Source organism: Callithrix jacchus, chromosome 1 (assembly GCF_049354715.1).
Source record: "Callithrix jacchus isolate 240 chromosome 1, calJac240_pri, whole genome shotgun sequence".
NCBI lineage: Eukaryota > Metazoa > Chordata > Mammalia > Primates > Cebidae > Callithrix > Callithrix jacchus.
Window position 1 is genome coordinate 91,739,844 of NC_133502.1, and position 238,105 is coordinate 91,977,948.

Genomic DNA, 238,105 nt, shown 5'->3' on the forward strand with positions numbered 1-238,105 from the left:
CCTTAATCAAATTAATTGCCTACTAAATCACAAAAAAATCAAAATTCTTCAAAGATATATGACACTTCTTGGTATCAAAGACACAATAATCAGAATGAACAGAATATGATGTAAAGAACCAGAAAAGTCAGTCTCAAGGGGAAAAACAGTCAACAAAGGCCAATTCTGAGATGAGCTGGATGTCGAAGTTATCAGATAAGGATTTTTAAGCTGGTATAACTATGCTTAAGAATTTCTTTCTTTTGAGTACTTGTAATAAAAGAAAAGAAAAAAATCATACCCAAAAACAGAATATATGAAAAATAACCAAGTAGAAATTGTATAATTTAAAAACCCAATATCTAAATTTTTTAATGGGCTTAATAGCACAATGGAAATCATATAAAGAAGTTAGTAAGATTTAATATGGATTAATATAAATTACACACTTTTTAAAAAGAGAAAGAACAAAGCCTCAGAAATCTTATAAGAGTATATGAAAATTTCTAATATTTATAATCAGAGTCTCAGAAGAAAAAGGTAGAGAGAAGTGGTAGGAAAAAAATGTGAAGAAATAATGGATAAACTTCTCAAGTTTGTGAAAGTCAGTATTTCACAGGTTCAAGAAGGTTGGCAACACCTGTCAAAATAAATATAAAGAAAGTCACACCTAAGTTCATCCTCATCAGATGGTTGAAAGCCAGAGATAAAGATAAAATCATGAAAGCAAGGGAAACAAAGAACAACAATACATCACACAGAAGGGAACACAATTTAAGTTCATGGAAAATCTTTAAAAACATTTGTAAATTGGAAAGGTGGGAAAATTAAGAAAGAATATCTTTATTATAAAGTGGCAAAGTACTTGGCTGAATTATGTTCCTGTTCAAGTGGCGGAATTTATGAGCCACATACTAGGATATCTGACTGAAGAATATATCAGTAGCAAAGCATTGATGGAGCTGCATGATTTCTCCCAATAGCATACAGTAAAATTCAACAAGAGAGAAATTATTGAAAGGTATAATTCATAATTAAAAGGAAAACAGGCTGGGTGTAGTGGCTCATGGCTGTACTACCAACACATTGGGAGGCTGAGGCAGAAGAATTGCTTGAGCCCATGAGTTCAAGACCAGCCTGGGAAACCTGGCAAGACCCTGTCTCAATCCCCCCCAAAAAACAAAACAAAACAAAACACAACAAAAACTGTCCAGGTGTGATGGTATACACCTATGGTCCTAGCTACTCAGGAGGCTGAGATGGGAGGATTGCTTGAGCCCAGGTGGTCCAGGCTGAATTGAGCCATATTTGCGCCACTACACTTGAGTGAGAACCTGTCTCACTAAAAAAAAAAATAAGAAGGAATCAGATATTAAAAAATTGGAGCATCCCCAGCCTGGCCATGTAAAGAATAAAAATATGTTTGGGAGAAAATACAAAGGGTATGTCAAGCAATTCTTTGATGAGAGTAGAAGTAGAAGAAAGCATGGTGCTGCATATCAAGATAATGGGAGAAAGATCGTGAAGGCCTTTCAGATATCTCTGAGGCTGTCCTTCCTATCACAAGCTAAGAGCTCTAGAGCCTTGAGGGCAGAGTGGCTGCAGGGGACAATCATGGGGAGCCGATGGGGCCTCAGACCTTGCTGCTTCGGCCACTCCAGTTATGGTTCAAGTAGACCCAGGTATGGCTTCACCTGCTACTCCAGAAGCTATTTGCTGTATATCTTGGCAGCATCCACCTGGTGCTAATTTCTAGGTGCACAGTGCAAGAATTGTAGAGGCATGGCTACCACCGTCTAGATTTTGAAGTATCTACTAAATAGACTGGAGGCCCAGACAGAAAACTGCAGTAGGAATGGAGTCATCCCAAAGTCTCCACTGAGACAATGCCTACTGAAGCCACGGGAGTGGAGCCAGCTCGAAGTCCCAGAACTATGGAGCTACCAGAGTGCAAAGCCAATCTGGGAAAGCCACAGACATTCTACTCCAATATGCAAAACCAGCTATGTGGGCTGCAGTCAGCAAAGCCATGAGAGTGGGGCCCCCCAGGACCTCAAAGGCTCAGCCCCTACCACAATGTGTCTAGGAGGTGAGACATAGAGTCAAGAAAGGTTGTTCTGGAGCCTTAACACTATTAAACAACACATTTCATATTGTTTGCCCTGTTTGGTTTTAGAATTATGTTAGGTCTGTTTGTTACTTCTTCCTTCTTGCCTATGCTATCCTATGCCCGTCCCACCGCTGTATTTTGGAAGCATGCAACTTACTTGATTTACAAGCTCACAGCTAAAAGGGATTTGCTTCAGGATAAATTTTGTCTTGAGTCTCACCCATATCTACTTTAGATGAGACTCTGGACTTTGAAGTTATGAATTGGTGCTGGAACGAGTTAAGACTTTTAGGGATGAAATGAATCTATCTTGTATGTGAAAAGGACATGAGTTTTAGGGGGCCAGGCACAGAATGCTATGTATGGTTTGACTGTTTTTCCCCTCCAAAATTCATGTTGAGATTTGCTTGCCATTGTAACAATACGAAAAGGTGTGGCTTGTAAGAAGTCACTAGGCCAAGAGGGCTCCAGCCTAATGGATAGGTTTAATGCCTTAATGAAAGTGTTGTCAGGAGGTCAGCTCTCTCTTTTGCCCCACTGCCTTCTGCCATGGAATGATGAAACAAGAAGTCTTTCTCCAGATGCCAGCCCCTCAATCTGGAACTTCCCAGTCTCCAGAACTATGAGAAAATAAATTTCTGTTCATTGTAAATTACCCACTCTCAGGTATTCTGAGCCCAAAACAGTCTAAGGTCTAGACTCTGAGGTGTTCAGCACAAAACAGACTAAGGCAGATGCTTACCCATCTATTCATTCCACATTTATTTATTAAGTCAATGTTGACTATTTCCTAGGGACATTTTAGTTAATAAAATGTTCCTTTCATATGTACCTCATTTTGCTTATTGCTTAGAGTACAGGTAGAAACTGTGAAACATACTTCCAAATACCCTTTAAAAGCATGTGTTGTGTTTTATACATAATTCTTAAAGGTTCTCTCCTTCCCTCAAATAAGCACTCAGTTACTTGAAAAAATTAAATGACAACAGAAACAAGATCTTCAATTTAAAATTTCAAACTATTTACCACAACATTTCTGGAGCAGTTTAAAAAATACATATTTTTAAAACACATGTCAGAATTTAAGTATTTTATATTTTTACCTACTTAGCTTTTTATAAGTCCATTTTATTGGTGTTTTTTAGATAGGATAATACTCTTTGCTCTACTTCATAGATTAAAAGATAAAAACATTATTATCTAGAAATTAAAAATACACTAGTATTATTTTTCTCCAGGCTATCAGCCCAGCGGAGGAAAGGAAGAATATCCTGTTAGAACAACACATAGCAGGGTCCTTTGTCACACTGGAAGAAATGAAATAGGACTTATCCAAATAAGAAAGAGCTAAGAAAGAGATCTTACAAAGCGAAAGTAAACCTAGGAGATTGAATGGTCCTCAGGAAACAATCCACTGCTGCAAAGTTAGTACAGTGAATATGGGTGACATTTTTCCAAATGAAACCTTGCTGATTAAGTACATGAGAGGGAAGGTGTTTTATCCATTTTTAAAAAATGTCCTGGTCCAGTGTGCTAGGGCAAATGGCTCACCAAATCAGAATAAACTAGAACAGAGAACACGTGAACTAGAAAGAGTGCTGCTGCTAACTCAGACCAGTGGTTTTCAAACCTTTTTATAAATTAGAGGCTTCTTTCTTCTAAGAAAACCTTATCCCTAAAACCCAAAATATAAAAATATTGAAACAAAAATAATAATAAAAAACAGAGAGTCTTTATTGGTGCCTAGATAGAGTAATTGGAGGTCTCAAGGGGTCAAATGCTTGAAAATTCATTAGAAAACCAAGCCCTTTGGGGCTCAGGTTGCAAGATGCTCATGTGGTTCAATCCTCTTACTCTGTTCAGGGAGAAGCAATGAGCTTACATGACACCACCCACAGTCATGCAGCCAGTGAGTGGTGAACTAGGGTTTCTCATCTGTGAACTAGGTTTCCTGAACTTTCCATCTTATGTATTTCCACTACCTCTTATTTTATCCTGTCTCTCCAGAATAGACAGGTATTGTAAGAAAACATTCAACGGATATACCCACATTTACCTTCACAAATTTAAATTTCATTTATAGCAAGAAAAATAATCAAGAATAAATGTTTTTCTTATCTTTTATAGTAGGAAAGCATTGTTAATACAATAATGTATTTATTGGAAGGAACGAGCCATAGCAAGGTCAGAGCAAAATAATTGTAATACAGACTTTTTTCTGGGTTGTTCACCATCATCAGGACTAGTTTATGCTAATAGTGCAGTTGATTAAAATATTGAGATACTCATAGGTTTGATGTTTGTTTGGGTTGCATTGCATGTTCCTCGTTTGCCTTTAATTAAATGAGCTATTATCTTTCAGATACTAAAGGCAAGAGAGAGTTGTTGGATTGTTATCTTAGATATTGAAAGCCTGTTGAAACCAGATGCTGTGATTATGATGGCTATTTTCAACTTTACATATAAAGTATTTATAGAGTATCCTGTTGTTACCATGAACAATAAATACTTAATAAACAGTTAAATGTCATGATTCTATTTTAATTTTTATGCATTTAAGCCCTCTATTTTCTCTTGTCTATTTTTCTGTCAGTACTTTTAAAGTTGGTCATGTTAATGCCAAGCTAATGGTCAAGTTTATGCTCAGAGTTAGTATTTATAACTCTAATTACCTAAGTAGAGGAGTGGTGAGTTCTGGAGCCTGAATAATTTAAATGATTGGAGTCTAGAGGACAGCCATAGACAAAATGGCACTAATTTAGAAAATGTCAATAATAGGCATATCTTAAAATAAAGTTATTGAATTATTTATTAAAACAATATGCCTTTATGCATTTGCAAAAATTATCCACTGCAATAAAAGAAAATGCAATAAGTTAAAGCACACAATACAAATTTTTTACAGCTTACAAGAAAGAAAAATAAAATTTTAGAAAAGACTTCCACTATTTACAAAATGTAAATATTTTGCAACAAAAAAAGTTGTGGAAATGAAAATTATATTATAATAATGCATAATTGAATTAGAAAAACACAGCAGTTCCCTGAAGCTACATGGGGTGAGTACACAAAGCTTTGTGTCCCTATAACACCAAGAGGTGCGTAAACCAGGGTGGAGCATGAAACAAACAGCTCACCTGTTTGGATTTATTTAAAAATTTATAAGACAGTGTTTAAGGGCTATGCAAATATAAAGTATAATTAGTCAGATTACATTTACATAGGGTTGGAAAAGAATAAAAATGCATTCTGAAATCAGAATCTCTAGAATCACAGAATCTCCAGCCATAATGAACTTCAAATGGCATCTAATCCAATGGCCCCCGATTCTCAAATCCTTCTGATTACTTCCCAGCCTATAGAATATTTAACCTTTGTCCAAAAACATCTAATGGTGGAATAGAACAGTTAAATCATGGCAAGTGTAGAGTTTAATGTTTCTGTCAATAAAATGATCTAGTCTTAATTTTTTATCAGGTTCATATTATGTACTGTGATATTCCACCTGCACAGCAAAGAATACACCACTACTCACAAAAAAATATGATGTGGAGAGGTCTGAGCACAATAAAGTAGATAATTATACACAGGCAAACACATTTTTCCATGAAGCATTCTTTAAGGATGTGCCAAAGGATCTTGGAAGATCTTTGAAGAGCGATGAATAATAAAAATACAATCTAGGCTTTATTTTTTAATCATTTACTAGTTAATACAATTACTGCTTTTAATGTAGAACTACAACTTTTAACTGATCCTACTTTGTTGTAGACTTGCATAAAAAGAAGACAATCTAATGCAATATCTGAAAGCAAAACAAAGGATAATAATAGTTTGAGGTCTGAATTATATTCCTATGCATTGTCAAATTTCCTATAAGATCTCCTAATATATTTATTTAGAATTTGCAATGCTACATAAATATTAACTTTCTTAATGTTGTGATTTTCCTTTTAAGAATCTGTCAACTTAAATTCATGACTACTTAAAGAATCACTTTATCTTTATATATCTGAAGACATGAAAGTCTTATTTCCTAAGGAATAATGGGATCAACAATTCTTCAAGCCACTCTACTGAAGTCATTATTTTCCTTGTTACTCAGAATGCATTAACTCCAGTACCAAAATGTAACTACTATGATTCTTCATGTCTTCATGACTCTAAACTGTGTTGTGAATCATTTTGTGATAAATCTTTCAGAAAGCCTATGATGATCAAAGTTTATTAGAATCATCAAGACATAGAAAAAAAAATAACACTGCGTTGCATTAAAAATGGAAAACACCCCAAATTAACTCTTGCAGATAGTCCACTATCAAAGATGGGTAAGATAAATAATTTAGGACATTCATTTCACATTTTCAAATTAGTAATGTATATTCTATACTTCTATTTATATATGGATCCATATGGGGTACTATAAAAAAAACCTTTGTTAAAATACATTATCAAATTATTTACATAAAATTGACTTTAAGTCAAGTTTTGCTCATTCACAAGTATTTATTGTATGTTTCACTGTGTAACCAGCTACTGTTTTTGTTAATCAGCTTTTTTGAGGTATATGTTTTATTCACTAAAATAAGCTCATTTTTAGTGTGTAGTTCAATGAATTTTGATAGATGTATACACTTGCATAACTACTACTACAGTCAAGATACAACACATTTCATCACTACAAAATACATTTTACCTGCACCCTCTGCTCCAGGCAGTCATTGATTTACATTCTGTTGTATGTTAGTCTAGTCTATTCTAGAATTTTATACAAAATTATTCAATTGCTGTTATTTTATATATGGCCTTTTAAACTTTTTCTCTAGCCGAGCACAGTATTTTTTAGATTAAACCACAGTTTTGCATTTCAGAAGCTCATTTCTTATCCTATGGCTTCTCTAATCTATCCAGCACATCATAAATGCCGTGGTAAACCTCAATGTTAGGTTTTTGGATCATACCAAGCACTCTGTTTGGTCTCTCCATATCCGATTCTGCTCCTAGTCTGGAAATAAGCTTCAGATGTTATGTATGAAAAAGAAAAAGAAAAAAGAACCTCCAAAATTATCTGGCACCAAGGTATAAGTTCAAAAAAAAAATAGTCAAGCCTTTTCAATCCAATTAATAACCTCTTCATGACATAACTCTTGTAACATATTATATCGTTAAAAACAACCTGATGTTAAAAATTAAACCTGACCTCTATTGGGAAATGATGGGTAGATGAGGAATTAGAAAAGAGGATCTAATTATTTTACTACAAAATGTTAGAAATTGAAAACAATTTTTAATAGAAAGACCCAACTTCATAACAAATGCCCAGGAATTGTTTTAGAGACTCTTTCTTTTTCACTTAAGTGTTCTATACTCTTCAAAGTTGAAATAAATGCTATTTTTAAATCTTCTGTGCTAAATACGCAAAAGGGTAAAGATGCCTATTTCTTTTTATTTTCTATTGGAAAATATCCCATCAAAGAAAGTTGTATCTCACAGAGAAAATATAAAGTAAGAAATCCAAATTATTGCATTTCTTAAAAATTCTGTATTATCTACATTAACTTTAAGAATTGTATAAATTATTCAACAGAAGAATTCACAAAGAAAGCATTTGTGTTTATTTTAGCCTCTGTTTCATACTTAGAGTATAATATTGACTAAAAAATAAAATATAAATGTTTTAAAATTACATTACCCAGATCCAATCTCTGTAGTTTAAAAAGAAATTAAATCAACAATGGAGGCCCATCGATATGTCTGACCTTTTGAAAATGTAAGCAAAATTATTTAACTAAGACAAAAGATTCCACTATGGCAGACTAATAAGAATGTTGGCTTCCCAGTCTCGCAGATCTGCCCCTTATGACCCCATGCACATCTCATCCCTCCTATGCTCCAAAACATCATTACAAAGACTCTTTCTGCCCCTTGTAAATTTGGCACAAGTTGAGGGAAAAAAAAGAAAGTAAAATTTTTTACATATTTCTTTTGCCTATTACATGAAAAATAGTCAATGGGTAAGCAGAGACTATCAATAACAAACCAAAAAAAAAAAAAAAGAAACAGAAACAATAAATCACCCAAAACAAAGCAGAATTATCCAAACCTAATGGACATAATCTTAAAGGACTTGTTAAAGGAATGTCTATGGTTGATTGAAATTTGATTTTAATTTTCCTAATTGTCAAATACCTAAAAATTATAATGCCACAGGAATTAAAATGCATGTAAACTGAATCTAAAGTATGCTTCTGAAAACCAGTTCTATCACTTCCTAATTATGTAACTTCAAATGAGTTTGATCCTTTTGTGACACAGTATTTTCATTCTAACATGAGGGTAAAAGAAAACTACATTACAGGGTTGTTTTAGAATAATATATGAAAAGATATTAAGAAGGTACCTGATTGAGACTGCATACCAGTGCATACAGTTTAGCTATATTATTTTTAAAACATAAACTTAGAACTCTATTAATAACATTCTAAAAATTGTCAAATGTTGACTTTTAATGTGTTTTCTGAGTTTGGAAATAAATGTATTCATCTCTTTTAATTTCTTTCTTAATGAGTAAACATATTTCTGACATCTCTAAATTGTCATTTTATTAAAAACACATACATTACTTTAAATTTGTATTTTTTAAAAAATAAATACATTTCATAAAATTTGGAAAATGGAGAAAAATATGATCATCTTATATTCTAATGAAGATAGTGGGAGAGAGAAAGGCCATGTTCTCTTGCTGAGTATGACAGGAGCTAATTTTCCTGGCACAGTATTCCCGCTTCTTAAGGGGTGTCACTAGCTAACAAGAGTGCTGCCCATCTCTTTAGTGAAGGAAGATGTAAAGAAAAACCAAATAGAACTTCTAGAAATAGAAGAACACTGTCTCTAACAGTAAAAATTAATTAAATGGATTAAACAGCAGGTTAGACAGCACTAAGTAGAGTGAGAGTACTTGGAGGTAGAGCTGAAGAAGCTGAGAGATAGAGGAATACAATTTATAAAAGTGAAGTTAATAAAAATGGAGAATAGAATAGAATAGAATAGTAGGATAAAATTGGACTGTCCAAGAAATGTCTAAGAAAAAAGAATAGATGAAGGACATTATTCGAAGATATAATGGCTCAAAACTTGCCAGAATTTATGAAAAATATAAATCTTTAGATCCAAGCATCAGTCAAATCCCAAACAATATTAAAATACATGTGTTGAAAGATAAATTATATAGCTCCATATACATTATAAATATATAAACTCATCTGTGTATACAACTATATTACATATGATATATTGCATTTCGCAGATTGTATCTTATATAAAAAAGAGATCAGAATTTCAAAGATAATATCTCTCAGAAAGAAAAGAAGATTACCCAAAAGAACATGAAACAATTATCATGAACAAAGACATGCTAAAGTTACCTCAGGAAAATGAAAACTGAATAAGTATTCAGAAAAATCTCACTAACATCCCTTTCAAGGATAAACCACGAGAAAAAGAAATCTGAACCCAAAGGAGACACTGAGATTCAAGAGGTAATGTCAGTCAGTCAAAGTAATTAGTAAATCTATGGATAAATTTCCTCAAACATTGAATATATTATAATAATAAATAAAGTTGAGGAATCATAACAGAAATAAAATATGGATAATATTGACATAAGACATATCTGTTTGGAGTTAACATGCTTGAGGTTTTTGTATTGTTTTGTAGGATAGTAGAGGTATTAATTCATTTATACATTTTAAGTTACATATGTTCATTTAATTTTAAGTTCAGGGAACAAAAAATCCAATATATTATTTCCAAACCAATAGAGAAAATATATAGTATTACAATAGTCATTAATTTAAAAGAAAGGGAACGGAGAAGAATGAACAAACATCAACAAAGCAGGACAAATAGAAAATAAAATGATTTAAATAAGTATAAATACATCAGTAATGAAAAGAAATTAAATAGACATGTTCATTCCTCTTGCATTTGAGAGTAGAGAAAAACATGTAAAAGTTTATATTACTGATGGTATTTTTAAATGCTATGCACTTTGGAAGAAGGTAGTTAGTAATTTGACAAAACAATTTGACAACGATTAAGATAGTTTATTTGATAGAAAGACCCTAAAACACAGAGAAAACCATAAATACAATGCATTACTTAAATTCTGAAAGAGAGAGGAAGGAAGGAAGGAAGGAAGGAAGGAAGGAAGGAAGGGAGGGAGGGAGGGAGGGAGGGAGGGAGGGAGGCAGAATTACAGTAAAGATGATAGAGCTAACAGAAATTTTAGAGATGGTATAACCCATTCCTTTTTGAAGAAAACTAAGCCCTTGGGAGGAGCACTCAAATTTTACCTAGCAAGTTAGTTATGAAACGGAGTTATATGGTTTTGCTTTGTGTCTTCACTCAAATCTCATTTTGAATTACAATCCCCACGTGTTGAGGGAGGAGCCTGGCTGGAGGTGCTTATATCATGGGGGCAGTTTCCCCAAGCTACTCTTGTGATAGTGAGGGAGTTCACAAGACCTAATGGTTTAAAAGTGACACTTTCCCCGAGCTCTCTCTCTCTCCTACCGCCTTGTGAAGAAGGTACTTGCTTCGCCTTTGCCTTCTGCCATGAGTGTAAGTTTTCTGAGATCTCCCCAACTATGTAGAACTGTGGGTCAGTTAAACCTCTTTTCTTTAAAAATTGCTCAGTCTCAGGTAGTATCTTTAAAGTAGTGTGAAAACAACTAATACACTGAGGATATGAAAAAAAAAATCAAGATTCTGTATCTTCTCTCCAGTGAATGAAATGACAGCTACAAAGTACTTAGCAGAGGAGCTAGCTCATAGTCATGGTAATAATGGTTTTCTTTCTACTGTATTCTACACAATTCATTTTCTAGCATATATTAAGAAAGACATAGAAGGAAATATACAAACCCTCTATTATGCACTCTAAAGCTACAGAGATGAATGAAAACATGGTCTTTTTCCTCAGAAGAGTAATTATAATGGAAAACATTTATTGCACATTTACTGCCTGAAAGGTGCTCTGACAAAGTGTGCATACATCACACATCATTTAATTCTAAAAGCGTTTCTATGCAACATGTATTATTAGTATTGCTTTTTTATCAAAGTGAGCAAATAAAGACTTAGGGAGGTTATATAGCTTCATAGCTAGTTAGTGGAAAAGTTACAATTCAGTGGACTCTGGTCTTGAGAATATTAAATATTAATGTTTAACATCTAAGATAATGCATTATTAATTCAATATCCATGAATCATCATTTACAGTGAAGACATATGACCTAAAATAGACTTGTTATTTTCTTATCTCCAACTTTTCCATGTGCCATAAAAGCAGTTGTTTTAGATAGTTGTGTATCAGACTTACTTTGAGAAATCTAGAGTATTTATACTAAAGAAAGGGAAACAAAAATGAATAGAAAGTCAACAGGAAATAAAAGAATAGGAAAAGAAGAAAAAGCAGGAAAACAGATGAAAGTTTTGAGAGAAAGAATCAGAAGACGGTGAGTTTGGGTTTCTTGTAATTTGGGGGCAGAATAAACCATTTCCCAGTAGGTGGTGCTAGAGTATATCAGTTTCAAAATCCACAAAACGCTGGCTTTCCTTTTTGGATTTTTCCTCTCCACATTCAGAAATAAAACAAAGAAAACCCCTCACAACCAATCAAATACCGGAAGTTTAGAATTGACTGACTTTTTTGTAGTGATGCCAACTTTAAAATAAATTATATTTTCCTCTGTATTACCAAAAAAAAAAAAAAAGAGAGAGACTACTTGAAATGCAGTGCCTTTGTGAGGAAATACTGTAATGCCAGCTAGAGTTGAAATATTTTATTCAGTACTTTTCCTCTGAGATTTTGTCCTATATTCACAAAAGATGTTTTCCTTCGCCACTTAGTAAGCACAAAGTAAAAGGAGTTTTAGAGATTCCCAGTTCCACATAATAAATGCCATATAAAAAGAGATTTGCAAATCTTCTCCCACAATTTTCTTATAATGAAAGAAAACATGAGAATAATAAAATGTCAATATAATATGATTTTAGTTAAGAATACATTGAAGGGGAAAAATCCTTTAATTTCTCAACTAAATAATACAGAGTTATACATACCCAGGAAACTAAAGACTAGATGGACCTAGCAGAGCCCTTTCCATTCTCAGCCCAGGCTAGTGCCCCAAAACCTGTGTTTATTAAAATGTAGTCTCTTCCTGGCCCATGGATACACTGAGATAGACTTTCTTGTATGTTGAAAAATAATCACTTGTCATTTTCATCCCAACATTTTTAGTTTGATTATAAATGAATTATTGAAGATATGTATGAAAAATAGATATAGTTCTATCGGTTTCTTATCAAAAGTGGCATTCTTCTGCCTATTATTCCCAGCAGTATCTTGCCATTTCCATTTTGTCCGCCTATGGGAGTCAAGAAATGATTTTGTTTCTTTATGTGCTAAAGAATACAGCTAGTGTAAAGGGTTTGGAAAGATTGCAAGAGAATATGAAGCATCTGCATATACAGGAGATAATTTTTAAGTAAATGAGTGATGACATTTGCAGTTTAAGTTTTCTCTGTCAGGTTTAGAGTTCAGGAATAAAACGCTGTGAGTGTAAGACTGTAAAGGCTAGACCACCAACGGAGGTTTAGGACACTCCTTCGACCACTCATAAATTGGATGGTATGTTTTGATGGAGTGTGCCCTCCTTCACCAGGTATTTCAGGTTATGAGGGGAGGATGCAAGCTGTGAATCAGCATAACTAATTGAGACAGAATTTGTGCTTTGTGTTTCATGGACCTTTTTTCCATTCATGTCCACTTCAAGAAGGCAGCCAGCTCCTTCATGCTTTTAACCTCGCAAGAGGTTTGTGCTGTAGGACAGAAAGGCTAATTATCCAGCAGATAATCTGCCTCCCTGGCACTCCTTGAGGGAATTATGCCAGATAGAAGAAAGAGAGACATGTGCCTTGTGGAAAAGTGAAAGTGAGAGGGGTGGCAAGGCCCAGAAGTCCAGGATGGAAAGAGAGATCTGCAGACTCCCAGGGAACCTACAGCTTTCTCCACAGCACTGCTGGAGGTGAGCAGTTTTGGGTTAGGTGGGAGGGGTGTGGCTGCATAGTATGCCCAAGGAGCTGAAGTCTAGGCTGATTTCACAGCCTTTGCAAAGTTTACGGGGCTTCCAGATGGCACTAAAACTCAAGGCTCTCAGATTTCAGTAGCCCATGTAAGTTTAGACAAGGCATCTCAATGGTAACTGGGATGAGTAAAAGACCCCCAAATGCTTTTGTTTTCATAAGATGGGTGTGAGTGAGAGAGCACCAAAATAAATTCAGATTGAATTATCACAGGATTTTAGCTCAAAAAAAAAAGGATCTAAGCTTATTTTAAATAAATACATTTGATTTCTCAGATTTTTTACTAAGAATTATATTTACTTTAGTTCAAATTTGGTTTCTAATTCTGAGATGTTTCCCTGAAAATATAACTGTTCATGCCAACAAAGGCAAATAACGTTTTTGTTCCAAAGAAAATACAAAATGCAAGAAGTGGGGAGAAATGTATAAGAACACCTTTTAAAAATAATCTTTTCTGGGTGAACATACTATTTGATAAAAACTCAAGGAAATAGCATTATTATGTAACAGGCCAATTTTTGCAAGGTAAGAGTTAGGGAGGGGTGCGATGAGTAGACTTTAACATCCTTGTACCTCCAAGTGTGCATGGCAAAAAAAGAATAATGTTTGGGCTTTTATGATGTGAATCAAGATATGGCCTTATGGCTGAATTATCCAGTGAAATAGAGAAGTTATTGTTCACAACCTTTTATGTTACAGTAACAAGGAGATGACATCCAAGACCTAACATAGATCATACCACAGTTCCTCTTGTTCATTGTTCTAGCCATACCTGCTGTACCTCAGGCCTTCAACAAACAAGGTGTGTGCCAGCTTGTGATTAGAAATTCTCAGCAGATAATTATTCATCTTTTATTCTGGCTTATCTAGAGCTAAGTTCAGGATAGACAAGTGTTTCAGACAACTCCATTTTAAAGCAAAGCGAGGTTTTTTTTCTTGAGATTTTGCCACTCCCAGCATTATGCTGGGGATCCTACTGCAGCTGTAGTTTCAGGCTTTGTTTCCTGTCTCAAGGGCTCATGAACCTCCACATCAGCAGATGTGGTACTCACTCACCCCTCTGGATTGCCTTCTTATTTTTATTTTATTTTATTTTATTTTTTTGTGAAAGAGTCTCATTCTGCCTCCCAGGCTGGAGTGCAGTGGCTCAGTCTTGGCTCACTGCAAACTTCACCTCTGAGTTCAATCGATTCTCATGCCTCAGCCTCCTAAGTAGCTGAGATTACAGGCGTGCACCACTACACCTGGCTAATTGTTGTATTTTCAGTAGAGACAGAATTTTGCCATGTTGGCCAGGCTGGTCCCAAACTTCTAGCCTCAAGTGATCCCTCCACCTTGGCTTCCCAAAATGCTGGGATTATAGGCATGAGCCACCACTCCAGGCCTAGATTGCCTTCCTATGTCAAGTTTGGTTTCTAATTCAAGCCTCTAGATTCCCTTACTTTTACTTTCCTACAATGATTCAAAAACAATAATTGTTAAATAGTGTTGAGATTTTTCAATGTGCTTTACCAAAAAAGGTTTTCCTGAATATCAAATCAACCCTCTTGACTCTATTTTCCATTTTCTGTCAAATACATCTGAGTCAGGCTTTTGCCCACATCACTAGACCAATGCTAATGTTAAAAGGCAAGTTTCAGAAAAAGGTGAAATCATGACCCTCATGCAGATATGAAAACAAACATTTGTTAAATAATCTTACATAATATGAGGGAACCAGGGAGATGTTATAACTGATTCAAAGCAAAAGTTAAACAGCACTAACTTATCTGGAGCACAAGAATGTTAAAATCAATTGCAAATGCAGAAAAAACTGATTTTTCCACATTCATTTACATCATTACCAAACTGGACACAGGAAGTCAATTAACATCACAGGAAGTCAACGTCAGAATTTATCAGTTATCTACCACTTATAACGATTTGCAAAACAGCTCAAAGACAATGAGCCGGGGTAGAATCTGATACCCTCAAAGAGTTGTCAGACCATGTATAGTTGTCCACTGAAACACAAAATTTCTTTCATTCATGAATCTTGTCAAGGTCATTAATGACCTCTACACTGAAAAATTCAATGTCATTTCTCCATAATCATCTTGCCCCAGCTATTAACAGCTTTTGACATAACTAATGACTCCCTTTCTTTCTGAAAAAAATAAAATAAAAAAATTATTTGCTGTCCCCTTTGTTGATTTCTCTTTAGTTTCATAAATTCTTCTCTATCTATACTCATTCTGTAGGTGACTTCATCCAATTTCACATATTTAAATACCAACTATAAGCTTAAAATTCCTCAGATTTTATCTTTAGTCCCAACATCTCCTGGATACTCCTGACTTATACACTTTTTTGCTAACATCTACTATTGAGTTGCCATCTTAAATTTCTGTTATCTGAAACTGGACTTTGATTTATTTCAATCTACCCCTTTTCAGCACACACTCACATACACGCAAACACCCATACCCACACACACACCCCTAATCTTCATGCAGTTCTAGTTACTCAAGCCAGGTCTGCAGAGTCATTTTAAATATCTCTAGTTTGTCCCTCCAGGCTCATTCTCTTTTCTAAACCCTGATCCATGACACCAAACTAAACTGAATGTCATTTCTCAGTAAACATCTTGCAAGTGTGTAGTATCCTTTCATACTTGCCTTTCTACAGCCTATTCTCATATGCAAACAGAGCAATCTTTTAAAACAAATATCATATCCCACCCTTCAGACCTTATACTATTCCTTAAATATACTTCGAATATTCTTGTCTCAGGGTCTTTACTTGCCTGGAAGGTGTTTCCCTTAGATAATCCATTTTGATTTCTCCTTCACTACAACTCCATGAATAAATGTCACCTTATCAGAGGAGATTTTCCTGACTCTCATCTGAAAGGGCATCCTTCCCTCCCTCCACTATTATTCTCTATCACCCCTACTCTACTTCATATTATGTCATAGCACGTACCGCCACTTTACATAATTTATATATCTGTAGTGTATTTATATTTAAGATTTATTTGATATCTTTTCTTCTCAGAATCTAATTTACATGAGAATAAGAACTTTTGTCTGTTTTTTTCCAGTGATGTTTCTGCTGTGTATATAAACATGTCTGCATTATATTCACTCCATACGTGTGTGGAGTGAAATGATGAGTAAATGAATTGACCAATGATACAGAAATTATGTTTTGGCACCCTGAGTGATACATGGTCAGTCCTACTTTAATTTGAGTCCCAACCATTTTTCAACAGGAAGAAAATAAATTCCCTATGTATTATCACAAATACAATTACATGTTTGAAAGATGTTCATTGGTCTCAATGTGACTTTAAAGCTGAAACACAAACAAAATCAGAGTTGAGCAATGATTTCTTAAGAAGTCAATAATGAGGAAACAAGTCTGCAGGATAAACAAAGATGTATATAGAAACAAGTTTACCTCACTGTGGGTTCAAGTTATATTTTCTCTGAGTAAAAGAGCACAGTTATGCTATTGATGGTATAATTAGTGTCTCGCTTAATTCATAAAATTGCCTTGAATAGAGAAATGATTGCCTAGTGAATTTCTTAATTCTCCCTTGGAAGAGAAATACAAATATATCAAATTTATATTGTGCAAGCAATAGAATAAATGTTCTTCATCTTCCTTTTACACAATTACTTTATTTCATTTTTATAGTTTTGCATTTAGAGCCTTCTACACTTTTTATTGTATCAGTAACTATTAAAATTCAGCTCCTTAATGAAGCAATCTAAGCTTTATCCTATATATCTCTGATAACATTTAAGCAACTCTCTATGCTCAAGTCTATACCATTAAATTATTTTTCATTTTATTATCATGATGGTAATAGAGTGTATTGGTTCTGGTATTTTTTCTGAGGATTACCAGCCTAAGAATTATCTCAGGAAGCCAAATTCAAATTTCTGTACCATCTTATTTGATAAATAATGAAGAATAAGGCCTATTTTTTGGTGTGTTTTTTTTTTCTTAGATTGAATTTCGCTCTTGTTGCCCAGGCTGAAGTGCAATGGCACAATCTTGGCTCACTGCAGTCTTTGCCTCCTGGGGTTCAAGTGATTCTCCTGCCTCAGCCTCCCAATAGCTGGGATTACAGGCACACACTACCATGCCCCGTCAATTTTGTATTTTTTTTTTTTCAGTAGAGATGGGGTTTCACTATGTTGGCCAGGCTGGTCTCAAACCCCTCACCTTAGGTGATCTGCCCACCTTGACCTCCCAAAGTGCGAGATTACAGGCATGAGAGACTGTGCCCAGCCTAAACCTACTTAAATTAAATAAATATAGGGAAAATTTACTGGCTCAAAATAATTGCAAAGGATAACTGGTAATGGTTTCAAATATGGCTTATTCTAGTAGTTCAGATAATAGCCCTAGAACCTGCCATGTCTCGATCCTTAGATTCTACTTTCCTTCATATTGAGTGATTCTCAGACTCCTCATGACCAGATGTCTGCCAAAATCTCTGTTCCAGGAATAAAGAATGTCTCTGTCTCTTTCCAGTAGCTCTTGAAAAAGCCTTAAAATTAACTTTGTATCCCTTAAGAAAATCAGTAACTTTTTCTCTGTCCTAGCAATAGCAAGGTTGAAGCAAAAGAAAGAAAGAAAGATTCATTTATAATAGGGACTGATTGTGAAAATTCTTAGACTTAAATATAGCAATAGTAGCATGAAAGTTATACAAAAGTTAATTTATAAAACCCAAATGAAGTACATGAAATAATCTTAATAAAACCATTATAGAAATGTCACTACTTCTAAAATTAATATAGAAATGTTATGCAACTCAAATTATAATCTTAATAAGCTTTTCTGTTAAACAATACAAAGTAATTGTAGAATGTATGTGGGAAAATTTATCTCTAGAAATAGTCAAGAAATTTATGAATAATAACAAGAAGGCAAAGGAGGAGATTTTGAAATACTAAAATAACTATGATGTAACTATACAAAGGTAAATGTGTAATATTAGCACAGGAATATGTAAGTATATTAGCCATATATGCCTGAGCATCCATAGAAAGATTTAGTAGATACAGGATTTTAATGGAACTTAGTGAGAAAGACTAATTTTATAAACAATGCTTATATTGTTTGATTATCCATGTAGAAGAAAAGAGAATTGAATTCTTACTCTAAGAAAAATATTGAAAGAAATTTAGAATGCCATTTGTATAAATTTGAAATGGGAAAGCTATTCCCAAGTATGACAGGAATCACAGAAACCATAAAGGAAAAGCTACATATATTTGGCTATTTTAAAATTACATATTTTTACACAGAAAAAATTACCAAAACAAAATGAAGAAACAAATTTAAAGATATATCATAAGTGTGGAAAATTAAATTAAGTGTGAAAAAGTTTTATCTTTCTAGGGGACTCATGATTAAAAGATCGTTACTTGTATAATCCTTCTGTAGAATTCATAGGATTATCAAACTGTATAAGCAACAGAAAAATTTCAAATTTTGTCAATAAAATGATTTCACAGTTGACACTTAAGCTTTTATTGCCCAGAAATATCTTTCTAATGAAATGATACTTCTAGAAAAGCATGAAAAAAATCACTTAAATTCTTTATTTTAAAAATAAGTAAATAAGAAGCAGAATGTTATTCATTAGAAAAGATATAGAGTAAAACAGAGGAAAAGAAACACAAAGGCAATGAAAAATAATTCAAAAATGTCTTTTTCTAAATTTTGTTTTCTTCTCAGAACAACAAAAGTTTGAAAGGGTCAACAGATTTGCACTTTTGACCAAGAAGGAATTTTAGAAATGTGAGTCAATTTAAAAAAATCCTGTTTTTCTGTCCCAATTATGAAATGAAAAATAGGATTTTTGAAAACATAAAAGAGGCATGCCACAAGATAACCAAAAGTTACTAGTCTTAGATGACTTTTAAATTATGAAGAAAATGTAGACATTGTAATAACTGAAATGTTTTTTAAATGTAGAGTTTGATCTAATTGATGGAGAAAATCCCACAGCATCTCTACTGAAAGAAACTATAAAAAGGAAGTACTGCTAAAATAGCTTTCTCAGGGGGCCATGGTAACTGTGAGCTAATAGCATTTGTGTTTGGTAAGAGGCGGGGAAGAATGGGAGATCATTCACTTTTGAAGGACTTGAGTGGATGAATGCATTCAATCTGTCCCAGATGCATTTCATTAAGAAAGAATGAACTAGCTAACATTGCCAAAATTAAGTTCACTTAAGGTATCAGGTCAGGGATGTTTTTCATGATCTGTGTCTTTAATAAGGGTATGTTGACCCTCAAAGTAGCTACAGAAAATATCAAATGCTGAAGAAGGTGTGGAACAACCGGAGAGCTGTTTTATGGCACTAGTAGGAGTGTAAATTGGTATAACAAGGCTAAAAAACTAGCTGGCAGTTTAAAAATTAAACAAATGAATGTTTGTGACTCAGCAGTTCCAATCTTAGGTTTATGTCGTCAACAGAAACGTGTACATATGTTCACCAAAGAATGTGCCCAAGAATGCCCAAGCAGCACTGTTTATAATAGAACCAAACTGGAAACTGTCCAAGTGATTACTAGTAACAGAATAAACTCATAAATTGTTGTATTCACCTAACAGAACACTCTACAACAATGAGAATAAATGAAATATAGCTATACCACATAAAAATACGTCTTGCAAACCCATCATGGATGAATCTTACAAATGCAGTGTGGTACAAAAGAAGTCAGGCACAAAGAGCATGTGTTGTTTATTTCCCTTTATAGACAATTAAAAAGCAAGCTAAACTATGATATTGGAGGCTGTCTTTGAAGCACCGAAACCAGAGACTGTAAGGGGAATCAGAGGACAGGGGCTCTGGGATGCTGGTAGTTCTCAGTTTGTAAAAATTCATCCAGCTTTATAGTTATGTTTTGTACATTTTTCTGTATATATGTTACATTATAATAAAAAGATCCCAAACAAAGGTATGTGTGTGTAGTACAGAGCTGGAAGCAATGAGCAGAAGTGAACAAGTTAATTTTTCTTAAATAGAGGGAATCATTTATAACTAAAATGCAAACAGCAACTTTCTATTTATGAGATAATGGACTTCATATCTATCTTGCCCAAAAGCCTGAGAAAAACAAAATCTTGGATTCTTATCTCAAAACCAAAGGCTAATATTTCTCCTCCTTCAAATAATAAGTTGCATATACTAGATTCCATTATGTAAAATAATAATATTGCTGCATTAGTCTGTTTGCATTGCTAGAAAGGAATACCTAAGACTGGGTAATTTGTAAATAAAAGAGGTTTAATTGGCTCACAGTTCTGCAGGCTATACAGAAAGCATGGCATCTGCCTTTGCTCCTGATTAGGGTCTCAGGAAGCTTACAATCATGGCAGAAGGCGAAAGGGAAGCTGCTGCATCACATGGCAAGAGAGAGAGCAAGGAGAAGGTGGCAGGCTCCTTTATTTTTTTTATGTTTTATGTGTATATTTATTTATTTGTTTTTCATTTACTTTTTTATCTCAGCAGGTTTTTGGGGAACAGGATTGTTTGGTTTTTTTTTCTTGCTGATTGGTGTGAGTTCTTTGTTGATTCTGTATATTAGTCCTTTTCCAGATGTATATGAAGATTTTCTCCCACTCTGTGGGTTATGTTAACTCTGCTAATTATTTCTTTTGCTGTGGAGAGCTTTTTAGTTTAATTAAGTCTCTTCTATTTATCTTTGTTTTAGTTACATTTGCTGTTGAGTTCTTGGTCATGAAGTCTTTGCCTAAGCCAATGTCCAGAAGAGTTTCTCCAACCTTATCTTCTAGAACCTTTATGGCTTCAGGTCTCAGATTTAAGTCTTTGAGCTATCTTGAGTTGATTATTGTATTGGGTGAGAAATGAGGATTCAGTTTCATTCTTCTACATGTGGCTTGCCAATTATCCCAGCACCATTTGTTGAATAGGGTGTCCGTTCCCCACTTTATGTTTTTGTTTGCTTTGTTGAAGATCAGATGGGTATAAATATTTGCGTTCATTTCTCTGTCCTACTCTGTTGGTCTATGTGCCTATCTTTATACCAGTTCTGTGCTGCTTTGGGGACTGTGGCCTTATAGTATAGTTTGAAGTTGGGTAATGTGATGTGGCCAGATTTGTTCTTTTTGCTTAGTCTTGCTTTAGCTATGACATCTCTTTTTTGGTTGCATATGAATTTTAGGATTTTTTTTCTAGTTCTGTGAGGAATGATAGTGATATTTGGATGGGGATTGCACTGAATTTGTATACTGCTTTTGGCAGGGTGGTCATTTTAAAAATATTGATTCTACCCATCCATGAGCATGAGATGTGTTTCCATTTGTTTGTGTCATCTGTGATTTCTTTCAGTAGTGGTTTGTAGTTTTCCTTGTAGATGTCTTTCACATCTTTGATTAGGTTTATTCCTAAGTATTTTATTTTTTGTGCAGCTATTGTGAAAGGGGTTGAGTTCTTGATTTGATTCTTAGCTTGGTTGCTGTTAGTATATAGCAGAGCTACTGATTTTTGTACATTAATTTCGTATCTTGAATCTTTGCTGAATTCATTTACCAGTTCTAGGAGCTTTTCAGGCGAGTCTTTAGGGTTTTATGGTATATGATCCTACAGTCAGCAAACAGCAACAGTTTAACTTCTCTTTACCAATTCAGATGCCGTTTTTTCTTTCTGTTGTCTGATTGCTCTGGCTATTCCAGTACTATGTCAAATAGAAGTGGTGAAAATGGGCTTCCTTGTCTTGTTCCGGTTCTCAGGGGGAATGCTTTCAACATTCTCCAGTTCAGTATCATGTCAGCTGTGGGTTTGTCATAGAAGGCTTTTATGACCTTACGATATGTCACTTCTATGCCAATTTTGCTGAGAGTTTTAGTCATAAAGGAATGCTGGATTTTGTTAAATGCTTGTTTGTGTCTATTGAGATGATCATGTGATTTTTTGTTTTTAATTCTGTTATGTGGTATATCACATTTATTGATTTACCTATGTTAAATTATCCCTACATCCCTGGTATGAAACCCACTTGATCATGGTGGATTATCTTTTTAATATGCTGTTGGATTTAGTTTGCTAGTATTTTGTTGAGGATTTTCACATCTATGATAATCATGTATATTGGTCTGTAATTTTCTTATTTTGTTATGCCCTTTCCTGGTTTTGGTATTAGGGTAATACTGGTTTCATAGAATGATTTAGGGAGGATTCCTCGTTTCTCTGTCTTTTGGAATAGTGTTAATAGGATTTGTACCAATTTCTCTTTGAATATCTGATAGAATTCAGCTATGAATCCATCTGGTGCTGGACTTATTCTGTCGGCAATTTTTAAATTACTCTTTCAATCTTGTTGCTTGTTATTGGTCTGCTCAGAGATTCTGTATCTTCCTGATTAATCTAGGAGGGTTGTATATTTCCAGGAATTTATTCATCTCCTCTTAAGTTTTCTAGGTTATGTAAATAAAGGTGTTCATAGTAGTCTTGAATAATCCTTTGTATTTCTGTGGTATTAGTTGTAATATCTCCCATTTTGTTTCTAATTGAGCTTATTTGGATCATCTGTATTCTTTTCTTGGTTAATCTTGCTAACAGTAAAGCAATTTCACTTATCTTTTCAAAGAACTGACTTTTTTTTATGTTTTTTATTTTGTTTGTTTGTTTGTTTCAACTTAATTTAGTTCTGCTCTGATCTTTGTTGTTTCTTTGCTTCTGCTGGGTTTAGGTTTGGATTGCTCCTTTCTCCAGTTCTGTGAGGTATGACCTTAGACTGTTTGTCCCTTTTCAGACTTTTTGAAGACCACATTTAATGCTGTGAACTTTCCTGTTAGCACCACTTTTGCTGCATCGTGGAGGCTTTGATAGGTTGTGTCACTACTGTCATTTAGTTTAAATATTTTTTTAATTTCCATCTTGATTTTGTTTTTGACCCAATGACCATTTAGGAGCAGGTTATTTAATTTCCACATACTTGCATGGTATTGAGGATGTCTTTTGGAATTGATTTCCAGTGTTATTTTACTGTGGTCTAAGAGAGGACTTGATATAATTTTGATCTTAAATTTACGGAGACTTGTTTTGTGGTCTCTCATATGGTCTATCTTGCAGAATGTGCTGATGAATATAATGTATATTTGGCAGTTATTGGGTAGAATGTTTGCTAAGTATCTGTTAAGTTCATTTGTTGTAGAGTATAGTTTAATCACATTGTTTCTTTGTTTACTTTCTGTCTTGATGACCTGTCTAGTGCTGTCAGTGGAGTATTAAAGTCCCCCAATATTATTGTGTTGCCATCTATCTCATCTCTTAGGTCTAGTAGTAATTGTATAAATTTGGGGTCTCCAGTGTTAGATGCGTATATATTTAGAATTGTGATATTTTCCTGTTGGACTAGTCTTTTTATCATTATGTAATGTCCCTCTGTGTTTTTTAACAGCTGTTGCTTTAAAATTTGTTTTGTGTGATATAAGAATAGCTACTCCTGCTCATTTTTGGTTTCCATTTGCAGGAAATATCTCTTTCCACCCCTTTACCTTAACTTTATGTGAGTCCTTATGTGTTAGGTGAGTCTCCTGAAGACAGCAGAAACCTGGTTGGTGAATTCTTATTCTTTCTACAGTTTTGTATCTTATAAGTGGAGCACTTAGGCTATGTACACTCAATGTTAGTATTGATATATGAAGTACTATTCTATTCATCATGTTATTTTTTGCCTCAATTCCTTGGTTTTTTCACTACATTATTGTTATATAGGTCCTATGAGATTTATGCCTTGAGGAGGTTCTATTTTGATGTATTTAGAGGATTTGTCTCAAGATTTAGAGCTCCTCTTAGCAGTTCTTATAGTGACACATTCTCTCAGTATTTGTTTGTCTGGAAAAGACTATATCTTTCCTTCATTTATGAAGTTTAGCTTCACTGGATATGAAAATCTTGGCTGATAATTGTTTTGTTTAAGGAGGCTAAAAGTAGGACCATAATCCCTTCTAGCTTTTTGGGTTTCTGCTGAGAAATCAGCTGTTAATCTGATAGATTTTCCTTTATAAGCTACCTGACACTTTTGCCTCACAGCTCTTAAGATTCTTTCCTTTATCTTGACTTTAGATAACCTGATGATCAATGTGTCTAGGCAATGATCTTTTTGTGATTAATTTCCCAGGTGTTCCTGGAGCTTCTTGTATTTGAATGTTTAGATCTCTAGCAAGGCTGGGGCAGTTTTCCTTGATTATTCCCTCAAATACGTTTTCCAAACGTTTAGGTGTTTCATCTTCCTCAAGAACACCAATTATTCTTAGGTTTGGATATTTAACATATTCCCAACATTCCTGGAGGCTTTGTTCATTTTTTTTAAATTCTTTTTTCTTTGTCTTTGATTGATTGGGTTAATACAACAGCCTTATGTTCAAGCACTGAAGTTCTTTCTTATGCTTATTTGATTCTATTTCTGAGACTTTCCAGCACATTTGCATTTCTCTAAGTGTATCCTTGACCAGAACTTATGATTGTTTTTATTTATGTTATTTTGGTGAAGACTTTACCTTTCATATCCTGCATAATGCTTTTTATTCATTTAAGTTCAACTTCACCTTTCTCTAGTGCCTTCTTGATTCATTTTCTGGCAATTCAGAGATTTCATCTTGGTTGGGATCCATTGCTGGTGAGCTGGTATGATCTCTTGAGGGTGTTAAAAAAAACCCTTGTTTTGTCATATTACCAGAATTGTTTTTCTGGTTCTTACTCATAGTCTGGGGTAGACTACATCAGAGGGAAGATGTGGGATTCAAGGACTGCTATTCAGATTCTTTTGTCCCACAGGGTGCTCCCTCGATATGGTGTTCTCTCCCTTTCCCTAGGGATGTGGCTTCCTACGAGCTGAACTACAATGATTGTTTTTGCTCTTCTGCTTCTAGCCAACCAGTTGAGCTACTGGGCTCCAGGCTGTTACTGGGGAGTATCTGCAAAGAGTCCTATGATGTGACTCATCTTCAGGTCTTGCAGCCATGGATATAAGTATCTGCTCTGGTAGAGGTAGCAGGGGAGTGAAGTGAACTCTGTGAGGGTCCTTGGTTGTGTTTTTGTTTAGTGTGCTGGTTTTATGTTGGTTAGTCTCTAACCAGGAGGTAGTGCTTTCAAAGTGCATCAGCTGTGATCCTATAGGGAGAATGCAGACTTGCCCTAGGTGTACCTGGTTAAGTATTCTGGTTTCTCAGGCAGTGAACAAGACCCTAGTGCTCCCAAGAGATTATGACTTTTGTCTTCAGCTACCAGAGTGGATAGAGAAAGACTACCAGGTGAGGGAAGGGATAGGCATATCTGAGCTCAGCCTCTCCTTGAGCAGGGCTTGCTGTGGCTGCTGTGGGGAATGGGGGTGTGGTTCCCAGGCCAGGGGAGTTATATTCTCATGGGAATTATGGCTGCCTTTGCTGAGTCATACAGGTCACCAGGAAAGTAGGGAAAAGCCAGTAGTCACAGGCCTTAATCTGTTCCCACACAGCCCACAGTCCTAATGGCCAATCTCAATCCCACTGTGTCCCCCTCCAACAGCAGTGAGTCTATTTCCAGACAGCCAGTGACCAGGGCTTTCCTGTTGAGAAAGCAAGCGGACTCACAGTTTTTCAGTGTCTCACACAGCCTCCAGCAGTAATCCAGTTCTTTCAAAGGATCTGTAGATTCTCTCAGCTTTGCTGGTATGTTCCTGTGGTAGTTATTGGAGCAAAAGTTCATGCTGTGAGTCTCCACACACTAGTGTGTTGGTCAGAAAGGGAGCTGCTAGTTAGTTCTGCCTCCTACCCACCATCTCATTCCCCTCTCTCACAAGTTCCTTTAAACAACCAGCTCTCATCATCACCAAGGGAATAACACCAAGTCATTCTTGAGAGATCTGCTCCCATGACCCAAATACCTCCCACCAGGCTCCACCTCCAACAGAAGATTACATTTCAACATGAGATTTGGAGGGAACACACATTCAAACCATATCAATTGTTAAATCAAGGGATATCATCTTCTAAATAATTTCACTGCCCATTGCAATGTTACCTTTGGAAAGCATTTACAAGAAATACTATTCTATGACCCAGAAAGGTCTAGTGAAGTAGATTGCCAATCAGTAAATATTTTAAATGCTCATGAATTATCCAGTACATGTTCAATGACTTTACATTTAAGCCACTTAGCTAAGTACTGCTAGGACAATAGATGACATTCTGCCTTTCAAATGTGTTAAACTTTCTTCCTAATCTGCTGGACTTCTTAAACTACCCTGTTTTCACCTACTCTGAGATAGAAAAAACCTTTAGTAATGTTAAACAACTAGATGAAAGCCAGGCAGAATGATAAGAGGCACACTGAGGCCCAATGAAGACTGTAAGAGTGGAATGCTAAGAAATAGCTTAAGCTAGGTGAAGTTGGCAATGGAGGAGTCAAGGAACGAAGACTCTAGAAAAGTGACCATCTGTGCAAAGATGTAAATTGGTAGAGATATACAAATATGCTTATCAAAGAAAAGCATTCATCATGCCGAGATGGTACAGTTCCCTTGACCCCTTTCACAGGCAGGAACTGAAGGGGCTCATTTCACTCAGGCTGGCTATTTCTTGCAAGAGGGAGTGAGGGAGTGAGGGAACCAGAGTGAACGAACCCTAGAACTGACTAGTCACTCCTCTCTGGAGGAAGCAGACTCTGTGCAGGCCCCTCGGCAGTGTCAAAGCATGTTACCACCAATGCTCTTTCAGCTCTGCTGTCCGGGGATTGCCAAGTGCCAACCAGCTCAGTGGAGGATCAGAGTGGCAGCCTCTGTCCTCTTGGCACCCAGGTTCTTGTCCAGCATCCAGGAAGAATCAGGTCACACGAACTGTTTGAAAGGTGATGAATGAGGAAGACTTTATTGAGCAGTGGGTGGCTCTCAGTAAAAAGGGAGGCTGGAAAGGGAATGAGAGATAATTCTTCCCTGAAACTTAGCTGTCTCCAGCTGGGCCCCTCTCCGAGGAAGCTGCACTGTCTGAAGTTAGCCACATTTATCTGTAGTCTCTGATGCTCAGTTGTTTCTGTGCTCGCCAACTCAACTGCTTGTATCCTTGATGCTCAGCTGCTTGTGTTGCTCTACCAGCTGAAGTCTTTATTGGGGACAGGATAGGGGTGGGACAGGCCAAAAAGGCAATATTTGGGTGGAAAAATGGGGTCGCTGTTTTCACTTAGGGCTTAGGTTCCAGGCTTAAGGGTGGGGCTCAGCCGAGAGCCCAGCCATTCTCTATCAATGTCAAGGTCTGTTTTACAAAAACAGGTTATTGCAAAGGAATTTTCAAATGCATACCCCATTTATATGTGTAAGAAGGGTAGAAGGAAGCTTGAATATTTATGACCAGTTTTAGAAAGAACAACGAAAATATGTGTATGTAACTATATGACTATATATACACATTATGTACGTGTATATGTGTGTATACATGCATACATATACATAATCACAGTATCCTTATTTTTGTCTACTCTAAGAAGTTTTGCAAGTTAGAGATAATAGTCATCTTTTTTATGCTTTGCACCTAAAATGTCTGGCTTAGAGTAGGTGCCTGAAAACACTCACAAACAGGAAATAAAAGTGTTTTGTAGCTATGCAGAGTTTCTTGATGGATCAATGAATAATCTCAGACATCTAAGGTTTTATACTTACAGTTTTTTGTCTTCCTTTATTCTCAGTTGCCAGCTTTTGTTTTAATTTAATTCATGCAAAACTTCTATATCCTGCTGTTTCAACTCACTGCTCAGTTGTCTAGTCTGAGAGTCTGAGGATTCACTATCCCTCTAGACCAGATCTACTAACTTTGTGACAGTTACTTGCCACCCTTAAACATTTCTTTACCGTTTACATGAGTTTACAGATGTGGAGGGAATTTATAATCTTAAATAAATAATATATGCTCCATATTAGGCTTACGCTCTTAATATAGTATTGTATTTATAGTATTATGTTTTTTTAAAAAAAAACATAGTTTTGTCAGCATTCTCTTTACAACACATTGCCACATCTTTCTCTTTTCCTATACTTTTAACAAAATCAATAAATGTGTACATGCGTATTTTACACTTGCTATTTATAATATATTATTCCTTCATTCCAAAAAATATACTTCTACATATTAACCATCTGCATACATGTATCACACTTTAGTTTTAAATTTTAGTTTGGAATATTTTAAACACAGAGAAAACTAGAATGAAAAACATGATGAACAGCCTTCAACCATCATCAAATTCTATGAAATTAAATATTATATCATTGAAACTCTGTGATACTTTCCCCATCTTAAATCCTCTCTCTACAGAATGCTGGAATGTGCATTCATCATCCTCATGTATTTATTCCCATAGTATAAACACTTGAATGTATTCACACAAAATATACCATGATTTTTCAAGTGTTAAAAATATTTATGTAGGCTGGGCATGGTGGCTCACACCTGTAATCTGAGCATTTTGGAAGGCTGAGGTGGGGAGATCACCTGAGGTCAGGAGTTTGAGACCAGCGTGGCCAATTTGGCAAAACTTTGTCTCTACTAAAAGTGAAAAAAAAATAGCCGGGCAAAGTGTCAGGTGCCTGTAATCCCAGCTGCTCAGGAGGCTGAGGCAGGAGAATCACTTGAACCTGAGAGGTGGAGGTTGCAGTTAGCTGAGATTGTGCCTCTCCACTCCAGCCTGGGTGACAAGAGTAAGACTCCATCTCAAAAAAAAATATGTAAATATTATAATATCTTGCTCCATATGTACTTCTGCAATTTATTTTTTATTGAATGTTTCAGCGATGTATCCATATTGATTTATGTAACACTAGCATACTTGTTTACACTACTTAATTCTATTATATGAAAACAACATAATTATGTATATCTAGCATCTTATTTATGAGCATTGGGTTGTTTTCAGTTTTTCACTATTAAAGCTACAATGGTTAATGCATGCCTTCTTTTGCATGTGTGTGAGGATTTCTCTAATGAAATTCCTAAATCTCAAGCAAGTCATCTTCATGTTTATTTAAAAATTTCAAATGTTTCTTCATATTGCATACCCAATCAGAGTAAATGCAAGTTCTCATTTCTCCAAATACTTATCACTATTTGTATTGACCTATTTGTAAATTGTACATCGTTTGCCAACCTACTTGTGCAAATGGTATTTTAGTTTGCTTTAATATCTATGTCACTAATTATTATTGAGGTACGTATCTTTTCATACTTCTTGGCCCTTCATATTTTTACCTATTTATAAACCTTTCCCATTTATTGGAGATTGGTGACTTTTTCCTTATTAATTTAAATAAAGTCTTCTTAATTCTGGATACTTAATCCTCTGTCTACGCTATATGTTCCAAATATCATTTTTCACTCTCTGGCTTCTTTTGCTTTTGTCTATTATGCCTTTCATTGAGCGGTAAAATTCAATGTAGAAAATGAACTGCTTTTTATGGATTGCGTTTTCAGTATCTTGTTTAAGAAAGTTTTCTTTATTCTTCTAGACATTTAAGGTTTGACTTTTTTTTATTAAGGTCTTTAACCTACTGAAATTGATTTTCTGAATGGTATAACTTTGGAATGTTCTAGAGACACAACTTTATATTTTGAGATGCTGCCAAAATTTCTTTTAAATTAAGGCATATACTGTTGAAAGTATTGCCATTATGGAAACTACGTAAGTTTTGAGTTGAGTTTGATGTCGATTTTAATTCTGCATTAAGCCTTACCTGAAGAGTATCTTGGGCATATTATCTTTCTGAGCCTCTTTTTCTGCAAAACACTGGTACTAGACTGTGTCACTCCTATAATCCCAGCACTTTGGTAGGCCAAGGCGGGTGGATCACTTGAGGTCGGGAGTTCAAGACCAGCCTGGCCAACATGGTGAAACTCCATCTCTACTAAAAATACAAAATTATCCAGGTGTGGTGGCACATGCCTGTAGTCCCAGCTACTCAGGAGGCTGTGGCAGGAAAATCACTTGAACCTGGGAGGCAGAGGTTGCAGTGAGCTGAGATCGTGCCACTGCACTCTGGCCTGAATGACAGAATGAGACTCTGTCTTAAAATAAAAAGAGAGTACTAATGCCTGTTACATGGTTTATGTCAAAATTAATAATTTAGAAATATCTACTTTGTTGCCTGACACACAGAGTATGCTGTTAGGGACTTGATCTCTGGCAGTGAAAGGAAATACCAATAGCTTGAGAGAACAAGAACAAATTGAGATGAATGCTTGCTTATCTAATTTTAGCATAACAAGGGGATGATAAATAAAAGTGAATATCCCACATTTTGGAAACTAATAATGTGAATGTCTATTGAGATTATAGGATCAGACTTTCCCTCTGTGAGTCCTAGATAATCCTAGATTAGGAAGTTATGAAGATTCAGAGTTATGCCCAGGACAAGGGCCAGAAGAGACAGTTCTCTGGGGCTGAGAGAAGCCTCCTTTGCATCTTTGTTTTACCGGTCTCAAGGTGTTCATAAGCTGGAGTGAACAGTTCTAATGGGGATTGGATTGGTCAGGGTTGGGAGTAGGTGGGGGGACCTATCCTCAGGGAGAAAAAAAGCAAGGAGCTGGTCCAGGATGAGGTCTGGGAAGAGTCTGTGCTTAAGCAGTAGGCTATAGAACTTTTTAATTTTTCTGGTATCATCCTTTCCAATCGCCCCCCTTCCAAACCTTCAAGTAAATTTTCTTCCAATGTACAGCTAAATCTCAGTTGCGCCCTTGAAAAATAGGTAAATTCCAACACCCATGCTTGGATACAAGATGTCCAAGGAGAGAAGAGTGATCCTTCTCTCCATCAGAATGGACCGAAGAGATGGCACATGCTACCAGACAACAATGTTTCTGTGGAGCCGATGGCACTGTCAGCCACCCAAGCTTTTGTGTTGGCAAGATACAGTGGTCAGAGTGGAAGAAGCTCAGTGACATTTTGGAACACACTTGAGATGTTGCCTTTGGAAAGTTTCCTAAATACCAAGGACATACTTTGATTGTGGTTCTGGAAAGACATATGAGGGCTAATTTCCATTAAATGTGCCATAAAAAGGAGAGGAAGGGAGAGAGAGCCTAGAGCAGTAGTGTGCACTTGTAATCCCCAGGAGACTGAGGTGAGAGGATCACTTGAGGCCAGAAGTTTGAGATCAGCTTGGGCAACATAGCGAGACAATGCCTCTACAAAAAATAGAAATAGCTGGATGTAGTGGTGCATACCTGTAGCCTCAGCTACTTGGGAGGCTGAGGCAGTAGGATCACTTGAGTCCAAGACTTTGAGGCTGCAGTGAGCTACAATTGTGCCACTGCACTCCAGCTTAGGTGACAAAGTGAGATCCCATCTCTGAAATAATAATAACAAAAAAACTTTTTAAAGAATTAAATGCTTCATTGATGAGACTTGGACCTTGGACCTTGTAGATTAAATAAAGTGTGAGAAGACTGAACAGATTTTTAGGCTGAGGAATTGTAAGCAACACAGTAGAAATTAAAAGGTAGGCAGAAATACCAGAGATATTATCTTTACCAGACATTCTTAGACACTGCCTTTTTGTTATAGCTTTTCCTGTTCTTTCACTAAATCCATTCATTTAATCATTAATTCATTTCATCATTCACCAAACATTCAATCCAACATTATTGAATGTGTACTACATGCCTTAAATAGTGCTAGACACTGGAGATACAATGGGAAGCAAGACAGACTGCCCCTGCATTTGGGGAGTGTGCATGGTGGTAGAGATCAGCCTTAAAATAATGAATGTCTCTAGGTACTGGGGCAGGGATGAAGGATGTAATCAAGAGATCATCAAATGATTACATCCCCATGCAGAACCTTATAGAAATGAATGGGACTATAATGTCTGGAAAAGGGAAAATTAGGTTTAGTAAAGGAATCTTAAAACATCAGAAACTCACAAAGACTTTTAAGAGCCATTAAAAAGAACATTTTGTAAGTTGATCATCTCACTGTGCTGGGAAATGATATTCATGCATCATTTTTCAGTATACAGAGATAGCAAATAAAAACACTTTTGTGTGTAGAGTTTATTCTTTGTGGGGCCTGATAGTCATACTGAATGGAAGTAAACTATTTTCTGGAAACAACTTGAAGGATAAAAGACCTATAAACTTTTATTATTTTTATGTATTTTGACTCTTCCAGTGTTAACAATGTATATGATAGAGAACATGTTGACTGCATCCTGCATTTTTTTGGATAAAGACAAATCCAGTGGAGGTATTCCTCACAGGGAATTTGTTTTTATAGCTTGTTAAGCCTTCAAAACAACTCCCTTTAGCTATTTCTTATTTAAAGTGCATGTAGCGTAGTGGGTTTTTTTTTTTACTTGTTCATTTAAAGTATGACTTGAATTTCGTGAGGAGGTCCTATATGAATCTGAAATATCAAATTGTGTATCTACACTTTCAGAGTCCAGGAACCATCTGCAAACCAGGACAAATTTCACAGCCTAATTAATAATTATGTAGATAGTAAAATCCCGAAGACCCCTTATGCCTTTCTTTAAAATAGTTCAGATTTCTTCTTGTGTTATTACAGATTGATATTTTATCTGAATTATAGGTTTAACTGGGAATAAATTAGAGAATTGCAATGTGGGAGATGATCCTGTTCTTTTAAATTTTGGGCACAAGTTTCTTCTTTAAAGAACTTGAGACCAGGCACATCCTGCACTCATTTGCATCAGTGGATAATGTTTCCAGACTGATCTTTGTCTTTATAATGTTACCAAGAATCCCCAGGGGCCGTGGCCACAAGGAGGCCAGGGAGATGTGTCTGCATATACTTGTGTGAAGCTGGATATTTATTCCTATAACTCTGCTCTTACACTTCATACATGTTGACTCTAAGTCTTCACTCATCTTGGATTACCAGTGGATGCATATATCCATATATTATCACTTCTCTATAGTTATAATGATTTCTTTGAGTAGTTTCCAGATTATTATTTAAAGCATTTTTGTTAGTACAAGTTTATATATATAAATACAGTTACACTATGTTGTTCCTGATTATATATTTCATGAAATAAATTATTATTTTAGGATAAGTAAATACACATAATTAAAATGAACTTATCATTATATATTAAATGACAAAGGAAAGCTATTCTTATTTTGCTTTTACACTTTCTTTTCCCAGTTTTAGTCTCACCCGCGTTTCTAAAATACATACAATACAAACATAAATTATACAAAATGCCCGATAGTATACTATTTAATTATGCATTAGGAGCAGAGAAAGAGTGCAAACTAGCATTTTACAATACAAGGTTTGCTTATTTTTTAAAAAGTGATTAGAAAAACATAATTCTTTAAAGAAAATATCAGATAAACAGATATGAAGATATTCACAGTTTCTAGTCATCCCCATTTTCTTGAGTATACAGAAAATTTGACAAGATATAAGAATAGTTTCGTTTTGACACACTGTCATGAGGATAATATAAATAATTTCAAAAGCTCTTACAGAGAAACACAAGCTATTCAATTGTTCATTCCCAAGGAGAATGTTGAATTTATTTATATTGGAAAAAAGACTATGTATTGACTTTAATTTTCAATGTCTCTGAATTGCTTTAAAGTTCTCTACTTTGTACATTGCACATCTTGGCCAAGATCATCGTTAACTAGAGAGTCACACCTCGCTCATTGCTCTCCCCAGTTGAATTAGACCCCAGATGTTCTCTTACCTCCCAGCTTGTATTCCACATCCTTTATAATGCAATTCCACCTCAAACTTTCAATCTGGAATACTAGTTCTTTCACGGTCCATTTTAAGTTCACTTATATGCCTTAGCCCATTAACAAATTCAGTTCATAAAGCACATACTTAGTGCTGAGTCCTACATTTAAAAGCATTTTTAAAAAATCAGCAGCCACTTTTATTCTCATAATATACTATTATGGGCTCAATTGTGTCTCCCCCAGTCTGAAATTGATGTGTTGACACCCCAACCTTTAGTGCTTGAGAATGTGACTATATCCGGAAATAAGGTCTTTAAAAAATAATTAAGTTACAATGAGACTGTTAGAGTGGGGCCTTACTGCATTATGACTGTTGTTCTTATAAAAAGAGGGAGAGACTCCAGGGATGTGTGCATACAGAGAAAAGGCAGTGTTAGGACACAGCAAGAAGGCAGCCACCTCTAAGCCAAGGAGGGAGGCCTCTGGAGAAACCAAGTTGGCTGGCACCTGGATCTTGCACTTTCCACCTCCAGAACTGTGAGAAAATATATTTCTGTTGTTTATGCTACCTGGCCTCTGGTATTCTGTTATTATAGCAGTCCTGGTAAACTATAAATAATATACATACATATTTAGTATGTACCAAAAGAAGTTGGTAACATGGTGAAAACACCAATTTGACTTACAATTAAAATTTTAATTCACAAAAATACACGATCTGATATAAAAATGGGGTTGAGGCAATCCCTTCTTTAACTCTAGCCTAGCTCATCTACGGTCACCATGCAATGCTCTCTGCTAGGCTACTCTAGTCCCTTTCTCTGGCCCTCTTGAGCACCTGTGCCCTAAATCACTGGAAATATTTAACATCAGAACTTTATTCTGAACCCTATATTTAAAGCAAAGATGAGTATACCTGTTTATTTGAAGCTGATGTAAAGGGAGGGTAGACATAGTGCCCTTGCCTGCCTGGTCAATCTGCCACTCACTTTTCCCTTCCACTCACACCCACATGACACCTGGGACACCACTGCGTGAGGCTCACACTTTATTATTATTAAAATATCCTTACAAGACAATAAGTCTCATGTTGAAACTAAAGCTATACAACATATTTTATAAAATATATCACAGAGTTGATTTAATAGAGTAGCTCAGGAATGTGAACTATACATTGCTAGTTAAATAAACTCAAATCATCTATTTTTCTGAATTAAATAAGAAACCTACCACTCATTCCAAGAATCTAAGCAGATGAACTACCTGAGGCATAAAGTTCTGCTTGGATTTGGTATGGTTTTGGCCTCATGGCTAACCCATATGTAGGAGTTAGGTTTAGCTGGGCTCTGGGGCATTTTTTCAGCTTGAGCTGCTGCAGAACAGTAGTGATGAAAATGAATATCTCATTCTGTGCAACATCTTCTCCCAGACACTTCCAGATGTCCATTCCAAATATCAAAATTTTCTCAATGAGACTTTTACTCAGTTCTCTGTTTTCATTTAGAAATCTCTCAGGTCTAAATAAGTTAGGATTATCCCAAATAATTCTGCATAAAATAGACAAAAACAACATTTTAAAAAGAAATTATTTTCTCGCTTTTTGCTATTATTGGCAACTTTTCCACAATAGTTTTGTTCTGCATGAACTACTTTAAGTTTAGAATATTCCTTATAAATTATATATAGAGAAAGGAGGTATACATAGATGAAGTGTGTATACGTGTATGTATAAGTACTTTTGGAGACATATGATTATATATAATTACAAATATATATGTGACTTTTAATATTTGACAAATCTAGTTATATTTAGTACAATTACACTGAATTTTCACTAAAATGACTATTCATTAGTGAATAAAATACTTAAAAATCTACTTTATAAATTTTTCTGAGTTAAATAAGAAATCCTCCATGCAGTCTGAGAATCTAAGCAGATGAACTCCCCAAGGAACGAAGTTCTGCTTGTAGTTGGGGATAGTTTTGGCTTCATGGCCAACCCATGCACTGCAACCAGATCTAGCTCGGCTCACCTGCAAGCTTGGCTCACTAACTTTAAGGTGTGGGTTAGCCATAAATTTAATTATTTTAAATGACGAATTCCATAAAATTCTCATAATAATGTTCCAAATTGATGACATAAACAAAAATTAATTAATATTCAATATCTTTTGTTTTAAGCAGAATGAATAAGAATTATGAGACTGGGCCACATCTCTGACTCTGGTAAAAATATATTTAAGAAATGGCCTTTGTACAATGCAGAGATGATCTGGGTCTTCAGAAAGCAGCTCTAATTGAGGGATTGCCCACAGTTCCCAAATCACTGTGTACCTGATTCTTTCTTCTATCTTAATCTTTTAAGGCACTGTTTATGACAACCAATGTTAGCATGTTTTCTGTAGGTCCTAAACCATGTATCAGGGACCAACCCGGACTCACAAAGAGCTGGCCCTCTTTGTGTGTCATTGTCATCATCTCTCCAGAAGGAAAAACTGGTTTCTGTCTGTACCAGAGGCCACAGACCTAAAGGATTAGTTCTCTACACAGTCCTCCAGTACATTTGGTTTGATCTCATAATCTTTTAAAAATAGTTTATTGTTGCTAACATTTAAAAGTCAGATTTCACATAAAATGTGCATTTCCAAGTTCTCTTTTATAATTGCAAAAACTGACAACACTGGGATAATGTCCTGCTTGCCAAGAGTTTATTGAGCTGAGTTAGATGTGGCAGATGACCCCCGCACCACAATGCTTCACTGAGTGCAATTCACTTATTTTTGGTATTTTTCATTGCTCAATAGATGCTTGAGTTTGTAACCTATGCTTTAGGTTAATTAAATATGAGGGATTTTCTTATAATATCAAGTCTTGAATTACATACTCAGCTTAAACAAGTGCCTCCATACAAATGGTATTTCTTTAGTGGTACCCATGTTAACTCAGTTTGTTTGAACATTACTCAATATTCATTATAATCACAAGTTCTTGGATTATTATTAATAGAATACTTAGGATTATACTAAGTAAGAACAAATGTTATTAAACATACATTGGCTGTATTTCTTCTTATAGTGCTTTTAAAATGCTCAGCTGTGGAAAATAGAAGTGTCAATCTCTGTGACAATAAGTGTTATATGTCACTTTGGGATAGTGGGATATGCTTTGTCTTCTATCATCTTTCTGTTTACAGAGATTGTGAAGCTACCTTTAGGTACACAGTATATAATCACCTCCCTCTCTAACAGCTTGGAGCCTGAAACATCAATCAGATGAGATCTTGGGTGAAGAGGAAAGGCTGTATAAGATATTTATGCTCTGCTGAGTGCAGAAGAATGCAGTCTTTTGTCAGTTACTGGCGAGACCAAATCCTGAGCACCACAGGTAGCACTTGGTTTCCATTACATAAAATTTACACATTTGGAGTTGAGTTCTACCTCTGCCACCTTCTGAACAAGTGACCTTAGACAATGTATTTAACCTGGCTGAGGGTTTTTTAATCTGTAAAATTGGGATCATGATAGCACCAATGCATCATGTTATTATTGAGGCTTAGGAAATATACTTCAAGATTTTGTGCCTTGCCCACAGTAGGAGCCTGTAATCATCATTCTCAGCACCACCATCACCACTATCATTATCCTCACTTTCACTGCATCAGGTACCCTCATCTCAGCCCTCTCTTTCATAGTTGATGAGGGTGAACTTCTAACTTTATTTTATTCAACAAATATTTATTGTGTGCCAACTATGTGTGAGTCAGTAATTTAGGTGCTGGGGTAGAGGGAAAAGTATACAAACAAAAAAAGAAAATAAAAATCCCTACTTGTGGCTTACATTCCAGTGGGGGATTTCAGACTGCATTTCAATATACTAGCCACGACCATCCAAAAGGCGAGCCCATGAAGTCCTCAGCCCAAATCTCTCCAAATGAGCCCACTTTTGAAATTGGATTTGCCCAATATTGGATTTTTCCTCAATTTATGTCACTATGTCACACTTTGCATTATAGATGAGGAGAGAAACTGAACTTCTTTCCAATATCTTTCAAGCGAAACAGGAGTGAAGTTTGGCTAAGAAGAATGTAAATCTTTTTCAGATTCATAAACAGTAAACCAAGCAAGCAAACAAATTTATCCAAAGATTAATTTTGGTGACTTACTCATCATGGTTTACTTGATACATGTTAATAAAGGTGCAAGTTTTCCTGGGAATGAAATAGCCATTCAGAGTAGTGTCCGCTGCAGTACTAAGAAAGCAAAAAACAGCATTATAGCACATCCTGTCAATTCAAATTACCCATCCTTAAACTGCTGCCTGCAACTCACAGACTATTTTTATTTTTGTCTTTTTTTTACTATAATAATGTATCTTTGTATATCTTCATTCTCTCATTAATTAAAACAATTTCCACTTCTTGTCAAATTAATTTTCTTGCACGAGTTAAGCATATTGTGCACTTAATATAGTCAAAGCACTTCCATGAGCTAAACATTTCTGTAGAAAAGTATCTCAATATTTCTATAACAGCATTAACCATAAATAGGCAGATCAAATTACATCAGGAAGCAATTAAGGGAATTATTAAGTACTTCCGTGTGTTCAATGTGTTTGTGTCTATTAATAGATTAGAAAGACAAAATGTCAGACTTTTTAGTACTGGGTAGAAGGAACAATGGAATTGGAGCAAGGAAATCTAAACTTCGGATGTTGCCCTCAGTGAGATGTTGGGCAAATCCTGTATCTATTATGCAAGTCTATTTCCTAGCTATGAAACAAGGGTGTTGGTTGGGTTGGATGGTCTCTAAGTTGCCTCTAAAGCAGATATTCTATTTTTCTAGTCTGATAGTCAAACTCCTTCCTGAAACCTGTTTCCCTCTCCTATTTATACCTCTATAATTATTCATGGATTGGATTCAATCATTTTATGTTTCCTTGTGGCAGTCCCTACCTCATTACCCTATTCTCATACCCACTTCCCCAAGAGAAGCAGAAACATTTCAATTTGATGAGTTTGAGAGAAGACATACTACTTCTCTCAATATAGAAGAAGTACATTGTCTAGCTACTTCTGGGTTCTCTCTTCAGATTAGCCAATTTGTAATGAAGATTCATCTCACCTACAATCAGAAATAGGCTGAATTTATTGTCCTTCAATAGAGACCGGAAGGTCTTTGACCTAGGCAAAGACTGAGAAGATAAGTATGTCAATTTTGAGTTCTACTTGATCTAGCTCTAAGCCACATTGTGAAAACTAGCTCTGATTATTTAAAGAGCTAATAACATAATTCCTATTTTACCCATGTCTATGTTGTGGCTTGTACTGAACTTTGGCAAATGATATGAATGTTATTTATTGAGTTTCTCAAAACCGAACAAGGGGAAAGACCAAACAAGCAATAGACTCGCTTTTTGGAAGAGTTACCTTTTCTCATGCACGGCCACTTGCCTATCTCTATCCACATTCCCTCTGTGGATTCAGCTTCTCAGATTCTACTCATATAAGAAGTTATATGCTTCTATTTTACAGAAACCTGGTATATAAAATTTTATTTCACTTGTATTAAAATATAAGGGTGAATTGTAGAGTTTCTCTCTCTCTCCTTTTATATTCCTTAAATTTCATGTACATATGTGGCTGTCCACACAACTTTTAAGGAACACATGTGCAATAAATATTTATTAGGATCTTTTCTGTGTGTGTGTGTTATATGTAATAGCAAACTTTTGCTGGCCAATGAAAGGAGTTCCTTAGAAGTTCCACTGGAGTGATTGACTTTTAGTTTCTTCCTGCACCCAAGAAATTCAGACAGAAACCATTGAATCTCACAGATGGAGAGTTATGGGAGGGGGAATGGCACCGGGGAAATATTTGTCCTTAAAACTACACCCCCTCATGGACCTGGAAAGAGAACACGTTCCCTCACGTTTACATAAGTTTATTTCATTTAGTTTGTTTAAATTTATTTTCTCATATTTTGTGCCTTTTATTTTCATTGAAAATAAGTTAATTGAAAAACAATAAACTTCCAAGTGTAGTAGAATAGATCAGTGCTAAACAGTATAAGTAAGATAGCTTTTTTGTGTGCACAAAATTCCTGGTTCATATCTCACTGCTGTCATTAGCCAATGCAGTAATCCTTTTAATTTTACATTTTAATATATTTCCTTAATTTTAATAATGCAATGAATACCTATGTCTTCCTAATACATGTATCTCCCTATTACTTGGACCCTCAGATGAGTTTGCCGGGCCCTAACTAGATGATCACTTTCATTCCAAATGATGCCTATAAATTTGGCAGAGCCTCTCTGTTCCTGGGTGATTAGCAGAAGTGTAGATAATACTCTTATGAAGCACCCAAAGTCACCTTATAAAAATTGTCGGGACAGAAGAGTTGCTTTTAAATAGTAGGACTTAAAAAAATGTTTTTAAGTTTGTTAAAATGAAATTTGCTTTAACGGAGAAAGGATCTGACAGAACAGCTAGAAAAAAAAAGCATCACTGTGAGAAGATAGTCACTGTGTGTGAACAAAGACAGCAAACCATGAGCAAAATACAGGGAACTATGTTGCTTGCTGTCTGGCCTTGACTTTGCTCAGCTGGCAGTCTTGCCCTTCGGGACACTTAGCTAAGGACACTGCATGCTGTCACACCAATGACTAAATGATTATATAGGTTTCCTGGGAAGACAGATAATCCCACTCCTTCACTATTTAAAGGGAGAGGGAAGAACAAACTCTAAGAATTCTGGTTTTTCTTTAATAATTTTTAATTGGGCGGAATAAAAACAGGTCAAACTACCAGAAATTTGGTTTCCCACAGATGTATTTAATGAAGCTATCTACCTAGTCTATGCTGGCATACATTTGTGTGCTGGAGAATCTGGAATAAGATTCAGTGAAGTTTCAAGTATCTGCAAATAAATACTCTGGTTAATCTAATTGTGACATTAGCTTCTTTAGTTTACTGTCCAGCAAAATTCTAGGCTACTAAAAACCAATCAATATCGGAAGTAAGCTATGTCTGCTCCTCAGATGAAATTAAGCAAGTTTACATGACTTTTCATAGCCAAATACATATTATGGTTGGAGTATCCGTTGTTTGGACTTTCCATATTTTTCTGTCTCCATGATTAGTACACATAAAATAAAAGCTAATGACAGCATAGTTTAGTAATGAAAAATGTTCATAAAATATGCTTTTGCTGAACACAAAAGTTGTATGATGGTATTTAAAAATAATATTTAAAGTAATATTAGAATAATAACACAATATACATTTGAAAGTACTTAAAATATTCCAATATCTGAAGATTCTTCAATGCCTCCACCCCACCACTGGTTGCTGTTTCAAAGGAGAATTATATGCTTACCAATGTGGAATAGTAAATGGAAGAAAAGAGACATGTCTGAATATTTCACTTATGAAAGTTTCTGTGTATGGTAAAATTTTCCTGTCTTCGAATCTGGGTAGTTTCAGCTCAATGTTTCCATCTTTAAAAATATTATTTTTTTACTTAAAAGAAAAATGATAATTGTAAGAATTGTATTTTTCATCTGAAAGCATATTACAAATTTCTTCTTGAATTTTGGCTTGAATTTCCGGATAGTGTATCAAATAAAGAAAGCTCCAATACAGACATGTTGATACTGTTTCCAACCCTAAAAAAGAACCAAGAGACCAAGTGTCATGGAAAAAGCACAGTTAAATCAGTTTGCTCACTTTATTTCCTATTTGACTGTTAAGAATTAACAAAAAGAAATCTTAAGAAATTAGATTAAGAATTTAGGCTCAAGCCTGTAATCCCAGCACTTTGGGAGGCTGAGGCGGGTGGATCACGAGGTCAAGAGATCGAGACCATCCTGGTCAACATGGTGAAACCCCGTCTCTACTAAAAATACAAAAAATTAGTTGGGCATGGTGCTAGAGCCTGTAATCCCAGCTACTCGGGAGGCTGAGGCAGGAGAATTGCCTGAACCCAGGAGGCGGAGGTTGCTATGAGCCGAGATCGCGTCATTGCATTCCAGCCTGGGTAACAAGAGCGGAACTCCGTCTCAAAAAAAAAAAAAAAAAAAAAAAAAAGAATTTAGAAGTTAAATTAAGAATAAGAATTAGCAGAAGGAAATCTAGCCAAAAAATAATAGGAGGACCAAAGGCCAGAGGGGACACCTGCTTTCTGCCCTTGCTCCTGAGAGCTCTTACAAAAACAAAAATTATCACCAAAATGATCAGAGGAATGGTCACCTCTCTAGGAATGACTGCCAAGTCAAGAATCATTTTCAGGAATAAAACACCTAAAACAGAAAAATGTCTATCTAATTTTTGTAGTTTTAGATATAGACTAAGTAGTCTCTCTCCCTTTAAACATTTAGGAGGAAAATCCAGACTTCTTCAAGATTAGTTGAAAGCTCTTCTTCCCTCATGCGCTAAGATGGCAAAATCAAATTTTTGCAAAATGAATGTCATCTCTATCCTAATTTGATTATTTTCACAGTTCTAACCACCAGACCCAAATCCTGCAAGGTGAGTCACTGACCATAGACAGAAGAAGAGGAAAGTTGATAGAGAAAGCAGCCTGGTAACATGAAAAGGGATGGAGGCTTCAGCAGCTGACTTTATACTCATTCAGGGAGGACCTCAGTGCCTCCACTTAACCTCAGTGAATCCCAGTTTTCTCCTCTAACTATCCTACCTTGCAGATTCAGTCATATTCTTTCAGTAAATATTTACCAAACCCCCTGATATCCAGCACTAAAAATATGAAACAAAAATTCACAGACTAAAGAGGAAATTAAGTTAATAAAAATAAGATTAGAAAGTGGAAAGTGCTATAAAAGAATTGGGTGCAGAGTGGTTTGTCATTGTTTGTGGATTAAACAAGGTTATTATTTTTTAAAAAGTACCTGGGGCCAGGCGCATTGGCTTATGCCTATAATCCCAGCACTTTGGGAGGCCGAGGTGGGTGGATCACTTGAGGTCAGGAGTTCGAGATCAGCCTAGCCAACATGGTGAAACCCAGTCTCTACTAAAATACAAAAATTAGCCAGGTATGGTGGTGTGTGCCTATAATCCCAGCTATGCAGGAGGCTGAGGCAGGAGAATCACTTGAACCTGGGAGGCGGAGGTTGCAGTGAACAGATATCGTGCCACTGCACTCCAGCCTGGGCACACGGTGAGACTCCATCTCAAAAAGAAAAAAAAAAAAAAAGTACTTGGTGAATTATAAGCCATTTAATGGATATCAAGTTAGTTGATTGCCTATTCCTTCTGTCCTTGGACTTCCCAGGTTGTTTATTAGGGTGACTTTCTAAATTATTTCTGCTCTATGACCATGGGTGGTTAATCTAAGAATGGGCCACTAGCCCAATATAAATCTTCCTTAGGAATAGGGAAGAGGACTGTGAAAGATCATCCTTTCTCTGGGCAGCTAGATCTATAAAATCTAAGCTCGGAAAATATGATTTAATGGTCTTTCACCCATCAGGTGGACCTAAGAAAGCATGTTAGAAAAATAAATGAGGTAGAAAGGAAAGGAATAAAAGATAAAGAGGGACCTTGTGACCTTACATTCACCACTTCTACCTTCAGGATACCTAAGTACACTCTTGTTCCTAGGTTGAATTATTTCCCACTTAAATAAGCTAGAACTGGTATCTGTTACTTGCGACCAAGAGAATCCTAAACCACCCCCCAAAAATACTAATGCTGTATATACATGCAGAATATTTTTATTAACTATTGTATTTTATGGTAACTATAGACAGAAGAAAAGGAACGTCAATGGAGAAAGCAGCCTTCTCTTTACAGATGACTTGGAGAGACTTTGGACATTGCTATTGTTTAGCACCTGCAGAGGGAAGTCTAATGTGTGTGTCTAGACTTCGGAATCAGTATAGAAACCTTCAACCTATGTATGTCTTTGTCACCAGGCTTTGGACCATTGGACCAATTACATCAAAATTAATTGCTTTACAGAGACTTGGAGAGAGAAAGATAGTGACTTAGGAAGGAAAATTTAGTATTCCCTTCTCTTACAAGAAAACACGACTAAACTGTTCACACTTCTCAAATTATTTACATAGACAAATAGCACCGATGGACATATATTCTTTGGCTAGTGTAAATGTACAGCTCTCTTTGATTTTAGAGAAGACCAACACTTCATTTCTTGTAAGCTTTAAAAATAACAAATTTTAATAAACTGAAAAATTATTTTGCAAACAGCAATGAATTTGTCTTCCAGTTCAGATGAAAGTGACAGGGTGGTAAAAACCATTCCAATTTGTTCTCCTATAAAAAGAACCAACAGTGAAAGTCATGTTTATCTTAACTCATAATCAACGTAAATAGCTTCTACTTTTAATATTCAAGATAACACATTGCCATGTATCTTATCTACTCATTCCCCCCCCCCCCGCTTTTTTTTTTAAAGACAGAGTTTCGCTCTTGTCACTGAGGCTGGAATGCAATAGCACAATCTCGACTCACTGTTACCTCCATCTCCCAGGTTCAAGCAATTCTCTTAACCTCAGCCTCCTGAGTAGCTGGGATTACAGGAATGCGCCACCACAACCAGCTAATTCGTATATTATTATTAGAGACAGGGTTTCACCATGTTGGCCAGGCTGGTCTTGAACTCTTGATCTGACCTCAGGTGATCTACCCATCTCTGCTTCCCAGAATGCTGGGATTACAAGCATCAAACCCCAGCGCCTGTCCTTATTTCACCTTTCTAAGCTTCACAGATAAAATATAGCTAAGTACACCAATTTGCTTGGTATTGTTTTTTAAGGGATAAATTTTGGAGTTAAAATTGAGAGATACATTCTTTGTGGGAAACAAAAAACCAAGAATATGCATTTAAACTTAGAAAAAAAAAGCCGAGTACCTAATCAATGTAACATCTATATGCAAAACTACTATTAATTGCAGTCTTACTATGTGGCAGATATAGCAGTAAACAAAGTCTGCACTGTCTTTCAAATCTCACATCTCTGGGACGTAATAAATCATCCTGCTATAGAGAGACCTAGAGAGAGAAGGTCATTTTTTTCCCATTTATTTCCCACTTTGAGCTGAATAATGAGTCACCAATTATTTACATCTAGTGCTTGCCCAGGAGAAAATTCAATTTTTTTGAGCAGACACACACACACACACACACACAAAAACTGAGAGTTTCTACATTAACAATAAGCTGCATTTTCAAAGTTGAGCAGTGAGTAGGTAAGAAGTATGCGTGGCTGGAAAACACTGGACTCAGAAAGATGATTGTGTTTCCAGCCTCTCTCTTCCTCTATTTAGTTGTGGAATTTTTGTTAAATCACAGTCTCTCTTGGCTTCAGTTTCTTCATCTGTAAAATGGTAACGTCAGAGTAGATGTCTAAGACCAGCTCTAGCCTTCAATAATGAAAGCTAAAAGGAAAAAAGGTCAAAAGCCAAGTGTGATGCACACTGTTAACTGCCCAACAATACTGTTTTTCCAGAGTCTCCAGAACAGTTAGCAGTTCAACAAATGTAAGTAACTGTGTGATCACCCTGGCTTTTTTTTTTCTCTCAGCCTGGGCCCTTCTCGTTTCTTTTACTAAATTCTCTTTGGCGATTTGCCAGGCTCAGATGCTTTGCCAACTTTCTCAGCAACGTTCTTGGAAAGCACTGAAGAATGCTTCAGTGTTTTGTTTCTGTTCCTGGAGTTTGAGGATAAATTCAGGCCAAGGACAGGGGATGTAAGGCTCCCTAAGCCTTACAAGGGTGGGCTGCTATATCACAGAGGATTCAAAGTGAATCCTAAGCATTTTTTTTTAACCCTGGTGAGAAAGACATACATAGTTTGAAGGTTTCTATACTGATTCTGAAGTCTAAGCACACACATTAGACTTCCTTCAGGAGGTGCTAAACAACTGCAATGGCCACATGGAATAATTACATCAAAATCTCTAGGGGTGCACAAATTTTTCAAAAGTTTTTCAAGGTGACTATGGGGCATTTCCAGTCATCCTGAGGACCTTTTTTAGGGGAAAACTACTTGCCAGGATAATTATCCAACAGTCTCAACAAACCCACTCAGCCCAGTTACAGCTTGGAAGGCTCACCCAGTGCCCAGAAATCTTGCAGATCAGTATGAGGAATCTGGTGCAGGAACCAAATAGAAGGATTTTGGCAAAGCTGTGTGTGTCCTAAGAAACAGTCTCTTCCACAGCAGCAGAAGGCAGAAGCAGAGTTTTGCTTGGAGGGAAAGAACTGGTGAGAATACCCCTTCCTGGAAGACAGGGGAGGGGTGGACCTTTGACTTGTATGGGGAGGAGTTTGGAGCTTGATCAAGGACACTAGGAGCAGGAGAGAAGGGTGGAGAGAGGCTTTTGTGGCCAGGACTGGGTCTGGGGAGCTGGGAAATTCCACTGTGAGTGAAATCAGAGGGAATTCATTTGGAGCAAAAGCTTCTGGAGGAGGGAGTAGGATGGACATTGATCTTTGAAGAAAGCAGGACAGAAGAAGGGAGATGGAAAGACAAAATCATTTTAAAATTGCTGACAAACGAAAATAAGGTCGAAAGATGTATGTAGCAAGAAGCAGGGAAAGAGAAACGGGGAGGAGTGGCACAGAGAGGTTGCTCTGATGTGAGTTTTGAATTCCCTTTCTCCAAAGTGCTATGGGACTTTAGCACCAGGAACATGAACACAGCTCTCCTGAGTTGTCAGCAAGAGCAGGGGCAGAAGGATCAATGAAACACAAAATAAAGGGAACTTTCTCAGATGAGTTTGGTAGATTCATCGGGAGTCTTCACCAACCAGACAGATCTGCATTTCCACAACTAGAACAGTTAACTACTGAGTGCAATATTGGTAGCTTTGGTTTGAGACAATATTCCCATCTGCACCCAGGCATTTTTGCCCAATCTGGATAAATGCCAGTTTTTTGACATAATGAAAGTTTTTCTATGTAACCGGGTAAACGACCTGTGGTTTTAGACCACCTTCTTGTCAGGGTGTCTGCAAATTATTCCGTAATAGACTTTTTTTTAAGCACTGAAATTTTTGGCTTCCTAAATTTTCTCAGTTTTAAGGTCAGATTTAATGAGAGTGCCCAGAGATAGTCAATGGTAGCCAGTACTTTTTCACAGAGGAGAGAAAGCCAGCCCCAAAGGGGAGTGCTCAACCCAATATACTGTGATATATACCCCAAGGGTAACCTTCAGGCCATGAGCTACTGTGGTGTCAGGTTCAAAAAATAGCACGGGTTTCTAAATAGCTAGACTTCAAAAGTCACACAACCAAAAATATCTGACGAGAGCCTACAAACCACAGAAATTTTCTGACCCACTGGCAGACGTTTTGCTAATTGACATTTAATCATGTCATACTTAGATACTGTTAAAAAAAGAAAGTTTTACTCCTAATGTTTTTCCATTAAGTCTCTCCGTCTCTAGTATAACTAACCTCACTTTGGATTAATGTATAGACTTTAGGTAGCTGCATGAAATTATTTATGCAAGTAAATTATCGATAATTTTATTATAGACACCTATTATAGACAATTGATAATAGCTGACTAATAATGTGTTATTTAAAGGTTTGATAGGAGTAGGTAATGAGAATTGCCTTGCATTCCCATTGGTTAACAGGAAAATCCATTCTACAATAGTAATTGTTACAGCTAATGTTTATCATGTGCTTACAAAGATTAGGCATTTTAAAGTCATTTATAGTTCAGTTATTTCTCATAGCCAATCTTTGAAGGGATTGCTATTTTTTCCCTCTTTTACATATGATGAGTTCTGAGGCCCAGGGATGTTACAGAATTTGCTCAGACTAACAGTGTGTAAGTGGTGGAAAAAAAGATTTAAAACCAAATAGTTTAATACCTGTGTCCTTTGCCTTTGATTATGCCACTTTCTAGTGGAGAATTTTTCAGCTGAAACCTGAAGCTTCTACTGCAAACAATAGCCAACCTTACTGATGTGATTTCATATAAGAAATTGTCATAAAAGATACATCTAGTAGTACCTGCCTCCGAGAGTAGTTAAAAAAATAAAAATTACTTTATCTCTGTAAAGCAATTAATATCTGGCACATGATAATCATTCAAAAATAGTAGCTTTTGTCCACAGAAGAGGAGTATTCTACTTTTAGGAATTAAGTGAGTGGTACTTTAAATAGAAGGTGATATTTGAAGTAAATTTAAGGTATAAATGGGAGCTTACTAGGTGCAGTTGGAATGAAGCAATGTTAAGCAGAGAACACTTTAAAAGGAAGAGGTTTTCAAAAGAACTAGTATGGTTAAGAAATAAAGTGAAATACAAGATGGCAGAGGTGAATATGGAAAGAAAAGTCTTCTTAAATCAGAATCTCAAGGAGGGGATTCCTGAGTCTTCAGTCTCTCCTGTAACCCACAGCTAGTGACTTAGTCCTTTAATTCAGCCATCTACATGTTTCTCATTTGTTGGGAAAAACAGCAAAGGAGAAAGGACTCACAGATGCCTGCACAAATTGGTTATGAGTAACATATAAACAAGGAACAACAAACTGCAGAAGGCTGCAGGAGGCCTCTGAGGAGGAAGGCCTCTCCATGCCTCATGTTTCCGTGCAGGGTGACCTCGGCTCTGTCACCATAAACACCATGCGCAAGGATGTAAAACCCCTTCATCGCACTATGACGTAGACAGACTTGTAAGCTCCTTGTAAGAGCCACATTCCATCAGCTGCACATAGAAAATAGGCTAAGGATAACCACATGTTCTTGTTTTGTGAAACTCCCAAACCACCATTGTTATCAATCCTTAGGATTACACACCAGTTACAGCTCACTGACTCACTCCACCATCACCCCATCCCTACTCTATAGATTAAAGTGATTGTAATCAATAAATAGTGTGGATGATCAGAGCTCGGGGCCTTCACTGCCTCCTCCAAGAGTAATAAGAGATGGCCCCTGGTCCCACTCTTTGCACTCTTAATCTGTCTTTTTCTCATTCCTTTGTTGCCATCAAACTCGGGGTACCCACGGGTGATGTACGGCTGGCTCCCTACACTCATTGTCCTAGCATTTCTATTCCCAATTGTTGTTACCTAGTTCATGTCCTCATCAAATATTTTCTGGACTATTTTAATAACTTTTTATATTACACTCAGCAGCTAGTAAAAACGAATGGCTTAAATGAATACAGTTTATCTTTCTTACACAACAAAATGCCTACATGTGGGTGACTGCTTCCACTGGTTCAGTACCTTCATGACACTTGGGATGGTATCTCTGCCATTCTTTAGGCCTTTCACTTTGGTTGCTATATGGCTGCTGCAGTTCTAGTCATCACATCTGTGTTCCAAACAAAAGAAGGGGGAAAAGTCCATGTCAGCCATATCTGTTTCATTCTATCTCTGAAGACACCTGAGCTTTCCTCTAAGCCACCAGTAGACTTCTGCTCAAGTTTTACCATATCAGAGAAGATGATAAAGTATTTGGCTTGTAATACTGCCACTGCGAAGAAAAGAAGGGGCAATTAGTAAGAGAGGCAGGTAGACTGACTATTAGGATTAACTAACATGGCTGCCATGCTTCAGATGTAGTAGCTTTGTTACTAGTCTCTCCTGAGTCATACTCTATTCTGCTGGTCTAATCAGTTTTGAAATGAACAAAGTGCTTATTCACAATGATCACATTGCTTATTCACTTCCTGTGGCATGCACAGTGCTTTGCCTTTCATTCATTATCATCTGTGACTGACTCTTATCTGCCTTTCCAGTGTCATCTTTTGCTATTGAGTCCCTTTCATTTTGTACTATATCTGCTTTGATTCTTTCTCCTTCCTCTTAGTTAGTACAGACCTAGAGTTTTGCCCACATTTTTACGTTTTACCAGTCTTTATGCTGTAGTATTCAATGTTCCCTTTGCCTGGGATGTCCTTACATTCTACATTGTAGACCTGAAAACACCAGTCTTCAAGACACATTTGATTCTATGAAACCTCGTCCTGCTTTCTCCCTTTTTCCTTCCTTGGCTGTTTGAGTGGATACTGTAGTGTCTTGCCCAGATCTACTCTTCAGGGTCAACACACACATCCATGCAGCTTGTGTGAGTTTCTGCTGCTGATGGTTCTCATCTGTATCCCAGGAAGTTTTGCTCTTGATTTTAGTATACCCTCTCCCTCAAGATGTTCCTTCTTTCCAGGTAGCCTACAGTCAGCAACTGATGAATGTAAAGACACAAAAGCCCTGATGTTTTCATTCAGTCCAGGGAAGCTATAAAGCCTCATTCCAGCTCCACAGCTCCTAAGAAGGTGGATTAAGACTATGGTCACACCCACATATACTTGTGGATTATGTTTACCTTCTGCCCAAACTGGCTTTCTCTACTTCTTCAAAAGTGTGTCTTTTGATAGTTCTCAATAAAATGTCTACATGAAAATTTCCATTCTGGAAATATTTCCAGAAAACCCAATAAAAAATAGCTCTCTTTGTATTTTTGCCAAACTAAATATATTCTTTTGGACAATGGTGGCCATATAGTGATATTTAGCATATTTATAAACTGATTACCTTCTGCAGTCAAGTTTGCTGTGGAAGCCTGGACTCTCACCATACTAGAAGGATTTTATACATCTTGCATTTAAAATAGGAAGAAAGAGTTTCCAGAGAAGATGCTATTAGGAAGACTTGCCACTACTTCCCCCTAAAATAGAAACTTTAATATTTTTCCTTTTGTCTTATCAAAATGGCAGTCATAAAAGCCACAACTCTACAGAAACAAATGTCTGCATCAGAATGTATCAAACTTCTATATACAGAAGACTTGCATTGCTTGTTATTAGCATTGCCCCTCCATTCTGATCACGTACGCGTAGGTCCAAGCCCTCCCTGCTTCCACCACACACATAAACACAGCAGTGTTCTTGACATTGAGTAGGGGATACCCGTAAAGTCTCAAATATAGACTGCCCACATTGGCTCCTTTTAGAGAAACAGCTTAAACTTTGCTCTATATGCATGCAGAATAAAACCCATTTGCTACCAATTCTGATAACTGAAATAGAGTTTGAAGCAAGATCTTAAAGGTAATCATATGTGAATGGTATATGGCAGATGTTAGCTGCCTTTGTTACTTTGTCTCTACTGAGATCCAACTGTTTTTTTAATTGTTAAAAATCAGGACGTAGAATGATGAAAGCTAAACCTCATGATAAGTATTTGGGGACTGAGATACAGGAAAAAAAAGCAATAAAATATGAGTTTTATGCTAGCTACTGTTTTGATGCTCAGGCCAGATTCCTCAGAATGATACCTTTTTGGAAGAATGTGCCATGAATATTTGTCAGCAAAGACCTCCTCTGGAAGTTACTTCAATCTGGCTGTCTACATCTGGGAATAGGCACTAATGAGACCATGAATAACTTTTTTGCCCTGCATTCTCTTGGTGTCTGTTATACTTGTGCCTGTTATACTTTGTGCCTGTGTTAGCTAATAGCGTCAATAACAAAAAGGACCACAAAGCTGTGAGAGAACATTATCCTGTTCAGGAAAACTTAGTAATTATTCAGTAATATAGTATAGAAAAATAAAAATGGACTTATTCCATATACATTACAGGTATTTGTATATACAGGTTGGCAAATTTATACAAGTAGCTAAATAACATGTTTCTGCTTTTCTAAACAAGTAGCTTACAGGTTTATACCTTCATGCTTCTAAAGGCATGAGCCATCACACCCAGCTACTTTTCTTAAAAATATAATATATTGCCAAATTTTTATTTTTGTTATAAGGATTCAGCTCAAGAGTAAGAACTTGTTCTTTTATGCCACTTAACTATGATGAAATATAAATTTTAATTTAACACTCCCTACTTCATTCCTTGGAGACCCCAATTTTCCATTGCGGAAATCACAGAAATAATTTTGCCTTGAGATAAACGCTTGATTTGTGGCATATGCTCTACTGTGCTAAACTTTTTACTCGGTGTCAATTTCTACAAACCACAAACATTTTCTTTCAAATGTTATTTTTTATAATATAATTTTTTGATAAATATTTTTTATTTTGATAAATTTCACATTAGTAGTATGAAAAATGACCAATGAACATTGCACACATTCAAAGGGAAGGCAAAAATAACAAGGAGTTCATTGAACATTCATTTACATTTTAAATAATAAACAAATGCATGACATGTCATTTTTTAAAAGTGAAGGCAGTACTAATAAATTTCTCTTTAATTTTTCATGTATGTATGTTTAGGCTTGTCAAGTAAATCATGATCACATGTGTTGGTTTGTGATGCACTTTATTAACTTAATATGCTCTGTATCCTATACGTGGGTCCATAGCAAAGAGAATAACAATTCTATTCTATTTTACAATAGTATTGGAAAGAATAAAGTGCTTAGGAATAAACATAAATAAGCAGGTGAAGAACTTACACATCAAAAACTGTAAAACATTACTAAAAGAAATTAAGAAACAAATAAATGGCAAGACATCTCATGTTCATGGATCAAAATCCCAACGGTGTTTTTGAAGAAATAGAAAAATCCATCCTGAAACTAATATGAAATCACAAGGGACCCTAAAGAGCTAAAACACTTGAAACAGCAGAACGAAATTGAGTCTCACGTTTCCTGCTTTCAAAAAGTACACAAACCTACGCTAGTCAAAACAGTGTAGTAGTGGCATAAAGACTGATGTAGAATGTAATAGTAGAGAGAGTTTTGAAATAAACTCTCACATATATGGTCAAATGATTTTTGACAAGAATGTCAAGGTTATTCAGTGGATAAAAGACAGTTGTTTTAGCAAATGGTGCTGGACATACAAAAGAATAAATTTAGAACCTTAACTTGTACCATATACAAAAATTAAAATTTAAACATAACAGCTAAAACTATAAAAATTTTATAAGAAAACATATGTAAAAATTTTCATGGCAGCTGTTTTAATAATGAATTATTGGATGTGACACCAAAAACACAGGGAACAAAGAAAAGAAACAGATCAATTGGTCCTTTGCCAATATTTACAAGCTCTTTTGTATTAAGGACACGCTCAACAGAGTAAAAAGACAACCCAGATAGTGGGAGAAAATATTTGCAAATCATAATCTGATAAGAAATTCACATCCAGAATATAAGAAAGAACTCCTAACAACTCAATAACAACAACAACACAAAAACTTGGCTTAAAAATGGACAAAGACCTGAATAAGCATTTCTAGAAAGAAGATATACAAATGGTTTAATAGGCCCATAAAAAATGCTCAACACTAATCAGGGAAACACAAATCAAAATTACAATAATGAGATACTGCTTTATACCCATAAAGATTGCTATTAAAAATCAAAACAAAACAAAAAAGACAGGAAATAAATGGTGTTGGCAAGGATATGGAAAAACTGGAACTTTTGCCCATTCCTGATGGGTTGTAAAATGATGCAGCTGCTGTGAAAAACCATATGGTGGCTCCTTAAAAAAATAAAACATTGAATTATATTCAATTGACATGACTCTCTCTCTCTGACCTAACTTTATTTAGTCTCTCTTCAGCCCTCTTTCTAACTAGCTCCCATCTTTGGGGCCCTGTCTTAGGCCTGCCCAGTCCAACTATAACCAGAGTCCTTCTAAGTACCTTTAGAGAGAATCCCCCACCCTTGATATCTGATCATCCTTGGGATCTGATCAAGTTCCTCATGGCTCACATTTGATATCAGATCACCACAGTCTGGCTTCAGCAAGAATTCTGATAAGTCAAGTTAAGAAGAACCACCTTTCTTTCATGTGTCCTCTAAGTAATTTTCTATCTACTGATTCAGTCACTTTGCTGATAGTCTCTGAAACCCCAGCTATCCTTGCTGTAGTCTCTCTTCCCTACTGCGATAGGCTTCCCACCTATCACAGCAGTCCAAAGTTTTCCTTACCATTTTAATAAGCGTCAGAATGATTTTTTTCTTTAACATGATTCAACAATTTTACTTCTGAGCATGTATCCTAAAGAATTGAAAGCAGAATTTGAACAGCTATTTGTACACCCATGTTCAAGAAATCTGAACACTGATTGAAGGATAAATGGACAAACAGAATATGGTATTAATATGCCATGAAATATTTGACCTTCAAAAGAAAGAAAATTCTGACACATGCTACAACATGAATGAAATTTCAAGACACTATGCTAAGTGAAAAAGCCAATCACAGGACAAATACCATATGATTCCACTTATATAAGGTTTCTAGAGTAGTCAAATTCATGGAGACAAAAAGTAGAATGATGATTGCCAGAAGCTGGGTGCCAGTGCAAATGGGAAGTTATTGTTTACTGGGTACAGTGCTTCAATTTGAGAAATGTGAAAAGAGTTCTAGAAATGAGTGGTGATGCCTATATAACTATGTGAGTGTACTTAATGCCACTTTAATGCCACTGCCCTGTACACTGAAAAATTGTTAAGATGGTAAATTTTATGGTAAGTATACATTACCACAATTTGAAAATGACTGAAACTCAACTGAAAAAAACTTTAATTCTGCACACATTGAGCTTCCTTTTCATTTTATAACATCTAATACAGTTCCACATTGCATATTATATGTTTCTCATTCAGCTATTGCTGTGGAATAACTAGAAAAACTATCTCCTCTTGTTGATTGTGAAAACATCTCTTTGCAGTTTAATCCTTTGTTCATATATTACTGCTAAACATTTTAGAGCTGAGTAAACCCAGACTCTTTTTTTAATCTTTTATTTTCAAATGGCAGCATTAGAATATCTGAAATTTTCTTAAATGAATATAAAAGCTGCTCTTCTTTTGCAAAGACAATTAAAAAGAAATACTTGACCCTAGGAGTACTTTCAGTTACTATACTAATAAGTCTGAATTTCACTTGAAAACACAGTGAATTGGTTTAGAAGGCTGGAAACGAACTCAAGAACATATATAATTCATCTATTCTAAGAAGGACTCACTCATTCCAGGAAGAGATGGTCCATTATGATTTTATTTCTTCTAAGACTCTAATTAGAGTCTATTATACTTCTTAATAATAATATTCCAGTTTCAAATTGCCTGTGTTAACCATGTGCTCTTTATAAAAGTTATGCTTTTTCTTCTTCCTACTTAGGAAATAATATAGTCTGTTGACATAAATCATGTTTCCATAAAAGAAATTTGCTCATATCTACTAGGAGAATCGAGGTTTTTTAAGAAGTCAGGTTTACTGAATTTGTGATTTTCACTAATATATTAATGTTTTGAAGTAAGCAGGGGTAAACTTTTTCTCAGTTAAAGACAATCATTATCAATATATGAAAATGTAAAGAAGGGAGGAAAAAGCTTAAATCCTGAACATCCTCAAGTAGCCTGCTGTTCGCCTAGTTAGCTGTTTGGTGAAGCTAAGAGTGCACATGAAGACTCCAAAAACAGTTACTTTTGTGTTTTAAAAATTAAAAAGTGGTGATTAAGAAGTCTATACTCAGAATCAGATTTTATTATTTTGAAGAAACTGTTCTGTTAAAAATGGAGGCCCTCTTTGAATTACATTTTGGAGGAGAAATCATGAGCCCAGGGTCAAAAGCTGCAAAGGGTGAAACTGCCTCTGGAGATTTACTGTGTTGAAATTTTTATTAAAATTTTAAATTTTTTATGTTAGTACTCTGCTTACAAGGAAGGATATGCTTTTAATGGCCTGCCTTTGCCCTGTTTCCCCACCCCAACCACCAATAAGCTTTTCGATGCACCTTTTTGCAAAACTTTAGAATTCTCAGAATTACATACATTATCTCATTTAAGCCTTAGTAAAAGCTTTTTATGTTCAGTGCAATTATGCCCTGTTTTTAAAGAACAGTTGGCTGTAGTCCAATGGTATATTTGCAAGAATATATTCATCAAAAGATTTCTTCAAATGCTAACATTTCTTTTCATCTTAGCTTTATCATTTTCTTTCTCTAAACTTTTACAGTTAAGTAGCAGACATGCCACCATGTTACTTCTATGTCAGAGTATATTTCCTAAAAATGAACACATTCTCTCATATAACCATAGTATAATTATTAAAATCAGAACATTAACACCAATAAAATAATATTATTTTCTTCAATTTGCCTAATAATGTTTTTTATAGCAGAAGCACGTTGCATTTAGTTGTCATATTTCTGTAAACTCCTTCAATCTAGAATAGTTCTAAACTTAGCCTTTGTCTCTCATAACTTTGACTCTTCAGAAGAGTACAAGCTAGTTCTTTGTTAGAGGTCCATTAAATGTGGTTTTGTCTGATGTGTCTTCATGACTAGGTTCAGATTGTGCATTTTTGTCAGGAAAATCCAATGGTAGCAGGTAGCACTACACAAAGATACACAACAAATTAAATTTGGGGCCAGGATTTGAATTTCAGCAGGAATCCCAAGACTACATTCTCAACCTCCACTCATAACAATTCAATTATGAATTTCTCCTAAAGTGTCTTTAAAAAAGTTAATAGTTTCTGTAAATATCATTGAAGATTGCCTCTGCCACATGATAGAATGTAAGAGCAGGGAAATCAAATGGTATCATAGTATAGACCCATTATAAAATGCACATGTTTATTATCTATTATGTGGGAAATGCAATTCAAAAATTTGGACTAATGGAAAACTTTATCTAAATCTATTTTGTATGTCTTGTATCCCCAGTTATATGGTTCCTCACTTTATTTGCTTATTTGGCTTCTGATTTGGTTTCTGCCTTAAAGATTTGTTCCATAATATGAAAATATCAGTTTTATTCTATAGTATTTCCATTTATATTTTCTAAAGAACATAATAAAAACCGAATTAAATTCCAGAAATTCAACTCCTGAAAGCCTTGCTCGTATGTAGCAATTTCTATATAATACCCTGCTTTCCTAATTATTTCAAAATTCAACAGGTTAGCAAAGTAGATTTAAAAACTAGTAGCATGAGCCAACATTAATCATAAGAGCCCTAAAGAGATACCTGTGTATTTTCAAAGAGCCCTAAAGAGATACCTGTGTATTTTCAAATTCTATGCACCTTGGGCTAATTTTTCTAGTGTCACCATTACCATGTAAATTGAAACTTAAAGCAATAATCAAGTAATACTGTAAATTACTGTTAATGTTTTGGTCATGAGTATTCTTTTTCTTTCTTTTTTTCTTTACTTGAGATAGGATTTCACTTTGTCACACAGGCTGGAGTGCAGTGGTGCGATTGTAGCTCACTGAAGCTTTGAACTCTCTAGCCTTCTGAGTAGCTAGGACTACAGGTATGCACCACCACATCCAGCTATTTTTTTTTAATTTTTATTTTTTGCAGAGATGGAATCTCTCTTTGTTGCCCAGGCTGGTCTCAAATCCCTGGCTTCAAGTGATACTCCTGCCTCAGCCTCCCCAAAGAGCTGGGATTATGGGCATCCATCCAGCTATGTGTATTCTTAAATGCAAATATATTCCACAAATAGAGAAACAAATTTATGCTAGATATCCTCTATCATAAAATTTCAGTTTGTATACTCTTAAAGTATGATGATTGACTTGACTGGTAAAAGTAAGAAGTTCCTGAAAGTAAGTGCAGCATCTTGATATAAAGTGGTATTGCAACAGAAAGAACGAATAAGGAAATACCTACTTCTGACTAGAACAATAGTATAAGAATTGAACTGTATCTCACATCCTACCGTACTCTTTATGGACCTCATCCTGGAAAATCCATGGGGCCCATTGAGAAGAGGTAAGGACTGACATATAATGGCATGTGTCTCTTTTATTCACTCCATTGTTTTTAAAGAGGAGGGCTTTAAAAGGTTATGAGGTTTAAAACGTTATAAGGTCATGACAAGTGCCTTTAAAAAGCAAAATAAAACAGAATGGAAAATATCTCAAGCTGCCAGATGTAGTAAATGTAAATATTAATGTAAAATTTGGTTTTAGTTTTAGTGTGTCTCCTCTTGTGTACACTATGGAAAGGGAAAATAATTTCTTTACTATGACATAATCCAGAGAAATTGAAAGCCACTGGTTTAATAAGTTTTCATTTCAAACTGATTCTTTGCTGCTATTTCCCACCAGAAACAAATGTAATGTATTTTATTATTTATTTATTGTCTCTTTTTTCTGCCCATACTGTATATTTTTAGGGCCATTTTCACCATCCTTTTACCCCAGGCAATACACAAAGATAAATGCTTCACAAGAATGGTCTTCTCCACACCCAGCTTTCTCATTAATATTAAAGCAGTTTCAGGCAACGTGGCAGTTATTTATTTTGGCTGTTAGAATTCTTCCTTCCATTGGTAATGATCTTAAATCTTTTCCTGTCTGATGAAATTTTCCTAAACAAACCGTTGATATTTCTAATTGGCTCACCATTATATACTGAGTTCCTACCATGTAGTATAGGCTCTTTAGTAATTTGCTAAATAAATAAATGAATAAAGACCTACCAACAAGAGTGATCCTACCTACCAATATACACGAGTTTCCTAAAATATCCCTCACAACTAAATTGTTAAATGTTTAATCTGATTCTCACAGGACTAAAAGCATCATTCCCTGAGATTGTCTAATTTAAGAGGTAAGGTAGATAGAAGAATCTCTTCGTAATTGCAAATATGATAAGATGGGATTCACATTAAATCTGGCGAGCAAACATGTTTTGTTTGGCCCACAGATTTTAATTCATGTTCTATATTTTGGTATTATTAATTCTCTTGTAAAATTCAGCTGATTTTGAAAGATTGTAAGGTCTGACATTAAGTCCACCATTGGCTGGAGACAGGGTGGCTGATTTATTAGATAAGTCATAAGTGTGAATCTCCCCTTTTTGTTCGTCTCCACTACGAGGTTGTAAGTTCCCCATAATTCTTATATCATTTTTATTATTCAGAACTCAAGATATATGCATGTGATGAATACATAAATTACAAATGGACCAGAATTAGGCTTCTAGAACACTTTTCAGGATGGCTTAAATAGGCATTGGGTTTATTTTTCTGTCTTCTTTCTCACTGCATGTAGAGTTTGTCCCAGGGAAATCTTATCTAAACTCATGGCCTTAGCTATTATCCCAACCATAAAGCAAAATCTCCAACTCTACCCTGTCTCCTGGATTCTAATCAGATACCTCTAACTGTCCCTCAACTTAGACTCTCTGAGTCAAAAGTTTAATTTGTTATCTTACCAGAACATGCTTCCCAACTGACTGCCCCAATATATATATATTTTTTTTCTTTTGAGACAGAGTCACACTCTGTGGCTGAGGCTAGAATGCAGTGGCACAATCTCAGCTCACAGCAACCTCCACCTCCTGAGTTCTAGCAAGTCTCTTGTCTCAGCCTCCCAAGTAGCTGGGATTACAGGGGCCTGCCACCATGCCTGGCTAATTTTTTTTTTTTTTTTAATTAGAGACAAGGTTTCACCATGTTGGCTAGACTGGTTTTGAACTCATGACCTCAAGGAACCCACCTGCCTCAGCCTCCCAAAGTTCTAGGATTTACAGGCTTGAGCCACCGCACCAGCCTGCCCCAGTGGTTTTTTATCACTGTCACCATCCTCCCTTGCACATTATCTTGAAGCCTCAGCAATTTTAGATTCTTCTTTCTTCCTTATCAGCAACATTCAGTGAGTTAACAAGTCTAGTTTATTCATTCTTCAAAATATTGAATTTATCTTTTTATCCTCATCTTCTTCCTCTCTCCAAGAGCAAGTTTTATTGTCTTGATAAAAGGACAATTATTCTTCCTGCCTCAAACTTCTTGTCTTTCATTGCAGATTTATTTATAATTTTAACAAATATTTATCAGATGTCCACTATTTATTTAGTAAATATCCTATCTTAGAAATTTGGGATACACCAATAAACAAAAGCAACAGAGCCCCTACCCTCCTCAAACTTATAGCCAGTTAGTAACACAAGCAAGCAGAAAAATACATATATAATATAATATCAGGTAGTAATAAATTATATTTTTAAAAAGCAGAGTAAGGGAATAGGGAATGGTGGATTAAAGAGGTACAACTTTATTTTTTAATAATCACACCTCTTTTAAACATTTAAATTTGCATGCCCTTATGAGAAATTTATTGCATGCATTTTCCCAGATTAAACTTCCTGAAATATTTGACCATATGCCACTGCTCTATTCATCTGTATAATCATTTATTTATAAAAGAAATGGGATAAAATCCAAAACACTTAGTGCAAGTTTGCTTAATCTGGCCCAAGGTACTCTTTCTTGCTTTTAGTCTATAAAGACAAATCTCTAGCAATATTGACTATTTTCCTGTTTATTATGCTTCTCCACTTTATTTATTAAAACGCTCTCTCCTTTGGAGATTCTTCTGTAACCATAATTATCTCTCTGTTCTAAACCATTTAGTATGGGACAGAATCGACCACCTTGTAATTAACTGTCTGCTTGTGGCTATTATATATTTTATCTTTCCAGTTGAATGACACACTTTTGAAAAATGACTGTCTAATATTACCTTGTACTATTCTCAGTACTGACCCTTCTCAGTGTTACAAAATTGTTGACATACAAACAGTATTCAAGTAGGTGTTGACTAACCAAATACATGTATTGACCACAGTCTTTGTGGTCTCTTTAGCCACAACCTAGTATACTCCGTCCTTTTCCTTTGGTGACATTAAGCCTATATCTGGGATAGAATCGTTACTTCAATTGCCTACATATGCCATTCATTTCCCCACTTCAAAGCAGCATGTCATTATAATTCAAACAGATCTTACATCATCTTGTTAGAGTGAAATACTTTTTTTAACAGGATGCTAGCGTTTCACAGTTGCCACAAGGGGGAGCAGCAGTTCTTTTCCAGGAACCAGAATGACGCCATAGTTTCATTCCCCAGCAATTCACACCCCAACATTTTATTCTCTCCCATATTATTTCCATACACTTTTTATTTGGGTTTTTTTCTCCTGAATATATTTACCACAACTGAAGGGGCATTTCCTCTTCTCTTTTAACATAAATTTTTATTTTAGTTTGCCAGATTTTATCCCTCTAACCACTTATTCTTCGATTTCTACTCATATTCTTAATTTCTTTATTTTAAATTGAGTTCAATATCTAAAATGGCACTGGTACTTTTGGGGAAATATTTATTGTTGGAAATAATTATTGAATAAGATACCAGAAAAAATAATTTTCCAATGAATATCTGACATGCATTAACAGGTAACATATATCTTTGTTCTCAATTTGCACATAGTGTTGAGTGAAGGTAGGTATTTAACAATTGCCAAATAAGAAATGTCCTTAATGAGAACTAGAAATTCCAATATTGTACATGTATATCATTCTAAAGCTAGAAGGACTATTAGAAAAAATCTGAACCAACATCTTCTAGTTTACAAATAAGGACAATAAGTCCCAGAAGGTCAAATGACTAAGTTAGTTCAAAGGCTCATTCTGGTCCACTGGTCTTTCTTTTAAGCTCCACTGTGTCATTTAAGATATTAATATGGAAAATGGCCTGTAGTTTCAACATACAGCTGAAATAGTTATTTCCACAAGTCTGTCAATATTATACTAAAGATTATTATAAAAATACTATTTCGGGTTCTAAATAATACAGATAATCTTGTGTTCACACAGTAGTAAATATTACCTTGCAGTTGTTATGGTTAACCAAGCAGATCTGTGTGTGACGATTTGGAGGCTCGGGTGGGGTGAAAAAGGCAAGTTAAATAAAAATAAGAGAAATAATAAAAATATTAGTACTAGGTAGTATGATTTTTCTTATGTTGAAAAAGCTATGATTTTCTTTTTGTTAAAAAAAAGCTATATAAATGTATAAATGCATGAATAAAGTTCTGTAAAGGTATACAGTGGGAATTGTGAATCATGATACTCTGGATAGAGAGAGGGAGAAGGTGAAATGCCTTCTAGAAGTTGTGAAAACTGGCCCTATGGGATTCACTCCAGCCAGTGTGTCACCCCAACACTCCCAGAAGCTAGACCACTGTCTGAGCTACTATGTGACCATTGTCATAAAGATGTTTTAGATTAAGGTGTTGGTGCCGGACATGGAGAGAGGTGGCTGGTACTGGGTTCTGAATATCACATAGTATTCTAATGCTGTGTCTACCTTCATAACATTTGAGTTTTAACAACAAATATGCATACATTTTGAGTTTATGAACAACTAAAAGGCAGTAATTAAAATTAGAAAATTCCCCATTAGAATTACTAACAGAAAGATGTTATTTATATAAAAGGCTGTTTAACTTTAAATCAAGATATCTATTATTTTCACACAGAAAATATAGTCAGCAATTAACCAGCATAGTAATAAGAGCTCAAAATTTAGTTCTATAGTAGTTCTGTATTGAATAATAGCTAACAAAGAGTAGAAATGTTTTACTGCAGTACTTAAAAAAGTCTTGTAAAATATTTCCTGATAGAACAATTATATTAAATCTGCTATTCACCAGAGTGAGTATCTTCAAGAGATAAAGGCATTTAGGCTTTATTATTGTTGGTTAAGTTCAGGCTTGCAGGTTTTCTCTCATGACAATGGCCAAGCCCTGGAAAGCTGCTTCTTGGCAGCCAGCTAGAGACTTCTTATAGTATCTTTTTATGTTCACTAACTTACCATCATCTTTACTCATTAAAAATATAATTATATTATTATTTACTTTTATATAAACAGCTCGATAGTTTCTCGTATAAAAAAATTTTGAACTCAAATACCTGTTCTTTGTTCTTTATATAATTTTGGTATATTTTATTAAAGGGAAATATTTAGCAACTCAACCTTGCCCTTCCCCCATGCCTCACATTGCCGTAAAGGAAATGGAACTTCAGTCTCTATTCCCCAGCACAGAACAATATCAGAACAAGCACTTCTGGCTCCTTCTTCTACCTCACCATTTCTCCTCTGGATAGTGAAATAGCTTGCCTTTTGGAATTCATGAGAATCTGGGACTCAGTGCTGATAACTTCCTCTATTGGGGGAGATAATTGGTTTCAACGTTCCTGTTCATGAATAGCCCTGCATCTTGTCTATTTCTTTTTCTCTTGGAGTAGTCCATCATCAGTGAAATATGTCTTCCTATTCCAGCTCTTCTGTATTCATTTGATACCTGCCCATAGAGGATTCCTGTCATTCTCTAGTTTATTCACCTTATCTTGGGGGAGAGAGAATCCCAGTGAGAAGAGCTCTTCATATCCAATATTTTCAGAATAATCCTGATCCTGGACTTTCATCTTTATTTATCTCTTAGGGTTGGTTCTAAAATTTTTAATAACCCATAGGAGAAGATGTATATGTAATTAGAATTCTTCTTTAAATGCCAGAATTATATATCCAAGTGTCTAATATGTATCTTCTCCTGATATTTAAAAGTAACTTCAAAAGTGATACATCCACACTTAACTCATAATCTCCCCAGGGTGAAAATCAATAAGCAAAACACAGGTCCTCCTGCAAGCATCCCCTAACTCGGTGGATGATATTGCTTTCTCTCTGGTTGCATGAGCCAGAAATCACAAGTCTTCTCTACCCTCTTTTCTCCTTCATTTCACATAACCAATTCATCACTAAATCTTTTATTTTTCCTCTTAAACAAACCTCAGACCAGCCACTTTTCTCCATCACTACCACAACACTTCATTCTAAAACGTCTTCATGACAGTGGCCATAGTAGGTCAGATGGTGGTCTGGTTCTTAGGGGTGTGGGTGTGACCCACTGGCTGGGGTAAATCCTATGGAGCCAGGCAGGGAAAGAGTCACTGGCCCAGCCATGATACACAACATGAAACTGGACAACTAAGGACTCAAATTAAACAAAGACTGCAAATTGGAGATTGAAAGTATTACAAATGGATATGAATGATTTGTATGCCAAAATATTAGATAATCCAGATTAAATTCCTAGAAACATACAAGCTATGAAGACTGAATCATGAAGAAAAAGAAAATTTGAACAGACATATGACTAGTAAGGAGATTGAATCAATAATCAGAATTCTCCCAACAAAGAAAAACCCAGCACTAGATGTCTTTACTGATGCATTCTACTGTACATTTAAAGAATTAACTTCAGATGCTTCCAGAAACTGAAGAGGAAGGAACACTTCCAGACTTATTATATGAGACTAGCATGATCCTGATGATAAAACCAGACAAAGATGCTATAAGAAAATTACAGAGCAGTAGCCCTGATGAACACTTGCACAGAAATTCTCAGTAAAATATAGCCAGGCATGGTAGCACCCCTGTAGTCCCAGCTACTTGGGAGGCTGAGGCAGGGGAATCGCTTGAACCCTGGAGGCAGAGGTTGCAGTGAGCCAAGATTGTGCCACTGCACTCCAGCCTGGAAACAGAGTGAGACTCTGTCTCAAAAAAAAAAAAAAAATTACCAAACTGAATTCAATGGCGTAGGTAAAGGATTGTACACTGCAATAATTTGGTTTGTTTATTCCCTCCAAATCTCAGATTGAAGTTTAATCACCAGTGTTGGAGGTGAATCCTAGTTGGGAGGTCTTTGGGTCTTGGAGGTGGATTCTTCATGAATGATTTAATACCATCTTTGTGAATGAGTGAACTCTTGCTCTACTAGTTCCCACAAGAGCTGATTGTTAAAAAGAGCCTGATACCTCTTTCTCCTCTCAATCATGCCTCTTTTCTGGATGTGAGATCTCTGCACATGCTTGCTTCCTTTCACCTTTTTCTATGAGTGGAAGCAGCCTGAACCCCTCATTAGAAACCGATGCCAGCACTATGCATTTTACACAGCCTTCCAAACCCTAAGCCAAATTTTCTTTATAAATTACCTAGCCTCAAATATTCCTTTATAGTAACACAAATGGACTAAGATATACACGATGACCAATTAGAATTTATCCCTGGAATGAAGCAATATTTCAATACACAAAATCAAACAATGTAATCTACCACATGAATGGAATGACAGACAAAAACTTAATAATCATCTCGATTGCTATAGAAAATGCACTTGATAAGATTCAACATGTTTTTATTAAAAATAAAAAACTATTCAATAAACTAGAAATAAAAGCAAACTACCTCAACACAATAAGGTCATATGTAAAAAGCCTATAGCCTGTGTTGTACTTACTGGTGAAAGACTGAAGGTGTTTCATCCAAGATCAGAAAGAAGACAAGAATGTCTGATTTTGCCACTTCTGTTTAACATAGTGCTAGAAGTCCTAACCAGAGCAATTAGGCAAGAAAAAGAAATCAAAGGCAGCCAATTGGAAAGGAAAAAGTAAAATTATCTCTGTTCACTGATATGATTTTGCATGTAGAAAACCCTAAAGATTCCACCAAAAAGGAACTGTTAGAACAAATGAATGAAATCAGCTCAGTGGCAGGATATAAAATCAACATGCAAAAATTAGTTGTGTTTCTGTACACTGACAAAGAACAACCTGAAAAGGAAATTTTTTAAAATTCAGTTTACAATAGCACCAAAAAAAGAGAAATACTTAGGACAAAACCTAACAATGAGGTGAAAGATTTGACTTGTATGCTGAAAGCCACAAAATGTTGCTGAAAGAAATTAAAGAGGACACAAAGAAATGGAAAGACAGCTCATGTTCATGGATTGGAATATTTGATATTGTTTGAATATTTGATATCAATATTTCATATTGATAAGATGTCAATACTACCCAAACTAATGCACAGGTTTAGTGTAATCTCTTTCAAAATCCCAATGGTATTGTTTACATAAATAGAAAAATCCGTCCTGAAATTCATTTGAGATTAAAGGGACCTAAATAGATGAAGCAGTATTGAAAAGAACAAAATTGGAGATCCCACACTTCCTGCTTTCCCAACTTATTACAGAGCTACAGTAATCAAAGCAGTATGGTACTATTTAGCATAAGAAAGATATGTAAGTCAATGGAATCAAACATAGAGTCCAGAAATAAACTGTTGAATATATAGTCAAATGATTTTAGACCAACATGCCAGGACAATTCAATGAGGAAAAGACAGTCTTTTCAGCAAATGGTGTTGGAAAAACTGAATATTCACATGCAAAAGAATGAACGTGGATCCTCACCTTATATCATATATCAAAATTCAAAATGGATTGAAGAACCTAAACGGAAGAAATGAAAACAAAATTCTGTCAGGCGCGGTGGCTCACACCTGTAATCCCAGCACTTTGGGAGGCCAAGGCGGGCAGATCACAAGGTAAGGAGTTTGAGACCAGCCTGACCAACAAGGTGAAACCCCATCTCTACTAAAAATACAAAAAAAAAAAAAATTAGCCAGTGTGGTGGCATGCATATGTAATCCTAACTACTCAGGAGACTGAGGCAGGAGAATTGTTTGAACCCAGGAGGCAGAGGTTGCAGTGAACCAGGATCACACCATTGCACTCCAGCCTGAGTGATAGAGCAAGACTTTGTCAAACAAACAAACAAAAAAAACCCCATAAAATTCTTAGACGGAAACATAGCGGAAAACTTTATGAGACTAGATTTGGCATGATTTCTTTTGTATGATAGAAAAATATCAGGATACAAAAGAAAAAATTGATAAATTATTCTATATTATTCTTAATAACTTCTGTGCATCAAAGGACACTATCAACAGAGTGAAAATGTAACCTACAAAATGAGAAATATATTTGAAAATAATATATCTGACAAGGAGTAAATATCAAAAATACACAAAAGGCTCCTACACCTCAACATCAAAAAAAAAAAAAAATTTAAAAATAAGCAGAGAAACTGAAGACATTTCTTCAAAGTAGATATGCAAGTGGCCAATAAGCACATGAAAATGCTCAACATCACTAATCACTAGTGAAATTCTGATCAAAACCAGTGAGATACCACCTGAAACATCTTCACCTCTCACCTGAACTACTGCCTCATTGCTTCATAATCAATCTACTAATTGTTCAATGAGTTTACCATGTTATAGCAGGAGGCATCTTTTCCACACTAAAGATGGCATTCTATTACTTTTTCACAAAGACAAAACTCCTAGCACAGCCTCTAACAGAGATCTGCAAACTTTCTCTAAAAATGATAACTATTATTAGGTTGCAGTGAGCCATAGGGTCTCTGTTGCAACTGTTCAACACAGCTATCCTAATAAAAAAGCAGCCAGAGGTAATATGCAGACAAATGAGTTTTATTAATCAATGGAAATGTCTCTTAGCAGAGAGGGCAGCTGGAGAGGGGACAGGATGAGCAGGTCATCTTCCCTTAAAGTCAGGTCATCTCTTCCATAGTCTGGCTGTCTCTTCCCTGAAGTCTGGCCATCTCTTCCCTAAAGTCCAGATGTCTCCTTGAAGTCCAGCCATCTCCCGCTCTACTGACTGAATCTGGGGTCCTTACAGGCACAGAAAGAGGGTGGGGTGGGCCGTAGGTAGTTTTGGAAAAGACAACATCCCATTGATAGAAAGGCATTAGTCAGAAAGAATCAATTAGGAGAGGGTGAGCAAACAGAAATAGAAGTTCTCACTTTTGGCCACAGTTTCTGTTTTTTAGTTTAAAGGTAGGGTTTCACTGGACACCCACCCCTGTCTGCCTTGAATATCTCTGCCTCCTGCCTCTATTAACATATTGTAAACAAGAAGTTACAGCTAAAGGCTAGATAGATCATAAGTTAATAACCTGGGTGCTATAAAATAAGAGCAGCAGTCTGCTGACTTTTGGTATAAAGTATATAACACAAATATGTGAACATATATATATAAAATTGAGGATGTCTATTTAGTCAAAAATGGATGTTTAATTTTGTCAAATGCCTGTAGAGATTATTATACATCTTCTTATATTTATTAACATTTATTCCAAAAATGAAGCACTTTTGCATCCCAAGAGTACACCACATCTGATTGTGATATATTAATGGTGTAATATTCCATTCGCTGATATTTTATTCAAGATGTTGATATCCATATTAATGTGTTATTATCCTATAATTTCCTTTTTTAATTATTAATTTAAATAAGTCCATAAATTTAAGTCCATAAAACAAATTTGAACATTTTTCTTTTCTATGCTCTGAAACTGTTTAAATATCGCTAGTATTTTCTTTTTATTAAGATTGGTAAAATTTTTCTGTAAGCATTGCTTTAGCTGCGTCTTGTAAATTCTGGTATGTGATGTATTAATTATTGTTTTTAGCAATGCTGAAATTTTGTTTGTGCTTCTCTTTTGACTCATTATTTAACATTTAATTATTTAAATGCTTATTTCCAAGTGTAAATATATTTGATCCTTTCTAGTTAGTTGAACTGTGTTGAGGGAATATTATTTGCATTGATCTATTCTTCAGAATGTAATGAGGTCTTTTATGTGATCTAATAGAAGACCAATTTGGGTGAACGTTTTCACAAACACTTAAAAATCAGATATATTTTTTATTATTGAGGTTCCTATTTAATCTTTATTATAAATTGTAGATTTCTTAAGCATTATAGTGTTTTCTTCTTAATCTTGTTAAATAACTTTTAGGTGGAATTAACACCTTGCAGTGTTATCAATCGACTAGTGTTATCAACAATGTGACCCTTTGCTATTTTTTCCTGGAAATGTATTTTCCATCCTTTCATTTTAAACTTTCCAAATTACTTTTTTAAAGCCATACCTGACAATACAATGTGGAGTTTTGTTTCTGTTTTGTGAACCAGTCTAAATATTTGCCTTTAGTAAGTTAAAAATAAGTCGATTTATATATTGTCATAACTTAGATATTTTGTCTGGGTTCTAACATTTTATATTATATTGACTATAAACATATATATGATATATTTATTTTGCTTATTTTTGGCATTTCTAATATTTTGGAAGATTTTCATTTTCTTTCTTTTCTTTATGTTTTGTAGTTTTTTTTTTTTGTTTTTGTTTTTTTTGTCTTTAGATCTCAATTCATACGTCACATTTCCAAAAAAGGCTCGTCTAACCTAACCATGACTCTCAATGCCATGACTCTCTACCATTTATTCTTTTTACGTTTCCTCATATTACAGTAAGTATCTGAAGTTGTCTCATTGGTTATTCATTTAATAATTTATTGGTTCTGACTGGGCGCGGTGGCTCAAGCCTGTAATCCCAGCAGTTTGGGAGGCCAAGGCAGGCAGATCACGAGGTCAAGAGTTAAAGACCAGCCTGGCCAACATAGTGAAACCCTGTCTCTACTAAAAATACAAAAAACAGGCAGACATGGTGGCAGGCGCCTATAATCCCAGCTACTTGGGAGGCTGAGGCAGGAGAAACGCTTGAACCCCGGAGATGGAGGTTGCAGTCAGTGGAGACCACGCCCACTGCACTCCAGCCTAGCGACACAGCGAGACCCCATCTCAAAAAATATGTATATATATTAGTTCCTTTCTACTATAAGTTTCTTTTTATTAGAACCTCTCTCTTTCTCACTTGCTCTTGCTTTGACTCTTCATGGTATAGAGTTTGCAACAGTATGCAGTGGGTAACAGAAGATTGTTAATAAATATTATGACTGTTAATTGAAGCTGCTTTTTAAATTTCTTTTAGCATACTTTTCCTAGTGGTGCCTCAGTCATTTTAGGCACTCAGTAAGGATGTGTACCACTGAATTGAAACTGCAAAGACTATAACCTTATGTAAAATGTAAAATATGATTATGATAATGATAGCTAATACTCCTGGAGAATTTACCATATGCATGGCACTGCTCTAAGTTCTACACGTTTATTAACTCATTAATCCCCAAAATAACTGAGTCACAGAATGGTTAAGTGACCTTTCCCAAGTCACAAGGCTGGTATTAGAAATTGTAAAGGCTATAACCACATTGAAGATGAGAAATGTGTGAAATAATGTCATCTTAAAAGTAGAAGATTAATAATACATGAAAATATTGTTTGTTACTATTGTATCTTATTTATAATTCTTATCTCCTGTGTTATATTTTAAGCTTCCTTGAAAGCAAGCATTTTTAAAGTTCTCATAATGCTTAGAAGGGTGCTAAGTTAACAGTAACCAGAAAAGTAGCTTATCTTTTCATGGCACTTACTTTATGCCAGACTTAGTGCTTTTAATGTATTGGCTCATTTAATTCTTACAAGATCAGATACTATTATTTTTCCTATTTTACATATAATAAGTTAAAGCACAAAGAGATTCAATCACTTTCCTGAGGTTACACAGCTTGTACATGGCAAAAGCACAATTTGAAGCCAGCCTACCCGATCCAAGGTTAGTGCTTTTAATAATTATTCTGTCCTCTGAGTGCTTGTGACTGATTAAAGACTCCAATGATTCATATTTCATTATAGATTTATATGATGTTAGGCATGATTTTTCCACATGCTTATCTATCTAAGTCCTAGATTTATATTTTTGGATAAGCCATATAAAAACAAATTTGAGGTATTAGTGAATCATACGAGGTGCATTAAGAAGTACATTTACAAACATTTACAATTCTCAGACACTATGAGTTTTCTTTAGATAACATTGTTCATTTAAGTAAGGTCAAATTTTAAAATGGTTTCCAGAATCACAGCAATGCTTTGCACTTATTCAATATTGTTGTTTAACCATTCTCCTCTAATACAATGTACACAGGATTTTACTAAAAATAACCACAAATTTGGAAACATTAATATTTTGAAGGTATACTTGCCAAAATAAACATCCTAAATTAGATCCAGCTATTTTACCAAACATCATTATGATTCCTCTTCAGAAGTATTATTGTTTAAACCACTACAATTTTTTTATTTCCTACGGAGCATTAATTTTATATTTCAAAAAGAGTGCAAATCTCATTAAGACAAAACTTGTAATTTGGCCCATATGCCTGACTACAGCTACATTAAAAAACAACAACAAAAAATGTTTTCCAAAGAAACAGAAGCAAGTGTTTAAAAACAATAACCACAATTACATAATACTGTTGAGACAAATATATTTACAATGGGGCAAAAATACATAGTAGCCACCAATGTACATATTTCATTGTTTGTGACTTACTGGATTACCACAAATAGATCTATTAATATGGCATTGGACTCACATAAGAAACTAGTACTACTCTTTAAAATTAAATGAAAAGATTATTTTTTATCCATACATATTACATATGTAGTATTATACATAATATTTATATACACATAGGTTACATGTAGTATTTCAGATCAATAGCATTTTACATAGAGTATTTTATACATAGTTTTTGCATAGAAATATATAAAAATCATAGAGTATAGCATAGGAGAATATAAAAATTTGTTACTAGAGAAAACAAAAGATATTTTGTAATGATCAAAAGGGTTAAAGATAGTTAAAAACTAGAAGGAAATTAACCATTTACATCTTCGAATGCTACAAAGGCAGAATAACTTTTTTCTTAAGTGTTTCTAATGATTCCTTGTTTTCTAGTATCAGCTGGTATAAGGTTTAAATCATTACACAGTGTTACAAAATTCTGCTACAAAAAAATCAGATAAATAATTACTTATTTGAGAAGATGAGCAATTTGAAATAGCAAACATCTCCTAAATAATCTGAAAACTATAACTCTTATAATTTCAAGTTTAGTATTTGGTTTGGCATTAAATAAGTTTCAGTACCTCACTAACATAAATAATAAATTCATAGTACCTGTATTGAAACACTTTTTTAAAATTCAAAAAATTACACCAAATTATGTTCTACAATGGCACACTAAAGGAATACAGGAGTATCATACCATTTCTATAATTTGATATAATAATCAACAGTAACAGATTGACAATATAGCCCTATCATATATAAGCAATGTACACACAAATTTATAATAGCTAGTACAAATAACATGACTTAGCCTTATAGAAAATAGCTGTATATATCTGAATGGGAGAAGAAGAATAAAAATTAAAGGATCCTACCTTCTCAAAGACAAAAACCCAAAAATATTTTCCACGTTTAATTTAAATTTTTTGGTAGATAACAGACCTTCCCTACTTGGTTAAATCCAATCACAACGTTCTATGCTGACATCTTCATTCAAGAACAACAAGGAAAGGTATATGCATTCCAAACAAATTTTTAGAAGTTAGTATTATTATCCATTCTAGGCTTCTCATTCTTGTCAGAGAGGAGGACTTTCTTCTGGGTTGTCTTCGTCAATTCTCCTTAACTCCTTAGAAAATCAAAGCTTAAAGTTCTTTGGCTTTTAAAAAAAAATATGTATTCATAGGTGGGGAGGAGGCCCAACTAGCAATTTTGAACCATTTCCTTACAATCTCAGAAGTTCCACTTTGAACAGACTCATTAGAGAGAACGATAAATTTCTGTCTTCAACATATTTCATTTTGGAACAGTTCTTTTGGTGCAGGGAAAACAAAAGAAAAATAACTACAGGTAGAACTGATATTTGGAGAAGAAGGGAAAGAAATATTGGAATTTAAATGGAACATTTCCAGGAACTAGAGCACAAGCAGACTTTCTCCTCCTCTTCTTGCTCTTCAGTCTGATGTGGTGATCCAGACGGGACACCCACGTCCCAATTAGTAGATTCTAGCCATGGGCTTCCATCTTCTGAATAAGGGCATGGGTTTCTAGTCTCTACATATGGAGGTGATCGTCTCATTTCGTTATGTGGACCTTCATAGGATGGAATAGGATACATTCTATCTCCTTGACTATGTCTAACTTGAGGACCACTGAGTTGAGGTAAAAGAGTTTGCATAGTGAAAGAAAGGCAAAATAGCCTGAAGATAATTTCATCCCCATGAGAGACTTTCTGGGCTCCCTACAAATTCTCCTGAAATAGCTGATGCTGATTCACTTGCTCTAGGAACATATTTATTGTGACCAAATTTTTTATGACACCTGATTGTGAGATCTTAGATTAGTAATGTTGCTTGGCAACACAACAGCATCCCTAGACTTTTTCAATTTGACTTCTCTAAATTCAAGTTTTAAACTTTCAGAAAGAGCACAGATGGTTTTAAGATTTAGCATTTTATATTTAAAAGAAAAATATATATATATATATGTTTGATTCAAATTTGTGTTCCTAGCATAAGAGATTTCAAGTTTTTCTGCTAAGCAATTCCATTTATATCTGTGTTGAATGTCCTTGCCATTTCCTCCAGTCTACATCCCAGCTGTTTCCTCACTACCCACATTCAAAAACTCTCCTCATATACAGTTTTAGTTATAATTTCTGCTCCAGAAAGGCATGTGCAATAATCCAAGTAATGCCTTCATATTAACACCATAACATGATAAAAGAAGGAAAGAATAAAGGAAAAGAGGGAATGGAGGGAGGAGAAAGACAAGAAGGAAGGAAGGAAGGGAAAGAGAGAGGAAGGGAGAGAAGAGGAAGTTTGTATCTAAACCTCTATTCAAGAAATTGCTTTTTTTAAATGTGGCCATACTACTTTCAAAATAATTTATATAGAGAGTAAATATCTCTAAGATTTTGCTTTTCTTATATAGAGAGTAAATGTCTCTAAAATTTTGTTTTTCTTATATACAGAGTAAATATCTCTAAGAAATCGCTTTTCTTCATGTGGCAAATACTACTTTCAAAAGAATTTTTATAGAGAGTAAATATCTCTAAGTTTCAAACACAATGTAATAAGAGTATAGTGGACATTTCTTTACAATTTAGCATATCAATAACTGCAAACAATTTTCAACAAAGATATTTAGCACAGTATTATTTATTAATGCAACTTATTGAAAACATTTAAAACATTCCAAATGTGTCAGTGTGTGTGTGTATAGCAAGGGCAGTAGAAGCAAAATTTAGAAATGGTACGATCATAAATAATTTTTATTTTTAAAATAATTTTTCCACAATAAATACACACAACTTCTGTAATATGAAAAATAAGCCAGTTTAAGATGCTTTTATAAATGTTGTGCAGTAGAGTAAGTTGATGATCAGTTTCATTCTGTGCTAGTTAGTAAGTTACTCCATGTCATCTCCTATCTTAACCTTCTGACTTAGTTTTGTGATACTGAGGACGCAACTCTGCAAATAATCTTGCCCCCTTCTAGCTGCTTTCCTGTCCACCAATGAGGGAGCTAAGATAGACTTAAAGGCAGAAATAAGAGAAGGAACATGGTCTCCCTATTTGCTTGTCATTTCTATAGGTTTTGTCCTGGCAGTGCTCGGGCTTCCTTCAACACTCCCAGAGCAAGCCTGGCCATACTCCACTGGTAGGACTAGCACAAAGCAGGCAAGTATCTTATTTCCAGCTACCATTTCCATTTAGTGAGTCACATCTAAAACTGCCAAATTGGAGTGGAGACCAGGGAAAGTGAAGGCTCTGTAGCAAGTCCAGACAGCAGTGCAAACTACTCTTCCCCTTGAAGATCAGCAGCAGTTCTTAAGACCTTAAGTATCTGTGGTAAACAGGGGCACCACATGGAGTCTCTGCCAAGCCCTGGTAGAAGGATTACAATGCAGACCTCTAGGATTTGGGAGCAAATCTATGTCTTCAACATATTAGCTTCTTTTTTTGAGGAACAGTTAACTGGAGTGTTTTTTATCTTTGTAGAGCCTGAAACCGTCACTGAGGACCATTAAAATAACTGTGCAATCTGAACTTCCCCTCATAAACTGGGTGTTATATGGCCCACCAAGCCATAAGTTTGGCAAGCAATTAATCATCAAGTAGACATGCTTTTAAGAGATGCACATGAGAGGCCGGGCACGGTGGCTTACGCCTGTAATCCCAGCACTTTGGGAGGCCAAGGCAGGTGGATCACGAGGTCAAGAGATCAAGACCATCCTGGTCAACATGGTGAAACCCCGTCTCTACTAAAAATACAAAACATTAGCTGGGCATGGTGGTGCGCACCTGTAGGCCCAGCTACTCAGGAGGCTGAGGCAGGAGAACTGCCTGAACCCAGGAGGTGGAGGTTGTGGTGAGCCGAGATCGCACCATTGCACTCAAGCCTGGGTAACAAGAGCAAAACTCTGTCTTAAAAAAAAAAAAAAAAAAAAAAGGAACAGTTGATGTTGATTACCAAAGGGAACTTGAGTAGCTTCTAAACAGTGAGTGAGGCAGAGAACACACTGACTGGATTCTCTGAGCACCTATGCCTGGCATACATAAAGTGTATGAGTGGCTCCTGCCTGTAATCCCAGCACTTTGAGAGGTCAAGGTGGGTGGATCACTTGAGCCCAGGAGCTCAAGACCAGCCTGAGCAACATGGTAAAATACTGCTTCTACACATACACACAAATTAGTTGTGCATGGTGGCATGCGCCTGTAGTACCAGCTACTCAGAAGGCTGAGGGAGGATTGCTAGAGCCCTGGAGGTCGAGGCTGCAGTGAGCCAAGATCATGCCACTGCATTTAGAAAACTAAGCAACTACACAAATTCCCATTACTGAGGATTCAGATCCTTCAGAAACAAAAATTTAGATAAGCCCACTAGTGAAGAAACGTAGTCAGCTGAGGACAAGGGGGACGTGGAATACACATGAAAAGAAGAAAGTTGGAAATGTTAACCATGATCTTGTGATTAGTTTCAGAAATGAGGACAAGAGTAGTGTTTCTTGTTATTTACAGGTATATTTGTAGTAATATATATTAGCTAATTTATATTTATTTTCTTTCTGTTTTTCTCACCTTATTAAAATAAGATTATTAGATCATGGCACTTTTACCCTTTAGACTTTATATTACCAATCTCCAAGCAGGACTGTGACAGAATTTGAGGAGTAATGAAATCACTTAGAAATTAATACTAACTCTTTCTGGAAATTGTCGCTTTGGTTGGAACTTCGTGTCTCTCTGTTTTAGATCTAGGAGAAAGCAAAGAATGGATAGTTGCTTGCTTCATCTTTCTAGACAATAGCATAGCTTTTGCTTTATGGAAATCCAAAGATGCATAGAAAGGTGTAAAGATGTAGAATGGTCAAACGAGTGGACGATGCCGGTTTATTAAACTAGCTTTTCTCAGTTCCAAACTCTTCATTCTATGCTCAGCAGAGACCCTGAAATCTACTTTTCTCTCTTGCCAGATTGTTTCTTTCTAGGTTCTGTTAGTAGAAGGCACTGGTAAGAGAACGGAAGGCAGAAGGCAGGCAGGCCGACTCCATCCTATTTGCTTACTGTTTCTTCAGCATTTCCCTCCCCACATCATTTCCCTAGCGGCAGCAAAAACAACGTTTTAAAAGACAACAGAGTCAAACAAGCAGAATCCTCCCCTGAGCTGTCTGGATCTCAGCTCTGTGAGGTCCCCTCCCAGCGTCTGGGCTCTGATAACCCACCCAACACCTTCCTGTTTCCCTCAGCCCTACTGATACAGCTACTTCCTGCAGTTAATTTCTCTGTTCTCTTAAGGTTCCTTTTTTTTTTTAACGTCTTTAGCTATTCCCCATACTAAATTCTTTCTGTTATAATAATTAATATGCTTTCTGATTTCCTGACTGATATGAATGTTGATTACATGGACCAGATGCTGTATTTTACACATATTGTTTAACTTAATCTTAACAAACCCTGTGAGGTCTAGTGTGTGCGTGCGTGCGTGTGTGTGTATGTGTGTGAGTGTGTGTGTGTCTATTTCAGTGTATTGATATATCATACTCAATCTCATATATATATGTATAATTCAGTGTATTGAGGATGAAAAAACTGAATTTAAGCATTTTTTACTTTAACATACTCATCTTCACAAAGGTAATCAATGCTGAAACTTGGATTTGAACCCAGATTAGATTAACTCGAAAGCCCACCAACTGATAGATAAATAAATATGGTGTATTTGTACAATGGAATATAATTTAGCAACAAAAAAAATGAAGAATTTATACATGCTACAAAATGGGTGAATCTTGAATTATGTGAAAGAAATCAGACACAAAAAGCAACATGTTGTATGATTTCCTTTATAGATGAAATATTCAGAATAGGCAATATATAGACACAGAAAATTGATTAGTGTTTGTCAGGGGCTTGAGGTGATTAACTCCTTGGTTTTTACTCCAGGAAAATGGTTATTTTACTTATATTAACCAGCTTCAAATCAATTCAGAGAATTGTCCAGAGTTTTGTGAGTAAACCACTATTTTATGTATGGTGCTTGTATTTTCGTCAAAAGGCTGCCACACAGAGAGCACTTCAATTTTCCATGCTATTGCTGTGTTGCTCTCAGACCTTGAAAAGAAAAGTAGCTTTGATCTTGGACTGAAAAGAAGAGGAGGTGGTGCATTTCACAGAAGGGGAACTACGGATGGCTAATAACATTAATAAGATGCTCAACTTCACTCATAGAATATAAACAAGTGAATGTAACAATAGAATATCACCACACACACACTCAGATTGGCAAACATGAGCATGGTAATGAGAAAGGAAGGAAGCTCTCTCATCTATCACTGGTGGAAGTATAAATAGATACAGCCTTTTAGAAAAACATTCTGGTGCTATGTGTTAAAATTAATAATCCACAAAGCCTCATATTCAGTAACCCCACTCTTAGTATTCTATACCATAAAAATAAAAGTTTCAATACATAAGGATATAGTGACAAAGAGATATTTGGCAATTTCAAAAACAAAGTTAATGTCTACACAATGAGGTGTAATTTAGTATGTATGGTGATTTTATACTACCTCGTCATTAAAAGGCATGACCCAGATCTATATCTATTTCCCCGGAAATTTGTTCTTGATAAACAGCAAAGGAACAAAAACAGGTCCAGAGAAACAGATACAATATTCCATTTATGTAAAACAAAGTGGCAAAAATGTATTTCACAGGTACCATGCATATGTGTATGTATGTGTATATGAATCTGTAATAATGGAGAAAGTTATAGAAAGACATATACCAGGGAGTTAACTTCTGGCTGCATAATTGGTGAGTAGGGGAGGAGGTGGGGAGGGGAGGGTGGAGTATAGGGAAAAGATACATCAGTTCACAAAAATAACTGTATTTATTAAATACAGTTTGTAAGATATTATTCCATTTATGCTGTTTTATACGTAAGTCTGATATTACATAAAAATACATAGATCAGGCATAGAGGCTCACCCTTGTAATCCCAGCACTTTGGGAGGCCAAGGCAGGGTAGATCACTTGGTCAGGAGTTTAAGACCAGCCTGGCCAAAATGTTGAAACCTCGTCTTTACTAAAAATACAAAAATTAGCTGGGAGCGGTGGTGGCAGCCTGTAGTCCCAACTACTCGGGAGGCTGAGGCAGAAGAATTGCTTGAACCCAGGAGGAAGAGGTTGCAGGGAGCCAAGATCAAGCCACTGCACTCTAGCCTGGGCGACAGAGCGAGACTCCATTTCAAAAAAAAAAAAAAATACATAAATGAATGTAACCAAAATACTACGAATCATTATATATAAGAGTAGCAGGATTTCAAAGGACTTTTTTTATCCTTCCCTATAATTTGGTGTATTCTTTGAAGTTTTACAAAGATTATGCATTGCTTATATAATCATACAATCAATGGAGTGTGGGCCTCCCTCTATGACTTGGTACCCATGCAGTTTTTAACTCTCAGACTTGTTCGGATTGAGACTCCAACAATTTGATAATTACAACTTAGATTTTCCTAGCCTGGAATTGATTCCTACAGATGTTTCTGGTATAGTAAGTTGTAATTCTCTATATCTGCCTGTCTGCCTCTAAAATTTTGGGGGTAGCAGTTTTTCCTATGACCTCACCTCTCTGATGGATTTAGAAGAGTTGATTTTTAAGTTTGTCCAGGTTTTTACTTGTTGTTACAATAAAGTGGTAACAGCATACTATTGCTATGTTGATCTCAGACCTTGAAAAGAAAAGTAGCTTTCATCCTGGACTGAAAAGAACAAAAGGTGGTGCATTTCACAGAAGAGGAATTATGGATGGCTAACAACGTTAATAAGATGCTCATCTTCACTAATAGAATGTAAACTAATGAATGTAACAATAGAATATTACCACACACACACTCAGACTGGCAAACATGAGCATGGTAAGCTCCGTGCATGCTGAACCAGAAACCAGAAGTCTGAGCGGGTAGATTTTCCAATGGGATTATCATTGGCAATGAATATTTAGTTGATAACATTATATTTTCAGCTGTATAAAAATTAGAAAATAAGAGAAGATATTATATGAATATACAATAATAAATTGAAGGTTATAAGGGACTCTCTAAAACCCATAATGAACTTTTATCTTTATGCAGTGTTTAGAATATACATTTAGAATACATTAATCAGTAAGAAGAACATGTATTTTTCCTTTTGAAACACACAATTTTTTTTGGCTAGATCCTTTAGATCTTTAACAAAAGTGATTTAATTTGACTTACAACAAGTTTCAGAATGTAATTTGTATACATTCTGTTGCTTGTAACAGAATATCTAAAATTGGGTAATTTGTAAAGAAATGTCTGTCTTATTGGAAAAAAACCTTTCCCATTCTTAACTGATTGAATAGTTAATAGTTTGCTCAGGGGTTGTGTCTGGTGAGAGCCTTCTTGCTAGTGGGGATTCTGAAGCATCCTGAGGTAGTTTAGAATATCATGTGGTGAGGGGGCTAAGCATGCTAACCTGCTAGCTCAGGTCTCTCTTCCTGTTCTTATAAAGCCACCAGTTACCCTCCCAGGATAAGCCATTAATCTATTAATTAATTAATCCATGGATGGACTAATGCACTCATGATCCAATCACTCCAATCAGCCTTTTTTTTTTTTTTTTTTTTTAGTTGGAGTCTTGCTCTGTCACCCAGGCTGAAGAGGAATGGCGTGGTCTCAGCTCACCACAACTGCCGTCTCCTGGGTTCGAGTGATTCTCCTGCTTCAGCCTCCTGAGTAGCCAGGATTACAGGTGTCCACCACCACCACACTGGCTAATTTTTGTACTTTTAGTAGAGATGAGATTTCACCATGTTGGCCAGGCTGGTCTCAAACTCCTGACCTTGTGGTCCGCCTGCCTTAGCCTCCCAACATGCTGGGATTACAGGCGTGAGCTACCATGCCTGGCCAATCCAATCACTTCTTAAAGGTCCCACCTTTCAATACTACCACAGTGGGGCAGTATTTCAACATGAATTTTAGAGGGAACATTCAAAATATGGCAGATATCTGCTTACAGATAATGTAAGCAGAAAGATACAAATTGTAAGAAACCATCAAAAGGATATGCCATAGTTCAAAAACAATGAAACAAAAATGAATTCCTTTGATAGGATTATTAGTAGATTGGGCACAGCTGAAGAAAGAATCACTGAACTCCTGGATACGACAATAAAAACTTCCCAACTGAAAAGCAAAAGAAGAAAGATTGAAAAATACAGAGCAGAATATTCAAGAACTGTGGGATAGTTCAGAGAGTATAACATATACACAATGGGAAAACCTGAAGGAAAAAAAAAAGAAGAAACATTTGAAACAATAATGACTGAGAATTTCCCCAGATTAATCTCAGACACGAAACCAAAGATCCAGGAAACTCAGGGAATACCAAGTGGAATAAATTCCCAAAACCCTACACCTAGGTGTACCATAGTCAAACAATAAAATTAAAGGCAAGGGGAAATTGTTGAAAGAAGCCAAAGGGAAAGAACACCTTACCTATAGAAGAGCAAGGAGAAGAATTACATTTGGCTAACTCAGCTGTTTAAGCACTGAAAAGGGTCTCAGAGCTGTTCGGACAGGGAATTCAGCCTGCTGATACCCAGATTGTGGTCTAGGAGGGAGAAACATTTTCCTTAGTCCCAAGGACAACTTGCCCCTTGACTTACTAATGCAGGGATTCCTTCTTTCTGGGTGTAAGGACAGGACTTCTATTAGGTTACCTGCCACACACAGGCCTCAACAAATAATGATTGAATGAACCATGCAAAAAATAAGAAAATGGAGTAAAATATTGAAAGTGTTGACAGAAAATAAATCCACCAACTTAGAATTATATACCCTGTGAAATAATCCTTCAGAAGTGAAGAAGAGGCCAGGCGCAGTGGCTCATGCCTGTAATCCTAGCACTTTAAGAAGCCAAGGCGGGTGGATCACCTGAGGTCAGGGGTTCGAGACTGGCCTGGCCAACATGGTGAAACCCAATCTCTACTAAAAATACAAAAAAATTAACCAGGCTTGGTGGCAGGCACTTGTAATCCCAGCTACTTGGGAGGCTGAGGCAAGAGAATCACTTGAATCTGGGAGTCCAAGGTTGAAGTGAGCCAAAATCACACCATGGCACTCCATGCTGGGTGACAAGAATAAAACTCCATCTCAAAAAAAAGAAAAGAAAAAGAAATAAAAACTTTTTCATACAAAGAAAAATTATGGAAACTTGTTGCCAGTAGACCTGTCTTATAAGAAACTTAAAAGAAGTTTTTTAGAGAGAAGGAAAACAATATAGGTCAAAAACTCAGATATTCATAAAAAATAAAGAGCATCAGAGAATAATTGAAAGTAAAAAGAAATCTTTTCTGTTCTTAATTGGTCAAGTAGTTAACAGTTTGCTGAAAATAATAATGGCAACAATATTTGATTATATATGCATATAAATGTATGTGTGTGTGTGTATATATATGTTCTTATGTATAAATGAAATGAATGACAGTAATTATACAAGGTACAGAAGTAAGGACCTAGGACCATTTTATTATTATAAAATATTTGCACTACCAATGAAGCACTGCAGTGTTATTTGAAAATAGATTAGTTGTAAATGTATATTGCATACTCTACAGCAACAACTAAAAATGGTTAGAAAAAGAAGTATAATTAATATGATAAGAAAGAAGAGAAATGGAATTATACAAAAGGTTTGATTAAACCCACAAAAGGTAGAAAAGGTGTGGAAAACCAAAATAGAAACAGAGAATAAGGGTAACAGCATATGGGAGAAAATATAGTAGATATTAATTCAACTATATTACTTTAAATGTCAATGAACTAAATATACCAGTTAAAAAACAGATTGTGAATGAATCCAAAAAACAACACCTAAATATTTATTTTCTACAAAAAACTACTTTAAACATAAAGACAAATATAGGTTAAAAGTAAATAATAATGAAGAAAAATATATCATGCTAACATTAATCAAAAGAAAGTGGGAATGGCTACATTATTTTCAGACAGATCACATTTTAGAGCAAGAAACGTTATCAGGGGTAAAGAGAGGCATTATATAATGATAAAGGAATCAATACTCCAAGAACACATAACAATTGTTAATGTGTATGTACCTAACAACCAAGTGTCAAAATATACGAGGCAAAAACTTATATAACTTTATTGAGAAATAGATAAAACAACTAATATACTTGGAGACTAACACCCCTCTGTCGGTACTATATGTCAGATTTAGAAGGCAGAAAATCAGTAAGGATATAATTGAATTTAACAGCACCATCAGTCAACTGAATAAAACTGACATCTAAAGACTACATCTAACAATAGCAGAATACATATTCTTCTCAAGTTAACATGGAACATTCACCAAAATAGACCACATTTTTGGCCATAAAACATATCTTAACAAGTTTAATAGAAATCACACTCCTTGGTATTTACCTAAATGAACTGAAAACATGTTCACACAATAGTAAATTCCAAAACACTTAGATATTAAGCCATACATTTCAAAATAACACATGGGTCCAAAAATAAATCCCATGAGTAATTTAACAATGTTTGATCTAAAACAAAATGAAAATTCAACTTATCATAATGTGTGGAAAGCATTAAAGCAATGTTTAGAGAAAGATATTTGGATTGAATGCGTATGTTAGCAAAGAAGAGAGATCTAAAATTGGTCATCTAAAATTTCACCTTAGAAAATGAGAAAAAAAATTAAACCCAAAGTAGCAGAAGAAAAGAAATAATACAAATTAGAGCAAAAATTATTGAAACTGAAAATAGGAAACCAATAGAAAAATCAACAAAACAAAAAATTGGTTCTTTGAAAAATAAAATTGATACGCCTCTAGCCAGGCTAGCTAAAACAAACAAAAAAGGACGACATTACGTATATCAAAAATTAAAGATGGGGCTGGGTGTAGTGGCTCACATTTGTAATCTCAGCACTTTGGGAGGTGGAGGTGGGAGGATCACTTGAGCTGAGGAGTTCAAAACCAGCCTGGGCAACACAGCAAGACCCCCATCTCTACAAATATATGTTTTTAAAATAGTCAGGGGTGGTGGTCCATGCCTGTGGTCCCAGCTACTCAGGAGGCTGAGGCAGGAGGATTGTCTGAGCCCAGGAAATCGAGGCAGTAGTGAGACATGATTGTGCCACTGCACCCCAGCCTGGGTTGACAGAGTGAGATACTGTCTCCAAAAATCAAATAAATAAGTAAATATATCAAATTAAAATTGAAGATGAGACATAACTATAGAACCTATGAACATTAAAGAAAACAAAGGAATATTATGAACAGCTCTACATCCCAAAATAATTATACCAATTTCTTGAAAGACACAATGTGCCAAAATGTATACAAGAATAGATAATATGAATAGGCCTATATGTAATAAAGAAATTGAATCAGTAGGCCTGGCTCAGTGGCTTCTGCCTGTAATCCCAGCACTTTGGGAGGCTGAGGTGGGTAATCATGAAGTCAGGAGATCAAGACTATCCTGGCTAACATGGTGAAAACCAGTCTCTACTAAAAACACAAAAAATTAGCCTGGCATGGTGGCACACACCTGTAGTCCCAACTACTCAGGAGGCTGAGGCAGGAGAATTGCTTGAACCCGAGAAGCAGAGGTTATAGTGAGCTGAGATTGTGCCACTGCACTGCAATCTGGGTGACAGAGTAAGACTCAAAAATAAAAACATAAAAAATACATTGAATCAATGATTAATAACCTTCCAAAATACACAACACCCTAGGGTGGTTCCCTAGTGAATTCTGTCAAACATTTAAAGAAGAAATTGTACCAATTTTCTACATCTCTTCCAGAAGATAGAAGCAGAGAGAATACTTCATGGCTCATTTAGCATATCTCTCAGTATCAAAACCAGACAAAGATATTATAATAATCAACAAAAAAATTTTTAGAATTAGTGATTATAGCAACGTTGCAGGTTATGAGGTTAATATACAAAAGTCAATTGCATTCTTATATACCAGATGAACAAGTGGAATTTCAGACTGTTAGCATTTACATTAGCACTCCAAAAATGGAATACTTTAAATCTAATCAAAATATGTACAAGATCTATATGAGGAAAACTGCAGAACATTTAAGAAAGATAACAAAAAGAACTAAACAAATGGAGAGACATTTCATTTTTATAGGTAGACTCAATATTATCAAGATATAAGTTCTCCCAAATTGATTTATAGAGTGAATAAAATTACAAACAAAATTCCAGCAAGTTATTTTGTGGAATTTGACAAACTGTTTCTAATGTTTATATGGAGAGGCAAAAAACCCAGAATAGCCAACTTTATGTTGAAGAAGAGAAACAAAATGGGAGGACTTACACTACCAGACTTCAAGGCTTACTGTAAAGCTTCAATAATCAAGACAGTATGGCATTGGCAAAAGGCTTGGGAGCACAATAGAGAGCCCCGAAATAGACCCACATACATAGAGTCAAGTAATCTTTGACAAAGGAACAAAAGCAATCCAAGGGGCAAAGAGAGTCTTTTCAACAAATGGTGCTGAGACAACTGGACGTCCACATGCCAAAAAATAAGTCTAGGTATATACCTTAAAGCCTTCACAAAAATTAACTCAATATGGACCATAGATCTAAACATAAAAAGGCAAAACTGTAAAACTCCTAGAAGGTAATATAGAAGAAAACCTAGATGATCCTGGGTATAACACTGACTTTTGAGATACACCCCTAAAGGCATAACCCATGAAATCAATAAATAATAAGCTGAACTTTATTAAAATTAAAACCTTATGGTCTGCAAAAGAAAATATTTATTAAAATCAGATGACAAGCCACACACTGGAAGAAAGTATTTGCAAAAGATACATCTGATGAAGGATTATTATCCAAAATATACAAAAATACTATTCAAACTCAACAATAAGACAACCAAAAATTGATTAAAATATGGACAGAAGACCTGAACAGACAACTCACCAAATAAAATTTACAGGTGGTAATGAACATAAGAAAAATGTTCAACAATCTACGTCAGTAGGGTATTGAGAATTAAAGCAACAATGCAATACCATGACATGCCAATTAGAAAGTCCAAAATTCAAAACACTGACAACACCAAATGCTGGCAAGGGTGTGGAACAAGGACTCTCCTTTATTGCTAGTGGAATTCGACATGGTACTGAACTTTGGAAGATAGTTTAGCAATGTCTTATAAAGCATACTTTTACCATACGATCCAGTAATCACACTGCTTGTATTTTACCCAAAGGAATTGAAAACAAGTCCACACAAAAATCTGCACATGGATATTTACAGCATATTTACTCATAATTGCCAACACCTGGAAGAAACCAAGTTGCTCTTCAGTAGGCAAATAAGTACATGTGGTACATTTGGACAATGGACTATTACTCAGTCCTGAAAAGAAATGAGTTATCAAGCCATGAAAAGACATAGAGAAAGCTTAACTGCATGTTTTAAGTGGAAAAAAGTCAGCATGAAAAGGCTTCATACTGTATGATTCCAACTATAGGGAAGTCTGGAAAAGGCAAAAATTTACAGTAAAATGATTAGTAGTTGCCAGGGTTTGTGGGGAATGAGAAGAATAGTCATAGCACCGTGGAATTTTAGGGCAGCGAAACTGTTCTGTATAATAGTGCAATAGTGGAGCACCATTATACATTTGCCCAAACCCACAGAATGTACAATACCTACAATACCAAGAGTGAACCCTAATGTGAACTACGAACTTTGGGTGATAATGATGTGTCAGTGCAGGTTCATCATTTGTAACCAATGCACCCTTCTGGTGTAGGAAGTTGACAGTTGGTAGTTGTGCCTCTGTGGAGAAAGAGGGTGTATGGGAATTCTCTGTACTTTCCACTCAGTTTTGCTATGATGTTAAAATTTATTGTACATCCTTAATTGAGAACTATTATTCTCCCCAAATTTGCTAGATGCTGAAAATTTGAGGATGAGCAAGATAACGTCTGTATATCCCTAGATGTTGGATTCATTTGGAACAGTGTTCACATAAACAAAGAACTGTAAAAACAGTGATGAAATGGCCACAATAAGACATATAAAAATGTTCATCTTGTTTATACTTTCTCATTATTCAATTCTTCTTAATACAATAAAATACAATAATATATATCAATGTTTTGATGTATTTGTATGTATGCCTTCAGTCATCAAGTAAACTGTATTTAATATTACTACTGATATTGGTTTTCTGAGAAAGGTAGCTTATAAAAATGATGAGTTAAATCATTTGTCAGTTCACTTCTAAATAGTAGTTTAAAATGAAGAATAGCTTGTAGAATTATATGTATGTTATATTTAATAATATAATTAAATAATAATTTATGTTATATTTAATAATATAGTATGCTTAATAATACATTAGATTGAATAATATAATTATACATACCTAATTCCATTTTGTATTTCTATTGGAAAACCTTTTTAAAAAATGCTTTGTGGAATTTTCCCCTCTCTTCTCACTCTTATACCTTCCTTTCCTCAGTGTCAAAGCAAGTAAAGTCTAAATTTTTAAAAATAGAAATAATAACAATAACAAAAAAGGAAAGGAAAGTCAGAAACACAACATTAACAGAATGCATATTTAACCAAGTCTGGGAGATCAAGCCAGACAGCACTTGGTAAATACTCTTTGGAGACAGTAATGCTCAAAGGTTGTGTTTGCTGTTGCACTTGACGTTTGTTTTGCGTGTGATCTAAGACACCAGATGACCAGTAATCTCACTTGCCCTTTCTTTTTCTACTCTCTGTGGGCTCTGCATACCTTCCCCTGCAACCTTGCCTGCCCCTGGCCATTGCCCAGCTCACTGTTCTTCCAAAGATGTCTGGGATGGTTAGGATTCAGCAGGTCACACCTTAGCCTGTCAGGACCTGGCGCCTCCTGTGCCCAGCATTAGTCCATCGCTTCATTTCACATCCAAAGAGCCCAGCGACAAATCTGCCTTGTTAGACACAGATCTTAGTGAGCCCAAGGCAGCCAGCAGTTTCCCGTTTGGTTTCCTGTCATATCTCCTTATGTTTTGGCAGTCTGAGATATCCACAGTTCCTATTAACCTCATCAAGGGCCATGCCAATGAGGATGAATTGCTGGGGTAGCCGACTTCACTCAAGGCTGTTAGATTTAGTCTGCACAAGGTCAGCATTTCCAAACTGAGTATGGTTGAGTTTTAGCTTCGTTTATTTCAAATCCCCAGTTTTTTACTAAAGTTACGCGAGTTAAGGGAAACGGTCCATGGTAAATGTTTAATTTACCTTATCATGCATTATTAGTCTTCACAACAATCTTGCAAGATAGATGGGTAAATATTATCCACATTCCACTGGATTTCATTCATCTGCTATCCTTTCATTGGTTTAACAAACTTCTTTGAGAATCTGCTCTGTATCTAGCACTGCACTTGGAGCAGAGCTACAGACTACCATGTTCTTATTCTCTGTGGACTCCTGGTCTTATGAGAGAAGAATTAGGTAAACACTACACAAAATGCAATTACAGATATAAGCAAAAAGCAGAGAAGAGTGTAGTAAGTAAGGGGGGTAAGAGGATACATTTAAGAGATAGATGCTCACAGGAAGTGATGCTGAGTTGAAATCTGAAGAAATAAGACATTGCTAGGAAAATAAATACAAGACCTTAACATATTGTGCCCCTATTTAGTACTTCCATGAACTCTAAAACATTGTAATTCATATGACTGCCTCTTTTCAGATGTTTCAATCTAGGTTTAACACAGTTGTAAGAATTAGGCAGTCAATTAGCAAATTACTGACACAAATGAGACAAAAACTCATTCCATATGACTCATATTTAGTGTGTTTTCATGAATCAAGATTACTTTCCTAGGAGAAGCTAATTTTGTCTTAAAGAAAGCATTGAAGGTGAGAAGAAATAAATTATAAATTGAGATAACTCCAGCCTCATTATCTCCCAGATAACAAGAATGGACAAGATTTTCCACTTATATTTTAAATGAGGCTTATTATATGGTGAAGGTTTTGAGTTTTATGAAACACAGGCTTCGAATTTTGCTAAATAAAAATGGTGCTCAATTTACAGTTAAATTTCATACTGAAGAAATTTTTTTCAGCAAGCATTAAAGAACTATCCAGCCAAAAAGTATGTTTTAAAATCATTTTATTGAGTAATGAGAGGAAATGAAACAGGTAAAAGAATATCAGTGCATTCCTCTTGTAGTCTTTCTTGGAAAAACAGTTGAAAAAACTTTACAAAAGATCACTAAGAAAGTTTTACTCATTGGAAAACCACGGTCTGTCTCAATAGACCCGGCCAAGTCTATCAAGACTGTGCAGCTCTGGGCACTTCATTTGACCAGCGTGAGCCCTTCTGACTTCTTTTGTATGATGAAGGTACTGGTCACTATTGTATTCCAATTTACAGAGTTTCAGTCGCTAAATTAAATGATGTATGGGAAATAATTTGAAACACAAAATACTATGAATAATGAGATACTAAAAAGAAGAATGTTTGAATTTACTATTATATGTTAAATATGTTGTATAATTAATGAAGAATGATGTGTTTATTAGTAGACCTTTGAGGGAAAGGGTTGATGTAGACATCTCAGTAAAACTTAATGTTTTCTTATGGGTAGATTATAACAATTCCTATTATGTTACCTGTAATTCATCTGAAATACTTCATCATAGATAGGATGATACAGGCCTACCTTGGAGATATTTTGGGTTCGGTTCCACACTACCACAATAAAGTGGGTGACACAAATTTTTCGGTTTCCTAGTGTATGCAAAAGTTATGTTTACACTTTCCTGTAGTCTAAAGTGTGGGGTAGCATTAAGGTGTGTATATTACATGTATAGTATGTGTATAATATACACACCTTAATTAAAAACACTTTATTACTTAAAAAAAAAGACTTTTCATTGAAAAGAGTTAGGACTTTTCTCCGGATTGGGCTTTGGCTTAAGGGAACATTGCAGCCTGTTTGATCTTCTTTCCAAAACACTAAAACGTTCTCCATATCAGCAGTAAGGCTGTTTGCTTTCTTATCATTCGTGTGTTCACTGGAGTAGCACTTTCAATTTCCTTCAAGGACGTTTTCCTTGCATTCGCAGCATGGCTAACTGTTTGGCCCAAGAGGCCTAGCTGTTGGCCTGTCTTGACTTCCCACACGCCTTCCTCACTAAACTTAATCGTTCTAGCTTCCCATTTAAAGCGAGAGATGTGCAGCCCTTAGTTTCACTGGAACACTTAGAGCCCAGTGTGGGTTTATACATTGACCTAATTTCAATATTATCGTGTCTCAGAGAATAGGGAAGCTTGAGGAAAAGGAGAGAGACTGGGGAATGGCTATTTGGTGGAGCAGAACACACACAATATTTATCAATTACGTTCGCCCTTTTACATTAGCATGGCTCGTAGCACTCCAAAACAATTGCAGTAGAAACATTAAAGATTACTGATCACAGATCTATATAACACGTACAAAATAATAAAAAGTTTGCAATATTGCAAGAATTACCAAAATGTGACATGGAGACATGAAGTGAGCACATGCTCTTGGGAAAGTGGTGCCCATAGACCTGCCTGAGGTAAAGTTGTGAAACCTTCAATTTGTAAAAAATGCAATAGCTGTGACATACAACAAAGTGAAGCACAATAAAACAAAGTATGCCTGTATATGATGAATAAGTCAACTGTACGCTACTTGCTAGAGTGAATCGTTAACATTTGAAATATTATAATTAGAGATTTACTCTCCAGGAAAGGCTAGAGCATTTGAAAGATCCTAATCATTATTTCCTAACTTAGGTTATTCCAAATGCAATGACTTCACAGCAGAATGACTCCAATATCACTACCTCCATCTGCATTTGAACAGAAGTTCTCTTTGAAATACGTTTTTCCATTTTGAGAACCTGAGGAGCCAGGGTCCTAGCATCCTTAAAAGCTGTGTCCTAGACTTAGGACCCCTGTTCTTGTCTGTGGGCAACTGGCATAATAAAGGATTCAGCTAATTACAACTAGATGATTAGCAAATTCTTCCTCAAGACTATTGTCAACTGGCTTCCAGAGAATCTTTTTGTGCAAAGTATTGGTCAGTGCTTGAAGAGCAGAGAGATGAAATTTCACTTAAAGAACTGATTGTTTGAATGTTTTTGTATTACTTGACAATAAATCTATTGTATGCTGGATGTTGTCAGAAAACAGCTTGCATGTAACATCCCACCTGATATGTTAGAGAGACGAAATAGAGCTTATAGCTATCTCTAATGTGGGGAAAGACGACGAGAAGCGTGGGTACTAGAAAATCAACCAAAAGAGCCTAAAAATGGTGAATGAACACACTGCCTAAATACGCTTTACCAAAATTCTCTTTTTAATATTATTTGGAATAGCAATCCAAATTTGTTCTTACAAATGTGCCAAGCATCTACTATAAACCGCAGGCACTGAAAAAAATTATTACTTAGCGTGCCACATATGAGTTCCTATTCGAAATATTTCAAATATTTCTTGAAAGCATTGAGGAGCTAATGAGATTCCACTTTTATAAATCCTGAGTCATGTAGCCTACTTTATCTTTTTTTTTACTTTGGCTTCCAGAAAATTCTGTGTTACATTTGATTTTCAATTATATGTCCTCTAATATCATCCAAACAGCTTTCATTTTCATTTTCTTTTTTTATGTGGCTTTTATTTTTATTTCTGATCATATTGTTCTTTATTTTATATAATATTTAATTTGTATTTAAGTTTTGCTACCTTATATCCTTTGTAGAACCACAAGGATTAGGAATACAAACAAATCCTTACAAATAAACATACATATAAAGTGGATTTCAAATAAGACTGCTATAGGAGAATTCTATAACACTAAATAAGATTACCTCTTCTCTACCAGTTTATTTTCATAGTAAACAGAATTCAGAGAAATGAGTGAACATTAGAAGCAACAGGATAAAAGTTGAGAGCTCATTTTAAAAGAAAAACATTTTCATGCGTTGTAAATTATGGGAAAATAGAAAGTGTGAACATTTCAAATAAGAAATTTCCTTCATGCACATTTATAAATTATGGTTTCTTCAAACAATAAAATTAAAAGTTCTCATTATAGTTTTAAATATGTCTTTTCAAATATATTGTAATACTTTAGTTTTTTAAATTTTTCTATACTTGAAAAAAACTTGCTGAGCATAGATTTTTAAATCAATGTTATTTTTCTATTCCTGCCACCTTTACTTCTCCCATTTCTGAGCTGATGATAAATACAGAATTAAATGCAAGAAACGGCTTAATGTCATTATAAAACTTGGGCTGCTCTTCTGTAGGTACTGAAATTCTTCCTTCTAGAAAGTCAGGAACATTCATTCAAATGGGCTATAGCCATTGATTGCTTAGTCTTGCTTTTAACATTTGTAAAGCACTGGCCCAATTTGTCCTTTTAACATTTACTTCCCTTGTACCCTACATCTTTGAGATTTCAAATTAGGATTAATTTCTTAATCTTCATGTTGTAGTACTTATCATCTCTCTCATTAGTCTAATTTGAGTTAATTAGAATCTGTGGTTAGTTCTCAATCTGTGTTATAGTAGAACAATTGAAAATAGAAGCACAGACACAATTATGCCATTTTATTGTCTGGAGGAGACAGAAAGCCAGTGGGGCTTCCCTTATTAGGTTAACATCTACCTGACTTCAAAATAGTTCAATGGTATAAACAGCAATGGGAGCCATTGGGAATTCCAAATTCCACCCTTTTTTCCTTTACCCGCCCTTACAATCCAATTACTTCAAAGGTGATGGAGAAAGAGAAATGTTCTGCATGTCAAAATGACCGTGTCCATTATGTGGTTTACAGAATGAGTAGTGTGTGCGATAGTTGTGTGCAAATTCACAGTTTTACATTTAAAATCAATTTCCATTTTGTCATGCTTTATTAAAATTCCCCTTCAAATAAATGTGGATGAAGTATACGCCTGAATAATCTTTTTTGATGACCACAAGGGTTTGATAAACATTGAAATAAGCATAAAATAAACATGAAATAAGCATAAAATATTAGTGGATCCATTATATCAAAAACATTGAAAACCTGGCAGTTGTGGTGTGGTTTAACATCCCAAAAAGAAGCTTTGCTGAGGAGTATAGATTTGGGAAGTTGACTTTTGTCATAAAGGTAAGACATTGCATTCTTCAAAATCTATGTGATGTAGGCCAGGTCTAAATTTCATTGCACAAATGTATCCATGAAAACATCAAAAGAGGCATAATATTTGATATAATTAAACATACTTGCCATTTACTGTATTCAAGTAACTATAAGCTTCCAATTTAGTGGTTTAAAATTAGTAACTATTGAGAAGATAATCAACAAGAGTCATCAATGTTTACAAAATACAGATTTTATTTTTTTTAAATATATAGGTACCAACAATACTCATTATATAGGGAGAAAGATCTTAAAACTCATTCCTTAAAAAAATTCTAATTGAAAATCACTGGGAGCCATTAGAACATGAATAAATGTAAAACAAATAAAAAACAGATTTTAAGGTACCAAGATCAGGTGGTAGGAAATAAAATAAATGTCAGCTACTTAAGAAATCTACATTGAATAAGAAAACTACTAATACTCTTCCAAAAGGGATATTAAGGAATTATCCTGAAGATATTCTCTTCAGAGCCCTCTAGATTCATAAAAGCACCAGCTAGGTTGTTTCCCTTATCTTTAAATAAAATATATAGCACAAAAACATTGTTTACTTTTAACAGCGGTAAAAATAAATAGATTTTAATTGACTATAATGTAAACTTGTTTCTTAACGGTAGCTGTTTTTTTCAGGAACATTTTCAAGGGAGAAATTTTATTCATGGATTCACATAGATAAATTATATAGAAGTAATTATAGAAATATATTAAATTTTGGGAGATATAACTCTTTGGGTCTTTTAAAACACATAAATTAAATAATAAAATATGATTAAATGTTTTTATTGGAACCAAAATTCAATGAAGCATATGGTTGGGTCTGTTCTTATCCTGTAAATGTTATATTTAATTTTAGTTGCAATGTTTATGTCTATGAGACTGCTTCACAAGCTATACGAGCTATAATTTTATTAGCAAAGGGTAAATGGAATTATTCTGAATTCTATACCAATCCAAAGAGGAATTTCAATTGCAGTTTCTTGGCTGTAAAATAAGGACAATACCTGCTTAACATCTCCTTGTATTACTACGAGAACACTGATAAAATGTATATAATAGTTGGGGGAACAGTAAAACCTTTGGCAAATGTAAGGTGACTCCAGAATTTCACTGTGAATTACTTACAGTAATACACTCCACCTGGATGATTTGGACAGAAAATAATAATCTGAGAATGCTTTTTATAATATTGCATGTTGCAATATTGCATGTTGATGACAACATGCAGAGTTAGCTAACCCGTATGCTGTCTTTGTGACAATTAGAAAACCAAACACTGCATGTTCTCACTCGTAAGTATGAGTTGAACAATGAAAACCATGGACACAGGGAGGGGAACATCATACACCGAGGCCTGTCAGAGGGTAGAGGGGTAGGGGAGGGATAACATTAGGAGAAATACCTAAGGTAGATGACAGGTTGATGGGTGCAGCAAACCACTATGGCATGTGTATACCTAAGTAACAAACCCATACATTCTGCACATGTGCCCCAGAACTTAAAATATAATTTTAAAAAATTACTCCAAAAAAAAAAAAAGACTAACCTATTATGGGTGTTTGAACACTTTACTAGCAATTGAGATGGTCCCACAAGTTAAGGAGAAACCTATGCCCTGCATGGTTAATTTAGCTGTGACTATATGAAATCCTGATCTTTGGTTAGTTGTAATAGCTATGCTCAGAAATACATATAATGATAATTGGCCACATATTTTATAGACTGCCAAGATTGGTGAGTTTCAATTTCTATCTACAATGTAGATCAATGATGTCCAGATGAATTTTTCTAGGAGCCATTTTTTTTCATTTAAAATAGGTGAATTTTAAAGAATTTCATAATGTATTTTATTTAATCCCACATATCCAAAATACTAATCCAACTCATAAACAATATTAAAAATCAATACTTGTTTCCCTTTTTTTTCTTTGTTTTTCATAATTATTTGTCTTACACTTAAAGCAAATCTCAATCTAAAGGCTAAATTTTCATCAGATGTACTTTATCTGTATTACATTTTATAAAATTTATGATTGAGAAAGTTATTCCAAGTATACTTAACTTTTTTTTTTTTTGAGAAAAGGTCTCACTCTTTCACCCAGGCTGTAGTGCAGTGGCATGACCACGGCTCACCGCAGCCTTGCTCTCCCGGGTCAAGTGATTCTCACACCTCAGCCTCATGAGCAACCAGGACTATAGGCACACACCACCACACCCAGCTGATTTTTTTATTGTATTTTTTGTTTCTTCCTGTTGCTCAGGCTGGTCTCAAACTCCTGGGTTCAAGGGATCTGCCTACCTCAGCCTCCAAACATTTTTTTAAAGTAAAATTTGAAAATAATTCTTCAGTCATACGTTCCACGTTTTATGTGCTCAGCAGCTACAGGTGGCCCTTGGCTACTGTATAGGGTGGTGTAGTTAGTTTATAGAGCTACTACAAAATTTTTCAAATATTTATTTAGTAATTGTCAGATATGCTGTTAGGTTTTCTAAAGATATGGTCTCTGACTATATGACAAACATTTTAAAATGATATTCACATAAAGAAGTTATTAATCAAATTCCAGCTACTTGAAAGGCTGAGGCAGGAGGATTGTTTGAGGCCAGCAGTTCTAGACCAGCCTGGGCAACATACCAGGACTCTCTTTGTGTTAAAAAAAAAAAAAGGTATTAATCAAATACCAAAAAAAAGCAATATTTTAACAAGATACATGAGGTTTATATAAAAGATTTTTAGAGCAATAGAAGTCCACCTTATTGAAATATAAGTTTCCCTATATTTGCTTATTAACTTTGCTATCATCTTTTTGTCAAAAAATGACTTTCATATTTATAATAGTTACATTCCTAATTTTCTGTTTAAAATATGAATAACTCAGTGCTGCCTCAGTAACAAAAAAGTCTTTTCAAATCTTCTAACGTAATCAAACTTTGCATGTTTTTACTTTCAAGAAAAAAGTGAAAAACTTAGCTTATTTCTTTGTTGATAAGAGTGGCTTTTTGATGTAGAGGAAAGAGACAAGAAAAGTTTGTTTCTTTATATATGATTTTAAAGAGTGGCTTTTTGATGTAGAGGAAAGAGACAAGAAAAGTTTGTTTCTTTATATATGATTTTAAAGCTTCAACTTGGAAAATAAAATTGTGAACACAATTTAGAATACTCACTCTGCTAGCCCCTGGCACAATGGAGGAATTACAAAGATATACCAAACAGTTCTTTAAAAATCAATGTTTATTACAAGTTATATTACACAACTTTTCTACTTTTATATTCCCTCTATATGTTCTGAAGAATGTTCACCTTTTAGAGACAAGATATATTATTTTTATGGAAGAAAAAGTCTTTAAGATTTATTCTATTATTTTATACTGTTGTTGTCATTGTTATGTGAGAAGCAAAATAAAATATAATAATCTTTCCTCTCCAAGTTAATGGATACATATTATTCAAATACTTGATGTACTTTTACTTACTTGAACTTAAATTTTTAAACTTAAAGTTTGCATTAACTTTATATGTAAAACTATCTTTCAAATCTGTGCACCTATTTCAGAAATTAAATATTTTCATTATTCATAATTTTATTCAAATTATCTATACCTTTAAAAAATATATATCTTAAACTAACTTCTTTTTGACACATTGATAAGGTGAAAAAGACCTAATTTTTATAACAGAAAATTATGTAAAAATATTTTTTTTTACAAATATATTGTTTTAAAAGTATGTACTAAAAAGTTCATACTATAAGCTTTTCTTGTCTGGTGCTTTATATAAATTTTCCTACCTAAGACCAGTCAATGAGAAAGTGTCTAAAGTACTGGGGACCAGTTAACTATTTTAAAATTGCAAGTCTTTCTCTTACTGAATCTTTTTAGTTTGCAAAATCTGTACAGACAACTACACAGACAACTTTGTGTCTGGACTTGACTTGGTATCAACTTGAATGACTTTTATGGGTAAGTGACACAAACTGGTTCTAGGTAAACAAATTGTTCTCTTTCTCATTGAAAATTACACAGAGTGCTCATGCAGTTTCCTTCAGAGACCGCAGATATCTTGTTATGTTTCTGTTCATAACGTCCACTGAGTAGGGCAGAACTGTAATACTTACTTCAGTAATGTAATTCATGCTACTATAAATATGCTGAACTGTCTGGTAATTCGGTGAAGAGGCAGTGAACTGCAGTGACAGAGGACAGTTCTATGCAGAAAATGATGTGTGAATAAAAAAAAGCATGCAGCCACATCTCTTGAAGAGACAATAGATTTTATAAGACAAATCCAGGCCGGATACATTGGCTCACGCCTGTAATCCCAGGACTGGGAGGCCAAGACAAGCAGATCACTTAAGTTCAGGAGTTCCAGACCAGGTTGGCCAACATGGCAAAACCCCGTCTATACTAAAAATACAAAAATTAGCCAGGCGTGATGGTGCATGCCTGTAATCCCAGGTACTCGGGAGGCTGAGGCAGGAGAATTGCTTGAACCCAGGAGGCGGAGTTTGCAGTGAAGCAAGATGGCTCTGCTACACTCCAGCCTGGGCAACAGAGCGAGACTCTGTCTCAAAAAAAAAAAAAAAAAAAAAATCCCATTGCAGAAAATCTGTTAATACACCTGACAATTTTTATACTACTGTTGTATTGTGTTTAATGCTACTTGTAATAAGTAATATATATACCAGTTAAAGTATAGAAAAAAACCATTATTTTACATACATTTACTTAATTACAATAGTAACAGAGGGATTTACACTCCAGAATATAAAAAGGGAGCTCCATCTTGATACTGCTTACAAGTTTATGAACTAACAAAATCTTTTCATATTTTGGTGTTCCTACTCGAAAGTATGTTTTCCATAAATTTATAATGCCACATTTAGCCACATGATGGTGAATATGTATTTATATGTATATGAAGATGTCATTCTTGTTTAAATTTAAACATAGTCTAGTTAAAACACAATAATTCTTCACGTTCTGTTTAAAAAACACATCCAAACTTGTTGTCCTTCTTTGACCACTAAGTTGATGAGAGTTGTCACTTTGTATGTATGGAAAGACCTCTTATTCCCACCAGTAGGATAACTGTTGGTTGACTTTGCCCCTTTATATTCCTGTATAATTTTGAATTTTTAAGCTCCAGTATGTAAGTAAGGGCAAGGACAGAACTAACGAATGTGCTTAGAATGGTCTGACACATTCTTCACTCTTCTCTAGACTACTCTGGGTTTTTGGACATGATTGCAATTCATTTTCTATATTCTTTTTGCTAAAATAAACTGAGAATATTGGGAGTTAGATCCAAGTAAGTGTTTCTTCCTACCTCCTTTCCTGACTCCATTCCCATGAAAGCACGCTACTCCCACATCGTCATCTAAAGCCCATTTTGCGATGCTGCATGTGTGACTCCTTTTCTTCTCTTTCGTAAAAAGGAGCAAGTTGTGAGATGTGTATATTGCCCTGGTTCTCAAAATATGTTCCATAGCAGAAGCATTAGCAATTAGCTGGGAAGTTGTTAGGAAATCCAAATTCTTGGACACCAATCCAATCTACTAAATTAGAAACTCTGGGGACAGGAGACATCAATTCGTGTTTTAACAAGTTATCCAGGTGATTACGAGTTTGAGAACCACTGACATATGAAAGGCAAAACAGAATTGCCCAATGTCGCATAGTCAGAGGTAGAATCAGCCTAGAATGCATGTGTCTAGACTCAGCTTAAATCTAATCGCCCAAGACCCTACATTTGTGTGATCGTCAAGTTTCTCTTACACCTGTATTTAAAGCTTATTTGGGTAATACTTGAAACAGAACTTCTCCAGGACTTCATTAATGTGAAGAAATTAATGACAGCATAGTTGTATTTTAATAATGCAAAAATAAATGAGCAATTAATAATTTTTATTAAATATGTCTTGTCTTTAAAGATCATATAGAAATTATTGGCCCTCTCATTATAGCCTCTTACAAATGGGCACATCTGAATGCCTAAGAGTGATCAACAAAATCTTTGCAAAGTTAGCTTCACCCCTTCTGTTCAAAGAGTAAAACATGTCTTGTAGGTCATTGGTGAATTAAACCACACTGATGTTCTCAAATACCATTCTTACTTCTCTTCATCTTTTTATCAAAAAATTTATCTAAAATACACCTGTGAAATGGTATTCAATTCTCTTGGCACTTTCGGACATTTCAATGCATTAGTCCTCTCTTTTTATTAGCCTATAAATTTGTGCAAACATAAATGAACTATGAGCACCAACATAATTGTTTTAATGTTTTCAGCCAAGATTTACTGTGTATCCTTTTATCAGAGCATAACTTTTTTCTCAGGTTACTTCTGGTAATGTCTATGTATTTTCATTTGATACATTTTTTTTTAAAGTTAACATGATGGCCTGTCTTATCTTTAAAAATATTTCGAGATCTAACAAGCACCATCATTTCAGAAAAAAAAAACAAAACAAAACTGAACCATCTTTCCTCTCAAAGCCAGTATTTCACAAGTGATCACAGTGATAGTTTGGCAAAAGTATAAAGTTTTCAAAGGGGGTTGGCACTGGGAACCATTTTATTGAAATAGGTAAGTTTCGAATACCCTAGATGAGAATACATGTCTAAAAGCACAAGTTGTTGTAAGGAGACAAGTTATCAAGGGTGATTATGCTTAACAGCCTTGATTTCTCTATACCTCAGGTATCCCCTCCTCCATCCCCCTCTGTCTCCAGGGAGATTTTGTGTTAAGTACAATGATATTATCATCACTTAGGGGCTTGCACTGCCAGACATAATCCAGGTAAAACATTTGTAAAATGCAGCCAAGTATATGACTTAGTGTACTCATGATGGGATTCCTTTTGCTCTGTAAAATGATAGGCACAGGCAGAAGGATTATGTTAATTATAAAGGGAATGAAATGCAATGCAGAGGGTGTAACTCTATGCTGGGCTGCCAAACAGGAGACGGCATGTACCTGGCACCATTCTGAACGGAGATGCCTAAAAATGGAAGCACAGTTACTTTTTATAGACATGCTCCTCCCAGGGATTTACTCTACATAGTTATATTAAACAGTCTCCTCACAATTCCAATGTTGCTGCCAGAGAGTCTCTAAATAATTCCATATTTTGCTGCCCACAGCTCTCTTGGAACAAACCTTAGGCTTTGGAATCATGGTGATTAATCATTTCGTGTACTTTGTCTTCAGAACGAATTTTTTAAAAATCTGCTATAAACCTGGTACACAAAGAAAATGTTTTCTTGCATCTCCCCCTAGGATCATGGTGTTTGTGATTCATATATTTAATAATTATGTCTTGAACAGAGTTACTTTAGGATATGTGCTATATTAGTTTCTGGGGATACAGTGCTAGCAAGACAATCCTATAATCGCTGAGTACATATGACAGATTCATAGACACTATAGTGTGGTAAGTTCCATGACTGGAAGTCATTACATGCTTTGGACCAAGCATCTATTAGAACACCTGAAGTAAGGACGCTGTCTTCACTCTTAAGGGGTCTGGGAAGTTTCCCTAGAATAAGGCCCTATCAAGGTTGAGACCTGAAATAGTAATTAACCAAGTGAAGAGACGGAGAGGAAAGATGGGCAAGAAGAAAAAGAGAGAGAGGACAAGATAGAGATAGAGAAAATATCATATATTCTAATTTCCATAAGCAAAAGAGAGAGTTCTTTTCAGGTAGGTAAAGTAACATGCTCAATTTATGGACAAGGAAGTAGAGAAGTGAGGTTGTTAGACGGGTGGCAGACTAGAGCTACAACATGAAGGAAATTTAATATGGCACGCTAAGGAGTTTGAATTTTATCAGCCAGAGTACAACGGGAAGCCACTGAACAGCCTTGTGCATTATCAGTGACATGACAACTGGATTTGTGTTTCACAAAAAATGTTCTGCCTCTGTGGAGAAAGGATTAGAAGGGCCAAAATTGGCAGCATATTTAGTGATCTTGTCAACATTTTCTTTCCCTTAAATGTAAAGCACAATGCCAGGAATGTTTCAGATGCTGAATAAATGTCAGATGAAGTATTACCTAAAATAATTTTCTCTTGTACTATACAGTCTACTAGGAGTATAGAAAAACAATTAATCCTTCTAGTAAATTTCTGTTACACATCACTAGCTTTCTCCAAAGGCTCCAAAGCTTTCTCTAGGAAACTCAAATCCTAACAATGACATCCTATCACCAAGCATTCAGGCCAGTGGTTTGAAGAGTAACTTTTCTCTTATCTATGAACTTTATCATCAAACTGACTTAACCCCAGTCATAATGACTTAGCACTTTGGATATGGGCTTTGTAAATGATACATAGACAAAAGTTTTCACCATTAAGCAATCATTTCTTTTTATTACCACATTTATGTAGTCAGTCCTCTTCCCTACCTCTCTCAAAATGCAGTGTCATCAATGTGATGGCTAACTATAAAACTATCTATAGATTTACTGCCCATATATCCAATATGTAAACATCAAGAGGCTATATGAATCTTGAGCTTGAAATGAATTGCTGCAGTGAAAGCTGAAATCTGTTTAACCACAATTGCTTTTAACAATGCAAGTTAATCACTAACAATTTTATCTGCAACCTGATGTGGTGATGAGGATCTTTTTTGCTATTCATATTATATTTAATAGAGAAAACCTAAATTCAGCTGTTCCGTAAATATTTGCTTGCAAAGTAGTTTAATTTTAAGGTAGGAAAATTTCATGTTAATGCTAAATTTGTTCTCTCTAGTTACATAATTTGAATCAGATTATTATCTTCCATAGCAAACAAATACCTCAATGAGCAGCTTGAGAGTATAAAGTGCACATGGAATTATGTAGCTTGTACACGTGGGATCACAGAGCTTGAAAGGCAGGCCCATCTGGTCTAATACATCCAGTTAGGAAAACAGAGGACTTCAGAGCTCCAGCACCTCTCCTTGTCCAGGCCTACATTGTTGAGTTTCAGAGGGCTGGAACTGAGACGCTGACTCTCAATCTGAATCAGGATCTGCTCCACTTGATCCAGTATTTTACGTTTTTTTGTTAGAATTTTCCAAACTGGAACTGTCAACAGATTGTGAAACATCATTTAAAAGGATTATCTTTGTATCTTTGCAAATATTTTTGTAATTATCTCAATGGTTGGTCTCTATGGGGCATATTTTGGTTAATTATTCCCCTTTTTGCTTCCCATTGCCACTATTTAGCTTGTATTTTATAAATGCAGGTAAACGTTATATATCATAATCTTTCCTTTGTAGGTACATAAAATCAAATTAACTCTTTTGGATCATGTTTGAGGAAAATTCTTAAGAAGAGGATAACTTTCCCAGGTACATTGTTATCTGATTTCTGGTAACTCCTATGATATATTAACTGAAAGTTGTCAGTTAAGCCATTTTGTAACCACAGAAGACATCTAAATTAGGGATGACTTATTTTTTTCTTTCAAAGCATTTTTTATTGCATTTTAGGTTTTGGGGTACATGTGCAGAACATGCAAGATAGCTGCATCAGTACACACGTAGCAGTGTGTTTTGCTGCCTTCCTCCCCTTCACCCACATTTGGCATTTCTCCCTATGCTGTCCCTCCCCTATTCCCCACAATAGATCTCAGTGTGTAGTGCTCCCTTCGCTGTGTCCATGTGTTCTCATTATTCATTGCCCGCATATGAGTGAGAATATGTGGTATTTCATTTTCTGTTCTTGTGTCAGTTTGCTGAGAATGATGTTCTCCAGATTCATCCATGTCCCTACAAAGGACACGAACTCATCATTTTCGATTGCTGCATAATATTCCATGGTGTATATGTGCCACATTTTCCCAGTCCAGTCTATCATCGATGGGCATTTGGGTTGGTTCCATCAAGCTACAATTGACTTTCTTCACAGAACTGGAAAAAACCACCTTGAACTTCATATGGAACCAAAAGAGAGCCCTCATAGCCAAGTCAATTCTATATCAGAGATATAGACCAATGGAACAGAACAGAGGCAGCAGAGGCAGCACAACATATCTACAACCATACAATCTGTGATAAACCTGACAAAAACAAACAATGGTGAAAGGACTCCCTATTTAATAAATGGTGTTGGGTAAACTGGCTAGCCATGTGCAGAAAGCAGAAACTGGACCCCTTCCTGACACCTTACACTAAAATTAACTCGAGAAGGATTAAAGACTTATACATAAGACCCGGCACCATAAAAACCCTAGAAGAAAATCTAGGCAAAACCATTCAAGACATGAGAGTAGGCAAGGACTTCATGACCAAAACACCAAAAGCATTGGCAACAGAAGCCAAAATAGACAAATGGGACCTAATCAGACTCCACAGCTTCTGCACAGCAAAAGAAACAGTCACTAGAGTGAATCAGCAACCAACAGAATGGGAAAAAAATCTTTGCAGTTTACCCATCTGACAAAGGCTGATATCCAGAATTTACAAATAACTCAAACAGATGTACAAGAAAAAAACAAACAAGCCCATTCAAAAGTGAGCAAAGGATATGAACAGACACTTTACAAAAGAAGATATATATGAGGCCAACAAACATGAAAAAATGCTCATCATCACTGGTCATTAGAGAGATACAAATCAAAACCACATTGAGATACCACCTCACACCAGTTAGAATGGCGATCATTAAAAAATCTGGAGACAACAGATGCTGGAGAGGATGTGGAGAAATAGGAACACTTTTACACTGTTGGTGGGAGTGTAAATTAGTTCTACCATTGTGGAAGACAGTGTGGCGATTCCTCAAGGCCTTAGAAATAGAAATTCCATTTGACCCAGCAATCCTATTGCTGGGTATATATCCAAAGGACTATAAATCGGTCTACTATAAGGACACATGCACACGAATGTTCATTGCAGCACTGTTTACAATAGCAAAGACCTGGAACCAAAGCATTTTTTTAATTGGCCTGGTTTACAATAGGCTTAAGAAAAATAGTTTATGTTTCACAGTCTCCTAAACCATACAGCAAAATGCATATTTTTCAAACATCACAGACGAGTCTAAAGAGATGACTTACAAAAGTAGTCCCCTATGCCATCATCATGAAGTGGGTTGGGGTAAAGACTGGAAAAGAGTTTGAGATTCTGGACTTGGGACTGCCCCTCAGAAACTTTAATCCTGATAAGAATGTTCTTCATTGAGAGCTCCCACTGTAAGATTTGTGGACCCAACGAATCATTGTCCAACTTTGGCTCTGACAGCCAGATTTGGAAAGGTAGCTGGACAGAATGCCCTGCTGATAACAGAGCCCCAGCATTCCCCCTTAGAAGTGTATTTCTTTGAGTGAGTCATGCTGCTTCACTTTCAAAAACCTACTTAGGTTGCCTATCCCCATGACAGTTATTTCCCAGAGATAATATATTCAGCAACTTACATAACTTCTAGAAAATATTGAGGTAATATATAATGAGATATGATGTGGGTAACCCCCCATATAGGCACCGAGGAATGAGAGCTAAGCAGAACCCTGGCACAGTTAGGGCTTGAGGAATATCTCACTTTATAGTGTTACTATTCAGCTATTTCCTTTTATATAATCCTTTATATAATCCTATATTAGTTTATAGAATTAGGGCTTGAAGAATCCCTTTATATAATCCTCTATATATAATCATATAATAGTTGATAGTATGAGTGCCTAAAGAATATTTCCCTACATATATACCTATAATTATATCTTAGTTCATAATTGGAGGAATGCCTAGAGTGGACACAGTGCAGAGCATGAATTAAGGAATAAGCAGCTTACAATCAGAGGAATGCCTAGAGCATGATTTAAGGGAAAAATGGTTATACCAGGACAAGAATCCATGGCCCAGGCGGCAGTGTTCAGTATCGTAAAGATACCCACTGTATGGCAGGCTTGGGGCGAGAGCCACTCCTCCTGATAAAGGAGTTGTAGGACCTTGCTCCAGTTCTTGTGGAGGGCTGCCCTCAGAACGGCAATCCACCTTGGTGACTGTGAACTTTATCAGCTCTTGCTACTGTGCTGCTTGAAAGCATCTTCCCACAGAACCCATTGGAAGCTGCCAGAAGGTGGCAGTAACCCTGACAGCTCTGTCACTGCTATGTGACTTAAAGCATCCTCCTATAAATCTTCTTAGAAGTAGTTCGCCCATAGATAGAAGTATTGCACACTGCGCACGGCCCACCTTCAAACCTCAGTGACCTAATGGGGGTGGACTCCTTACTGCGCACGGCCCTTGCCTTTGTGGGAACGGGCCCCTTGCTGTGCACTGTCCACCTCCCGGCATAGGTGACCTAATGGGGGTGGACCCCATGTTTTATTGCTCACGACCCTATCACTATCCTTAAAGATGATTTCACTCAGTGCCCTGCCCCCTAACCTATACACAATAAATACTCATGCTTCTGGATATTCGGGGCCTCGCCTGACTCTGCTTATAGGTGGCGTGGCCCCCACAAGCCCAGCTGCGTTTTTCTTGTACCTCTGTGTCCTGTCTCTTTATTTCTCGGATCCTGCGCCTCAGCACAGCATAAGGCTCACCCCACGAACCTGTGGGGCACTCAGCCCTACATCTGGCTCCCAACGTGCCCTACAATATGATACTTATGTCGTATTTATTATAGGATATGCTTGTAATATATGTGGTCATATAAGCATCATTTTTTAAAGTTTGTGAATAATACTGACTCTTTCTACATGCAGTACACACTAACACATTCCACTGTATTTTATTTTTGTAAATGCTGGTTTTAACTAACTGAATTGGTACTACATTTTAGCTTGACAATTAATTTGACTGATTTTCTGATTTTTCAGTTGAAAAATACTGTTTAAGACATATTAAAAATACATTTATTTATGCCATTTAAAAGATAACTGTAAGCCTTGTCAAGAATTTTGTTTTAGCCCACAAGTAACAGTAAGTTGTTGAAGGGTTTTAAGCAAAGGAATGGAGTGATCCTTTTGGTATTTTGAAAGATGATTCTGCCTGCACCATAGGGCATGGGTTGGTGGAAAAGGAGACGTTCTGGGTATCATCTATCTGTTCAACAGCCTGGCACCTCCTTGAGCAGCAGAATAGGATCCGCCTCTCCTCACTATGGCTTTGCCTGTGTCGAGCAGGCAATTGAAGCACAAGGGTTTTAAGATGGTTATCTCCACTTCTCCAGAGGCCAGACCTACGAAACAAGAAAGTAAAGCAAAGGGGTTTTAAAATTAGTCCAGTCTTTTGGGGAAGCGGTTTAGAAACTTAAAGAACCTACTTACACACTACCATGTGTACTCTGTCAAATCGCTCATATATTTTAGTTTCTGGAGTATTTATTATTAATTCAAGATATAAAACAGTTGTTATGTGTCAAGATTTGTCGTAAGTGTCAGGGATTTAGAGAAATAAGGCTAATTCCTAGCCCTGAAGGAGATCTACACATCTTTCACTAAAAGAAAGTTCCTCATGTTTTTTCTGTATTTATTTCCCTTTTGCTCTTTGTATACAAAAGTCTCTGAATATTTAGCCTGGCTTAGTTTTACTGAAAGGAATGCCTAATGTTAGGAAAAAAATAAAATGAAATTTAGAAAGAACTTTCTCCCCTATCCCCAGCACCCATGGGAAAATAGAAACTCAAGAGAACAAGTCTGGAGTCACTTTGTTCAACAGGGACATCTCTGGAGACTCGGCTTCCAGGGATAAATCGTTCGAGGTTCTGGATTTTGTTTGAGAGAGTCAGCATTTCCTTAATACTTCAGCATAGTCTTTTTGTATGTCTTTTCAAAACATGTTAACTATTAAGAAAATCGGTTGTTTATCACGAAGAGCCCAAAGATGAATGAAAGACACTCTCCATTGTTCATAAACACATCTCCCTTAATGTAGTTAAGCTATCAGCGAGTAATGCTGGCAGCAGCTGAAAAGGTTTTACAAAATACTAAGGGACATGAGATAAAGATCTGAACAGTAACACAGAACAGAGGTAGGGTTATTCAAAGCACACTTTCCCCCAAACCTCAGCATACACAATAACTCCCTCTGTGAGTAGCAGTCTTCGGTATAAGATCAAAGAACTAACACTTGAGACTGTATCATGAAATCTACTCTTTAAAGAGCCAAAAATGTAGATCAGAATCTTCTTTCAGATTAGCTCAGGATATGAAGCGGAATAAAATGAACAAAACATCTTTCGAGTGAAGACCAAAAAAATATATAGAGAAAAGAAAACAGTAATCTACAGTTCAAAGTGGACCCCTGAAATGTGGGGCCCTAAAATATTGTCAATTTGGATATCTATAGACAATTTCATCATTGCCTCCACCACCACTACATTGCCAACTATTTGTCTCACATTTCTGAAAATTATGAAGCTGCCATAGAAAATGTAAAGGTAAAGCGCTGAATGAGAAACAAGGCATTTGGGAAACTGTTCAATAATTACGGTAAATCATCACTGCAGGGGACGGGATTCATTGGCAGATCATTAATAGGTTCCCACTTGGCCTAAATAATTGGTATTCAGCATTTTCTAGGTAGTTTATAATACCTAATGAATATTTCTTTATAACTCCTTTAACCAGCAAAATGAAACAGTGAAACTAGATGATCTCTAAGGCAGTTTCTAGTCTTAAGACGTTCTACTATGAAACCTTTGGGAAAGATAAACCTACTTGTCTAGAATATCTATTATTTACAAATGTGTGCGTGTGTGTATAAAAGAATGATTCTGTTAGTAAGGAGCACACCTGAACTGTGACATCTCTGATAGATGCACCACTAGGTGCATCTCATCGGGTTCTGAATGTTACTATCATCTTGATGATAATTTAGCACATTAAATAAAAATCACTAATGGGCGTATGACTTTATACAGCATCTTTTGACAGAGACCATGTCTTTCATCTGAGGAAAGTATAGTTTTCTTTGGATTTAATCTATATGATAGAGTTTAACCTTTAATTTCTTGCACAGTGAGACAGAATTATTTGCTGATAAAGATAATAAACTAATTTTCATACTCACTGTTATATAACCCACAAAAATAAAATGTACACTTTTATTTTTTCCCATGGCATTTGCATAACTTTATACCTCATTGCAACACAAAAGCCCTTATGTATGGTCTTTTGCAACAGAGCATACTCCTTGTGTATACACCTGAAGTCTTGTTTATATTTGCTATGGTGGTACCCATAAGAGCATTTTTGTGGTAGGTGTTGCTGTTTGCACCAAAATTCTACTTCTAGCTTGACTTACAGACATCAAAACCTAGTAAACACAAGTGAAGTTCATGTGACTACATTGTTTTATATGTGAATAGTGTCCCCCAGAATTCTGTGACTCCTGTGCCCTGGTCTGGAGAAAATAATCACTTCTTTGGTAAGGACTTGAGGGGGTCAGTGGAAAAGAAAGCAGCGGCTGGGCACGGTGGCTCATGCCTGTAATCCCAGCACTCTGGGAGGCCGAGGAGGGTGGATCACAAGATCAGGAGTTCAAGACCAGACTGGCCAACGTGGTGAAACCCCATCTCTACTAAAAAATACAAAAATTAGCTGGTCATGGTGGCTTGTGCCTGTAATCCCAGCTCCTTGGGAGGCTGAGGTAAAAAGAATTGCTTAAACGGGGACCCAGGAGGCAGAGGTTGCAGTGAGCCAAGATCATACCACTGCACTCCAGCCTGGGCTGCAGAGCAAGACTCCATGTCAAAAAAAAAAAAGAAAGAAAGGAAGAGAAGGAAGGAGAGAAAAAGGAAGGAAGGAAGGAAGGGAGGGAGGGAGGGAGGGAGGGAGGGAGGGAGGGAGGGAGGGAGGGAGGGAGGGAAAGAAAGAAATGAAAGCATTAATCTACAGTTTCTCTGAGAAAGAGGCCACAGAGTAAAAAGTTTCAGGATGTGCTTGGTCATAATAGATCAAGTCTTACTGAAATGTCTGTCTTCTGTTCTTTAATAGCCATTTTGTGGATATTCATGAGAGGTAAACATCATATAAGAAATTAAAGTTTATTCAAATATATAGTTCATGAACATATACTATCCTGGATTATCTAAAATGTGTGAGTCTTAAAGCAACTGCTCACATATTAGTAGTTAGACGTGCAGAGTACTGGATGGGAGCCAGGAGATCCAAGTCCCAGAAGGAAATACTTTGAATATACTGCATTATTCAGGCCTCTAATCTCTTGGATTGTTATATAATGTTTCACTCCACTATTTGGAAATGCTTCCAAACCGCAGAATGTCTTCAGCATTGCAAATAAATTACTGTGCCAACATGTTTCTGCCACCCTGTTGAGCCACATTATTAGATGAGGTCCCTCAGCACAACTTACTTTTTGAGCAACTAGATTCATTTGGTTGGAAACATCATACCTTCAACAACCTTTTAACATAAAAATCTGGGATCTTATTTCATGCATGCATTCAGTTAATCGACATGTATTTGTTCAGGCATTAGCTGGGAACTATAGTACAGGGTCTGGTGGAGAAATCATTAAAAAATGATTTCTGCCTTCAAATTGCTCAAATTCAAGGAGAGAAAAGATATATAATTGTAATTCTAAAACAGTATGATTCAGATTATAAGCAAGAGTGTCAGAAAGCAGAGCTGAGGATGGAGAGAGAGAGACAGAATCCTGATGGCATCATCTGAGCCCCTGTATCCAGCTATATTTGAAGCCAACTCTCTTATTACAATTCTTTTATTCAATAAGTTCTGTTGGTTTAATTTTGTTTTGTTAGCACAGTATGAGTTTCTGTATTTGTAGCTGAAAATGTTCTCATTAATATCAAAAGCAAAAGTCAGAAAAAAATGGAAGCAGAGAGCTGTAAACTGAGGAATTAAAGTAATCCAGATGAGTGATAACAGTGTAACTAAAGAAGAGAGGCTATATCCAAAACGTGAATGCTGAATGAGCAAGACTCACTAGCTGTGTGAGAGTGAGGAGAGTGAGAATGGAGGGTCATGATGTTATCTGTAAAATACTTTCCACCATGAAACCTAGACAAAGTGAAAGAGTTGCATTCTTAGCTAAAATGAGTGAAAGGAGCATGAGATCTTTTAGTTCTCAGGGTTCAGTCCACAGAAGCCTTTGTGGTTTATAGCACACTGGTGAATAGCCAGTGCAAAGAAGTAAAGGCCGTATGTGTGTCTCTTCCCGGGTACTACAAGAGTCAGGTTCTAAGCTTGGTGTAATTAACTAACATAGCACTTGATGTTCCTTCACCTAAAAGCTGAGCACTGTCAGATGTGAAGTATCAGCTAAGCTGGGTGCCCACAAAAGGATGAGGATGACTCACTGCTCTGCTCCCATGCCCGCCACTGCTGTGAATGGGATAAAACTTAAACCCTCAGCTTTGAAGCCAGTCTTTGTGGGTAATTCCAAGCAGAGCAGTAATTCAATCTCCAGTTCCCAGAGGTATAAGTGATAGTGGTTTCAGAGAGATGATGCTGTATCTGTGTCAAAATGCAGCTGAACAAAAGCCTCCGTTGCCTCTACTAAAAAACTCAAGATTAATCTTGAGAGACATGTTCCTTATAATGAATTAAAAAAAAAAAAGAAAAGCTAGGTAGGAGCTTAAAGTAAATTTGATTCTTAAAAAATCAAATTATATATTATCTAGTATAAATCTGTAACCTAAAGAGAACTCATTCAAATCTGCATGTGAACATTAAGACTTCAGTATAAAGGGAATGAGCTGGAGGCCCACTTATGAAGAGACAGGCACAATAAACAGACTCATGGAAACTTGTTTAGCTTTACAGGCAATCAAATAAATTTAAATTAAAATTCAGCTAACATATCATTTTATTACTAATAACTTGGAAGCAGGAGCTTAAAATATTAAAGTGAAATCATTATTTGGAATAGAATATGGCAATATTTAATTTATAATATTCAAAACCATAAAATATCCTTAATCTCACCCAATATTCCAATTCCTATGATTATAACCTAAGGATATTACTCAGCAGAGGAAAAAGATATATGCACAAAATAATCATTATATCATTCTCTATAATATCAAATATATTAAGAAAAGCTTAGTTGACCAACAGTAAGCAAATGTTGTAAAAATATATGTAGGAATAAATAATATAGTTATAAAACAGTGTGGAAATGTGAAAAGTAATTCTGTAACTTTTGAAATAAATACAAAATTGCATGCATACTATGTAAACTAAGTGTATATATTTGGACAAAGATGGCATTCAATCAAATAAAAAAACAAACAAAGTAATATATGTATTAAAAAATTAATTTATGACAGAATGAAAGAGCGACAGAAGAGGAACTATTCAATAAGTTGTGTTAGAACAACATAAAGACAAAATTGATTCCAGGCAAATAAAAAACTTATAGGTGAAAGGTGAAACTGTTAAGTTTTTAGAAGATAACCTAGAATTAAGCTTTTCTGGCTTCAAAACAAGAAATAACTTTTTAAAAGATACATAATAAGGACTTATCATAAATAAAAGTGATATAATTGACATCATAAAAATAAGAAACTTCTGTTCATCAAAAGACACCCTAAGAAGGGTAGAACTATAAGCCAAACATTGGGAGGAAATATTTGCATCATAAAACTGACAAAGGGTTAGTATGCAAACCATATGAAGAATTGAAAAATGGCAAGTTATGAACTTGTACAGATGAATAAACAGAAATAGCCATTAAACAGGTGAAAATATTCTCAAACTCATTTATTGTCAAGAAATTTTAAATTAAAGCTACACTGAGACATGCTTCACAGTAGGGTTGCTGCATATAGCTGCATGACTTGTATACTAGTCAACTCCGGAGAGTATAGACTCATATTGACTCATATGCATATAATATAAGTGGGATCCCTCAGAATGCAATATGCAAGTCATTGGCTCTGTTTCACTACCATTAAACTGGCAGAAATTCAGAAGTCTGCAATATTAAGTATTGGCAAGGAAGTGAAACAATGAGAATCTCAGTCACCGCTTTCTGAAGTGCAAACTGGTTCAACTGCTTTAGAAAACAGTTTGCCGTTATCTGTTATGACAAAATGGCAGGTTTAGAAGAAGAGCAGGAAAGCGTTGAGTAGTGATGAACACAAAAATTACTAGTGTTGAATGCCCAGGAATAATCAAAATTAAAAATGTGAAATGATACCAATCAGCATATCTTTTTCAGAGGTACTGAGAAGTTGACAACAAAAACGCAGAAAGCAGATTAATACAGAGTTTTAATAAAAAGCCTATCAGGATGGATAGAGTTAATACTCAGATAGGCTAGAAAATTGCAGGTACAGATAGAAGTAACTTTGAAATAATTATCCATGGTATTCATGTTAGTACATAGATTAAGATATAGGTCAGCAAATTACAACCTGTAGACTGAATCCAACTCACTGCCTCTCTCTGTAAATAAAGTTTCATTGAAACACAGCCACATTCATTCATTTACCTACAATCCATGTCTACTTTTGCTCTAAACAGTGGAGAGGAGTAGTTGCAACAGATACCATATGGCCCATAAAGCCTGAAATATTTATCTCACCCTTTCACCCTTACAGAAATTGTTTGCCAGTCCTGGAGTAAGAGATTAGGGAAAGCCAAAAAAAAAAAAAAAATCTAAAGTTTTGCTGACAATTAAAAATGTATATTTTAATGCAACACTGAAAAGGTTCTTCATCACGATAATGATCAAGCACAGTGGAAAAGCATAGTGGAAAAACTAGAATAGAAGGCCATATAATTACCATGAATTGACAGAGGTCAACATCATGTGGACATAAGTATAAAAGATAAAATAACAAAATAATGAGAGGTTGAGTTTTGCTATTAGATTATCCAGGTCATTCTATTGACTTTTACAATCCCTGTAATATGGGGCTATCCACTCACAAATCAGGTGTATATGTCAGGACAAGACTAAGCTACTGGAAATGATGTCCAAAATCCAGTGGCCTAATGATCAGAGCAGTCCATGTCTTTCTCCCATAATGGTCCGTATGAATTCACTCCAGGTTTACAGGAAAACCTTATTCTTTGAGATCATTCATACACCAAATTCCTTCTACATTCTTGGCACCGTCACTATTCATATGATCAGAAATGAATTTCCACCTCTTTCTATCTTCCTGTTTATGGGAAAGGGAGAGAACATGGAGGAGGTACAATCAATGTCTAAATCGCAGTCCAAGAAGTGGCATGCTAAACTTCTGGAAATGTACTGTGCAGTAATATGCCAGCCTCAATATCATTGCAATGGAAGATGAGGGTCATAGATTTTGGTGGGAAAGTAGCAGTCTCTACCTCAGAGGGAATAATGGTTGTCTACCTAGCAGAAGAACACCAGCTTAACCCACACTAAACAGAGATGTAAAGAATATAATTCCAAATGTAGAGATGATCAAATCACATATTAATATTTTCTTGAAACAAAAGTTCATAAAAATTCTTTGGGGCTTCCTACTTTCAAACTGAATTATGAATGATTCTCATAATTTCTCTCTCTTTCACTAGAGATGAGAGAAGGAAATAAAATATTTTTCTAGTCACCAAAACATCTATATATTTAGTTACTCAATGAGAACAAAGTTGGCAGAATAACAATGTGATCACATAATAAATTAACGTCAAACAAAGAAGAAAAAAAAACAGTGATTTAAAAAAAAAACTGCCACAAATTAAGAACAATGGCAAGGTGATAGGGTCATGATCTCCTTGTGTCACAAGGCAAATAAATATAAAGTTTTGTGGAAATAGCCTTGTATATTAACAAAAAAAAAAAACCCTTACCTGGTCTCTTGTTTTCTTAAACAGTAAACTGCTTAAGGAAAAACTTGTATTAATGGCTTTCTAAATATTCTTTGGACCAAGTATGCTGATTGGGAGTCTTGCTTCTAAACTATAGTGTGAGTATTCTATCTGTGCAAGCTCAGGTTGAACTATTGCTCAGGAAACTTCATTGAATAGATACTGGGTGGTCTATACCCAAATCTAGGTACTTCTCTTTAACATCAATGTCAATAATTTTAAAAATGTGAAAATAATTATGAAAGATTCTATCATATACAAGGCACTTCCCTCTGCACCACATTTGATCCAAAGCTGAGTGATGCAGGGCATTCCCTCAATTTACATGGTGCTAGAATGATGAGCCAGAGTATTTGTGGAAGCTAGATGAAGAGATATATCAAGGTAAGATTATCAAATATCTGTAGCGGGTGGCCAGTCACAGGAGGTAGGGACTAAATTTATTGGGAATGGTTAGGAGGGCAGGAGGACTCTGGGGGTATTATTGACCTCACCAAACTTTAGTGTTCTCATCTGTAGAATGGAAGAAATAATAATACTTTGGACATAGACTTATAAAGTGCTTAGAGCCGAATCATGTTCACAATAGCTAAAATAACTGTCAGTTGTCATCGTTGCTGTTTTAGTTAATGTAGTTCTTTGAAAGTTTGATTTTGGATGAACAAGAATTCAACAATTGAAAACACTGGAGTGTAGGATGTCAGGCACATGGAATAGAATCATCAGCTGCTGGATATTTTATTGGTATGAAGCCAGAATGTGGGAGGACTTAGTATGGATTTACTGAGTGAAATGCCTTTTCTATGCCAAATGCCTACAAGAGACTGAGGCACCAAGGTTTTTCTGTCCTTGGTTTATATTTAGAAAGAATTATTTTATTAACCCACTTTTATGAATTTCCCATTTACACCTTTGAGGGAGAACTCCCCCAGCCACTTTCTATATGTTGATTAGGGTAAAATAATTTTTTCATGCACACATCAGTGACAGTTCAGATATGGAGAAACACAAAAAACATTTCTAAAGGATCAGTCATCAGATCACCTCAAATGGTAGTTGAATTAAGAATAGTTACATAACATCAATTTCAATTCTCCTGAGAAGTCTACTTGAGTCAGGTGGTAAGGAATGAACAATTTGCAATTCTGAAGAGCAAAGTAGAATCTATGAACATATATGCTTCTTAAAATCCAAGAAAAAAACAATGACTAAAGTATTTTGGGCATTAGCTGGGCACTTCTTAGAATTTTGCAGTTTGGAGGGATTGAATTCAAGACCTAACTTCTTATTTGGAAATGGAAAATAAACTTCTAAATGCTAAGTGAAACTAAATGAACCATAGACTTTCCAAAACTTTGAACTGTTGAGATCCATTTTCTTGAAAAATTAGTTTGGAGCTTGAGGATATTTTTAGGAGATAATACGTGTTTATGACCCATCTATTTAAGAAATCAGTCTTCATATTAGAATACATGGGAAAGAAATGTGCCATTACTTTTTTGGCTAGGAAAGTAAGATCCTAGAACTATCTCCCAATGGTTTAGAGGGAGGCTTTGAAATCTGGGTCTAGGACAGACCACGATACCATCTCCTGAGGGAAACTATTTATTTCCTATGTTTATATATCATTTGTTTTTTAAATGCTTAAATCCCATATTCTACATTGATGCTCCTTGCTTTATAGCTCTAGTAATCTGATGTCAGAGAGAAATGAGTTTCTAATTCTCAGGATGTTGTCCAGACTCTTCCCAAAGCTAATAAAGATGACTTAATATTATAAATAAATATCTACCTTTGTTTTAGTCTTTAAATGAGGGAGAACATAAGGGAAATCATCTTTAGTTTTTCAGAAAATGATCAGAAATAACAAAAAATATATACAAAAGTTACCCTTTTAGAATACTCTTGAGGACATATCCAATACATGCTAATCATTATTTATATCATCACAATATCTAAGAATTTCAATTGAAACAACAGAACATGGAAGCAAAATATTTTAAATGTTATGAAATTTATATTTCCCCAGGGCATCCATTATTGAGTCAGTTTTAAAATAATAAAAACTACGTTTCTCAGCTTTTAATATCTCTGATGTTGCAAAGGCTCTATCCCCTATCAAAAAAGTATCCATTATTTGGGGTAGGTCTTGGGTTGTTATACTTAAAGGACTGTCTCTCTGCTGCTCTTTTATATTTTAAAAGTAATTTATTGAAGTGAAATTTGGATAACATAAAACTAACCAAGTTAAAGTGAGCAGCTCAGTGGCATTTAGTACATTCTCAAACTATTATAGCCATTACCCTTATCTAGTTCCAAAACATTTCCATCACTCCAAAGTAAAACCCCTAATCTATTTAGCAATTTCTCTCTATTCCTGTTCTCCATAGCCCCTGGCAATTGCCAATCTGTGTGATGTCTCATCTGCTACCCCTTTCTTGATTCATTCTTTTTCATTCTTTTTAGTGAGGGTTCTTACCAGGGCTTTTGCTTCCATAAAGTCATCTGACAGCACCTTGCTGCCACTATTTACAATGTAAGAAAGCTGATACTAGAGCCAAGGGCACAATCTCACTCTTGGTGGTCAGTAAGCTGCAGTATTTCCCTTCGGCCTGGCTGCTGTCAAATCTCCCTGGTTATCCTACCCCCTGGGAATGTTTGCTGCCATGAGCAATATATAGGAGTCTTCAAAAATGCAAGTGATAATGTATTTTCTGGGTTCGTTAATGCCCCTAAGCCACTGTGGGTAGAATATGTCCCTCTTCCCTTTTGCATTTTTCTTTATCATGTGAGTTATAGAAATGAATCACTTAGTGCTGGAATTTCTCTGCCTATGAGGGAGAATGACTTTTAATTAATTAAGCACTTTTTTATTAATTAATTTTAGCCTACTTTGTTCCTGCCATTATAACTAGAGACCATCTTTGAGAGAAAGGGTGCTGTGTCAGAAAGCAAATCTCAATAGCAAATGGCCAGTTGTGTTCCGATTTAACCCTTGTCTCTGACAACCAAAGCATATTACAGACCCAAATTTATTTATCTGCTGCTATCTTCACTTAGAGAGTGCTATTTCCAAGACCTTATCCCATCCTTTAAAGATGCTCCTGATAGGCCATGTGTAATTATTCCTCCAGACACATCCAAAAATGTCTCAATAGGAGTGGACTTTAGCTTGAATTTAGGTTCAATGTGGACCTCTACCTAAATAAAAATATAAAACTTTATATTGGAAAAACAACAAACTGAGATAATCTTGTAATGTGTAACAGTGAATTAACCAAGAGTTTCCAAAAGGAAAAGGTGATAGAGAACAGATTCGAATTAGGAAAGATCTTCCAACGCACATGCATTTATGTATATACATAAGAGTTAAGCAAATAAATCTTTAAAGTAAGAACATCTTCTAATATCAATTGCTATTCATAAGAAAAAGCTTCACGCAATAAATACAAACTCAAAATGAAGAGCCATTAAAATCTAGCAGATTTATGGTTCCATAGGTTTTTTTTTCTTTAAATGACTGTTCTATCTCTTCTGATTGAAAAAAAAAAGAACTCCATTTCGCTCAGTATACCAAGCTAGATAATGTGAAAATTCTTCTTCTAAAGCACAACTAAAATGAAAAATACAAATATCATAAGTAGCCATCTAATGCATACTTGGCTAGATAAGAAAGGAAGAAAATCTCCAGAAGCCAAAAGAACAAAGAAGAAACTAAGAATTGGGCAGTAAACAAACTGTTCCTGCCCTTGAGAATTTTCAGCTTCGATAGCCAAATAGCTTAAGAGCCAAGCAAGGAGAGCAGTCAGGGTGCATGAAGAGGAGGTAGGAACTGAAGGGCCACATCTCTGAATAGCTTACAGTCACTAAAGAATATAATAGAAAAATATGTTCTCTGAATGCCTGGATGGGAAGGCAACATGGTCATAGCACTTTAACCTGGGCTGTGGTGTGGGTGGGGAAAAACGTTCTTCCTTCCACACTCATTGTCAGTGTTCCAGCACTTAGACTTAAAACTATACCCCTTCCAAATGCCTATGAAAAGAATATCAGAAAAACAGAATAAAATGCTCCTTCGACCTCCAACATAACAAAGGTACAGATATAATTTTCTATCTTACAGTTAGTTTTGATTATGTGGTAAATTAAGAACATTTATAAAATCATCTCAGTATGATTCTTCTTTCCCATATAGAGATTTGTATAAGTATATAATCCTGTTCTATTCCATAACACATCCTTAAAAGTGTTATTCAAACAAACAAGCCTTTTAAGACACTCAGACTTTGAACATTATTGCTGTGTTGTATTACAATGTATCTTCCACATGTTCTTATATGTGTTTTCCCTAAGTAATACTATCTAAATTGGTAAATTACTTTGAGGTATTTATAGTAGGTCCAGAAGAACTTGAGACTTTCTTCTTTATCATTTTTGCATGAAGACATAGCCCATCTCATAATTCTGTTGAATTATTCATTTAAACAACGATTTGAGACTATTTTTATCAAAGTCAACACAAGACAATACCAAAAAGAGCATAATAGTTTTTTAAAAAGATCAAATAAAGCTGTACAAAATAAAGTCACTGAAATTAAAAACTCAATGGATAAAACAAATAGCAAATTTAAAAATAGCTGAATAGAAAATAAGTAGACTAGCATATAGAAATGAGAAATTTATTTAGGATGCAGCAGAGGGAGATCAAAATATAGGAATTCTGAAATAGATTTAAAAACATAGAGGTTAGAGTGAGAAGCTCCAATGTATGTCTAATAAAAATAAAGGCTAATAAATCTTCAAAACTAGTGAAGGCAATGAAACCCAGATTAAAGTATCAGACTGAATCCACAAAAGAATAAACATTTAGACATATCATAGTAAAAAGGAGAATATCATGGAAAAGGAAGAGAGAAGAGAACATGTATAAGTGACAAAAAATAAGCTGATTATCACAGAAATATCATTTAATTCAAGTTTTTAATGGAGAAAACTGTCAGAAAAAGGGGAAGTTTCCGAACTTCTGATTGCAGTAATGGCAAAACAAATAATTTGTACTGAAGCCTTTCTTGAAGAACAACTGTATCTGGACAAAATATTTATATAAACACATCTGCTAAAGACATAAAATTGCTAACCAGATGATGACATACTACTGGGCTAGATTCTAGGGCAGGATGGAGGTCCTGGAAAGGAATCCCAGTGTTTGAGTTATCTTTACTTTGGGGGCATTTTCTTGGTCCAGAAGGTGTACCTGAATATCTGAGAGGCTGTGCTACACAATTGCCAACCTCATGGTACTTAGCCCAGAGCATGCAGAGAAGAGGGGTGGAAATAGTCTTTATGAAAGCCTCTTACTTTGATGCCAGAATACTAGAGCCTAGTGTTATTTTGGAAGAGCTAGAGATACCAGGACCTTAACAGTAGCAAATACACACATTCTCTGGAAGAAGGTAATATTGTCATAGTTCTCTGATTTTTTCTATAAACAAAATTTTAAATGCAATGCCTAGGACATAGCATCAAGCAGGATTGTAAAAAAGTAAATCTTAAACAAAATTCTGAGGAAACAACAAATAATACAAAGAGAAACGGAAGGGTTTTGTATATTGGGTTTATCAAATACAGACTTTAAATATCTGTGTTTAAAAAACAAAATTGAAAATTTCAGAAGAGACTTGGAAATTAAAAAAGAATAACAAAAATTGATTGAACTAACAGAGACCTATATCAAGAATTCACTCGATAAACTGTTTAACAGGAATTGGACACAGTTGAAGGAAGAATTAATAAATTGGTGTATATGTGCCATATTTTCCCTGTCCAGTCTATCATCGATGGGCATTTAGGTTGGTTCCAAGTGTTTGCTATTGTAAACAGTGCTGCAATGAACATTCGGGTGCATGTGTCCTTACAATAGAACAATTTATAATCCTTTGGATATATACCCAGTAATGGGATTGCTGGGTCAAATGGAATTTGTACACCATGGAATACTATGTAGCTATAAAAAATGATAAGTTCGTGTCCTTTGTAGGGACATGGATGAACCTGGAAACCATCATTCTCAGCAAACCGACACAAGAACAGAAAATCAAACACCACATGTTCTCACTCATAGGCAGGTGTTGAACAATGAGAACACATGGACATAGAGAGGGGAGCATCACACACTGGGGTCTGTGAGGGGGATCTAGGGGAGAGACAGTGGGCAGTGTATGTAATATACATATACAACTATATGTATATGATATTATACATATAATTATATACATATATACGAATATGTATATATGTATAATTACATATATATATAAAATTAATTAATTGGTTAGTGTGGAAGAAAATTTTCATAATAAATCACAGAGAGATACAATAATAAAAAATAGAGAAGAGAGGATGAATGACTAAAGGGTGCAGTGACATAATCTAATAAAGCATAACTTGAGTCCTTAATGAAAAGGAGAAGAATAGAACACAAGTTGTATCTCAGAACTTTCCCAAACTTATGAATGGCATAAAGACTAGGATTCAATCATAGATGACACAAACAAGTGGAAAAACATTCCATCTCACGAACTAGAAGAATCAATATTGTTAAAATGGCCATATTGCCCAAAGCACTCAATAGGTTCAATACTTTTCCAGTCAAACTACCAACATCATTTTACACAGAACTAGAAAAAAACTATTCTAAAATTTACATGAAACCAAAAAAGAGCTTAAATAGTCAAAGTAATCCTTAGCAAAAAGACCCAAAACTGGAATCATCATATTACCCAACTTCAAGCTATACGGTAAGGCTAAATAATCAAAACAGCATGGTACTGATACAAAAACAGACCTGTAGACCAATGGAACAGAATAGAGAACTCAGAAATAGAGCCATACACCTACAGCTGTCTGATCTTTGATAAATTGACAAAAGTATGTCCATAAATGATGCTGAGATAGCAGCCTAGTCATACACAGAAGAATAAAACTGGTCCCCCTACCTTTCACCACATACAAAAATTAACTTAAGATGGATTAAATATTTAAATGTAAAACCTCAAACCATAAGAATCCTTTAAGAAAACCTAGGAAATTCCATTCTGGACCTTAGCCTTGGGAAGGAGTTTATGACTACATCCTCAAGAGCAATTGCAAAAAAAAACAAAAGTTGATGAGTGGGACCTAATTAAACTAAAGAGATTCTGCATGGCAAAAGAAACTATCAACAGAGTAAACAAACAATCTAAAGAATGGGAGAAAATATCTGTGAACCATGCATCTGACAAAGGTCCAATATCCAGAATGTATAAGGATCTTAAACAATTCAACAAGTGAAAAACAAATAACCTCATTAAAAAGTGGGCAAAAGACATGAACAGACACTTCTCAAAAGAAGACATACAGGCAGCCAACAAATGAATTAAAAAAATGCTTCACATCACTAATCATCAGAAAATGCAAGTTAAGCCCACAGTGAGATATTATCTTACACATGTCAGAATGGCTATTATTAAAAAGTCAAAAACACAGACATTGGTGAGGCTACAAAGAAAGGGGAACACTTATATGCTGTTGGTAGAAGTGTAAATTAGTTCAGCCACTGTGGAAAGCAGTTTGGAGATTTCTTAAATAACTTAAAACAGAACTATCATTTGACCCAGAAATCCTCTCACTTGGCATATACCCACAGAAAGTTAAATGATTCTACCAAAAAGACACATGCACTTGTACATGTATTGCAGCACTATTCTCAATAGCAAATACATGGAATCAATTTAGGTGCCCAGAAATGGTGTATTGGATAAAGAAGATGTGGTACATTTACACCATGGAATACTATTCAGACATAAAAAAGAAGAAAATTATGTCCTTTGCAGCAACAGAGATGCAGCCAAAAGCCATTATACTAGGCAGATTAATGCAGGAATGGAAAAATAAACACCACATTTTCTCTTATAAGTGGGAGCTAAGCATTGGTTATACATGGACATAAAGTAGAAACAGTAGACACTGGGGACTACTAGAGAACAGATGAGAGATAAGGGCTGAAAAACTACCTGCTGGGTACTATTCTCAGTACCTGAGTGACAGAATCATTTATACACCAAACCTCAGCCTCATGGTAATACACCCATGTAACAATCTGCATATGTACCCCCTAGATCTAAAATAAAAGTTTATTTTTTTAAAAGGCTCAGATTCAAGAAGCCCTATGAAGCAGGACAAATACAAAGAAAGCCAGGCTAAGGCAGGAGGATTTCTTGAGCCTAGGGTTCAAGACCAGCCTGGACAAGATAGAAAGACCCAGTCTTTTTTTTTTTTTTAAGGAAGAATAAAAGAAAATAAAAAGAAATCCAGTCACAGGAACACATCAGTGAAGCTAAAGAAAAAGATAAACAGAAGAAAACACTTTTATCAACAAGAACAACCAAAAAGACAATTTTCTTCAAAGGAACAACCATTAGATTGCAGTTGATGGCACAACAGAAACAAAGGAAATAGACGGCATTGGGATGGTACCTTCAGAGTGCTAACATAACTGCCAACATAGAATGTCTTTTCCAGCCAAAATATACTATAAGAATGAAGGTAAAACTAAGACATCTTTAGACAAAAAAAGAAAAAAATTAGAGAGAATTCATCGCCAGCAAACTTTCACTAAAAGAAATACAATTATTCACTAAAGGGTATTTTTCAGGTGGAGATAAAATTATTCTAGGTATGAGTTTGGAGATGTAAGAATAAAGAAGAATAGAAAGGAAAAATATGCCAATATATCTAAATAAAATATCTGAATAAAAGTATAAAACAACATAAATATAATGTCTGGTTGTATTTAAAATACCTGTTTAAGATCTACTTGAATTTTTAGGTTATATATATGTATAAATGATTTTTTTTCCGAGACAGAGTCTCTCTCCGTTGCCAGGCACCAGACTGGAGTGCAGTGGTGCAATCTCGGCTCACTGCAACCTCTGCCTCCTGGGTTCAAGCAGTTCTCCTGCCTCAGCCTCCCGAGTAGCTGGGAAAATGATTTTTAAAACATATTAAAAGAAATTTTAAAAAACTATTTCTGCTCCCAGCCAAGATGAGATTAAAAAGACTGGATTTGTCTTCAAACCTGTAACAACAAAATCTACAAAAATTCTTCCAAAAAAATCAAAGAAAAAGAAATACTTTGAACTCATTCTATGAAGTCGGGATTATCCTGATAACAAAACTGGACAAAAACATTTTTTAAATTGCAGATAATATCCTTCTAAAACAGAGATGCAAAAATTCTTAAAATTTTAGCAATCAAATTCAAAAAGTATGTACGAAGTTACTACTTCATGACCAAGTAAGAATTATCCCAGAAATGGAATGTTGGTTTAACATTTTAAAAGCAGTCAATGGCTGGGCACGTGGCTCACGCCTGTAATCTCAACACTTTGGGAGGCCAAGGAAGGCAGATTACTTGAGGTTAGGAGTTTGAGACCTGCCTGACCAACCATGGCCAACATGGTGAAACCCCATCTCTACTAAAAGTACAAAAATTAGCCCTTCACAGTAGTGAGGACCTGTAATCCCAGCTACTCAGGAGGCTGCAGCAAGAGAATTGCTGGAACTCAAGAGGTGGAGGTTGCAATTGAGCCAAGATTGGGCCACTGCACTCTAGCCTGGGCAACAAAGCAAGATTCTATCTTTTTAAAAAAAAGCAGTCAGTGCAATTCACCATTTAATTGTCTCAATACATAAAGGAAAAAAGGAAAAGAATTTGGCAAATTCACCATTCATTCCTGATTTAAATGAAAGAACTCTCAGCAAACTTAGAAGAGGAACATCTACCTGGTAAAGGGTCTCTAAGATGGATCAACAGCTAACATTATAATGAAGATGAAGACGTTTTCCCATGATGAGAAAGAAGATGGATATTAGCATCTCACTACTTCTATTCAACATTTTACTGCAGATTTTATACAACATGATTAGGCAAGAAAAATAAAATGGCACTCGGATTGAAAAGGAAGAAGTAAAAATAGTCTTTATTTGTAGATGACATGTTTACCTATGTAGAAAATCTAAATAAATTTACGAGGAAAACAAAAGATAATAAGACTAACAAGTGGGTTTGGCAAGGTTTCAGGATATAAGATCAATATACAAAAATCAATTGCATTCTACAGACTAGAACAAACAATAAAAATTGAAATTTAAAATGCAATTTACAATAGAATAGGAAACTGAAATACTTAGGAATAGATGTGACAAAAGACCAGGTACAAGACCTGCACAGTAAAAAACCACAGAACATTATTAAGAGTTAGCATATAATCCAGCAATCTCACTTCTAGTTACAGAGCAGTTCCTCCAATAACATTGCTTTGTTCAACATCTTTTCATTATAACATTGATGGGGGAAAAAAGACAATTTCCAGTTTGGACCACTGTCTGTGAGGAGTTTGCAGATTCTCCCCTTATCTGTGTGGGCTTTCTCCAGGCACTCTGGTTTCTTCTCACATCTCCAATCTGTGCTTGTTAGTTTAGGTGAACAGATATGCCTATGTGGTCCCAGCCTGCATGAGTATAGGTGTGTTCGTGTGAGTTCACCCTGCAATGGGGTGGCATCCTTGTCAAGACTGGTTACCGCCTGGTGCCCTGAGCTGCATGATAGGCTTGGCGATCCACAACCCTGAACTGGAATCAGTAGGTATATAATCATCTTGTTCGTACTATTCTTTCTTAAATGTATGTATAGCTCACATTTATTTCAATGTTTAATATTAAAAGTGTTTCAGTCCTTACTCAGAAGTTTGGTGATATTTTTGTGACCAGAAACATACTATAGGAATTTAACTCTTCTTTATATCAATTCGCCTACTGTAAAATTGGTTTCGTTACATGCCATCCCTCCCAAAGTTGCTGTTTTAAGAACCTATCAATGACATTAAGTGAGGACTTACTGTTTATCCAAAGGAATTAAAATCAGTATCATTAAGAGATATCTGTACCTTCATGTTTATTGCAGCACTATTTACAAGAGCCAAGATATGGAAACAACTTAAGTATCCATGGATAGATGAATGAATAAATACAATGTGGAATATATATACAGTAGAATATTATTCAGCCTTTAAGAGGAAAGAAATCTTGCCATTTGCAATAATATAAATGAATCCAGAAGACATTAACTAAGTAAAATAAGCCAGACACAGAAAGACATGCATGATCTGACTAATATGTAGAATCTTAAGAAAATGGAACTCATAAAAGCAAAGAGAAAAGTGTTGGTTACCAGGGGAGGGAAGTGAGGGCAATGGGAATATGTTGATCAAAGGGTATATTTATTCAGTTACATGGATGAATACATTCTGGAAATCTAAAGTACAGCATGGTGAATATAGTTAATAATACTTACTGTATTGCATATTTGAAATTTGCTGAGTGGATTTGCAGTGTCCTCATAACAAAAAAGGTGAAATAAATCCAGAGTGAAAAATAGAATATCCAGTAATATTTATATGCATTCAAACATATTTAAGTAAATACCCAGCAACAATGATGTTGCAATGATGTATGTTGGAAGGGATGTAAATAGGATTTAAAATGTTCTATGTGTTTGGATTCACGGAGGAAAAGAGTAAAAGAACTAATTAATTTTAATCTTTGATAAATTAAAAAAATACATGCATTTCTGAAATAAGCACAAAAATAATAGTAAAGATAATATATAATTCCAAACTAATACAACAAAGAATTATAATCATAACTATGAGAAATGATTGATATGGTAGTTTGTGCTAGTAATTATTTTACAATGTATATATATATATATCAAATTATAAAGCTGTATACCTTTAATATATACAATTTTTATTTGTCAAATATACCTCAGTAAGTCTGGAGAAACTTAGAAAGATCCAAGTCAAGTATATAACTTATACAAAATGTAAAAAACACCAAAAAAAGACTGTGAAAAATTAAAGAAGAAATAAATGAGATATATATGACAAATGTGTGTGTGTATATATATTTATTTACTCTAAACTTATAAGCACATAAAAAGCAGCCTTGTTCTTATAAGCTACAAAGATTTTGAGGTTGTTTATTATTAACCAATAAAGAAATTTTAAAGTGCACATTAAAATAACCCATGAATCAAGGAGAAGATCATAATGGGAATTAAAAAGTATTTTGAATTGAGTAAAAGAGAAAATGCTATACAGAAACTTATGGATGCTACTAAAGACATGCTTAGGGGGAAATTTAGGGCTTTAAATGAAAAAAAAAAGAAAAGCTAGAAAATTCAATTGTCTATGTATCAAGAAGTTGGAGAAGGGAAATCAAAACAACCTAAAGAAAGTAGAATGATGATAACCATAAGAACAGAAATAAATAAAACAAACAAAGAAACATATAGTAGAGTGTCAACAAAGCCCAAAATTCTTTGAAAAATTAACAAAGTTCACAATCTCCTGATAAGACTGGTCAAGAATATGAACCTCTAACAGACTCTCAAAGAGTGAAATTAAACCCAGAAGGAAATACTGAGATTAAATAATAAATAATAGGTGAAGAAAATTTAAAAAGAGGTAAAGTAAAATAGGAATTGAGTGAATAAAATAATGATGGTATAATTATGACTCATTTGGGTGCTATAAATCAAGGCAGAACAAAAAGTTATAACAGACAACTATAACATGTAGAATAGGGCAATGACAATGTTCAAAATCCCTGAATTCTTTGCAAGAAAGAAATGGTAATTAAATTTACAGATTAGTGTGTTAAAATTTTTAGGTTAACAAGTAAAAATAGAAAGCATTTCTTCCAAACAAGAACAGAAGTGGAAAAGGAGGGATAAATAAATTACTATACTACTACTATTATTATTTATTATTACTTGAGATGGAGTCTCCCTCTGTTGCCCAGGCTGGAATGCAGTGGCATAATCTCAGCTCACCGCAACGTGTGCCTCCCAGGTTCAAACAGTTCTCCTGCTTCAGCCACCCAAGTAGCTGAGACTACAGGTGTGTACCATTACGCCCAGTATTTTTAATAGAGATGGAGTTTCACCATGTTGGCCAGGCTGGTCTCAAACTCCTGACTTCAAATGATCTGCCCACCTTGGCCTCCCAAAATCATAGAAAAAGCTTACAATCTTTATTTTCCCTCATAACTAGGTATGGACATGAGACTAAGCTACAGTCAACGAGCTCCAAGCTTCAGGGAAACTTCCTCAAACAATAGATGGACTCTAGAGTTTTGTCACTTTCTTCTGAATCCTGGAATTTAAATGTAATTGTTGGAGTTCTAGCAGTCTTCTCTTATCAGAAGGCAAAGAGTCATACTTTAGGGATCTTAGAGCAGTAAGCTGGAAGCAGTCTCTGTCTTTCCATTCTCCCGCCGTGGCTGCCGTGGACAACCTGCTTACAATCGGTTTATGTTAGAGAAGACTCTATTCCCACCTTGAAATTTTTTTCGGGGGGTTTTCCATCAGAGGCAGCCAAATTTAATCCTAACTGATCTAAAGACAAAGAGAAAGCACAAAGTACATCAGTAATTACAATAGATATAAATAAAGGATTAAATATACATACATATTAAATACATAGTAAACATAAATATCAAAGACAGATTGGATTAAAAAGCAGTTTAGCTATATGCTGTTTAAAACCTAAATCTAAAATATCAGGACACTCGAAAGTTGAAGGTGTTAATTTGTTTCATTAAATAAAATTAATATTTTACCAGAAGGAAAGTCAAGAAATTGCCAGTGCCTGATGTTTGGTTGGTGTTGTTTTGTCATAATGAGAGACAGGAAATTCAAGAGAAGATTATGTTTGCAAAAATAATAATGAGTTTCTTTAGGGGTCTTACAAAAGACAAGGTAGTAACTTAAGTGAAAGCAGACAAGAATAAATAATAGAGACAGGTGGAGGTCTGTGTTGGAGTGCAGGCGTTCTCAAACTTGAGCATGAATCAGAATCACCAGGAGGGCTTGTTACACAGACCACGAATTGCTGGGCCACATCCCAGAGTTTCTGATTCAGTATATATAAGAGGGGGTGAGAGACTGCATTTCTAAAAGGTATCCAGTGGATGTAGATGTTATAATTATGACTCATTTGGGTCCTATAAATCAAGGTGGAACAAAAACTTAGACAACTATAAGGTAGAATAGGACAATGACAGAGTGTTCAAAAGCAGCTCCAACTTTGAAAACCTTTACCACTCAGCTTCATGGTTGCGCTATGAGGAAATGGAACCCAAAGCTGCTTCAGCGGTTCTGACAGCTGACCACACATTAGAATTACCTAAGGCATATTAAACACACCTGGGTTCAAACTACTCCTATATAATAAGAATATTTTGTTGTTGTTTTGCTTTGTTTTGAATTACCCAGGTGATTTTAAAGGATGGCAGACAGGCTTAAACTATTCTTCACGTATTCTGACATTTAAAAAGTTAAAATCTGGAATTTTCTTTAAATGTTTCTAATTTGTACAGCATTGTACAGTCCACATAAAACAAATATGCAGGCTCTCAGGTTTGCAAACCCAGCTACATGATGAGGTGTGGCATTTAGCTTAGTTATCTGACAAGCAGTTGAAATGTAAAGCCAGGGCCTGGAAGATAAATTTGGATTGTGGTCATAGATCTGGATATGTATGTGTAACTTTAAAATGTGAGAACAAATTCAAGCAAGCAAATGCAAACCAAAAGTTTTATATTCTCCAAATGCAATAATTACTTTAAAAAACAATAGCTTTCACAGAAATCATTACTTATTACATAATAATTTTGCAATATAATGAATATTTATTATGCAACTGAAACTGGAAGGTTTTTAAATTTTACTCTTTCTCCCTCTCTCACCATATAACAAACCTGCTCCTTCTTTGCCTTTTGCCATGAGTAAAAGCTTTCTGTGGCTTCAGCAGGAGCAAAGCAGATGCTGGTGTCATGCTTGTACAGCCTGCAGAATTGTCAGCCAAATAAACCACTTTTAAAAAAATAATGAATTATCTAGTCTCAGGTGTTTCTTTATAGCAACACAAAATGGATTAACATCAAAAATTGGTACTAAGGAGTGAGGCATTTCTAAAAACATACTTGAAAATGTAAGCATCTTTGGAACTGGGTAACAGGAAGAAATTGGAAGAGTTTGCAGGGGCAGGGGTGCTCAGAAGAGGACAGAAAGATGAGAGACAGTTTGGAACTTCTTGGAAACTGGCTAAGTGATAGAAATGCTGATAGAAATATGGACAATGAAGACCAGGCTGATGAAGTCTCAGATAGAAATAAGGAATTTATTGGAAACCGAGCAAAGATCACCTTTGTTATACCCTAGCAAAGAACCTGGCTGCATTGTGTCCATGCCCTAGGGATTTATGGAAGTTTAAACTTAAGTGTAATGACTTAGTATCTGGCAGGAAAAGTTTCTAAGCAAGCAAAGCACTTAGGATGGGGCATGGCTGCTTCTAACAACCTATGATCAGATTTGGGAACAAAGAAAAAACTTAAAGTCATAACTTGTAATTAAAAGCAAAGCAAAGTGTAAAAATTCAGAAAATTTTCACCCTGGACATGTAGTAAAGAAGGAAAGAGCATTTTCTGGAGAAGAATCCAATCAGGTGGAGGAACAACCACTTGCTAGAGAGATCTGTATAACTAAAAGGGAGCCAGGTGTTAATATTCAAGGCAATGAGAGAAAGGCCTCAAGCTATTTCAAAGCCCTCCTATCACAGGCCCAGAGGCTTAGGAAGAAAGAGTGATTCTCAGGATCAGATCTAGGACTCTGCTGCCCTGCCCAGCCCTGGGACGTTGCTACCCATACCAGATCTTTCTGGCTCAAAGAGCCTTAGATACTGCTCTGGCCACTGCTTCAGAGGACGAAAGCCATAAGGCTTGGCAGCTTCCATGCAACCTTAAATCTGCAGGCATTCAAAATGCAAGAGTAAAAGAGACTTGGCAACTCCCAGCTAGATTTCAGAGGATGTAATAGAAAGCCTGGATGCCTGGGCAGGAACCTGCTGCAGGGGCAGAGCTCCCACAGAGAACTTCTGCTAGAGCAGTGCTAAGTGGAAATATGGGGTTAGAGCCCCTAATAGAGAGTCCTCACGAGGGCATTGAGTGGAGCTGTGGAATAAGGCCACGGCCCTCTAGGCCCAGAATGGGTGAGCCACCAACAGCCTGTATCTGAGCCTGGAAATGCTGCAGGCATTCAACTCCAGCCCTTGAGAATAGCCATATGGGTGGTGCCCAGGAAAGCCATGGGAAAGGGCTTCCAGAGGCCTCAGGACTACAGTCCTCACACCAGAATGCAGAGCACGGAGTCAAGGATTATGTTGGAGCTTTAAAGTTTAATGTCTACTCTGATGTATTTTGGACCTGAGTGGGTCCCATTGGCCCTTTCCTTTGGCCAATTTCTCCCTTTTGGAATGGGAATGTTTACCATCTATGAACTTGAATTTTCATTGAATAGTGCACTAGTTTCCAATGGCTGCTGTAACAATTATAAACTTGGTGGTTTAAAACAACAATTTTAGAGATCTAAAATCAGTTTCACTGGTCAATATCAAAGGAGTGGACATGTCAGCCTCTTTCCAGAGATCTTTTTGTCATCTTTTCCAGTTTATCGAGCTTTATTTTTTAATTCCTTGGCTTTTGGTCCCCTTTAACAGCTTCAAAGCCAGCATCAAAACATCTTACTTAAAATATTGATTAATTGCCAGGGCGTAGGTGGTAAGAAAAGTTATTTATATGAAAACTAAACTGAATACATTACAAACACTTAATATTATCAAATTTATAAATACATTTTTAGATAATCTGCATGAGAATTGTAAAAAAAAAAAAAAAGGAAAAAAATGTGGCGATCTCAATCCAAAAGTAGTCTACATTTGGATTGACTCATTGATGTCTTTCATGTCTTTCTGTCTCCACATTAAAGAAACAAACTGGAAACTGCAGACAAAACATTATGAGCACTATTTATCCAAGATTATTTCAAATTCCAAGTAGCAAATCCAGTTCCAAGAAATGGCCTCAACCCATAAGGTTTAGCAAAAACCTATTTAAACTCGAATAATTATCTCACAGAGGCTTTAATGTACTGTTTTAGTGACCTTACTAATCAGTTAGTGTCTGATTAGACCAGATAAGAGGTGCATCTCTCCTATCTCAGTAACACAAGCCAAAGAGAAAAGCAATAAAGGGATATGTAAAGAGCAGAAGAAATCAGAGGTGAGGAAATTCAAATTTAAGAAGAATGGCATGTGAACAGAAATTAGCCAACAAATACATATGTTCATATACTTAAATTCTGCCTTCCACTTCCATTTTTAACATCAACTTGCCAACTAAGCAGACTCTCTCACAACATACAAGATTCACTTTTCCCAAATTATAAAAACTCAAATAAGAGCAATGTGGTATCTGCTAAAAATGTAGTAATCAGAATCATAGGGATAGATTTCTTGCTAGGTCTATCAACAGGCAGACATGCTAAGGCAACAGAGAATAGATAGGGGAGCGGTCATATAACTGGAGTAGGAGAGGTTCACCTTCAATAAATGGTTCCAGGATTTTGAAATCAGGAAATATTAAAAAAAGCAGTCTTATTTCATTCGGGCTGCTATAACAAAAATACTATAGACTGGGTGACATATAAGCAACAGCCATTAATTTCTCACAGTTCTGGAGCTTGAAGTCTGAAATGAGGATGCCAGCATGGTTGGGTTCTGGTGAAAGCCCTCTCCTGGGATGCAGATTTTTAGCTTCTCATTGCATCCTCACATGGCAACAACAGCAAGAGATCTCTCTGGAGTCCCTTTTATAAAAGCACTGATACCATTCATGAGGGTCCTACCTTCATAATCTCATTACCTCTTAATATGGTTTGGCTCTGTGTCCCCACCCAAATCTCACCCTGAATTGTAGTTCCCATTATCCCCACGTCATAGGAGGGACCTGCTGGGAGGTAATTTATTCATGACAGAAGGTTTACCCTCATGCTGTTGTCATGATAGTTTGTTTTTATGAGATCTGATGGTTTTATAAGGGGCTTTTCCCCACTTTTGCTGAGCATTTCTCCTTGCTGCCATCACGTGAAGAAGGACATGTTTGCTTCCCCTTCTGCCATGATTATAAGTTTTCTGAGGCCTCCCCAGCCTCAGCTGTGAGTCAGTTAAACCTCTTTCCTTTATGAATTACCCAGTCTCAGGCATGTCTTTATTAGCAGCATGAGAATTGACTAATATACCTCCCAAAGGCCTGATTTCCTAATACCATCACAATGGTATTAGGATTTTAACATATGCATTGTGACTGGACAAAAACATTCAGTCCATTTACAGAAGCTATTTTTAATTCATCATATGACTTTTTTCCAACAATTTTTTGTTTTATTTCATGCACTCATGTGGGTGGCAGATTAGGCTCCTTTTATCTTTTCAGGAACCAGGATTAGATGAAGTTCTGGAGATGTTTGTTGTAAAATGAGAGAATAGTTTCAAGAATGGTTGAAGTCATAATCTATATGTTTGTTGGTATAATTAAAACTTTCACAAAGGGCTAGAGAAGTCACATTCAAGTGATAAACTATCCTCTTATATTTCTTGTTTCTCTCTCTGTGTTCACGTGTGTGCACCCGTGAGTATATGTGTGTGTGTGTGTGTGTGTGATTTAGTTTGTTCCTAAGAAGGAAAAATAAGATTAAACATCCTTTGCCTATTACCCTCAAGTTAGAGGACAAGCTTCTCCTCTGCTGCAGAATCCTGGCATACAATAAAAATGTACAATTCTGGGTCCAGTCCTAAAATCTGCAACCATGGCCCCTAGGTTCTCACTAAAGCCATTTTTTCCTCAGTAAGGGATAGAAGTCTAATGAAATATTTTACTTATATGCAGCCACTCCCAGAAATTTGCTATTCTACAAAATAAGCTCTCAGGGTAGGATGATGCTTACCTTACAAATATAAGTCTCAGGCCCTGTGGTTTCTAGGCAGAAAAGATCTGCTCAAGTGAGGTTATGGCTGAAGAATTACAGATGCATAAATGATACTTAGTAAATATTTGCTGAAATTAAATGGGCAGGTGTAGTAACCTGTCTCCAAAGCAACTCCTTTTGCCTACATTCAGTAATGCCTGGAATAAAGGGATTGTTCTTATATAATTATCCAATAAAATACATTTGAAAATGATCATATAAGAAATGAGATGACAAGCCAAGTATGTTATGAAGCCTTCAGCTTTCATCGCCTGGACATCAAATAAATAAGTATGTGAATCCACAAACAACTGTGACTGTGGGAGAAGAAAGCAGCAAAACACAGCTGTTTGGGCATGGCTGGAGCACCACTCTCAAGTTATGTAACAGCTGTTGTGTAATTGTGCATTTAACTCAAAACACATTTTTGAGAGAGAAAACAATTAGATTTTCCAAAAAGAAAGAAATCGAAAGAGAAATGTTGAAAGAACACAGAAGTTTCTATCTGGTCTTCAAGCATGAGACACGAAGAGTCATTGGGAATGATACTTCCTTAGAATCTAGGGAGTTGGCCCTTGCATCAAATCTAGCCTGCCTTCTGTTTTTGTAAATAAAGTTCTATAGGAAAACAACTACACCCATTAATTTACCTGTCACCTACAGTTTCTTTTAAGCAGAGTCAAGTAAATTATATCAGAAACCATCCAGCCCCGAGGCTGAAAATATTTACAGAAAAAGTTTGCAAACCCTTGTCTTAGATGAATAAAACTTATACTTAAATGCTGGTAAGGGCGACTATTCACTGAGAAAACCAAAGCTGTTGACTCTTGATCCCATATGGTTCTCTTGTGGATAGAGGGCAAAAATAATGAACAGAAATAAGAGTCCAGGTTTGGGAGTCAGACTGGCCTGAAATGACATTCTGGTCTTACACTAATAGATCTGTGACCATAAGCAAGCTGATCACCCTCTTTGGGTCTCTAAAATGGAGATATCAAATGAGGGTAGAAAGGGAAACAAGTGATGCACCTGATTCAGGCAAACTTTTTAGAAATTTTCAGTAAGTCCCATTTGTAAGTCCCATATTCAAGGGAACTGGCAAGTTTCATTAGGAAAACAAATCAGTTAATTCTTCATAATCAGAGTATCCAAAGTATTCTATCTTGTTCCTATTGTAACATTTGCTAGAGCTACAACACAATAAAGTATTGTACTTAAAATGGGAGTAACACTGTTTAACAGATTGTCCTTCAGCTAAACATTAATTTAAGAACTTGAATTATTTTGAAGCCCTGCTTAAATTTACACTTTGTACACTGCCTATATTCATAAATACAGACAACTTCCAAAACCAGGGTTACTTTAACTTTAAATGAGTTTTAACAGATGATATTGTCATATTTCTAATTGTGGTGATTGTGTGTGACAGTGTGTTCTGAATTCCCTAAAAGTCCTGCTGGCTTTTCTGCTCACATATAGAAAATAAAGATAATTTAGGGCATCTGAAATCACAGTAGGTCCACTTATCCAGCACTGAAAATACACATCGTATTTTAAAACTAACTTAGTGTATGGTGTAGATAGAAGGCCTTTCTTCCCCAAATAGCACCCTGATTTTCTGGGAGATGGACTTATTTCCTGAAAGCCTTGTACTGAAGATACCTGGCCAGGATTCTCTCCTCACCAGCTTCTACTGAGAACAGATGCCCTTTTAAACTCTTTTCAATCCTCAAATCCTCTGATTCCAAATCTGTCAGAGAACAGAAAGTTACATAGTAGCATTAAAAAGCATAAAAAGTCAAAAAAATAATAACTGGCCTTAGTGGCCAGAGCAGCTGCTGCATACCCTTATCACAGGTTTCAGCTTTGTAAATTAATTCATCTGCAAATAGTGCACTGTCTCCAGATGCAACTTCGATGCTGGAGCACTGGTTTCTTAAGGATTTAAGTTTAAAGTCAAAGCCTTCCTGCCCTAGGTGTTTCAAATAAGTAGTGTCATTTTCTTTTTTTTTGCTCTGAGTTTCTTCATCCAATCGTATCCGAGTATGCAAATAAACTTTAGCCCGTGCGGATAAAAAGGAGCAAATAAAGCCAAGTGCTCTATCAGAACCTAATTGCTGAGCCAGTCACCTGTGTTCCAGGAGCCGAATCAGAAATGTCATCCTCCGATGTGCCAGACCTACCTGCACTACTCACTGATTTGAAGATTCAATACACTAAGGTGAGTACAACCTATATTTCCTGCTTTGACTCGGGTTTGCAAAAACTACATTTATTTAAAGCCTAAAAGGTCAATTTAAGTAAACTTGTGTAAAGAGCCCTTTGCAAATATAAAAATAAAAGGCATGCAAAATGCAGGTCTTGGTTTAGTGCCCTGATCAAATATGATCTAAATCATATCAGACCATCCTTCATAAATTTATTTCTTAAAATATTTCCAAGTGAAAGGAATTATCTTCTGTGTGAACGGACTCTTATACCAGGATTCAGAGGACTTTACTAAGCAGTTCTATCAACTTCAGTATAGCTGGCATGTATGATAAGAGAGCAAACTACTCGCTAGAGAAACTTACTGGAAAGAACCAACCGAGTGGGAAACAATAGAAAGCAAACAAGGAGAAAGAGAGCATACTGACATAATGTAACTTTCCGATATGTTTAATAAAATGAGTGTTAAAATAGGGGGACTTGAGTCTGATAATTGGATTCAAAAAACTTCAGATGGACTTGCATTATTTTGCATATTTGGCGGGGAGAAAATCATTATTCCTTCAGCCACGTTTGTTGCCATTGGAGCAGATGTGTAATTGTTAACTGATAAATATTTAGAGAAACAAGAGCAGGAGCTAGGTCCAGACTTTAAAATCCGCAGCTAGGGGGAACTAGGAAATGGATCCTGCTTGAGTCATTCTGAGAGTAACTCTGAACTTTGTCTGTTTCACACTGCTTTCCTGTCAGATCCTAGAACTCCAAAACAAACAAATAAAACACCGTCCAACCAAAATTACTTAAAGTTATCTTTATGGTGTGATGCAGAAAGTATGGTAAGAAATTAACTCTGGCAACTCAAGGGAGAGCCATTTTGCTGTCTGAATTAGCCAACAGAAAAACAAAGGGCATTATAATTTAATGATAAAGTAAAAGCCCCTGCTGTTACACATTTATTTCCTTACTTGTAACCGTGGAAGATTTTGAAATCCTAAGGTCTCTTGCATTTTCATTTTCATAAAGCACAACGAATGAGGAAGTTGCTCAGCTGATTGGCTTTTTTCCTCAGGAAAGTGTCAGCAGAGATCAGATTGTGCTTTTAACATGGTTGACCAGCAGCTATGAAGTGTATTTTAAGGTATTGTTATCACGAGGTTTTACTAAAGGGGAAAGATTTTTCCATTTAATTTTACTACAAATGGTAACATGTGAATCCATACCCTCAAACAATTTACATCTTGGCAAGGTATGCCCAAAAAATTGCAATAGTCCAGTCTCCCTTATTTTCTTATTCCAAGTTTGTCACTCCCAAGAAATTTCAATTCAAAAAGGTACATTTAAAAATACAGTTCGTGAAGCTCAAAATTGTTGGCAATGCTTAGATTATTCTATAACTATTATTAATGGGAATTTTGTGGTTTTCTTTAATGATACTACCTAGGAAGGTATTTTGGCAGTCTGAATGTCCCTGTCTCCCCACTTCTCTGGCTTTGCAGAAGTTTGCAAAGTCTTCCTTGTGTATTTCAAGGAAGTTCTAATGTAAATAATTTTCCTGCTGAATTAAGCTTCGCTTAGTAGTCACTAATTAAGCATGTAAGAAGCAGAACTAGACAAATGAGATGGTCCTTAAAATCTAACATCCTTAAAATCTAACATGCAAGCACAGATCTAATGATCCCTTAACACAGAGAGATGATTTCGAGATTGAAACCTGTTCACTTCAAAGTCATGGTGCCTTTAGGGAAAATGACTGACCTAAGTGTCCAAAAGAAGGCAAGATTCAAAGAGCAGGCATTTTGCTCTGTGTTTAAGAACTTTTCAGGGTAAAAATACCCAAAACAAGTCAGTCAGTTTTGATTTTTCAGGCATCTTCTATATAAATCTGTTCTGCTCAGATATTTTATTGTTTGATTTATTGGTTATAGCATTTTCACACTTGGGAGGACACCAGTTATGTACGTAATTAAATCTAAATGGGTGAGCTTTTTCAAATGCCTTTGCATTTTTTTTACTATGTCCCAGTGAAGAATTGGATTGAATTTGCACCTACAAGAGGAGTTAAAAAAATGATGATTATTAACTATAATAAGTTCCCTGGTTACAAACCAAGTAAAAAAAGGGTTTATAGTGTCTGAGGAATTATCTTCAATTACCAGTCCCTAAACTCTTATGTTATTTTTCTATTACTATTTTAATGTCCTTTTTAAATTACAGCTAGAAGTATATGGGTTGTTAGGGCAAGTTGGAGGAAAGAGACAAGGTTGAGTTACAAAAAAAATATATTACAACTATGATAGAAAAGCTACATACTCTCAAGCCTGGGACTGTTTTTCACCCAAACAAAATAATTTATTGAAACCTATCGTTTTATGACTATTTTCTAGTACACTGATTATTTCTTTGTTGGGGTAGATTAAAGAGAGATCAGAGTTTAAGAAATGTTTCCTAAAATTATACAAAAACTTTTGGAATTTAAAACCTCAAAAACATCATTATAAATCCCATCCTTACCCTCATTACTCCCCTTTCCGAGTCTAAATGAACCCCACATTTTCCATTTTATTGACCCTTTAAATGAAGAGCTTCTTTGAAAGTTATGTGATCATTGGGCAAACTACATTACCTCCCTCTGCCTTGATTTTCTTATGTTTAAAATGGGGATGATAACATACCTATTTTCTAAGGTGGATGAAAATATTAAATGAACTTAATGCGTACAAAGCACTTGAAATAATGCCTGGCACATGGGACGTGATTTAACGTTAGTGATCCTAGTCCTATTTTTCTGAATCCTTTCCAGTTTTTCCAGAATTTTTTTTTACCCAACCTTTCTTAGACCTGTTTCCCACAAGTATCCCTCATGTCTTCTCCTTGCTTTTCTGTCAATCTTTCTTGTTCAGCCAACTTCCATCTGACAAAGACTTCATCAGAGTGAAGTTCCAAGGGTCTTTCAGGATTTCAGGGATCAAAAATTTTCGCTTACAGAATTTGGTAACTTTGTTTGCCATTCTCGCTTCACAATACTGTTGTTTTACCTTTTTTTTTTCTTTTTTAAAAAGAAGGAAATAGGAAATTCAAGAAGACAAGCATTCTCAGACAGAATTCAAACCCCAAAGTGTTTAACTGATTAAACCATAGTTTGTTCATGCTACAAGAGATCTTCATCAGCTAATGACATTTTACACATATATACACAAACACACACACAATAAATAATTATAGGTAAAATTTATTGTGCTTACTCTGCCAGTGACTAAGTTCTTGACAATGATTTTATTTAACCCTTATAATAACCCTATGAGGGGGTTATCGTTCCTGTTTCACAGTTGAGGGAACTGAGGAACAGAGCAGCTATGTAACATACTAAAAATATACAGCAGGTAAGTGACAAAGCTAGACTTCCAATGCTGGCAGTCTGAGCTATCCCACTAGCAAGTGACTTGTCTAAGATCAATTCCACTACTCTCAGACAGAGTTGCCAGAGTCCTATTGTATCCTTCATTCTGACTTTCATTTGCCCATTGCTGATTCCCATGGCCTTTCCAGCTGCTGCTCAGCTGTTCCCAGGCCATTAGGAGAAAGTTTGCAGCCAACTTAGAAAAAGAGAACAATAGGGGAAATTGGAAATAAATAGTTTTTCTGCTTTTATTGAAAATGTGATATTTGGGCTGAGAGAGGCTATGAGGCAGAGTACTTTGACGTAGATGTGAAATGCCTGTGTGAACTACATTTCTTCAACTCCTGTGGAATCAATTTTGCTTAGAGTAGGAGATTGCGCACCTAGATTTCTGGTTTGCTTAACTCTTCTGGGTTAAAGAGATATTTTCAATGGAGAAGAGTTATGAATCATTGAATAATATGTTCCAGGCACGATTTGAAGTGCTTTCCCCCACCCCCATGATTTTTTCCTTAAATTCTTACAACAAACAAATTCAGCTTTAAATTTTTTTTCTAAATTCTTACAACAAATTCCAAATACTTCCTTTGTCCCCTTTGCTTGTTTCTACCTTTTGCTTTTCCTTTCTCCCATATTTCCCTTCCTTCTTTTTTTTTTTTTGAGACGGAGTCTTGCTCTGTTGCCTGGCTGGAGTGCAATGGCGCAATCTCAGCTCACTGCAACCTCCGCCTACTGGGTTCAAGCGATTCTTCCGCCTCAGCCTCCTGAGTAGCTGGGACCACAGGCACGTGCCACCATGCCCGGCTATTTTTTTGTATTTTTTAGTAGAGACAGGGTTTCACCATGTTGGCCAGGATGATCTCCATCTCTTGATCTCGTGATCCGCCCGCCTCGGCCTCCCAAAGTGCTGGGATCACAGACATGAGCCACCACGCCCGGCCTCTCTTCCTCTTATAACAGGGTCCTGAATGACTGACCTATACTAGGTCTCATGATATATGAAGGCCAATATGATTCACGTCTCATGGTGCTTCTATTACTGTAAGGTGTATGGAACAGTGTGGATCAAAAATTAAGCAAGAGAATACTTAAATCAGAAATTTCGATAAATGTTTAAAGGAAGAAAATGGAAAGCTGAGAGAATATAAGGAGAAGAGCTTTTGATGAGGATTTTTAGGAAGGGAGCCTTTAAGGAAGGTACTTTAAAAGTAAGCCTGAGGGACATAGAGAATGTGGTGGCCAAGAGTGGGGGAAAAGCAAAGATCCAGAGGTCATACCACATGCAAAGACCCCGAGGACACAAGTATGTTATGCTTAAAGAACTATCCACAGGCTAATCCAGCTGGAGTAAAGTGAGTAAGGGAGAGAATGGATGAAATGAAACTGAAAAACAGGCTCGGGCCAGATTGGCTGGCGGATTTTATGAGGGAAATCACTGAGGGGTGCTTAAAACAGGAAAGGACTTATGTTCAAGGCAAAGCTGATTGTGCTGTGATGCTGCTTTCACTTGGGAAATGTTTTTAACTTCCTTCTAACTAAAGCAATATTTTGTTTGCTTTGGGCTTGGAAGCAGGTGAAAAAATAGCTGACTGACTGCAAGGTGCAGTGATTGAACAAGCTAAACCTGGCTTCAATTTCCAGCTATTCTACATATTTAATTATATGATGTTGGCCAAGCTTCTCATTCCCTGGAGCTTCGGTTCCTCTGTCTGTGAATTGGGAATGAGAATGACTACCTTGGAAAGTGGTGGTGAGAATTAAGTGAGGTAATCTGAGGAATGTGGCTAGCACTTACTAACTTGGTCCCTTCTCCTTGATTCTCAGTCCCAAGATGACTCCTAACATTATCCGATCACTCTGTTCTCAATGTAAGTGATATTTATATTTATATTGCTTGCCACAGTTCAAAACTGATTTCACATTTTTTCTCATTTGAGGCTCATAATTAATCACTGGGAGGAGCTAGAAAAGATGTTACCAGGGTCCCATTTCAAAACTGAGGAACCGGAGCTCAGAGAGCATGACTAACTTACGGTCACATAGCTCTTAAAATGCAAAAGCAGAATAAACTGGATTCTGAATCTTTTTATCTTGGATCTGATGCTTTCCCACATGATATCCTTTTTTCCTTAAATATCAAAACCAGTAGTACAAGAATCTCACTCAAGAAAACCTAAACAACAAAAAAACTGAAGTAAACAACAAATATCCTAAGAGAAGAAGGTATTATCTGCCTTTCCCAATTAGCTCTAACAACTGTTTTCACACGTATTACATTTTTATCATTCATTCCTTATCCTGATTGATGATAGATCTAGGCTGACATCTGAAATACTGTATTCTTAACGGTCTTTCAGCTTTTGCTGATGCTACCAAAATGTTGACAAGCAGCAAGGGTCTAAAAGTTTTAGGTGAGTGAGCCTTATAATTTCATATGCAGCAACCACCTTCCAGGTAATTTATGATTGAGCTGCCAGTTTCTCCCAGAAACTCACACTCAGCCACGTCAGGACCTTTGACTTCAGAAAGTGCCAGAGCCAAGCAGAAACAGGATCATGGCCAAAAACCAGTGACAGAACCACTCATTGATTTTACTCGTGGGAGATAATCATTTATTAATACTTAGAATACAGTATCTTAGCTCATTTCTGAGGACTACTATCTTGGCAAGTTGTTTGTTCTCTGGCACCTGCCTGACTGTAAGAAAATATAATCAACAATTTTAAAATAAAGGACACATGTCCTAAGAGAGGGTATTGTCCCATTTCATAAGGACTCTCAGTAGCACTGTTTATATAACTTTGTAACTGGGACTTTACCTATTGAATTTGTCACTACAAACTTGCCAGAATGAGGGAAACACTCTTAGAGACTATGAAAAATAACTTATTTGAAGACCAACCCAAAGTAAAGATAATGACTCTGAAATGGCATGGATAATCTATAGGATATGATGCAAATCAGCATAAAATAAATCTCAGAAATACATCCAATGAAGATATCTGAAAATAGCAGTTATCTGGCTTGAGTGGGGGGGTGGGGGGTGCTGCTGCTGCTGCAGTTTGGTTTGATTTATCATGATGCTATTATAACTATAGCCAGGGGATACATTACATGTTTACCAAATGTAAGTGACAAGGTAGAGCCATGTTCAAAAGAATTTGAGCAAGGCTTGCTTCGCAAACAATTAAAATCTAATAAATCAGGAAAGTAAATGTGTAATACTGGTTTTCCTGACGCTGACATGTTTTGGGTGAGAGAGTGTGTGTGTAGATGTACATAGCAAAAGTTTCCACAAACTTAGAAGCTTTGCTTGAGAGGGATGTGAAATGTTGCTAATATTTGATTTTCTGATATTATCTCTACCCTATTCATTGTAATGTTGGAATTGCTAATGGAAATTTGTTCACTGGGACATTTGCACAAATCTCACATCTCTAAAAACTTCTCCTGAACTGTTCCCTCCCACAACCCAAGTCCCATTACCTATTTCCACTGCTCTATCAATCCTTTTTCAGACATCGAAAATTTGTATTCAAAGGAATGCAAATAAACTACTGAATTATGCTTTATATTTGGCATTCTTTTAGAAGGCTTACCGGGTCTTGATACTGCTAAATATGAACAGAACTTTCTATCACTTCTACATTGTACCTCTTTGACACGGAAAATGTATAATATACAGAACTTGCTGACAAGTATTACTGTCATCTGTAGGACATAGTGATGGTGTGGCTCAAAACAAATGCTGTGTCATCGTTTCTCTTTCCCTGACTGAATTGAAAAGGCTGAAGGGGTTTTGCAAAAAAAAGAAAAAAAAAGAAAAAAGCATATATATTCATGTTGCTAAAGTCAGACTATAATTTAAAACAAATGAAAGGAAACTTTTATTTCTCCTATTTTTTGTTTTGGTCATTCTCTCATTTTGTTTTCATTCCTTTGACTGCAGTTAAAAATTTTCCTCCCCTTTGTTATTTCCTCCTTAATTTCCTTTTACATTTTTTGACTTTAAGTCTCAACATTTTGCTTTGCTGCCTCAGGGTTAGGGTGGAAAGTAGTTGCCAGAGATCCAGCTTTGATTCTTTTAAATGTTTAACACCCCACCTGACTTTTGTTCAGTCTCTCCTCCTCATTATTCATCCCTGATCTCATTCTCCCAGATTCCCAGTGGCCTTTGGTACTTTGGCAGGTTCCTAAGCTGAGAAAACCTTGACACATTTACAGTACAAACCACTCTCCACAGGTTCACACCACCACCCATGCACCCTATGCTGTGACTCAGCCCTCAGGTTTGAAAATCCACATGGGTGACATAAAATGGAGACTCTCATCACCCTCCCTCTCCTTTGGAAAATCTTAAAAGAAATCCTTTGTGCTTTGAAAATGTGATCGTTAAAATCTCTCTCCCACCAAGAAAGTATTGGCTTCCTTACAGGATCTACAGCTGCTTGCCCAGTTTCTGCCCTGATGAGATAATATTAATTTAAGGTGCTCTGAGTATCTTTTGCAAGAAGTCAGGGGCTCTTCACTTTAGCCCACAGCCTCCAAAATGTCAATCAGCAGATAAGGTTAATAAGGCTTTATTTTGCCCACTAGTCAAATCTAGCTTTACCTAAGACAGAAATATTTTGAGAAAAGTGCTTATTTATTTAGAATTGTAGCTTTATACATAGTACAGTAGGACATAATGACTTTTGCTCTGAAAAGACAGTTTTTTTTCAAAATTATGACTAATTCTTGGACACCAACTGAATCCAGGAAATGGCTACTTTGTTTATGAAAGGTAATATGATGCATTTCTTAAAATCTTGCAAATCTAAAATCTAAAGTGTAAAAATCAATTTCTAAGTTGCTTCAACATTTCTATTGATTGCTTCCCCATATAAAAAAGTACTTGAAGTCCAAGAGTATGCATAGGCATTTATAATTTCCAATCAATATTGCAAACAAAGTTGATGTCTATATATATATTATTCAAAAGTAACCTAAGCTCCAAATTCATAATTAGACTTGAGTTAATATATAATGGTTACATCGAACCCAAGAATATTTTACTTCTATAGTATCATCTCTTTTTCTCTAAGCTTGCTAACGGCAAACAACAAAAGGAAAATAAGATTGTCACCATTATAGAATATTTCAACAAGCCTAATGTAGATTTTATAATTATTATAACAAACATTCATTAGCCTAGACTTCTCCACATAACCATTAAATATAACTACAGGAGCAGTAGTTATACAAAAACATTTGGTTTGGTCACAGCTGGAAGCCAAATGCCAAATATAAAGCTCCTATAATTAAAAAAGAAAAAGTATTTGAGGACTGTCCTATGAATAAATTATCTGTAGCTCAGGGGAAGAAAAAGGCTGTGCAATACCTGGCCTTCCAGCAATCTAGGTCATCACATTACCTATGCCCAGTTCTCTTGTCATGCTGAAATGCCTCTGTTTGTGGGAGAATGTGCATAATTCATAATTTGTAGACTGCACTGTTACATCACTCTCCTCCAAAACCTTGTGACCTTATGATAGGATTATGAAAGTAGTCTCTGGGCTAATTTCCTGGACTCTGGTTGGTCTACTTCAAATCAGTTTGGGCTACTTTAAAATCAGTATTACTAAACATCCATTTGATCCAGTCTCTCCCTTTTTATATCCAGAATAGAGCCCAAACTTTTTACTCTGGGGACCAGGATCTACCACAAACTGACTTTATTTTCACAGTCAGGCCTTGTCTGTGACTTGTGTCCACTGGAACTCCGTTCTGTTGGGAGCTGCTCTGTTTACTATGTTATGAACCTCCAAAGATTTGTCCCTCCCTTTACTCTTTTTTTTTTTTTCCTTCTTTCTACCAATCCAGTCTCATCCTCTAAAGAAGCATTCTTCCAGCCTATGCCCCTCTACACCATTTATTGACAACAACACTGCTTTGGCCATTTTGCTCTACAGCCTTTAATTCTTTACTGGCTGATATTGATATGAAATTAGATTATAAGCCCTTGAGAGCAGGGGCCATGGCTAACTTATCTCTCATTTTCCCATAGTAACTTCCAGGGTATGTCTCAGGTATTTACTCATTATTTGACAAACACTTTTCTGATAAAACAAAAGTTCCTAATCAGGATTATATAAATATAAGCTCAAATTCAAACACAAGTTGAGCTCACAGTGCTCTCCTGTATTAAAGGTTAAAACTGAATAATGCAGAACAGTGCTGGTAATTTGGGATCCTCTACAGCTGATCTCTTCAGTTGCCTGCGGGCTGCCAGATAAACGTGTGTTTTCACTTCAGGTTAATGCTCATTTACAAAATATTCACTGGCTTTAATCTGAAGTGGCTGTTATATGTACAGCTTAGTTCTGATCATGGAACTAGATGGTACATACATATTGTAATAATTCTTTTACCAAAAAGTATGTAAAGAGAGTAAAATAAGCTATAATATGTTGAGAGCATATTATTGAGAACTTGAAACCACAGATTATCACAGAGCTAAGGATAAGAGGACTCGGGCGAGAACTAGAAACTCCAACCAAAGGCCTAGCAAAACGTAATTGATTCTGTATGTTGTATTATTTTATTTTTAATGAAATCACATTGTAGAAGGGTGAAATTCTGGGTATAACTCTGCCAGAATGAGATCTGTATTCCCTTAGTTTAGAGGTACAAAATCTAAGGCACTCTTTCGGGCAGAGAGAAGGCAGAATTAGTAAGTGAATAAATCTGATGCAGGTTTTGGAAGACTGATTTAAAAATCTATGGCAGGTACCACAGTATCTTTAGTTTTTTGTTTGGAATTTCCTGGGCTGATATGTAGATATCTAACATTAACACAAAGCAGAACATAAGTAATTTATCAGTAGGATACTAACATGTTATGTTGGAAAGAAGAAAAAAGAGGTGAAATTCAATTGGAGCAACTAGTGAAATCTTAATGAGGAGATGGCATAGTAAGCTAATATTTGAAGTAAAAATATAAGAAAATAGTGGAACTCTAGTCTAAAGAACAGTGTAAATAAAAGTATGCTGCAAAGAATGGCAAGGTGTTTGAGGCAATAGAATGAAGCTGGAACAAAGGGTAAACTGAGGGAATGGTAGAGCAAAAGACTGAAAAAGCATGTTGGGACAAGATTGTTAACCACCTCTACCGAGAGGCTAAGCAGTCTGACAAAGAGAATCACTAAAGTATTCTGAGGAGGGCTGGAGACAGAATCTGAGGGAGATTACAATGACAGAGAAAATTAAATTTTAATTACGCAGAGGTAGGGGGCCAAGAGAACGGGGAACAATTTTTTATAATTGTATAGAACAAAGTGATGCAAAAGGGTACCCAGGGATTATTTAGGTCATTAACAAAGGGAAGTGTGTATGAGAGGGATAGTGTGCTGGGGGACAGTGTGCATGAGCAAGCTTTAGAACTTTGGGGTGAGAGCAACATAAAGCTAGAGATGCCAGTGAGCTGAATTTGGGACAAGTTAAGTTCTTTCCCAGACATCCCTTGGGAAGAAAAATACTAAGCCATAAGGGCATAAATGGAAACACTCTAGGAATAATTATGGGATTCTGTAAAATGTGTTTCTGATAGCTAGAGTGTTGATCGACTGTAAGAAACATTGGGCAAATCAGCACTTTCATCTGAATTTATGTTTCCTCAAGTTGATCTAAGAGCTTAGTGCTTTTTCCCAAAAAATAATATAGTGAATTTTGTGGTCTTCGTCTGTATTAATTAATCTTGTTTCTGTAATCTAATAGGGTTTCTTGATACTTTTTCCATTTTTCTTATGCCCCTCTATATGTATTTTTGCACATCTAGTCTCTTCATCTGAACAGTTTTAGGCCCCTTTCCCCTTTATTTAGCCATCCCCATGTGTTTTTACCGTCAATTTCAGTATAGCACTACAATTCCTTTGAACAACTCTAACTATACAGGATAATTCTGTAATTCTGGTTTTTTTTTTTTTTTTTGGTATAATTATATTGGCATGAATGGGAAAACAAGGAGCCTTATCCTCTTCCCCATTTTGTAAAAAATCGTAAGTGTCAGAGTATTCATTTGCAGAATATTACAGATCTTATCCATGAGTAGTTGCTGGATTATAGATCTTTGATTCAATTAAGTTAGTTATTCAAGAATTTTTTACTGAGGCTAAAATCGCTTGAGGGCTGAGATTGTGTTGGACACTGAAGATAAACCAGAAAACTGGACATAGTCCTTGATGGAAGGCAGCCACTTAGAAATGACTAATTAAAAAGTGACACATTGTCCAATGGAAGTATAGGAGAACAGGGAAATATTTTTTGTCTAAATAATAAATCACAGAATATAGAATGAATTATATTCAAGCATTTAGGGATACATAGTAATATACATATTATTACTCTGATAGAATTTTAAGCTATGCTAGTGATCACTGGCAAAATTTTTAATAAATAAGTAATTTTCATTTAGCATAGTAGCTAATTTAAACCTTGGAGGAGTGTTTCATTACATTCTCCCTCAGGGTTGAACTATTAATGATTTATCTTTAAATATCAAGTAAGAAGGGATGTCTGAATTAGGATACATGTTATCAACCTGACACATATGTCACCTTCCTTTATTCTCTGTATTAGCTACCTCTGATTCAAAATCAAATAAACTAAGTCTATCTTGTCATAAGTCTAACAGGAAGTTATAATATACACTGTCTAATACTGTATTTATGATTGTTTTCATATTTCAAATAAGAAATGTCAAGCTGGCTCCTCAGGAAAAGGCAAATTCAGTGACATGGAAGTTGAAACTGAGATGTTTTAAATGACTTACTGATGCTTTTAAATATTTCTATCATTTTATAGTACACACAGACAGAATTCCATATTTCCTACTATTTCTTTAGTTACATATCTCTCATAGTTATCATTAAGAAATCTTGTTCCTGATTTTATCTGAGGACAAAGAAATTACCAGGTAATCTGAGGAGAATAAAACCGATGCTTTTAAAAAGCCAGTGAAACAATGTCACTAGCTAATTTTCTCTAAGTGAACTTCTTTTAAAATTCTTTAGCAAAAAATTTTTTTAGCTTTAAAACATGAAAGGATTAGAAAATAGTCTCTTATGATTCCAAATCATCAGTAGCCCAAAATAAGGATGTTCAGAATTTGAAGTGGAAAATAGCAACAATCGTTAATAAAGACCAAGCCCACAAAAGCCTTTGCTTTTGCTTCAAATTCATGGCCATTTCGGATAAAATCATTGTTCTCTAGTTTGTTCTCTCCAGCATGTATTTTCTAATGTTGAAATGACTGCATTGCTTGGTTAAACATAGAAACATTATGTACTTCATTTTAGTATATGTGTATGCATTTAAACACAAAATTTTAGTGCATGTCTATGCATGTAAACGCAAAATATCTTAAACAACCAGAAAGTTTTGAGGGGTAAAGAGATGTGCTTCTTTTAGGCATTGTGAAATGCTTTAAAGTTCATGAAAATTTCCCAAACTGGCCGCATATTTAAGTGCCTTTTTACACATTTTCTCTTTTTCGCTACAGATCTTTATAAACAATGAATGGCATAATTCAGTGAGTGGCAAGAAATTTCCTGTCTTTAATCCTGCAACTGAGGAGGAACTCTGCCAGGTAGAAGAAGGAGATAAGGTGAGTTTCTGAACACTAGTTTAATTTTATGCTGGGTTTCTTGGTTTCTTGCCATTCTGAGTTCCTGAACCCCATTGCAAGTTCCAAAAGACATGTCATGAAAATATGGTTTCTGGAGAAGCCTAGGGAAATTGTCTAAGTTGTCCTTGTTTAAAAAAAAAAAAATTCTCTCAGTAGTCGTATCATGGTGATTGTTTTTTTCATATCATTTTTTCTTACTTTATTTTCAACTGAAATAGTATATAGATTTATTTTACAGACTGCATAAGAAGGGATAGATCATATGTTATAAAGGAGAGAAATCCTCGTCTAGGTGCTGTGGCTCACACCTGTAATCATAGCACTGTGGGAGGCCAAGGCAGTCAGTTCACTTTAGGTCAGGAGTTCGAGATCAGCCTGGCCAACATGGTGAAATACCATCTCTACTAAAATACAAAAATTAACCAGGCATAGTGGCACATGCCTGTAATCCCAGCTACTCGGGAGGCTGAGGCAGGAGAATCACTAGCCCGGGAGGTGGAGGTTGCAATGAGCCAAGATCATGCCACTGTACTCCAGCCTAAAAAAAAAGGAGAGAAATACTTTATTCACGTGAAATTGTTCTTTTTATGTTGCTAGATTAAAGTAAAAAGTTATTATAGAACTTTTAGAACAATATATTACCAAGTTATTTTATTAAAAATCACTGCATTATTATTCAATACCTTTAAAAATTAAATTGTAGAATAACTTAAATTGACTAACACATTTAAAATGTTGTTATTTTCTAGCTAATAATAGCAACAACGACAAAAAAGAACTTTTATTTAGTGAGAATTGTTCTCAAGTTCTAAATGCTGTCTTCATTTAAAACTTAAAGCAACCCTATAGGGGAGGTACAATTTTGAGTCATTTTTACAAACAGTAATGAAATGGCAGAGTAGAAAGGCTGAGTAATTTACTCAAGGTGACATTGCTAATAATTAATGACATCAACATTAAAATGCTGCCCCTCTAACACTATAACCTGTGCCTAGCGGGGATACCTTGTCATTATTATGAAAGTAAGATAGGGTAATATTATATAGCCATTCTTATTATAAAAGTAAGATAGCCTAATATTAAATAACCTTTTTACTTTCTTCCTGGGTGAGGAGAGTAAAAAAACTTAGGAATTTTTATCTGAACATATAAGTGTTTCTAAGTCTAATTTGAAATGATGTTTCTGTTCTTTAGTTTTCCAGAGGTTGCCTAGCTTTACATTTCTGTAACGTGAAGAGGTAATTTTTTATTTTTTATTTTTTGCTGCAGGAAAAGATTACTGGGAAATTAAAGTCAGCAATACCCCAGGATGATAATATTCATGACAATGTATTTCAGTTAATTGTAGCAATCATACGTTCCTGCCAGTCTCCTGCCCAGTCTTTTCTATTACTTTAGCCCTGATAAATGTGATCACAAAAATGAGATCACAAATCTGAAGGTACTGTGCCATGCAGACAAACTTATTCCAAGATAGTGACAGACCTGATGAGGCCCTTTTGGATTTAGGAGAAGCCCTGGGTTCAGATTTCAGTACGATGAGAACAAGACCCAAGTCTCAAGGCACAGGAGTACTGAGTTCAGCCACAGGGGTCAACAATTTGAGAAGTAGAAACAGAATAGAATGATGACAAATGTCACTTTCTATTTGGCTTTCAGATTCAGATTTTCTGTTTATACCAAAGTTCACCAAAGCCTGAATTCTCCATTCTGTTTCTCACTGTCTCTGGAAAAAAGTCTACAAACAAAGGTCCTTTATAATATTACCCAGCCTTTTTTATGGACTCCTTCCCAGGCTACCCCACCAACTTTAGAGGGTCAACTTCACCATGCCCAGCATCCCTCCCCAACCATTGCTTGCTAGTCACTGCCTTTGCAGAGGTTCACAGCGTAGTCCTCAGGACCTAGTTCAAGTCACCCTCTACAGTAAAAGCATAGATTTTCAATGTTTGTTCTTACCTTCTTTGAGATTCTATTCCTTTTCATGTAAAATGAGAGATAGGAAGATGCTTGAGGAGTTAAATGTATAAAGCTCTTCAACAGTGCCAGGCATATCTGAAAGCTTCAGTCATGCCAGTGTTTTATACTTCTTTAAAACCTTCTCTAACCTTCTCAAGTAGACTTGTTCTCTTCTGTGTGGTTAAAGGACATTGTATTGGCCCGTATTATGACCTTTGTGTTATACAGCTATAGGTTAATTTATCTGAGACAGTATGCTTCTTGTAGAGATCAACACTACATCTCATTTATATCCTTGGTTTCTGGATATATAGTATATCCTATAGGTATTCTATACTATATCCTAGAAATACACTATACTATAGATATAGTATATTCTATAGATCTATAAAATATTCTTCTTTTTCATCAAGTTTGAATTTCCATATATTGCTTATTACTCACCTTAGGAATTTAGTATGAACCTGACTGGCAGACATTCTCAAAATTTAGCCGGTATCAGAATGTTCATGAAGGCTTGTTAAAGCACAGATAGCTGCACAGATAGCCCACCGGCCCCCAGATTTCATTGCAATAATCTTAGAATGGGACCTGGAAATTTCATTTCTTATAAATTATTTGGTAATGCTGATGTTAGTTGGGATGGAGGTGGGGGAACGCATCTTGAACCACCGAACTAAAGTGTTAAGCGGTTAAGTTGTATCTCCTCTCAGCTGTTAACATTTAACAGAAAGTTAGTGATTGAAAATTGTATTGTGGTGATCACTCTGCACCTCTCTAAAATGCTATGAAACCAAACTTGGGCAGAGAAATAGTGATCATCCCTGGCAAGGTCTATAGGAGCCCCAGAAGCCTGTTCCCTCTAAGCCATTCCCAGAAATAAGAGAGAACTTTATTCTTCACCTTTCAAAGAGGAATGGATGCCTTTTATCAGAGACTTCAAGAGATCCACACATCACCACCTCAAACATTCCTCTAGTTGCTTGAGTAGCTCTAGCAGGCCTAGCAAGATGAGAAAAGCAATAAAGGCAAGGACAGAGTGAGCCCTTGAGAGCTACCTACTTTCTCTCTCTGTCCAAGAGAGAGAACAGATCTGTTTACAGTTTGCAACTAACAAATGGAAAAATATTGTTGGTGTTTTAGTTCTGGAGCCTTGAACATCAACCTTTGCCACTGGGATTAGTTTCATTACAAAACCAAATCTCTATGTCTAAATTTTCAGATGAAACCTTGTCAGGCAATCTGAGGACTTTTCTTAGCACAGTTTGTGGGATTTACCTCCCTTCTAAAGTATATAGTAAGGGAAAGCTGATTGTCATACTGGAAGCCTTAGAAATGTTTGCCATTGATTTGCTCCGTACTTCTTGACAATTACTAGTGCTCACCCAAGAGATCAAGGATGCCCATTACCATCTACCCAAGCTTCAAATCAGGTCACAATGACAACTGAGTTGGCTGGACATCTGATCACTGAAACTGTTTATGGTATAAACTGTTCATGGTAAACTACTGTTTGAACAGATGGCACCCTTATAGTCATATTCTTTTTTAGCATTATTTTAAAATAATTATTACTGTTCTCACAATTTTGCCAACGTATGTAGACTCCAACATTGCTCAGTGAAAGGTACGAATCTAGTAAATTACATAGTCACAGTAAACCCAATATTCTGGATCTGACTCTTTAGATAATGAGCCAAGAGGTTTTAGGGATTTAATTTATAAGTAGAATGGAGCTAACAATAGACTATACTGCCTTTCAATGGTATTATAAAGAAAAGAGGAAGGGCAAGAACAAATGGAGGTTACAAAGCAAAGTACAGATGTGGGTGGGAACTGTTTTCTTTTCACTTCAGTGGTTCTTTTAGGCTATATTGACTAATCCTGAAAACTGCTTTAATACTAAGGCATGACCTAACAAATAATTGGTAGGGATAAAAGTCAATGTCCATTAAAGTAAGCGTCTATGACAAGTGTAAAAGTAAAACTGGTCTGATAACTATTTTTTCCATCTCTAAATGAATTTAATATGGAAATATACCATCTGGGAGTGATGGAAGAGTTCAGTCCTTCCTTAACTATGCTTTAGGAGACATTTGACATCTCATCATCATTTGAACTGTCTTTTTACATTCGACTTCTGGGCTTTCACTTCTCAAAAGGAGCATTTTCAGTGCTATAAGCAAAACTGTTATTGATGGTGCAAATCTGAGTTAATGCACCAAATTGTTTTCTGTTTAATTTAAAAATCATATCCCTGAAAGTTCCAGTTCTAAAATAAAAATCCAAAAGATTATAGTCCTGGAATTAAGAAAACAATAACCCTTATGTCTGATAGTTTCTGAATAATGTATAAGCTTTGTTATATCAGGGAATCTATTAAAATATGATTTTTTATGTAAATGCCAATGTATATAATTAATTATGTAAGGCACCCCCTTATATAAAATCAGTACAACATGATGTGTTTATAGAACAGGTAACCAAATTATTGAAAATTTATTTACTGCCTATGATAGACCCAGAATTGTAAGAAATATTATAGTTTATAAAACAAATAGCAGTACATATTTGTTGCAGAAGATGTCATTGTTAGGGCAGCCTTACAGAGATGTAAGAACTAGATTTTGTAGTCAGATATGAGATCAAATTATGATTCTACTATCTGCTAGATTTCAAATCCATGAGCCACAGTCTACTCATTTATAAACCAAGGTTCGTGATACTTAATAATAATAGTATCTATAGGGCTTTAAAGGACTTTCCTTAGTGCCTGGAGATTAGTAGGCTGCTAACTAGTAGCTCATCATCAAGCTGGATTAGTCTGGCAATGTTTCAGATAGAATTGATATTTGAGCTGGGTCTTAAAGAATATATAAGATTTTGGAAGTAAAGGAGTATACTGGTAGAATATTCTAGGCAAGGAGAACTACAGAGACAAAGGTAAGAAGGAGTTTGGTCAGATAGAGTAGAAAAAATGTAAACACTAAGTTTGGATAGATGAGATGTGGTCTGAAAATTCTGGGCCTTGAAAACCAGGTGGAGGACCCTGGCCTTGAGACTATAGAAAAAAGGGAACAGGTATAAACGTTTGAAAAACAAAGTGATAAGATAAAATTATTTGCAGAAGATTAGCCTGATGACAGTAGCCAAGGTAGTTTGAGGACAGAAGAGAATGAACTTGAGAAAGTATTAACAATATGAAATAATAAGACCTAAAATTGTTCAGGGCAATGAAAACTGAAAGGAGGAATTAAAATATGTTAGAACTTGCTGGGTGCAGTGATGTACACCTGTAATCCCTGCATGCCTGTAATCCCACCACTTTGGAAGGCAGAGGCAGGCAAGTCACTTGAACTCAGGAGTTTGAGACCAGCCAGCTTTGGCAACATGGCAAAACTCCATCTCTACAAAAAAATTCGGCAGGGTGGCTCATGCCTATAATCATAGCACTTTGTGGGAGGTCAACGTTTGAGGATTACTTGAGCCCAGGGGTTCAAGACCAGCCTGGGAGACATAGAAAGACCTCGTCTCTACTAAAAATAAATAATTAGCCGGGCATGGTTATGCACTCCTGTAGTCCCAGCTACTCCAGAAGTTGAGGTGGGAGGATCACCTGAGGCTCGTTGGGAGATCTAGCCTTTGATAAGCCAGGTTTGTGTCACTGCACTCCAGCCTGGACAACAGAGTGAATCTCTCTCTATTGAGAAGAGATTCTCTCTGTAACTCAGGCTGGAGTGCAGTGGTATAGTCAGAGCTCACTGCAACCTCCGCCTCTCAGGCTCAAGTGATTCTCCCACCTCTGCCTTCTGGGTAGCTGGCACTATAGGCACATGGCCCCACACCCAGCAATATACCCCAATTTTAAAGAAAAGAAAGTTGCATCTTGAGATATGCCATAACATATTTCATGGTTTATAATAATGTTTTGGGGTAGTGATCTGGTTGTATGTCTCTTTCATATGATTGAATATTCCAAAACAACAATCTTTTTACTTCAATCTGCTGTCATTAGCAGAGGGATGATGAGAATGCTGCAGAGTGGAATGTTTATCAAATTTTTAACTGGATGGACGGATGGTTAGATGCCTCAAGGATTACATAGCTAATGAAGAGGAATCAGAATTCAAATCTGGGTCATTTTCATATCAAACTATATATTAACTAAGATTACTCTATTTCTGCTTCTGCAAGACTACGTATAAAATGTGAGAAAAGTAAGGGCATGATCCAAAGGACATAACCGTAAGAACGTCTTTATTTATAGCAGCATTCTTTAGGGATGTGCTTTCCATATTACAGAGTTACTTATCTTGAAGCCAGTTTTCCATATCCCTTTGGGAGGCCAAGATGCCTATGATAGCCCATATTTGGCTAAGCCCAATAGCAGGACACTGAACAGAAGGATCCAAATGAAAGCTGTTTCATACAGATCTGTTTAAACACAGAGCAGCATATATTTTATAAGCTCTGGTATCCGCAGATCATGCTGACAATCTCAGATTTTTGTGGTTTGCTTTTTATTTTTTCAAACAGTGCTCTGTAAATTTAGGAAAAAGTTAGAACATGTGAAACAATGTCTAAATATAAGCAATCAATATGATTAACTGAATGCCCAAAATATGCACTGTATATGTATTTCTCAGGAAAGGCAGGCAATAAATACATATATTTTATTGTATATATCATCATTCTCTGAAAAGTTAGACAGTGAGATATACCAGTGTGTGATGTATTACAGTGAAAGAATCTTTGCTTGTAGTCAGTAAATATCATTACTTAATCAGACCAGATTATGCTTCTAAAATCTCTTTCTTGCCCCAGAGCATCTTACAGTGGTGATAAATACTAGAAGAATCGTTTTTTTGTACTTGAATTCACAGACTTGTAAGTTTTGGGCTTAACTGAATATAGCCAAAGGAGGAAGATGTTAATTTGAAGTCCATTTGAGGGGAAGATATCCTTAGATGGGATTTACCTTAATTGTGCACAACTTTAAAAAAAGAAAAAACTAGGATCGTTACTTTTTTCTCTCCCCCAATTCTTTAATTGTGTCTCCTGCAAAATATTGCAATCTACTGGCCTGTGATATAGTCACTATTTGTGGAGCTATACAATTCCATGCAGTGGCCAGTCGTAGGTACAAAAGAACACTACAATGATCTATGCCTTTATGGAGTTTGCAGTAATAGTAGCTATGTTCTGTAAGAACTCAGAAGAGGTCTGAACAGGGATATGTAGGGGAATAGAGTGGCCAGGGCAATATTTGTAACTGAGATGGATTGCCAAAGAACCAAAGGATATACCTGGTGTAGAAAAACGTAACAGAGAAAGAAGGAATTGAGTGAAGGCGCTATGAGAGAAGGCAAGGAGGCTAGACTGAGTGTGGAGTCACTTTATTCTTTGACTTTTACTTGAATTAATGTAGTTGTAAGCCATGCATCATTAATAAGAAACTGACTTCTTTACCTAATTAGGGGTTTAAAAGGATCTCTTTATACCCAGTTGGGAAATGAGAGTTTGTCACATGCACATCCTGCTCTATTAGTTCCACTATCTCTATGTCCTTTTCCCTCTGCACAAGAGGAATGAGCACATGTTTATAAGGTTTACTCTTCAACAGCAAAGAAAAGTTCTTATTCACCCTTCAATAGGCTCTTCATGAAAGTGGACAGGCTGTTGAGTCACCAGAGACCGAGGAACATATTCACTATTTTAATTCTTGAGCTTGACCTGGAACTCATGTAACTTAGTCACTAAGAAAGTATAATGTGTGGTGAACAGCAAGGATTCTACAGTCAGATGGGCTCCATTTAAAACTCAGCTCAGCCACTTTTAGTTATTGACCTTGAGCAAAGCTCCCCTTTCTTTTTGCTTTCATTTCTTCATCTGTAAAATGGGGAATATATTTGTTCCATAAAATTATTGAGAATTAAATGAGTTAATATGTGTAAAGTCAGCAGAACATTACAAATGGGGCAAGCACTCAGATGATAGCAACTATTAAAATCATAAAATATTTATATTCTAGGAAATTCAGCATGTGCTAGGTGTGTGGAGCTCTTCATAGTAAAGATGATTTAGCAGGAGTAAAATTCCAACAGACAGTAGTTGAATGTGCACAATGTGCTAGACTTTGGGATAATGGAGGAACAGTGCCCATTTAGGAGGTGCTTCAGTCTATTTTACAGGGTTATTAGCATTAAATTTGCCTGCCTAATATGTTTAGCTTACTGAATTGAATTCCCTTTGTCTTACAGGAGGATGTTGACAAGGCAGTGAAGGCCGCAAGACAGGCTTTTCAGATTGGATCTCCATGGCGTACTATGGATGCTTCCGAGAGGGGACGACTGTTATACAAGTTGGCTGATTTAATGGAAAGAGATCGTCTGCTGCTGGCAGTGAGTATTACCCAAGCTGGATGGGTAGCTAGAGCTCTCCAAAGCGTTCAGCGTTCGAAATGGCAAGTTGTTTTGGTTTTAGGGATTACTATATGCTCTCTACAAAGAAAATGAAAACATTTTTTGTCCCAATATTTGGGACTTTTAACATTAAACTTATTCTCAAATAGTAATCTGCACTTCAATTCTGGAAGATATTAATTTCTGCTCCCATAATAGATTCTACAGTCTAAACTTTGGCAAACCCCAAGTTAAACCAAATTTTAAAAATTTCTTTACCTTAGAACATCTCAGAGGCTTTAATAAGATCACATAAAGTTTGAGTCTCCTAGAATGATATATTAGGTTTATTCAAACACTTGACCACTGAACTCTTTTGATAGAAAAACTCAAGTTTGTTAATGGTGCCCAAAATATTTCTCTAAAATAAGACATATTTTTCATTAGCCTAGCCCACTAAGATATTTAATAAACGACTACTTTTTTTCTTCCTGAAGTGTGTCTGTTCACAAGGGTCATAATTAAATGATGTTCTTTCTACAGGTGAAAAAGGCAAAGAATAAAAAAAATCCAATTATTAACGTGTTTATCAAAATTATTGTGCATACAATTTTTTGTTTGTTTATATTTTAGCAGTTAGATGAATTAGAGCATAATATAGTTGGGGGAGGGTATTTTCTTGTTTTTTTCCTTCTCAGTTGGGCATTATGATAAAGCCAGTCTAACATAAACCAATACAAGATCAGGTTTCAGAGCAAATTTCATCTTTAGAATCTGAAAGTGGCAGTAACAAAGAGGTCTACATAAAAAAAGTCAACATTAGCAGGTATGGTTAATAGCAAGTATGTTATCAACGACCGTTTATTACTCACATATTCAACATAATTTGAAATATGCAAAAACACAGAACCAGCAGCTATGTGCAATAAAACTATAGGAATAAAAATGGCCTGTAGGAAGAAAGCAGAATTTGCTAAAACTTGGCTTTTCTCATTTATCTGATTTGTTGACTGCCTATCAGCATAAGATCCTTTGGGGAAAAAAGTACAGGCATACAAAAATCATGTTTGGTTAAATTTTGACATGGTAGACAGTATAGTACAGAAGCAAATAGCTTTAACAGTTTATCACCTGTCTGTGCATTCCTGCCAGGTAACCACGCAAGCAGAATATTAGCTCCCAAAGAGCTTACGGTCCTGCTTAAGAAGAGAAGCCAAAGGGTAGATAGATCATCTTAAAATGGTTAAGGCACATGACTAGAAAATGTTGAACTTTATAGCCTGACCATTCAAATGGCAACTATGATAATAACAGCAGTGCTGGTAGTTTCATAATTAAAATTCTGCTGAGGGAAATTCATGGATGAAAAGTCCAGGTGTTACTTAAGTTTGTGTGAGTAGACTGCCTATATCCAGAGGGAATGCAAAAATTAAAAATGATTACTGAGGCATCATTAATAGTCACTGACACTAAATTGTCACCCACAATTGATTACAAAATAAGTGAAATTTTGGAATTCTGATCTGACTTAGGAGACTAGGTACCATTCTCACATGCTATGTATATATCAAATTGTGACCAATTCCTAGAAAGTTGGTTAGCATGAGAACATTCAAAATGAGACAGAGAGAGCACCTGGGTTTAGAAATCAGAATCTCGCTACCCTTTGTGTCCAGATCTTGTTGTTTGACCTCAAGCAAGTCATTTTAACTCTTAAAAAATGGAGGTTGGACAAGATGACAGGATTTATTCTATTTCCAAAATTCTCTAGCACAATGTTATTCAAAATATTTACTACATATTTTTAATCTAAGACTTTTTGGAATTTTAGTTTTGATGTTTTGACATGTTTTTCAGACAATGGAGTCAATGAATGGTGGAAAACTCTATTCTGATGCATATCTGAATGATTTAGCAGGCTGCATAAAAACATTGCGCTACTGTGCAGGCTGGGCTGACAAGATCCAGGGCCGTACAATACCAATTGGTGAGTACCTTTGGGAGACCGCTAATGGTGGGGATAGGGGTGAGGAACTTACTATAGAGCTGAATAATTTCAAACTCTCCCTTTTAAAAATGTTAACCAAATAAGGCAAAATTATTTTTCTCTTGACTTTTTGAGACAACACAGTTTTCAACCTAGAAGTTCTGTTAAGATTCATCAAATGTCTTTTAAAGTTGTTTCAGCATGATCATGAAGATAACATTATAGATATTTTAGAAAATGTTAAAGTAAGAACATTCCTATGGCCATAATTACTGATTTGAGGCAATTGTCTCTCTAAGGATCCAAACTTTTTAAAGCTGGCCTCTGAAATTATTTATTTGGGTTTTAATCCAATACTGGCATTTATATCCTTTCTGTAATGTAATTATTTAAGCTTCTTTACATGTTGCAGTATAAGTCAGTTATGGTCATCTGTGCCTGGTCAAACTCAGTGTAGTTAGATTATACTAATTAAGCCAGTTCACACTGATTCATTTCAAATATCTTTAAAGCAAGATGGGACTGTGTTTGTAGCCTGAGTTAAGGGTTTGTGTGTGTGAATGTGTATGAATGTGTTATTTTAGTGGGGTATGCACAAAATGGAATAGAAATACAAAAAATACTTCATGGGAAACATGAAAATAAACCTATTTGGGAAACAACATGGGTAGAATTTAATTCATGCAAACATATGAACTACCCTCCAGGACACTGTATTCCTAAATACAGCGTGCATTTTCAATCTAATTGGAGCATCCAGGAGGTCAGAAGTGATAGCAGGAAGTTGAAAAGAAAGTAAGACCATGATAATCTAAGAAATGTGACTGCTTTAGAATTGTGTTACTTTACTCTGGGACAAAATGGGAGAAGTCACTTAAAACACAAATAGATCTTGATAAAGAGAGTTCCTGCCGAAGCCAGGAAGCTTCTGTAGGAACTAGAACGGAATTGAACATAAAGCATAATGTATCTCTCAGGATGACCACATCAAATTTTGGGGCACATAAATTGGTCAAATTTAGATTGAAAATAAATGTCTTTGACTTCTGGCATTTTCTTCATGTGTTGAGAGAATTTGCTTTTATTGTTTGGTAAGCAAATAAAACACATTCTAGAACAAGTCAGTGGGAAAGTTTTATTACTTATAGGGAGATTTTCTTTTTAATTCTACTTTTTAAATTTTTACTAATTCTAAAAATTATATTACAACCTTTAAAAAGAATTATCTTATTGGTAGAACTTTGACCTACCAGAGACAAATTTGAGTGTGGTTCTTTTAGCCAGAGACCTCCTACTTTTCTTTCTCACCTCCTTTTTATAAAACTCTGAGAATAAGGATGATTTTCAAACCAGGCCTCCTAGATGATGAAAGGTATAATTAATTTTCTTTCAGATTTTTTTCAGTTTTGCATCTTTGATTTCACCTACTCAATTCAAAGATTCCTATCATTTCAAATTACTATTTTATGGCTTCACTTATTTTTGTGAATAGTTGGAGATATGGATGGTCTCCATTTCTTGATCTCATGACCTACCCACCTCAGCCTCCCAAAGGGCTGGGTTACAGGCGTGAGCCACGTGCCCTGCTGGAGATAGGTTTTTAAAATTATCGTCTACATTTTTCTCTCACCAGCCCCAAACCACCATTTTGTGAATGTCAAATACATTTGTTTATATATGATTGTATGTATTTTATTTTTCAGATGGAAACTTTTTTACATATACAAGACATGAACCTATTGGTGTATGTGGCCAAATCCTTCCTGTAAGCTTTTCTCCTATATAATTCTCAATTTTAAAAAGAAGAGTTCTTATTCAATCTAATAATGAAGGTTTCTCTAACACATATGGATGCTTATGTATTTGTTAAACAGGGAGTAAATATAAGATTTGTTGAACTTGGTCTCCCTACAACTAAACTTCTTGGATATGAATTAGGTAGTCCAAACACCTGTCTATATCTTGACATGTCTCTTAAGAATGGTTTAATACTACATTATCCACAAATCTTAACCATTTACTCTGGGTTGTTTTTAAATTTTGCATTAGGTACTCTATAAGAGCCATACTTTACATGTATATGGCAAGGGGCTCTCCACTGCACATCTGCAAGAGAGCATTTTAGTGAAATGTCATAGGGTCTACTATTCTCCAATGCACTTTCTCATTGAGACATCTCATCATGGAGAACAGTAGCTCCCAGAGTGTTCAACTCATAAAAGACATTTGTTAATCAAAATGGTAAAAAGAATACCAGAGGCATTTGAAGCACTGCATGGAATGGAATATATTTTACCTTTAAGTAAGAGGCTCAGATCGCCATGTTCCTCTTAGAGAAGGTAGTCTTTTTAAGAGAATTGTGAAAATTTTCAAGCCCAACAAACAGGAGACTATCTAAATGATTTTATTTTAACTGCCATGATTTAAAAGGCCAAACCAAACAAATGGTGGTGAAGTTCTTATGTGAAGAAATGGTCATGACTTATCTTTTGCACCAATGAGATTGAAATGTATTTATAGCAATATTTTAATAAAATTGCTTATTAATTCAAAAATCTCAATAAATCTATAAAAACTATGTAATTTTGAATACTGATAATAGCTAATATGTACTATGTGTCTATGATAGACCAGTCACTGCATTAAGCACCTCGCCCTCTTGATCAATCCTCAGGAGAGCCTTCTGAGATAGAGAGGACTATTATCAGCACTCATAGATTATGAAATAGGATACAGAGAGCATGTAACTTGTGTGAATTTACGTGCTGGTCAGTGATTGAGCTGAGATTTGAAACCAAGTACTTGGCCTCTGGACCCTGGACATGTTTGTCTTTAGCAAGATATTTATCCTGGAAATAAAAGCTACTAAATAATAATATTGGGTAAATAATTACAATAAATAACCTACAAAGAAAGAGAGTAATCATACTTCTTAAACATATCAGATAACTTACAATATGCTTCATAGCAACCTAACCATGCATTGATTTATTTTTCCTGATAGAAGAAGAACTCAACAGCATTTGATTAAATTTTGGGATTCTCTCCTACTTCCTTCTCATATCTCATATATGCTTTATTTAGAACATTTTAGCATTTACTAGTTGCCTTTAGCAATGATGTATAATATGCAAGATGATTTCACAAAACTACTGTAATTATTATTTAACATCTATAGGGGGTGTATAATGTGGAAGTTGGATTAGCAAATGTGCCTTTCACAATACAAAGAATCTATTGTTACATTTTGCTTTCTAGTGGAATTTCCCGTTGTTCATGCTCGTTTGGAAGATAGGGCCTGCACTGAGCTGTGGAAACACTGTGATTGTCAAACCAGCAGAGCAAACTCCTCTCACAGCTCTCCACGTGGCATCTTTAATAAAAGAGGTAAGTCTCCCTAAATCAAAATATGCGCAAGGACTCAAGAGTTCTAACTTATAATAGGAAAACTTCATTTGGTGCTACTATGAACTGCATTATTTACAAATGGCTCCTGTCCAGAGGTGGGAATACATTTAGCATGACTGTCGCTGGTTGCAATTTCTGGCAGTCATCCCAATTGAGTTGCTGCCCAAATGTGGAAGGAAGCCAAACGCAAAGGCTTGGTGTCAAGCAGTTACCTCGGGATCATGTTTTTACTTATTTGTCCAACTCTCATGAACATAAATTCATGTTGAAATGAATGTAGCATTATTTCAAATGTTGAAACTTAAGTTGGTTTGTACCTGCTACTGATGGCCTAGTGTTTTCTGCAAAGTTGAGTAAATTAATATATCTAAGTTCGAAAGGGCCTCTGTGTCAATATGCTTGTTTGTAAAATTGGACCACGTTATTTCCAAACACTTTCCAATCTGCTCATGTTTGGATATGTTTATATTCACTTTTCTTTTATGGTTTCCTCTGCATTTATCTTACTGTTCAAAACCAGTATAAGAGCACTTAGAACTTATTTTTATCAACTGTCTAGATTGTGTTATTTGCAAACAATTCATTGCCTTTTTTCTTCATATTACCAAATCTTAAAAAAAATGTTAGTAACTAGAAATTTAAAGTTAGAAAATCTGAACTTATATTTTTAAAATATTCTTTATTCAAATTAAAAACAGGGAAAAGAGATGTCAAAATGAATCATTTTGATGTAAATAACATCCAATTGTAATGTGTCCAACTCAGTTCCCATTCTTTCTATCTGAATTCTTTAATGAGGATTGAAATCAACCTGTGATGTTTAATCATGAATGAGATGACAGTAATTACTTAACAATTTACTGGCTAAATAAGGCCAATGGGAATTTGCAACTGAGTTGTTATACCATCAACAATCAACAACAGCTAGGAACTAAAAAATGTGAGATCCCTTTAGCTTTTAATAAACATGTTACTTTCTACATAAGTAACTTAACACTTTTTTTCTCTTTTTTTTTTTTTTTTTTTTGAGATGGATTTTTGCTCTGTCACTAGGCTACAGTGCAGTGGCAGGATCTCAGCTCACTGCAATCTCGGCCTCCCAGGTTCAAGCGATTCTCATGCCTCAGCTTCCCGAGTAGCTGGGATTACAGGCATGTGTCACCATACCCAGCTAATTTTTGTATTTTTAGTAGAGACAGGGTTTCATCATGTTGGCCAGGATGGTTTCCATCTCCTGACCTCATGATCTGCCTGTCTTGGCCTCCGAAAGTACTGGGATTACAGGTGTGAGCCACTGCACCTGGCCATACTTTTTTTCATACAGTGTTTTTGAGTTAGCTTTATGAAATTTGAAACAGCCATTATTGGAGCAATGATGCATAGAGTATGGAGTTACCCTGACAAGAAATTGTCCCTCAATAATTCAACCGTTGAAGTTATTTTTAATGTGTGCTTAGAAGTGAAATAATAAAAAAACCAGTTAGGTGAATTTTTTTTTTCCTAGAGCCTCTTATAAGGTTGGCATTTAGAGACAATCTCAATCCCCTACTCACCTCTCTTTTGAATTAAATTCTTAGTTATATTGTAACTTTTAAACTTTTTACCTTTTAGGCAGGGTTTCCTCCTGGAGTAGTGAATATTGTTCCTGGTTATGGGCCTACAGCAGGGGCAGCCATTTCTTCTCACATGGATATAGACAAAATTGCCTTCACAGGATCAACAGAGGTAATATTATTTACTCAGGGCAAAAGTTAAGAATGTCTGCATTGCCAGCTATGAAGCATGTTTAATGTGACTATTTTTGAGCCAACAATTTTTAAACAAAAACTCTTTTTAATGATTTGTTCTTTTAGTCTTCAAATGTGTACCTAGAATATAAGCAGATGTAGTTTGAATGACATGATACACCTATTTAAAACTCAGAATGAGAGTAAACTATTTTTAGTATGTTCATTACTTTCTCTGATGAGAAATATGGCTGCTGAGGCCTGGTCATGTGATTAAGAAGATATAGGTTAGAAAATTAGGCATGGTGATTTGATGAATGAATATTATTTTATCCTATAGATTATGAAAATTAAATAGTAAAGCCTCACCCTTTGTACCTTATTTGGAGGTATCTTTCTCCTGGACATTCTGAAAGAGAGCCAGAAACTCTACTTCCCTCAGTGGTACTTTAACCTAGACTAACTTTTCCACCTCTCTGGCTTGAACTTGACCATCTTAAAGGTTAAAGAAAAAGACCCCAATCAAAAAGAAGCGGCAGGCAGGAGGTAGAGCAGACTAGAAGGTGAAGTTTGGGAAAATAGATCCCCATTTATTGATGGTGTTCTATCCTAAGCAAAAGAAAGTGGTGGAAGAATACTGTACTATCCAAAAAAATTATTGAGTCATTCTTTTAGATTATGTGCCCTTGTTAGATGCTCAATGCAAAAAATAGTATATGTTATTCATTGGTACAGAGTATAGAAAGTGAAGAGTGAGCTTCATTCCATCTTAGAAAGCTGCTGACATGAGACAAGGCAGGGTGTGATAAGGTACTAAGGTATGTACAAAGTGCTGTAAGAAGGTCCATAGGAAGGAATAATGATGTCCAAATGGGTGCTAGAACTTGCTCTGGGTTTTAAGGAATTGTTACTTTTTTAACTTCCTGGAGGTTGAGAAACAAAAAAGACATTTGAGATAGTGTGGTGAGCATAATTTCATTATTTTATAATCCTAGTATTTACTCCAAAATAAAGACAAATTCATGTAGCAAACAGAAATGGTAGAAAATAAAACCTTACTTTTCTGGATCTTTTTTAAATGAGGTATATATATATATATTTTTTTTAATTATATATATATTATTTTTAATTATATATATATATAATTTAACAAAGAAATGTGTGTGTGTGTGTGTGTGTGTGTGTGTGTCTATATATATATATATATATATATATATATATATATGGAGGGAGAGAGAGAGAGAGAGAGAGAGAGTCCCTAATTGAGGTAGGGAAAAGTGAACCCCACATTCGAGTTTTATTGTAGACAAAACAAATGGGAATGTTCAAGAGATGGTAATACATTTAAAAATGGTGAAACCACAGGTTGAAATCATACCAGAAGAATAAAAGTAAAAATTCCTCAGCCTAGAATTCTAGAATCTCCCCTACATGGGGACTCCATGTACCTATTGAGGTCTAGATCAAGCCTGTCCAACCCACGGCCAGGGATCACTTTGAATGTGGTCCAACAGTTTATTTTCTTTCTCATCAGCTATCTTTACTGTTAGTGTATATTATGTGTGGCCCAAGACAATACTACTTCCAGTGTGGCCAAGGGAAGCCAAAAGATTGGACAACTCTCACCTATATCCTATGCCTACTCCTTCTCCAGGTCATATGGACCAGGGGCTAGTATTTCCTGGTCTCATCTTTAGCATCAGTTTCTCTTTGCTCACCCATGATCCCCTATAACATTGGGGGAGCACTTTACCTACCTTAGAAAAAACCCTGGATATTAAAAGTCTAGAAAACATCTTGGTTTAAATTGACTCTACCTCTCTTAGCAGTGTGTCTTTAAAAAGTTAAGTACCCTTGCTAAATTTGAGTTGTTTCATTTGTAAAATGGAGATGAGATCAATCTTACTGAGTTGCACAGAATAAAATTAAATGAGATAATGAGTAATAAAACAGCACCCTACTGAGCACTCAGAACATGCCATGGTGACTATATGTGTACTCATTGTAAGGGTTATTGTCTTGTGAGGTTTATTGACGAGTTTAAAACGAGGAAACTGAGGCCAGCACAAGAAAATTAAATGCCAATTTATTTAACTCCCGGATGAGGGTCCGTGGTCCCGGGGAAAGGGGCCAGGGAAGTCACGCCCGACTCTTCTCAGGTATAGGGTTTTATAGGGAGGGAAGGCATTTGATTGGCTGTGGAGAAACAGGACATGGATGGGGCAAGCTGCTATTGGTAGGTAGGTGGGATTTCCGGTATGCATACTGCGCTATTGGGCAGGTTTTGGAAGGACTTCTTTTAAATTTTGGCGGGTTTTCCAACGGCTGGCTGAGTGCCGAGTGCAGAGTTTAGTGCTGAGTGCAGATTCTGGTGCAGAGTGCAGAGGTGGGCATTGGCGCTGAGTGCAGAGCTTGGTGCAGGGTGCAGGGGTGGGTGTGGAGAGGGATGGGCGTGTCCAAGCTCCTGGCGAGTCAACCGGCCTTACATTCTGATCCTATTGATGATATAAGATGCCACTTCTTTCTGGCTACTTCCTGCTGAATAGGGGCGGAGTAGGGGAAAGGGGTTAGTTGGCTGGTGCCTCAGTTGGGAGTTGGACATACGGGTCAAGTAGCATTTGGTTTATGGCCACCCTGAAGATTTCCCTCATGCATGCCTGTAAAAAGTCTGAGGAAAAGAGGGGCTAGTATTAGTAGAAGACACACAACAATAACAGGGGTGATAACGGGAGCTAGCCAGGTAAGCATGGGGGATTGCCACCAGTTAAAAGATGAGGCTGTTGTGCTCCACTTCTTGTGGAGGTTCTCTTGGAGGTGATAGAGAGTGTTGACATTTTCTTCTACAAGACCTGTTTCATTGATGTAATAGCAGCACTGCTCCTGGAGAAACAGGCAGATACCTCCTTTTTCTGCCATTAGTAGGTCTAGGGCCCGTCGGTTCTGGATAGTTACCTGAGCTAGCGGTGTTATTTGTCGCTGGAGGGAGGCTAAAGAGCAGCTGACACTTCAAAGCCACACGGAGCTTGTCTTCCAGTTGAGCGGCTGAAGTGATGCTGTAGCTCCCTATTCCAGCTGCTGCTAGAGAAGATGCTAAAGAGAGGCCAAGAACTCTTGGGAGGAAGACTGCTCGTTTGCTCCTGTCATTAGGGGATGGTGCGATGAGGGATAGGAACTTGGCTTGTCCGTACACTTCTAACTGCAGGACTAGTGTGATGGGCACAAAGGGGAAGGGGAGGTAACATCAATAACTTTGGTTAGGGTTCCATTACACCAAAAGTATCCCCCTGGAGGTGAGTAAAGGGAGGATTTTACTTCTACCATCATGTTGCACCTGAGGCTGGGGCTGCTGGCTGTCACATAGCCGAGAGAGAGATTTTGAGAATGTACTTTGAACAAGGGGATACCCGTTAAGGTGGTGTCAAGCCCCATGGGTGATTGCAACAGGTTGAACCCAGTCCAGAGGGGAACTGTGGCTAAGGGGGGTTTGTTAAGGGAGGCACATAAAAAGCAATTAGTGAAGTTTTTGGCTTCGGTTAAACTTAACATGTTAACACCTCGTCATACTAGCATTGACCAAGAGAAAGGTTGGGGAGTGTTGCTCAAGGGCTTGATTTGATTAGTTAAGGTGGCCTCATTCTGCAGGATGGAGTTGCTTAATGAGTTAAGTTGGTCTATTTCCACCGGCACAATGCGGGTATAGGACTGAAATATTAGCCACGTACCACTGGGGTGGCTGTTTGTAAACCTGGTGTACATTTTACCTGCAGTACCCTTTTCCCAGCGGACATCCCAGGGATCGTGGATGATAAGGGACACTTTACCTTGGTTGTTGAGGAAAAGCATTTTGCTTGCTGGGGCGGTGTCTGTTCTGAAGGTTGTGTGTATAACACAATCTCCTTTTGGGCATCCACCATAGGTATCTTTCACTTTATGACAGTAGTCTTTGGTTTGATCATATAGAAAGCAGAGGCCAAAATTATTCCAGGAGTTTCTGATAGTGATGGACTTGGATTTTGGGAATTCAAATTTTATGGCTGATTGGCAGCCTGCAGGCTGGCAATTTGCTTGGGCAAGGTATTGGGTTTTAGTGGTGGGGCCTTCCTTCCAGGACTCCTGAAGGTAGAACTGCCAGAAGTAGTAGGGGTTGGCCTTAAGAGGGGAAACTAAAAGGATTGTTAGGCGAAGAATTTGAAGGGTTAGGAGGCGATGGGTAGGGGCCACAGGTGAGGCAGAGGCGAGTGGGGCCCAAGGGTTCGGATTTCCACTGATTATTTTGGGGGACCAGCTTGAGGCGGGACACATGATACCATGGAATGTGACCCAGGAGCTTGGTGGCCATGGGGGTGGTTAGGATAACAATGTGGGGTCCCAACCACCTGGGTTGCAAGGATCCTGGTTTGAGTTCTTGGAGGAGAATGCTGTCACCTGGTTGGAGAGGCATCGCTGGGTGGGAGTCCTCTCGTCCTGAAACAGCTGGGAGGGTACGGTCTGCGTGCTCCCTGAGTAAGTGGTGGAGGAGAGAGAGATAGGGGAGGTAGGAGGCTAGGGGAGGTGGCTGTACTGGGAGATTATGGGAGACTAAAAAGGGCCAGCCGTACAGCAATTCAAAGGGGCTGAGGCCTGTAGGCCCTCATGGGGTGGCCCAGACTCAGGCTAGAGAAAGAGGCAGGAGCGTGGGCCAGGAGAGTTTTACCTCAATGGTAAGTTTGGCCAAATGGTCTTTGAGGATGCCATGAGCCCATTCAACTTTACCTGACAACTGAGGGTATAGAAGGTGTGCAGTTTCCAGGAGATGTTGAGAGACTTGGCGACCAGCTGGACCACCTGAGCTGTAAACGCTGGACCGTTGTCTGATTGGATATTTGCAGGCAAGTCGAAACTAGGGGTGATTTCCTGAATTAAGAGGGAGGCCACCATGTCTACGGTTTCCCTGGAGGTGGGAAAGGCTTCAATCCATCCAGGAAAGGTATCTACAAAGGTTAGAGGGTAGCAGAGTTTTTTGTGAGTGGGCATATGGGTAAAATCAATCTGCCAGTCTTGGGCTGGTAGGTGGCCACGCATTTGGTGGGTAGGAAACTGTGGCCTTAAGCCTCCCTGAGAGGAGACTTTAGAGCAAGTAACGCATGCCTTGTGTACTTGCTCAATTGTCTGTGGTAGACCTGGTGAGAAAAAGAGGGGCTGCACAAAGTGGTGCAATGCTCTGGGCCCTATATGTAAGGATTGGTGGATTTCAGTAATAATTTTTGGGGCCTGTTCCTGGGGAAGGATGATTGTGTTGTCTAGGAAGATCCAGCCCTGATCAGACCCGGTCCCCCCTTTTAATATGAGGGCCTGTTTCTCTGATGATGAGTAAATCAGCAGCGTGGCTGTGGTGAGGAAAAGGACTAGAGTGGGGGCTAGCCTGGTATTGGTTAAGGATTTTGCTGCTGCATCTGCCCTTGCATTGCCCTGGAAAACAGCATCCTGCTGGGCTTGGTGCCCTTGGCAGTGAATGACAGCAACTTCTTTGGGCAGTGACAGGGTCTACAGATTAGAGACTTGGGTAGCATTGGTTATGGGGGACCCCTTTGGGGTAAGGAATCCCCGCTCTTTCCAGAGGGCAGAGACAGTGGGTAACAAGGAAAGCATGCTTTGAATCAGTATAAATATTTTCTCGCTTTCCCTGTGCTAGCATGAGAGCTCGGGTTAAGGCAATGATCTCTGCCTTTTGTGATGTGGTTCCACTGGGGAGGAGGCGTGCCTCGAGGGTTGCTGAATCTGTATCTACTGCATAGGCTGCTTCTCGCCACCTCTTGGCTGTCACTATTGAACTCCCATCTACATAAAAGGTTTGGTCTGGGTTGGATAGGGGAAGGTCAGACAGACCCTCCTGAGGTTTAGAAAATACATCTATTAGTTCAGGGCAGGAATGGGCTGGGGAGGGAGAATGGAATGGAAGGGGAAGCAAAGTAGCTGGGTTGAGTGGAGAAGTGGGATAAAGGCTGGCTGAAGGATTTTCAATAAAGAGTAGATGAAACTCCTGTAGGCGAGAGGGTCCTAGGTGAGCAAGAGATTTGTGAGAGAGAAGGTCAGTCAGTCAATGAGGAGAGAACACCAAAATGGGCTGGCCTAGGGTAAGTTTTAAGGATTCCTTGGTAAGTTCTGTTGCCACTCCCAGGTCCTGCAGGCAGGGCTACCATCCCCTGACTGTGGGATCAAGTTATTTTGATACGTATGCTACAGGACTGATATATGGGACCTAGGGGTTGGGTTAGGACTCCAACTGCAACACCTTGTTTCTCATCAGTAAACAAGTGGAAGGGATGGTTAAGGTCTGGCTATTGAAGTGGAGATGCCATGGACAGAGCAGTTTGTAGGGTTTTGAAAGCTTGTTTTATAACTCCAGGATGAGAGAGGGGTCCTGTGGGTGTGTCCTTAGCCACCACATACAGAGGTTTAGCTAGATCGGCAAAGTTAGGTACCCAGTGACAAAAGAATCCTACAAATCCTAAGAAGGAGAGAATCTGGTCTGCAGTATCCGGGGGCTGCAGTGAAAGAAGTGTCTCACGGAGGTTGGTTGTTAGGCTTTTAGTTTTGGGGGTGAGGTGAATGCCTAAGACTACTGAGGTGGCTGACAACTGTGCTTTAGAGGGAGATACCCACTACCCCTGGGATCCAAGAATGTTATGGAGAGTGGCAGTATGCTGTTGAGACAGGGAGAGGGAGGGGCTACAAAGTAATAAGTCATGCACATACTGGAGGAGGAGACTGGGTTGGAGGGAGCAGGAGCTAAGTTCAGCTGCTAAGCCTTGTCCAAAAATATGGGGGCTGTCTCTAAATCCCTGGGGCAGGACCGTCCAGGTGAGCTGCTGTGACAGGTTGGTGTCAGGATTGGTCCAGGTGAAGGCAAAGAGGAAGTAAGACTCTGGGTGAAGGGGAATGGTAAAGAAGGTGTCCTTGAGGTCAAGAACTGTAAAATGAGAGGTAGTGGAAGGAATGTTGGATAATAGGGTGTATGGGTTGGGGACCACCAGGTGGAGGGTTACCACCACCTCGTTGATGAGGTGCAGGTCCTGAACTAGGTGGTAGTCACTGGACAGCTTCTGGACCAGCAAGATAGGAGTATTACAAGGGGAACTGGTGGGGATAAGGAGTCCCTGGGCCAGAAGTCAGGTGATGATAGGCTTTAGGCCCTGGCAGTGGGTTTTTGAGATGGGAAACTGAGGATGTGAGGGAAAGTGGGTAGGGTTTTTGAGAAGTATTTTAGCTGGCGTGTGATATCTGGCCACCACAGGCTTGGAGGTATCCCATACCAAGGGATTAACTTCATTAGGAAGGATAGGGGGTTGAGGTGAGGGGTCAAGCCAGGGCATGGTGTCAGGAGTAGCAATAGGAGGTGGGCAGAGGATGGGCTTGACTGTTGGGGGGGGCCAATGAGTTGGAAGGTGGCCCCTACAGTCTGGAGAATATCTCATCCTAAAAGGAAGACTGGGCATGAGGGTATGATTAAAAAGGAGTGGGAGAAGGGGTGTCCATCGAGGACACAGGCTAGGGGATGGGTTTGATTAGGACAGGAAGGCTTCCCGTCAGTTCCCATGACTGAAACCTGGGAAGGTATACTAGGCCCTGAGTAGGAAGGCAGTACAGAATAGGTAGCCCCTGTATCCATTAAAAAGGAAATGGACTTACCCACTACCTGCAGCATTACTCTGGGCTCAGCAAAGGTGATGGGGGTCCTCAAGTCCGGGCTGTGCCAGTCATCCAGAAGGCTGAGAAGTTCAAGCAAAGGGACTGCTTCCTGTGGACTGGCCTGCCCTCCACATAGAGGTGTGGGGAGTGAGCCTGCATCCCGGTACGGGCAGTCAACCTTCCAGTGTCCAGTCTGTTTGCAGCTTGGGCAGGGTCCAGGACATGGACAAGGACCAGGGGCATTGCCGTGCCCGGTGTCCCTCCTGGCCACATTTGAAACAGGGCCCAGGCAGGGCCTTTGAAGAATTTTGGGAGAGTTTTGATGGACCCCCTCCACTGGATGTTTGGTGGGCTGCCAGCCTCAGGGCTGCTGCAAGAGCTCGGGTTTGGAGACCTACCTTTTGCTGTAAATGGGCCTTGCAGGTGGCCTTAGTCTTTCCCTTTTGGCCATTGAAAACTTTAAATGCCATGTTCACTAGGTCCTGTATGGGACTTTGGGGGCCCTCCTCAGCTTTTTTAAGTTTCCTCCTTATATCAGCTGCTGACTGGGAGATGAAGTGGGTGGCTAGGACTGTAGCCCCTGCTAAGGAGGCCAGATCCATCCAAGTATGGAGGATCATAGCATTAGTTAATCCGTCTAAGAAGACAGCTGGGCTTTCATCAGGACCCTGAGTTATTTCCCTTAACTTGTCATAATTAACTACCTTTTGAGCTGTGCTTTGCATGCCCACTAGGAGGCACTGCAGCATTTGGTCTCGGCAGCAGTGGCCATCTTGACTGGTTTGATAGTCCCAATTAGGGTTGGCCTCGGGGACCGCTGCTGCGCCTACTGGCATTTGATTGTTTGTGAGATGTACCTGATCAGAGTGTGCTTGGGCCGCTGTAAGAATGAGGTCACACTCATCTGGAGTAAGAGTGGAGGACAGGATCACATAGGTGTCATGCCAGGTTAGGTCTTACGCCTGGGTGAGGTAATGAAATTCTTTGGTATAAGCAGTGGGATTGGTAGAGAATGACCCTAGGCATTTTTTCAATGGCTGATAGATCAGAGAGAGAGAAGGGAATGTGTACTGGGACAATGCCTTCTGCTCTCGCTACCTCATGCAAAGGGCAGAGGAGGGGGGGTTGTGAGAGTGGGTGCAAGCACTGACAGGGGAAGTCATATTAGGGTTTTGGGGAGGAGAAGGAGAAGAGGGAGGAGGGAATTGAAGGCTTGCATAAGGAGAGGGGTTGGTAAAGCGGGCAGGGCAGGACAAGTCTTTCGGGTTTTTGAAGACTGCGGAGCCAGGTGGGGCTGAGGGCAAAGGCAGGGTCTTGGCTAACAGGACTTGGGTAATGGTGCAGGAGGAGCAAAGGGCAGGGCAGGAGCAAAGATATCAGAAAGCCTGTACGTAGGGGATCTATGACCATTTGCTGTTCTTTTGTCAAAAGTTGTCTAAGTCTGTCAGGACATTAAAGTCGAGTGTTCCCTCTGGAGGCCACTTAGACTGGTTGTCCAGAGAGTACTGTGGCCAGGCCATGGTAGAGAGGAAAAGCAGCCTTTTCTTTTTAATGGAAAGACCCAGTGTGGGTAGATTTTGGACTAGGCATCCTAATGGCGATTTAGGGTCTGGGCAGGACTTCTGATTGCCCATGGTTCACTTTCTTGTGGAGTAGTTAGGGGTAAGAAAGGAATATGGAAAGGTATTATACCCAACATGGGCAGAAGTACTCCTTTCCCGGAGGGGGTGGCTGAGAGAACTTACAGGCTGCAATGATTATGACAAGAAAGAAAATAAAAAGAGACAGGGCTAGGGCTATCTGCCACATGGAAGGATTGACGGACAAAGGCTGGGTGCCCCCTAGATGGGAGACCAGTCTGATGCCTTCCCAGCCACATCCCTGAAGGAATGTTTCAGAATGTCTTGGCTAAGGTGTACCCATAGAACCCCCAGGCCTGGTCACCTCAGAACTTTTAGTCCTGAGGTGAATCACCGTTATGCCTTATGACATCCCTGTGGAACCACGGGTTGAGGCCCACACAAGCACCGTAGCTGTTAGGCCATGGGACTACACATAAACTCACTCACTCACTTACTCACTTGGGATTAAGAAGAGAACCTGAAAGTACAGTTACTTAATTAATGGGAGTTTGTTTATATGCCCAAAGGGCTAATTTGAGATAGATATTTTAGTACCGAAAGCTGGGGATTTGGTCCTGCTGTTAGGCAGGGCCCAGGTCTGTAAACAGGGCTTCTGAATATCTAAACCATGGCTGTTGATGCGGAGATGTTAGCAAGGCATCCCAGACTGCACTACCGAACACAGGAGAGGGTTTAGGAAGATGGGAACATCTCCCTCAAATTCCTGACCCTCGGAATCCTCTCACGGGGAGAACACAAGAGTGTAGGGATGTCTCCTCTACAGTCGGGTCCTTGAGAGGTGGCTGAGGCCCCAGGCCCACAGCAAGAAATGAGAAGGAGTCCCTGACACAGCCGCAATTACGAACAGGGAGTCCATGAGACGAGAATACAAGAGGGCTCAGGAAGGTGGGGACATCTCCCTCAGAATTCTGACCCTGAGAAACCCCTCACAGGGAGAAGACAAGAGTGTAGGGACATCTCCTCTACATTCAGGTCCTCAAGATGAGGCCAGGGCCCCAGGCCCATGGTGAGAAATAAGAAGGAATCCCTGACGCAGCTGCAGTTACAAGCAGGGAATCCACAAGGCAGACAGTGGGAGAGGCTGTGGTTAACAGAAGTCTTACCTTGTGATGGAACAGTTCCCTGGTCCAGCTTTGGGTGGAGGAGTCAGTTTCCCCCAGGAGGGGTCTTACAACTCTTCCCAGGTTTTGGCACCACTTGTAAGGGTTATTGTCTTGTAAGGTTTATTGCCGAGTTTAAAATGAGGAAACTGAGGCCAGCACAATAAAACTAAATGCCAATTTATTTAACTCCTGGATGAGGTTCCATGGTCCCGGGGAAAGGGGCCAGGGAAATAATGCCCTACTCTTCTCAGGCATGGGGTTTTATAGGGAGGGAAGATGTTCTGATTGGCTGTGGAGAAACAGGACGTGAATGGGGCGAGCTGCTATTGGTAGATAGGCAGGATTTCTGGTGAGCAGACTGTGCTATTGGGCAGGTTTTGGTGGGACTTCTTTTAAACTTTGGCAGGTTTTCCAACAGCTGGCTAGGTGCTGAGTGCAGAGTTTAGTGCCGAATGCAGATTCTAGTGCGGAGTGCAGAGGTTGGCATTGGTGCTGAGTTCAGAGTTTAGTCGGAGTGCAGAGGTGGGCGTGGAGAGGAATGGGCGTGTCTGAGCTCCCAGCGAGGCAACTGGCCTTACACTCATGTCTATATTTCCTCTTTCCTCCCATACTTTTTAATTTCTCACACTAGTTTACACAGTGTGAGAAAAAAGCTTCCTGTCCCAGTATTTCTTTTTCTCCATCTCTGCCACTCTTCCCCATCTCTTCCTGATTATTCCATGTATAATTTCATTCCCCCATGCTTTTAGTTCATACTTGGCCATAACCTACTCTAAACTGGCTTCCACATGTTCCCTCTCTGGCTTTCTTCTTGCCTCTACAGTCCCAGGAGCAGAGCAGCCTAAATTTTGAAACACCCCATATGAATTCCCATTGTCAACCACATACAATAATAACAGCACATGCCTGTTGCCTTGTTTTATATTTCTCACACTCTTGCTGATTTTCCTCAAAGACGGTCTTATTCATTGTTACCTCCAGAAGCCAGCACAGTAAGAAATTCTAAATAAGTGTTAAAGAATTAAATGTGAATAACATGATGTTAGGAGCCACACAGAAAAACCCATCTTACTTTCAACTCCTGGAACTTAGTTCTGTACTCCCTGGAACTTCTTTCTAGATTTTCTTTTAGCTTCACATTTGTTGCTTGGCAGATATTAAAGAACTTGATAAATGTCATGAAAGAGGCAAACAATAGACTGTATCCTTTGTGTTCACTGTAGCAATGACCCCCATTCTAACAAGACTTTTGGCAAGGTAAGAATGTAAATGTCCCATGAGATTCATATAAAATAGAACTCTATCCACATTGTGCAAGACAAAATAAGTTAGACCATTTTCATGAGTGTTTGTTACTTCTGCTCCACATGTCAGTGCCACAGTATCATGGAATACACTGTTACCATAGTCTTAATAGTTCTTATCTTTTCTTCATTGTATATTCATTTGAGAAAAATGATAAACGTTTACTTTTCTCCAAGTAAGGGAATTAAATTATGAGACAAAAATTAATGTCTCCTTGTTTTGACTTTAGCTAGACTTTTGGGAAAACTCAAGCCTTTTATTTGCCATCTAAACTTGTGCTAAGGAAAAGTGTAGACTTTCTTTCTCATTAATACTTCTAACCATTCTTCATGCTAGTTCCTCTTAGAGAATAAAAGAAGCAAAATAGTGAATACCCTTTAAAAAAGAAAAGCAAAGAACATGCTGGTGGATTGTATTATTTGCCATACAAATAATAAAAAAAGAAATAACTGTAAAACCAGCCAAGTTTTTAGAGATAGGAAAACAAGAAACAACTATAGAAAATAATCTTGATGGGAAGTGATCCACAAAGGAAACAAAAAATTGAAAACCAAGTCTTTCTCTGAAAAGAGGGAACTAGCATTAAAGAAGAAACCAGGACGACAGGATTCCAGCCAGCTGAAGTAGCTGCATGGATCCCATTTCTTTCTTCCAGTTCCACTGTTCAAAGATGTGTGTGTTGGTAGGGAAGAGAGACAAAGAATGAGATAGAGAGACTGTCAATCAATCTGCAGTTAAATGAGCCTTCTGTCATAGACACTAATGCGGAGAGTTATGCAGTGACAGGTTATTGTTACTGCTACAACAGAGTTAACAATCTATTTTGGAAATTTATTCCTATACAAATAATATAATTTGAATCAGACTCTGAAGGCTCTTTCATGAGGTTCTTTGGGAGACTAGGAAAAGAAATAGTCCTGTTATTTCTTCTAGCATCTGACCTAGTATCATTAGAGAAGGATTTAAGAAGAGGCTAAGATATGAGCTAGACCCCTAAGAAAAACAGAACTTGAAGGCAGTACAAGTTGGGGTGGACAACTAATGAGAAGAAGGATGAGACTCGAGAGGTAGTGAATATGTCAGTTTGACTGGATAGAGTAATCTGGATATCAGAAGAGGGATTAAAAGATGAACTAGCTAAGTTGCAGTTCGGTCATGATATGTCTGATCAATCTGTAGAGAGATGAAATTCTGATTAAAATTAAAAATAGCCTTCTGTGTAGCCATCAAGATCAGTTATCATGTTCTATAACTATGCTTCCTTGCTGATGAGGAAAAATCAGCATCTTTCTGATTTCTTTTATGTCTGTATACTTGGATGAAGGAGGCTTTTACATCTAAAGGTGCCAAGTCTTTAAAAACACCATTTGCAGGATAATTGCTTGAACCTGGGAGGCAGAGGTTACATTGAGCTGAGATCGCACCACTGCACTCCAGCCTGTGCCACAGTATGAGACTCCATCGCCCAAAAAAAAAAAAAAAAAAAAAAAAAAAAAAACATGCCATTTGGTGTTTCTCCCAAATGAAATTTAACTGTGGCACAAACATCTCACAAATTTAGAATGCTAACTAAACCTGGGTTCATGACAGCAAGTTAAGCCTCCTCCTTTGTAATGTACCCTTTCAGGTTGGCAAGATTATCAAAGAAGCTGCCGGGAAAAGCAATCTGAAGAGGGTGACCCTGGAACTAGGAGGAAAGAGCCCTTGCATTGTGTTGGCTGATGCTGACTGTGAGTAGAAGCCCCTTTGTTAACTTTTCATCCTTCCTCATTTTTGGTGTCAGATAATGCCAAAAGTGAACTTGAACTTCACACACAGACACAAAAGCATTTGCTTCTAACATCAAAGGGTAAGGAATTAGAAACCAGAATTACTCTTGAAAATCTCTTAGATCATCCTTAAATAATAACACATAGGTAGTAGACACAATTTCCTCCTGGTTTAGCGTAGATTGCTATTTCCTCAGCTGAACCCTAGGTGATGTAAACATTTTGGATTTAAGGGCTATGGTGTATTTAAAATTTCATATCTGTGATTGTTAGCATCTCATTGAGCTATGGAGATATGCCAGAATGGGACTTAGATTGAGAACTGAGGAGACGGCAGTTTCACATTTGCCCTCCCCCTTCACTCTGGGTCATATACTTATTGAATGAAATGACCAGAAGAAAATTATACCTACTATTTAAGCATTTTTTCCTAGCAAGTAGAGTTGAGCTTATGCATATTAAACCTTACAAATATGATGTAACTCTGCTATATAATATTTTAGGTTCATTCTGATAATACTACCAAGTATTATCTCCTAATTATTTTCTAAGTAGAAGTTAATTCACAGAAATAGATGGTCAAACATTCTTCTCTTTCTTTCACAACTGCATCGTCCGTTTGAGGCTGTAAATACAAATGTTTCCTGGAATAAGCCTATGTTGCTGTTTTGATCTTAATTAAAATATTTTAGAACACTCTACCTTGTGAAATATTCTATAAAAATGACAAATTTCTAATTTTACCACGCCTGTATATAAGCTGCTTCTGCTACAACTTAAGCAGATGTAATTAGTTCACAAAATAAATAATAATACCCAGTTGCTATAACATTGAATTGAATCTTTAGCATTTAGAAAATTGAAGTGCAAATAAAATTTTACTCTTGTTTAGTGTATACTAATGAAGCAACCTTTTTCTTCCTTTTAATGCACCTTTTATCACCTAAAATAAATAAGTTTATAGGTGCATATGAAATAATATGATATACTTTAGATTTTGAAAATGTCTTTGCAAGAATATGAAATAATGTACTTTAGATAGATTTTGGAAATGTCTTTGCTAGAATAAAATCATAGGGTGAGTGATTCTGAGTATTAGTGTTTTTTGTTGTTTTTTAGTTAATTTTGTTTTATTTTGATCCCCCCCCACACACACAAAGATCACATTTCCTATTGTGTAGAGTATTTAAGAATCTTTTGAAATTATTTAATTCAATAGACATGTCAGTTTTCTCTTTTTATTATCTGTTTAAAACCTGCAGCCTGAAAGAAATAATCACAGTCATCTAATTATATAATTGGAGATATTTACATGAATCATTTGCAATGAGATTTGATCTCATGATCAAATCTACATTCTTGGTGATGTCCATATTAAAGCTGTTAATAGTAACCACTGTTTTTTCAGATTCTGTATGTTGCTATTTTTTCCATAAATGGAGTATCAGAATGATTAATTGCCACCTGACTGGTCAGAGGTGAACTATATTGAGCCCACCTATGTCTGACTATACAACTTATAATTTGCCATGTTGCCGCTGAGAAACATATAAAATATATTATTTTTAGAAAATATTTTTAGAAATGTTTTAGAAAAAGAATTCTTAGAAAATTCTTTATTGTGGATGTCTTCTTTGCAGTGGACAATGCTGTTGAATTTGCACACCATGGGCTATTTTACCACCAGGGCCAGTGTTGTATAGCTGCATCCAGGCTTTTTGTGGAAGAATCCATTTATGATGAGTTTGTTCGAAGGAGTGTTGAGCGGGCTAAGAAATATGTTCTTGGAAATCCTCTGACCCCAGGAGTGACTCAAGGCCCTCAGGTAAGTATAAAATAGGAGAGCATTTTCAGGTGACAGGAATAAAGTATCCTCTTTGGGCCTAGATTTTATTAAGATTACTTCCTATCTGCACATCTTCCTAGGTACATCGCTGTGCCAGTTTGGTGATGAAAAACAATCTCACTCCCGATGATAATGAAACTATCCTGTTTTTGTATTGCCCAGTTTTCATGCCTAGAAACAGTTTAACAACCATGCTGGGAGTTAAAGACATGAGGAAAAATAACAAATGTTCTTGCTTTCCTCACTCTGCACACCTCTTGATTCCTATTACAGTTCTCTGTTCACTTTGAAGTTCTTCTACCATCCTGTCATTTCTTCCCCAATTCTTTATCTCAGCTGCAATCCCACAGTTATAAACAGCTCACCCCTAAATCCTCTGCAAGTCATCAGTTACTCTGACCCCCTAATGGCTGCATGAGTGTCCTAAAAGGTCCTGAGTTTCCTTTGTGGTAAACTTTTATTTCAGTGTTAAAGCCCAGTTATTTCCCTAGGGCACTCAGTTTTCTTTGTAGACTTTATTATCAATAAATCAATAGTTATTGCTCTCTCTTATCCAAAGATCATCTTTCCCTCTTCCTTGCATAGTTCTCTGTTCATTGTTTAAGCTTCTGGATCTTTGGTTGTGAATTTCTTCCTGCCCTTTGGGGTCTTGTTCTAGAGCAGTGATTCTCATCTAGGGTCAATTTTGCCCCCCTCACCCAGGGGACACTTGGCAACATCTAAGGACATTTTAAGTTGTAATGACTTTGGTGAGAATGGGTGGCTTTACAGGCATCTAGTGAGTAGAGGCCAGAGATGCTGCTAAATGTCCTGCAAAGTACAGGACAGCCCCATGACAAAGAATTATCTGGCCCAAAATGCCAACAGGGCTACTGCCAAGAAATCCTGCTCTGGAGTCTACAGTTAAACGTAGAGCCTCTGTTCTTTCACACTAAAGGTTATATGCTGTTATGTGCTATTGATTTGAAACCTAGTACTATTCTTGACTCATTCGCTAAGCCAAAAGTAAATTCAAATAACTAAAAGTTAGTGAACGCTGCTATCAGCTAAAACTTGAGATGGGTACCTGGCAGTGCCAAAAGGAACAAGGAGGACTTGATGCCAAACCCCATGGAGTTTACAGTCTAAGTAAGTTGAACAGTCTTGGATTTTCCTGTTCATCTGAAGACATCCAAGTAGATAGTAGGACTTGGGCAGTGCCACATATCGAAATCTAAAATCCCTAAAATAACTGGCTAGTGAAGTAATACTTTGTTTTATCTTAATCCCATTATGTTTTGCATTTGTCTTTGAGCTTAATGAGTAGTTGCCTTTTTTTCATATTTGGTATATGGATGCCAAGAGATATATTCAAATCAATTTTGACTTGGTCTCCCATTTCAAAAAGGATGGAATTCTAAGTTTTTTGTTGTGATTATTTCTCTCTCTAAATATCTACTTATCTAACTAAAAGTAAAGCACTTATTTTATTGATGGATTGATAGATGAATGATAGATAAACCTGAAGAAAAAGAGAATACTTAAGATACCTAATACCTAATTGTTGGGCAGTAATTTCCTCCACTAGGACAACTTCACGATTCAACCAAAGATTCAAAAATTGAGCTGGAAGACCTCACTGTATAGAAAGATGGACTTTTGAGTTACAGGCTGGATTTAAAAATCTATCCTCCCCGAAAGTATTGTCTTATGTGAAAAATGGGCATAGGAATCTCAATTTTGAAGAATAATTCTGCAGTGCAATTGGATAATCTGTAAAATGCATCCATCAAAGTGCTTGGTCCACATGCTCAAATGTCTAGTAAAATTACATGCTTCCATTTATACCTATGGTGATAATTATCATACAGATCAATGACTTCTGTATCTACTCATTGCTTTTGTTGATATATGGTTTAGTGTAAGATTTAATGTATTATCTCACAAGTATAATACAGAATAATTTGAGAACATTTAAGTGCTTTTTCCCAATTCATCTTCTTTAACACATTAAGCCTAAGGAATCAAAGAATTGACCCTGTCAAACACATTAAAATGTCTCCTTTGAGTCTGTCGCAATACCATGACCTACCTATTATATTTCATAGACAAGCCCACAGGCCAATGGTTCATCATATGAAAGAGCCCCAGCTACATCCTAGCATTATTGAACAGTCCCAGGTGTCCAGAAAGAAGGTCAAGTTTATATATGGTCAATCAGATGGTTTCTGAAGAAGGACTATATTTGCAGTGAATAAAAATTAGCCAGACCAAACTGACCAGTCACTAAGTAGAGCTTAATTTTTGGTTGGTAGTCCCAAGCTCCCCCACAGTGTTCCTCAATCTTTCCTGTGCCTGGGGATTCAGCAGAACTGAAGTAGGGCCAGAGAGGAACATTTGGCTACCAAGTGATGCCATAGCTGCTTAGTGACCATCTAAGTTTTCCAACAAATAAGTCTTTTCAGCCCTTTTCTCCAGTATGTATGCAGAGACTGGATTGGCATTGGGTATTCACTGTGGTCATAGATAGGGAAACATGATGACTTGGGAAATATATCTTTAAATAAAAACCAAATATCATGATGTTGAGGGCATAGTCAGTATGTTCCAATAAGACAGAAAGCTTTATGTGGAGGTACATGGACTCTTGACTGTTTATTGAGAAACTAGAATACTTACCCAGGAAGAATTTATCTAACCCCACCCCTTAGTCTGCTCAATTCAACCTATGTAGTAATTTAAATATTTCTTCTTAATGCTATGATTTCCTTAATCTGCTGGAAATGAAGGAATGTTTTTCTTGTGGGATAATACATTAAATATTACACTAAAGGCCATTGAGCAACATTGTACGAAATATTGTACCAAATTTTAGGAAATACTTTCTAGTTTCAAATAGTGCTTAGTCTAGTTAGATATGAGGGGTGGGCTGTATCCAGTTAGAAATAACTTTATGGAAGCTTTTTCTTGGCTTTGGAAGATAGAGAAGATTTGCAGAGTCAGAGAAGAGTAAGAGAAAGTGAAACGCAAAACTTTTCATGTAGTGAGAAATTAAACCTCCAAGAGCTTCCACCCTCCGACCCATCTTAGCTTTTAGATCTCCTGTTTTTCCTATAATCCTTAACCCCTGCTACACCTGAAACAGGCAGCCCTCACCAATGACTTGGAATCCAAGAGTCACCCAGTCATTTAATGTCACAAAACAGAAATTAGACAAAAATTACCCCCCATTTCAGTGCTTGAAGGAGAGGTTTGTGTTTTTGGGGTTCACAACTAGAACTCTGAACTCATTTATTTTTCTTATAAAAATAGTGTTTAAATAAAGACCATTTAAGTTCTGCAATACTTGGCATATAATTAGATGTGGCTCATTTAGTGAAGCAGGATGGTGACATTCAGGACAGGCCAGAAATTGGAAGCAAACCTACTAACTACCCCAAGGGGACTGGAACTGGGAAGGATGCCCAGACTATGGTCCCAGGACATTGGACTGGTCAGAGGGGTGGTTCAGAAATGGGGAGATCAAACAGAGGCTCAGGAGTCTTCTAAGAAAAGTCTTAAAGCATCTGCTTCCCAACAGATCTAATTAAACCCAGTACCAAAGTTCTTTTTTTCTCCTTTCCCTCCTTTCATTTCAGCCAGAACAATAGTTTCCAGGTAAATATATTTAGATTAACAGGCATTTCTTCCAGAGTGAATAAATGACAATTATGTAAAAGGTTTTTATGTGTTTGCAGTGCTGAATGCTTTTCCTATATAACTATAAAACAAATATTTAAATACAAATATCTATCTTCAAGGGACTTTTTTCCTAAAAAGTTAGGAAAACAAACATATCCAAAGAATGAGTCTGAGCCCCTGTTAGCTATTTTGATTCAATATTTGGTTTAATTGCAATATTTTAGCATTTTGAAGCCCTTGTTAACAGGCCCTGCACTGTGTTATCTTTACAAGTGACTACTTTTTTTCTTTTCACGTGATATTTTTCAAATAGATTGACAAGGAACAATATGATAAAATACTTGACCTCATTGAGAGTGGGAAGAAAGAAGGGGCCAAACTGGAATGTGGAGGAGGCCCGTGGGGGAATAAAGGCTACTTTGTCCAGCCCACGGTGTTCTCTAATGTTAAGGATGAGATGCGCATTGCCAAAGAGGAGGTAAATGGTTTCATTCTGTTCTATTCTTTCTGTTGCCATGGTTTGTCTGTATGTGCGAATACAAGTGTCCCTTTAAAATTCCCAGCTTTTTCCAACATGCTTCTCTGTAAACGTTACTGTTTATTTCTGTTATTGATAGATTTTTAAGTTATTTGTGATAGAGACTAAAAAATATTCAGGGATTCATGGGGCCAGCCACAAATGTCCAGCCACATGATCTGATGCTTAATAATTCTTAGTTGCTGCCATCACAGCTTTAAAGGAATGGAAGAGAATCCTGTCATTTGCAGCAACAACCTGAAAAATGTTATGCTCCATGAAATATGACAGGCACAAAAAGACAAATACTGCATGATCTCACTTAGATGTGGGACCTCAAAGACTAGAATCACAGAAGCAGAGATTGGAATGGTGGTTACCAGAGGCTTGGAGCAGTTGAGGATGAGGGTTAGGAAATGTTGGTCAAAGGATTCAAAATTTAAATTAGGAGGAATAAGTTCAAGAGATCTATTGTAAATATCCTGACTGTAGTTAATAACAATGTATTGTATATTTGAATATTGCTGAGAGAGTCCATTTTAACTGTTCTCACCACAAGAGGTAAATATGTAGGTTCTACCTTCTGATTCCATGTTTGCCCTAGGCCTTTTTCTACATAACAGCCATCCACGTATTGGAAAACAGCATTCATCCCCTCCATCACTTCCACCTGCTATGTGCGCTTGGTCCTATTTATTTCAGCTGTTTGACATTCTAATTTTGTGTATTGTAGTTAAATTTTTGGTGAGCGTATATGTGTGTGTATATATAATGTATGTCTACATTATAAATATGCTCGCCAAGTATTTACAGTAAATTAGAAAAAAAAATTGAGCTGTCATTTTTGCATATTTTGATGAATACCACATAGGAGGTGGAAAAAAATTTCAATTAAAAAAATTTATTGTGTTCCTATAATATATTAATATATAGAAGAACAGCTAGCTTGCTACTTCAAAGTAGGAGCCTGGAGCTATGTGCTGGGTTCAGTTAAAACTGTGTAAAATATGAACCCATTTATTAGAGTAGCTGCTGTGTATCTGAGTCCCAAGTTCAAATATGATTAGATTTATAATATTAATATTTGTACTCAACCTCTATCGAACAGTAGCCCCTCCCTTCTAACATTTAAATCAGTGGTGAACACCAGAAAACCATTTGTCATTTCTGATTTTTGTCTCCCTTCATTCACATTTCCCAGAAAATTCTGGTAATTTCAGAGGAGTCTTTATTTGATCTTAATAAACATTTTATTGAAATATACAAGTTTAATTTTAAAGAGAAAATCTCACTGTTTTTCTTCTACCTGAGGCTGAGATACAGGGTGAATTTAGTTCTGGCTGCAGGAACCAGAGAGTTAGTGAAAGCAGAAGAGTAGTTTAGGATAGAATAAGCAAATTGTGATTTTTGTTTTCTGTCCTGCAATTATAGCCATTACCAATGAACTCATACTTGAATTAAAATAGGATGGCTTAGAACGTATAAGCGCTTGCAGTAATGAATGATTCTGTTTGATATATTTAAGTTGCCTAAGATTTTGCTACAGAGTAGAATAAAAGGTCATGATGTCTTATCTAACTTGGCTAATTATGGAAAGATCTAAGTACAGTAGAATAGTTAATATTTTACCAATGGCATGCAAGTATTTAAAACATTATTATTATATCAACCATTGCCTATGTGTTTATCCAGTAGATTATCATTGCCTATTCATTTATCCAGTAGTTTGCTTTCTGGGGCTTATCATTATATTTAATGACCTGGAAGATAAGAAAAACTAGAGAGTAAATGATAAATATTCCCAACTGAAAAAGAAATTCTGAAGTTAATGATTTGTTGCACAATCAAAAGTTCTCAAAAGTTTAATTCCAACATCTAGAAAATTGATATTGCCTTAATTATTTGTACCCTATCTTCTTCCAAAGGGAATTTAACACTTGACCATGTTTTTACCTTCCATTTCTGCAGTTACCTATTTGAATTCTCACATAAAGATTTGAGATGAGAAGCAAAATCTTAATCAATTTAGGATAGTATATAGGGAAAAAAATCTACAATATCATTTAAAATATTTTGTTTTAACCTATTATTTTTACTTATTTATTTCTTGTGGTATAGATATTTGGACCAGTGCAGCAAATCATGAAGTTTAAATCTTTAGATGATGTGATCAAAAGAGCAAACAATACTTTCTATGGCTTATCAGCTGGAATCTTTACCAAAGACATTGATAAAGCCATAACAATCTCCTCTGCTCTGCAGGCAGGAACAGTGTGGTAAGTCCAATCTAAGTAATACAGCCTCTTCAGTAATAATGACATTAACTGATTACCTTGAACCTTTTTGGACTTGGATTTTTCATTTGGAATTACCAAGCCTGTTAGAAAAGCAGTTGCTGCCTTGAGAAACAAACAAAAGACCAGGTGTGGGGGCTCACACCTGTAATTCCAGCACTTTGGGAGGCTGAGGTGGGTAGATCACCTGAGGTCCAGAGTTCAAGACCAGCCTGGCCAACATAGTGAAACCCCATCCCTACTTAAAATACAAAAAGTAGCTGGGTGTGGTGGCAGACGCCTGTAATTCCTGTTAATGGGGAGGCTGATGCAGAAGAGTCACTTGAGCCCAGGAGGCAGAGGTTACAGTGAGCCTAGATCACACCATTGTACTTTATCCTGGGCAACAAGAGTGAAACTCTGCCTTAAAAATAAAAGACAAACAAAAAAAGCTACTACATTGGAAGAACTTTGGAAGGATATTTTCTTTAACTTTATTTAGACTCTTGAAATTGCTTACCAAAAATATTGATTGATGCTTGGTTAATACAATATAAGAATTGCTAAGTAATTTCTGGGCACTTGGTATTATGCTGTATACAGGTAGGTAAAAGAATAAGTTCTGTTTAATCAATAAACAACATTTACTTGGTACCCTTGTATATGCAAATATTTAATTATTATTTCAGCCTTCTTACTCTAGGATTATTAGAGATCATTGAAGTTACTTTAAAAAAATTGAGTTTTGAAGATCCCCTCTTGCTCTCATTTTTGACCTAGTTTACATCTCTTATTTTTATACTTTGAGAGGATATAAACATGAAGTCTGTGTCTCTCAAACTGTTAGATTCTATACACAACCATCATCTCTAGACTATATCTTGGTTCACTCTGGTCCCATTAGTCTTATTTTGGCCCCTCAGTTCTGGCGACTGCCCAAGATTATTTTCCTTCCCAACACTAAGCCACATCTAGATCAGTCCTATAGAGTATCCTTTTTTGGGTTGTTTGTTTTGAGATGGGTGTCTCACTCTGTCACCCAGGCTGTATTACAATGGTGCGATCTTGGATCACCTCTACCTCCTGGGTTCAAGTGATTATCCTGCCTCAGCCTCCCAAGTAGCTGGGACTACAGGACATGCACCACCAAGCTCAGCTAATCTTTTTTGTTTGTTTGTTTGTTTCAGTAGAGATGGGGTTTCACCATGTTAGTCAGGCTGGTCTTGAACTCCTGACCTCAAATGATCTGCCTGCCTCGGCATCCCAAAGTGCTGGGATTACAGGCGTAAGCCACCATGCCAGCCTGGACCTATACAATATTCTAAAGCAGTGGTTCTCCACTCTGGCTGTTCATTAGAATCATCTCGGGGGCTTTAAAATTGTGCAAACTGATTTGGGGCAGGCACACGCCTGTAATCCCACCTACTCAGGAGGCTGAGGTAGGAGAATCACCTGAACCCGGAAGGCAGAGGTTGCAGTGAGCTGAGATCGTGCCACTGCACTCCAGCCTGGGTGACAGAGTGAGACTCTGTCTCAAAAAAAAAAAAAAAAAAAAAAAACAAACAATTTTTTTCTCTTGTGTATAATGAGAATCATGTACGTAATTAGATTTTGCTAACTTTGGCCACTAGGAAATTTAAAGCTGAACTGCATTCCAATTTTCCTCATCTTGATCTTCTATTGTAATTTTTTATACAATTCTAATTACTCCCATTCATGTAATTATATTTGTTTATATAAGCATCTTTAAACATTTTATTAAATATGACAGGGAATAAATAATAATTAAAACCAACTCCTGCCAAGGCCTCTGTTTAGGCAATTTAATTAAGGAATTAATGGGAAAAAATTAAATGAGTAATATGATAAATATTACAATTGCAAAAGAAAATTGATTCTAGCCTGCTAAGTACAGAAACATGAAGAGAATTATAAGCTGATCCCTATATAGGCAGTAATGAACACCCATCCCACAAATTCTAGCCTCTAGCAAACCATATCCTTCCTCCTACAGCACAGTGACTATTCTATCTTTAATAGATTCAAACTACCACTTCTCAGGGACTCAATGTACTACCAAATGGCTATCCACATATGTAATTGTACTGTTCTATTTGTTTCTAGGTAGTGTGTAGCCATATATGTCTGCATTCTAATTTATAATGCTGCTTTTTTTATCACAATGAGTATGTTATATTAAAATTAATGGTGTTTGTAAGGAGCTTTCTAAAGTTCTAAAATTGCCAAAAAGGAATTTTGCTTTTTTTTCACATGCTAAGTATTGTCCATAATGCACTTCTTTTCTTTCTTTTCAGGGTGAATTGCTATGGCGTAATATCTGCCCAGTCCCCCTTTGGTGGATTCAAGATGTCTGGAAATGGACGAGAACTGTAAGATTAATGTTCTATTCAGATAAATATTTATTTTAATGAAAATGATTTTTATTCCCAGGGAATTAACTTATGGTTTAAATAAAACCTACCTTTGTTATTTCCTGAAGATTCATAGCACCAGCTAGCTTATTAAATGTTGGATGTACTCCATAAGAGGAAAAGGTGATTGCAGAAGGGACGCATAATTCACTAAGTTCCCACTATATCTTAGGGACTACATTAAGCAGTTTACACTGGTGATTGCAATACTGCTTGCTTTTAGAATTGCTTGCTAATTATATGAATGTAATAATCCATTTGGGAAACATTTCCAGGAAACAGGTAGAAACTATGAATTGGTGATTATAAGAAAGGTGCAAATATAAACACTCCAGTTATTTGAATAAACCTTTTAAATAAGCAAATTAGGTGACTTATGTAAAGGAGATTTCAGGGTAAGAGGAATGATTCCCATTTGTTGAGATATTATTGATGTAGACTTTAAAATTTTTACTTGCCATAATGAGTTATTTTTAGTATTAAAATTTAAATCTAAAAGGAAATTTGACTGAGGAAAACATGTTTTATAGTAGTGACCAGATTAGGAATATTTATATATAAATGCATTTATGAAATTTCAATAGCTTTTGAAACCGGATATATAAACTTTTTAAGTGTGTACATATATATGTAAACACAGAAAGTAGTGGCAATATGCTTAGTTGATTTCATTTAAACAATTTTGGTCATTTTATTTCTTAAAACTTTTTTACATATATTAATAAATGTAAACATTTATGAAGAAAAAAATCATACAAACCTTATAGTATCAAAGAAAGATAGTAAACTTCTCATTTTATAATTAGCAAGTGAAAATGAGTCTTTCTCAATTTCTGAATGCATCAAATAGTTGTGTACTGTATTCTAATGAATCAGCAAAATTACAAGGAAACAAATATCTTTTGGGAGTCAGTGGAATGGGAGAATTATAAAATGAACGGTCTACTTTCTTAATATGCATTCAGTAAGCACTTGCTTTGTGTAAGGTCCTAGGAACCCCAGAGACATGACACTATGTTCCATCCTCTACATAACTGTGGTGGCAGGAGGAATATGTACAAAGACATGCAAAATTACCCACCTACACTATGAAATAAGTAGCAGTACATTGGGACTCTATATCCCATGGAGGTAGAGAAGCAATTAACATGCAGAGCAAAGTAATGAAGAAAATCTAGACAGTACCAGAGTATAAGAGTCAGGATGGCATCTCTCTAACCATCAATATTTTCATCTGTCAGACAAGGTCAAGGATTGTGCATGCATATAAGAGTGGAAGAAGCAAATACATCTTTTAAGCTCTATTCCATGCTTAAGATTTGATTTTATGATTCTGACCCCAGTGGAAATCCATTGGTTAAAAACTTAATCGCAGTTGATGGAGAAGAAAACTTCTCCTAACAGAAGAAAAGAAACTTCATGTAGGGCAGAAAGCAAGTGTGAGATGTCAATTAGTGGAGAAGAGGTCTTCCTTGAATGGAACATTACATGCGGTATGTTGAGGGGCTAGTGAATTCAGTTGATTGGTGTGGTTTTATGGGGGTGAAAAATAAGACTTCAGAGTTACATGTCATACAGATTAAGAAGTCCTGCATTTAAGAAAACTGACTTAGATTTTATTAGTGGAGTAGCCATGGATATGTTTAGAACATTGTTGAGATAGAACAAAAGATTAGCCCATCAAACTGCATGGCATAGCTGAGAAAACAACTGGAGTCTGGCCAACTGAATTTGTTTGATTCCTGCCTCTGCCACTTGTTTGCCATGCACCCCAGATCAAGCTATCTAACTTCCTAGCCTCTGTTTTCTCATAGTTCATGGAGATGTTCATATTCCACTGAAGATGGAATGAGAGTTCTTGTGAGAGTTAAATGACATACTGAATGTTAAATCCCTAGGCACATAACTGTCACAAAGTGTAAATTCAACAAATGATTTCTTCCTTCGCTAGTTTCTTCTCTTTCTGGACAATCTCTTGGCAAAGCTAACTACTTTGTACAAAGAGTCAAAACAAAGGTTAGATTACTCTGAAAGGCAGTTGGTTCATTGCTGGCCTGGTTATCTAACAACACATTTCATTGAGAACATTAAAGATAAAATAATCAAAAGGAATGCAAAACTAAAGTAGACCAAACATGCCAACTTTGTTGAACATAATTTGGTCAGACTTTAAGGTGAAGGCATAAAGAAATCAATTAAGAGGACTGAAAACAGGAATCAACCATCAGTAGTTATCTAAAAACCTAGAACGTGCATATAATTTATTTTAAATACAAAGGACAACGTTATGGTGTATGTGTGTATTGTTTTCCTTACTTCTAAATTGAACTTAAGAATGCTACGGTTATTAACAGTCTACCTGAAGCCAAATTTGGGGAACTTAATAAACAAGTCATTGGCTGCAAGATGTTCCAGAGAATTCAGGCAATAACCTGAAATATATACTCAGGTGATAACCTCAAATGACTCTCAAGAGTTAAATTACAATTTTTCCTCAACACAGAAAGACAGAATTGATCAGTTGAGAACAGAGTCCTCAAAGAGCCAAAAAAGGTATTATGCGGACCTCAATGTGTTTTGTGATGATACAGAGTATGCAAACCTTGATTTTGCATCTCTGATCATAGTGTTGGCCCTGGAATCAGTTAAAAGGCAGAAATTTCTCCCTTTGTGTAATTGTACTTAGTTCACTTAGGCTAACATAGGTCCTTTAAGACTTTGCTGGTATGCCAGTTTAAACTTAATTGACTCTCAGCACCTCATACAATATTTTTCCCCCGCCCTATAGAAAAGGGGAGCAAGGAAGTAAAAACAAAGTCATATAGTGAGAACACAAATGAACTTTTTTTTCTTGATGACATTTACCAGCTCTGTTCACCAAATAATTCTTCTGTGCCTACTTAATTAGTGCCAGTCTCTATCTTGGATACAGAAAGGAAATCAGATGTAATGTACATTACTAGTGCCCTTCTTTTTAAGTACAGTGTGGACCCTCGACAAGAAGTATAGGTTGGTATCATTTGCAAGTTTATTAGCAATGCCAACTCACGGTTCACTTAAGACCTACTAAATCAAAATCAGTATTTGAATAAGGTCCCAGGTGATTTGTACATTGAAGATTTTAGAAGTACACAAACAAGGCCGGGCATGGTGGCTCACGCCTGTAATTCCAGCACTTTGGGAGGCAGAGGCAGGTGGATCACAAGGTCAAGAGATCGAGACGGCAAAACCCCGTCTCTACTAAAAATACAAAAATTAGCTGGGTATGGTGGTGCGTGCCTGTAATCCCAGCTACTCAGGAGGCTGAGGCAGGAGAATTGCCTGAACCCAGGAGGCGGAGGTCGCTTTGAGCCAAGATCGCGCCATTGTACTCCAGCCTGGGTAACAAGAGCGAAACTCCGTCTCAAAAAAAAAAAAAAAAAAAAAAAAGAAGTACACAAACAGTAACTCACAAACTTGGTAAGATGAAGAGATGCAAACAGATGTTTGGGGCTTATGTCTTAGATATAGTATAGGCATAGGAATCCTAAAGAGCAGGACATATTTCAGCCTGAATATGACAATAATCATGCTTAATCACTCTCCTGAGAGTTTCAAGTGCCTAAGTGACCCAAAGTACAATGGAAAGCCTGTTGGTGAAAGTTGACTGATCTAACTCTGAGATAAAATACTTATTAAAATATTATCTTTTAATGGATTGCAGACAACTGAGGCTAAGCCCTTTAATTACGTTAGGGAACATGCTCACTGAAGCTTTTAAAAGGTATTTTCAAAAGCTTAATTGCCCAAGAAAATAATCAGTGTAAGAGTATTAGGTTACCCAGCAGAAAATGATGTCTTCTGCATACCTGTCTACATCACAAGAAGGGAAGGGTAAAAAGGGATCAAGATCTTATTCTTCAGTAAGCCTACATGTGCATGAGTGTTATAATTTTAAGTCTACTCTTATATACATGTAATTTGAGCCTCTCATCAAAACAATATAGAGAATAACTGAGCCCAATCTTTTTAGTCATCTCTTCAACAAGGGGTAAATCACAGTCAGTTTCTAAAATTGGTGGGAGGTCCCCATAAACCTGATAACAAGGTCCCAGAGTCTAAACTGATTGACTTGGCTTAATTCCTGATCATTTGGGTTGAACATAAGAGTTACACAAGCAAATGGTAGGGGATAGAGGAGGTTGTATAAAAAAGAAAAACCAACAACTGCAAAAAGCCCAAGAGCCTGAATTTAGACCAATCCATCCTCTTCCTCCTCCTAAAAAGAAAACAATTCTTAAAAAAATACTTTAAAACACAAAGGTCAGGTTTTTGTTTTGCCAGGAATCAAAAGATTTTGCTAAAACCACAGCTGCAAAATATTTTGTTTCAGGCCATATTAGGGCACCTTACACAAAAAATGAAACCATGATCAATTTCTATCTCCTTACCACTTCTATGACAATCGCACATGGTAAATACAAGCTCTACTCTAGTACTAGAGTAAAACTGTAAACTAGATTTACAGCTTGGAGTGATCATACAGTACTACTTCTCCTCTTGTCCTATGTACATCTTATTTCAATCTAAACTATAAATGACAAAATTCCTGTTAGGTTGATTAGCATTTTGAGTAGTTTTAGAGCTTTTTGTTTTCATTTTCCCAAGATGATCCTGTTGCATCTGCAGTTAGAGTTTTTAAAATCAAGTAGAATAATGTTAAAAGTCGACATTTCTGTGAAAAAGTCAACTGACAGTACCTGATTATTTAAAATGAAAGTTTTAAAGAAAATTTTCTCCATACTGGAATCTGTGTAAGACCAGAAATCTTATGATTCCCTAGCTACTATAGGAAATGCTCTGTACACAGGAAATATTTTCCATTGTCCCTGGCCAGTAAAACAAGATAAAACTTGTACCAAACATGAACTACAATATATTTACACTGCTGTGCTAAATGGTGTTTGTGGGTATTTTTTTCCTTCTCTCTAGGGGAGAGTACGGTTTACATGAATACACAGAGGTCAAAACAGTCACAGTGAAAATCTCTCAGAAGAACTCATAAAGAAAATACAAGAGTGGAGAGAAACTCTTCAATGGCTAAGCGTCTCCTATAGTCACTAATATAGTAGATTTTAGAGATAAATTTTTTCTTTTCTTGATTTCTTAAACAAAAGCTAAATCATATTAGTATTAATACTACCCATCAGAAACTTGATTTGTAGCTTGTTTTGAAAGAATTATTTGCTTTATGAAATGTGACCCCCACATCCTACCACAAATTTGGTTGTATAATCTCTCTAGCTTTGTCATAGTTATGTGATTTTCTTTGTAGCTACTTTTCCAGGATAATCATTTTGTAGAAAGGGAACAGTTGCATTTAGCTTCTTTCCCTTGGTGACTCTTTGAAGTACTTAACATACATATTAACTGCAGAGTAAATTGCTCTGTTCCCAGTAGTTATGAAGTCCTTGGAGGGTTTCGAAATGTTTCCTAGGATGTCATGTCTGCTTGTCAAATGAAATAATCCCTGTAATATGTAGCTGTAAACTGAATATAAAGCTTAATAAAAACAACCTTGCATGATTCTTGTTACTTTTGAATTTTTTTAAATACGAGTTTTGGTGACAGTAATTTCTTCTTCTTGTCACTTAAAAACAGTATTAAACTGACCATAAAGGTACATTTACAAGTAAAAGTCCAATCCACCCATTCTCAAATGGGTAAAGAAACATGTTTTATTTTCCAGAAGAATTCTTGAAATCAATAGATTTCATTTGAAATAGATGGCCTCAGTCCTTCAGTAAGCAATTATTGAGTTCCTACAAAGTTTGGGGTATGTGTTAAAGTGTTGTAAAAAAAAATAGGTGAATAATGAATCATCCATTATCTGAAGCTCTTTAATTTAGTGGTTGATAAGGACACCATCCCTACCCCACAAAAAGGAGGGGTCACTAAAAAAATGAAGATTTTAGAAATTTGCAGTGACTTGTGGAAGAGGTCACTGAGGGAATTGGGAATGGCCTCGTAGGAAATTTGACGGAACATAAACCTTGATGAGGAAATTTGCAATGAATAAAAAGGAAAGAGGTTCTATAAAATGTATTGGGACATGTTCCATTGAAAAAACATTTGGAAAAATTCTATACAACATATTTTCCCCTCTTGGAATTTCAAATTGCACATCAGCAGCATATGATAGGTTCTAAGAAGTCCTGCAACCTTTTTAGTTTCAATAGAGCCTTTTTTTTCCCAAATTAGCAGATACCTTGCCTTCCCTACCTTACCTCCTCAGTTACCACCAATTAACATTAAGAAACCCATGTTGGACTGAATACAGTGGCTCACTCCTGTGATCCCAGCACTTTGGAAGGCCACAGCAAGTAGATCACTTGAGTCCATGAGTTTGAAACTAGCCTGGGCAACAGGGGCAAAAACCCATCCAAACATACACACACACACACACACACACACACACACACACACACACACATTAGCCAGGCATAGGAGCACATACCTGTGGTCCCAGCTACTTGGGAGGCTGAGGTAGGAGGATGGCTTGAGCCCAGGAGGTTGAGGCTGCAGTGAGCCATGATTATACCACTGCACTCTAGCCTGTATGACGGAGTGGGACTCTCTCAAAAAAAAAAAAAAAAAAAAAAAGACACCCTAGTTATCCTATGTGATGCAGGAACACTTAGAGTTCTAAGGAGAGATCTGGGAATCAAAAGAGAGGAGCTGGAAAAAATGTCCTCTGCATCAAACTCCACCAAGCTTACACATTTACCCCCTCATTACAAAGAATTGCTGCTTGTGTTCTTTTTTTTCTGTTGTGCTTCCATAAACGAAATAACTTAGGCCCAAATGAAGTGAACATTTGTAACTACACATTCTAAAATTTTCTATTTTAGCAAGTTGGAATAACATTTTTTTCAGATTTTATGTAAGTTTATCATTTTACATTAACAGACACTTCAGTGCCTCTGTGATTAGGACACTCCTAGCTGCTGCAGTCAAGTGCCACAATGTAAGAACAAATGAAGTTCATTGGCTTCTTATATAGGAAATAACACCCATTTCAAGAGTTTCTCAAACTTATGTTGGCCTATAAAATTTGAAATTTGGACTACCTCATAAAATTTGGGACATATTTACCCTTTTGAAAGCTGAAGAAACCAATGTCTTGGGGAGAACTGAAAGGTCTTTGGACAACGAGAAGGAAAACTATCCAAACACAGAAGGAGTTGTGTTTTCCTAAAGCCAGACAGTGTCTATATTTTAAAAGATGTGTTTAAAACCAAGTATAAATAAATTAATAGGTAGACAAGTTAATATTGTAATGGCATCCAACCAGAACATTTTTAAATGTGTAACAAAGAAGGCTGAGGACAGAGCAAGACAAAAGCCAGAAGCAAGTTTAAATATTTGAAAATTAAATCTTTGTTGTATAAATAAGACATTACAGGATTAAACAGAAAATATCTGTTTTATATTGGCTGGTTCTGAGCCTCTAGACATTATTTGTATTATATTTCATTATTTGTATTAAAGCTATACTGCTAGTAATTAATAAAACCTTGAAAAGTTAAAAGGTATCTTATCAGGTCATCTGCTACAGGAATTCCGGTAAGAAATTTCATCTTGAAAAATTCAGTTTTGCAGTCATAACTATGATCTCATTGTCCTTAATGTCCAAATGATAGAGTATTTTCATCTCCAGGAATGCCAAACTAAGTGACATAAGTTAGAATTTCACTTTTCAGGAAGAGACAATGTCACGTATCAGATACTCATTCACGAATATCAATTCTAGTTGAGTTAGATTTTTTTTTTTTTGGTCTTCTTCTGTTGTTATTTTCTAAGGGTCTTTTTTTGTCTTCTGTTGTTATTTTCAAAGGGTATGTACTTCTGGCTTCATTAGATATACACATCTGGCTTTATTTTGAAACAGCCAAGAAGAAATGGAGGGCAGGGTAAACGTTTTTCTTAAATTCTTGTGACCAACTCAGAAAGTAGAGAATTTTAGCCATTTCTTCACAGAATTCAGGAGGGAGCATTGAACTCAAAAGACCATTTCTCTGGGTAATGCATGTAATGTTTTGAATGTCTAATTTACTTGACATTTAGAAGTGCAATTCTACAAATGTACCATCAGCTAAACACTTAGTTCTCCTGGCTTTTTCAGAGTATACCACATGACCAGGTTACATTCTCACATGAAACATGTTTCCTATTAGAGTTTCATTTACTGATTTATCCTGGGATTTTTTTTTAATTTTTATTTTAAGTTCCAAGATACATGTATAGAATGTGAAATACCATTTGACCCAGCAATCCCATTACTGGGTATATACCCAAAGGAATATAAATCATTCTATTATAGAGATACATGCACACGTATATCCACTGCAACACTATTCACAATAGTAAAGACATAGAGTCAACCCAACAGAACAGAGTCTCATTAATGATAGACTAGATTTTCTTTTTAAATGCTATACATACACCATAGCATTTATGGCTATGCAGCCATAAAAAGGAACAAGACCATATCCTTTGCAAGGACATGGATGGAGCTGGAAGACATTATTCTCAGCAAACTAACACAAAAACAGAATATCTTGAGATTTTTTTAATGTTCTCTGGAGATGTGTTTGAGCTTTTCAAGTCTGATGATGAAATAATATATGGAAATGGAAACTGGAGATGAGAACTAAATTTCTAGATACCAAGATTTAGTTACTGCCAGGAATCTGGGAAAGCTTTCTGTTGTAGAACACAAGAACTATGTCTTCCTGGAGGATATCCTGAGTCAAGACACAAATGCTCACATGAGAAGCAAGGAAAGATCTATAATTGGCACCTTATTATCAAAATTGAAAGAGCTAGAAGCACAATATCAAAAAAACTTAAAACCTAGCAGAAGACAAGAAATTACCAAGATCAGAGCAGCACTGAAGGAGATAGAGACACAAAAACACCTTAAAAAATCAATAAATCCAGGAGCTGGTTTTTTGAAAAGATCAACAAAATAGACAAACAACTAGCCAGATTAAGAAAAAACAAAAGACAGAATAATCAAATAGATGCAATAAAAAAAAGATAAAGGGGATATCACCACAGATTCCACAGAAATTCAAACCATCATCAGAGAATATTACAAACAACTCTATGCACATAAACTAGTAAACCTGGAAGAAATGGATAAATTCCTGGACACTTACATCCTCCCAAGCCTAAACCAGAAAGAAGTCGAAACCATGAATAGACCAATAACAAGGTCTGAAGTTGAGGCAGCAATTAAGAGCCTACTACACAATAAAAGCCCAGGTCCAGATGGGTTCACAGCCAAATTCTACCAGACACAAAGAGGAGCTGATACCATTCCTTCTGAAACTATTCCAAACAATCCAAAAAGAGGGAATCCTTCCCAAATCATTTTATGAGACCAACATCATCCTGATACCAAAACCCAGCAGAGACTCAACAAGAGAAGAAAACTTCAGGCCAATATCCATGATGAACATAGATGCAAAAATCTTCAATAAAATACTGGCAAACAAGAATAAGCACACCAAAAAGCTTATTCACCATGATCAAGTAGGATTCATCCTAGGGATGCAAGGATGGTTCAACATATGCAAGTCTATAAACGTAATTCACCACATAAACAGAACCAAAGCCAAAAACCACGATTATCTCAACTGATGCAGAGAAGACCTTTGACAAAATTCAACAGCCCTTTATGCTAAAACCCCCCAATAAACTAGGTATTGATGGAAGGTATCTCAAAATAAGAAAAGCTATTTAATGACACACCAACAGCCAATATCATACTAAATGGGCAAAAACTGGAAGCATTCCCTTTGAAATCGGGCACTAGACAAGGATGCCCTCTCTCACCACTCCTATTTGATATAGTACTGGAAGTTCTAGCCAGAGCAATCAGGCAAGAAAAAGAAATAAAGGGTATTCAAATAGGAAAGGAGGAAGTCAAATTGTCTCTATTTGCAGATGACTTGATTGCATATCTAGAAGATGCCATCGTCTCAGCCCAAAATCTCCTGAAACTGATAAGCAACTTCAGCAGAGTCTCAGGATAGAAAATCAATGTGCAAAAACACAAGCATTCCTATACACCAATAACAGACTTAAAGAGAGACAAATCAAGAATGAACTGCCATTCACAATTGCTACAAAGAGAATAAAATACCAGGAGAAGATCCAAGATGGCTGTTTAGGAGCAGCTCAGGATTGCAGCTCCCAGTGAAAGCACAAAGGGTGAGTGGACACTGACTTTCCAGACAGAACTTTATTGCCCACAGACCAAGAGATTTCCAGGTGGAGAAGTCCCATGGGTCACCAGTGCAGTTGTTTTGGCTGGTATGGCTGTTTTTCTGGCGCCCTGGAGCGGCGGTTCTCTGTACAAAATACACTGGTGTGGTTGCTCTTTTAAGCTGGTGATTGGAGCTCCGGGAAGGCAGAGTCGCCCATTCATCTGATTAAAAAGTGGACTGAAACAGGGAGACAGGCCAGAAGATTCCTGGGCAAAAAAGCACCACTAATCTCAGCGCCATTGTTTCAGCCAATGCAATGGTTTGCTGCACGGGAAAGCACACAGATCCTGGCACCTTTTCTGCAGGCGACTGGAACACCCGGGAGAGAGTCAACCATTCAACTTAAAAAAAAAAGGCTCTGAGGCAGGGAGCCAGGTGATCAGCCTCAGCGGGTCCCAACCCCACAAAAAAAAAAAAAAAAGAAAAAGCAATTGGAAATGCTCTGGGTTGAGAGTTTCACAGAAAGCACAGCTGAACACAGGATGGTCCAGCTCTGTGGGGGAGGGGCGTCCGCCATTACAGAGGCACTCCACCCCTACGGAGGTAGTTCACCATTGCTGAGGCAGCCAGCCATTGCCATGGCAACCTGCCTTTACAAAGGTGGGCCACCATTGCCGAGGCAGTTCTAACCACACCCATATAAACAGGACTGCAGGGAAGTTCACATGGCAGCAAGGCAGAGCACACAACAGCTCAGCAAAGCCTCGGCAGGCAGACAGTGACGAGGCTGCCTCCTTGCTGGGCAGGGCAGCCTTAAAAAAATGGCAGCAGCACAATGGAAACTCATAAATATAGCCCTAACTCCCCAGGACAGAGCACCTGGGGAAAAAAAAGGTTTATAAGTTCTGCTGCAGCAGACTTCAATGTACCTGCCCAGCAGCTCTGAATGAACAACAGAGCTCAGAGCTCAGCAGTTGAGCTCCTATAAAGGACAGACTGTCTCCTCAAGCAGCTCCCTGACTCCCATATATCTGAAGAGTCACCTCACAAAGGACTGATCAGACTGACATTTGGTGGGCATCATTCTGGGACAAAGATAGCAGAAGAAGAAACTGGTAGCAACCCTTACTGTTCCACAGCTACTGCAGGTGATCCCCAGGCAAGCAGGGCCTGGAGTGAACCTCAGCAGTCCTACAGCAGAAAGGCCAGACTGTTAGAAGGAAAACTAAGAAACAGAAATAACATCATCATCAACAAACTGGACGTCCACTCAGAGACCCAATCTGAAAATCAGCAACTACAAACACAACAGGTGGATAAATCCACAAAGATGGGAAGAAACCAGTGCAAAAAGGAGGAAAACATCTGAAACCATAACACATCTCCTCCTACAAGGGATCACAACTCCTCACCAGCAAGGGAACAAAGCTGGATGGAGAATGAGTGTGATGAAATGACAGAATCAGACTTCAGAGGGTAGGTAATAAGAAACGTCTGTGAGCTAAGAGAACATGTTCTAACCCAATGCAAAGAAACTAAGAAGCTTGAAAAAAGATTTGATGAAATGCTAATGAGAATGGACAACTTAGAGAGTAATATAAGTGACTTGATGGAGCTGAAAACCACAACACGAGAACTTCGTGAAGCATGCACAAGTTTCAATAGCTGAATTGACCAAGCAGAAGAAGGTATAACAGAAGTTGAAGATCAGCTCAATGAAATAAAATGAGAAGGCAAGATTAGAGAAAAAAGAGTAAAAAGAAATGAACAAAGTCTCCAAGAAATATGGGACTATGTGGAAAGACCTAATCTACGTTTGAAAGGTATACCTAAATGTGAGGAAGAGGATGAATCCAAGCTAGAAAATACTCTTCAGAATATTAACCAGGAAAACATCCCTGACCTAGCAAGGCAGGCCAATATTCAAGTCCAGGAAATACAGAGAACACCACGAAGATATTCCTCAAGAAAAGCAACCCCAAGGCACATAATCATCAGATTCAACAGGGTTGAAATGAAGGAGAAAATGTTGAAAGGGCGGCCAGAGAGAAAGGCCAGGTACCCATAAAGGGAAGCCCATCAGACTCACAGGAGATCTCTCAGCAGAAATCCTACAAACCAGAAGATAGTGGGGGCCAATATTCAACATCCTTAAAGAAAAGAACTTTCAACCCAGAATTTCGTAGCCAGCCAAACTAAGCTTCATAAGTGAAGGAAAAATAAAATCCTTTGCAAACAGCCAAGTACTCAGAGATTTTGTCACCACCAGGCCTGCTTTACAAGAGCTCCTGAAAGAGGCACTACACAAAGAAAGGAACAACCAGTACCAGCCACTACAAAAACATACCAAATGGTAAAGAGCATCAACAAAATGAAGAATCTGCATGAAGTAATGGGCAAAACAGCCAGCTACCATCAAAATGGCAGTATCAAATTCACATATAACAATATTAACTCTAAATGTAAATGGGCTAAATGCACCAATCAAAAGACACAGACTGGCAAATTGGATAAAAAGCCAAAACCCATCAGTGTGCTGTATTCAGAAAACCCATCTCACATGCAAGGATACACAAAGGCTCAAAATAAAGGGATGGAGGAAGATTTACCAAGCTAACAGAGATCGAAAAAAGTAGGATTTGCAATTCTAGTCTCTGATAAAATACACTTTAAAGCAACAAAGATCAAAAGAGACAAAGAAGGACATTACATAATGGTAAAAGGATCGATGCAACAAGAAGAGCTAAAGATCCTAAATATATATGCACCCAATACAGGAGCACCCAGAGACATAAGGCAAATTCTTAATGACTTACAAAGAGACTTAGACTCCCACACAATAATAGTGGGAGACTTTAACACCCCATTGTCAATATTAGACAGATCAACCAGACAGAAAATTAACAAGGATATCCAGGACTTGAACTCAGATCTAGAAAAAGCAAACCTAATAGACATTTACAAAACTTTCCACCCCAAATCCACAGAATATACATTTTTCTCAGCACCACATCACACCTACTCTAAAATTGACCACATAATTGGAAGTAAATCATTGCTCAGCAAATGCAAAAAATGGAAATCATAACAAACAGTCTCTCAGACCACAGTGCAATCAAGTTAGAACACAGAACTCAGAAACTAACTCAGAACCACACAGCTTCATGGAAACTGAACAACTGGCTCTTGAATGTTGACTGGATAAACAATGAAATGAAGAGAGAAACAAAGATGTTCTTTGAAACCAACGAGAACGAAGACACAACATACGAGAATCTCTGGGACACATTTAAAGCAGTCTCTAGAGGAAAGTATATAGCAATATGTACCCACATGAGAAGCAAGGAGAGATCAAAAATTGACACCCTATCATCAAAATTGAAAGAGCTAGAGGAGCAAGATCAAAAAAACTCAAAACCTAGCAGAAGACAAGAAATAACTAAGATCAGAGCAGAACTGAAGGAGATAGAGACACAAAAACACCTTCAAAAAATCAATAAATCCAGGAACTGGTTTTTTGAAAAGATCAACAAAATAGACAAACAACTAGCCAGATTAAGAAAAAAGAAAAAAAAGAATAACCAAATAGATGCAACAAAAAATGATAAAGGGAATATCACCACAGATTCCACAGAAATTCAAACCGTCATCAGAGATTATTACAAACAACCCTATGCACATAAACTAGTAAACCTGGAAGAAATAGATAAATTCCTGGACACTTGCATCCTCCTAAGCCTAAACCAGAAAGAAGTCGAAACCCTGAATAGACCGATAACAAGGCCTGAAGTTGAGGCAGCAATTAAGGGCCTACCACACCCTAAAAGCCCAGGTCCAGATGGGTTCACAGCCAAATTCTACCAGACACACAAAGAGGAGCTGGTACCATTCCTTCTGAAACTATTCCAAATAATCCAAAAAGAGGGAATCCTTCCCAAATCATTTTATGAGACCAACATCATCCTGATACCAAAACCCAGCAGAGACTCAACAAGAGAAGAAAACTTCAGGCCAATATCCATGATGAACATAGATGCAAAAATCTTCAATAAAATACTGGCAAGCCAAATGCAACAGTACATCAAAAAGCTTATTCACCATGATCAAGTAGGATTCATCCTGGGGATGCAAGGCTGGTTCAACATAAGCAAATCTATAAACATAATTCACCACATAAACCGAACCAAAGCCAAAAACCACATGATTATCTCAATTGATGCAGGGAAGGCCTTTGACAAAATTCAACAGCCCTTTATGCTAAAAACCCTCAATAAACTAGATAGTGATGGAACGTATCTCAAAATAATAAAAGCTATTTGTGACAAACCAACAGCCAGTATCGTACTGAATTGGCAAAAACTGGAAGCATTCCCTTTGAAATTGAGCACTAGACAAGGATGCCCTCTCTCACCACTCCTATTCAATATAGTACTGGAAGTTCTAGCCAAAGCAATCAGGCAAGAAAAAGAAATAAACAGTATTCAAATAGGAAAGGAGGAAGTCAAATTGTCTCTATTTGCAGATGACATGATTGTATATCTGGAAGACCCCAGCGTCTCAGCCCAAAATCTCCTGAAACTGATAAGCAACTTCAGCAAAGTCTCAGGATACTAAATCAATGTGCAAAAGTCACCAATAACAGACTGAAAGAGAGCCAAATCAAGAATGAACTGCCATTCACAATTGCTACACGGAGAATAAAATACCTAGGAATACAACTAACAAGGAACGTAAAGGACCTCTTCAAGGAGAACTACAAACCACTGCTCAACAAAATAAGAGAGGACACAAACAGATGGAGAAACATTCCATGTTCATCGTTAGGAAGAATCAATATCGTGAAAATGACCATACTGCCTAAGGTAACTTACAGATTTAACACTATCCCCATCAAGCTACCAACGACCTTCTTCACAGAACTGGAAAAAGCCACCTTAAACTTTATATGGAACCAAAAGAGAGCCTGCATAGCCAAGTCAATTCTAAGCAAAAAGAACAAAGTGGGAGGCATCACTCTACTGGACTTCAAACTATACTACAAGGCAACAGTAGTCAAAACAGCATGGTACTGGTACCATAACAGAGATATACATCAATGGAACAGAACAGAGGCCTTGGAGGAAAGACAACATATCTACAACCATCCAATCTTTGACAAACCTGACAAAAACAAGCAATGGGGAAAGGATTCCCTGTTTAATAAATGGTGTTGGGAAAACTGGCTAGCCATGTGAAGAAAGCAGAAACGGGACCCCTTCCTGACACCTTACACTAAAATTAACTACAGTTGGATTAAAGACTAAACATAAGACCTAACACCATAAAAACCCTAGAAGAAAACCTAGGCAAAAACCATTCAGGACATAGGCATAGGCAAGGACTTCATGACCAAAACACTGAAAGCATTGGCAACAAAAGCCAAAATAGACAAATGGGACCTAATCAAACTCCACAGCTTCTGCACAGCCAAAGAAACACTCATCAGAGTGAATCAGCAACCAACAGAATGGGAAAAAATTTTGTAATCTACCCATCTGACAAAGGGCTGATATCCAGAATCTACAAAGAACTAAAACAGATTTACAAGAAAAAAACAAACAAGCCCATTCAAAAGTGGGCAAAGGATATGAACAGACACTTTACAAAAGAAGACATACATGAGTCCAACAAACATATTAAAAAATGCTCATCATCACTGGTCATTAGAGAGATGCAAATCAAAACTACATTGAGATACCATCTCATGGCAGTTAGAATGGCGATCATTAAAAAATCTGGAGACAACAGATTCTGGAGAGGATGAGGAGATCTAAGAACACTTTTACACTGTTGGTGGGAGTGTAAATTAGTTCAACCATTGTGGAAGACAGTGTGGCAATTTCTCAAGGACCTAGAAATAGAAATTCTATTTGACCCAGCAATCCCATTACTGGGTATATATCCAAAGGATTATAATCGTTCTACTATAAGGACACATGCACACGAATGTTCATTGCAGCACTGTTTACAATAGCAGAGACCTGGAACCAACCGAAATGCCCATCAATGATAGACTGGGCAGGGAAAATGTGGCATATATACACCATGAAATATTATTCAGCCATCAAAAATGATGAGTTCATGTCCTTTATAGGGACATGGATGAACCTGGATCCATCATTCTCAGCAAACGGACACAAGAACAGAAAATCAAACACCGCATGTTCTCACTCATAGGTGAGTGTTGAACAATGAGAACACGTGGACACAGGGAGGGGAGCATCACACACTGGGGTCTGTTGGGGGGAAATAGGGGAGGAACACAGGGGGTGGGGAGTCGGGGAGAGACAGCATGGGGAGAAATGCCAGATATAGGTGAAGGGGAGGAAGGCAGCAAATCACACTGCCATGTGTGTACCTATGCAACAATCTTGCATGTTCTTCACATGTATCCCAAAACCTAAAATGCAATTAAAAAAAAAAGACACAAGAGATGGAAAACAGCTTACTTTCCATTCTGACATTCTGTGGAAGAGCAGAGGTGGTGTCTCTCAGAAGACCAAACCACAAAAATCTCTGTGAGGGCTTGAGACAAGTCAAAATCATGTCTCTTAATTTGTCCTTAGATTCTGGGTGATGAGTTTATCCCAGAGTAAAATAGTCTCATTCATAAACATCTAGGTTAACTCCCAATTTCCTACAAAGTCAAGTTTATCACCTAATGAAAATACCAAAGGAATAAATGCTTTTTGAACATTTACTTTAGTGCTGGCTAGGCACTAAAGTGCCCACGTAATCCCAGCACTTTGGGAGGCTGAGGCAGCTGGATCCTTTAAGTCTAGGAGTTTGAGACAAGCCTGGGAAACATGGTGAAAACCCTTCTCTACAAAAAATATAAAAAAGCAGCCATGTGTGGTGGCATGCACCTGTAGTCCCAGCTACTCAGGAGGCTGAGGTGGGAAGATCACCTGAGCCTGAGAGGTTGAGACTGCAGTGAGTGGTGGTGGCACCACTAAATTCCAGCGTGGGTGACAGAGTGAGACCCTGTCTCAAAAAAAAAAGAAAAAGAAAAAGAAAGAAAGAGAGAGAGAGAGAGAGAAAGAAAGAAAGAAAGAAAGAAAGAAAGAAAGAAAGAAAGAAAGAAAGAAAGAAAAGAAAAAGAAAATACTTTAATGCCATGTGCTGAATAATTTCACAAGAATTTATTTTTTTAGAATGGACATCTCTGAGTTTTATAGACATGTTCAGCCACCATAGTACTTTGCTGAAGTATTTCACCAGCATTTTAGGATTTTGTTTGCTTTTTGTCACTTATGTAAAGATTCATCAGGTCTAGAAAACATATACTAAATATGAAAAACACAAAAACTGATTTAGGCAGGCAACTAATTTTCCTTTAACATTTTATTTTAAAATATTTTCAAACATTTAGAGGAGGTGCTACAGCAGTGCCAAAAACTCACTAGAACTGTCCTTTGTTCCTTATTTTTAACTATTTTTCTTTCTTGACATTATAATTCTTATTCTTTTTTTAATGAGACAAACTTGAGAATAATTTTTAGACATCATGTCCTTGTACCCCAAAATCCTTCAATCGAGTCATTCATAAAACCAAAGTACAATTATCTAATTCAGGAAATTTAACATTAAAAAAATACTAGTATCTAATACAAGATCTACTTAAAATTTTCTCAAATTGTTCTACTGTCTTTTTTTTTTTTTTTTTTTTTTCTGAAACATAGTCTTGCTCTGTTGCCCAGGCTGGAGTAGAGTGGTGCAATCTCAGCTCACTGCAGCCTCTGCCTTTCAGGTTCATGTGATTCTCCTGCCTCAGCCTCCTGAGTAACTGGGTTTACAGGGGCATGCCACCATGCACAGCTAATTTTTTGTATTTCTAGTAGAAACAGGGTTTCACTATGTTGGCCAGGCTTGTCACGAACTCCTAACCTCAAGTGATCTACCCACCTCGGCCTCCCAAAATGCTGGGATTACAGGCGTGAGCCACAGTGCCTGGCCTGCTAATTTCTTTTATGGCATTTTCCCTCATGATCTAAAAATTAATTCTGAATTATGTGTTACATTTAGTTACTATGGTTTCCTTTTGTCTTACTATTCCTTAATACTGGCACTACAACTTGTAAGCACACCTAATATTCAGGTTGCTAATACTGTCTTGGCTTGGGAAGGAACTGTAGGGGACACACAAAACTAAGAGAGTTACTGACTTCACAAGAATCAGCCAAAATGGGGTGGATGGTTTTTGAGAGTAAATAGTTCAATATATGATATTAATTACCATTCTCCATGATAAACCAGATAAGAGTATTTATGCAGGCTAGAAAATACTCCTTCTTTCTTGGACATTTGTGAAGAAAAGTTGAATGTTCCTTTGAGGATCTTAGTGACTATTCTTGGTGTGTATTAATACAATATTGCCCTTCATTAGTTCATTTTCTAGCTAATTTAAATATTTTTCCTTAATAACAAGCTGCCTATGTTCAGATGTCATCTGGGTAGATACCTATCTACATATCGGTTAGTTACAAATCCTTAGTCACATAAAACATGTTAAATGACTTGCCTTTAAAAGTCCAATTATGCTAGAAAGATCTTGATTTTTAGAGTCAAATAGATGCTGCATTCTGATTCCACCATGCACTAGTAGTATGGTCTTAGGTCACTTATTAAACCTTTCTCATATAGTAATCATTCAGCAGATCAGAGTGGCTACTAATATTTGTGAAGCAATGCAATGTTCTACATAATCACGCTGGCCCCTGGAGCCCAGCAATCTGATTTCCAATTCCTATTCTGTACTCAGTGGCCTTGGGATTTGGAAAAAATTATTTGATCTTCCTAAATTCCAGTTTCCTTTTATGTAAAAAAGAAAAAAGAATAATGATATCTATTTAATTGGGATATTCTATTAAATGAAATTATATTTGTAAAATGCTTAGCAGGCTTCCTAAGACATAACAAGTACCCAATACATGCTACCTATTTACTAAATGGATGTCTGGGCTGACAATTTTTTTCAACAAAAATAATACAAGTTTCCTATACACATCAAGGTATCCCTCTTGAACTTGGCTTTGAATCTTTCTCTACATCCTCTTTCTTTCAGTCTTTCTTTGTCCTAGCTGTTAGACCAATCTCAGTTACAGCTTCATAATTTGATGGTGTGCTCATTCCTTCCATTCTTTTTTCTTGCTGTTCTTTAATCATTCTCTTCAGATAAAGGCTAAAATTCTCCATCAAATAAATAACAGGGCGGAAAAAAAAATGTGAGCCAAAAGCTCGGCTTAGAGTTGAGGTTAGAAATTTAAATACATCTAATACCAAAGCAGGACTAGTTCTAATTAAATGAACTCAACTGCCTTTCACCCCAGAGTTACCAGTCATCATGGTTAATCTTTACGCTAATAGTCAGGGACAGCGGGACGAAGGGAACAACAAACAGAGGAGGCTGGTCTCAAATGCAGCATAGGAACCCACAATGATGCTGGTCACCCGATGATTGATTCGAAGACTCAACCCACATGAATTCAATGGGAAGGATTAGTGGACGGAAAAGCACATGGCTTAGCATTTGTGCCCAATGCTCAGTCATCCAACATTCTTATAACCACAAAATGTCAGAACTAGGAAAGAACCTACTGTTCTTCTAGCCCAATAACTTCATCTCACAGAGGCATAAAGAAATCAAGCGACACTTGAAAGGCTATTAAATTATCAGTGGCAGAGTTTAGTTAATACCCTTTGTCTTCTAACTCCTACTTCTGTGCTATTGCCTTTATTCCATATGGCACTGCAAACATTTAACTTATATTTGATTAAATACGTAACACTCATTATTGCATTTTATTTGTATGTATCTTATTTACTATATATTTTTGTCTAAAAAGGGAAAGTTATATAACAACCATGTTCCATTTCATTTGTATTATATTTATTAAAATTTATCCCTTTTGTCTAAAAAAGGAAAACCTCTGAATGATAGCTTTTATAAGCCCTCAATGCAAATTAATTTCAATCATCTGCAAAACTGTGTTTGATAATTTAGCTACAATGGTAAAATCACTAACTTAGATACAAAAATAAAAATATATTTATTTAACAGTCATTGAAGAGTCAAAATTCTATGGAAAAATACCAAGAACTGCAAAAGGAATAATGGACATTATGTTTTTGTTCTCTACAAGCACAGTTCTGAGTGCTGCACAAAAGTCATTTGCTTCATCTAAAACTGAAAGATCCTGCTCTTGTAATGTGTAAATCTAACAAAGGAAATGAGAAATACACACACCATCATGGAAATAAAAGACAGAGTGCACAGAGTGTCATAAGATTGACAGCAACAAAAACCTTTCACTGTTTGGAGGGAGAAAAATGACTTCTCCCTGCAGTGACTTCCATGGACTAGGCAGCATTTGGTCTAGCATCTGATGTGGAGTTGGACCAGAACATGTGCAGAACATGTGCAGAACATGTGCAGGCAGAAGGGACATTCTGGCCTGAAAGTGAGAAGTATAAGTGGAAAAAGCCCAGGTTTATATGATGAAGGTTCTGTTTGACTAGAAGACGAAGCTGGACAGCATTTCAAGACTTTTCCTGTAAAATGGAGAAAGTACTACTGGTCTCACATGGCTATTAAGAGGAGAAAATGAGGTAATATTTAAGTCTGGATCTCTCAGATAACCTCTGTTGCCAAAACAGAGTCAAACCATAAAAAATCAGACAAGGAGAAACTTTAAAATGAATGGTAAATTCATTGGGGTTGAATTTTTAATTAAATTTTTACTTTTTAATAATTGTAGATTCACATGTAATTGTTAGATGTTGAGACTTCATGTAACTTTTACTCAGTTTCCCACAATGCTAACATCTTGCAAAACTCTAGCACAATGTCACAACCAGAACAAAGATGGCATCATAGCCAAGATACAGAACATTTCCACCAACACATGGATCCCTCATGTTGCCCTTTTATTACCATAATTATATCCCTTGCACTCTACCCCTTCCTTAACTCCTGGCAATCTGTTTTCTATTTCTAGAATTTTGTCATTTCAAGAATCATATAGTAGATGACCTTTTGTAATTGGCCTTTTCCCCCATTAAATATAATTCTCCTCAGATTCATCCAAGTTGTTGCACATATTGAATCATAACAAAGACCTACACATAATTGATTGCATTTTTCCACTTGCAATGGAAATTTTTTTTGACAGGTCCTCAGACAGATATCTTTGGAGACAGGTTTATTTCTTTTCTCCTTTAATAACATCTGAGAGTAGCTGAAGTGCCTTACCATGCCCTAGTCAAGTATGTAACAGAATGGCAATGCAAAGGTGGGTTAGTGGGAGGAGAATCTGTTGACAGAAACATGGAATACTCTATTTCCCTACTTCTGTAGGTGTCACTGAATTTCCTCTGAAGTTCTGAGTTATATTAGAGAAAACAGAAGGGACACTTCTTGCAACTTCCTTGTTAGAAATGAAACAAAGCCTTGAAAGGTATGAGGTAAGCCAGGCAGGGTGGTTCACGCATGTAATCCCAGCATTTTGGGAGGCTGAGGCAGACACCTGAGGTCAGGAGTTCGAGACTAGCTTGACCAACATGGAGAAACCCTGTTTCTACTAAAAATACAAAAATAGCTGAGCATGGTAGCACATGCCTGTAATCCCAGCTACTCGAGAGGCTGAGGCAGAGAATCACTTGAATCCGGGAGGCAGAGGTTTCAGTGAGCTGAAATCATGCCATCACACTCCAGCCTGGGCAAAAAGAGCAAAACTTCAGCTCAAGAAAAAAATGGTATAAGACAGGGCCCTATGTGAGAGAATGTGCCTTGTGTTCTTAGACAGACACAAATGGGTCAGGATATTTTCAACCCCATGAGTCTCCATTTATGAATCTTCCTCAGAAAGCCTGAGGCACAAAGCATGTGGCTTCTCCCTCAGGACTTTTGGAGATACTAGTTCCCACCCTGCCAATCAGACTGGTCCCCACCAATATCTCTCTCATCCAGATGAAGTTATATTGCCCCACATGAACTTGGCTCTGTGTTTACTCCCCCAGCTGCTGACTTGGGCTAAGACTACTCCACCCCTCCTGCTGAATGAAAGATCATGGAACAATCCAGAAGAGCTGCATCCAGTACTGCACGTGAGTAACCTCCAGGCACTATTCTAAGTGCATTACCTCATTTTCTCCTCTCAACAACCATGTGAGACCAGCAACACATTCTCCATTTTACAGATGAGGAAACTGGGGCTCAGAAAACTTAACCAACCTGACAAAGTTACAGGGCTTGTAATTAGCAGCTTGGGGATTCAAAGCCAGGCAGCCTAACTACATAATCGCCCTCATTCTTAGACATTGAACTGTAATAACTGAATGTCAGACCCAGTCAGGCAATTGTAAATTATAGACTCTCACTACCAAAACTTAATTTTGTTCTTTCGCATTCATAGTTTGAGTCATAAGAACATTTTTGTTCTTTTGCATTCACGTTTCATAAAAAGTCATTGAGGATTTTCAGATTTCAAATATATTCTATTTTTCTCCTCGTTTTAATCTTTAAGTCTAGATCTCTCAGATAACCTCTGTTGGGAAAAAGATCCATAGTCAGTGGGCTCGATGGAAGGTAACCCTCTGAAAACAAAACTGTTGAAGCAATTCTTTCATGTCTTTTTATGCCCATTTTCACAAAGGAACACATGAAGGAGATTGTCGTCTCTCTTACATATTGTCCCCACCAGCCAAAAATGGACCCAAATATTCCCCTGCAATGAAAACAGCGGTCTCCACAATGCTAGTGCCTAAGGTCTTAGGCCAAATGAAGTGACTGTGGGGCCTCTATAACATTTCAAGACTTTTAAGCTACTCACAGCTAATTTTCAAGGGTTGAAGGATTTTATTAGGACTTACCTCCTCCAGCAACCAAGAACGTGCCAGTTTTTAGGCAATTCAAGTCTTGCGGTAAAGGATGGAGGAAGAAGTCCTCAGATTTAAGAATTTTCTTATACTCAAACTATGACTAGGTCAAAAGTCAGGGTGGGGTTTGGGGAAAATAAGGAATGAAGGCAGAAGGAGATCTGAAGGCACGGATACTACGGGAGGAGGAAGCACTGTTTTATAGAGGTAACATAGGTGCTGCTTTAACATTTGAGTTAATGAAGACCTCCACCCAGAAACCTTTGCTCCCGCCCTCTTTCTTCTATCCCTCTAGTCAGTTGGCTCTCCCACATATCCTGTATGTAGTACACTGTTAATCACTTGCCTCAAACTTACTGCTCTCAGCTGTAACTCTGTTTATCTGCCTGCTTCACACACTAGAACTGAGAAATGACAACCCAAGACCTGAGGCTATACTTTTATGTTTACTCCTGGAGTTGGCACAGAGTTTAATACTTGTTAGTGGTTCTTGTCTTCATTTTATTATATTTTATTTTAATTTATAGAGATGAGGTCTCACTATGTTGCCCATACTGGTCTCAAGTTCCTGAGCTCAAGTGTTCCTCCTACCTCGGCCTCCCAAAGTGCTAGAATAACAGGTGTGAGCCAATAAGCATGACCTTATTAGCATTTCTAATACAACTTACAGAATGAATTTATACTCTGGCATCCTGGTCTTTTGAAAATTATTGCTTACCCATCCAAAAAATACTTTATATGGGAAGTATATATATGTTGGATGTGCTGTGACTCTAATTTTTGCCATTTGTTCTCCTCAAACCTTTAAATCTAGAGATAATGAAACTATGTGAATATCAATGATTAGGGAGTGGAGGCTAAGGTAGAGCCAGATCCACTTGATACCTTGGTGTCATTTTTCTAATCGCTGCACATAAAAGAAATACTATGGAGACACTGCTAAGAAGAGCTAACTTTGGCATCACACAGATTTGCTTCAAAGAACCAATTCTTACTCTGATGTGAATAGCTGTGCTACTGTGGGTAAAATAGCAATTCTAGGTTTCACTTTCTTCATCCTGTCAGTGAAATAGGGATACAATAGCGAAAACTTCAGAGGGTTGTAAGAATTCATCTATGTAAGTATTTAATTGATAATTGATTTAAATTATTAAATTTAAATCAATTAAATACTTATAACTAACTTAAGACTATAACTAACTTGGTGCATAGTATGATTCTTAAAAGTTAGCTGCTCGATCATTCATTATAGTAACATTGCTGCATATTGTATGGCACTTTCACACACATTATTGTATTCGACTCTTGTAACTATCTCATGGGTTGAGCAGGGAAGGTCGTGTTATCACACTGTGTATATGAGAAATTTTAACTTCTAAAAAACTTACTGACCTGTTTAAGTTCACCCAGAAAAGAAGTGAGAAAGAGGAGGCTGCAGAAAAGAAAAAAGGAAAGTGGTACTGAGGACAGGTGACACTTCCCCTTCATATTGCCCCTAGATTTCAAAGGAAGGTTGCAGGGGGAAGAAATGCAGATAAGGAATACCGTGCTTACGGATACTGGAATGAAGACCAAGTAACATTACTCCCAAAAGGATGCTCTGTTTTCATACAATCTGTTTTCCATTCAAAAAACCATGATTTCATTTGTCCCCTTACAATTTTTAATATTAAGTCAAGCATAGAACAGGATGGGTGGAGACAGTGGAAAAGTGGAAGGAGTAGGTTAGAGAGTACACTTGCACATCACTCAGAATGCTCCCTGCTTGGGGCCTGAGAATCTGATCTCAACTCTCTTCTATCTAACAGATGGACAAAAGCTTAAAAATAAAATCTGAATGGTGATGGAGGTGGGACACTGTAGAAATTTCTGAAGCTAACAAATATTGGAAATAAAAAGATCATTATGAAAGGGGCAGAAATCTTCCCTGGAGCAAGATTTGTAGCACTGGACATTCTAAAACGTAAAAGCTCTGAACCTTGCAAATCTAGGCGTCTTTGCATATAACTGAAACTGAGAGGTCTGTCATATCCTACCCCTAGGCAGAAAGGGCTGGGAACAGATGAAAATGCTTAGCTACAACCTGCCTTTGAGATAATTGCATGTTCCAAACAACATCAAACAAAAAGACGGTCCCGACTTTATTGGCATAAAGTGCTACTAGGTTGTCAAGAATCCTGTGATCTCAGACTGCAAGAATAGGCAGAAAATGACTTTCAGTGCAGGGGATATTAAGGGATTGCAGAACATTTTCCCCAAAGTTGCATTATCACCTTTTTTTTCTCCAATCTTTTTGCATCACATTCTGGAAGAAAATAAACTAGGTATGATTTTCCCACAAGGCAGATGGTACCATTTAAAGAAAGAGATGGGTTTTGTGGGGCTTATGAAAGTTCCATCTGAACTTTCCCTGATCCATGAGTTTTTTTAGAAGCAAAGAAATGTAGGCAGTTATGCCATGATTATACCCAGCAGGTGAAAGAGAAGCAGTGAAATTACATTTCTGTAAATCATCTACCTTTCAATGAACTTTCCAGGGCATTTTGGTTGTGACAAGCTATTTGCCATAGATTTAAGGAGAAAGTCAGAATACATGACTGCAAAGTCAAACTCCTTTCTCTAGAAACAGACAAAGCCTTTCTATGTCTGCCACAGGGCTCTAAATTGAAAGGAATCTAGTACACATTTTAGCCCGGAACTATTAATATATGGATAGTGAGGCCCCAAAGGGTTAAGTGGGACAGCTGCTGTCACAAAGCTACTTAGAGGCAGTGTCATGACAAGAATTCACGAACGCTGATTCTTAGAATCAGACTTTTCCCAGGATCATGCTAGTTGTCACTTTTCTAAATAAAAATACTTGCATCTTCATATTGAAAGTGACCCAAGGGTTTCCAGTACGCATATTATTGATAGTTCTATTTTGTCAGCTTAGCATGTGTTTGGAGAATTCATTTTTAATTCTTACTCTATAATGTTTGGGAAAGTCAGAATCCTTCTGTAACTTCAGGGCAAATGATTCAGTTCTGGCAAATCGAGTTCTTATCACTCTGGAATTGAGAACTGGTATAGGGTTGGGCACATAACCACAGCTCAGCCAGTCAGAACACTATTCAAGACTATTACTGGAACTAGCAAAAATGATTGCTAACATATCTGGCATCTAGAACAAATGAGACCCAAGGGTTCTGGTTAATATACAGCTTTGTTTTTATCTCCTGCTGTCCCATGAAAATATACTTAGTGGGAGAAGTTCTTCTGACCCGGCATGAAAATTCTCACAGACCTACAAATTTTTTTACACTCTCAGAAAATAAAAAGTTCTTTATACCTTTGTGGACACACACACAAAAAAGCAAAATTCTGTAAAATATTTGAAGAAATTTATTCTCAGCCAAAAATGTCAAGACCATGACCCTGAGGCTCTGAGAACATGGACCCTCGGTGATTGGGTTACGGCTTGGTTTCATACATTTTATTATTCATTATCCTGTCATAAAATTGACTGTAGCAGTCACATTATCTGGGAATCTGGGTGTGATAGGGTAGACCTAGTCTTCATTACTCAGAGAGCCAGACAGAAATATTCCTGAGAGCTTAGGAGACCCTCTAGGTGTGGATGTTTGATTAAGGAGGGTCAAATACAGACTAAAGCAATCTCAACTAGGACAATGGCCATCACCAAGAGCTTTTGAGCTTTAACTGTTTCAAATTTCCTGTGTGACTAAGTTATTTGAATATTGTGCTTTAAAATAATTAAATCAGTCTTTATTTCTTGAAAATACTTTCACGGTAATATATTTTATTTCTAAATATGATTTTCCATTCTATTATGGCATGTTATCCCAAGTGAAGCTCTCAATAACTCTCACCTGGGATTCAAAATATTTAGACAAATGCACATTTGTTTATACACGTAATTTGGCATACAATTGCCTGAGGCTTACTATCCTCCAAAATCCATCTGTGGGTCTTACAAGTTAAGAACTTCTCTTTTGTAGATGCCTAAATTGGCTTTAACTGACATCTTGAGCAAGGCAAGATTATTCAGTATTTTTAAAATCACTTTATATTTTTGTATGATTTTAATTTTTAAAGTTAAGATATTATTAAACATTTTATTACGTGCTTATTATACACCAGGAACTATGCAAAGCTCTTTGATTTTGTGTAAATGATCTCATTTGTTCTTACCACAATCTTCTGAAGTACACTGAAATAACCAACAATAAGAATATGAAGTACATATTTGTATTCCTATTTTATAGATGAGGAAACAAGTCTACTGGTATGGTGCGAAGTCTACTTCACAGTCTGTGGCAGACCTGGACTAAAACTCCGGTCAGTCTTTTAAGGATCACTCTGATTTTTTTTCTTTTTGCACCACCTTTTCTTCTCCTGTGGGCTTTATCTTATAAGCATATTCCTAGTCTCCCTGATTTAGTCAGGATAGGCTATATATCATGCACAATAACAGAAGATAAACCTCCAAATTTCAGTGGCTTTGCTCAATGAAGGTTTATTACTCTTTCACATAAAGTCTGATGTGGGGACTGTGCCTTTCCTGCAACTTATAGCTATGTCATCTAGAACATGTGGCCTTAAAAGTAGATGTTTCAAGTGGACAGGAGAGAATTGGAAAAAGCACAATAGTTTTACCTGCCTCAGCCCAAAAGTAATACATTATACATACAATTTGGCTTACAGAATCTTAGAAAATCCTATCAACTTTATAATTCTTGCTACCATCACAGAAAAATACATTCTATTTCAATGCCAGCTCAAAGAAATACATTTTCCTAAATATTATACAAGCTCAGCCATTTTTTTTTCTGCATAATATTTTTCAATCTTTTCATCTCTATAGCAACCCGAATCTCCCAACCTACAGATAATTGTTATTGGAGGTGTTAGGAAAGGAAAGTTTTTGGTGATTCTAATATGGGCACATTGGATATTCACTTCTTGTGAGTATTCGGCTTCTGGTGAGGTATAACATCTGCAGTGAATCCAAGAGACACTTGTGTACTTCCGCCACCTAAATGCCAAAGGCAACACCTAAATCTGTGAATAACCATCCCCATGTCCAGCACCTACACATCAAAATAACAAGATTCTATAAATCCACCAAAGCATTTTGAGAAAAAGTTAAACCTCTGTAACAATATACCTGGATAGCAACCACAAAAAAATTACACAAAGCCCAAAGGTAAAAACAAAATATAGAAGCAATCAAATGGTGCCATCCTTCAATAAGAAAATACCTGATGTTGGAAAACTGCCTTACCCAAATATAAGTGGAAGAGGAAGACAAGATGCTACTCTGGAAATGGTTTGCCTATATTAATCATGACAATTCTATTGAATTTTTTATCCCCTTGCCATTTTTTTGTCTTCCCAACTTCAGTAAATAACAGCTATATTTATTGAGCTATAGGCTTGGAATTAGGGTGTGTGTGTAGGTATGTATTCTACACAATTTCTAAGTGTTCTAGTAACATGGTAGATGTGCTCAGATCAAAGAATCTCCATTTACAGATTCAGTGAAGAAAACTTAAGTTTTAGGAAGGTAGGTTATTTCTTCATAAACCTATTAAGTTGTGAAGTTAAAATTCAAACCCTGGTTGGGATCACCTCAAGGGAAGCCCCCTTTGCCAGATTCAAAAGGGGTGCACAAGACCTCCTCCAACTCTTCTTTGAGCATTTCAAATAGATACATCTGACTCTGCTCCACTTGGAACAGTAAATATATGGTAGAAATAACTAAAGAGTCTGGGGGGAACAGGAGCCTTGAGGCTTTTCTGTTTTTTTTATTAAAGTCTTGAATGACAATCCAGCCAGGTTACTAAGGATCACACAATGTACACTCTGTGTTCTTGCATGCTTTCACTTCACCAATTAATTCATTCATTTATCCTTTCATGGGTTTGTTAATTTATTAACTCAACTTTCTTTTCTTTTATTGTTTGCCCTACTTCTCAATGCTCTGTTCTTTGCTCCTTCCTTAGACAAACCTCCACACCCAGAGGGACTATATTCAAAAGAGGATTCCTTCACAGTTCTCTGAGTAATGAGAACTCCAGACCCACCCTGCCACACCCAGTTCTCCACTTACTATGACCACTGCTAGTTTTATCACAGAACCATATGGCAAAACCAACTGGCAATAAAGCACTTGAAAAAAGTTCAGATCTCATCAACAGATTGGTTTTATTTCAGGGGCAATTTTGCAAAGGTGGGAAGTAGACTTGAACTCCTGAAGGCTCTAAAGCTAGGAAGCTCTGAGTTCAAATCCTATTTCTACCAAGTCTTATTGTGGGATCTTGAGCAAGTTGTTTAAATATAAGGTTGTCACTTGTAATGGCAGGATAAAGATGGTACCTAACCTATAGGTTGAAAGAGGGTTACGGGATCATGTAAAATACTTAGAACATGTGACAAGACACATGTCAGTCACAGTTAGGTTCCAGTGAAAGTAGGAGATGGAGATACACAGAGTGGAATAATGTCAAGAGTAGCAACTGGGTTACTCTTGAGGGAATGTAGGGGAGAAAACTTATCTTTTTCTTCTGCCTATCTTGGGTTCATTGGCTGGTTACCCTGTAACAAAAGACAGATTACAAAGGCAAAAGCATGCATACTTACTTAGTTTTATGTAACAAGGGAGGCTTCATTAGGAAATGAAGACCCAAATAAATGGTTATAGTCAGGTGAATGAAGAATGGAGAGTTGTAGAAAAATATGATAGGAGGAAAATAAAGAGTATGAACTAAGAGTAATAAACTGGGGGAAAAAGCAAGACCTCTTCATTCAGATTCCTCTTGGTGTCCTTTGTCTTGGAGATAAGGATACTCCTTTCCTCCAGGTATAAAAGGGCATTTCTCATATGAGGGTCTTAGGACTTGTTTCAGGGGAGAAGGAAAGGGAAAGGTCAGAGAGATCTTCTTGCATATACTGTTTCTCAATTTCCTTCAGCTTAAAATATTCAATATGCCAAAGTGCTACATTTTAGGGTAGCATGTCCTGAACCTTCTGTTCTGTTGGAAACAGATGCTTGGTGCCACAAAGAAAAATCAGCACTGAGATAAAGGATCTCTCAGCAAGGCAATTTTTACTCCCTGCAGAAAGGGTACCATCACCAGCAGTCTTGCTGGGAGAGTACAACGAACAAAGGAAAAGCAGACATATTTATCCCTTATGCATTTGGGTCATCCTTACGCTGTGTCTCATCTTTGTTGGTTGGAACCGGACCTCACAATCTAAAACTGAACTGGATTGGCTAATAACTTAAAATTTTCTTGCCTAGGTAAAGGCAATGGATAACAAAAGGAAAAGAGGAAATCCAAATAAGGAAGGGACAGGAAGTTACTTGCAAAAGGACTTAGAAAAATAATAGCATAAATATCTTGGTTAAATTACAAGGACGTAGAATGTACTACAAGCCTGTGAGCATGTTTAACAGCTACATAGGGTATGGCTTAACAAGGAGTTATCAGCAAAAAGCAAGAAGACTTTGAAGAAAGTCTTTAAAACAAACTATTATTTCTAACACTTATGATTTATTCTTTAACAAGAAAGGAAACTTTGAAGAGAGACTTTTCTATTTCCCACACCCCCTGAGGAACATGGAGCTAGGAACATACAGTGATTGTAAATACGCCTGCTCCAAACTGTTTTGGAAAGTTGGGTCTTGCCATGTATCCCCCAAAACTGATAGTCTCCTTGTAGATAAGAGACATTCATCATCTCTACCATAAAATGAAGTAAAAGTTTGTCAACTGCTCCTTGCTCTCCTTTTTCCCATATGAACACGACTTACCAAAAATCCCTGAATATTTCTGGCTGGATATTTTTGTTTTACAAATTTTGGACAAAATTCATTCTTTCATTCAAATTTATTCTCTTGCAAAACCCAGGCTATATTCATGATCCTTGAGGGCTTGAAGCCTTCATATCCACATGCTTTAGTCTCATCCTCAAAGTTTGAGACTTCATGCAGCAACAATCCTGAGCTAGGATGTTCAAACAACTATCCATTCATGCTACTAGAGAAAACGACTTTCCCAAGTTTGTCATTGCTGGGTTACGACAGCCAGCTTGGGCTTTTGCCCATACAATTGCTCACTGCTTGTGCTTGGCTGCTTGCCCTCTTCTCCATGGCTGTGATCTGCCCAACCAACACCCTGTTTAATTTAGGCCCCACTGAAGTGACAGTTTCACATGAAACTACTCTTTCTTTTTGTGTGATGGCTTTTTTAGCTCAATCTTGATATGCTGACTTCTGAGAGAGCCTTATTCTTTGACTTAACAGGATAGAAGCCTCCATGTTTAAAGTAACAACTGCTGGTTATTGATTTGCAAACTGCCCCTTGAGACCCTCCAAATGGAGCAAGGTAGGGGATGTTTGTAAGGCAAGGTAAGGTGTAAGCAGACCAGCTGAGGGGAGCCTCCCTTCCTCCCTCCATCCCTATCAGAAAAGCTCCTTCTTTATCTGTTTACATATTGTGCTTCAAAACAGGTTTTTAGTTGAAAAGGAGTTATAATAAAGTTGACTACTTCTGGCCTGAACTGACTCCCTTATTAAATAGGACTAAAAGTTTCAGAGTGGTATGACTTGGTGCTCTAGGGGGATCCTTTGACTACTAACCTTGTTTCTTAAATTGGAGCCCATGAATTTGGCTTCCCCCATCTTTCTTATTCAAAAGATGATTACTAAAAATATATTCTATGGAGGTGAATCTAAGTATAACAGTACACCTCCAAACCTTCTCCAAACAAGACTGAGTAATAGAGATCTGCCTTATGTTGTGTGAATGTCTTAATCCTAGATTCCAGGTGCCAGATTTAGAACTCTAAGATCATATAAAAAGTATTTTCCAGGAGGCTTTATGGGTCTCATGTCTGCCTTGGCAGCCCAGAAATCCCTGAGGCAGGCTTTATACGTTAGACTCTGAAAAACCCTCAGAGTCATGAAAAACAACTTGGTAATGTCATTTAGTAAATGTAACACTAAGCAGGTGTTTTTCCCATTACCAATAGATTATAACATTTTTTAAATTTCTCATTTCTCTCAAAGAAGGATAGGCCCCATGGAAGAGATAATAAGCTCAGTTTCCTACTCCACTAATATTGCAAAAAGAGAGAGAGAGAACATGCTGAGAAACAGCTTAATAAAATTAATAAGCACATGACCCTTTCCTGATTTCTGCCCATCCACTCCTTCAACACAAGTAAATGCCAGTGATTTTTTTTTTTTAAGAAATAGGTTTTCACTCTGTCACCCAGGCTGAAGTCAGTAGCATGACCTTGGCTCATTGCTCTGGCTAGGATTTCCAAAACTATGTCAAAGAGGAGTGGTGAGTGTGGGTACGCTTGTCTTGTTCCCGTTCTCCGAGGGAATGCTTTCAACTTTTCCCCATTCAGTATTATGTTGGCTGTGGGTTTCCCATAGATGGCTTTTATTATATTAAGTATGTCCCTTGTATGCCAATTTTGCTGAGGGTTTTTATCATAAATGGATGCTGGATTTTATCAAATGCTTTTCCTGCATCTAACAGGATGATCATGTGACTTTTGTTTTTAAGTCTGTTTATGTGGTGTATCACATTTATGGACTTGAGTATGTCAAACCATTCCTGCATCCCTGGTATGAAACCCACTTGCTCTTGGTAGATTATCTTTTTGATATGTTGTTGGATTCAGTTGGTTAGTATTTTGTTAGGGATTTTGGCATCTATGTTCATCAACGATATTGGTCTGTAGTTTTTTTGTTTGTTTTTGGTTGTTTCTTTTCCTGGTTTTAGTATTAGGATGATATCGGCTTCATAGGACTAATTAGGGAGGGTTCCTTCTTTCTCTATCTTGTGGAATAGGGCACACACAATTTAATCTACAACAGATAGGTAAACTGACTACTATAGTTCTGTAATTATAACCAAAGCACTATGTTCTGTGAAAGTGGGCAGTACAAACCATGGAGGAGGGGTGCCTAACTCAGACTTATCCCACAACGTTAGGATTATGAGAGGCTACTGAATTCTGCTAAGATGTTGATGTAGTTAAATGATAATCAGCTAGTGTTCTGGAGGTCATGAGATTTGTAACATTCTCAATAACCCCTGTAGATAACATCACTATTGTAGAACCAAAGATTAACCTTTTGAGGTGACTTTTAGACCTTTTCATTTCTGAGGATTAACTCCACCCAAACCCACAACTCATGACTTAACTGGTTCTTTGGACCAGAGGCTGACTCAGTAAATATTTTCCACGCCCCTAAGGTTGCATCCCCAACCAATCAGCATTTCCCATTCCCTATCCCTCTGCCCACCAAACTATCCTTAAAAAGCTCTAGCCTCTAAGTCTTTGGGGAGATTGATTTAAGCAATAACTCGATCTCCCACATGGCCAGCCTCATATCTATTAAACTGTTTCTTTACTGCAATACCATTGAAATCAAACCAATTAAATTCTCAGTGAATTGATTTTGTCTGTTCAGTAACACAGGAAAAACCCATCAGATGACTGCAGAAGAAAGGAAAAGAAAAAGTAAGAAGGATCTGATTTGGGGGACCTCTTCCAGGGGGGCCTGTAATCATAGTATACAACTCTCAGGACACAAAGGTGAACTCCAGTCTCTTGCTTAGAGAAAAACAATTGCCCATCCTTATTACTCAATGTTTTTCCTAGATTTCGACACAGAATTCAGTCCAGCATATAGTCTATCCTAAGGCATGATTCTGCGAGCCAATAAAGTTTGCTTCTGTGTCTCTGACCCTCACACATACCAGAAAATCCTAATTCTCCTCCCCACCTGCACAGACACACTCAAATAGAATATATTCTCTTATTTTATTTATTTTATTTTATATATTATAAAAATATATTTCATATGTAGTTGGATTTTTATATATTTATGTTATATATAAATATATAAATGTATAATATGTTTATACATTTATATATAATATACTAATATTTATAGATTAAATTATATTTTATTGTATATTTTATATTTATAATATATATTTGTATAATATATATTTATTTTATGTTTATATATTATATATACATATATATGGAAGTAGAGGCTCCAAGGCTCCCATACTGTTTCCTCTGCCCTCCACTGCTACATGTCTGATATACACAACGTTTCTATGTTTTGGCAGCTTCACTTACAATTTTTTTAAAAAAGAAGGAGCAGGAGGTGACGGTAATCATCACAGTTTATTATTTCTTGTCACATGGAAAGAAACAGATCTTTGTGGCATAATTTAATCCTTTGAAGGCTGACCCAGAAACACAAGTAACAGCTATCAATGCCTCTTCCAAGCCAATGAGGCTACAAGAACAAGGGTGTCCAATGCTTCTTTTGAAGAAAGCTTTAAATTCATCTCACTAGTTTGGAATATGAGAAACATATTTTAAAATGCATTTCTTGGCCTCTCTTGTTTTGTTTTGTTTCCTTCCTGCTACTCTTGGGGAGTATTAATAAAGAAGATGGGAAAAGAGAAAAACACAAGACAGGACTATTTTTTTTCACTTTTTTTGCCACTGAAATGAAAAGATTATAATAATAATAGTCACCATTTATTAAACTCTGCTAAGCACATCATGGCCTGATTCAATCCTTTTAGAATCATACAAGGAAGTTATTATCTCCCTTTTACAGAGAAGGCTGTGGCTGGGGAGGTGGGGGTTGAGAACTTGCCTAAAGTCATAGCACATCCTAACTGCTAGGAACTATTTTCTAAAGTAAGCACTTCACACTGACCATCTTATAAAGTCTCACAGCATTCCTGGAATAAAGGCATTATTGTCAACATTTTTATAACTTACAAAAGGCTAAGTGGTACATTGAGGGCAGAATTCAAACTGAGGTCTTTCCAACTGCAAAACGTGTGCTCTGACTACTGTACCATAAATTTTCCCTTATCTTGTCAGAACAAACATACTGAAACTACCATAGTTTCAGAACTGTGATAATCGATGCATGGTCCCCATTGGTAGATTTAGTGTTTTGCAATAGAGTTTCTCAAAAGCCGTTTTAAAATATCCTTCAGCAAGCATTTACTGAGGCCTCTTCTAGGCCAGGCCTTGGGCTGGACATTGCAGGCATGGCCACAGGAAAGATGACTCAGAACTTGCCCCCAGGGGTGTCATAGTCTAGGAGCATTGGGTAGAGGAGCAGAAAGTAAATTAGAAAGCACAACACACAAAGCCAGACTTGTATAACACACACTCAGTAAAAGGAGGCCCGCTAACCCCTAGAGCGCGGCTTCTCAACCTCCGCACTATTGCTTTTGGGGCTGTCTGAGTCGTTGCTATGGGGTCTGCCTGTGCATTGCGGGGTGTTAGCAGCATCTCTGAATTCTACTCAGTAGCTGCCTGTAACCCCCCCTGCTCCTGTTCCCCTTGTGACAATCAAAAATGTTTCCAGACATTGCCCAATGTCTCCTGAGGATCGGGGAGTGAGAATCACTGCCCCACAGTTACAACCTGGCAGAAATAAGCAATAAAACAAAATCAGTGGCCATTAATAATACTATATGACTTTTAAGTAAGAGCTTATTTGCACACCAAGTACCTTATAATCCTGATCTCCTCCCATCCTCAGCAAAACCTAATGTGTGCACAAGCTGGAATGATGCCTATTTTATAGGTTAGGGCACTGAAGCACAAAGAGTTCGGTGGATGCCTAGCTGCACAATAGTGACTGATAGAGCTGGCACTTGAATCCTTGCCTGCCACTTTAGTCAGTGCACCGAAATACGAAAAGCATTTTTAAAGTGTACTAGGCTCTTTCATTTTTATTACACGTCCACTGATACGGTTTGGCTCTATGTCCCCACTCAAATCTCATGTCCAACTACAATCCCCACATATTGGAGGAGGGACCTGGTGGGAGGTGATTGTATCATGGAAGTGGATTTTCCCCTTGCTCTTCTCATGACAGTGAATGAGTTCACATGAGATCCAACGGTTCAATAGTGTGGGGTATGTCACCCTTCGCTCTCTTTCCTGCTACCATGTGAAAATGTGCTTGCTTCCCCTTCACCCTTCTGCCATGATTGTAAGTTTCCTGAGCCTTCACCAGCCATGTCTCCCATACAGCCTGTGGAACTGTAAGTCAAACCTCTTTTCTTCACAAATTACCCAGTCTTATGAGAACAGACTAATACATCTACAGACTGACCTAATCTAAAACTAGCAACATAAAGGAATGAACATTTACAATTTTATACAGGGTTATCCTTTGTGAATATCAATCTTGTCCATTCTGGGCCTAATTAATCTTGCTTATGTTGGATGATTTGGTTATAGGAGTCTTGCTTTAACCAGGGAAAATATCTATTAATTCTGAAGAATGTAATACATTTCATGTCTTGATTTATGTTTTGGCAGTTCAACTATGCACTGTGTGGGGGCCAAAAAATCCCTGAAGATAATAATCATATGATATTGGCTAAGACCAAATTCAGCCAGTTATTTCTGTTGGTGTGTCTTAATGAGGCAAAAAAAAAAAAGCAGACCTAGATGCCTCTTCTTTCTTAAATTAAAAACAAAACAAAATAAACAAACAAAAAAACTTTGAGAGCCCTCAAAAGTTAGTAGAAAGTTTTTGTTTAAATTGCCAATTCTATCATTCAAGCAATGCAAGTAAACTGCCCTCAAGTAACTTTTCTAGGTATTTTTCAAAAAATTCTAAGTGGAATATTTGCTTTATAGGCAGGGTTTTTAAATAGTTCATTGTCTAGGCTTAGATAACTTGGATAGAATAGTTATTATTTAATATTCAATATTTTACTTCAGCAAAGTATTAGGATCTGCTCCTTGTGACCCAGTTTTTTGTATCTATTGTCTGTTGGTTTATTACCCAAATCTGATAAGTAAACATCAGCATAGAAAGCTTTAATGTCACTGAAGTTTTGTTAAATGAATGAATGTAATTATGAATTGCTGTCTGTGAAGTTAGGACCTGAAAGAGAAGAAAGCTACCAACGACATTCAGACCAAGAGAGGCCAAAATACTAATTCATAATTAGCCTGTACGTATGAAGGATCAAAAGGAAGAGGACTGTATGTCTGACCTCTGACAGGTATGTATCAGTATACACAGCCATGCCAGATGATGTCAGGTGGTGTGTTGTGGTGTCAATGACCTGATTTGAAGGAAGAATCACTTGTAGGTTGGACACTGTTTATACACCTGACTCAAGTTTGCCATTGTACCTTTTGAGTGGAAACAAAGGAGAGCCAGATCAGCTAGTTAGTGCAGTAAACCTCCCACAAGAAGAAGGGAGCCTGTCCAACTTAAAATGCAAGGCAAGTTATTTTCATGCATTTGTAAATTACATTATGAGTAAATGTTAGGAAACATTGGGCTGATAAAAAATTTACTATTGATATCTTCTAATACTATATGAAGCAAATATGAAATAAAGAACCATTCTGAATGTAATCAAACTATAGATACTTTACATATTTCCACAACTGTTTTCACTAATTCTGATAGAATGTCCCCCATTCACCACAAATATGTTTGCCCCATATTAAAACAATAAGCTATTTAAATAATAGGTCTTGTGTTCCTGTATGCATAGGAAATGGTTCAATTCTTTCTGGTGCAAATCCTTTATAAGCAATCAAACATCCTACCCCACTGTCAATGTGGCCATCTCCTACTCATCTTTTTAGGTTTATACTTAAATGTCATTTTGATGATGGTTTATTCCCTAACCTCCTAATTGTAATTAAGTTCCCATGTATATTCCCTCTTCAAATTTGCATTTTATTCCTAGCATTTATAGCAATTTATAATTTTATGTGTATGCTTATTTGTTTAACGCCTATCTTCTCATTTAATACCTTTTCTACCCCTGTATATCCAGGCCCTGGCACCACAGTAGAGACTCAGTATGTGTATTTAATAAAGAAATGGTGGATATATCAGCAACAGAAATAAGAGTGACCGTAAGTTCCTTAAGAGAGGCAAAGAGCAGCTCCTGCTCCTGGTAAGCCCTGACTGTGTTTTGTTTCTTTTCCAAAGACGTCTGTGATATTCCTTGTTGTATATTTATAACAAAATTCTTTTTTCTTGAGCCAATGGAATGAGCTTTTGTTTCTTGCAACAGAAGTATCCTAAGTTAGAGCCAGAGGATGGGGCACATTGACAAAACATAAAGCGAGTATGATAATAACAAGGTACCATTCCAGCAAGAACATCTGAAGAAAGAAGCAATGCCTCAGTGCTGTTTATCTTTCCTTCATCTATTCTGAAACCAAAACCCTTAACCACATTTATTTCCAAAGTTTAACCCTTTAATAAACTGGCCTCTGACTCCACCTGGTGGAGATACATAAATCTGTGAAAATAAACCAATCCAAATAAAGATTCAAAAGTCACCAGATCTCTTTCAGTCTCAAAAAGAAAAAACACATATCCCAGAATTCAATAGATGACCGTCTGGGATGTGTTATAGGCACTGAGAGGCCCTGAAGAAGAAATAGTTTGAATTGATCATTTGACTATTGCTCTCAGCCTTCATTTCTGCCTTTCTAGGTTGTGTCAGGCATTTTGAGTGTCCAGAGACCCTACATATTCTATTTTCCTAGTTACTTGCTGCTAAAGTTTTAATATTTGTCTCCCTCCGAAACTCATGTTGAAATTTAATCCCAAATATGGCAGCATTGAGAGGTGGAACTTTTCAGAGGCAATTGGGTCATGAGAACTCTCTTCTTATGAGTGGATTAATCCACGCATGGATTAATGGAATAATGGGCAAATGGATTAATGGGTTATCATGGGTGGCTTTACAAGAAGAGGAAGAGAGATCTGAGCTAGCACACTCACCCCCCTCACCATGAGAGGTTCTGTGCCACCATGGAACTCTGCAGAGTCTCACTAGAAAGAAGCCACTTACCAGATATGGCCCCTTGACCTTGGACTACTCAGCTGCCATAACAGTAAGAAATAAATTTCTTTATAACTTGCCCAGTTTCAGGTATACAGTTATAAGCAACGGAAAATGGACTAAGATACTTGCCAATTGGCTTCTGGTTAGTTTCTACCAATAAAAAGTACTGGCAGAAGTTTGAAAGGTAGGAGTGGCGAGAAGGGACCTTTTTTATTTTAGTTTCTATTGGCATTTTCCAGCAGCAAGGAAAAGTGGGCATTTCATCATCATCTTTTAGCATTCCCAGCACCCACAGCAAGGAGTCCCTTCACCTGCTGAGTAGCGGCCCCTCAGTAATCCTAGCACCTATTTTAGGTGGTTCTTCATTTGCAGTTTCAGGACTGGCCCAGGTAGTTCTCTTCTCCATGATTCTGAGCTCTGGTGATTCTATCACTTCCATGTACTCCTTCAGCTAGAAGGGTTATTGCTATTCCCAGTAGCCTTTAGCATACAGTTACCTAAATGTGCCCAAACTCCTGTATTATATTCCTTTGTTTGAAAAACCTTGAGTGATTTCTGACTCACTTCTGTCTCAAGGCCTGAATATTCGGATTCAGATGAATTTCAGAAAATGGAAAACAAACAACTTAGTGAATAGAAAAGATGAAATATTTTTTAGAAAACCATGGAAGACAAAAAAGCAACTGGAAGTCACACACACACACACACACACACACACACACACACACACGCTTAAGTCTAGAAGCTATAATAAATTATGGTAAAAGAGTGATAAGTTTGCCTACATGAATATTGAAGTCTTTTAAAATTTTTAATCTAAAGAAAAAAGTGTACCAATACAACAAAATTTCAGACTGGAAAACTATTTGTAGTCATTGTTTTAGTTTGAGCATTTATCAATTGCATTACAGTAAAACCCTCCAAACTGCTCTCTCTGCTTCGAGTCTCTTCTTTTTCCAAACCCTTTCTGCATATTGTGAAAGTTACATTTTTAGAAAGCAAATTAAATGCTGTCACTATGCTCTTTGAATTATGAATCAACAAAGATTTTTTAAACTGATCAATTTTATAATTATCCACAGAAATGCATATTAAAAGGGCAGTGAAGTGTCTGCTAACTCTTTGCTTTCTTGGATGCAGCTTAATTTCTTCTTCGAGGGACCCTTTTCTGAATCTTGTTCTTATACAATTATAGCAATTTTTCTTTCTTTCTGTCTTTTTTTTTTTTTTTTGAAAGAGGGTCTCACTCTGTCACCCAAGCTGGGGAGTGCAGGGGTGTGATCTTGGCTCACTGCAACCTACAACTCCCGAGTTCAAGCTATTCTCATGTCTCAGCCTCCCGAGTAGTGGGATTATAGGCATGCACCATCACACCTGGCTCATTTATTTCTGTATTTTTAGTAGAGACAGGGTCTCACTATGTTGGCCAGGCTGGTCCTAAAGCCCTGACCTCAAATGATCCACCCACCTCAGCCTCCCAAAGTGCTGGAATTACAGGTTTGAGTCACCATGCCCAGCCAGTGATAGCAGTTTTAAAAACAATATTCTAATCACATCCTTTACAGAAACATGGATGAAGCTGAAGGCCATTATCCTAAGTCGGTAACACAGGAACAGAAAATCAAATACCACATATTCTCACTTATAAGTGAGGGCTAAGCAGTAAGTATACATGGACATAGACATGGGAACGGTAGACACTGGGCACTGCTAAAAAGAGAGAGGGAGGAGGGTAGAGCTGAAAAACTACCTATTTGGTACTTTGCTCACTAACTGGATGATGGGATTATTTGAACCCTACATCTCAGTGTCACACAATTTGCACAGGCAACAAAGCTACAACATTTAGCCCTTAAATCTAAACTAAAAGTTGAAATTATAAAATGAAAAATTTTGTAAATAAAGAAAATTATGGCAAATCCTTTAGAAATAAAAAAATATTCTAAACAAAATAGAGAATAGAAAAAATAGAGCAAATTAATAAAAATGAAAATGGATTCCTTGAAAATGCTTTTTAAATGACAAATCTTTAAAAAAGTCTCAACTAAAATCAGAAGTGTGACATTACTACCCATTTACATAAATAAAAGGATTATAAGAGCATTATGAACAATTGTACTCCAACAAATTGAATAATGTTCAATTAATGTTCAAATAATGTTCATTTAATGTTCAAAATGGACATGTTTCTAGAAAAACAAAACCTTCCAAGACTGAATCAGGAAGAAATCTAAACTCTGAATAGCATTATAACTAGTAAGGACACTGAATCAATAGTCAAAAACCTCCCCAAAGATGAAAGCCCAGAACTTCATGGCTTCTCTGGTGAATTCTATCAAACATTTAAAGAAAAATTAACACCAATCCTCCCCAAATATTTTTAAATCACTCTGTGAGGCCAACATTACCCAATACCAATCTCAGACAAAGACATTACAAAAAAAAAAAAGCAGATCAGTATCACTGATGAATATTTATGCAAAAATCTTGAACAAAATACTAGCAAACTGAACCCAACAGCATGTTAAATGCATCAGATACCATGCCAAGTAGAATTTATTAATAAAATGCAAAAAGGGGTCAACATATAAAAATCAGTTAATGTAAGACACCACATTAACAGAATGAAGGAGGAAAAAAACATGATTTTCTTAATTGGTGCAGAAAAAGCATTTGACAAAATTAAATTCCTTTTCATGATAAAAGTACTAAACGAATTAGGAATAAAATGAAACTACCTTAATGTAATAAAGGTCATATATAAAAAATCCACAGCAAACATTATACCCAATGATAACAGACTGAACGTCTTTCTCCATGCTCAGGAACAAACAAAGATGCCTCTTGCTTTCAACACAGTAGTAGAAGTTCCAGCCAAAGCAATTCGCGGAGAGAAAAGAAAAAAAGAAGAGGAAAGGAGAAGAAAGAAGAGGGGAAAGGAGGAAAAGAGAGGAGGTGAAGAAAGGGAAGGGGAAGGGGAGGAAGGATTAGTTTGTTCTTACAGTGCTATGAAGAGCCTCCTGAGACTGGATAATTTATGAAAAAAAGTTTAATTAGCTCATAGTTCCACAGGCTGTACAGGAGGCATGGTTGGGAGGCCTCAGGAAACTTACAATCACGACAGACGTGTAAAGGGGAAGCAAGACCTTCTTCACATGGTGGAGCATGACACAGTGTGAAGGGGGAAATGCCATACACTTGCAAACAAGAGCTAAGAGAAATTACTTATTATATCATAAGAACAGCAAGGGGAAAATCCACCCCCATGATCCAATCACCTCCCACCAGGCCCCTCCTTCAACACTGGAGAATCAAAATTCAACATCAGATTTGGGTGGGGACACAGAGCCAAACCATATCAAAGGAAGAGAAAGAAATAGAAGGCATCAAAACTGGAAAGGAAGAAGTGAAATTATCTCTGTTCACAGACTCCTCCATCTTGTATGTAGGAAATCCTAAAGATTCCACCCCCCAAAAACCATTAGAATTAATAAAGGAATTCAGCAAAATTGCAGCATGCAAAATCAACATGCAAATATCAGTTGTATTTCTATACACTAACAATTAATCATCCAAAAAGAAAATTAAGAAAACAATTCCATTTACCATTGCATAAAAAAGAAAAAAAATGGGTAGAAACTAACTTAAGGGAAAAAATATGCCCTGAAAACTACACAATATTGCTGAAAGAAATTAAATAAGATATAAATAAACAAATATTTCCCATGTCCATACATTTGAATGTTTATATTGTTAAGATATTAATACTACCTAAACCAATTTACAAATTTAATGCAATCCCTATCAAATCCCAATGACAATTTTTGAAGAAATAGAAGAATCAATCTTAAAACTTATATGGGATCTAAAGTGACCCCAGAAAAGCCAACATAATCCTGAAAAAGAAGAACAAATTTGAAGGTCTTACTTTTTTTTTTAAGCTTACTACAAAGCTACAGTAATCAAAATGTTATAGTACTTGCATACAACAGACATACAGAGCAGCGGCATAGAATAGAGAGTCCAGACATAAACCATCACATGTATCATCAGATGAATTTCAACAAGGGTAACAAGACCACTCAATGAGAAAAATATGGTCTTTTTAAACAAAATAGTATTGGGAAGATGGTTATCCACATGCAAATTAATGAATTTGGATCCTCATCTTATACCACATACAAAAGTTAACACAGAACGAACCAAGTTAAGAGCAATGTATTGTATATTTCAAAATAACTAGTATAAAGGAATTGAAAAGTTCTCGGTACATAGAAATAATAAATTTGTTGAGGTGATGGATACCCTAAATACTCTGACTTGATCTTTACACAATCTATGCAGGTAATAAAATATCACAGGTAACCCATAAATATGTACACATATTACATATCAATAAAAAAAGGACCAAAACCTAAATGTAACAGCTAAAATGATAAAACTTTTAGAAGGAAAAGTAGGGAAGTCCCATGTGAGATTACATTAATCTTGGTTAATCTAAGATTAGATTTGGCAATGATTTATTGGGTATGAAATCAAAAGCTCAGATAACAAAAAAAATCAGACAACATCAACATTAAAAACCATTGTGCATCAAAAGACACCGAGTGAAAATTTTCTCCCACAAGAAGGGAGAAAATATCATAAACCATATTATCTGATAAACATTTAATATTCAGAATATACAAAGAACTGCTACACTCAACCACAAACAAAACAGCAACCCAATTAATAAATGGTCAAAGCTCTTGAATAGACATTTCTTCAAAAAAAGAGATACAAATTTCTGAAAAGCACATGAAATGATGTTCAACATTACTAATCATTAGAGAAATGCAAATCAAACCCACAATGAGAAATCACTTCTCATCCATTAGTATAGCTATTATTTAAAGGACAAAAATGAAATAGAAAATAATGGTCTGTGAAGATACAGAGAAATTTTCACCCTTGTGCACTGCTGTGGAATTGTAAAATGGTGTAATCACTAGGGAAAACAGTACGGTGTTTCTTCAAAAATTAAACATAAAAGTACCATATGATCTAGCAACTCCATTTCTGGGTCTATACTCAAACGAATTAAACGCAGAGACTGTAATATATATCTGTATACTCATTTTCATAGCAGTATGATTCACAATAGCCAAAAGGTGAAAGCAGTCTGTGCTCTGTGTCCCTTCATGGATTAAACAAACAAACATATATATATATATATATTTACTATTATTTAGCCTTAAAAAGAAAAGACATTCTGACATATACTACAAAATGGTTGAACCTTGAAGACACTTGAAAATGGTTAAAATTGTAAATTTTTTATGTATATAAAAAATAATAAAATTTTTTATTGAAAGTATCAATGAAATGATCAACTTATTACTGTAACATTTTATATTATTACTAATAAATTTCAATGTAAAAATTTTCTGCCACTGGAATAAGAAAAGATAAATTATTTTTCAATGAAGTAATTTATAGAAATGTTTATAAATTCTGGAAAGTAATATTTGATGAGTATGTAACTTGCATACATCTCTCATTGTTTGCATGTCTTTTAACTTTATTCTAAATATCTTTTGATATCAGAAATTTTAAAATGTAGTCAGTTTTATCAATATTTGTTCTTGTGTCTTCCTTAAGAAATATTTTCTTGCTTAGTATCATCAAGTTATTCTCTTTTATTCACTTAAGGTTTTTTCTTTCTTTCTTTCCTTTTTTTTTTTTTGAGACAGAGTTTCGCTCTTGTTACCCAGACTGGAGTGCAATGGCGCAATCTCGGCTCACTGCAACCTCTGCCTCCTGGGTTCAGGCAATTCTCCTGCCTCAGCCTCCCAAGTAGCTGGGATCACAGGCATGCACCACCATGCCCAGCTAATTTTTTTTATTTTTAGTAGAGACGGGGTTTCACCATGTTGACCAGGATGGTCTCCATCTCTTGACCTCGTGATCCACCTGCCTCGGCCTCCCTCTTTCTTTTTCTTTGAAACAGAGTCTTGCTCTGTCACCCAGGCTGAAGTGCACTGGTGCAATCTCTGCTCACTGCAACCACCTCCCAGGTTCAAGCAATTCTTCTGCCTCAGTCTCCCAAGTAGCTGGGATTACAGGCATGCACTGCCACACCTGGCCAAATTTTGTATTTTTAGTATAGACAGGGTTTCACCATGTTGCCCAGGCTAGTCTTGAACTCCCAGACTCAAGCCATCTTTTCACCTTGGCATCCCTAAGTGCTGGGATTACAGGCATGAGGCACCGTGCCCAGCCCTAATTTGACTTTTTAATCCATCTGTAATGATGTAAGATAGAGAACCTGAGTAGAGACCTTTTCCTTTCTGCTTTGTGAAACATTCACTGTCATAAACCAATATATTTTATATACTAATTTTTTTTTGTTTTTACTACTCTAAGGTTTTTTTTGTTTTTTTGTTTTTACTACTGCAATATTTTGATTATATAGTAGGAAGTCCTTGTGGTCAATTAAATCCCGTGCCATAAGAAAAATGAGGTAGCGGTGTGGCTAAATGACTAAATTTCGTCAATTTGGAAACACTAATGCTGATGCATGATGTTCTGTGTGTGTGTGTGTGTGTGTGTGTGTGTGTGTGTGTCTTTTTTAATACTCTCACTAAAAGTGATCTAAGAATAACAATCCGTTCTCCTACCACTACCACACATATATTAGTTTTTGGTCTTAATGCTATAGTAGACTGAAGGAGAACAAGTTGCCTTGGAGGCAGCTCTTTGCAAATCATAAGGAAGAAAGGCAAAAGTTTATATGGGTCTGGATTATCTTGGGTTTTTAAAATTATTATTTTTAAATATACTCCTTATCATAAATTTGAGAATCTTTAAAAAGTGCTTCCCTCCAGTCATGGGGAAACAACAGACAAACCCAAACTGATAGATATATTAAAAAAAAAAAAAGTGCTTCCCACAATTTCTTTTTTCTTTTTCTTTCTTTCTTTTTTTTTTTTTTGAGACAGAGTCCTGCTCTGTTGAACAGGCTGGAGTCCAGTGGCATGATCTCGGCTCACTGCAACCTCTGCCTCCTGGTTCAAGCAATTTTCAGCCTCCTGAGTAGCTGGGATTACAGCTGTGCGCCACCAAACCTGGCTAATTTTGTTTGTATTTCATTAGACACGGGGTTTCACTGTGTTGGCCAGACTGGTCTCAAACTCCTGACCTCAAATGATCCTCCCACCTCAGCCTCCCAAAGTGCTGGGATGACAGGTATGAGCCATCACGCCTGGCCGCCTCTCACAGTTTCTAAACCTAAAACAGTTTTGTTCCTTCCATACTGTCTTGTGTCATTCTAGAAAATGATATTTCTGATTACTAGTAATAATAAAGCACTTACAATAAAAGGAAATCCCATACAGTTACAGCCTTGGACAATTTGGTTGGTTATTTTCTTAAAATAGAGTCAATCTTTCACGTATATATAATGCATGTTTGTAAAATATGTTACACTGTTGAATGAATATGTTGTAAGAAAACCTGTACTCTCAGAAAGGTAAAATATTATATAAATCTTCAGTCAAGACATTTTCCCTGCTGATAAAAATTGCAGATTATTTACAAAGATGTTCACATCCCTTCATGCTCTTTTGCAGTATAACTTCTCATTCCTCACAGTAGAAAGTAGTGTCAATGCTCTCTTCCTCTTTGAATTTGGTTTGAATTTGTGACTTGCTTTGACAAGTTTCAGGCCTGAGTTTTAACAGGCCATGCAACTCCTGCTTTCATTCTCTTGGAACCCTGAGCTCACTATGCTGTGAAGCAATCCAGTCTTGGTTAACGGAGATAAAAGATAATATGGAGGAGAACTGAGGTCCTCTAGCCAACAACTAGCCCCAATTGCCAGAGACAGATGCATTCCATCTTGGACCATCCAGCCCAACCACTGGCTGAATGCAGCTGCCTGAGGGCAGCTAGACAAGCCCAGCAAAACTACTCAGATAATTCACAGAATGTTCTGAATTAATAAATCGTAAGTTTAAGCTACAGCATCTCAGAATGATTTTTTTACACAGCAATACATAATTCAAGTAACAACATATACATAGATATAAACAATAACATTTTTTTTTTGAGATGGAGTCTCACTGTGTCACCCAGGCTGGAGTCAGTGGTGCATCTTGGCTCACTGCAACCTCTACCACCAGGTTCAAGGAATTCTCCTGCCTCAGCCTCCTGAGTAGCTGGGACTGCAGGAGTGTGCCACCACACCTGACTAATTTATGTATTTTTAGTAGAGATGGGGTTTCACTGTATTGGCCAGGCTGGTCTTGAACTCCCGACCTCATGATCCACCTGTCTCAGCCTCCCAAAGTGCTGGGATTACAGGCATGAGGCACTGCGCTGAGCCACAATAACAATTTTTTCAAAGTTATCTCCTATTTGAGTTAAAAATTTTTAGCTTACTTCAAAGGATGATATAAATTTTGTAAGAAAATGAGCAGGAGATTTTTATGTTAATTTTTATAGAGACCGCTAAGATTTCTCACAAAAGAAGATTGTGGAACACTGAACTTTTTTTCCTCATGGTTAAGGAATGTATTGCGCACTGAGATGGAGCAGGGACCCTGCTTACGGACCTGCAGGTCCTCCCAAACATGGAAGTAAAGGAAAGTCTTGAGTTTCTTCAAGGAAAATTTCAGGTGCCCAGCTAGCCCTGAGAAATAAATAGGCAATGTGATAAGCAACAAGGTAGCTTAAAACAATAGATTCATGGGATGTTTGGTTTCCCTATAGAAACTCCAGATAACATCTTAACATATGTCCCTGAATTGTTTTACAGAATCCAAGGCCCCCACCAAACTGATCTGCTGGCATGTAGACTTCAGATAAGGTGGGGTAAGGGGGAACAAAGAACTGAATTCTGACCACTATTTAATTTTCTTTCTGAGGGGCCTGGAGGAAGTTACGTCCATGAGCCAGAACTAACAGTCTTTTTGCTGACTCCAAATTTTTAAACAAAGCTTCTCTTTCTTAACCAATTGTGAATCAGAAAATCTTAAAATCTACCTATGACTTGTCAACCCCCACTTTAAGATATCCCACCTTTATAGGCCAAACTAATGTGTAGCCTCCGTATACTGATTTAGGATTTTCCCTGAAATTTTTGCATTCCTGAATTTTACCATGCCTTTAAAAACCTTTACTTGTAAGCAATTGAGGAGGCCAGAACTTAAGTGAGAGCTGTCTGAATCTCCTTGCTTGGTGTCCTACAAATAAACATCCTCCTTTTGAAATGGGCTCAAGAGTCCCATAGACAGTTGTTTTTGGATAAACATAGAAATTGACCCTTCTGCTGTTAAAGCTTGAAACTTAAATTTGTTTTACCTGGTTCCTTCCTCAGGAAATGACCTCTAGGCCTCTCACAAAAAGTATCCAAAAACTGAAACCAGATGCCAGAACCCTCATCATGATTGCTTCCTCGCCCATCCCAAGTTCATATTTTCTTACACATTGTTACATTTCTTCCCTGCTATATAAACCCCTGGTTCTAGTCAGTCAGGGAGATGGATTTGAGACTGAGCTCCCATCTCCATGGCAATACTTGTCATCCCAGTGATTGGCTTTCTGTGCAGTGAGCAGCAGGACCTAGACCAAACCCCTGGTGTTTTGGTGACACTTTCTCCTGCTGCAAACCTCAGTGTGGATGTTTGGCCTTACTGTGTCACATGAAGAGATTCCAGTTTTATTCAATAACAAATGTTTCCCTACCAGCAGACCTGTGAAATTTTCTCTACCTTTGGATCACTGAAGTACCTTTGTTGATGTTTATTTTTATATTGATTTGTTTCCTCTAATACTGAACCTCAATCCACAGACATTTTTCCCTATTTTTTCTATTGCCAAGCTTGAACCTTTAGACATAATCCATCAGAGTTTTCAATTGCAGGCAAAAATATTCAACTTCTACTGTTTTGAGGAAAGCAGAAATTTATTGCAAGGAAATCAGAGTTCCCAAAACTGATGACAAGCTACAGGATCAGGCCTATGGCATGTACAACTAAATAGCTTCAAAGAGCTCTGCAGAAGAAACCAACATTGAGATTATGCATCAGGGTCAGACTAGTTTATGGGAATGATTCCTTTGCAATTAATCCCAATGTCTTTGTGGGTCACCTACTTGAGAGTTAAAGTTCCTGAAGAGAGTTCCTGACTGGCTGAGCCCAGGTCATGGCCTAGCCCCTGGCTGCATCAGTGTAGAGACAGAAGATGTGGCCCGTCAGCTTCCATGGGGGAGAAATTATTTCTCAACAAGTCCACAAACAGAAGTAAGTCTCCTTGATGGTACTAAGAAGACTTGAATGCCAGACAGTCAAAAAGCAGCCATGTGCATTACAAATAATTTTGCTACCATTTTGAACATGTTATAAATTTGTTCTTTTCTGTCTCAATTATAAACCTCATTGAAGGGCTTTAAATGGGTTAGAATCTACCTTTTAAGTACCACTAAAAAGTTCTGTGTTCATCTTAATTATATTATGCCTTTTTTTCAGTTTTCCAGTTCATACTATTTTTAATAAAATGTATATGTCATAAGTTTTATTTAATTTTTTGATCCTCATTGTACAAGTATTGTGTGTGTAAAACTAACATCCTGGGTTGTTAGCAGCACTAGAAATTAATGGCTTGCAATGCTCATTTGTAAACTAGATAAAATTTGCAATCCAAAAATAAAATCCTAAGCCCTTCATCCAGCTGAAAGGACATGCTCTTGGCCATAGAGGACCCCAGAGAAATCTGAAAAACCAAATTCCCGACCATGACAGGAAGGGAGGTCAGACACAGCTCATCATGCCTCCTCCCTTTTGGAGCTTAGGCAACACTAACCAGCATTAACATTGAAACACAGATCGGAGACTAACAGAACATACTCTTCATGGCAATAAGATATCAAATTCCCACCTGACTCTGGTATAATATCACAAGACAGGTAACAGACACTGAAGGAAATCAAAATATTTCATCTCAAAATATGTATCTTTGACATATTTTGAAATGACCCTGCAAAGCCATCTCTTGTAGAAAAAATTTGCATCTGTAGAGAATCTCCATTAATGCAGCCAGGGCTTCCCTTTCTAGATATTTCCAGGATTACAGAGAGATTAAATGAGAGCCTAACATCTTCAAGGTCTGAAAACAGACATTTATTATTTATTCTCTGAAAGCTGCTACCTGGAGGCTTCATCTATATAACACAAACCTTAGTCTCCAAATGGCATTTATTTTAAATATTCCTTTCTACTGACTTTAAGTCCTTAGACAAAGCTTACCTCTTTCAATCAACTGTCAACCAGAAAATCTTTGAATCCAGCTATGATCTGCAAGCCCCCTGCTTCAAGACATCTCATCTCTTCAGGCTGAACCCATGTACATCTTCCATGTGTTTATTTATGATTTTACCTACAATTCCTGCCTCTCTAAAAATGTATAAAACCAAAATATAACCTAATTGCCTCAGCAAACTTTCTCAGGACCTCTGAGACTCTTCCCCAGGGCCATGGTCACTCATAATTGGCTCAGAATAAACCTCTTTATATATCTTACGGGGTTTGGTTTTTCCATTAACAAATTCCGGTATGAACATACTGAAGTCAAGGACTTCTGGTGTCCCATCCCCTTTCTCATGAGGAAGTTCATTTATACCTGCTGTAAACCAAGACTAATGGAAATTGCTATTGGGGGTGGAAGAGGGGCATGGAGGGAGATTCTTTTCTCTCACGAATTCTGTTCCTTTACCTGTAAAGCCTTCATTACACAAATACAAACATAATAACAAAGAAGTGGGTATCATAAGAACATTAGGATTGAAGCCTAAATTGAATATTCTAACATGCAGCTGTTAATTAGAGGAATCCAAATCAGGAGGAAGACAGGTATGAGCAGTTAACAGATTTGAAGTAAGATTTGCTCCTCATAGGATATCTGTCTCTAATCATACAGATTGTCATTTCAATAGCACAGTATAATGAAATGTAGCATTTAATCAGAAAGCATTGATTAATATATTAAAGCCATTATTGCAATAAGAATGGTTCATTTATATACAGATAAAAAAATTAAAAACCAAACCATTTCTTATCAAATTACTTA

At 36.6% G+C, this 238,105-nt stretch overlaps 1 protein-coding gene, 1 long non-coding RNA gene and 1 pseudogene across 16 annotated transcripts; 1 reads left to right on the forward strand and 2 right to left on the reverse strand.

Moving 5' to 3' along the window:
- The first annotated feature begins 13,106 nt into the window (after window positions 1-13,106).
- ALDH1A1 (aldehyde dehydrogenase 1 family member A1) lies at window positions 13,107-192,477 on the forward strand. Of its 14 annotated transcripts, XM_078366499.1 has the most exons (17): window positions 13,107-13,179; window positions 13,937-14,039; window positions 101,475-101,546; window positions 123,503-123,665; window positions 134,087-134,166; window positions 147,089-147,193; window positions 155,434-155,574; window positions 157,432-157,561; window positions 159,265-159,326; window positions 160,820-160,948; window positions 162,581-162,694; window positions 176,043-176,145; window positions 177,825-178,009; window positions 182,004-182,168; window positions 184,326-184,483; window positions 186,796-186,870; window positions 191,884-192,477. In XM_078366499.1, exons 4-17 carry the CDS (start codon window positions 123,572-123,574, stop codon window positions 191,954-191,956), a joined length of 1,614 nt encoding a protein of 537 aa, XP_078222625.1. In that variant the 5' UTR covers window positions 13,107-13,179; window positions 13,937-14,039; window positions 101,475-101,546; window positions 123,503-123,571; the 3' UTR covers window positions 191,957-192,477. The 14 variants fall into 14 exon arrangements, with proteins under 14 accessions (XP_078222625.1, XP_078222652.1, XP_078222617.1 ...); XM_078366526.1 differs by lacking the exon at window positions 123,503-123,665; XM_078366491.1 differs by lacking the exon at window positions 13,937-14,039 and having other exon boundaries at window positions 123,498-123,665.
- On the reverse strand, window positions 34,986-41,657 carry LOC100413731 (cytochrome P450 1A4-like; annotated as a pseudogene). The gene is made up of 4 exons (XR_013532910.1): window positions 41,525-41,657; window positions 41,326-41,446; window positions 38,112-38,198; window positions 34,986-35,496 (listed from the first exon to the last, which is right to left on the reverse strand). The product of XR_013532910.1 is annotated as a cytochrome P450 1A4-like (transcript).
- LOC118153932 (uncharacterized) lies at window positions 67,057-71,934 on the reverse strand. The gene is made up of 2 exons (XR_004743749.3): window positions 71,799-71,934; window positions 67,057-67,273 (listed from the first exon to the last, which is right to left on the reverse strand). It is a non-coding gene; the product is annotated as an uncharacterized LOC118153932 (long non-coding RNA).
- Window positions 192,478-238,105: the final 45,628 nt, after the last annotated feature.

Bases quoted from the DNA above. Each gene is read 5' to 3' on its own strand.
- ALDH1A1 (XM_078366499.1), top strand. From the start codon at position 123,572: ATGGGGTGGCATCCTTGTCAAGACTGGTTACCGCCTGGTGCCCTGAGC. The intron at 159,327-160,819 runs GTAAGCTTTTCT...TTTGCTTTCTAG, and splicing joins TATGTGGCCAAATCCTTCCT to TGGAATTTCCCGTTGTTCAT. The intron at 182,169-184,325 runs GTAAATGGTTTC...CTTGTGGTATAG, and splicing joins TGCGCATTGCCAAAGAGGAG to ATATTTGGACCAGTGCAGCA.